Genomic DNA, 288,358 nt, shown 5'->3' on the forward strand with positions numbered 1-288,358 from the left:
AGCAAGGGGGAAGGTTAGCCCTGAGGAAGGCCCCCGGGATGTAGTGTGGAGGACAGTGAGGCTCATCAGGAACCTGAACCCAAGGGGGATGATGGATGTGGAGTTGATGGGGAGACAGGTGGGAAGACCAAAAGGCTGGTTGAGTGGCATTTGGTGACCCAGCAGACGTAGGATAGCACCCAATGGGAGGAGAGGCAGCAGATGCTGTTGGTGGGATGGGAACCCCGGGACACAGCTTTGGACAAGGATGTAAAGTTCACTTGTAGATGTGGGGCATGTGAAATTTGTGGGGAGCCATCTGGAGACTTTGGGGATAGTAGTGGAGACAGGAGGTTCAGACAAACCCCCTGATTCCCCCACCTCTTCCTCAGCAATGATTTACCTATCCTGGGCTACTGAGAGAACTAGTCTGCTCCAACTACAGTCGCAATTTCTGAACAGGCATTCTATGTGGAGCAGGGATTTTACTGTCCTTCCTCTGTGAGATCTCTTGGAGGGTCCCGGACTCTCTGGGGACAGGGAGATGCTCCTATATTTTCCATTTCTCAATGGCAGCTCCAGAAGGGCTCAGAAGGCAGGTAGAGGCTGGTGGAGGGGGCGGGGCGGGGGGAGGGAGGAGAAGGAGCACAAGCAGGTGCACAGGTGTGCAAGACAGGAAAGGAGGGCTTACAACAACACAATAGATGAATGTGGGTTTCTGTTTTACTAAACATTCCAGGTGAAGCATTTCTCATGGGTAAAGTGAAAAGTATGAAACTGTTAATCACTCAATCGTGTCTGACTCTTCTCGACCCCACGAGCTGTAGCCTGCCAACTTCCTCTGTCCACAGGATTATCCAGGCAAGAATACTGGAGTGAGTTGCCATTTCTTCCCCAGGGAATCTTTCCAACCCAGGGATGGAACCCAGGTCACCTGCATTGCAGGGGGATTCCTTACCATCTAAGCCACCAGGGAAGCCCTCTCATGAGTAAGGAAGGAGCCAAAAGAGAGGAGCCTTAAAAATAGAGGCTAGCTCCTTGAGTCCAAATTTTAAAAGCTTAGGAACTGCTGAGAGGGGAAAAGAATGGATCAGATGGCTATAAAAATGAGTTGAAATCAAAGGAAAGAAAAGACAAAATCATTATGCAAGCAATACACGTTTATATTTGTGAATTAGAAAGTGTAATGTGTGGTAAAATAAGAGGGTGTCCCTCTAGGCCTTCCCCGTTTCCTTTAGGTGGCGGGGTCACAAGGCCTGGCTCGCCTCTCCTTGCTCCCGGAAGTACGGCCCAGCGCGGGTGGGGAGAGGTTGGGGGGCAGGCGCGGGGCATGAAGGCTGGACCCTCTGTGGGTGGCCGGAGCCCTGGATCCTGAGCCTGCTCAGTGCGGAACTCTGGCCTTGGCCGTTGCCTCTGGAAAATGGGGCGAGGCGCCTGCGGGGCGTCTGGCCCGGCCCGGGGCTGAGCTGCTGATGGGCACGAGGCAGGGGACGGAAGGAGCCGGCTGGAAGCTGGTAATTAATAAATGAAATGCCCTGGGACTGCCGCGGAGCCGACTCAGATGACATATCTGTCGCGGGCTCGGCAAACCATTAAATGACCATTTTCTGACAGAACGACTTCCCCCGCTGCCGCCGCAGAGCTGCCTTGACTTGCCTGGGACGCGCGTCCTTCTCACCCACTTTTCTCTCGGCCCGTCCCTCCCCCACCCAGCCCGTCCCCCACCCAGCCCTCTGCCCTCCCTGCGGTGCCGTCATCCTGGGTGTTATCTCCCTTCCTGTCTCTCCACCCCTCCGCCTCTCTCCCTCTCTCTCTGTGCGTTCTCTGCGTGCCGGTTTCTGCCCTCCAGGTCTCTAGGCGTCTCTGTCTCTCTCCTCCCCTCCCACCCCGGCGTCTCTTCTCTTTGTGGCCACCTCTCCCTTTCTCGGGTCTCTGCGCGCTCTCTCTCCCAGCCCCTTGTCCTGTCTCTCTCTCTCTGCTTCTCCCCGTCTGTGTAAGGTTTAACTACACCCCCCCCCCCCAACCCCCGTGTCTGGCTCAGCCTCCCCCCTCCCCCGGTTGCCTGACGGCTCCAGTTCATTTCTGCCTGTTTAATTGGGCCCCGGATGAGTTTGGTCGACAGGGCCATTCATCATGTGGCCGCGGCTGGCGGCGGAGCCCGGGGGAGCTGCGCTGACAGCTCCGCCAGGCTGGGATGCGGCCTGCGTCGGGAAGTTCACATATTTGGGCATTAGTGCAGCTATTAGTTTAACAAGCTTCGTTTATCCTTGTCACTACCACTTCAGCTTCCCATGTAATCATTTGAAATGTAGATTACAGCCAGACAAATGGGACAGCGCAAGATGCGCAGGCTGGAGGGAGTGACACGCCGCTGCTCGTTAGGGCCACCTTCCCAGCCCCATTCCCTCCCAGGCCCGGGTTTGATTAGCTTAATATTCACATGATTTCGGTGGGAAGCGCCAGTCACATGTGCTGAGCCCCTGGCACTGGGCAGAGATGCCCAGGGGTGCCCCCAGGTGAGGGTCAGAGCAGGGCCCCTCTGATCTAAAGACCAGCCACCCCTAGGCAAGGATATACGGGAAGGCCAGGGCCTCAGAGCCTGTCTCCCAAAACCCCCTCCTAAGGGGTCTTCTTCTGGGGATGAGGGGCTTTCCAGACTTGGCTTCTTTCTCCGGTTCTGATTTCTGCAGCCTGGATGCTGGACGCTGTCTCCCTGTGTGACCTGAGGGAGGTCTGTCCTTCTCTGGGCCTCGTGTCCCTGTCTGGAAAGGAGGGTTTTGAATTAGATGGTGTTGGCCTACTTTTCTCACCTTGGTTCCTCTGAGGGAGTCCCCCAGCTTCTAGTCATTTCTATCTCTCACCTGGGAGACTAAGGGTCCTTTTCAAAATGTGAACCTGGCTGTCTACACTGTGCTCCAGAGGCCCTCTTGTAGCCTCAGAGGGGCTACATTCTGCCCCTCACAGAATAGGGCAGAGCCCCTAGGTAGGGCTTGGGAAGGGGTGGGGAGAGGAGGGTGTGGGGTTCCACCACTGCCCACCCTCCAGTGCTATGTGCCCCCCCCCCACCCCCGCCACCAACCCTGGTGGATGCAAAGTGTATCCCTGCGTCCCTGGCAGCTGTCAAATGCCCCCGCTCTCGCTCTCGGGGGTTTTGTGCTGTTTTCTCTACCAGGAGAACCACTCTGTGCCCCTGTGCCCCTCTTCCAGCTCCTTTCCTCAGCATCTCTCTTATCTTTCAGATTCTCAGTTTAGAAATTCCTTCCTCTAGCACATCTCCACTCCCCCAGTCCTCTGCCCAGGGCTTCTCCTCCTTTGTGGGTCTCAGAGCCCTGAACCTCCCTTCAATAGCGCTAAATACATGGGGTCAGTCTGTTTATTTTAATCCCCACTGGACTGTAAACTCCATGAGGGCTGGGCCTGCCTAGCACGGAACGTGCACAACTGGCTTTGTAGGAAAAGCAACTGGAACACACTCTATATGAAAAGCCCCTCTCATGTGCTGGTGTTCCTCACACAACTGTGTTCTGCCAGGGCTCCTTCTTCCTGGCTCCCCTCTTCTGCACTCTGCTGATGTGTTCTGGAAGGGTCAGAGTCTAATTCTCATCGGAAGACTCCTCTGAATCCTTCAGCTCCCAGGAGAACATGGTCAGCCCACTTAGAGTTCTACCTGGAAGAGTTTAGTGATGAGACTCTATGCAGAGGTGTGAACATCACAGAGGAGACTGATGTGGATGGCAAGCCTCAGTGGGGATCTTACGACCCTGGACTGAGGGAAGGTGGGGTGGACCAGTGTCATTGCCAGAACCCAGAGAAAGAGCTGGAACCATGGAAGAGGGGCTGTAGAAGGATGTAACTCTAAAGGCAGCCATGCAGACCTGGGGTGAGGTGAGGAAGGAGCGGAGGCCGAATTCTCTGATGAAGTCACTCTTCTCTCCCCCTAGGCTCTGGCTGGTGCCTCCCAGGGGCCAGGGTTCTGTGTGATGTGGGCCACAGTGACCACCTCCTAGGATGCAGGGCAGGGTAGAGGAAAGAGATGGGCTGGTGGGTTAGGGGACAGACAAGGGTATGGAGAATCCCATGTGCTGCCCCCACACTCCCTCAGGTTGGCCCCTCTGGATGGGGGCCAGGACACCCCGGAAGGGCCACAGGAAGGCACATCTCAGGACCAAGTGGACTCCTCCAGAGGACTCCACAGGGCAGGGACACCATCAGCTGCTGCCTTTACCTCGTGTCTTCACTGGCACCTCTCTCTACCCAGCCCAGCTGGCCTTAAGCTTGGTGTCTTTTTCCACCTCTTTTCCCTGCCGAGGTGCTTGTCTCCGTTTTCTTCCTGACACCTTCTGAATAATGACACCAGACCTTGAAGCCAACGAATCGTGAATCAAAGTGGCTTCTCGATATCATAAAAGAGATGTTCTAAACCCCAAACATAAAGATCGTTTTATCTTTATTAATAGTTTAATGCATCTGAAAAAGCTATTTGACATTTTTTACACCTCCAACTCCTTCCTTCATGCATTGCTGGTCAGATTACACCAGGGTTCAGCCACTTAAATCCACTTAATAACTGACTAAATTCTACACTGAATTTACATTGAGCTACAAGCTGATTCTAGGATACAGATGAATTTTCTATCGGGAAAAAAAAAATATCCACACCAACACCCTGACTCCAAAATTGTAAATCTGCTTTAATAATGAAAAAGGAATTAAACTGTTGGGATTGATGTCATGTTTAACAGCATTTCCTGATGAAGACTCTGTAGCACAAAGTGAAATAGACCTTGATTAATAATCTGGAGTATTTTCTTCACCTGTTTAATTGAAGTACCACATTGGCAAACACACATGTGAAATTAATTGAAAACACTGGAATGTGGGCTCAGGGAACAATCCCTCTCTTCAGCTTCTGGCAGACTCAGTGCACATCAGTGTGTGACGCTGTTAGTATAAATGTTTGGTCATTAATGACACTGACTTAGAATAATGTCTTGTTGGCTAATTGTTAGCATTGTAGATACAGACACCTACCATGACCACCACAATCTCAGAAACATATCCAAACACATATGACCACATTTAGCATATAAACCAGACAAGGCAATGGCAACCCACTCCAGTGTTCTTGCCTGGAGAATCCCAGGGACAGGGGAGCCTGGTGGGCTGCCGTCTATGGGGTCGCACAGAGTCGGACACGACTGAAGCGACTTAGCAGCAGCAGCAGCAGCATATAAACATACACACACACTGGAGCCTAGAACTCTACACACCCACACTTTGGGCACATACATGCAAATATTCTCTCAACAAGAGACATATATGCATGGGTTCATAAATGGTACACACACACTCCCAAGCCAGGCTTAGCAGATAAAGGGGAAAAACCTGCCCTCTGCCTCTCCTCAACTTCCCAGAAAGAAAAAAAATATCACTGTCAGAAATGTGATAGGACTGTCGAAGACAAGTAGGAAAAACCTCAAACCAACCATGGAAGTTGTGAAACATAAATCCCAATTCTATTTGTTCTGTGACAGTGTACCCAACACACATTTTTCAAGCCACACATTTTCAGATAGAAAATCAAAACCCTCACCAGGCTCGGAATGGCTGAGGAAGTTGGATGGAAATTCTAGTATCCTGGCAGAAGAACTGCTGGCTGGCCGGGACTGAAGGATGCTCCTGGACCACCATTAGCAGGCATTAACTGGCCTCTCATCCTCTCTGTTTTAGAGTTGCTGTGACCGTGTCCGAACACCCCAGGGCTGTGATTAGACAAACATTCCATAGGTATGTGTGCGTGCATATGAAGTCACTTCAGTCATGTCCGACTCTTTGCAACCGTATGGACTGTAGCCCTCCAGGCTCCTCTGTCCATGGGATTCTCCAGGCAAGAATACTGGAGAAGGTTGCCATGCCCTCTGCCAAGGGATTTTCCTGACCTAGGGATGGAACCCATTTCTCTTATGTCTCCTGCGTTGGCAGGCAGCTTCTTTACCACTAGCACCACCTGGGAAACCCTCCATAGGTATACTCTCCACTAAAAATTTCTTTCTTCTGGGGAGTCTCCAATAGCTCTGATCACCATGCAGCTCCTGGGGCTGTCTTCTACTCCTCTGAATTGATAGCCAGGTCTGTTTCTCCACTGAAGCTCACATGATTGATTTCAGACCTCCAAGTAGTCTTGGAGCTCTTCCAATGCTTGACTTCTTTCTCTCAAAGACCTCTTCCCAATAAGGATCAAATATTGACTAAAGCAGTTAACTCCCAATCCCCAGAGAAGTAGATACTGTTACTATATATTATTCAGAGTAGTGTCCGTTTATGCCCACATCCGGTTTTTCTTTCCCCAAAGCTATTTTGTTAATCTTGATGAAATGTCCCAAGACTTCTTGAAAAGCTCCATGTTTTTGGTGGATTTGCTGTGCAATGTCCCTAAAACCATTTGAAGACTGAAAAAAAAAAAAAAATGACATCCTTGGGTGAACTCTCACCCAAGCATCATTCTTCCTCAGAAAAAAGTTTCCTGGATCAGACAGTCGGGCTTCTCTTTGCAGAAGCCTCGCTCTGCCTGCCCCAGTTTGTCCCTCATGGACCCTGAAGCCACCATGTTTAATAGTTCCCGCTGGAAACCACCTGCTGACAGGCAGTCTGCTGCCATTGGCAGCCTGGCCCTTCTTTGGCTTGGGGGTAATTTCCAATGACAGATGCCTCATTGTGGCCAGAGTTCTGCAATTTCATCCTCCACTTTCTTCCTAGCCGTGGGGAGGGCACTAGTGCTGACTGAGATCCAGCTGGTTGGCTAAGCAGGATCCAGTGAAAGTGTTAGTCGCTCAGTCGTGTCCGCCTCTTTGTGACCCCATGGACTATAGCCCACCAGGCTCCTCTGGACAGGATCCAGTGCCAAGGGGCTTTTGAGGGATGAAGATCATCACAGGGAAGGAGCCTTCCGTATCTTTGATCTCTTATTGACTCTGAGTCCCTCTGGTCAGTGCTTGGTCTCTTGCCCTTGATTCATTGGGAACTGCAGACTCAGCGAGGTTTTTTAGAGGGAAGGCCTGGAGAGCAGGTGGTTCAGCTATATGTCCCCTACCCCGCTGTGCAGTCGGAGACCCTGAACCCCAGGTGAGGACCTTCTGACACGGGCTCGTGTATGTACATGTGTGCTAAGTCACTTCATTTGTGTCTGACTCTGCAACTGTATGGACTGCAGTGGGTTCTTTACCACTAGTGCCATGTGGGAAGCCCTCTGACAAGGAATTAGGCAGGAAGATGACAGTTCTCTCTTGGGAGGAGGGTTCTTAGCTGATCCCTCCTGAATTTCTGAAGTAGGTCTGGGTCCTCTGCCATCTGCACCTAAGTCCACCCTATCTTCCGTCTCCCTGCAATTCAGTTAAACAAACATTTATTCAATAACAATGGGCTGAATAAATAGTAAACGGATGAGTCTCTTCTTTGCACCAAGCAGTGTGGGACAGGCAATGGAGACATGGTGGTGTGGCAGAAACTGCTGCTCATGTTCCAACAGCCACCCTCTTTTTTGCCCATAGTAATAGACTTTGTACCTGGACAAATTTTTTTTTTTTTTAAGTTGCTCAGTCATGTCCGACTCTTTGTGACCCCATGGACTGTAGCCCACCAGGCTCCTCCGTCCATGGGATTCTCCAGGCAAGAACACTGGAGTGGGTTGCCATTTCCAGGGCCACTCAAATAAAGATCACCTTCTCCAGGCTCCTTTGCAGCTAGATGTTGTCACGTGACTCAGTTCTGGCCAATGGGATGTAAGCAGAAGTGTCAGGTGCCTGCCTCTGAAGAGACAACTGGTTCTCGTTTCTTTGTTTCCTCTGTCCTGCTTCCTGGAATGCTGGTGCTGTCATCTTGGACCTTGGGACTGAGGGACGCAGCCCAGGGAGGGCCAGCAATGTCTGAGTCTTGTCCTTGTGGGCCTGCTGCCGCCAAGTTACCAGACTCCATATGTGAGACAGAGTAAATCTTATGTCTTGTATAAGCTACTGTTCCTCTGGATTTTTCAGTCATTCATTGCTAGTCAATTATAGGCAGTAAAATAAGTACTTAACAAAGTTTAAAAAAAGATCATATTCTTTCTAGCTTTGCCAAGAAAACATTGGACTTTTTCAAGGGGAAATTTTATTTTAAAAAACTAGATCCTCCTGTTGAAAACATTTCAAATGAAGAGATATGTGTATGTACACACGTACAACTTGTTTTCCTCCTGCCCCAAGCAAGCATGGACCAAGGAGCATTGATACTGGCTGAAGGAAGGAGAAAGCACTGGACATTTCACTTTAAAATGCAGATCCTGACAGCAGTTCCCAGTCACCCCAGCTGATTTATGCTTTTTCCTGGAATTTTAGTTTTTCTGGGATTTAACTTTTGGCTGCATCAAGGTGTGGCGAGTTGAGACATGTACACATAAGGGCAGATGAGCAGATCTGCTGGCTAAGAAGATACCCACACAGGAAGAGACATCCCCAATTTCTCCTGGAAGAAACCTCCAAACTTCCAGGGGATGCTCTTAAAGCCATTTTCCCTCGACTGTGGAGAGAGGAAGCAGCAGCTCTGTCCATAGGTCTCCTAAACTTGCATTTTCCCCAAGCTCCCCACCACTTCCTCTCTGTTTTCTTATAGTTATGGTGGTGAATGAGAGGTGGGGGTTACTGAACAGTCAGGTCCATTCTCTGAATTGTCACCTCTCAGCACTGTAGAAGGTGGCTGGACTCCACTCTTAGAAGCTCCATGAACTTTTAGTTTTGACTTTGGGCTTTGATTAGGTAACTTTTGGACAACAGGAAAAAGTCCACTAAGCATCAGTGCCTGGGAGACAGTTAGTGCTCAATAAATGCTAGTAGGTATCACGGTTCACAGCTGAATTCAAAGGGTCTTGTATTTAGAAGCAGGGCACAAGATCAGAGTGGACCAGAAGCTCAGTTACTGATGAGAAGCCATGGGACTCCTTCAGTTCTTCGGGCAGGGAATATGCTTGTTCTTCAAGCCTGGGGTCAGCTTGAGTTCAACTGAGGTTAGGGCAAAGGGTAGGAGCAGGGAGCTGGGTAGGACATTCTCAGCCATTCTTTTACTTCAGCCTCAGCTTCTTCATCCTTCATCTCTCTGGAGTTGGTAGAAAAGAATTGGGTGAAGCTGAGGTTAAAATTCTCTGAAATTTATGCATTATATAGATACAGCCTGGCTATCTGTCCCCAGGCCCATTTCCTCTTCTTCAGTGGACAGCAAGACTGCATTTCTCAGCCTCCTTTGCAGCTGGGTGTGGCCACTGGGTTCTGGGAAATTGAATGTGAATGGAAAGGAAAACCTCCCAAGGTATAATCCTCATGATCCTTCCTTCTGTGCAGGCTGGATGCAGATAAATGAGATAACCTTGGAAATCACATGTGGCAGAGCCAAAAGATAAAAGGAGGCTGGATCCCTGAGTCGCCTTGTGGAAGGCTGCCTGCCTATCAGGTATACCCAACCACTGTGTAAGTGAAAAACAGATGGCTATGTTGTTAAAACATTGAAATTTATGGGATGTTTGTTACATCAGCTAGTGTTGCCTCAACCAGTACACAAGTTTATACAGTAATTGAGGAAATGAGTTTGCATCCCACTGTCCATGCTTTAAGAACTTCTAGGAGTTTCAGAAGTTTATCTGCCATGCTCTATAAAGTATGCACAGTGTTTTAATTCCACTTCCCAGGAAGATTTTCTTTCCAAACCCTCTTCAGGGGCCTTCCCTATTAAAAAGACCCATTTATAGAAACTACTACTTAGCATTTTTGGAACTTGTTATCCTATTCAGCAGAGTCTAAGTCAGGAGGGTTTGAACTCAGACAATTACTGCTCTTGATTAACAACAAGAACTGATGAGTTGGCCTTTCCAGTGTGCTAAGCAAACTCAGCCAAGCAGAAAATATCACTGAAGGGGAAACAACGGGAAGTGATTTTCTTGGTTACATTACTAGCCGTCGCGATATTTACACATGTTTGTGGATAATGTGGGAACCTCTGCTGCCCATGCCCTTCCACATGACACTGTTGGGTTTGAAACACCATGAATCCCACTTGACCTGGGCTTTAAATGTCAGGAAGTGGGAGTGGGCAGGCCCAAGTGCAAGACCACCGCTGTGCTCTTTTAGAGTCCCTGCTCCTCTGGGTGTCCCCAAGGCCAGCACCCAGGCCTAGCCATCAACAGGCAGCTGTGGCCTGGTCCTGTTGGACAGCGCAGCGGCAGCCTGGAGGAATGTCCATTTCCTCATACCCTTGCCCAAATTGGGTATTTAAAAAAGATCTTTGTGAAGTTGAACCATGTTTCTAATCTTGAGTTGGACATTTACTAATATTTAGTATTTCTTCATTTATGAATGATCTCTGCATGTCCTTTTTGACTCAGGCGGTAAAGCATCTGTCTATAATGCAGGAGACCTGGGTTCAATCCCTGGGTTGGGAAGATCCCCTGGAGAAGGAGATGGCGGCTCACTCCTGTACTCTTGCCTGGAAAATCCCATGGATAGAGGAGCCTGGTAGGCTACAGTCCATGGGGTCGCAAAGAGTCAGACACGACTGAGCAACTTCACTTTCACTTACACTTTCATGCATGTCCTTTACCTATTTTTCTTTGTGATAGTAGTATTTTTCATGTAATTGCATACAGCATTTCCATATATTAAGGGCGTTGCACCTATTCACATTTTGTAGGTATTCCCCCACAGGTTATTTTTCTTTTATGTGGAAAAAAACTGTACATATAAAGGTGAAAAAAGAGAAACAGTCAAACATTTTAAATTAATTTGTGAATTTTATTTTGGCTGCACTGGGTCTTCATTGCTTGGAGTGGACTTCCTCTCACTGCGGTGCTTGGGCTTCTCCCCGAAGTAGCTTCTCTTGTTGGGGAGCACGGGCTCTAGGGCGCTCAGGCTTCAGTATCTAGGGCGCTTGGGCTTGGTTGCTCTGCAGCATGTGGAATCTTCCTGCGGCAGCGAGAAAATCTGTGTCCAGGCAGATTCTTTATCACTGGACCACCAGGGAAGTCTGAGAAGCAGTCAAGTATTTCTATTTTTCCCTTTGAGACTTTTCTGTCTTTATAAAGTCACACTCCAGATTCTTACCTCTGGAGCTTTGTTCACTCTTCCCACTGCCTGGGATGCCTTTCCTTCCTACCGTCTCTAAAATTTCTTATTGGGATCCTGACTACCCATCACAGCTCAGCTCAAAAAATCATCTCTTCCAGGAAGCCTTTCCTGATCACTCTTCCCCCAAATGAATGGAATCCCCCCTCTGAGCCTAGATAAATGTTCTGTCTGCCCCACCAGAGGTGACATTGGTTACATTGCCTGGAATTAAAATGTGCACATCACCTGCCCCAGATGGCAGGCTCCTTGTTGATTCATTTTCACACTTCACCTCTTGGGCTGTTTGGGCTATTGTAACAACAACAACCACAAAGAGTCACAGACCGGGTGGCTTAAATTACAAACATTTATTTCCCAGTTCTGGAGGTTGAGAAGTTCAAAATCAAGGCCTTGGCAGATTCAGTGTTAAGTGAGTACATATTTCCTATGCCATCATATAGTAGAAGGGAGTCTCCTTTATTAGGGCACTAATCCCATTCATGAGAGCTCCATTCCCATGACTTAAGCACCTCCCAAAAGTCCTACCTCCATACACCATCATATAGGGGAGTAAGTTTCAATATCTGAATTTGGGGGGTTGGGGGAACAAATATTCAGTCTGTTAGGGGAGTAAATTTCAATATATGAGTTTGGGGAGTAGGGGGAACAAATATTCAGTCTGCAGCAACCATCCTCCTGCATCTAATACTAAGCCTGGCTCAGAGAAACTTCTAGCTAGAGTTTGACCTTTGCATGGTAAAATTTTGATTTCTTTATGGCAGAGGCAGTATCTTGACAAAACTCACATCCATCATTCAGAAAAAAATCTCACACAATGCATAACCCCTCATAACATCTTCCAAGTAAACATTATCATGTATAATACCCATTATACAGATGAAAAACTGTGGCTTCTAGAAGTTAAGAGACAGCTCACATCACCAAACTGACCCTTAAGAACTGCAGCTGAGACTCCAGGCTGGGCTCTTAGGTGCCTTTATGCTTCCACCTTTTTCATGGCCCTAGTGTGACCCTATCCCTTGACAGATCACCTCTGTCCCCAGCATCCAGCATGGGGCTTGGCGCCAGTGGAGGTTTGAAGAACAAATGGGTACAAGGCTTGAGCCTCACATGGCAGGTCTCAGGCATCTGTTCTGCCCCTCTTTGTCATGGTTGCTGAGGGCAGAGGAGCTGCTGGACCAGAATGTGTTCAGGGTGGCGTTTCTACCCTCCTTACTGGAAGCTGGTAGGGCTTCCCTATAGCTCAGATGGTAAAGAGTCTGCCTGCAACACAGGAGATCTGGGTTGGGAAGATTCCCTGGAGAAGCAAATGGCTACCTACTCTAATATTCTCACCTGGAGAATTCCATGGACAGAAGAGCCTGGCAGGCTACAGTCTGTGGAATCACAAAAAGCTGGACACGACTGAGCAACTAACACTTTCACTCTACAGGAGGTCTGGCCCAAGCCCGCCATCCTGCATTGTATGGGGGCTCCACATGCCCTGGTTACTGCAGATACTGGTGCCCCATGAGGAGGGCAGGCATGAGGACTCTGTCCCCAGAGAGCGGGACAAGGGCTGCAGCCTCAGGGACAGCAGCATGGCTCTGCCTCACTGGTTCCCTTAGGTTTGGAACCCAACCTTCAGTTCCCAAATACCGCTGCTTCCCTTTGAAGTTTGTGCCTCTAAGTCCTGAGTGTTGGGGAGAAAGGAGCTGGGCCAGTTCTCCATGTAGCATCTCTCTCTCCCTCAGGAATCACCTTTGTCACCATCCATTGCCGAAATGAATGGAGGCTGCTCAGCCAGCTTTATTAAATATGAATGAGTCGCAGCCCATGGCCCCCACGCGGTCACTCACCCACTCCATCTCTGGCAATTACCGTGTCGCACACACTGTGCCAAGGGGCGCAGCGGTCCCTGCCTGCCCTTGCAGACTGACACTGCCCAGCAGGGGCAGGGCTCAGGCTGCAGCTGCCCTGCCCCCTGATGGAAAGCCACCCCAGGCTCCCGTGCAGCCAAAGCACTCAACTCTGAAGGCCTAGAGACACGGCACCTTCCCCATGGAAGGACTGTGGATTCTTAGGCCCTGAGCTCTGGCCAGATATGGCCTGTGGCTTTTGAGCCCAAAGACAAAGCCTCCTGGTACATGCAGCTTCTGAACTCTGTTGCACATTAGCGGGGTGTGGGGCGTGCCCAGACTGCTTAGGTTCTAGGCAACTTAAAAATCCAGCCTGGTTCAAGGTTAAGAGTGTGTGTGCATGCACACACCATTACTGAGCATACATGCATGTTCACTTTCACAAGAACCCCTAGATAATAAGCTTCACATTAGCAGGGTCCTTGTTTGCCAAGTTTTCCAGTGCTAGGGACAGAAGAGATGCTCAACCACTCCGCTGAATGAATGAATGAGGCTGGTGTTACTGATCATTTTGGAGCTAAGGAAATTGAGATTACAGAACTCAGCCAAAGATCCCCATCACAAGTCAAATCCAGGGGTTTAACCATTACTCCCCACTGGCCCAGGGGCTGGCAGTTTGCCTGGAACCTCTCAAGGGTGGGGACTCTGCCTCTCCCGCCCTTGCCCAGGACCCAATCCAAAGCGCCAGCACATCATTCAAGTTGCACAGATTTGTTTTGACCCCGAATTTATCAGGAGAGCCAATAAAACTCCCCACAACTCCGATGAGCTTTGTTAAAGCTATCAAAGACCATTTAGGAAGTTGTAAAAATGAATGAGATCAAATGCTTTTTCTGAACTTAAAAAATTACTTTTATTTTAGGAACCAATAAAATTATGGCAAATATTTACAAATAATTATCTCACATAAAGGTTACATAAAATCAATTCTTCACAAGTAACACTCATGAGAAGACACACAGATATTGAAACTACGCCAATCTTATTGCAAGTTTCTCCAACTAATCTAAAATAAAGGTGTTGCGGTCAACCATTTAACTTAGAATAAAACCACAAATTCCAGGTTCAATGAGAAAAAAATGTAAAAAATTAACCAAAATCCCACCCCTCTTTTTTCCCCAGTCCCACCCCCAGCCCCTGCCCTCCTCCCAACAAAAGAAAAATATGTCTGACATCTTTGGCAAATCGGCACTGCTGTAATTACATTCAAATATTATTACACACAAAAGCAACACACATCACTAAGGAAAAAAAAACACCAATATTTCAAGTCAATTATTTTCTACTAGAAAAAAAGAATACAAAACATACACATTTTTAAGAAGCATTTTTTTTTCAATCTGTTGGAGACATCATCTCCCATTTTCAAAGGCAATTCAATTGTGGTATTTTTTGTTTGTTTTTTGTGGGTTTTTTTTGTTCTTTTTTTGTACTTTTTTTTTTTTTTACAAGTAAGCGTCTATGCAGGCATCACAAACTTTGGCAGTAACAGTAGATATGTATTTTTTTGATGCTGGAAGGTCAGTCCCTAAGACAGTCAACTGTCTCAAAGAATGAAAAGCAAAAATCCATGTGTCTGCCTGGCAATGAGTTCCATTTGCAATGTAATCTGCATTTCTACAAATACTCAATGTCCAAGGCCACTAGAGACTGAAAAACCAGGGCAGCGTCTTCCAGCAAGAGTCAGGGCAAAACCCGAGTCAGATTTCCACCCTCGGCCCAAACTTGGAGGCCCAAAGGCTGGGCCCAAGAAGTGGGGTCTCACTGCCCACAACCCCACACTGTGCTGGCAGCTTGGATCCAGGGCGCGGGCCTGCCTCTTCCTGAGCCCCAGGACAGGCTACTGCCAGGTCTGCTCGCCTCCTCTGACCAAAGGCAAGAAGAGCAGGCAAGAACTGGCATGAGAAGACTCAGTGCTTCCTCTGAGTTTCAAGTACGTCTGAGGTGTCTGGGTGCGAGTGTGTGTGTGCGCGTGTGTACACTCACATGGGCACGTATGAAGGGGAAGGCCAGATTTGGAGGCTCTGAGCTTTGCAGGGTGTTGAAAATAGACTCAGGACTTATTTATTTTCTTTTTTAGCTTTATAGCAATTAATTGGCTATTGATTGGTTGGAATGTTCAACTCTCCATTTCCTCAAATACAATAAAATAGTTTCATTAAAATGTATTCATGCTTGAAAATAAGGGAGCCATTAAATGGTTTCCTTTCTGTTCCACTCCAAGGGAAATGCACTGTTTGTAAATCAACAATCCGTCATCCAAAATCACTTGTTGTTTACGGTGCTTTTGGAGAAGTTGAGGGATGTGGCCACGAGCGTGGTGACTGTGGGGTTAAGAGCAGTCCTGTGGCTGCAGGAGTGGGTGGGCCCAGGTTGGGATGAGTGAGGCTGCAGGTGGGCCTCCTCCAGCTGGTCCTCAGAGTCAGGGAGGAGGGCACCAAACTCCCAAGTAGTCCCTCCCCGCCATGCTCAGAGTTGTCAAAGCTGAGGGGCAGAATTCCTGCCCTTTCCGTCTGGCCCAGAGGCCAAATATACCACCTGAGACCAACCCCCTTTTAGAATTCATCAAGATTCCCTCAATAAATAAACAGCTGCATTTTCTCCTCGTGTGGCTCAGGAGTCTTAAGATGTGGGAAGAACAGACTTACTGAATGGTAGTTCTGTTTACCCTTGGAGGTGAGCTAAACAGAACCCCTGGGAACATGTGGATTGAAACTCTAGAATGGTAGGGATGTCACCCCGAGGTCCCCTTTGATTGGGGGGGGGTGGAGTCCAGGAACTGGACCCTGTGTTGAGAAATTACAGCGGATGAAAGATCAGCTGGTGCCTGCCTGCTCCCGGCAAGAAGTGCCCTGTCAGAGAAGCTGCAGCCCCCTCGTCAGGAGAGCGGGCAGGTACGGGACTCGCTCCCCGTCGGCCCCCTGGGACCTGGCCGCCATTTGGAGGCACAGCCTTGCTGACAGTGGGGAAGGTGGATCAACACCGCAGCTCCACCATGAATATGCAAGAGGGAATCCTGAGTTCCGGGGACAACAAGGGACAAGGGGCCGAAGGGGCTGCAGGGAGGTGGGGCAGAATGCAGGCTAGGAGTCATGGCCTGACTGTCCAACTTTTCAGTAATGTATTTTGTTATCTCTTACGAAATGCGCTTGCCTTGGACCTCTCCGAGGCCCAAAGAACTAAAGGAATACATTCTTTAGGAGCACCAGTGTGCGTGCCTGGAAACCATCAGTGGTGGGCTCCTGGGTTGGTGAGGCCAAGGCTGCAGGGCCGCCTCTTAGCAAGGACGCCAGGGAGCCGGCCTCGCCTGCAGGGCTGTGGATCCACCCACTCTAGCCTGGCCCGGCCAGTCCAGGGGCCTGGATTCTGCTTCACCCTTGTGGCGGTTGTGTCTCAGACATAGCTCATTTCTAGGGATTTGTCAGGAGTGCCTGGTTTGTTTTCAACATTTGCTCTCCATGACTTGGAGCTAAATTCTAACTGAAATGTCACCCAAAAGAGGGTGGCTGGAGCCAGAGGCCGCCACGGCAGGGCATTAGCTCAGGGATGTAACTTCTCATAAAGAGATTTCATCCTTAGTGCCCCTGTGGCCACATCTGGTGTGCTTCCCTGGACCTGTGAAAGACCCTGGCAGCACTGACCTCCCCTCAAAGCCAACAGTCCCCTATCCCGACCACATCCCATGGTCTACCCCGCCCACCTGCAAAGCCCACACAGCCTTCGAAAGCCGGGAGTGTGGGAAGGAGAGGGTAAGTCTTGGGAGTGCCTGTTCCTGACACTGACTTGCTGAACCTCCTCTCTTGCCTCTCTGAACTCCCATCTCCCTCGATGTCCTTCATCTGCAATGAAGGACAGGAGGTGAAGAAGAAGGGAGGCATTGATCAAAGACTGGGGGGTCACAAGCTGGTGATCCATGGGTCAAATTTCACCCAGACTTTTTTTTGGCTGACAGAACATTTTAAAGATCTCACACTTGACTGCCATTGGGTAGGGCAAGCACCCACCACCTAGGATGCCTGTGCCCTGGAGAAGTGACATGGTCACCCCACCTGCCCAGCCCTAGCTGCTCTAGGGCCCTTGAGATGGTGATGGTTGCTTCCCAAGGCTGTGGGCACCCCTGATGGCCCAAATCTGGGACTACCGCATATTGTCACAGCCAGGTTTGAAGTCTGTTCCATAAGGAGGACAAAGAAGAGAGGAGTGTGGGGACATCTCTCCTGACACTGGAGCCCAGGACCCTGTGAGTCAGAGCCGGGCGCACGTGCAGGCCCTGTCAGGCCTTGGGTGAGCTCCCACACCTGCTGAGTCTCAGGCACAGCAGGGAAGGAGTAGGGGTAAAGCCTCAGAAGTGTTGGTGTGGGTCTGGCAAAGACCTTGCATTTTGTCAGTGTTAATGGGAATCAAGTTGGACCAGCAAAGTCACCAACACCCTGGCCCCTCCACCAAACCAGCCTCTGAGTCACTGTTTTTTCTTTCCTCACTGCAGGCCTTGGGGTTTCTAGGAGACTGAAGGGTGTTTCTAAGCCAAACATTCCCATGACAGGAGCACGAACCTGGAGAGAGAATGAAGCCAGGAAATCTGAGCATTCTCTTCACCTCTGTCTTGCCATGTGAGCCTCTCTGTTTTCCCATCTATAAAATGGGCATTGTGATCTTTGCCCCATGGGATGGATGGTCAAGGATTGCAAAGCACCATACAAACATCAGTAATAAAAGGGTGAACCCTAACTAAGGCGCCTTGGGAAAGGGATGTGGATTTGATATGTCATCAGATTTTTCTAGGTTGCAGATAGACTAATGATATGAAAATTTTTTGTAAAATCTACAATGTCCTTTTCAAAAAGGGCTGGAACGCAGGGCTGAAGGCCCACGGAGCAACACCCCAGGCCTCCTGCCACAATGCTGGTGAAAGCCCTGGCCTTGTGTTTTCCATTCAGAATTCTCTGGCATCTACTCAATGGCGTGTGTCCTTTGGAACCTTCTACTCCAGCTCCTAGGCAGCTCTGCAGGCAGCATGGGAGCTCAGTGGGTGAGATCAGGTACGTGTGCGGGAACATGCGTGTGCTTCCATGTGCGCTTGTGCTTCTGCCTGGCAGCCCAGGAACCAAGTAATGTCTAATCAATACAAATTCAATCTGAGGACTCCAGAGGAGAGAGGAAAGGCATGGAGGGAGCTCATCACAGGCCAGGAGGAGGAACAGGATGGGGAGAGGGGTACACTTGGGGCCAGGTGGGCTTTGATGAGGAAGGATAGTGTGTGCTTAGGTAGCCAGTTCAGGGAAAGGTGGCCTCCTCCCAACAGCCTGAGACCATAGGAGCATCAGAATCCAGGGATGTGGGTGCCAGAGGCCAAGAGGCCTGTGCTGCAGACCCCAGACTCCGCCACTTTCTCTGGAAGGGAGGGAAGGCGGGAAAGTCCAGGTGACATACCTGCTCCTACCTTGCCTGGCAGATGGAGGTGCGAGCCGGTTCATCTGGGCTCCTGGAGGTGGGCTCTGGCCCAAGATGCCTCCTTTCTTTGCATAGCAGGTTTCAGGATGGTGGGTGTGCCTGCGGTGAGCCCACTGGGGCCAGCTCTGCCCTGGGGACTGGGCTTCCTTGGCAGTTCTAACCTTGGCGGTTCTTCCTTGGCCCCAGGATACATCATCTGAGGAGGTGGCCCAGAACCATCTCCTGCTGCCCTCACCATCAACTTCTCGCCCCAGGGAAGGGAGGATCACTACAAGCCAAGAGTCAGGGGGCTGAGCCCAAGCCTCATCTTCAGTAGTCGACTAGACTCCACCTTGTCGAGCCTCAGTTTCCTCTTCTATTCTACCACTTTATAGGGGTATTGTGGTGGTGGGGGGATACTTGGTGGTGGTCAGAGGAGGTCTGCTCTGTCTCCCTGCCTGATCCTAGGTCTCCCCGAGCTAGGCCTCAGTTTCTCCTGAGGGGAGCTGACTTACGCCTTCCTCAAAGCTGATTTTCACCCCTCTAGGTGTTCTTTTTTTTTTTTTAATTTGGTCCAAATGTTAGCAGGACTCAGGTGCCCCAGTCTTCTTGCTCAGAAGTGGAGGGCCTGCCCCAGATGCCCCTGTCACAGCCCCAGCAACCGGGGAGAGGAAGTAAGGGAGGGAGAGCTGTCAGGTAGTCCTGCAGGGGACTCCTGCTGTACCAAGGCAGCCGAGGCTCAGAGAGGGGAAGGGTCTTGCCTGAGGACCCATAGCAAGGCGGGCAAAGGTACAGCCAGGACAAGACCTCTTGGGCCTGATGACGTCAAGCATGGGCTCTCTCCACCCCAGCTCCTTGCCAGCTTGGTGACATGCAGACATCAGGCACATTGTCACAGGAGATGGCCAAGTCCACTGTCAGGGCTGTCATTCAGTCCAGATTTGGATGACGCCTCTACCTGGCTGTTCTGAGTTGGCAAGAGATAGTATGCAAGGAATTGAGGCCCAAGGCAAAGAGATGGTGGCCCCTGGTACCTCCATTTCAAAACCACTCCCAGTTCACACACCAGTTCCTCACTGCCTGTCCCATTTTAGGAAGCTTTCCTCTGCTCCCCAGATCTTCCCAGGTCGCTTTTTCTGACCACTTCAGCCCACAGTGAGTTCTCCCAACTCCCACTCCAGGCTCCCAAGGCCCTTGGCCATGGCCTGACCATCACACCCCCTTGTGTCAGCAGGTAGGTACCCACTACGCAAAGCAGGCCTTGGCCCCTACCCGAGCACCTTGGTTCCCAGCTGCATAGTAGGCTCCATGAGACGGAGAGGGGCTGCTCAGGAAGTTCTGGCTGACTGCTGTAGGTGTTTGTGGTCCTTGGTCCAGACAAAGTCCTTTTTGTTAATCACTGTCTACGTGGCAGGGACAGGCTTGCCCTGAATCCACTCTCTGGCGTCTTGGAAGGTGGGAGAAGTGTCCATGGTGGGTGTCCAGTGTGATTTGAGCCTGGGCGCACCTTAGTAAACACATCCCAGTTCAGTTCAGTGGTCCAGGGCCAGGGCGTCTGGAGAGCCTCGTGCTCCGCCTTGGACCATCATCTTCTGGGTCTCGTCCGGCCCTAACGCTCCAAGTCCACAATGTAATTGGTATCTTGGATGCCATCTCATTTTAAAACAGTAGCTGAGGAATCTCCTAGACGGTTCTCTTTTGAGTCCTTTGATACAGAAAAGAGCTGCTTGCACTGCATTGGGCCCAGGGAAATGGGGGCAGGAAGCCAGGGCAGGGTCTTGAGGGGAGGGGAGTGCTTAGAGCAAAACCAACCCAATGAGACTCTTAGTCCAGATATTAAAGAAGTAGCATGAGCAGAGGCTGGGGTCGGGAGGTGGGCATCCTTAGTCTCAAGGGCAGCTCCAAACCCACCTTCGGGGGCACTCAGGACAGAAGGGTGGCTCTGTGCACAGGTCCAAGTCCTCCTGTGACACCTCCGGAATGCTGGATGCAAAACGGGTGGGCAGTCTGCTCAGCTGGATCCTCGGGCCCACAAAAAAAGCAAGAAGGTATTTACATGGGTGCTGTTGAAGCAACGAAAGCAAACTTTTCCTTCCAGGCTTGGGGCAGGCAGATGGGCGGATGGTCAGACAGCTCGGGGTGTGGGGGTGGGGTGGGGGTGCTGGCAGGCTGCGCTGGGGCTGTGGTTGTCTGCAGAACAGTCTGTTGGTTTGCACTCACCACCGGGAGAAGCTCATAAGCTGACTCTTAGAAATGGACAGGTGTCTAGAAGTCCAATAGCTCTATCAGAGACCCCGGAGTCCCTGGCAGGAAATGGGGGAGGGAGTTTCTGGCGAGTAGGGGGTTGCTGGGGGGGGGTGGTCTCATTGGGCCCCTCTGGCTGTGTTTGGAGGGGGCTGGGAGGCTATGGCCTTCAGTGATATGTGTCAGAAATGCTTGGCGCCTGCCTGGCTCTGGGGGTCAGTGGCGGTCGTAGGCAGTGGCAGCTGTGGGCGGAGCGGCTCCTCTGGCGGCAGCAGCGCTGTAATAGTACGGGGAGCCTGAAAGAGACAGGAGAGGCCACAGAGGTTGGAGGGAGACCTCGTGCCCCGAGCTCCGTACCTGGGGTCCCCTTTCCACCAGCGTCCCCTACCTCTGTCCCTTCCTCTTCCTCTCCCAGTCCAGACCACTGTCCCCTCTCACCAACATCTTGGTCCCTCCTCAAGGCACTGCCTGCTTATAGGTTTCAGGGCCTCCTCACCAGCTAGAGCTGGGGTGGGCAGACTGGGGCCGATCCCCCAGGCCTGATACAGTAATTCGTGTTTTCCTGGGACCTGGCCTTGCCCTGTTGTGTCTGTGGTGCTCTCACGCTGCTGCTGCAGAGCTGAGTATTACAACAGAGACCACATGGCCTGCGAAGCCTAACATATTCACTAGCAGGTCCTTTACAGGAAAAGTGTGCCAATTTCTGACCAGGAAAATGAAAAGTCATCACTTCTTAGGCCTGTGGAAGCTTGGTGACCTAGCCCTGCCAACCTCTGAACTTTCTTCCACACCACCACCCTCCTGCTCACACTCAGGCACCCCACTCCTGCAGAATCCAATTCCACAACCCTCTCAAATATACCAGAGTGCTGATGGCAGCTACAGCGGGTGGAGCACTTGCATCCCACCCTGTCACGTCCTTTATACCTCTTGTCTCATTTAAACCCATGGGGCAGGTAGAGTTAGCCCATTTTATCATACTCCCATGCCTCTGTGCCTTTTCCATGCTCTGCCTCCTGCCTGGAACATCTTGGCTGCACTTCACACCCGCTTCCCTGTCTGCTGCATAGTGCTGCCTCCTTCAAGTCCCCGAGTCCCTGTCTCCTCCTCTGGGACACCCCCTTTCCTGAGCCTACGCCCTGTTGCAGGCTGGACCACATCCTCTGATCACTTCCTTCTCTTCTTCTCCCCCCTTCACCTGGATGGAGAGTCCCACAGAGGGGCTGGGTTCTGCTTTGCTCAGTGTTCACTGTCAGCCCCCAGCCTGCAGCCCAGCGTGTGGTACGTGCTCATCTGGGTTGGCCGAGAAAATGAGCAATGGCACCGAGTGAACCAACAATAGTAAAGACCCTGCCCATTCATTCATTCATTTTTCCGACCCCACTGGCTGCAGTGCTGGGCAATAATGAACAAATGCAGGCCAATGCTCAGAATCAAGAGGGGATCAGAGCTCTGAGAACAGAGCTCTGGGAATGCAAGATTGTTCTGGCAGAGTCAGGCTTTTCCTAGAGGAAGCAGGTTGGGTTGAACTTGGAGGATGTGAAAGTTTGGGTATGTGAATACATGGGAGGAGGGAAGGGTATAGCCCTGCTTCCTGTGACCTCAGGCCAGAGCCAGTGTGGGGCCTCCTGTTTTGATGCTGGGTTCTTCCCACTGTCTCTGGGCTGCTCTCTTTGGATGACATGCTTTGGATGAGGCCTCCAGGAGCCCTGCCCTGTGCTCAAACTTCTCCCCAGGTATGAAAGAGTCTGGGGATTCTCAGGGGGACAAGCAGATTCTCAGAGCCATGGAAGTTAGAGACACTGGGCCATCCCCTCCTTTTACGGGTGAGGGTGGTGGTGGTGGAGCTGAGGCTCAACAAACGGAAGTCATGTGCCCGAAGCCACAGAGCTTGGCCTGGAATTCTGGTTGTCAGTCCTGGATTAGGACTCTTTCGGCCATGATGCAGTTCACTGCATATACAGTCATGTTGGAGAGCCGTGTTTATCCAAGTGGCTAGCAGCTGGGGTCCTGCCAGCCACTGTAGACCATGTGTCTGCTGGGGTAGGAACAGTAAGCTTCTTAATTCCTTGGGGGAGGTGGCTCATTCTGAAATCTCACCCAAATCTAAACCAGTCCTGGCAATTCTCCCAGATTCCATGACTGGGCACCAAGGCCTGGAGATTGCCATTCAGGCTCTATCACTCTTGGCTGAGTGACCCTGGACCAGTGGCTTCACTCCTTGAGCCTCAGATTTCTCATTTGTAAAAGGAGGTCACAGGGGGGCTGTATGAGGGCACCCACGAGGTAAAGATGTGAAGGTGCTTTGGAAATTGACACTTTTCTAAGCCCTGTGTATCCTTTAACTCTTTTAATTTCCACAACAGTTCTATCAGGTAGGCAGTAGTATTGCCCCCATTTAGCAGATAAGGAAACTGAGGCACAGAGAGAATAAGAGGTTTGCCCATGGTCACCCTGCTAGTATGGAATCAAGAGGACAGGATTGACCTGTGCTACCAGCCCTAATTAGTGGATATAATTCTCCCTCCTGGCCCCCAGGAAGGCAGTGTGGCTCAGGCAGTAGTGCTAGTGGGGGAGCAGTCAGTGCTGGAAGGCACGGAGTATTCTGGAATATTCCGAAAGATGGGTTTTTCTGCCGCCCCCTGTCACCTCCTTGATTGGACTCTTGCCTCAGATGTCTGTCAGCCTTCTCTGCTCTCTCTTCTGTGCAATGGAGCCAGAAGCATCTGCAATACCAGCCTTGCATCCTCCCTTTAGGGCCCAGGTGAGAGGGGTGTGTGTGTGTGTGCGTATGTGTGTGTGTGTGTGTGTGAGGTAAGGGCCAGTCCCACAGGCCCAGGCATGGCACAGAATCAGGAAAATCACAGGGGCTGCCCACACAAATGAGGGACAGGAAATCCTGGCTCGGTCCCCTGAGTTTCCCTGGAGTCAGCTCTCACCCTGGGCTCTGACTCTCTCCCCTCTCAGAGTCTAATCTCTTGGCCAGGCCGTCCAGCAGCCCCAGTGTGAGGGCCCTCTGGCAAAATCAAAGAACGCCTACATTTACCATGAGAAATGAAAACATCACCTCACAAAGCGCTCTGTCTTCCTGGTGCCCATTAGACCTCCATCTAGAATAAACTTGTCCTTTCTTCTGTCATTTTTCCTCTCTAATTCACATTATCATCAATTTACTTCTTGACACAGTCATTCCGGGCTCCTACTCGTTCTCTAATCCCTTTACAGCGGCCACAGGCGCTCTGGTTCTAATCCTAATTGACCGCAGCGGCCTTTCTTCCTGCCGCCAGCCCGCCACCCCGCCTGCCTGGGGCCCCAACGGGATGCCAGATCCCGGCCTTCCTGGCTGGGCCTGGCGTGCGTAGCCTGCGGGCAGCTCCCAGGAAGGAGCGAGAAGAGAGCCTCAATAGATGGCATCACTTGTCGTCTCTTTGGCGGTGTGTCCCTGAACAAGGCTCCCTTCCACCAGACCGGCTGAGGTGTGGGCAGGGTGTGTGAGAGTCTTTCCTGTTTCCATAGCTCCCGCTGTGGCACAGAAAAGCCTTGGAGCAGATTCCCCCTGATTCCCTGCCTAAGTAGCAGAAATAGTAGCTCTACTTCTCTAGCCCGGTGGGTTTCCTCCAGCTGAAGCCCTGAAGACACTGGGGGCAGGGAAGGCTGGTAGAGGGGAACAGGCCTGGAACTTACTTACAACTTATGGCAGAGCAACATATGGCAGGGTTTCCCAGGTGGCGCTAGTGGTAAAGAACCTGCCAGCCAATGCAGGAGATGTAAGAGGCATGGGTTTGATCCCTGGGTTGGGAAGATCCCCTAGAGGAGGACATGGCAATCTCCTCCAGTATTCTTGCCTGGAGCATTCCATGGACAAAAGAGTCCATGGGGTTGCAAAGAGTCGGATAGCATGCATGCGTGGCAGAACAAACCTGGAGTCTCCCTCGTCTTCAGGAGAGTGCAATCACTGCATTTGGGGCCTCAGGAGAGCATCATGACCTGCTCGCGCTTGAATGATGCTGCTGGTGGCCATTATCTTCACTTTACACCTGAGGCAACTGAGGCCCTGCTTGGTTGATGACCTGACTAAGACTCCCCAGGCTACAGACTTGGGCAGTGCAGGGGCCATTTCTCATGTTTGTAACAGCCCGATATTGTTTAAACGTTTCTTGTGTTTCCAGAATTTTCTGTGGTATGAGCCCCTGCTGGGACTGGGTGCGGAGGCACCCAGCTCTGGGTGGTGGCAACACAAAGCTCTCAAACACCCTGGTTGAAGCAGCAACACAAAGTGGGCTGCTCGTAGGTGCCAACAGCAGGGGTGTTTATGCTAGAGCAGCCCCGGTGGTGTTCCCGGCTGTCAGTACCATACCTATCTCTTTGATCCTCCTAGAGATTCTGGAAGCCCCCAGTATTCCATAATAAACTCACTTTCTGCTTAAAGTAGTGAGAGTGGAGTCTGTTGTTTGCAACTAAAAGCCTGATAGGTTAAGTAACCCAGCTTTCAAAAATAGACCAGCACTGTTCTCATGGCATACAAGGACCGAGTTATTTGGGACTCAGACTTGTTCCTATGGAGAGATAAGCCTCTTTTTCTGGTTGTAGTTCTGTTCAGACTGAATTGGTCAGAAGAGTAAAAGTACCACATCACACACTGATTATTAATACAGGCTCTAGAATCAGGGTGACCTGAGTTTGAGTCCTCATTCTGCTACCTGCATGCTGTGTGACCTCAAGTAAGTTAATTAACCTTTCTGAGCCTCCCTCTCTTCATTGGTAAAGATAATCCTATGCGCTGTCTAGGGGATAGGATATTTGATAGGATAAAATGAGGGTAAGATAAAAACCCACATGAAGGGTTTTGCCCAGTACCTGAACAGTTAGCAAGTGCTCATTTGGATGAGCAGAATTTTGATTCCTTTTCTCTTCTCCACACTGGTTCTGGCACCCCTCAAGGCACTAGGCACATCCTAGCACAGGCTTTCTCATCGCGGCACTCCAGCCTAAGGCTCTCTCACCCCCAGCCTATGAGCTCCTTAGGACAGAGGCCAAACTTTTCCATACCAGACATACCGCCCACATGTATAATTGTGCATGTCAACTGGATTTCACTCTATCTTGAGAAGCAAAGGCCTCGGATGTGGTCTAGCCCCACCCTCCCTTTGGCTCAGAGGTGAAAGCGTCTGCCTGGAATGCAGGAGACCTGGGTTTGATCCCTGGGTCAGGAGATCCCCTGGAGAAGGAAATGGCAACCCACTCCAGTACTCTTGCCTGGAGAATCCCATGGAGGGAGGAGCCTGGTAGGCTACAGTCCATGGGGTCTCGAAGAGTTGGACACAACTGAGCGACTTCACCTGGGCTGCTAGCTGCCCACACAATCAGGTGCAGACTTCTCAGTCTGGCATTCAAGGTCCCTCTCCTCCTACTCTATCCCATGGCTGCGCTTGCCCAAGCAGCTCCTTTCTCACTTCTTTCATTCTGGAACTTGCAGGCAAATGAGCCTATTGGACACCTCAAAAAATTAGAAAAAGGCAGTCATATCCCTGTGCTGGGGCTCAGGGCTCTGTCCATGCATGAGCTTGATTTCAGCCTCGACTTGTCCCCTTGGGCAGTGCACGGCCATACATGGAGATCCTAGGTCAACATGGCCTCACTGGTGTCACGTCCCCATCACAAGGAATTCCTCCTACAGTCTGACCCAGGCCTCCTTTGTGCCACATCCCCTGTGGGTCTCTCAGTAGTGCTGGGACCAGAGCCCTGTACAAGGTCGATTTGCAGGGAGCAGCTCCCTAGCTCAGGCTCCAGACCCACCTCCCCGACCCCATCCTTGCTGAAAGACTCTGGTTCAGGGTCAGCGTTTGCCTCCTGAGACTGACAACTGGGCCAACTCAGAACCCAGACCTCTCAGGGGGGCTTGTTTAAGGAAAAGCATAAGGTAGGCAGAGACCTGGTTCAATACTTAGAAGTAATTTTTACCAAACCCAAAAAAGAAGTCTAAGCCATCAGTCCACAGATTCAGCTCCTGCAGGAAGTCATAAAAGGTAAGAGCCTGGTCTTCTATATAATGAAATCTGCAGGCACAGGTCTGGAGCACTAGCTGGCATTGTTCCTTATTTCACCAGAAGTTTTGCATGATAAACTTTCAAAATGCTTTGGGCAGTCCAAAGCTCAAACGCATGGAAGATCGGCAGCCAAGAATGTACAGCGTCTGCCTCATTGTCTGTCCTCATCACCAAAGCAGGTCAGGGAAGGGGCCAAGGCTGTGACTTCATGGCCTCCTTTGCAGACCCATGCCTAGCAACTTGAGTTTGAAGACATTAGGTTCTTGACTTTTTGATGAAGTCTATGGTTCTCAGTCCTTAAATAATTCAGAGGATCCCGGGAATTAACAGGTTCTAACTTAAGTAAGCCTTGCTAAGCTGTGCAGACAAACCTGGATGGTCTCAGAGGCCCTTCCACATCTGACCTTAGTGGAAATTACTCAGCTGATTGCTGGGGAGGGATCCATGTTGCTGCCTGGAGGCTGATGGGCTAGCTCCAACCCCAGGGTGACTGACATCTGTGAGGGGGACCCTTGCCTCATGCTCCAAAACCATCAGCTCCAACTCAGACTCACTCATGTAAGTTCACTGAAACAAAATAACGGGCTCTCCTTGGCCTTCCAAGATAGCCCTGTGGGGTGGCTCAAATATCTTTGATGATGCACACAGATCATGCTGGCCCCAGCCATTGACCATCTGCAGTCTAAGGCCTGGGCAGAGGCTGGGCACCAACTGAGCTCGGCATAGCACAACTTGGCAGAAGACCTTCAGACACAGAGCAACCAGTTTCCAGTGGTATCCACAGCAGACATCACTAATCAATATCCTTGCCTCAGAGTCCTTATCAAGACAGCCACTTCCAAACAACCCAAATTGGTCCCTGGCTGCCCTTATTTAGAGATTTATCACCAACCTATTCAATGATCCTTAAGAAATATGTTACTCGTAGGCAGGCACTTTTCCTACTTTTCTCTTCCTTTCTCAATGGCCTTTTAAAATCTGTTCCCCTTCTGTGCCATCTCCCGTCACCCACTATAACACAGGGGGAGGGCTGATGGCACAAGCAAGGCTGGGGTGGTATTTGCTGTCCTGAAGCTCCAGCACAAACTCCCATGTTGCCAGTGTCTGGGGGGAGCTACCCACCCCCTCAGTGACCAGGCCTAATGATGTTAAGGGACCCTGGTCCAGTGAGGCCCTGATGGGCAGCCGATGGCCCAGGGGCCCCGCAAGGCCTCCGCCAGTACTCACCGAGCAGCCCCGGGTTGGGGAACCTCCAGGAGTCGTTGTACGAGGGATACTGAGGGTGGCTGTAGGGGCTCCCGGAAAAATCACTCCCTGCATGTGGTGGGTGGGAGAGAAATAGGAACCGAATGTCAAGTCAGGTTCAGAAAATGCCACTGGCACTTGTCTCCCTCACAAACTGTGGGTGCTTTGTGTAACCAATAAAGGCAAGTCCGGTCCGCCCCCTCACCAAGTGGACAGCTGTCACTGGCATTGTCCTTAGAGCTTTATTCATAGGAGTGGATGCCAGGTGACATTAGTGGTGAAGGATCCACCTCCCAGTGCAGGAGAGGCAAGAGACACAGGTTCGATCCCTGGGTCAGGAAGATCCTCTGGAGGAGGGCACGGCAACCCACTCCAGTATTCTTGCCTGGAGAATCCCATGAACAGAGGAGCCTGGTGGGCTACAGTCCATGGGTCGCAAAGAGTCAGACATGACTGAAGTGAATTAGGACCCATGCACACATTTCCCCTTAGAACCTTTTCTTATTCTGGGAGTGAATACCAGTCTCTCACACATGTACCATTGAATTACCACGTGCCAGGTGTTCCCTGGGGTAGCTGGCCCATTTTGCACATGAGAAAACTGAGGCCCAGGGTCTCTCACAATACAGCCTGGAATCACCCAACCCAAGCCCAAAGGCCCAGACTGCTTGTTTCTCAGACCTCAGCCCTGACCGAGGTCACCCCAGGACACAGTGTGGAGGCAGTGCCACTCCCCATGTGTTTTCTGGCTCTGGACTGGAAGGCCAAAGATGACCCAACTCTGGTCTAGCCCTCTGGGCTGTGAATCCGGAGGTGGCTGCTCCCCAGGCCTCTCTCCGGGAAGATGAGACATAAACTCAGACCCTCTGCCAGGAGGAGGTGGATGGCACTTTGCTGACATGAAGGGACTAGCCAAAGGGCTGGAGGAACACAGAAGAGCACGGGGTTGGGGCCTCTGGGCCTGGGGGGAGGAGCAGGAGCTGCAAGCCGCGCCAGGTGGGACAGCACTGGGTGTGGGGGGCAGAATGGAGCTTGAGGACGGTTCACTCCTGCCCAGCGGCTTGTGGAGCCATGATGCTTGCCTTTGGCACTTCCCTCCCTTCCAGCCGCAGGGGGCCTCTTGACCACTGGGCAGTCACAGGAAAGGAGCCCAGAATCCCTGCCTTCAAACCTTGCCCCCTTGGCTCTGTAACAGGACAGGCCCCGCCTGTCGGCTCCCTGCCACTGGGGCTTCTGGGGGCACAGGGGCCCCTGTGCCTGTTAGCAGGTTGTATGGGCAGCTGGCTATTGAGTGGCTTTTTAGGCCACTAGTTACAGAGCATAGGGCCCCTCCCTAGCAGTGGAGACAGGAGTCTCTCAGCCCCATGAGACCACCCTCAGCACCATCCATGCTTCCATGGACTCTTTTTAGATGCCAAAGGGCCGAAAGGCAGGAGCCTCTAGAAGGGCCACCAGCCCCAAGTCAGGACTTGGAGCACTGCTCTTCCCTGGGAGGCCTCAGCCGACATCTTAGGGCCCCTGGGGCTCCACCAGGTGCAGTGGGAACAAAACAGCAGGGCTGAGAGCCAGCCGCTCCCAGCCCTCAGGCCCAGCTGGCCTCCTCCCCGCTTCCACCAGCAACCACAGGCAGAATGTGTGCATGTGCGCGCGCTCACACACACACACACGCACACGTGTGCCCCTCCTTGGGCCTCTCTGGGGGCCACTCCCAGCCTGACAGGCTGAGCTTTCCAATTCTCTGTTTTTTATGCCTCAGTGGTCAGGGTGTCAGGTTCCGGCGAACGAGGGAGAGCATGGTGACAGTGCGGGGCCGCGGCAGCTCAGCCCCCGGCGTATCCATCAGCGCCACGGCACCTCCTCCTCCTCCTGGGGGGTCAGGTAGGGGAGCAGAGAGACCGAGCTGCCTGGAGAAGGGGAACAGCCGCACTTCCCCCGGGGCTCTGGGCACCCTCAGGGCTGCCCCATCAGAGGCGCTTCCTGACAGCACCGCGCCTGGCCCAGGGCATTGGGCTATACCGGCTAAGGCTGTCTCGGCAACTCCATCTAGCAGCACCGGGCCCATCTGAGGCCCAGCTCCAAGGCCACCTCTTCCAGGAAGCCTCCTTGATCTCCAGCCCCTCAAAGTACAAGTCTTGGGCCTGTTCAACTGGAGCTACTTAGTTAGCTGTGTCCGTTATCCATTCTGCACCCTCCCCCCAACTTTGTCCCCAGATTGGCAACAGGCCATAAACAGTTCCAACTCCTCTAGAGGATGTGCCTAAGTCAGTGTTGCTCAGCATCCTGGACCACGTCCCCACCTGCCTGACCTTCTAGAATCTCACTCAGATACCTCTTCCTCTGGGAAGCCCCCCTCGACCCCGTCCTGGGGTGTACTCCATCTCCTGCTGTGCCCAACACCAGATTTGCCCTGTGACATGGGAGTGTCTGTCTTCAGGTCAGTGTGTGACTCCTCTCAGCACCCACATGCCACCCACCCCCCGTGTAACACCCTGTCCACAGCAGACAGTCAGTGCTCCGAGAACCACAAGTAGCTCGCCATCTCCACTGTAACACCATGCTCTTGTCTGCACAGCTCTCTCCCTCACCTCCTTCCAGGCTCTACTCCAAAGTCACTTCTAAACATTGCAATTCCCATGGAAACACCTTCCACTTTCCCTGCTTAACGTTTCTCCATAGAACTGATCACAAGCTAACATATCTTACTAATTGTGCTCATCTTTCTTGTTAATTCTATGTCCTCCACTAGGAGGTAAGCTCCCTGGGGCCAGGGAGTGTATGCTCGCATCCCCATGTCTAGCAGGCCCTGAAAACCATTTGTTAAATGAACGAAAGTGTGGGAACTCCTCCGTCTACCAGAGATGACTCTCATGGCTTCCATTATTAACACCAATAGCCAGGGGTTTCTTGAGCACCTACTGTGTGCCAAGATTCAAGCCAGTTTATTTGATCCATTGCCCAGGTTTCATCCACCATGCTGTCCTGCTCCCTGGTGGAAGAAATGAACTTCCAGGGACCCACCCCGCCTGATGTGTTTAGAGCAGCGGTGTGGTGGTACCCTCAGTGGGCCACTGTCCTGTGAGATGCCCTGTGAGAGTGCACCCTCTGGGTAAAGGGAGCTTGACCATCTCCAGGGCAAGAGGTCGACCTCAGGGCTGGTCCAGCCATATGCTGGGGCCTCTGGATGAAGTGCTCCACAGGCAGCTGGCAAGGCGTGGGCAGTCCTCACCCATGAGATGTGGGGGTGGGGTGGGGGGTGGGGCAGGTCCTCAGTTGCCGAGGAAGATGCCTGTTGGTAGACCTGGCCTAGCTCAGCCAGAAAGATGGCTGGGGAGCAGAAGACCACCCAGACTCAAGCCCACATGACGCCACTGAACCCAGTGGGCCTCAGTCAGTCTGGCACAGAAGCTGAGAGCAAGGGTTCTGGAGCCAGACTGCTGCAGCCCAGATCCTGCATCTGCCTATTCCTAGCTCAACAGGTTGACGGTCAGCAGGATGCTCTCTGTGCCTGTTTTCTCCTCAGTAGTCGGGACAATGAATAGATCCCACTGCCCATGGTCATTGCAGAGACTGATGATACACAGTGTCTGGCATGCAGTGACTGCTCAGCAAATGTCAGCCACGAGGACCACGACCTGACATCAGCTACCAAGGCTTCCTCCACATCTAGAATCTCATTTAACTTTCCTGAGAGTCCTGTGACGTTCCCAAGATGGGTGCATCTGTCTGTATTTTATACGAGCAAATGGAGGCTCAGGAAGGTGGGGGGACTTGTCTAGGGTGGGGGGAAAGTCCAAGTCCAGCTTCCTGACTCCCAGCCCAGGGCCCTCTGCCCATGTGACACCATGACACCGCCTTCCCACCCCGGGGCCTCTGTCTTCCGTTTGTACAAGGGCAGGTGAGACCCAGTGATGTCCAAAGACCCTTCCTGTCTTCTGAGCCTGAATTTCACTTCTCAGGTGTCATGGTGCTCCCAGCAGGGAGGGAGGCCCCCTCCTTGAGGCTCTGTGGGCTCCACCAGATGATGACTTCCTTTGGGACTAGAGGTTTCAATCTCCTGCGGTGTCTCCCTTGCTTAAATTCACCACCATCACAGCACCCGAGGAGCATTCACCTTCTTTCCTTTAAATCTTAGGACTGTAGCTTAGAAAAGCGAGTCTGGTCCAGCCATGAGAAGTTCCAGGAAAACACTAGGGATGCTTTCTGCGGGGAGAGGAGCATATGAGCAGGAGGGGTAGGGGTTTGATGTGTGGAGGGAGACAGGGCATTCCGGGCACAAGCAGAAGTCTGGAGTTGAGGGGTCAGAATGTGCCCCCAGCACAGCCAGGTCTTCACAAGGCCCCAGCAGAGGCAGCCCACGGAGCAGAGCTGAAAAGCAGAAACATCGTGCTTTTCTTCCTTTAGGGCTGGGACTGGAGAGGCCTTCAGACTTGTCAGTACCAGGACCTGGAGGACAGGCTGGAAGAGGTGAGCCCGTGGTCAGGGAGAAGCTGTGGCCGCAACCCACAGGAACAGGAGAGGGGAACGTCCACAGGCACAGAATGACGTTCCTCAACGGCAGGAGTGAGATTGAGAAGGCAGAACGTGAGAGTCCCACTTCTGGCTCATGTTTGGGGTCAGGGAGGAGCGGCCAGATGGCCCAAGACAGAGCTCTCACCATGACACTTCTCTTATGACCAAGGACACCATGGGGCTCTTACCTCCTTTTGCTAACTGATCCATGCTTTGGGCATCTCTCATAAATACCAGCCCATTTAAACTCGGCAACCTTTTCTTTATGCATTAACAGAAAAGTTCCTGTGATGCCCAGTGGGGGTGCTGGCCCCTGCCCAGCAGCTGTCACTCAGCAGGCAGCCAGACCTCCATCTGAGGAATTCACAGCACACAGGCCCTCCTCGGAGATGGCTCCTGGGCCGTCTGCAGGTGCACCCCCAGAAGCCCCCAAGAACTCTCAACAACGAAACATGCGTCATGATCTCCTTCATCTCCAGCACCCCCAGGAGTGAGCAGTCCTGAGGAGAAAGCAAGACTGGACTTTCTGAGACAAGGCCTGGGATCTGCCCTGGGAGCTGGGCCCCCACACTGTGCTAGGAAAGTGGGGACGGGCAGGGGAGGGGGCTGCCCAGAGGCTGGGTGTGGGCTTAGTGTGGCAGGGCTCAGAGGGAGCTTGCCTCCATGCTCTATAGTGGCCTTAGGGAAGCAACAGAACCTCTTTGGGTTCTTCTCATCGTGAATATGGGCCTAATAAAAACCTACATCATAGGACTGGTGAGAGGTAAATGAGGTAATATTGTTGGAAGCACAGAATTACCTTTTCCCCTGCCAAGGAGACTGGGGAAGCCGGGGAGAGAGGGGAGAGGAAAAGCCCTCCTCTAAAGACTGAATCAGTCCCTAAAAGGAATTTTATAGCTTTATTTATTTTTATTGCTGAGTTCTTGGATGTGCAAAAGGAGGCCCAGAGCAGGGTTCAGGAGTGAGGCTGGAGAGGGCTCAAGGTCGGTGCGTGAGAGAACGCCAGGACCTGAACTGGGGGAGGTTCTGTTATCAAGAGGGAGCGGGGAGACAAAAGGAGATGCCGTGGGGGTGGAGAACATTCAAGAAGTGAGCGTCTAGGGGACTTCCCTGGTGGTCCACTGGCTGACTCTGCACTCCAGTGAGGGGGCCCGGGTTTGATCCCTGGACAGGAAACTAGGTCCCACATACCGCAACTAAGATTTCGCATGCCATAATAAAGCGATCATGCTGCAAGGAGGACTGAAGACTCCGAGTGCCACGACTAAGACCCAGCACAGACAAATAAATAAATAAAATACTGAAAAAAAGAAGTAGACGTCTAACTCCCATTTTAAGCCATCCACATCGGGACATAAAGCCTACTACATGCTCAAATGCCTATATGACTGGGCTGGTGTTTTCTCCCCACGTGGAAATCAGAGGAAGCAGCTGAGTGCCACATTTGGGCAGCCGGTGGTGTTGAGGTGAAAGACTTGGAAAGATCCAAGAACAGTATGGATCACAGAGCCCAAGAATTCCGCAACATCAGGAAGCCGGAACCGCAGGTGGGCATGTCTGGGTGAAGTTAGGAAGTGTCCAGAGGGCGTGGTACTCCATCTTAGGATAACCCACCCAAGATGTTAGAGCAGAGAATGCTGGGTGAGGGACTTGGCCTCTCACTGGGTATCCGAGGAACTAGCAATCACTCCCCTCGTTCCCACCCACCCCCCAGCAACCCACTTCTTCCCAGAAGTAATGCAAAGTAAACCTGGCCATCACCCTGTCTCTACACCACAAATTTATCTTACATTAAACCTGCCCAACCTCTGCTGGGACTCATCATTCCAGATCATATGGACCAGACGAACTTGAAAGATAATTTCCTTCAGCCTCCCCTTCCCCAGGGCCACATGGCCAGGCAGGGCCACAGCAGGATCAGGACACTTGCCTATCCCTAGGTCCTCGGGCTTCCACCATCCCAGGGAGAGCTTCACTGGGACAGCCAGCCCTCTCCTCCCCATTCCCCCGCTCTGGTATGCCTGAGAATTTTCAAACACAGAGCAAAGTTGAAAGAATTTTATCGTGAACACTGTGTACCCACTACCTAATTCCATCATCAATATTTTCTTACACTTGCCTATCAACTCTGTCTCCCTCCAGCCTTTCATTCATCTTATCTTTTGTGTATTTCAAAGCAAATTGGAAACATCAATACACTTTCCCCTAAGTACTTCAGCATGCATATAATTAACCGAAATTCATTACTTGTTTAAAAGTTTTTTCTTTTGATATAAAGTATACACATAATGAAATGCACAAGTCTTAAATATACTATCACTGTGTTCTGACAAATACATACACATATGTCACCCAAACCTCTATCGAGATACAGAACCTTAAACTTCACCCCAGAGAAGGAAAGTTCTCTTCCGCCAGAGAAGGGGGTCTTTTGACCGGCTGAGAACCCAGTTACTTGGTGATCTGACTGAGTCATTCCCCCATGAATACGGAGCTCTACGATTAGCATTGACAACCCAAACCCTGATCGCTGAAAGGCCCCTAACCGGCAAATCAAAAGCCCTTGCAAAGCTATTGTACTAAACAGAATCAAGCTGAGGAATGGATGTTCTCCCTTCAAAGACCCAGAAAGAAAGCAGAGGTTTAAGAAATTTAGGATAAATGGCGGATTTTCCCAAAACAGCACTGTCTTCCAAACATAGAAGAGTTGGCTGTTGGAAAAAAAAAAAATGAGGTAACTAGAAAGGATTGATTGAAATTAAAAGTTTAGAGGAGGCCACAAGAAAAGGCACGGAATGCAACTGCCCTGAAGATGCCAGGGCCAGGAAAAACCATCAGAATCAGAAATGTTTTCAGTTTACCCTTCGTTAAAAGCTCAGAGATGGCAAGAAAGTCGAAGTTTCCTAAAATTCTCTGAAGTGACAGGTAAACGGGCTCAGTGTAGCTCTTAATTAACCCAGAACGACACCTGCCAGATGATGGGGATTTGCAGAGCGCGCCAGGGGCCGACCCCATCTGCAGATGGTGGGCTCCCACCTCTGCTCCAGACCTTGGCTGCCTGTAATTAACATACGGAAAGTCTTTCAAAGTGACTTCACTGCCAAGTTCTATTTCTGAAGGATTCAGACTGGGCTTTGAAAGAAAATCTTTGCAGAGGAAGAGGAAGGAAGGATTTGAAAAGGGCCTGTGAGATTTCTCCAGTTGCTCTCTGCGGTTTTGTAGAACTGCGTGATACACTGTGGCTCGGGGTCAGTGGGTACCTGGACATATACAACCCTGTCTATGGCCAGAGTGATCCTGATCATAGCACCCAACATGGCATTGTCAGCCTTGCAAATATACTACATATTATTTATATAATTACATTATATAATATACCACATATTATCATAACACACACACATATATATTATTACATATACATACGAGTATACATACAATATGTATAACACACACATATCCACATATACACGTATGCCCACACACACACAAGATTCTAGGGCTCTGTCAAGTCTCTGAGTGACCTTGATCAAGTTTTTCTTTTCACCCAGACTCAGTTTTCTCATCTGTATAGGTGGCGTGTATGGGAGGGATTTAAATAGCTGACCTCAAAGGGCTTTCATCACTCAGATCCTCCTCTTTCCCACTTTCACTACACCCGTTCCCACCCTAGTCCCCATGAAGGCCGAGGTTTCTCAACCATCCTCTCTCCAGAGCCAGACCTTCCTGGGCTTCCAACAGAGAAAGGAAAACCCAAGCAAGCTTGGTAAAGGTCAGCCCTGTCAACCCAGACAGCCCAGCACACAGAGCATCGATCCGTCCCTGGAAAAAACCTCTTCTCCCACCAGCAAGGCCAGCCACGAAGGCCTTCAGAAAAACCAAGAGAGGAGAAAAACCGAGGCAGAGGGCGAGAGTGAGGGGGAGAATGTAGAATGTCTCGTTTCCGCTTCTCTAGGGAGCTGTGGACATCATAGCTGGACAGTGGTGCTGGCCAGGGCGCAGTGAGACAGAGCTGCAGGCCAGGGCAGAGGCAGGGTCCTGCCCCCGGCCTTGGTCCCCTGTACAGAGGAGGCTGCATGCCTTCAGCCCCTTTCCTGTTATCTACAACCACAGACCCTGAATACTGGAAGCCTTCAGGGAACTCAGGGGAAACAGCACAACAGTCACATTTCAGTGCCTCCAACATGGACCATGGGGCCTGCGCAGACCCCACTAGCTGGCTGCCCATCAGAGGCAAGAAGTGGGCTTCCTGAGCCACGTGGGGCCAGCAGAAACAGCTGCTGCTCTGACCAGTGCTGCTTGGTTTTCATTTGTTTGTTTATTTTCCACGCTGTATTATTTCTTCCCTGGCTGCCCAGTGTTTTGAAGGGGCAAGTGTTGTCATCAGCTATAGAACAAGCGATTTACAACTGTCTTATTCCCAAGGCTGACTTCCTCTCTTTCTGTGATGTGCCTGGCCCCTGTAGGTATTTCCATGTGTGACCCATGGCTATGCTATGACTCATATTGAGCAGGTCTGGTTCCATTTTAATCTGTTCTCTTGCTGTGGTATTATTCCAAAATTCTGTCCCAATGTTCTCATTTAAGCCAACAATGCATATGAAAACAGTGTTTCACTAGGGCGTAAGACAACCCCTGATTTGTGAGTATGTGTAAAGAACAGTGGAGTCCTTAGTTTCCAGTGTGCCCTTACCTGGCAGTGCCCACAGCACATGTGTGAGGACCAAGCTGCAAGGTAATGCTCAGGATTCTCAGATGGGATTCAAGGCCCTGCAGGGTCTGTGCCAGAGAGTTTCCCAGCCATATCTCCCACTGCCCCACCGCTCTTCATCTGAAACGCCACCTTCCTCCTGCTTCTCATGTCCAGTCCCCCATCTTATCAAAAGCTGGCTCAAATACCACCTCTTCCAGGTAGCCTTTCTGGATTGATGATCCTCACTTCCCTGGTGGCTCAGAGGTTAAAGCGTCTGCCTGCAATGCAGGAGACACAGGTTCGATCCCTGGGTTGGGAAGATCCCCTGGAGAAGGAAATGGAAACCCACTCCAGTATTCTTGCCTGGAGAATCCCATGGATGGAGGAGCCTGGTAGGCTACAGCCCACTGGGTTGCAAAGAGTCGGACACAACTGAACGACTTCGACTTCACTTTCACTTTCACTTTCCCCTAAGCCTCCAACCCTGGCTATGGCTGGGTGCATTTCCTGTCTAGACTCAGGATGGTTGTCCAGACTCTGGCTTCTGCTGTTGTTAAGTTTGTGGCTCCTCCTTGAGGACTGACCACGTGTGACTGACAGACCGCAGCCGCCCCTGCTGCCCTCCCCCTGCTCCGGCCCCACCCATAGTACTAATACTTGCTGGATGAGCATTGCGCATGCCCTACAACCGTTCCTTGAGCCAGGTGCTTTCAGTGTCAACAGAAACAGGTCATGAAACACTGGTCTTTGATCTTGGATAGAACCCTGATGCATGACACAGAGACAGACACAGACAGCAAAACACACAGAAAAGAGCTGTGGGCTATGTCTGCTGCAGGGGCCTGGTGCAGGTCCCACAGGTGGAAAGGAACACTGGATGGGTGCCCTCCTGAAGGGCTAGGACCTCCACCAGGCCTCTCTGGGCCTCTGTGTCACATGATGATAGCACTAAGGTTGGATCACCCCCAAAGAGCAAAGAAAAACTTTTTTAAAAGGAAGGAGTCAAACCCATTGATAGTTACAGTTCAGAAAACAGGACCAGATTGCATTCCAAGCACCGCAGGGCTGGAAAATGGAGGTTTCTTTTCCTTAGTACTCATTTGGCCATCAGAAGATGCTGCATCTAGATTCTACCTGGAGACTTTCTTTGAGTGACCAGGATGTGACTAAAAGCCCCCATCCCAAGCCTAAACTGCCAGACTGCAGGTTCTACAGAATTCAGCTGGAGTAGTATTGAACTGTATTCCTGAGAAAATCCAGCTCACATATCTGTGATGGATGTCTAATAAGTTCATGAGAATTCTGTATATCCATTCCACTCAGCATTCAAACTGTCCCTACCCCATTCAGAGCTCTGCGCTGGACCGCCTCTCCACACTCAGTGGATGGTGCCCAGGCCCCAGTCCTCACGGCACTCCCAGCATCTGAGAGGATTCCTCAGACCCAGAACTAGACATGCAGGCATCAGTTAACAGTGAGGAGGACTTAGAAGCAGAGCAGAAGTTATCATTTATCCTGGCTGGGGCATCCAGGAAAGCTTCTTGTAAGAAGCGGCTGTGATCTGGACTTTAAAGGACATGGAAGCTGCATCATTTAACAGGTTACTGAAATCTGTTCCACTAGCCCTGGCTGCTTTCTGAAGAGTCATAGTGTACTGCCCCTGTCCCCACGGAAGGGACCCTGAGGGGCAAGGCAGTCTCCAACTCCTCTCAGATAGAAGGCGGTTCTACAGGATACAATGCGTCCTGGTGTGGAATGGGCCACAGAGACCTGGCTCTTATCTGTTTCAACTCCCCATCAAGGCAACTGCCAAAGAGGCACACTAACTGATAAACCCCGAAACCCCTGAACAACTCCAAACCACATCGCTGCTTTGGTAAATTATTATAAACAGGCAGGCACTGATAATCTGCACAGGTAGTAAGAGCAGCTTTGGCTGCCATTCTGTGTTGGTAACTGAGGCAATGGGGAAGACCTCAGGCTAGGAGCTGGTCAGTACTTGTCAAAGCCCCTCAACTACTTAGGTGAGTGGCCTTGAGAAGTCACTTTACATCTCTGAACCTGAGTTCCTTATTTGCAATGTGGCATTACAACATTACACAGGACTAAATAACAATATCAACACATTTCAAAGTCTTCTGTGAACCAAAAAGTGTTCTACAGACACGAGGGTCTATTCTTTGATGTTTAACTCAGGTCTTGGCACATAACACATGCTTGGTGTGACAGATGAAAAAAATGGATACACCGGGACTTGTTTTGAATGAAAATTATATTTCCAGATGATTTTCTCATATTTCAACAAGTGCTCCAAATTTTGGTTGTAGGGAAAGCCTTGAACTAGGAGTCAGGGCCTCAATTTCATTCTGTCCCTACCACTGTGCAACCTTGGACCTGTCCCTTTCAAGTTCACTTAGCCTCGGTTTCCCCAAATGAACCATGGTGGGTGAGAGGTAGACTAGATTGGTTTCCATTCTCTCTGCACTAGGGAGCATTTTCTCTCCCCTGACTCCTGCTCAGTTGTCCTTCTGCTTGCTTAAACGATGGGTCCAACCCCATGCCCCTTGAGAGTGTTCTGTGAGGTCTTTTTTTCCCGAGAAAATAGACAATTTCCACCAGGCTGCCTATAAAGCTGAAACAAGCCTCAAGCCTCAATCACCAGCTCCCAGACTCAGAAACCAGCCCCAGCCCCTGGCAGCTCAGAGGCCCTCTCACCTCCCCACACATTACCAGAGCCTCCTGGGATGCTTCTCTCAGCCCACGTCAGCCCAAAGCTCTGAGTTACTTTCCTGTGGCCGAGACCTTGGCCTGTCCCTCAGAGCAGCCAGGGGTCGTCCTTGGAAGAACCGCCTGCCCCCAGCTGGGCCTGGCTCAGCGCGGAGGCCCGAGCGTCCTGCTGCTGACTAATGAGAGGAGGTGACGGTGTCACACCTTGCCGGGAAGTCACAGTGCTGGTGCCGACCCGCGCTGCCTGCCATCAAATTTTAATGCTTCTGCTGACATATTTATGGAATGCCTCACCAAGTGTTTGCGAGGAGACCAGACAAGATTTACCTCCACAATTACTACCACGATGCGCCGGCTTTGCTGTGCGCGGGGAACTTGCAGCACGGTCGCCCGGAGCCCTGGTGCGCCCCGAGGAGGATCGCACTCAATTCCACACACCTTTTGCGCCCCCAGAGCGCAAGACCTGGGGCTGGAGCGGAGATGAATCACACGCGGTCCCTGCCAACTGAGAGCTCGCAGTCCACGGGAAGGGGCAACACACACATCGATTACTCGAGTCCTGCGTGGCTGGGGACCAGTGCACAGATACAGGGAGAGAGGCAGACTGGGCTAAAGAGGGGACAGGGTATTTTTTCTATCAGAGTCAGGGTCAAGAACAAAGCCAAAAGCAGGGCTCCATGGGGCCACTCAGCTGCTTCAGCTCTCATAGGTGTTCCCCTGCCCGTAAGGGCCCTGTGGTCTCCATCTCTCTCCACTGCTGGGCTCAGTGCCTCTCCTTTAATAGCTGTGTCCCCATTCAATCCTCGGGGTGCCCTCTCCTAAGGCCTATGGAGTGGATGTAGCCTCCGGGTTCCTCTCCCTTCCTCACTGTGTCAACAAGTCCCTTCCTCTTTACGCTGTAGGGCTCTCCCTGAGTGGAGAGGTGCCAGAGGGCAGAAGTGATGTACATGATCTGGGTCCATGTTCTCAAACCTTGCTGCCTCTTAGATCATCTAGGGAGCTTTAGAGAGAAGGCAATGGCACCCCACTCCAGTATTCTTGCCTGGAAAATCCCATGGATGGAGGAAGGAGCCTGGTAGGCTGCAGTCCATGGGGTTACGAAGAGTCGGACACGACTGAGTGACTTCCCTTTCACTTTTCACTTTCATGCATTGGAGAAGGAAATGGCAACCCACTCCAGTGTTCTTGCCTGGAGAATCCCAGGGATGGGGGAGCCTGGTGGGCTGCCGTCTACGGGGTCGCACAGAGTCAGACACAACTGAAATGACTTAGCAGTAGCAGTAGCAGGGAGCTTTAGGAAAGCCACATGACCAAGACACACCCAAAGTAGTTCAATCAGAGTCTCTGGGTGGGACCAGGTTTCAGGATTGGTCCCAACTCCTGAGGTGAGTCCTCGTACAGTGAGTTTGAGAAGCAGAGGACAGGTACTAGCTCCTCAGCGAGTAGTGGATTTTGTTAGAAATGCAGGATCTTGGGCTCCAGTCTAGTGTTACTGAACCAAATCTGCTCTGGAAGATGATGCCCACATGGTTTGTGTGCAGTCAAGTTTGAGAAGCACTCACTCACATTAAGGAGTTTCCCAGGGTCCTCAGAGGCACACTGTGTCTAGTCCCCAGGCCTCTTGAAACTTGGCCCCTAAGAAAGCCGACCTCTAAGAAGGCTAACTGCCAATAGCTGACCGCTAAGAGGGGCCGGCTGGTGTGGGTGGACTGCAGGCAGGTGGTTGGGCAGCTGCTACCAGTACTTAGCAAGCTTGCTGAAGCACTTGTCCTGTGAAGGGAGCTGAATCAGGACAGCCCTCAGGCGTATTCTCACAACGGTCAAGGCTGGACCAGAGGCAGGAGTCCCAGTGAAGTCCCACCTCTATCACAAACTTAGTCTTCCCCAGTCCAGGCCTGTTTCCTCATGGGTAAGAAAGTCAGCCCTGCAGTTGGCTGTGCGAATGGAGACCTCTTCTTTCCTAAATTTGACTGACACTTTCACCCGTGTCCTCTGTGACCAGCCCACAGACCTAGCTGAGAGGCAGCTTAGTGGGGAGGGACCTACGAGGGGGAAGGAAGATGTCTTTGGGGGCCCAGGAAGGAAGAGTGAAGAAGCTTCCTAAGGGTACAAATGCAGGATGAGCTGCAGGGGGGAACCCCCAGGTGTGCTGGGGAGACCCAGTGTGTATCTATGTTGACGCTGGGCATACAGCAGACAATGTTTCATCTGCCTACTCATTCAACAGGTGTTAGCTGAGTGCTTGCTAAATACCAGGTACTGCTCTAGACACTGAGGATATAGCCATGAACAAAACAAACATTCCTGCCCTCAGGGTACTTATATTCTAGTGACATAGCTGCTGCTGCTGCTGCTAAGTCGCTTCAGTCGTGTCTGACTCTGTGCGACCCCATAGACGGCAGCCCACTTGGCTCCCCCGTCCCTGGGATTCTCCAGGCAAGAATACTGGAGTGGGTTGCCATTTCCTTCTCCAATGCATGAAAGCGAAAAGTGAAAGTGAAGTCACTCAGTCGTGTCCAACTCTTAGTGACCCCATAGACTGGAGCCTACCAGGCTCCTCCGTCCATGGGATTTTCCAGGCAAGAGTACTGGAGTGGGGTGCCATTGCCTTCTCCGTCTAGTGACATAAACAGACACTAAATAGGAAAAAAAATAAAGCATACATTATGCGTTAAGAAGAAAACATAAGGAGATGATATAGGGGCTGGGGATGGCTTCACCAAGAAGGTGACTTTCAAATAAAGAGGTGAAGGACGTGAGAGTCAGACCCGTGAATATCTATGGGAAGGGCAGTCTGTGCAGAAGGAATGGCAAGTGCAAAGGTCCTGAGGCTGGAGTGTGGGTGGCATGTTGGAGGAGCAGAGAGGAGGTCTGTGAGGCTGGAGAGGAAAATCGAGGGAGGGGCAGGTAGAGATGAGTTCAAGGAGGGAAGTAGGAAGGGGAAGATCTTGTGAGAATGTCAGCCTCTACTCTGAGACAGCAAAAGAGGGACACGACCAGACTCAGACTGAAATGGCTCACCCTGGCTGCTCTGGTGAAAATGGACTCAAGGGGGTAAGGGTGGCCCTGGGGAGACCAGTAAGGAGGATACTGCAACATCTGCTGAAAGACGGGCCCACCCACAGAGTGGGCACCTCTGGCCACATGGAGCTTCAAGCTACGAGGTTGGAAGGGCCAGGCATTGTGGTCATGAAAGCAGATGGTCAGCTGGCTGAGGCCAAGGACATTCATAGGGTGAGGCCAATATGGACTGCCTGGACTCTAGTCTTGACTCAGCATGGCCCCGGGCCAGCCCATTCCTCTCACCGAGCCTAAAACAAAATAGCCAGAAGCGCACCCACAGGGTTGTGGTGAGAATTCAATGAGTGTGTGGATGGGCCAACTGTGGGTAAACGGATGGTCCTGTCCCATCCTGCTCCGTCCTGCCCGCACCAGCAATGCCACACACAAGAGGGCGATGTGTCCCAATTCTCCACTAGGGGGAGCCTGGGCAATTCTTCCTCCAGCAGAAATGAAGTTTGCAAGCATCCATCCTGGCTCATCCAGGGAACTGCAGAAGTGCCCAGCATGGCCCTCTGGCGTGGGAATGAAGGCCTGAGCTGCCCTTCTAGCATGGGATTCTGTGGTTGTGGGTGGGGGGAGCTAGTCTTCTCCAAGGTATGTTCTGAGTAGCCCAACAGTAGCTACTGAGAGGTCATTACCTAGAGACCTAAAGCTCCCTCAGGCTCACACCATAGCCCCCAAATAACAAACCAAAGAGTAGGTGGAAAGGAAAAGCCACCCGCGACTGAAGGTGTTTGGTCTGAGGTGAGCGGGATAGATGGCTTTTAGTTCACCCCTGCACATGTTTGTGTGTTTACTTCCTCTCTTGGTCCACACATTATTCAGTGTGGCTTCTCAAACCTTCGCTGAGCATCTGCCCATGGCAGGCTCTGTGCTGGGTGGTGCTGTGATGCCACAGACGCTCAGGCTCATGAGCCTCCTTTGGCTGGCTCAGACAGCCAGCTGGGGTTTTGAATTTCTCAAGGTCTCTCTCATCTCTTCGTTTATCTGAAGTCTAAAGAGTTCCACTAAGATTCCCTTAAAATATACAAAGGGGGCAGGGCAGCCATGTAGGGATGAGTAGGTTGCTCACTGCACAAGAACAGCCAGCTGATTGGGCGTGTGCAGACTGAGATTCAGCCTGCTCTCCACCTGCCAAAGCCTGAACCTTGGAGTGAGGCTGCGTCCACTCATGGGGAGGAAGGAGGAAGGTCCTGAGACACAAGCTGGGGAAAACCTCAAGGTCAGCTCCGTGGTGTCCCCTCTCTCTCCAGCTGTTGCTTCTTCACTCTGCTCTCACAGGTCAGAAGAGGACCATAAGGATGGATATAGCAAATCCCAAATGACTGTCAAACCTGGGCTACTGGGGTTCTCTCCTTTCAGCCCACATTTATCTAGTATTGAGGATGTGCCAAGCACCATAAGAGGCACAGATTGCCTATAAGGGTATCATTATACCTTTCACCGTTGAGACAGAAGTATGGTCTGACTCTCAGGGTCCTGCTTTTTCTCTTGCTAAGAGGATCTGAGCAATCAAGACTGGACTCTATCCTGGCCCTGCCACTTGGGCAAGTTACTCTGTGTAAGCTGAGGTCTCAGCTTCCTCCTCTAGGAAATGCGGTACCATCAACACCAACCTGATGGGGCTGTTGTGAAGGGCCAGCAGGCTGGGAAATGACCTGCTCATAGACATTCTCACTAGATGCTAGTTAACTTCTAGAAAGCGGGGCCTTCTCCTCTCATCCTCACCACAGCCCCTGGAGGAAGACTATAAAAGATGCAAAGGCGGGACAGTGACTGGAGGCAGAACCGACTGAGGCCAAGGGAGCCAGTGCCAGGCCAGGGCATCCGGCCTACGCCCCACACCTTCTCGGCCTCCCCCAGGTCTCCCTCGCAGCTGGAGGAGTCGCACACTCAGATGAGGACAGAGTTGTTCCAGGCACGGGGAGGCTGAGAGGGATGTTCAGTCAGGCTCGGGAGACAAAGAAGGGATAACGAGGCGGGATTTGACTTGCTCCAGTGGGTGTGCAGGTGGAGAGAGTGCCCCAGGGTTCCCGTGGGGCCTGCTCTCAGAAACCACCCACCGTGAGGGTCCCTGGGCCCCAACCTGCCCCGGTCAGGGGGCCCCACTCCACCCTCATGCTGCCCCATCCAGCCAAGGCTGCCACTGGACCTGAGCACCGACCAGCCTCCGCCAGCAGCCCTTCCACCCGCTCCCTCGCTTCCTCCCGCTGGCCGGCGTGGTGGCAGCCCTGCCTGCTCCCCGGGGAGCCTGCCGCCAGGCCTGATGGCGCTGACGGAGGGAGGGAGGCCGCCAAGCTGTCAGTCTGGAGGTGCCCCTCGGAGCCCCTCCTGGCTGGAGCGAGGAGGGTGGGCCGGCGCCGGAGCCGGGCTGTCAGGGCCTTCACAGAGACGAGGCCGGAGAGGCGCTGCCTGACAGCTCGCCCACCGAATTAGGACCATTTGCATGCTAATTTCCAGAGCTCTAACGGGCTGGCAGGCTGGCTGGGGGGTGGAGAGTGCACAGAGAGAGGCGCCGCGGCCTCCCTGCCCGCCTGGAACAATGCTTGACTGATCTAGCTGCGTTAACGAGCAAATTATGGTAATTTTGTTATTACAAATGCATAGAAATTTCCAAAGCGGGCAGCCATTCAGGGCAGCTCCCTGCTCCTCCCCACTCCTAAATACCGAACCCCTGTTTGTACACAAGAGCCTGGCACCCGCTTCAGGGACAGAGGTTCTGGGGGACCAGGCTTCCCTCAGAGCCTCTCGGGGGAGGCCCAGAGCGAGCTGGTCTTGGGCCAGGGATCCCTTCCCATCTCTGGTCCAGCCCAGCAGCCCCAAGACCTCACCCTCCTGTCTCCTGGGGGTCCCTGGGCCTGGCAGTCCCACGAACCCACCGCTTTCAAGCTGGTTTCTTTCCATTCTGAGCAGGTAATATGGGTGATTCTCCTCATGGTTGCTCCGAGGTCTTGAGAAATTCAATGATTTCTCTGTTCACTCTGTGAAGTGGGCTCAGCACCCAGGAGGAGATCAGGGACTGTCTGATGAATGAATGAGTGAAGGAAGGAGGAAGGCAGGAAGGAAAGAGAGGCGAGAACAAGGGAAGGGAGAAGGTTAGGGAGGAAGGGAGAGAAGGAAGGAAGGGAGGGAGGAAGACCAGAACTAATTCTAGAAATGAGGACAGTTAAGAAAGACCCCACCGCATCAGCTCACTGGTGGTATAATTAATCCAAGACCTCACCAGAGTTTATTTGCCAACTGGCAACCCCTCCTGGCATTTACAACTGTCCACTGCTAGAATCACAATTTGTCCTAGTTTTTCTGATGATCTTCTTTTTGATTAAAAGTACGTTTTTGGAAGCACGCTCCGGAATGCATCCAGACAGAAGCCTTTTCCAAGAAAGTGAGCTCCCCACTCTCAGCAGCGCAGTTTGAGTAGCTCCAGCCACAGGGCAGGGCGGGCACGAAGCTGGATGGTGAGACCCTGTTAAAAACCAGTCCACTCGTGGGAGGGGCCAGCTGGTTCCCTCCCAGACCTCTGTCTGTGACCTACTCTCAGTCCTCCGATTTTATACAGGGATTTCAGGTTCGGGCTGATGTTACTGAAAGATCAGGAAGCTGCCTCAAGTCCATTTTGGAAGTCAGTGAGGAATAAATTGTCAATTACAGAGGAGAGTGGCACGGAATCTGCTCCAGGTGGCCAAGGAAGCCTGGGCGGTTGGGCTCTCCGAGAGGGTGTTTGGGAGGCAGAGACCTAAATGTGAGCTGAGACTATAAACTCAGCTAGGGTAGTGGCCAGATTTTTCAATTTGTCTAATTTTCTAATTGGGTCACAACTTCCAGAGGGCAGCCAAATGCAGGAAAAAAAAAAAAAAACCACAATCATTTCTTTTTGTCCAGGCGCCTGACTCTGGGGGAAAGACTGAGGGCAGGAGGAGTGAGGCCTCACCAAGGTCTCAGGCTGAAGCTCTGACCAACTTGGGGACAGCTCGGCCTGCATCCAGGAGATGCTCCTGTAGCTGACCAGGTAGGGCCTGGGGAGGGTCCATGCTCAAGAGGGACAGGACAAGGCTGGGGTGGGTGGATGGGTGGGGGACCTGTGCTTCAAGTTGTTCTAGAAGCCAGGTCAGCCAGGGACCACCCCAGGAAGGCTGGGCCTGCATGAAGTCGGGACAAAATGCTTCTTTTTTTGTCGCTTTGAAGACGTAGAGGGTGTGGGGGGTTATGTCCCCCTAGCCCAGTGGGGACAAAAGGACAGGCTGTGGCTCCAGGAAAAAAAAAAAAAGGCCTTGACTGGCTGTGTGACCTTGAGCAAGTCCTTTCTTTGACCTCATCTTCATACTCCTGGGCTGGTTTCTAAGGTCAGTCTGGCCAGTCCATCCCTGGCGAAGGGAGAAGTAGCTACAGAGTGTATAAAGGCCACCCCAGCCCTCTGCAAGGCACGTGTTAGAGGAGGCCTCCTCACATCACACAGACACAGCCCACCCTAGATCCCTGCTAGCTGCCTGCAGTGCTGCACGTGCTGGCGGGCCCTCGGCTGGGGCTTCTGCTGAACCAGCACCTCTGTTGCTGCCCCCAGGCACCTGCTCTGGACGCCCCCCAAGGGTCCTGGGTGGTGGGTGGTGGGACACGGCTGCTCTCCAGATTCCAATCCCCCTGCAGCCACTTCTGCAAGTGACTCTGGCTCCTTTCCGGGGAGTTCTCTTTCCAGGAATGCCCCCTCCTCCCGCCCTGAAAAGTACTCAGAAAATCTGCAGTCACAAAGTTCTGGGGCCATGAGGCTTTCCTTCAATCCAAGACTTCTCAGTGCAGACCCAGGACCTCCCCTTATCTCAGAGTGGCCCCCTTCTCTTGGGTCCCGCAGAGGGAGCGCTGTGCTTCTAACAGTCAAACTCCAAACTGGCAAAGCCCTTCGCTTGTCATCTGGACCCAACCACTGGCTAGCTGTGTGACCTTAGGCAAATCACCATTCCTCAGCCTCAGTTTTCATCTCTGTGAAATGGGGCTAAAAACCGTGCCTTCCTGATGCTATGGAGGGGACCTGCTGAGATCACACACAAGAACTGCACTTTGTAAACATCTGTCCAGATGGTGGTTCATATTCTTTGCATTGTTGTGAACAAGACCTCGAAATGGTCACAACTGTCACGCATCCTGCTTTGGCAGGACAATGCCCAAGGCACGCATGACCCGGGACTGAGCTTCAGACAAAAGGACGTGATAACACAGTCGTCATCTGAACATTCCCTTCCCCTCCTCCTTTATGTCCCTTGCTCTCCTTCCCACTCCTTCCCTCTCTCTTTCTCTCAGCTCTGGATCTAAGTCTTCCTGATTCAGATCCTTTATTTGTGCCGTTGCACATAGACTCCTTATAAAGAAAATTCATTTGTTCAGGGTCACCGCGTGGTTTTTCATTAAAAACAAATTACCCGCATTCAGGGAGGACATCTGGGCTTCTCAGGTCCCATTAATGACTATATTTCCAGCCTCCCCAGCCCGGTTGGGCTCCCCTTGCCTGTCACCCTGCGTTCCTGGCCCCAGGAGGACAATGAGAGTGACAGTCAAGTGAAAGGGAAAACATGAGGGATGAGGGCGAGAGGCGAGTCCCCCGAGAGGGGAAGGAGGGAAAAGTGAAAAAAATAAATAACTCAAACAGAGGGTAACAAGGGCCATTGTCTCAGCGTCTTCCAGCAAGGAGCCAGAGCAAATATTGGAAGAGCAAGCAGGGGCGTGTAAGTTGAGCTGAAGCTCTGTTTAATTACACAGTCAGGCTCCAAGCCCAGGCTGGACAAGATCGGGAGGGGCATGTGCCCGATTCAAACAAATTCTCCACCCCCTCATATCTGTGGGGCGCCTACTGTGTGCAGGGACTGGATAGTGGGAGGATTCCAGTGGAGCATCCAGGAGCTGGGCGAGCCCAGTCACTCCAGCCGTGGGCGAGGCAGAAGCTGGGCAGTGCCCTGGCAGTGCTCAGGGGAGAGATGTGCCCCTGGAGCAGGTGGGGTGTAGGCATCCTCTTAGAGGGCGCACCCGACTGGGGCCCAGGAGCATGGGCGGCATGTGGGCAGGTGAAGATAGGAGTAGAAGGAAATGTACCAGAGTCTGAAGTGTGGTTGCCTGGTGTCCCCGCTTGGGAAAGCCTTCTTCAGGCCCGTAAAAGACCTCTGGGTCAGGAAGGCCATCCACACCCCTAAGGGAGCGCCAAGGAAACCAAAGCTTTTCCCCGGGCCCACTTTCCACGGGCACTAGGGGCTGGGTGAAGTCAGGACCAGAATTCCAGGCGTCGGGCCCAGCTGCTCCCCGTGACTGGCTGTGCAGCCTGGCTGGCCACGGCACCTCTCTGAGCTCAGCTTGCTTACCTCTGAAATGGGGATAAACATTCCAACCTCAAAGGTGCCTTCAAATTGCCACTGGGGGTGACAGGTGTGGCTCTCTTATAGACTGAAGCACCATGCGGCTGGGGGCGAGGTTTGTTGCTGAAATTAACTTAGCGGCAGAGGCAGTTTGGCTTCACTCAAAAGCATTTTCCTTTGAGAGGGCAGAGCCCCACTGCTCTCCCTGCCCCCCAGAAGCTCTGGGCGTTGCCAAAAGTTCTCTGGGGAGAAGAGTCCTGGATGGAGTGACCCACAGGCTTAGTGGTGGCGGCCCGTCCAGCTGAGGGCCAATAGCTGATGAAGTTTCGGAGACAGGGGCTGTAGATGCCAGTGGATCAAAGGAAGAAATGAAGATGGCCCTGGTCGACTCATTCTGGATTTTGGAAGGATTCTGATATGTACACAAGTAAAGCATGTCTCAGAACCTTGATATTCACTCTTCCTGCCCCCAGCGAAGCACTCATTCCAGGTGTGGAGCCCCTGAGGGCCATCCTCGCCTGTCACATCAGGGCTAGAGGACACAGTGACAGCCGTAAGGGATTAGCACAGCTCGAGGCTCCCTTCTCCTTCAACTCCACCCCTTGGAAGTGATTTACCTGATTACATGTGAAAGCCTAAGGCCATTGCCTTAGCATGTCCCAGCCCCAGACCTGAAGGGAAATTGCTGCCCACGTGGAACAGTGGTGGCTGGCTCAGGAACCCTCCAGTTCAGCAGAGGGGTGATATCAGCAGATTTAGAAGCCCTTGTGTGGCAGGACCAGAAAGCCCCCTATGGAGCATCTAATTCAATCTCCTTGCCCCCTACCTCCTGCTTTGAGAGAGTAGAAAATCCAGAGGCCGCATTCTAAGGTCACACCGTGAGGGTCTGACAGCTAGAATCAAAACCCAGGCCTCCTGGATTCCAGTTGGACCTTCGTGCACCAGCATGCTTTTCATCTCTGAGCCTTTGCTTCTGCAACTCTGTTCTTCCCCAACGTGGCAAAGCACTCACAAACCCACATGGAGTTTCTCCCCAGTCCCAGCATTACTTCTACGCAGGGTTCACATGGGGCTTTAGTCACAGGCACTGCTCAGATCAGGCCACTCCAGACCCCTCATTCTCCATGCCTTGAAGGCACAGGAGCCTCCCCTCCAACTCACATTCAGATCTGCCTGGGACAAGCCTGCCATCTGTCAAGGCTGCTGTTTGCAGCTCTTCACATCCCAGAGATTTCTAGGAATTGAGGCTCTGGCTCTTCTTACACATAGTCCCTTACGCAGCAATGCCCCTCCAACTTCTCAGACTGGCAAACTACCCTTCGAGGTGAAGCTCAGATGACCTTCTCCAGGAAGCCTTCCCTGATTTCTCTCACCTGCCCCAGCGCCCCCAGCAGACCTAGCAGCCTCTCTCCTGCATTTCCTCAGCACATTCCTAGATTTTAGCTCTAAACATAGCTTGCGGGAATGATCAGTGAGCCTGTTGGGCTGCAGCCCATGGGGTTGCAAAGAGCTGGACACAACTTAGCAACTAAACAACAACAACATCTCACAACTTCATCAGGCTGCCAGAAGTAAAGTCGCTTCTTATATTTTGCTTCCCTGGTGGCTCAGTGGTAAAGAATCGCCTGCCAATGCAGGAGATGCAGGTTCTATCCCTGGGTCAGAAAGATCCCTTGGAGAAGGAATTGGTAACCCACTCTAGTATTCTTGCCTGGGAAATGCCATGGACAGAGAAGCCTGGCGGGCTATGGTCCATGGAGTCACAAAAGAGCTGGACACAATTTAGCAACTAAACAACAACTCACCAACTAGACTGTGATCTCCCTGAGGGCAGGGGTTGTGTCTGTAACATCACACCTAGCCCAGAGCCAGCACCCGGTGTTTCCCAGGAAATATCTGAGAATGAATGAAAGGACAAATGAAGGGCTACCTGCCATTTCATCCAGGCTGCGTCTGCTGTTCCCCAGGGTCTATGTTCCTGGTGTGGCAGAGTGACTGGAGGCCACTAGAGGGCAGCAAAGAGTCAGGGACAAACAACAGGTGTGCGTGGAGTTCCAGGACTGCCTTGGAAAGGTAAGGAGGGAGCTTAGAAAGTGCCCAGGCCACAGGACCCACAGAAGCTCTGGTGAAGAGGTCATAAGAGCTAAGAACAAAGGCTATTCATTCCCTAAGCAAACATGCTGATGCTTGGGCCAGGGAGGCGCTTGAGAAGGGAGCACTGATCCAATCTCACAAGATGCTCTAGCCTCTCCACCAAGTCCTCCCTGGCTTCTGCCGGCCCCTCCCAAGCCTGCCCATTCTCATGCTTTCAGTTCTGGTTTGGGGGAAAGGTCTCTACACAAGGCCGACAAAGGTGTCCCTCTGACTCCCATCCACAGATCTCGGCCATGCCTATGTAGCTGTGCAGAGTTCCAAAAGCTGACAAGTTCAAATCCTAACCTTGTTGCCCACTGGCCTCTTCCTTAACCAGCTTCTCTTCCTGTCAACTCCACTTACCCAGCTGGGCTGGCTGGGCCATACTCCACCCGATATGAACCCACTCCAGTCGCTGAGCTGGACCCACTCTCAACCCCCTGCCCCACTCCTCTTCAGACGGCCAAGGATATTCTGCTTACAGCCCACCTTCTGGCCCTCTTTACCAGGACATCTTTCTCATTTGGACCAACCCCAGGTGTCTCTCCATTTTTTCCAGGCATTCAGAGTCTACCCTGCTCCTGCTTAGCAGCACTTTTGCTTGTGACTGGATTCTTTTCTAACTTGGATCTCCCATTGATCCACGGGTTCCAAGGGACGTGGGCTCTGCTGGAGAGCTCTTGACTTGATGCCAGCTGGGCAAGGCCAGCTTTAGGCATGCCTGCTAGGCTTCTCTCCTCATCACCACACCCAGCTCATACCCCAGTATAAGCAACAGCAATTGTAAATAATAATTATAATAATAAATAACACTTACATTGCACTTAATATGTGCCAGGAAAAATTCTAAGAGTTTTTACATATATGACACTCATCCCTAGGTATCTGCCAGGGTTAGGGACCAGGACCCCCGTGGACATCACAATCCACTGATGTTCAAGTTCCTTATATAATATGATATAATATTTGCATACAACCTACATGAACCTCCTGTATACTTTAAATCATCTCTTGATAAATTGATAATCCAATGCAAGTGCTATGTAAACAGTTGCTAACATTCAAGTTTTGCTTTTTGCAATTTTCTGGACTATTTTCTGACTATATTCTATCCATGGTTGGTTGAATCCATGGATGCTGAAGCCATAGATCCAGAGGGCCAACTGTACATCATTTAATCCTCATTCTTATTATCATCATCCCCATTTTATAGATGAGGAGGAAACAAGGATCCAGAGAAGTTATATAACTTGCTCCAAGTCACACAGCTGGTGAGAAGCAGGAGGGTGATGCAAAACCAGGCAGCCTGGCTCCAGGCCCATGCTCTCAACCACCAGCATCCTTGCTTCACCACGTGGCTGCCACTGCAGGCCCTCAGGGCAGCTCAGCCTCCGTGGCTGCACTGTTGCAGTACTGAGCTGAGCTCTCCCAGGCAGCCTAGCCCCAACCACCCCCACCCCCACCCCCATCCCCACTGCCTTTTGTATGGCAGCTACTATTGCCTGGGGAGAAGACAATGGCACCCCACTCCAGTACTCTTGCCTGGAAAATCCCATGGGCGGAGGAGCCTGGTAGGCTGCAGTCCATGGGGTCGCGAAGAGTCGGACACGACTGAGCGACTTCACTTTCACGTTTCACTTTCATGCATTGGAGAAGGAAATGGCAACCCACTCCAGTGTTCTTGCCTGGAGAATCCCAGGGGCGGGGGAGCCTGGTAGGCTGCCGTCTATGGGGTCGCACAGAATTGGACACGACTGAAGCGACTTAGCAGCAGCATTGCCTGAGTGCTACTATGAGCCAGGCACTCTGCCAGGAAGCAGGGACACAGAGATGAACAAGATAGACCGAGACTTGTGTGCTATATAACCCTCGAGTACTCTACAGACCTGGGGAGAACTGGACAAGGAAGGAATAAACTAATTAAATTAAATCCCTCCAAATGTGCTTAAATAATGAATGAAAAGAACAGAATGCCTTGAGAAGGGTGTGATGGGGGTCTTGATTTAGATGGTGTGGTGGGCAGAATAACACTTCCCCCCTGAATAACACTTCCCTCCACAAAGATATCTGCACCCTAATCCCTGGAACTCATGACCACTCGGGTTGTATGGCAAAGGGGAATGAAGGTTGCTAATTAGCTGACCTGAAGATAAGGAGATTATCCTGGATTAAGCAGGTGAGTCCATTAAAACCACAAGGGTCTTTCTAAGAGGAAGAGGGAGCAGGAGAGAGCAAACCTGGAAGATGTTGCTGCTGCTGCTAAGTCGCTTCAGTCGTGTCTGACTCTGTGCGACCCCATAGACGGCAGCCCACCAGGCTCCCCCGCCCCTGGGATTCTCCAGGCAAGAACACTGGAGTGGGTTGCCATTTCCTCCTCCAATGCATGAAAGTGAAAAGTGAAAGTGAAGTCACTCAGTCGTGTCCGACTCTTAGCGACCGCATGGACTGCAGCCTACCAGGCTCCTCCGTCCATGGGATTTTCCAGGCAAGAGTACTGGAGTGGGGTGCCATCGCCTTCTCTGAACCTGGAAGATGGCGGCATGATAAAGACTCAGGCCAGGGATGTGGAGCATTTACAAGCTGAGGAAGGCAGGAGACGATTCTCCCTGGGTGACCTCCAGAAGGCACCCAGCTCCGCTGACACCTAGACTTCAGCCTAGGGAGACCCAGTTTGGATTCCCAACCTCCAGAACCATAAAATGAGAAATTACTGTTGCTTTAAGTCAGTCGCTAATTTGCAGTGACTTGTCATAGCAGCAAGAGGAAACTAACACATGTTTGGTGAAGCCTTAGGTGAAAACGCGGGAGTGAGAGGGAGCCAGGCAGTCTGGGCCAGTGGCAGTGGGAGTACTAGAGCGGGCTGAGTGCGCTAAGCAGAGGAATCGCCCCTGTGAGGGGAAGTAGGTGCCTCCATCCCTCCCACTGGAGTCCAGGACGCGGTGCCTGCCCACACCACCTCATCGGCCTCAGGGGTCCACTCCAACCTCATCATCACCTCCCACTTCTTCAAGAAAGCCATCAGTTGAGCGATTTCAATGAATGGCATCTAGAGGTGATGCACACTCATCTACAGTGAGCAGAGCTTCCAGGACAGAGAGCCCACCAGGCTCCTTCTAGGGCCTTCGTCAAACAGCTGCTTGTCTGCTGCAGCCCAGGGGAGGTAAACACAACATGGTCAGGATTTCCTGGCACTCTGGCCTGAAACCCCCAAAGAGGAGTCCAGTAAGGGGTGTGGGGGCAAGGTGAGTTCATCTCAAAGACAGTTAGTTACCTTGCTTCTTAGATTCACTGAAGCCAAAGGGCAGTGAACGCCCCCATCTTTCCCTCAGCCTAGAATTTTTAAGAGTTTTTCAAATGCCATGTCAATATCCGTTAGGTTGTGCAAATACCTTCAGGCGGGAATCAACTAGTTACACTACTCAAGATACTATGGAATCTTTGGTGCAAAACTTTTGGCATTTGCTGGAACTTGATGAAAATAAAATCTGAAAACTGTTTCCATGCTGAGCTGATGTGATGTGCCGTGTTTGCTTTGTTCAACATAACTAATTAGACAAGGGCTGTGTGGGGTCGGCAGAGCCACAGGAACTGAATCTACAAATGCTCGAGCAGACCAAGTAGCCCTGATCTGCATATGTGAACACATCCTGAAATCAGAGAGGATGGACAACCCCAACAGCAGAACCAAATTCGAAATAAACAGGAGTCTAAGCCACCAAGACCATGGTTCGTATGGAAAAACATACTATTTTTCCAGACCCCAAAATTCAACTGCCCAAGTGTACCCCGGACATAATCCCTTTTCAATGTATTCTAAAAGAAAACTTCACCTACGGAAGTCTCTCTTATAATGGAAGAGATGGCAGTCAAATGTTTCCCAGAACCTGTGCTGTGCTGTGCTAAGTCACTTAGTCGTGTCTGACTCTGCAACCCCACGGACTGTAGCCTGCCAGGCTCCTCTATCCATGGGGATTCTCCAGGCAAGAATACTGGAGTGGGTTGCCATGCCCTCCTCTAGGGGATCGTCCCAACCCAGAGATCAAGCCCAGGTCTCCCACATTACAGGTGGATTCTTTACTATTTGAGCCACCAGGTAAGCCCTTCCCAGAATCTAGGTAGGAAAAACAGCTCAGAAGATTTCAGTTTCCCTTGGGATTCACTTCCAGGTTGGAAGGGAGGACTGTTTCATATAGTGATATTGACTTCAGCCTTCTGGGCTCCAGGACTGTGAGAGAAATTTTCCCACTGTCTTAAGTCACCAAGTTTGTGCTAACTTGTTATAGCAGCCATAAGAAACTCATACGCAGTATTAATTTTCCCTCCCTCCTGCCTTTAGCCAGACACTCACATAAAAGGACCTATTCTGTGTTATGGGCTATGAGGGGTGCGGAAGACGAGTAAGGCAGAGGACCCGCTGTGCTAAAAGGTGGGCTAGATCTGGGCAGTTCCAGCAAAGACCACGAGTGTGGGCCAGCACTGCCTCCATGAAACCATCCAAGAATGCATCTGGAAATCCTGTTGGAGACAGAGTCCCAGAGATGTGATGCTGCTGTGGACAATGGGGAACAGGAGCTAAGGACCTGCTTGTTAAGCGTGGAGTCGCAGCCGTAAAACCAGGTCTGGTGCTGAATGAGTGCTGGGGCTGCGTGAGAAGAGAAAGCAGGAAGAGAAGGAAAACAGAAGGGAGGGAGGGAGGCTGCAGAGAGAGACGTGGGGCTTCCCTGCCCAAAACGCATGTCTTCCTTCCCCCTCTCCATGTGCCCTCCCTCTCTGCAGAGTCCTGGCAGGCTCCGTGGCCGCCCCTGTCCAGTGGCTGCTGGTAGGCTTCGTTAGGCTGCGCTCTTGTGCAGCCCTGTGGCTCCTGCTGCCACCATTAATGGTACCTGCTGGGGGCTCTGCTAAAACCCCCGGCCGTTTGTATCCGAGCCTGGTAATTAGGATTGGAGGAATCCCAGGGGCTGGAGGGCACCTCTGTCTGGATAAACTTGGGCAAGTTCAGCCGCTGCTCTGAACTCGGCCTCTTTGGAGTTGGCAGCAGGGACTGGCAGGGCCACCGTAGTGGCCCTGCTTCGCCCACCCACATGCCCTCAGGACTGGACCTGGGGCTGCCACCTCCCCCTCTGCCATCACTGTGAAGCATGCATCGACAGACTGAGGGTGCACAGGGTGGCAGAGGGCAGGAGTGCTGAACTGGAGGCAGAAGACCTGGATTCAAGACCTCCCACCTCCAAGCTCTGCAGCTGTGGGCAGTTCCCTAACTTTTCTGAGTCTCACTAGCCTCCTTCTGACCCTGGGGACCCTGCCCACCTCACAGGCTGTAACACCAAAGGCTCCTAGGCAAGCACTTTGCACTTGACAAAGTGACCCACAGCCACGAAGTTACTGGACAATCCTAACTTGCTAAAGGCTGGGAGACAGTGGGGGTGGAGACAGGCAGGAGGGTGTGTGTCCCGCCGCCTCCCTCTCTTGCCCTGAACACGGTGGCTCTGCCATGACCCCTCCTGGAGGCAGAAAAGGCAAAGCCTTTGCAGGCATGGATCTGGCAGGCCTCCCCAGCGTTGGCAAGGCCCAGGGCAAGAGTACACACGGAGGCCATTTCCCATATGTCTCATATTTAAAAGTCATAAATCAAGCTAACAAACCGTTAAATGAAATATGCTCTGTCCTCCTACCTTGTTAAATAGTCTCCGTAATAACCTGGAAGGCCAGGAGCGAATTTAGAATTCTGGGTCTTCTCAGAGCCTGTGCCCGGCCCTGACTGCATGGGGAAAGCCCACCTGAGCCCTGATCCGCCCGGCTTCCTTCCCCAGGCCCGGCCTGCTTGTCTTCACCGGCCTTGAATGCAGGTGTGGACACCCAGGCTTCACGTCCACACTTTGTTCACATTGCCCACAAAGAATCAACCCTGGACCCCAGGGTGTGCACGTCGGTGATGTGGGCTGGCAAGAAGCAGGAAGGGTTTAGGGCTGTTTGGGCAGGGGCCCTCCTGCCTGGGCCTCAGGGTGGTTCATGCTGAGTCAGGGCTTCTATTGTGGCTCTGCCTCCTACTTGCTGGGCAGCTTACGACTCCCCAGCTCCTCTTGCATGGCAACCCACTCCAGTATTCTCGCCTGGAGAAAGCCATGGACAGAGGAGCATAGCGGGCTACCATCCAGGCAGTCGCGAAGTGTCTGACACGACTGAAGCAACTTAGCATGCACACGGCCCCTCTCCGACCTTCAGTCAGGTCCCATGCCCCTCTGCATTCAGGCTCCCTGTGTAGCCAGAGAGGGGCGTCTGAGGGACAGTCAAGGACCCCCTGACTCTGACATCCTCCCAGGTGCTGCCGCTGGTTGACAAAGAGGCCAAGAAGGCAGAGCTCAGCCTCATTTTTTCAGGTTCACTCCTCAGAAGCAGAGAGGTCACTGGGACCATGTCGGGAGGGATGCCCCCCATGAACCCCAAATGCCTCCTGCTGCAAAGACGCAGACAGAGCAGACTCACCAGGTACCATCCCCGTCAGCGTCGGCGCCGAGTAGCTGCCCTGTCCGGTGGGGGGCACGTGCGGAGGGTACCCAGGGAGGGTCGTGCTCGCCAAGTCGCGGCCTGAGGAGTCAAAGCAACAAATCACAGGGTGAGCATCCCCACGGCCAGCTGCTCCTGTCCACAGTTCCCCCAACATCTGCACAGTTGTCATGTCTGGATGCTTGATGCCAGTGTGCATGTGTGTGCACACACACACACACACGTACTCGCCCACCCCTCCAGCCAGGCTCCACCAGCAGGAAGCAAGGATGGCTCGGTTGGATCCCTAGGAAACCAGAGCTCTGACCACATCCCTTGCTCTCTGCTCCTCAAGAAGGGCTTGGAACTTCTCCGTTAACACACCGTTGCTTCTGCTGGGCCTTCTGCACATGGCCCAGCAACACCATCTTCCAAGACCAGCTCAGCCATCTCCCAGCCACCCACAGTGGGCAGGGCTCTGCCTGCCTCAGACCCAAGTCTGGTCCTTACTGACTTTTTTCTCTTTGGACCAAGATCTTATCATTCATTCAGTAATGGTGCAGGAAGCACCTCCTGACACCAGACACTGTTCTGGGACATAGAGGTTGAGGCCTCGGCCATTGGGAGCAGACGTCCAGCATGCACGTGTTCCCCTCATCGCAGGCTGCCAGCTCCTAAGGGCAGGGGTGACACCTCATTCAACACCCAGAAAACCTACCTCCACCACAGGGCTCAGCACCTAGTAGGTCTCCGTGAATAAATGCGAATGGTCTGGGTTCCAGGCCAAGTGGAAGAAAACCCCAAAGCAGTAGAACTCTGAAAGGACCCTGAGGTTTGGCGCTCAGGTAAAGAGTGGGCCTATAGCTCTCCAAACATTGATAATCACACGTATGTACTAAGGTGCTCATGTGTAAGAGCAACAATCCAGACCACGGAAGATGGGATTGTTCAGTGGTTACCTGTTGAGCTCTGAGGATGAGACCCCACCCTTGGGGGAGGAATTGGTAGTTGCCCCTAAAAGAAAGGGATGGCCCTGCTGTCAGACTCTGAGATGTGTAGAGACAGCCCAGGCTGGGGCTGTTCTAACAGGTCAGCTTCCCTACCGGAAAGTGCTCCAGGTGGAGCACCCCCCCAGCCCTGGGCCCAGGCTCACACTCCTGGTGACAACACACCACAAAGGCTTATGTAGGAATTGTAAACACCAGGCTCTGTTTCCAGTCTTTTAAATCATTAACTCATTTAACCCTCAACAACACTATGAGGTAAGGTACTGATACATTCCCCACTTTATAGGATAATGAAACAGAAAGTCAAGTAATTTGTCCAAGGTTGCACAGTAAGGATTTGAAGCCAAGCAATCCAGTGGCAAAGACCATGGGTTTAGTCACTCTATTCTACTGCCTTGCCCATGTGCGGGGCTGGGCTTCTGTGCCCCCGTTTCTCAGCTGGGACAGTAGGCTGAGCCCTGCCTTTAGGCCACACTGTCACCAGCCTTACTCCATCATGCAGAAAGAAATTCAACTACACAGTTTTCGTAATATATGTGTTGGAATGAAAGCAAGGACCACAGTGGGGGAGGGAGGCCAGATCTGCCTCCTGGAAGATGGAGGCGTTACCCTGGTAGGAGGCTACCTGCTGTACAGGGGGTCCTGGAGCCAAGCCCCAGGAGATCCATGCCCCACCCATCTGCCTCAGATGGCTAAGAGGGTCCTGAGAAGGGAAGGGATTTGCCCACGACACTCTCCTCATTTCAGGCAAGGCTGGGACTGGAGTCCAGCTCTCCTAATTCCTGGGCTTTGGTTCTTTTTTCATCAGGGGTTGTCCTTTCGGTCACATCCGAACCTCAACAGTTTCTGCTGCTGTTACACACACTTTAAACCCTGATCCCTAAAACAGAAATGCAGTGCCTCGCCAAGGCACTCAACTCAAGAAGCTAGATAAAAAAGCAATAAAATGAACCTAGGGAAAGGAGGAGGAAGGAATCGATAAAGAAAAGCAGAAAATAATGAATTAGGAACCAGAAGAGTAGACACAATAATAAAAACACACAATAATAAATAATAAATACAACCAAGAGTTGTTATTTGAAAAGACCAATGAGACAGACAAACCAAGGATAAGACTCAAAAAAGAAGGCACAAACATCAAGATAAGGAATGAGAAGATACAGCCAGGGATATGGAAAAGATGACATTTAAAAAACATAGAAACATGCATGGATGCTCTATGCTGCCAAACGTGGAAATCTTGTCAACAGGCACAATTTTCTAGGAAAACATGAATTACCAAAATTAATTTAAGAAGAGGTAGAAAATGTTAACAGCCCAATCGTATCAGAAAAGGTTGTTTAAAGTTATTTTTAAAAAATAAGGTACCTTGTCCATGTAGTTTTGGGGGCATTTGTTTTTGTCTTTGGAAAGTTCTTTTAAAATTTCAAGGAACACACACTTCTATTATTAAGCTGATCCAGGATACATAAAGTTAAGAAAATGTTCATTTTGCCAAGGTGGCAAAATCCTGATATAAAAATTTAACAAAGTCACTCAAAAATGAAAACTAATGGCTGGTCTCACAATTTATTAATATGTAGGCAAAAAAAGTCTACTATCTCATTGATGAAGCAATATAGATAAAGAATAGTACACCATGACCAAGTAAGCTTTATTCCAGGGATGCAAGGTTGCTTCAGTATTAAAACTGGTTGGGAATTCACATTAATACGTCAAAAATTCACATTAACATATTTAAATTAACATATTTGATATGATTATATCAAAAGCTATGGAAAAGGCATTGGCTAAAATTAAAGAACACTTATGGCTCAATAATAAAAAGACAAACAACCCAGTGTAAAAATGGGCAAAGGACTTGAAAACACATTTGTCTGAAAAAGATATACAAAAATGGCCAATTCCCTATCAGGGAAATGCAAATCAAAACCACAATGAAATACCACGTCACACCCACTAGGATGTCTCTAATAAAAAAGATAGGTTTTGACAATGTTAGAAAAGATGTGGAAAATTGGAACCCTTATACACTGTGGGTGGGAATATAAAATGCGGCAGCCACTTTAGGAAAGTCTAGAGGTTCCTCAAAAAGTTAAGCATAGCATTACAGCGTTTCCCAAGAGAAATGAAAACGTGTCCACTCAAAATGTGTACATGTATGCTTCAATCAACATTATTCATAGGAGGAGCCGAGCGCGAGCGGCAGGCCGGACGAGGCGGGCGCGGAGCGGAGAACCGAGAGCCGGGGGCACCGCCACCACCGTTGCCCTCGGGCCGCACAAAGGGATTTTAAACAAAAACAAAAACATTATTCATAATAGCCAAAAGAGTAGAAACAATTCAGATATCCATCAACTGATGAATGGATACCGAAAACGGTGTATATTCATACAACATAATACTTAGCAATAAAAAGGAATGAAGTACTGATACACGCTACAACATGGGTGAACTTGAAAGAAGCCCATCACAAATGACTACATACTGTATGATTCTATTAATATAAAATGTACAGAATAGGCAAACCTATAAAGAGAAAAAGTAGATTACTGGTTGCCTTAGGCTGGGAGTGGGGAATAGGGGGAAAGAGAGTAACTGCTAATGGATATGAGGTCTTTCTGCGGGGATGATACAATGTTCTAAAATTGGTCCTGGTGATGGTTGCATGACTTTGTGAGTGTGCTAAAAACCATTGAATTGTATACCTTATATGGGTGAATTTTATGGTATGTGAATTATGTCTCAATAGTACTGTTATGTTTTATTATTGCCATCTATCATCACCATCATCTTGAAAAAGAAAAAGTCATTTGACACCAAAAATGTAGGAAGGACATAATATTAAACTGTTTCTTAAACCAAATAAATTTGTCTTTATGGAAAAAATATACAACAAAAGAAAAGATTAATAAATTGAATTACTTAATAAAATAGACCAAAAACCTCTTGCCTGGTAAAAAACAATATGTGTGTGCCAAGTTGCTTCACTCATGTCCAACTCTTTGTGACCCTATGGGCGTGGCCCGCCAGGCTCCTCTGTCCATGGGATTTCCCAGGCAAGAATACTGGAGTGGGTTGCCACGCCCTCCTCCAGGGGATCTTCCCAACCCAGGGATTGAACCCATGTCTCCTGCCGCTACCTGCACTGCAGGCAGAATCTTTACCGCTGAGCCACCAGGGAAGCCCAGAACAATATAAGCAAAGTCAAATGATAAATGGTGGACTGGAGGAAATTATTTGCAGCACATACCATAGATAAATGGCTACTATCCCTATATATTAAAATCTCATAAGAATCAAAATCTCATAAGAATCAAAGGGAAAAGACCAAAAATCTCATAGAAAAATGGGCAAAACTCAGCAACATAAAACTGTTATTTGTTGGGTGACTGGTCAACGAATAGAATAAAAGCTTCCTTCAAGGAAAAAGCAAGAGCGTTCCAGAAAAACATCTATTTCTGCTTTATTGACTATGCCAAAGACTTTGACTATGTGGATAACAATAAACTGTGGAAAATTCTGAATGAGATGGGAATTCCAGACCACCTGAGCTGCCTCTTGAGAAATCTGTGCGCAGGTCAGGAAGCAACAGTTATAACTGGACATGGAACAACAGACTGGTTCCAAATAGGAAAAGGAGTACGTCAAGGCTGAATATTGTCACCCTGCTTATTTAACTTATATGCAGAGTACATCATGAGAAACGCTGGACTGGAAGAAACACAAGCTGGAATCTAGATTGCCGGAAGAAATATCAATAACCTCAGACATGCAGATGACACCACCCTTATGGCAGAAAGTGAAGAGGAACTCAAAAGCCTCTTGATGAAAGTGAAAGTGGAGAGTGAAAAAGTTGGCTTAAAGCTCAACATTCAGAAAACGAAGATCATGGCATCCGGTCCCATCACTTCATGGGAAATAGATGGGGAAACATTGGAAACAGTGTCAGACTTTATTTTTCTGGGCTCCAAAATCACTACAGATGGTGACTGCAGCCATGAAATTAAAAGACACTTACTCCTTGGAAGGAAAGTTATGACCAACCTAGATAGCATATTCAAAAGCAGAGACATTACTTTTCTGACAAAGGTCCATCTAGTCAAGGCTATGGTTTTTCCTGTGGTCATGTATGGATGTGAGAGTTGGACTGTGAAGAAGGCTGAGAGCCGAAGAATTGATGCTTTTGAACTGTGGTGTTGGAGAAGACTCTTGAGAGTCCCTTGGACTGCAAGGAGATCCAACCAGTCCATTCTGAAGGAGATCAGCCCTGGGATTTCTTTGGAAGGAATGATGCTAAAGCTGAAACTCCAGTACTTTGGCCACCTCATGCGAAGAATTGACTCATTGGAAAAGACTCTGATGCTGGGAGGGATTGGGGGCAAGAGGAGAAGGGGCGACAGAGGATGAGATGGCTGGATGGCATCACTGAACTCCGGGAGTTGGTGATGGACAGGGAGGCCTGGCGTGCTGCGATTCATGGGGTCGCAAAGAGTCGGACACGACTGAGCGACTGATCTGATCTGATCTGATCAAGGTTCCCATGAGCCAGGCTTTGGGCCAGTACTCCACATGGCTTATCTCAGTCAACAACCCCAGAAGGTGGGTGCTGTTATCATCCCCATTCTACAGATGAAGAGATGAAGACTCCAAGCAGCTGATGTATGTGCCCAAGGTCATACAGCTGATGATCATGATCGCTAACATTTTTGCAGCACTTACTGTATTTTAGGCCCTGTTCTAACACTAGGCAGAGTTCTGAACACTGTTCACTGTGTTTTATAGATATTAACTCATTTAATCCTCACTCCATAGGTCCAATAATATTATTCCCATTCTACAGATGTGGCACTAAAACACAAGAGGTTAGGCACCTGCCCGGGGTCTCACAGCTAGTGAGAGAGGCACGGCCACACCCAGGCATTCTGGCACCAGATCCCCCACACTCCCCCAAGACACAGGGCACTTGTTCTTTCCCCATCCCTAAACTGGGGGTCCCCAGATTGCAAGAGCTGCTCCCACCCTCCCTCCCCTGCACTTGCAGGGCACACAGTAGGTGCTTAGAAAATACCTGCCAAGGTGAAAATTAATCAAAAGACATTGGTTCTACCATCTGAAAGGAACTTTGGTTCCCATCTCACCAACGTCTCAGAAAGCCCTTCACCGTGAAAGCCACAAGATAACCAGGCCTCATTTATCTGTTTTTTGCTTGGATGCAACTTTTTCTTTTTCATATATGGCCCATTTCTATGTAGGCTCTCTCTACGTACACTAATGGGGGGAAATGTGAATCCAATTAACTTCAAATTTAGCTCATAATGAACTTATCTCATTTTGCTACCAGCTCCATTCTCATCGTGTGGCAGTAATTAACCACTGGGGGTTGTCACTCCCAGACACATGACATGGAGATCCTCCCAGCCCCTCACTTCAAACCCTTACAGAATTCATTACCCTGACAGTACGCAAAGCCTTCACTTTGAATACCACAGAGCACCAACCAAACTCCCCCTCTATCTGCCCAAATGTGAGTGTGAGCAAGAAAAAGAAGAAAGTGAGCCACTGAGAAGCCATGAGTTATTGTGAATGAGATGGGAGCAAGAGGCTGGTGAGGGCTCCATGGCCAGAAAGGGTCTGGCTGCCTAGACAGCCCTGGGTTGGAGGTTCTCCCCAGAGGCAGGGAGTCTCCACCACAAAGTCCAAGCTATAAGGAACATAGCAGAGATGACCAGAGAAAGCTAAGTCCTTTGCAAACTGGCAATCATATCCACCAGGGACTGTTAATGCTCAGGAAGTCTGAACACCCCAGGCAGAGGCAATGGTGACTTGTGTGTGTGTGACCTTAGGTAAGTTCGACCACCTCTCTGGGCCTTCGTTTTCCTATTAGAACACTCAAGTAGTGGGAACAGATAGCCTCTGGGGATTTTTTTTCTGTTTTAACATTCTACAGCTCAGAGGCCTCATTTTAGCCCATGTTGATGGAAGTGGAGGCTGGTGCCAGCTGCTATCGAGATGCCCACCTCGCCATAGCACTCCTGCCCACAGTATCAGGCGCCCTGGAGCCCCTGGATTAAATCCTGGTGAAAGGAAGGTAAGCACCAGTCTTGTTTTCCTGTCTTCAGGAAAGGATCTTACGGCAGGAGATGAGGGCTGTCAACCTGCACTTTATTGCCAAGGCCACCTCGTCAAACGTTCCCACGGGCGACTAGGCACCTGGCTTGGAGAACAGCTTCTACTCAGTGGTGGCTAGTTTTCAGAAGTTGGAACTCTGGATTCATTTCATTTGGGAATCTCCTGTCTATGTGAATGTTGACTCAACTCCAGTTTGTAAAATATACACTGAGGGCCAAGGAAAATGTATCCAAAGACCACGTTTTGCCCCCATGGCCAATTTTCAACCTTTCTCATTCTCGAAGCTCTCGAGTCCTATCTGAACCATCCCATACCACCACTCCACCAGTTTCATCACCCGCCAGGCCTTTTAAGGACAAGAGCCCAGCCTGGGTGTCCAGGTAACTACCAAAGAGGTAGCCACCAGGCAGGGCAGAACGGGTCAGGGGATGGAGGGAAAGCCCTGCAGGAGGTGACTCCTGAGACCTGCGGCATGACCACAACCAGCTCCCTGGGGCCGTCGGAACCTCCTGCCATCTTTTTTCATGGGTGACAGCCCCAACCTCCCAGCCACGCTGGCTTCCCAGACACCCTTCCTCCCTTGAGCCCAGTCAGTCCCCAAGCCCCTCCTAACTCTCCATTACCTGGTGCCCTGTCCTCCCTGGCCCGAACTGCCCAGGTCAGACTGTTCTTCCCTTTGCTCTGTTTTCTAGCAATCTCATCTCAGTCCCCTGCCCTGTTCCTGGCACACCCTCTGTGGCCGTTTCTTCCAGAGAAATGGAAGAAACGGCATCCAGCCCCTGATCCTCTAGGCTCACACTGAAGGACAACTTGGAATCACACAGAAACTCAGTGAGGGCTGACCCCGGGGGAGGGCTCTGAAGCTAACACTTCCGATTCTGTCTTGGTTCAATAATTTAACCAGAACTGCAGACACTCTCACTTCTATGACATTTTCTCAGAAAGCTCTTCCTCAGAGTCATAGAACCATGAGAAACCCTTCTGCATGTTAAGAAACATTATTAAAACTTTAAAAGAAAAGGTCATAAAGGTGGGAATCATAGCCTTTTCACGTCATGGGGCACTGTTAACTGTCATACCCAGGGATCATACCTCTAAGAGAATGTACCTGTGTTTGATGATTCTTTACTGCTTGATTAGAGCCCAGAAATGGGGACGTTACACGTGAATGTGCAGATTTCTCTCAAGTAGAAAAGACAACGCCAAAGGTTTGGGCTTATTGCCCCATAGGACATTAACCAATTCTGTATCTAATCTAGCAATTTTATTCCAACATTTTTAAAAAATGCCTTTCTACATGGACGATATAAACCCTGTTCTCAAGTGTTCTTGGAACCACTTTTATCTTTTTATAGGTGCACTCATTAATTTACGAGTTGAATAAAATCTTCACATGTGCTCATTCTATATTTGTACATGAGTTATGTTCTTAATTCTTTAAAAATTTACACTTTCTCGCTCGTTACAGGAAAAAGTCAACCAACCCTGAGTGAGATGAATTGAAGGTTTTCAACCAATAACAAAGCCGGTGACAGTAAACAATTGCTACCTTAGGGGAGGGAGAGAGGAGCAAACCGGCAGCCAGGACCTGGAAAGGGGATTAACCCTGCTACACAAACCCTGGTGTGTGCCTACACATGTGCATACACCACCAGGTATCTTTGTTCCAGCCGGCGTTTGAAACGTGTGACAGTTTGAATGGGGGTTGCTCCCTGCTCTGGAGCCTCCCTTTGTTCGGACCTGCCACAGGCAAAGGATGTTGAGCCGGGAGTGCAGACAGGGAGCATTCAACCTAGAGGGGGAAAGGCTGCCGTGAGGCAGCACACAGCATGTGTCCTAAGTCACTTCAGTCGTGTCCCACACAGAGTGGACAGGCTAATTGCAGATGGGCCCATCCAGTCATTAAGGCAGACCTGGCCATCTCCTAACGACAGGTTTATTAGCCATTAGTTTAGGTGATGCTATTTACTGAGAAATAATAACCCTCAATTTCTTTTCCCCAAATTACTGAATCCCCACTTTTGACAATTTCTGACTGACCCTCCTCTCATTGCCGGGGCTAAAGATCTAATCTGGATTTGTGAGCAGGAAGACAACTCGGAGAATTCATTCATAAGGCTCTGTTTACTTCACAGCTTCAACCCTCCCCCTTCTTTCATTCCAACAGACTCTGTCTACTGCCCTGGAATCACTGGGAACTTTCAGACTCCAAGGACTGTGTTTTAATTGCAAGGGAATGTTTGAATTTCATCTGCCTGGCATTTTAGAGCAGACACTGGGGCTCAGTCAATATTTCCATGTACATTTATGACATGATCTTCCTCCACTAGCAACTGTTGATCCAATGTAATAAACTTACAAAGGCAGGGTTCTAATGAGCAAGGCTGCAGAGCGGCTCTGCCATGCTCATGGCTCTGAGCATCCCTGCCAGGACACGCGCTGCTCCAGGGACAGATGGAAGCCATTATTTACAGCAAGAGCACGATGAGGGCCACTGTGGGCAAGCTTAGGTCTTCACTCACTCATTTGTCCACTCATTCATTCATGTATTATCATTCATTCATGTATTGAGTTCTAGCACCAGAGGACCTGGGGGAGACAATAATGATAATAATACCCACAACAATAACAGTGATTGCTTATTCAGCTCTTACCAAGTGCCAGGCACCATTCAAAGTGTTTGTATGCATTATTTCATTTAAGTGTCAAACTTAATGTGTCACACTCCCACTCAGGGAGATACAAACTTTGATAACCCCCAGTTTGAAGATAAGATGGTGGTGTTTGGAGGCAAACCGAGGCCATCTAATGCGAGTCTATGCCTTTACCACCCCTGTCCCTGCACTTGCTTCAGTAGTTGAATTGCAAAATATAAAACACACCTTCTTTTTGACCTGAAATTCTACTTCTAGGACTTTACCTATGAAAATACACAGGAAAGTACACCAAGATTCACATTTAATGGGAAGGGAGGGATGGAGACAATCCAAGGGCTTCCCTTGTAGCTCAGTCACTAAAGAATCTGCCTGCAGTGCAGGAGACCCGGATTCAATCCCTGGGTTGGGAAGATCCCCTGGAGAAGGAAATGGCAACCCACTCCAGTAACCTTGCCTGGAAAATCTCATGGACAGAGGAGCCTGGTAGGCTGCAGTCCATGGGGTCGCAAAGAGTCAGACATGACTGAGTGACTAGCACTTACTTACACTTAGTAAAAAATAGATAAATCTATCTGCTGACGGACACATAAAAATGTTACCGAAAGTATACACAAGACATGGTTAACTTTGCGGTGAGGATTATGGATGGGAGGGCTGAGGTTGGGGAAAGGACAACTATTTTTCATTTTATATTTTTCTGTATGGTTTGAATATTTAACCACATGCATGTATTACTTTTTGTTCAAAATTAACTTTTTGATTTAAAATTAACGTTTTCTTAAGAACCAGACACTGTCTGTGCCCCAAGGGGCCCACTGACAGCCTTGAAGGGGAGGTAATAATGAATCTAAGATGCACGAAATGCATAACTCCCCCCCTACCCCCCCACACCCCCACCCCACCCCTGCTCACACCTCAGCAGCTCCTGGGCCAGAACTGTCACGGTGGGCACTCCCCGCTTTCAAAGACAGCATTATGATGCCAGGAGCACCTTGTCCAAGCACATGTCCACAGCTTATGATCACACCAGCCCTCCCCCAAGCCAGCACTCAGCCTCGCAGTGATGTCCCGCCCACCCGAAATGTGCCATCAGACAAGCTCAGCCCTGACAATCTGGCTGTAAGTTGCCAAAAGGTGGGCCCAAAGGCTGTCCCTAGAGCCCCTGGGGCACCAGGTCTGGCAGGCCAGGTCCTCACTGGCACACAGTTTCAATGAGCTCAGTGGTCTGGCTTCCCAGCTGCCAGCAGATTGAAAACAGCAAAATAAGAAGGGGGAGAGAGACTTCCGGAGCCAGGCAAACTGATGTTAGGAGACGTGACAGGTGACAGGTGAGCAGCAAGGATGGAGACAGGAAAACAATATAATCCGACATAAGAAGCCCAGACTTCAACAGTCTGGGGTGCCTGGTGGAGGGCAAGCCGCCTTCTTACAGACCTCCAGAGGCTTTGGTGCTGCAGCAGGAGAGGTTTAGCGATGCGAGTTCAGAGACGAACCTGGGTGCTGTCACTGGAGAAGGGTGAACTTCTGTCTCTCCAGCATGATTATCTGCATCTCTTATCTGAGAAGCCCATATTACAAACCAGTGCTTTGAAAGTCGGCTTGGGACCTATATAATCATAGGTAGCAGATGGAGAAAAGCCCAATTGTCCATCTCAGTTCAGGATGGGTCCTTGGAGAACACTGGTATGGTGTATGGTAATGGAGAAGACCACCAGGAGACTGGATTGTTGATGGAAACCCGCCACACTTCCACTCCTGGTTATGGTATCCGCCCACCCAAGCTGGCTGGAGAATATTGAAAATGTAATCTTGCCTCCCACTGTGTCAGAACCATGGTGTCCCATGGCTGGACTGAAACTTGGAAGTTTACCAGTCTCCCCCCAACTCAAGGCTGACAGTATTCTCATCACGTTTGCCCACCTCCAGGCTGCTAAGGCAGAAGATACTTCCCCAACATAATGGTTGGGAATGTCTTCCTTCTCAAGAATTGGTTTACACATAAACTATATGATTCCTAAATAGAAAGTGGAATGGGTTAAGAAACACAGAAAGCATAGAGTTCCCTGGAGGCGACCTTCCAGACTAGGGGACATTGCTAATGCTAATGCTAAGTCGCTTCAGTCGTGTCCGACTCTGTGCGACCCCATAGACGGCAGCCCACCAGGCTCCTCTGTCCCTGGGATTCTCCAGGCAAGAACACTGGAGTGGTTGCCATTTCCTTCCCCAATGCATGAAAGTGAAAAGTGGGTTGCCATTTCCTTCTCCAGTGCATGAAAGTGAAAAGTGAAAGTGAAGTCACTCAGTCGTGTCCGACTCTTCGCGACCCCATGGACTGCAGCCCACCAGGCTCCTCTGTCCATGGGATTTTCCAGGCAAGAGTACTGGAGTGGGGTGCCAGGGGACATTACATCTTTGTAAAAGGGTGCAGCATGGCGTGGTAGTTAGGGGGCACCTCTGGGCATACTCGCCGAGTGGGTAAATTCACATACGATGGCTGGAGCTCTGCTGAGCTCTATTTGCCAGGCACTCTTCTACGTGTTTTATGCCCTTGTCTCATTTAATCATCAAAATAATCCTACATTGTAGAAATTAGTATTATTGCTGTTGTTGACATTGAGAGGATGAACCTAGAGGTTAAGTGCACCGGCTCTGGGAGCAGACTACTGGATTCAAATCCCAGCTCTGCTCCTTATTAGTTCTTTTGTAACCTTGGGCAAGATTCCACTTGAGTTTGCTCATCTATAAAATGGGGCTAATGGTAACACCGCCTTCTAAGACTGTTTAAAAGAACTAAAGAGTTAGTATACGTGAGGCCCTTAGAAAGGTGCCCAGCCCATACATGTGTTCCCAGCTATGACTGTTGTTCCCTCCAATATTCAGAGGAGGCCACTGAAGCTGAGAGAGGTTAAGTAACTGGCCCAAGGTTGCACAGGCAGAAAATGGTCCAGGAAGGGGCTGTGGGGGCAGGATTAGAAACCAGGCAACCTGTGCTCTTAACCACCAAGTACCAAATCTAGGATGGGTTTGAAATATAGTCAAGGATGGTGAGAGGCACTTACTGGACCTCTCCAGCTAAAGGGTGAGGTCAGGGCTAAAGGACCGAGTAGGAGGGCCCTGGACTGGATGTCAGAATGCCCTTCCACTTCCTTACAGGGACTTCAGACAGGTCCTCCCCTGTCTGAACATTATCATTTGTGAGCCCAGAGTTTCCCTCCCAGGTCACCCACCTGGAGGAGCTTAGACAATGGTAGAGAAGTGAGGAAGATGTATTTCTGGGTTCTCGGGCTCCTTCCACATCTGGCTGACAGCCCATTTATTTTAAGAAATAGTCAATAGGTGCGTGTTACAGCCAGAAAAGCCTCCAATCAGCTTCTGATCTACTGTGAAGGGATAGAGGCCAGCCACAAACCCTAAAGCAGTGCCTTGGCCCATCGCCTCCTGGCCTAGAAGGTAACAGCCCTGGAGGATGTCATGAGATCCGGGCCCAGAAACAACAGAGCCCATCCAGATGACGCCCCCTCCCTCCAAAACACACAGCGAGGCTGAGATTAGAAATCGCTGCGGATGAAGCCGACACAAGAGGAGGCTGAGCAGGTGCGGTGCTTGCCCGGGAAAACCAAGCCCACCCCACAGAGGCACCTCCCAGGGTGCAAGGCAAATTAATGTGCTGCAGAGAACACGCATTAAATCGCGCTGCTGGGGCCGCGGGCTGCTGACATGCCAGCCCATCCCTGCCCAGCCCTCCCCTCCCACAGAAAGGCCAAGTCAGGTACCAGGGCCTCTGAGAAGCAAAGCGTAGCTCTGACTCTTATTCGTAAGCCTCTGCCGGTTCTGGTATCGCCCATGCCCTGCCCCTCTCCTGGGCCATCAGGATCACAGAAGGGAGACTGCAATACAGGAGGGGCCCTACAGAGCCAGAGCATCACGAGGGGACAAATGCCAAGAGCCAGCGGAGCCTGGGTTCAATTTGACAGTTATTCACCATCTCAGTGCCCATAGCTGGCAAACAGGCTCAGAGAGGCTCAGAGTCCTGCCCAAGGTCCCACAGGTAGCAAACGGCAGACCCGAGATTCAGTTCCTGCAGTCACAGTGAAGGCTTCATGGAGGCAGCAGCAGTGGAACTGAGCCTCAGTAAGTAGGGTTCCTCCAGGGACACCGGGAGCAGGGCTCAGGCTGAGCCAGGGCAGGGTGGGCAGTACCGGTGGGTCCCATCACCATGAATGAGCTTCGAGGGGCAACGTGCTTGAGACTGGTATGAGTATCCTCAGGAACTGGCAGAAGTTGGGGTAAGGTGGGTGGGCAGCTGAGGTGTAAGGAGGGAGAGCCAGGGTCCCAGAGGTGGGATTAAGAGCCAGGCTGAGGAGAGAACACACGAGTTCTGTGAGTAGCCTTCACACAGTCTCAAAGGCCACTCTGGAACTTTGGGGAGCATCAGCATTGGTGAGCACCAGCATCCAAAGGACATGAAAGGTCGACCAGGAGGGGTTCCGGCCATGTTCCCTGGGGCTCCCTGGGGCACTGGGGGCCTCTAGGATGGCCACCCCTCAACCACTGAACCTCGATTCTAACTATTTACATAAATGCTTCCCAGGAAGATCTTATCTGAACAAAATTTTCTTGACACAAACTAAAACTTAACAATTGTTGGAATATCACTATTGGCAGGTAAATGAAAAAGTCCCTTTGAGGGTAAGGCCCAGAGCTCCACGGAGAGTCAGGCCTGGGCCCTACAACCCCTCAGCTCCGTGATCCAAACAGGGGTGGGCACTGGTGAACAAGTCCACCTGGATCTAAACTTGCCATGCAAGTGTGCACTTGCATGTATGTGTGTGTGTGTGTGTGTGTGTGATTTTTGTCACATCTTTGTATTTATTGAGCCTGCCAGACAGGACCAGGTAGGGGAACACACACAAGAATCAGAATTCCGAGAATTTGCCACTGGCTTCTCTCTGCGCTACCAACAAACGATTGCACCTCTGTGAGCCTCACTTTCCAAATCTGGAGAATGGGGATGTTACCCTTTGCCCTGTCCGCCAGGATTCCTAGGCTTTGAGAATGGAGGAAGGAGAGATGGAGGAAACGAGAATGAGAAGGAGGGAAAGTCTAGCTTTCTGGTGAAAAATGGAAACATTCAAGCATGCAACCCGACGTGGCACCAGCTTGAGTTTTAAAATCCCGTGGGTCAGTGCATGCCACCCCTGCCAACCCAGCACTCTTCATGTAGTCTCAGCAGGTTCCCTAATTTCTGCCACTCAGGTTCCTTGTCTACAAAATGGATATAACACCCATTTCACAGAGCTGTTTGAGGTCTCAACCAGGTCATCGGGGAGTCTGGACTCAGGACCAGCATGTGGTCAAAGGCCTCCTCCCTCCCTCCTGCCCAGGCCCCAGGTCCCCAAGCTCCCCCTCCCATCACAAGCTCCTTCTGTTCCAACCATCCCCACCAAAATGAACCTCACTGGGCAGGAGGACTCAGAGAATTAAAACATGCAATCAAACAGCTTCTTGATGGGAAATGCTTTAGAAATTTTCGGCTCCATTTACTTCTCAATCTAATTTTGTCCTCGGATGCACATTATGCGCAAGATGGGATCTCATGTGGTTTGTCTGCGCTCTGCACACCAGCAGGAGGCAGCCCACGTCTCAACTGCTGCACACGTCTTTCCACCATCCTGAGTGGCATAATGAGGGCACCCCTGGGCCAGAAGGCCCATCCTGGGCATCCTGGCACCCACAGCCCAGCCTCTCCCACCAGTGCCCCTGCGTGGTCATTAGGAGAGACATCACCAAGTCACAGCCCCTCCACATCCACAGCCAGCTCAGGCCCCAGTGTGGACTCTAGTCACCACCCACCCCTCAACTGTCTCCCTGCCTGGCTCCACCACCTCCAGCATCCCAGACCCTCTGCAGACAGACCCTGCACCCCCCATTCCCACCACCTCGGGATCAAGTTCAGACTCCTCACTGCCTTCCATTCCTGCTAAAGTAGTGGCGCCCCCAGCCCCCACTCCAACTCTAGCCCCAAATATCTTGCTTCCCCCCAATTTGCCTCCAAACCTCAGCACATGTTGCTGCTATGCCTTGGCAGCTCTGGGAAAACTCCACCAACATCACCTCCTGTGGAAAACCTCCTCAGATCCTTGCCTTGCCCACCCGTTAGTCCTCTCAGAACCCCTGTGCCTGCTCCACGTTATAGCTCTCGTCAGGCTGCCCAGGATGGCTGTCTGCAGAAGACACAAGACTGAACCCTTCCAGGGCAGGAACATTGGCCCATTCATTCATGTCTTCCTAGAAAGGTGGCACAGTGCTTAGTGGGGGCCAAAGAAAAGCTTACTGGTCCGTTCATTCATTCATTTATCCAGAAAACCTTTCTGGGGAATTCCCTGGTAGCACAATGGATAAGAATTCACCTGCTACTGGAAAGGATATGGGTTTGATCCCTGGTCCTGGAAGAAGGCACATGCTGCAGAGCAATGAAGCCCAAGCACCTAGAGCTCGTACTCTGCAACAAGACATGCCACTGCGTAAAGCAATGAAGACTCAAAGTAGCCAAAAATAAATAAATAATAAAATACTTTTTAAAAGAAAACCTTTCCAAGCCTTTCTTCTAGACCCAGCCCTGTGTCAGGTTCTGGGGATCTTGTGCCCTTAAGAAAAGGAGACTTTGAGACCAATGGGTGATAATTTTCCATCATCCTCACTGGAGAAAAGCCACCAGCAAAGCTCAGAGTTACCCAAGTTCTAAGAAAGAGAAGTGCCTCCTGCTACCTCCCAGGACTCCTTAGGGCTGGGACCAGACCACTGGGTCCTCACGTCTTCCCTCCCTGCTACTCTTCAGTCCAGTTACTCAGCAAAAGTCATCAAATCCTGAAGAGACAGCCCAGCCTCACCCCCAGGCTCCAGGTCCCATTGCTGCCTCTCACTAGGGCATTTCTGGACTCCATACACCCATTTCCCCCTTTCTTCAGGGGGTTTCTGGCCTATGTGCAGACGTCCCTGGGTCTGAATTTAATGATGCCTCAAATCCTATGGAAGGGGTTGACTGCAGTCAATAAATGACCCAAAGAACGAGACCCTCCTATCTCCAAAGCCATGGTGCTCTCAGCCCTGCTAGCTTGGGTCTCTTCTCTCAGTTCCTAATTCTTCAAACATCTTTGTCCACCTGACACCATGAACACCCTTCTTTTGTTTTGGCAATTTTCCACCTTAAGAGTTTAGTGTCCTCATGGCAGAAGTTAGAAGCTTGATCTCCCAGCCTCCCTTGCAGCTCAAGAGCAGATGCCATCTTGGCTCCATCAAGCAGACACGCATGTGAGTCGTTAATTCAGAGGCAAGTGACACAAAGAAATAGGTGCCTGTGGGGATAAAGGTCCTGTGGTGATGTCTGGTGTCCAGGGACAGCAGCATGAGCTGAGGGTTTTATGTCCACAGGCCAGGAGGTGGTGTTTCCACAGAACCATTTATGAGGTATTTCAAGTGTGGTTCAGCTGCTCAGACGTGGTTCAGATGTGATTCCCAGCTGTGAAGCCTCCAAGCCTGGTTCTGTGGCCTCCTGAGAATCCTAACATCTTCTCTACTTAAGCAGCCAGAGAGAATTCTGTTGTTCCCACCTCAGAGTTATGGTTGTTCCAGGCTCCGAGATGGAGAGCATTCATGCTGTGCTTTGTCCTCCACCAGTCACCTTTTACTAGACTTCTCTGTGACTTCTTCTCCCCAGCCATCCTTGTTCTCCAGTTTCTTCCTAGAGCTCTGCTTCTCTCAAGACTTTGTGTCTATGCATCTTCACCAGGTGGATCCATCTCCACCATGCCCATTCCAAATTGGTATTCCCAGCCCTGATGCCTCCTCCATCACCTTCTGGATGTTCCCACTTGAGCATTCCTGGGGGACCACAAGGTATCTAAACCAGCTCTTCTTCCTGTCGTCTTCATCTGACTCCATTGCCCCAAACTGCTAATGCTGAGGCTCAGTTCCTTCATCCAGGGAGTTGCCCTCTGCATCTGCCTGCTGTGGCACAACCTTGGCCAAGTTGCTTCACCTTGCTGAGCCTCAGTTTCTTCTTCTGAAAAGTGGGGTTCAAGTCTGTCACAACCCCACCCCCAAAGGATGGAAGGAAAATTGGAAAATAACAGCTGCAAAATCAGTAAGCGAATTGTAAAATGTAGTCCATAAGCAAAAAGATATTAGCATACTTTTAGGATTTGGTTTCATTGAACAATTTCTTGCTCACCTTAGAGTGATGCTCGCCTGCCATTTCCCCTTCCTTTAGAGTGGGGAGGCCTCCCACTTTCTTCCCTGGACCAGATTACCCTTGGGATTTTTAAACTCACCATCCAGCTGTTCCCATCCCCCGACCCTCAAAACACAATTGTGACAGTCAAGCAAAGAAAGGAGAGAGAGGGAAAAAAATCCATAAAGGCTCGGCAAAGCAGCGGCCGGTGGAATTCTCCAGCTCCTGACCACCAGTTAGTGACGTCAGGATTTATAACTGTATTAAATGGTGTGACAGGGAGCCTTGATATATCAGTTCCCCCTTCTTCCCAAATCACAGACAATAAAAGCTTTGGCAGTGAAAGTCATTCATCATCATAAAGACCCGAGACATCCCAGTCATCAATTTCACTCACATCCTTAATACACTGGAGGGAACGCAGGAGTCGAGCACCTCCAAAAGGGGGAGGAAAAAACACGAAGGAAGATTGAACAGGAATAATTACAAAGGTCAAAGAAGGGATTCCTCTGGGGGCGGGGGGCATGGGTAGGGCTGGTCCCTGCCGGAGGCACGCTCAGCCCACAGAGGAGCTGGGCAGCCGCTGGGCAAGCTCCAGGCAGCCCAGAGGCCCAGCCCTTGGATCAGACCCTGGGAGCCCTGCAGTGTGAGACAGCTGACACAGGCTGCAGGACTAGAGGAGGAAGGACAAGGAGCCCAACTTTGGGCTCCATGGCTCCAGGCTGAGATCTATGGGAGCATTTGACTCCATCACCCTCATTATACAAGTGAGGTTTAGAGATAATAAAACCACAGTTATCTTTTGTAATCTATACCTATATTGGCACAGATGGCTATTCATGGTAGCTGGGGTCTTGTTTTAGGCAACACCTTTGGAATAACTACCCAGGACTGACGCTACTGATTGTGAAAGATACTGTAACACTCCGGGGCCAGGTGGGAAAGAGACACTGCTCAGAGGCGCTCAGGGCACCCTCTGCCACCCTGCCCTTCCCCTGGACCCTCCAAACACCTCAAATCCAGCATAAGTTTCCGGAGAAGAAGGACTGATAATACCTGCTGTTGTCTCCCCATCCATTCGACAGCCCTTCCCTGAGCACCTACTATGTGCTGAGGCTGCTGAGGTCTGTCTGGGTACAGGCTGCCTTACAAGGTGCCAGTTGGTGGAGGTGAGTCAGCCCAATGCCTTTCATCCAGATAGCATTCAGGATGGAGACCAGCCATGTCAGTCCCAACCCCAGTGCTTGGCCCTGATCGATGCATCAGCCTTGCGGCCTGTTTTCTAAACTGGGTGCCGAATCTGACCTCCTTTGGTCAGGTGGCCTGCCTGCCCCTGACACAGCAGCTTGGTAAGGAGCAGCGTGGCCCAGTGGTCACTGTGACCTCTGGAATCTGACAGTTTGTGTTTGAAATCTGGCTCCATTACTTAGGATATATGTGACCTTGAGTAAACTCCTGTGCTTCTCTATGGCTCAGTTTTTGCATCAGTAAAATAGGGATAACAAAACTTCTCATGGAGTTGTTTTATAGACAAGTCAAGTTAAGGTATGTAAAGTGCTTAGAATAATGCCCATTGCCTAGTGAGTGGGAAGCAAGTACTAGTGGTCATTCCTGCTAGTGACTCTTGACTGAGTGGATCTTATCCAGGATTGAGATCAGCTCTGGAGGAGGAGCTCTTACCTTAGTCTGCACTCCAGATGCCAACCCCTCAAACAGGGCTACAGACCACCCTATCCTTGAAGTGGGCATGTGACAGAAGGAGCCAATGGGTCTGGAAAGGCAAACAGTTCTCCGGATGGGCAAGTTCAGATGGGCAGCAGGTGCCCCTAAGGATTTGTGCCAAAACCAGCCTTACCAAACATTTATAGAAGACATAAGGGTGGGAGTAGAAGTTCCATAGCCTCTCAGGTAATGAAAATAAAAGCTAATAGAGAGAAATTAAGAGATATTTTTTCTGGGCTGTGAACACTGGCAGATAAAAAGGGCTGCAAACCAGCTGAAGCTAATGCATTTGGAGGGAAATAATAATTGTAATAATATCTTGCATTCAAATGCCCCTTTTGCTCCTCAAAGATGTGTGTGTGTGTGTGTGTGTGTGTGTGAATTATGTCAATAACCTTGATAGTAATATAGATGGATAGGGTTTGGGGTGATTGTGTGAGTGCTCAGTTGCTTCAGTCCTGTCCGACTCTTTGCAACCCCATGGTGTAACACACCAGACTCCTCTGTCCATGGGATTTTCCCAGTTAGAATACTGGAGTGGGTTGCCATGCCCTCCTTCAGGGGATCTTCCCAACCCAGGGTTTGAACCAGAGTCTCCTGTGTCTCCTGCATTGCAGGCAGATTCTTTACTGCTGAGCCACCGGAGAAGCCCTTGGGGTGATTAGTAACAACTAATCATATTAGACAGCTCATTTGTTCATCCATCCATTTATCCATCTATCCACTCATTCATTCAATAAACACTTCCAGAGTACCTATAATGTTCCATGCTCCACGCTAGACAGAAGACAATCCAGACCCTCACAGTGTAAGGATAAAGTTAGGCTGGATACAAAGAATCATAAGTCAAAGCACAATGGGATAACAGGTGTAATGATCCAGGGCCCACAGAGGGGATTATCACTCTGCCTGTGGGGCAACTGGGGAGGGCTTTCTGAAGGAGGTGGTGCTTGAGGATGGCTCCCTGGGGACATTCCCTGAAGTCACATAGACAGAGATTGGTAGGCCTGCTGGTTCCTCAGTCCCTCAACAGGTGTCATGAGAGCCATTCATAGGCAAAGCTCTGCACCAGCTCACACTCAACCCCTGCTGGGACACAGGGCCTGAGCACCCAGCACAGTCCGGTTAAAAGAAGAGGTATAGCTCCTTACAGCTCACATGTGCTTCACTGAAGTCCTGCAAGGGGAGGAGAAGCCAGGACTATAATTCCCATTGGGCAGATGTGAAAACTGAGGCTCAGAGAGAGAAAGCGTGTCCCAAAGTCACCAAGGAGTTATTTATGGAAGAGCTGGTATGAAGATTTGTGATCTTGATTCAAGGCAGCCCATTGTTCTTCCTTTCACAGAAGACTACTGCCACCTCTGGGCAAATGACAGAAGCATCCTAAGCAGAGGAACCAGCGAAGCAAAGGCTTAGAGTCAGGACTGGGAAGTTGAGTAGGAAGGTGATAAAAAGAAGGGTTCTATCAGGCATGGATGAGGCAGATAGATGGCAAAGGACCAGTCAGATAGAGAAATGAGGATAGGAGAGGCGATACATTCTGTTCTGGAAAGCCGAGCCTGGAACAGAGGGAGGAACCAAGGGATGTGGGTTCTGGAAATGTCTCATGTGGGGAGAACTTGAGTCCTCCGTGTCTCCATCTTCTCCATGAGGGAGTTGTGCTAACGATCTCTAATGACTCACCAGCATCAATATTGCAGTCTCTTGACCCCAGGGCTCTGGGGAAGGCATGCTTGTCACAATACTGGGGCAGATGGTGGAGATACAGTGAGGACCAGCCAGTGCTCACAGAGGTGGTGAGGAGAGGTCAGGCAGAAGCATCAAAAGAGGTGCTGACCCCCCTCCCAGGGGATGGTTCTCCCAGGGTACAAGGGGATGTGGAGTCCTCAAGGAGACCTTGATAGTGGGCACTGGGGAGGTGTGGCAGACAGAATCATGGCCCCCCAGTGCCTGTGCTATGTCACCTTACAGAGAAAATGGGACTTTGCAGGTGTGTAATTAAATCAAGGATTTTGAGATGTGGAGATGATCCTGGATTATTCAGATGAGCTCAGTATAATCACCAAGTCCCTATACGGGAAGGCAGGGGGGTCAGAGTCACAGAGAGATGTGACAACAGAAACAGAGGTAAAGAAGACAAGATGATACCCTGCTTGCTTTGAAGACAGAGGAATGGGCCATGAGCCAGACAACATGGGCGGCCTGGAGAAGCTGGAAAGGGCAAGGAAATGGATTCTTCCCTAGAGCCTCTGAGGGAATGAGTCCTGCTGACACCTTGATTTTAAGACTTCTGACCCCTAGAGTGTTAAGATAATAAATTTGTGTTGTTTTAAGCTATGATGTTTGTGGTGATTTGTTACAGCAGCAATTGGAAACTAATGCAGGAGGTCAGTGGAGTATCAGGAGAGGGAGCCATCAGGGCTGCTCCATGCTGGACACATCCCATCTCTGGCAAGCTCCTCATCCCCTGGCTGTGGAGGACCCCTAAACCAAGCTCTCTGAACTGAGCTGCTTTCATGAGCTCCAGATGTTTAAAAACAACACTTATTTAGCAGTTATGTTCCAGGCAGAGTTTTAAGTGCTTCTGAAGTATTAACTCATTTAATCCATGTGACAAGTTCCTATTCCAATTTCATAGATGAGCAAACTGAGGCATGCTCAGTTGCAACTGAGGTCACCAACTCATAAGTGAGAGAAGAGCTGATATCCGAAGATAGGTAGTCTAGCTCCAGAGTCTGTACAAGAGATTCTGAGTTTTATCAGCTTCCACAGACCCCCAGGGCCGCCAGTCTAACTGTGCTATGGGGGAATGTGAGAGAGCTCTGGTTGGATATCTCTGATGACAAGGAGCTTATTACCAAACAGAGGCAGTACAGTACAGGGGTTAGAGAAAGCCGGCTCTGCTACTTGCTACTGCTAAGTCACTTCAGTCGTGTCCGACTCTGTGCGACCCCATAGACAGCAGCCCACCAGGCTCCCCTGTCCCTGGGATTCTCCAGGCAAGAACACTGGAGTGGGTTGCCATTTCCTTCTCTGATGCATGAAAGTGAAAAGTGAAAGTGAAGTCGCACAGTCGTGTCCGACCCTCAGCGATCCCATGGACTGCAGCCTTCCAGGCTCCCCCATCCATGGGATTTTCCAGCCAACAGTACTGGAATGGGATGCCATTGCCTTCTTACTGCAGTGTGAACTCAGGCAATTTCTTTTAACTGTTAGTAGGGACAAAAATAGTACCTAGTTTCATAGATGAAATGAACCAAAGCACATAACAAATGCTCAATAAACATTAGCTATCACTGTGATTATCTCCAGAGGGAGCCTATTCCATTTTCAGAAAGCTCTGTTAAAAAATTCTTTGCACTCAACTAAAGCTTGCCTCCCCGTGGCTTCCCCTGATGAGCTTCGAGCAGCCACACCTTCTCTCGACCCAGCCCTGGGCACGTGGGAGGCAGCAGCCAGGCCCCCAGTCTGCTGTCTTTTTAAGCTGACAGCCCTGGGCCATCTGTGGATACCTAGGTTCCCTGCCCACTTCCCTTCCTGTACCCCGTCTTACTCTGTCTGCAGCCCAGGTATCAAATACCGAGAGGGATCCAGTCCTGAGCCCTGAGGGAGGAATTCTCTAGCCCATACTGCTAGAGAGAGTTCATGATGGTCCATCTAGAACATTAGAAAGGATGGAAGTTCTGGACCTACTGACGTGTTAGGTGTCCATAAAACAGGAAATCAAAATTTTTAAAAACTGACCAACAGTATGAAGAGTAAAAACCCATTTGGAGGAAATGATCTATATATGTATAACCCGATACAGTTTTTTATGCAAAGAAAAAGTTCTGGAAGGACATCTACCAAACCATCAACTCTGCTGACAGCAGAACAATCTAAGAACTTGGTGAGCTGATATAGTAACATGTCGCTACATACATTTATTTATTTTACAATGAGCAAGTACTCCTTCCTGTTTTAAAAGGGATTAGGAAAACTGAGGGTGTTGCAAGAGATTAGACCAAGCTTCAGAGCAGAGAAACCAAGAGTTCATGGTTCCTCCAAAGCAGCTTCCACATGGACTCCTCCACAAAATATTCCCAAACCCCACAAAGGAAGCAATAGTTCCCTCCTCCACATCTTCAGACGTGCTGGTTCCTCCCTGGTATTTCTCTTTCCTGTTTGTTTTGTTTTGCCTTGTACATGTATCCACATTTACCTCCCTCATCAGATTATGAGTATGCCGAGAGCAGAGACACTAGAGCTGCAAGACCAAGCCTCACTAAGGAACCTGAAGGAGCTGGGGTTTGACGGACAGGTGAGTGAGTGAATGAGAGAATGAATGAATGATAAATGGTAACCGCTCCGCTAATTGTCAGGAGCTACAGTTTGGTGTGTTTTCTCCTGCAGATAATGGTCTGGCGGTGGAGATCTCTGACCAGGAGGACAAGCTAATGAAATCGCTATTTTAAGAAGATGGATCACGGCAGGGTCGGCGGAAAGGCTGGAGGCCCAGAGACTTTCTTGAAGGCTATTTGGAAAGGTCGGCTTCCAAGCTGCCTGCAAGTGCAAAAATCTATGAGTGTATTACCAGGACGGCCATCCAGCTTTGTTTATTTTTATCCTACAAAATACAAGGTCAGAAACAACTGGAGTACTTTCCACTGAAATTATTTTTTTAATTGACACTGCTCTTTACACAAATATTAATTCATTTATTCAACAAACAGTTCTTAGGAACATTGCGCTAACCTGAAAGCAAATCATATTTTCCTTTGATGTGCATTTTAATTACAGAGATTCTTGAATTTCATTTGGACTTTATTAATAAAATGATCAGACCTCTCTGGCTTCTCTGAACCTCTGACTATCCTTCCAAACACCGAGATTCCAAAATTCTAGGTTTCTCTAGAATCTATAACAGTGAATCTATTTAACAAACACTGTAATCTCCAGTTGGATTCATCTTGAATCTTTCTGGAGTGTAAATAGCCTTGTTTTCCTGGGGAAATTCCAATTTGGGTGCCGAGTTTTCTCTCTGGATTGTCATTCCCTGAAGCAGGTTCACAACATTTAGTCTGGACAGAGTGTGACATCGCTGCACTGGGCTGAAATGCTGAGCTGTCTCACATTCTGGACAACCTTTCCCCCACTAATGGATGGCTTATACACTGAGCTGTTATTTGGGGAAAGCCACTTCAGGCAGGCAGAAGAGCAGCGTGAGCAAAGGCCTGGAGTTTGCAACAGGCAAGGCTGGCTGGACAGCCTGAGGTCAGCCCTTTCTGGCCTACCAAAGGGGTTTTCTGCTGAGCAGGGATAGGTGTCAGAGGAGACAAGAAAGAGGGGCTGGGGCAGGTCTAAAATTCACTGGAGCCAGCAGGCAAGGAGAGCGAGCGAAGTTGACCAGGTAGAGATTGGGACGAACAGGGAAGCGTGGTTCAGGCAGGGGAAAGCCCCTTCTAAACTCTACCCACCTGTGGCCATGGGAATGTGGATTCTGGTGGACAGGCTTCCAGATTTTCAAAAACAAAAAGGAAGTTAAACATTTTAGCCTTTATGCTAAATATCCTAGTTTAAAGGCACTTTTAAATTTAATTTTTTGACAAAGATAAATTAATATATGCGTGCTAAGTCACTTCAGTCGTGGCTGACTCTTTGTGACCCTATGGACTGTAGCCTGCCAGGTTCCTCTATCCAGGGTTCAAAAAATTAAAAACGTAGATAATATTTCAGCCAAAGGTCCACTTCCTACACCCACCTCACAGACTACGCCCAAACAGGGTTATTGAGTATTCTTCCAGAATTTCTGTATGTTATGTACACAAATACAAATACGAATTCCCATGGCCCCTCCCCTTCTTTGCACAAAAGGTAGCATTCCGTATGCACTATTCGTGCTTTTTTTCATAATGTATCTCCAAGGCCTTCTCAATTGGGACATAAAGTGCTTCCTCCTTCCCTGCAGCCACACAGTACTCCGTACCCATGAGCTCTTCTTTATTGAACAGTCCCCTACTCATGGACACTGGGGCTGTTCTCCTCTGATTTGTAAAATGTGAGCTCTGATGTTTTTTAAGTTTAAAAAACACTATTTGGGCTGGACCACGAGAGCATAGAATGCCGGTCTGCGTCTGAGTTCACATAGAATGTCTGCGTCTGAGTTCACAGAACAAACACCAGCCTGTACTTGGCCAGCACCTTGGCTCTGGCTTGCCGACGGGGAAGGGAATGACTTCAATGGACAACAGCCTCAGAGAAGTCCTGTTGAAGATTCTTTGCCTTTGAGGTAGTAAAATCCCTGTCACTAGAGGTAACCAAGTACTGATACACAATAGATCCCAGGGCTGGGTGATGTGTCAGGGTAACCCAACCTCAAAGTTTCCAGAGTCCCTGAGGCCTGATTATGAGTTGGGCCCAACTGGCAGCAGAGAAAGAACTGAGCTATGGCCCCACCCTCTCAGCACCTAATTCACTCAGTCATTTATTGAAAGGCATTTCCCAGGGCTGTATCTTCTATCCAGATGGCTTTTCCACAAACCTTCGCAAGGCTTCTCCTGGCTGGGGTCTCAGATCAAAAGCCACCTTTTTAGAGGCTCTACTTCATCTCCCATCCCTCTTGTCACTGCCCCCAACCCCAGTTTCCCTCTCTTCCTGTCTTCTTTCTTCTGTGCTATGAACTCAGACCCAGACACCAGCACTTCTTTCACTGCCAGTATGAAATTACCTTGTATATCTTTTTTCTGTGTTTGCTGTGAATTGTCTGGCTCTCACCGGCAGGTAAGCTCAGCGAGAGGAGGGACTATCCACCAAGGCCTCGATGGTACTACCAGCCAAGCCCCGAGAGATAGCCCGATATACAGTAAGTATTAATATTAAGCTGCCCTTCCAAGGCAAACAACTTGGAGGAAAGCTTAATGGCTGAACACCTGGTTACGGAGTATCATGCTGTATTATAGCTTTTATTGTCACTTTTCCAGCACCTTTTGGCAGCCTAGATACATGAGGCATTCTTTGTATTTTTGCTTTTATTTTTTATTACGATTTCACTTTGAGTGAAGAAATATGTAGTTGGGTCTGATTGAACCACATAAAGGCTCATAAAACACAGGTCAAAGGAGGTGTTCCCCACAGAGAGGTCATTCAGAGCAACGTGGCACCTCGCCAGACTTTTTGGTACAAGAGCCCAGGAACGTATTAATAGCTGCCATTCATTAAGTGTTTACGTAGCCAAGAATCAGGCTAAGACTGCATGGACCATGCTCACAGGCTTCCTGCAGGGAGTACTATCTTGGGCCCCATTTTACAGATAGGGACCTTGGACACGGAGGCTAGTAACGTGCCCCAGGTCAGAGAAGCTGGCTTTCAAGAGCAGACAGTCTGGCTTTGCTGTTGACATTTTCAATTAAATGCTAAAAGATATGCCTTCTGGAAATTTAAACTGGGATTTTTTTGGTTTTAGTCCATCGAACCACATATTGGCAGCAGGCTGTGGAAGCCATGGCCTTGGATGAACCCCAGTTCCAGCTCTAACTCACTGGATGTGGCCTTGAGCAGGTCACCTCTGCCCTCTGGACCTGGGTCTCTCCAGCCATGAAGTGAGCAGTTGCCCTGCAGGACCCTCCCACCTGCACATCTGTGGTCAGGATGTTTGTTCTGAAGAAGACTAGAAAAAGCCAATATTGGGTCGCAGACCTCCAGATCCCTTTTCCTGCCCACACACACTCATATGGCCCCTTAGTGGCTCTCAAATCTTTTCCATTCACTCTCCTTATATCCTCACAATGGCCTTTGTGGCAGGTGGGCCAGGAATTGTCATCCCCGTTTCACAGATAGGAAAACTGAGGCTCAAAGAGGACAACCTATTTGCTGAAGGATAGGACAGTTAGGTTTGATCCCTGGGTGGCGAAGACCCCTGGAGGGGGAAATGATAACCACTCCAGTATTCTTGCCTGGGAAATCCCATGGACAGAGGAGCCTGGTGGGCTACAGTCTATGGAACTGCAAAAGAATCGGACACAGTTCAGTGACTAAACAATAACAGGACAGTCAGGTAGTAAAGTCCAGGCTTAAACCCAGGCTGACTCCTGGGTCTAAGTGCTCTTTCCTCAGCCCTCAGCTTCTGTTCACATGAGAAAGGCAGAAGATAGACTTACAATCCTTTCTTTCAAGTACCAAGTTTGGGATACTGGGGGTCTAAACATTGAGCCTGGGGGATACCAGCAAATCAGAGCTGGTGGTTTGGTGATTTGGAGCATCTGTCTGTCTTTGTGGGTGCTCATCCACTGGTCCCTGTATGGTCTCTCCTACTTAGAGGGGATGCGTCAAGGGAAGCCCCAGACCCTAGGGCCTGGGTCATTCACCAGGCAGGTGTTTCTCAAAGTTGTTTAACCAGAAGACACCTCTCTCAGTCTCATCCTGCCATTCCAACCGCAGATGCAAAGCGATGGTCCTCAGGGGAAGGTGCCAGCAAGGACGTAGGCTGGCCCCATTCCTTTGTTCTCTCAGGCAAAGTGAGGAAACACTGCCGGGTCCTTTGCTGGCATCCACCCGCTGTCCTCCCTGGCAGGTACGGACAGTGGCTGTTTCGTCATCAAGCCTGTGACCCAAGGATACACCTGTAGATAACTAGCCCCAATCAGGACCCAAACTGCTGATGATGCAGGAATGGGCAGGTCATGTCACTGCTTTGCAAATGGTGAGCCGTTTCTGAAATGTGGCCCCAGCTGGTGGAGCAGTTTAACTTAATATTTTATATGGCATAAAATGATGGAGAGACATGGACTCCTTCTCTAATGAGATCGTCCCTGGGTGGCCTGGAGTGTGAGGACTTGAGTGGAGGAGAACAGAGTCCACCCACCTCCTAGATCCCAGGCTGGCCGTCCAGCTGAGCACCCACTGCACTCTGGGCCTTGTGAGGAGGGGAGAAGGTGAGGGTGAGGCTGGAAGACTCAGCTCTTCCCCGAGGAGCTCAGAACTGTCAACACATCCACGAGGGTAGGTGGAATTAAATTAACACCACGTGGTGACATGGAGTCCCACCCTAACAGCTTTCAGGGGCATTCCTTCCAGGTGTTCTAACAGCTCTCGGTGGGGCGTCACTTTCCCCTAGAGGATGTTTTGAAAATTTGTGGGGGCTTTTATCCACTTGACAGGCATGATTGATTTGGTGTGGAACAGTCCCACACAATGAAGAATCTGCCTTTCATTCTGCATGATTATCCTGTCCTGCCCAACATACATGGAGGTGAGAAATCTGCTTATAATTATTTAAATCTAGAATGGAACTTCATTTACATATAAATGTGGACTTGCGGTTTCCATGGTCTTAATATACACTGAATTTTCTAGGAATGCAACTACCGTGTAAATCGAGTAAAGCTCCTACTTTCTTTTACTTGGAACTTTGCCAAGAGTTCCTCACCTATTCGTAAATTCCTGCTCACAGTATGTCAGACACAGTAAGTCTGTGTTCAGGTTTGTTGCTGAGTTCACGGTGATTCTGTGCACCAGGCAAGCCCTGGGCTACTCCTTTATGTCTTGCAGTTTAGACATGCAAGAGTATTTACTTATCAAAGTACATAGCAATTAATTAAAAGCAATTTCAGTTGTTTCTCCTTTATCTAATTAGTTCAGTTCAGTCGCTCAGTTGTGTCCAGCTCTTTGCGATCCCATGGACTGCAGCATGCCAGGCTTTCCTCTCCATCACCAACTGCTGGCGCTTGCTCAAACTCATGTCCATTAAGTTGGTGATGCCATCCAATCATCTCATCCTCTATTGTCCCCTCCTCCTCCTGCCTTCAATCTTTCCCGGAATCAGGGTCTTTTCCAATGAGTCAGCTCTTCGCATCTGGTAGCCAAAGTATTGGAGCTTCACCTTCAGCATCTGCCCTTCCAATGAATATTCAGGACTGATTTCCTTTAGGATGGACTGGTTGGATCTCCTTGCAGTCCACAGGACTCTCAAGAGGCTTCTCCAACACCACAGTTCAAAAGCATCAATTCTTTGGCACTCAGACTTCTTATGGTCCAACTCTCATATCCTTTATCTAATAGTTGAGCATTATTTTTATTTTATTTGAAATAAAATAAAGATAGGCTATATTTTTTATGAACTTAATTTCAGGAGAGTAAAGGGGCACCATGAATATTTGCTACTGTCAGGGGACACCGGGTGGGACTGAGCAGAGAACCCCGGTCTCAGCACAGCACCACAGTGCCCACTGAGCAGGAGAAGGGGCCGAGCAGCGCCCCCTCCAATCATCATACATAGGCATCTGCTCTGCATACGTGTGTCCATGCCTTTGTGTGTGTGTCCTTTATATTTTTCCACTAATGGGATCATACTAAACACATTATTCTGCAAAATTGTTTATTTACTTAAACGTATATCTTGAACACATTCATGTCAGCACAGATAGCTCTACTTAATTCTTTTTAATGTTGCAGAGTAGTTTATTGTGTGAAGGAGCCATAATTTATTAAACCACCTCCTAGTGATAAACACTGAGTTTTTTCCATTTGTTTTTCATGATAAATAACTCTGTCACTATTATATAGATTTAGGCATCACTGTGTATCTGTGTGAAAATATCTGTGAAATAAAGTTCTTAAAGTGAATATAAAAGTTCTGGATTAGATGGCAGGTATGTCCACTTAAAATTTTGAAAGTTACTGACAAGTTTCTTTCCAAAAAACACTGCACTGATTTATATGCCTATAACAGTGTATGAAAATATCTATTTCCAAAACCTCTCCAGTTGGGCCTCAAGAAACATTTCAGTCTTTGATAAGCTGATAGGTTTTATTAGAGTCTCATGTTTATTTTAATTTGTAGCTTTAAAATTATGAATACAGTGCATATCTTCTTATATGCCATGGGACATCTGCATTTTTCCTGTGCATTTGCTTTACCCATTTTTTTCTATTGATTTTTTTCTCTTTTGTTTCTAAAAACCTCTTAATATATATTAAGGAAATTAGCTTTTTGTCACCTGTGTTTCACTTAAAAATTTTTTATTCTTTGTCTTTTGAATGTTTTTACATACATATGAAACATTTATATTTTAAGCAGTAATTTATATGATTTTTCTTTGTCTTTTGTATTTGGAACAAATTTTAAAAGGCCTTTCCCACTCTAAGGTTATTAAAATATTTCCCTTGTGTTTTTTTCCTAGCTTCATTATGGCCTCATTCTTTAAATTTAAAGTTTTGATCAACTTGAAATTTATTTTGATATAGAGAGTGAGGTATGGATCCAACAGGCCAATCGTCCCAACACCGTTAACTGAATGATTTATATTTCCTCTACTGATATGAAATGCTGTATCTATAAACACCCAGAGTTAGACATGACTGAGCACATGGTGCAATGACAAATGATCTGAACTCTGTATGCTTTTCCATTTGTCTATTTGCTTCATTTTCAGTTAGTAGTTTTAATTGTTGTAAATTTATCATAAAATTTTAAAATATGCTGTTTCATTCACTTTATTTCAGAATTTTTCTAGCTACCCTTGAGTGTTTGTTTGTCTAATATTAGTGTCATTTTGGCAAGTCTTAAGTTCTGTTGGCATTTTGATTGAAAATGCTTTGAATTAATAGAATAGGGGAACTGACATCTTCATGGTGTTGAGTCTTCCTATCTAAGAACAAGCTGTAGCTCTCCATTTATTTATTTTTTTAAATATTTATTTATTCAGGCTGCACTGGGTCTTAGCTGCAGCATGCAGGACCTTCTACCTTTGTTGTGGTAAGTGGGATCTAGTTCCCTGACCAGGGATTGAACCCAAGCTCCCTGTATTGGGAGCAAAGAGTCTTAGTCACTGAACCACCAGGGAAGTCCCTCCATTTACTCTTTTATACCCTTTCAGATCAGATCAGATCAGTCGCTCAGTCGTGTCCGACTCTTTGTGACCCCATGAATCGCAGCACGCCAGGCCTCCCTGTCCATCACCAACTCCCGGAGTTCACTCAGACTCAAGTCCATTGAGTCAGCGATGCCATCCAGCCATCTCATCCTCTGTCATCCCCTTCTCCTCTTGCCCCCAATCCCTCCCAGCATCAGAGTCTTTTCCAATGAGTCAATTCTTCGCATGAGGTGGCCAAAGTACTGGAGTTTCAGCTTTAGCATCATTCCTTCCAAAGAAATCCCAGGGCTGATCTCCTTCAGAATGGACTGGTTGGATCTCCTTGCAGTCCAAGGGACTCTCAAGAGTCTTCTCCAACACCACAGTTCAAAAGCATCAATTCTTCGGCGCTCAGCCTTCTTCACAGTCCAACTCTCACATCCATACATGACCACAGGAAAAACCATAGCCTTGACTAGACGGACCTTTGTCGGAAAAGTAATGTCTCTGCTTTTGAATATGCTATCTAGGTTGGTCATAACTTTCCTTCCAAGGAGTAAGTGTCTTTTAATTTCATGGCTGCAGTCATCATCTGTAGTGATTTTGGAGCCCAGAAAAATAAAGTCTGACACTGTTTCCAATGTTTCCCCATCTATTTCCCATGAAGTGGTGGGACCGGATGCCATGATCTTCGTTTTCTGAATGTTGAGCTTTAAGCCAACTTTTTCACTCTCCACTTTCACTTTCATCAAGAGGCTTTTGAGTTCCTCTTCACTTTCTGCCATGAGGGTGGTGTCATCTGCATATCTGAGGTTATTGATATTTCTCCCGGCAATCTAGATTCCAGCTTGTGTTTCTTCCAGTCCAGCGTTTCTCATGATGTACTCTGTATATAAGTTAAATAAACAGGGTGACAATATACAGCCTTGACGAACTCCTTTTCCTATTTGGAACCAGTCTGTTGTTCCATGTTCAATTCTAACTGTTGCTTCCTGACCTGCATACAAATTTCTCAAGAGGCAGATCAGGTGGTCTGGTATTCCCATCTCATTCAGAATTTTCCACAGTTTATTGTGATCCACACAGTCAAAGTCTTTGGCATAGTCAATAAAGCAGAAATAGATGTTTTTCTGGAACTCTCTTGCTTTTTCTATGATCCAGCGGATGTTGGCAATTTGATCTCTGGTTCCTCTGCTTTTTCTAAAACCAGCTTGAACATCAGGAAGTTCATGGTTCACATTTTGCTGAAGCCTGGCTTGGAGAATTTTGATCATTACTTTACTAGTGTGTGAGATGAGTGCAATTGTGTGGTAGTTTGAGCATTCTTTGGCATTGCCTTTCTTTGGGATTGGAATGAAAACTGACCTTTTCCAGTCCTGTGGCCACTGCTGAGTTTTCCAAATTTGCTGGCATATTGAGTGCAGCACTTTCACAGCATCATCTTTCAGGATTTGGAATAGCTCAACTGGAATTCCATCACCTCCACTAGCTTTGTTAGTAGTGATGCTTTCTAAGGCCCACTTGACTTCACACTCCAGGATGTCTGGCTCTAGGTCAGTGATCACACCATTGTGATTATCTGGGTCGTGAAGATTTTTTTGTACAGTTCTTCTGTGTATTCTTGCCATCTCTTCTTAATATCTTCTGCTTCTGTTAGGTCCATACCATTTCTTTTAGTGGAGTTTTAATGTTAAGTTTATTCCTCAGCATTCTCTTTTTTTCTTTTTTTTCTTTTAGTGCTGTTGTTAATATTTTCCCCTATTTTATTTTTCTAGCTAGCTATTGTTTACTTACAAGAAAGCTAATGGTTATAAATTATAATGGTATAATATAATATATATTATATATAATATATAATATGTAATGGTATAAATATAATGGTATAATTTATAATATTATACTATTGTATATGTGTTATATTTATAATTAGAATAATTTTAATAGTTCAACATTAGGTGACTTAGGTATGGAGATATTTATATTTGTATTCATTTTCTGCTCTATGATGTGACTTTAAAATAGACAGATCAAAATACAAACAAATCTTTGGTCAAGGGTTTAACCTAAAGATTCAGCTCACATCCAGACTGGCCTTCTGCAGACCCTGAACAGCTAAAGCACCCAGCTAGCTTTTAGCTAGCACTGACTTTCTGCATCAAGGGTTTTCAACTCAAATTCCTTTCCAGATTAGGCTTGTAAGATAATGAGAAAGCAGGTGGGTGGAGGCCCTGTCTTGAGGGGCTGCTGCCACTTATCCTTCACCTTCCACGACCATGTAGGAATACCACCCAGTGTGGCCAGATCTGATTTTTCAAAAGAGCCAGAGATACAGATTAAAAAATTTTTAATGTTGACTCAAATTTATAAAAAGTCCTACGTGGGTCCAACTAACCATATATGTTTTCAGATATGGTTCTAATCTGTGGGTTAGGTTAGCCCTTTGGGCAACTGACCACCAGGTTGCCACATCAATAGATAAGAGTCTCAGAAATACAACCACAGTCTCAACGTTTACTAGATTACTTTCCATCTAAATCGGCTTGTGCAGATGGTAGAATATGTCTTCCTGTGATCTGCCTAAACCCATGAACCCCAAACCCAATAACAAACCCTCCATCTGCAGAGCAGGCCCTGCAGGGATCTCACGTGATCCTCACAAGGGCCCTGAGAGACCAGGACCAAAGTCACAGCAAGGAAGTGAGGGCGCTAGGATTAGCCCCAGGTTATCTGTGTGGTAGAGTGGCCGACCGTACCCGCCGGGTCTTCAATTTTATCTCTGCTGCTCACTAGCTGTGATTTCTGGCAAGCTACTTAATTGCCCCAGGCCTTTTAAGAAATGGATCTGATATAATAGTACCCACCTCCCGGGCCTCCTCCAAGGGTAAAACGAGTTCACCTTACAGAGTGTCTGGAACTCCATAACTACTAGATAAAGTGACTTACTATTATTATTAACTAGTCCAGGCTTCTCTCTACTTTATCACCCCTACCTATCCAATTATTTGTACTCCTTTGAAAAGAATAAGCACCCAGGAGACTGTGATGGCTGGCTCTACCTCTCTCCCTTCCCCTTTATACCTCTCTCCCTGAGACTTGGTTTCTGCATCTGTAAAATGGGGATGCTGTCAGAGATCTTGTCACAGACCCTAATGACCCCAAGGGGGAGGATTCATGGGACACCTGTGGTGTTAGTAAAAGAATGAACCTCAGTTCATTCTGACTGAGGTACTCCATAGATCTTGCTCCGTTACTGACACTCCATCCCTTGCAGGCTCAGTTGCCCTCCAGGCTCTGGCCCCATTTCAGGCAGACAGGGGACCAAGTCACTCTTGCCTCTTAACTGATCTCCACATAGTACCCAGATCTGCACAAAGAGCCCTGGCTACTCTCACCTGAGCCCCACGAGCTCCAGTCTCAGAGCTGGGCCTGCCCTGCCTAGGAGCCTCCATGAAGCTGGTAGACAGCCTGCCTCATCCAGCTCTTTCCCTAAAGTTCTAACCCAGATCCAGCCCTGATGCAACCACAGCCCACTCACATTTCTAAGAACCCCTTGTCTCTGTCACTGCTTCCTGGGTCTCGTGTACCAGCCTACAGGGACATCCCACTATCTTAGGCTCTCATCCAAGTGCCCCCAGCCCCCCACTGTCTGTTCAATACCCAAGACTGCCTCTTGCCTGTTCAGTCAGACATCTTCCCGGAGTTGTTGGCTAAGTCTGTCCATCCGTATTAGCCCAGTGCTGTTGGAGTAGGGCGGAGTGTCTGCCTGTTCCACCCTTCTGGTCCAGCCCCTTACCTAGCGGTAAGCCTGATGTGACCAGCCACCTCACAAGGAGTAATAATCATGCCATATTGGGAGCTTGTGTGCGCTAGATCAGAGTCTAAGCAGCTCATGTGTTTGCAGCATTTAATTCTCACAGCAACACCGTGGGGTGGGTGCTAGCACAATTTTACAGATGAAAAAACCATCTGTTAGGCCAGAATTCTTATTTAACTTCCTCAAGAATACGCAGCTACCACAAGTTCAAATCCAGCAACATGCCTCTAGTGCCCACACGCTTCATCTTCACACTGACAGTTCAAGCAACTGGTCTTTAAGAAAAGTAGTCTAAACCTCCTGTCCTTCTTGACTCCACCTGGAAACCTGAAACTCCTGGCAGCGATCTACCAGGAATCCCACTCACCCTATGGGCTGAGGCCCACCAGGACTGCCTTTCTCCCAGACAGCTAAATCCCAGCCATTCTGAACACTTCAGTCCCAGTCCCAGGGGCCCTGAAATCACCCAGCCCCTTGATGCGAGGCTTCCCTGCTCCATCCAGCCCCAGCCCACTGCCCATTTGCTACCTGCTCTCCTCTGGCTCTACCAGAGCATCTACAGCCATGTCTCAGTCCCCCAACCTGTTCCAGAACCTCATAACCTCATTAAAAGAAAGATGGCCCCTGTCAAGCCCCAAAGCACCAAGAAGCCATTTTCGCCATCACATACTTTCTCTCTCTCCCTGCCACTTGCCCCTTGCCCCACCACACCCCAGGTGCCCTCACCTGTCACAATGGGATAGGACTGTGGCCCAGGTACGCTGCTCCCGATGTCAGCGGGGGTGGGACTGGTCAGGTTGGCCTTCATGTCATCCAGCCCTCCTGCCAGCGAGGCCATGGTGGAATAATCGGCAGTCTGAAAGAGGAAACAAGACAGATGTCTCAGCACGGAGGTTCCAAAGCACTCCAGCCAAATACCACTGCCACGTTTTGGGCTCAGCCAGCTAGCCCATACCAGCACCAAGGCTCCTGGGGGGCTCACAGATCCCCAGTATTGAGAGGACACATTCAGCTCGACAGACCAAGACAGGTGTCCAGAATCAGGACGTCTCCCCAAGTGAGGAGGTGGATAAGATTCAGTGCAGCTTCACGAGAATTCAAACCTTGCTTCTTTATGGCTGCAGGTTCCCTTCCCTCAGCCCCAGCCAGCCAGGGACAACCAACCTCCTCTATGCAAGGAGGAAAGCATCTATAACCAAGGCAGAAACATGAATCTTGTAGCCAAGAGGCTGGAAAGGAAAGTTTCTCATTTCTGTGCTCTTAAACCGCAAGCGTAGAATCACAAAAACGAGGGTTAAAGGGAATTTGGGTCATCAACTAGTTGAAACCCTCATTTCACAGAGGAGGAAACTGAGACCCAAGGAGAGGAGGGCTTTGCCCAGGGTCAACAGGGGATGGTTCACCATGAACTCTCACCCCAAAACCATCATATCAAAGCAAATGTTTTTGAATTCTGGAAGCATGTAAACACCACTATGCTGAAAACTGATTTACCAAGTCCACTCCAATCATGTACACAATCATGCTCTTTTCTTTAAGCCATTGCATGAAACCAGAGCTTGTGATGTGTCATTTCCTTGGCACCACTGTCAGAATGGTCTCTGGAAAGGTTGTGAAGCTGCCGACATGGGTCTTCCCACTCCAGGAAAAACTACAGCAAGAGTGACAGGTCTTTCCCTCCCGTTCCCCACTTCAATCCCAGGCCTATCTTCAGGTAAAGACATTATTCGCAGATACCCAAGCCAGAGTATTTGGCTGTGCCAAGCTCTGGTGCAGGGAGTCTCCTCCATCACCCTGGCATTGCCAATGGATGATGCCTTTCTGTCTGTCCAGGGTTATGTCCTTAGACAAGGAAACAAGAAGTCTTCTGAAAGGAGTTTGCAGGCTTTCTGGGTAGGGTGATGAGGATTGAGTTACTGGGAGGGAAACCAGAGGAGTCACTGGGCAAGTGGCAGGCAGAGGGGATGAAGACTCAGGCATATCCCTGGTGCTTTTCTCTGCAAATGAATTAGAAAGTAGTTCCAGGGCAGCTCAAATGCTGAGCACGGTGGGTGGCAGCTGTGCATCCAGGAGTACTGCAGGCCCAGGCACCCTGAGATGAATTCTTGCCCAGAGCTCCCGGGACTTTGCACCTGTCTCCAGCAGAGGCTGATTCTGCAATGTGCAGAGAAGAGCACAGGCCCAGAGCCAGCCCAGGGGCTTCTACAGGAGAAGGACAAGATGGTGACAGGCGTCCCTGACATCAGGAATCACTATAGAGCTGCAGTAATTAAGACAGTATGGGACTGGCACAGGCATGGATAAATCGACCAATGAAACAGAATCGAGTCCAGAAACTGATTTGTGCATGTATGGAACCTTGATATATGAGAGAGGTGATGTACAAATCAGCAGGGAAGGATGAGACTCTAATAAACAGTGCAGGGGAACCAGTTATCCATTCAGAAACAAGGAGGGAAAAAAGAAATTGGATCTTTACTTTACACCAGACACAAAAATCAATTCTGGGTGGATTAGAGACCTAAATGTGAAAGGCAAAAGCATCTAACATGGTCCAGACTTGGGAACAAGTCTGCCCTTCATAGAAAAGAAAATGTATGCCCCTGGGATGCTCACACAGAGCTCCTGGTCACTGTGAGGACAGTAGTGATTCCTGGCCAACCTGCTGCCTTGCTTCAGTGCCTCTTCCTCCAGGAAGTCCTTTCTGACTACCACACCCCAGGAAGCAGGAGTCCAGAGTGGCACCAGGACAATAAGAACCATAATATTCACAACTGTGTCAAAGCTCACAGTTATCAATCACTTGCTCTATGCCCGGAGCTTTTATCTGTGTTATCCCATTTAATCCTCACACTTACCCCATGTAGTAGGGTCTACATTATTCCTATGGTACAGATGAAGAAACTGAGACTTCTGACGTAGGAGGAAAGTGTTTGCCTAATGTCATACAGCTTCTAGGTGCCAGAGCCAGGATGCAAACCTGGGTCCATCCGACTCCAAAATCTTGACAATTACCCTAGTGATTTTCATACTGTGTCCTAACCCTTCAACAGGTAGGAAATCACTGTGCTAGTACTAACCTTTACAATGGAAAACAGAGTCGACTAGAACAGAAAAGTCTCTCACATAGAAAAAGTAAATCCTGCTTCATCATTCTTTGTTTCTTTGTAAGTGGATACGTGTGTACTAGGTAGAGAGGACAATATATTTCTGGCTGTAGGTCTCACCCAGCAGTCTTCATTCCAGGCAGCGGAAGCTATTGAGAAAAGGTCACTGTCCAGACTTTATCCAGCACAGAATGGGACTTGTTCATGCATTAGCCTCCTAATTTGCTTAAAAAATTAGGATGTAAAGCTCATTGGAGGCCCTCCTTCAGTGTATTGCCACGTGCAAAACCAGGAGGTCAAATTGTCTCTGTGAGGGTCTCTGCGGTTTATGAGACCCTGGGATGGGGACAGCGCCTATCACCTCCCTAGGTTCCTGTGTCCTAGTAGAGGTCTGAGCATAGTGCATGCTTAGTGTTTACTGAGCTTTTTTGTGTATGCAAGATGGCACATGAGGACCAAACATACTCTCTGCCCTTCATCCACAGATCTCAAGGGAAAAGACACGTGGTCCTGAAGCTCCATCCAACAAGGACAAAGGCACAGAGCCATTCATTGACACGGCACAGGAAGTGGTAAAGAAATGTTTCTTGGGCAAGCTGCTATTTATCCTGGACCTGAGCAATCCCTGACCCCCAAGCTGAGTAGAGCTGAAAGAAAGCTCAGAAGTGAGATGGGAGTGATCCAAAAACAAGGCACGTCGATAGTTGCAGGAGGAAGAGGTCCAGATGAAAAAGTAGACAAGCTGGGATTCGACTCTGAAGAGCCTGCACAGTGAACACTGGATGAACAAATGAATGAGTGACCCTTATCCTCAGGAGAGCCAGGCAGTATCTTGGCTAAGAGTAGCACCCCTGTGCCCCTCCCCACCCCACTACCAGGTCTGCCCCTTCCTAGACTCCGGGCTAGGCAGCTGCGTCCACAAGGGAAAGCCTCTAATTCCCAAGGAAGCATAGCCAACCCAGGTTTAAGAAAATGATCGGACAATGGCCAATCCTGCCTCTTAACATATTTAATATCCACATGGAAGAGGCTTTTTGTTATTTGATTGTGTTTTAGTCATTAAATTCAGTATCAAGGTTTGTTTAGTCACTTCAGCAATTGGGTTTGAATCATCTCTTCCAGACACAGAATCTTCAACTTGTGTAAGACATGCAATGGGAGATCCAAAAATCCAGTTTCTCAAGCACCAGTGGTTGCCAGAAGGTGCAATGAATTTCCCTAAAGAGCTGGGGCTGAGAAGACAGCTGGATTCACAAACCAGCTGTCACTGCCCTTTGCCACGCATGCCTCCCACACCTCTTGCTTACAGGGCTTGAGCCCAATCCCTCTCCTTTGGTGGGGTTCTATAGCTCCTGCTCTGCTCCTGCATGAGCCAGGGGATGCCGTCATTTCATTTGCTTTGTAATTATGCCCCAATTTCTCACCATTCTCTGTCCCACTGAGCTGCCTGTGATTTTTTGAGGCAACTGCCTTCTCCCCCATCTCCTGGGGTCCCTGGACCCTCGCTTCACTGGCTACTCCTCAGTCACTCCAGGAACTGTCCTACCTCTGCCTGGAAAGTTCACCTCATTCAGCCACTTAAACTCACAAGACCCAGTTCAAATGTCATCTCCTTGGTGCAGCCATTCCTGGACCCCACATTCCTACAAAGAAATCAAGATTCCCTTGTCTATGTTTCCATAATTGGTGTCATTTTGCACAGACCTCTATTATACTTCCCACCATGTATAATGGCTGTTTGTCTATCTCCCTCCAGGTTGCCTTGAGAGCACAGAGCAGGAAATAGCCTGAGAGCCCCCTAAGCGTTTGTTGAATGAATGAATGAATGCATGATCCAGGAGCATGATATTCACCACAAAATCCAAACATTAACTGTAGAGGGTTTGAACAAGAGCAGGAAATAATATGCTAACCTCCCACCTCTACCCCTCATCAAGTCAGGTGACCAGAAGACAACGTCCTTGTCTACCCTGTGGTGTAGTCCCTGAGGAAGTGATTTCATTGTTCTGGGACAGAATATCAGGCATTCAACACTGATTAGAGGCAATAAAAGAAAACAACCAAACAAAAAATGTAAAAAAAAAAAATCTTCTAGAGACACTCCCATTAGAACATTCAAATTCCATGTCAATGTCTTCTACAATTCATTACCCACCCATCCCCCCCCCAAAAAAAATTACTACAGGGACATTGGAAACCCTACATATCCTTCTTTGCCTTGGTTGCCAGGAAGCTTAGTCAAATTCAGAGCTTAGTCACCACAAATGTATCAATGCTGGCACCTTGTAGAATGATCTTAGCCTTTCCTCTGCATAATTTCTGAACTTTTTCAGCCTTAGCTAACGTCGATATAAGTCATTGTTTATTTTGCAGGATACTTCAAGTCCTTTTTGAAAGTGGAAGCTGGGAGAGGTAGAAAGAATGACAGAAAAAGAAAGATGGGAGGGACGATCAGGCGAGAGAAAGACAAGAAAAGAGGGAACCCATGATTGGTGCCTCTTTTCCTGGTCACAGTGGCATCTATTTCCACATCTCATAGTCATTTGGAAAGCCAAGGGCTGAAGAGTGGGGCTGTATTGGTGCGCCTATGCCCTTGGGTGTACCAGCAGCCCCCACCCCCTCCCTCCACTGGCTGTCAAGCCACCAACATCTGCAGGTAACGGCTGTGTCCCACATTCCTACTTTTACAAGTTTTTGGAGTTCTTTTTGTGGATTTTGTGCTTCTGTTCCCTTCCCATTAGGGCTCCTTGGTTCTGTTCTTGACTATGACCCAGGAAAGAAAATAACCTGAGGTCAGCAAGTCACAGGTCCATATAGTTAAAGTTATGGTTTTTCCAATAGTCATGTGAGAGTTGGACCATAAAGGCTGAGTGCCAAAGAATTGATACTTTTGAACTGTGGTGCCAGGAGACTCTTGAGAGTCCCTTGGACTGCAAGAAGATCAAACAAGTCAATCCTAAAAGAAATCAACCCTGAATATTCATTGGAAGGACTGATGCTGATGCTCCAATACTTTGGCCACCTCATGCAAAGAGCTGACTCACTGGAAAAGATCCTGATGCTGGGAAAGATTGAGGGCAGGAGGAGAAGGGAGTGACAGAGGATGGGATGGTTGGATGGCATCACTGACTCAATGGACGTGAGTTTAAGCAAACTCCAGGAGATAGTGAAGGACAGGGAAGCCTGGCGTGTTAAAGTCCACGGGGGTTGCAAAGAGTCAGACATGCCTTAGAGACTGAATAACAATGGCAAGTCCCAGAGGGTCCACTCCAATGGAGCCAACTGGGGTAAAAGCTTCTCTGCCTACTTACATGAAAAGATGTTCAACGTCGCTCATTATTAGAGAAATGCAAATCAAAACTACAATCAGACATCACCTCACACCAGTTAGAATGGCCATCATCAAAAATCTACAAACAATAAATGCTGGAGAAGGTATAAAGAGAAGGGGAACCTCCTACACTGTTGGTGGGAATGTAAATTGGTATGGCCACTGTGAAGAACAGTATGGAGGTTCCTTAAAAAACTAAAAATAGAGTTACCCTATGACCCAGCAATCTCCCTCCTGGGCATGTATCTGGAGAAAAAGTTTGAAAGGGTACATGCCTCCTAGTGTTCGTTGCAGCACTGTTTACAACAGCCAAGACATAGAAGCAATCTAAGTGTCTATCGACAAACAAATGAATAAAGAGGATGTGGTACGTACATACAATGGAATATTATTCAGCCATTAAAAAGAACAAAATAATGCCATTTGCAGCCACACGAGTGGACCTACCAATTGTCACACTGAGTGTAGTAAGTCAGACAGAGAAAGATAACTACTGTATATCACTTATGTGTGGAATCTGAAAAACTGATACAAATGAATTTATTCACAAAACAGAAACAGACTCACAGATTTAGAGAATGAATTTATGGTCACCAAGGTGGGAAGGGTGGGGTGGAAGGATAGATTGGGAGTTTGAGATTGACATGTACACATTGCTATATTTAAAATGCATAACCAACAAGGACCCACCCTATCCTTGAGCACAGGGAATTCCGCTCAATATAATGTAACAACCTAAATGGGAAAAGAACTTGAAAAAGAATAAATATGTATGACTGAATCACTCTGCTGTACACCTGAAATTAACACAATATTTTTTTTTAATCGGAAAAGTCTCTCTTCGTGTGACTTAATTTATTTTTTTAAACCTTTTCTTTTGATGGACAGGGAAGCCTGGCGTGCTGCAGTCCATGGGGTCACAAAGAGTCGGACATGACTGAGCGACTGAACTGCTGATTTTGCATTGGTATATAGTCAATAACACAACACTGTTAATCAACTATACATTAGTATAAAATAAAAAGTTAAAAAAGGATAGGCAATCATTTGTCAAGCATGGTTTAAATGAGTGGGTTCCACATTTTTAGTATTTGCATCTTGATTGATAAAATATCTATTGAGAAAAAAAACCAAACTTCTCCACCTACTGCCACAGACCCCTAGGAGGCCTCAAGTTCAAGTCCCACCAGGTATGCACCTCTTCTCAGATACCATGCTCCAAATGACAGTCTTGCACTCTCAAATGTCTGAGTCAGAAGGATGTTCAGGGTTATCTTTTCTAACCTGGAAAAACTGATGTGGGAGGGGAATGGACTTCCTTAGCTAATTTTTATCTGCATAAAATAAAGCCATTGATCCCATAGTAGAAAGAACAGTGAACTAGGAGCAATAACACAGGGTTCCTGCCCCAGCCCTGCCTCTGTCTCACCTGTGTGACCTCAGGCAAGCTGGGCCAGTTCTCTGAGCCTTATTTTCCTCATTAATGAGATTTAAGTCTAGCCCTCTGCCCCCTGCCTGCCGAGGAGACTGTGAAGATCCGAAGGATAAGGAAAGGGGCCGCACTTCGGACACTAGGCAGCAGGGAAGGCCATGGACTCGTAGCAGGGACTCGAGGCGGCGCGCCCCAGGGAGGTGTGTGCTTGGTGTCACTTGGGTCCCTAGGAAATTACCTGGAAAAGGACTGCCTGGGGCTGCACCAAGTATTGTCTCATCAGCACGGGGCACCACTGCCATAGCATGGAGGAGAAAAGAAACACAGACACGTGAGAAGGAGGGCAGCGCGAAGCAGGCCAGTGCAGGGGGGCAGGCTGCGGGGCTGCTGCCTCAGCTGGCCACCTGGGCCAGCACAAGGCTTCCCCATCACCTGCTGAGTCCTCCAGGTTCACCGCTGGGCGTGAGGCGGCCCTTGGGAGATGGGCCAGAGCCAGGCCAACCAGTCCCCCACCTGAGGGACCAGACACCTGCTCAACTACGCACCTACCCAGAGAAGGACGGAAGCTGGAGTAGGGGAGGCGAGTCCCCAGGGCCTGGCCTGATGACAGGCAGGAGTGCGGCTGAGAAACCCGCCAGTTCTGCGGACAGGAGGACCGGAGGACAGGGCTCACGTCTGCCACAGGCAAGGTTCGTGCATTGTGGAGCCAGGCCAGGCACCTCAATTCTCGGCTCCTTCTCTCATCTTCAACGTGGGGATACATGACCTACCGCACAGGGTTATGACCAGGCATACAGGAAGTGATAAGAATGTCAACTCCTGAGGGCAGGTCTTTTTGCTCTCGTTTTTTTTAGTCTTCATGGCCAGTATCCCAGTGAGTTTATCAACATTGATATCCCAGTGTGATTTTACCAGATGTTATCATTGGAGGAAACTGGATAAGGGTATATGGGATCCCTCTGCATTATTTCTTTAGCACTGCATGTAAACCTATAATTATTTCAAACTAACAAGTTTAATTTTAAAAAAGAAAAAAATAAACACAAAAAACAATAAACTTCGAGCATTCCATCTCCACTAAACCAAATGGAAGATGAATCAAACTTGCAAAAGACATTTTTGCTGAAAGGAGGGATGATGAATGATGCCTGCAAAAGTGCTCCATAATCTACAAAGTGCTACTGCCAGTATTATCAGAGGGGAAGAACTGCTAAGAATTCTGAATGGCCTCACTCTTCCAGGAAGCCCTCCTGGACTTCCCCTCTTGTGTTCCTAGAACCCTAAAGTGCATGCACATCCCTACAGCTGCACTTAACACTCTGTATTGTATACTTCATTATTTAAGGGCCCTCATTCCCCAACCACAGTGTGAATTTCATGAGAATAGGGCTGTGTCTCCTTTATCTTTGTGACAGCAGTTCCTGGCCCAATGCCCAGCTCTGAACAGATGTGACATAAATGCCTGTGGATCCAAATGAACTGGGACAGGTACCATGGCCTGGCTCTGCCAACAGCATCCAAGGTGCTTCCCAGGGTCACTGAGACAGTAAGTGACAGAAAAATGCTTTGATTCATCAGAAAGTACCCTAGGCATGAATGAGACATGCTCATTATTCATGTGGTTCTCCAGAATTGTGTCCATGACTTGGTCAACATGGTCTGCAGTAGAATCAAGGGGCTTCCAAGAAGAGATTTGCAAGGTTTAACTGACTCATCTCTCCCTATTCCATTTACAGCATGCCAGGCGTCACTCCAGCCCATTCCCAGACACACAGGTGGTGGGCACAGGAGGGAAAGCCCAGGGAGGAGAATGAAATCAGATATTCTGGTTTCTGTCCCAGAGAAATTTCTAGCACTGACTCATCTGGAGGCCCCCTTCTCCCACCATGGCCACTTAGAGAAACTTGTGTGTGTGTGTGTGTGTCTGCCCAGTTGCTCAATCATGTCCAGCTCTTTGTGATCCTATGGACTGGAGCCCACCAGGCTCCTCTGTCCATGGGATTTTTCAGGCAAGAATACTGGAGTGGGTTGCCATTTCCTCCGGCCCAGGGATAGAATCCGCAGCTCCTCCATCTTCGGCATTGTAGGAGGATTCCTTACCTGCTAAGCCATCAGAGAAGCCCTAGAGAATCTTAGTGAACCAAATCTCAGGACCCAAGGGAGCTCAGGGGTTATGGAGGTTGATCTTCAGCTGATGCTCAAAACTCACTGGTGACAGGAAACTCCCTACTTCCTGAGGCAGCCGCTTGGTGGCCACACAGCTCTGGCTACCACAAAGTGCTAAGGCCTCCCCACGCTGGTCTTCAGTGTGCTCTCTATTGGTCTTCAGTGTGCTTTCTGGGACCCCAGTTCCAACGAATGTCCTCTCACAGCATAAGCAGCTTGCTTCTGCTTTTCTTGTCACCCCATCGCCTGGTTAACTCATGCTGTTCTCACAGTCAATGCAGAACTCACCACAAGCTCATGTGAAATGGAAAGTGATTTTGCATAGGATTGTTTTGAAGTATTCATTTTCTCCTATCCCTAACCAGTATGCTATTTGTAAGGGAGCGCTCTGTGCTTGTAAACCCTCCCTGGCTCCTCACTGCCTCCAGGTAATGTTGACCCAAACCATACAGACCCCAATCCAAATCCCAACCTGCTTTTCCAATTTCAACTCAGATCTACCTACTTCTGAAACTACCCACAACTCCAGCCACACCGCACTTGTACTAATTCCTGAGCACCCCAGTCACTCCACTCAGTGCCTCTGTTCACTCTGTTTTCCATCCTCATCCCAGTCCAAATCATTGTTCTCTAAGGCCCAGTTTCAATGCCGTCTCTTCCCTAAGTCTTTTTGGTTGAAATAAATCATTTTCTTCTCTGAATTGCCCCAGGATTTTCACCACCCTGTGTTTGCAATATTTATTACCTCTTGATGAAAGTGAAAGGGGAGAGTGAAAAAGCTGGCTTAAAACTCAACATTCAAAAAAGTAAGATCATGGCATCCGGTCCCATCACTTCCTGGCAAATAGATAGGGAAACAATGGAAACAGTGACACACTTTATTTTCTTAAGCTCCAAAATCACTGCAGGTGGTGACTGCAGCCGTGAAATTAAAAAACATCTATTTCTGCTTTATTGACTATGCCAAAGCCTTTGACTATATGGATCACAATAAACTGTGGAAAATTCTGAAAGAGATGGGAGTTCCAGACCACCTGAGCAGCCTCTTGAGAAACCTGTGTGCAGGTCAGGAAGCAACATTTAGAACTGGACACGGAACAACAGACTGGTTCCAAATCGGGAAAGGAGTATGTCAAGGCTGAATATTGTCACCCTGCTTATTTAACTTATATTCAGAGTACATCATGAGAAACGCTGGGCTGGATGAAGCACAAGCTGGAATCAAGATTGCCGGGAGAAATATCAATAACCTCAGATATGCAGACAACACCACCCTTACGGCAGAAAGTAAAGAAGAACTAAAGAGCCTTTTGATTAAAGTGAAAGAGGAGAGTGAAGAAGTTGCTTTAAAGCTCAACATTCAGAAAACTAAGATAATGGCATCTGGTCCCATCACTTCCTGGCAAATAGATGGGAAACAGTGGCAACAGTGTCAGACTTTATTTTCTTGGGCTCCAGAATCACTGCAGATGGTGACTGCAGCCATGAAATTAAAAGATGCTTACTCCTTCGAAGGAAAGTTATGACCAACCTAGACAGCATATTAAAAAGCAGAGACATTACTTGGCCAACAGAGGTCCATCTAGTCAAGGCTATGGTTTTTCCAGCAGTCATGAATGGATGTGAGAGTTAGACTATAAAGAAAGCTGAGATGAAGAACTGATGCTTTTGAACTGTGGTGTCGGAGAAGAATCTTGGAAGTCTCTTGGACAGCAAGGAGATCAAACCAGTCCATCCTAAAGGAAATCAGTCCTGAATATTCACTGGAAGGACTGATGCTGAAACTGAAGCTCCAATACTTTGGCCACTTGATGCAAAGAACTGACTCATTGGAAAAGACGCTGATGCTGGGAAAGATTGAGGGCAGGAGGAGAAGGGGACGACAGAGGATGATTGGATGGCATCAACAACTCAGTGGACATGAGTTTGAGCAAGCTCCTAGAGTTGGTGATGGACAAGGAAGCCTGACATGCTGCAGTCCATGGAGTTGCAAAGAGTTGGACACAACTGAGCGAGTGAACTTGATCCCAGTCATTTGACATTGTATCTGCTCTCCCTCTGAGATGAGGAGGCACCTCTGGGCAGTCTGATTTGGGCCAGTAGGCTGGGGAGACGTATCCTGAATGAAGCTGAGCAAGGGAGAGAGGGAAGGAACAAAAGATTCTGGGGTCCACCCTGAACTTCAGGAAACCTGTGAGATGAGCAGGGAGAGAAGGCCCTGGGCTTGGAGCATTCTGGCTCTTGTCCTCCCAAATGCAAAAGAAGAAATGACAAGAGCTCCACTTCTGGAGGACAAGAGCCAGAACCCAGAAGCCAAGGCTTCCTGAATGATAAGAAGACGCAGTGGGAGGGAACTGTGTGGAGGAGGGAGAGGAGGACTCCCTCCTTGGGAATTGCCAGGGTCTTCTCAGACTCTGCCATCCAGATCCTGATGTAGCAAAGAGGAGGAAGATTTCCAAAAACAGAGCTCTATCTCAGAGCAGCCAAATTCCACCAACTTCTTCCAGGCAGTTTCATGGTGGAGCCCGGCTGTCCCATCCTGCTACAGGGAAGGGAGAAGGGCAGGGAGGCTCACTACCACCAAAGGAATGCCTCTTGGCTACCAAGGGGCCTGAAAGGGGGCATGCAAAGGGATGTCCTCCATCCTTAAGTACCTGGCACAGGAGTGGGGGACATCCCAGGATGCTCATAGTTCACTTTCTTTTGGATTTATTTCCCAAATGCAGGAAGACAGAAAGGCTATCCCTGTGGCTGTAAAGAAACAAAAGACTTCCCTCTGTGGTGCAAGATTAATAGGGTGGAGGCCGGGAGGGGAGCTTGGATGCCCTTCCCTACCACCACTGCCCTGCCACTGCTGAGCGGTGACATGCATGCGCGTGCGCGCGCACACACACACACACACACAAAGACACACTCCTCAGGTCAAAGGTCATCTCTCTGCCCCTTCTGTTCCCCATGAGGAAGAACCTTCTATCAGGCAACATTTTGAAAAGGCAAAAGGCAGTCTCGGGAGGGCATTCCCTCTGTCACCAAGGTCTGCTACAGCCAAACAGACACCGCCAACAGAAACGCCGGAAAAAGAAGGCTGAGAGAACCAGGCCTCTCACAGCTAATTCAGACTCCACCTCAGACGATTCTAGCATCTCTGACCGAAACCCTCAGACACAGGATAAGTCAGGAGTACTCATATTTGTTGGATGCTTCCTACACATCAGATACTGTTCTAGGTGTTAGCGTGTGTAAGCGTGCGTGCATGCTCGGTTGTGTCTGACTCTTTGTGACCCTATGGGCTGTAGCCCACCAGGCTCCTCTGTCCATGAGACTCTCCAGGCAAGAATACTGAAGTGGGTTGCCATGCCCTCGTCCAGGGGATCTTCCCAATCCAGGGATCGAACCTGGGTCTCCTGCATTGCAGGAGGATTCTTTACCGCTGAGCCACTAGGATGCCCTCTAGGTGTTAAAACCCATTAATTTATTTAACCCTTATAATGACCCTATGGGTAAATATTATTACTCCCAGTTTACAGAGGATGAAATTGAGGCACAAGGGACCAAAATAATGTGCCTGAATCACCCCACAGCAGGGCTACTCCAAGCCTGAGATGCTGAACTCCACTAGACACCACCTTCATCAACCCAATCCTGGTCTGGATGGGAAAGCTGAGAACAGAGAGCGGAGGGAGCTGCACGTGGGGTTAGACTCAGGTCCTGTTGGATCCCACAGTCTGTGTTCTTCCCCACGATGCCACAGGGCCCAGGACAGGGTGACCGACTGCCAATCCAGAAGCATCTTCACAGGCTTCATGAAACTCCACCTGTGACAAGCCCATTCCTCCTCCCCGAGCACCTTTTCCTTTCCTCTCCTCCAATCTTGTCTCTCCACCCATTCTCATCCTGGCTCAAGAATGACCTCCAGTATGAAATGTTTCCAGGTGGGTTCAGCCAGCAATGGTAGGAACTTCATCCTTTTCTCTCCCCACTTCGTTTCAGAGGGCAGCCTAAATGATAAACTCAGAGGACAGCCGTGCGCAGACTGATGTTGGCGTTGGCAAATAATCTTCATATGAGTGGGAAATAGAAAGAAACAAAAACGTAACATTGCACTATGAAGACAAAAATCAGGCATCAGACTGCTTGGTTCAGGTGCTGTGTTCTTGACTGAAGGATACATTCTGGTTTTAGAAAAATGAGAAACAAAAGGAAGGAGACACTAGGCTTAGGCTGAAGCTTTTCTGTGTAAATTAATACTATTATGTAAATAATAGAGACAAAACTAGCACAATAACAATGGTGTTTCTGTTTATTCGCCTCTTTACGAAGATTAACTTAAGAGCCTTTGTTTTTAATTATTAGAAATATGTTTGCATTTTGCAGTCATGTGTTAATTTCATGAATCTTGCATTTCATACCTGGAAAGAAAGCATAATAACCATTCTTTGTGCTAATACCTACAATTTATTTAAGCAAGCAAGCCATTGGCCTTGAGACTGGACATGTAAACAAACATACTTCTGAAGGCTTGGTTTGAGCTTGGTTTTTAACAATTCCTTTCTCTCTCAGATACACACACACACACACACACACGTACATACGTTAAATTTAGCCTCCTGGTTTTATTTTCTTCACCTCTCAACCACAAATCAAACTTCAAATAATATAAAATTGCTGGCTAGAAAGAGGCTTCCCACAAATAAACAAAAGCTTTCAAGCCAAAGGCAGAGATGTTCCCATCTCCCCATCTAACCCTCTCAACCTCCTCTGCCTGCTCCAACAGAACACCCTCTCTCTGCCCAACTGCCCAGGAAAACCCTGAAATCTCTCATTTTCATTTCCAGGAGAGGAAGAGGTTTGATCCCCCCCACATAAAAAGAAAAGTTCAGTAATAACAGGAAGCTGGGAAAACCCAGGCAGACTCTTCCCTGCCATCCATGTCAAGCTCACAAAGAGAAAAAAAAAATTATACCATCCGACATGGTTGGAAGAGTTTAATCCAAAGCACTGCTAATTAATATCCCCAGCTTTCCAGAAGCCAGTGCCACATACAGCTGCGAGGGCAACAAGGCTGTTCTCCCTTCAATTTTATGGGAAGAACATTTTCATTACAAAGCCTCCTCCCAGGCCCTCCTCTCTCGCCAGATTAGCTGAGAAGGAAGTGGGTGATCCATATATCAGAACTCCTTCTCTCTCCATTAATTTTATTATTTATATCGCATTTTTAAAGTTTATTGGTACAACCCTCTGTGCACCTGGCCAGAGCCCTCTGACAGACAGTGGTATCCTCCTGCATCTTTTGCTCAGGGGGACTTTATGAATTGGTCACCAGAAGATGCCAACTTTTTGAAATTTGCCTCAGAGAGGGAGCTGACTCCAGTGGCATTTCCTGCCTACTCCCCCACCCCCCACTCCAACACATGCTCACCATTTTAAAAAACAAATGCTGAAGATTCTAAACCCACTCATTTGTGAAATGTATGAGTACTTGATGGCTTAGAATGAGCTCTGGGTGCTTCCTAGGGGACTCCCTAAAACCCTGGGGGAGGGGTGTCCCACGAGCCCCCACCCAAGTCAAGCGTCCCCAGCTGAGCCAGCAGACTTGAACCGTTTTTTAACCCAATCTGCCAGACCACGGACAGGCCTGGAGAGGCCCCGCGTCTTACCATTTTATTCTGAAACCCCACGTGCTCAAAGCTGTCTCTTTCCAAGCCTCCTAAAGGGACCCCAAATCCAATCTAAATGTCTCGAATTTACCTGTTTGTCTTTTATACATATAAATAGCTGCATTTCCATTCTCTTTTTGTTTCTCATTTTCATTTGGTTCTAATATCTGCATGTAAATGTCGGAAAATAGCATCTGTAATTGGAGATTATGAAGTATGGCCAGCTCCTGACAGGCTGCTAAGGAAGATGGATTATCCTCATTTTTCTGTAAATTTTGTCAATTTTGGAATTCATAAGCTATCAACACTGATCAAAATGGGACTTCACAGCTGTGTCAAAAAAAAAAGAGAGAGAGAAAGAGCAAGAGAGAGAGAACGCGCACGCACTCTGGAAGGCAGGCGGTTATGCGCAGGGGCCATGCAGCAGGCAGCGAGAGGTTGGCACGGCAGACTGAATGCCCCGTCATGGGGCAGTCACCCTCCTCCTGTGCCCTCCCCTCCACGCTGGCAGCTCCCTGCTCACGGGCTTCCCTGGAATTCGGGGTGGGGCTGCCTAGCCCCCTGGCTAAATCAAATAGCTAAATCACGCTACTGGAAGGCCACAAATCCTTCAAGGCACCCACTCAAACCCGAGGCTTAATTTATTGCCGGGCGCAGCCTTCCTTATTTATCCGAGGAGTCTGCGGGCTCCCTCAGCGCGGACCTCCGAGATGTTCTACTCCTTCCAGACCATCACGGCCCACTTGAGGCAATTGTGCTGGTCTCTCTCTCTCAATTTTCCCATTACTGGGAGTAAGTACTGTTGGGACTCTGTAATAGCCCGACTGCAGCCCATATCAATAACAGATGAGGTTTAATCGTCCAACACAAAAATTATTTAGGCGCCGTAAGGACATTCAATGTCATTTGCATAATGGCATTTCTATCGCACGCACCTAACCCGTCTTGCATAAACAAGGCCTTGGGACCATAAATAATAATAAATCATGACGTGTGCACGCCTCTTGCAGTAATAGGAGCCACTCTTTGTGGAAATTATTTCAGCAGGAAATGGGCACTGTAATTTTAAAGACATGTGGTGCGGGGAGGTGCGGTAAATCACGCCTGCGCACGATCCCTGGGAGCAGCCAGGGCCCTGCCCAGAGCCCACAGTGACATCCCAGAGTGACAGGAGGAGGGGGACACAGGATGCACCACTGTCCCAGTAAACTGTAGAGGGCAGGATGCACAGAGCCCAGTGTGGGGAGAATTGGCTTTGGACCTGGAGAAGCCCAGGCCTATCTTTGTTCTAGCAGAATGGAAGCTCCATGAGGGCAGTGATTGGCAATTTTTTCCTGAGCAGGTGCTCAGGAAATACCCAAAAGTCATGCAATGAGTGGAGACAGTCCTTGGCTCAGGTAGGGAGTGGATGAGAAGAGCCTGAAAATAGGTTAAGGTGAGATAAATGGAGACACAGACCCAGAGGAATTAAGAAAGGATGGGGCATAGAAGCATAGGTACCGCTGATCTGTGAGTGACAGAGTGAAAATGTCCAATAAACTCTAAGCTGTATTGCAAGGCAGCTGTGGGCTACTAGAAAGGCACAGATGAGGGATGGTGAACAGAGCAGAGTGTGCGCCTGCAGGTTCTGGAGGCAGACACAACTGGAGGAGAATCCCAGCTCCATGCATCTCAGACTGGCTGCCTCTCCCCTCTAAGCCCCAACTTCCTCATCTGCTAGACAGCATAATACCTGTACAAGCAGCCCTCCTTATCTGTGAGTCCTGCATCCATCGATACAGAAGACCAACTGCAAGGGACTTGAGTGTCCCTGGATCTTGGTATCTGAAGGCAATCTGGATCCAATGTCCTGGGGATAGGATACCAAGGGATGACTGTACTCAGCTCACAGTGTTCTGAGGGTTAAATGAGATAATGTGAGCAAAGTAACCCGTGCTTGATGAAGCTTTGCCATTGTTATTATTGGTACAACTACTACTATTATTCTTCAAGAAACAACAGGAGAGAATTTAGGTACAGCTCTGCTTCTTACCAGCTGTGGGCCTCAGCTACCTCTGATCTGTCCAAGAAGAGCATGATAAAATGACCCCTACCTACCACCCAGAGCTGCTATGACAGCTCTAAAACAAGGCAGCGCTGTGAAGCGCCTTGTTAGTATAACACGCTGTCTGCACAAGAAGGATGAATATTAACATTCCTCACGAGTCCAAGCAAAGAACATGGGGGAGAGGTCTCTACACCTGCCCCTGTCATCTCCAGCCATCCCTGGCAGCACCCTCAAAAGTTTATGGTTTCCAGAAAAGTCCTGACAGGATACACCCTAAGGCACCTAAGGCAACCACAGCGTTGCCTCTGGGAGGTAGAAGAAGGGACTGAGATTGGAACTGTTATTAACAGTTTAAGTCTTATCTGTAATGTCCTAATTTTACTGGAAGACAAGTACTACTTGTGTCATTGGGATTTTTAAAGCTGATGGAGTTCCATACCTCTAATGGCCTGGCTCACCCTATTCCCTCCACTGGAATACAGGAGGATGGAACAGCAACAAGGGGCCAACCAAGTGATTTAACAGTAACCACACTCTTCACCCAAAGGAACTGAGAGAAACAATATGATGTAATTTCTCCATCCAGTCTGCCTTGGCAGACTGGGAGGCCTGGGCTGTGTGCTGTGCTATATGGGGAAAGATGTAAATTTCAGACCCCAACAGTCTCTTGGGGGGTAGGTGGCTCTGGCACCTAAAATGCCAACTTCAGCTTACACACTGACCTCACCCTTGCCAAAATAAGAAAACCACTCAGAGCCAAATAAAGTCTGGAGTTTAGTTATTAGTGTTGTACCAACGTAAGTTTCTTAGTTTTGACAAGTGGATCGTGGTTACATGACGTTAACAATAGGGGAAACTGGGTGAGAAGTATGTGGGAACTTTCTATACTATCTTTGCAACTTTTCTGTAAATTTAAAATTGCTCCAAAAAAAGATATATGTAAAAATAAAAAAAGGAGAAGCAGCCAGACTTCATTCATAATAAGAGAAGAGCCCATTAAAGAGCCATAATGTACCCTTTTTCATCTGTTAGATTAGCAATGATTCAAGGGGTTGATCCTCCACTTGGAGGGAGCTGTTGGGAAAAACAAGTCTCATTTCAGAGAGAAATGTCTTTGAAGAGCAAGGTGTCTATCTTTCAAAATTCACAAGGCACACACACTGATCCAGCCATTCCACTTCTGGGAGTTTATCCTACAGATACAGTCTCATATGGACAATGATGCTCACTGCAACCTCTTAAAAAATTTAAAAAAATTTTTATTCATTTATTTTGGCCACACCCTGAGGCTTGCCAGATCTTAGTTCCCTAACTAGGCATGACCAGGGATCAAACCCATGTCCCCTGCAGTGGAAACATGAAGTCCTAACCACTGGACCTCCAGGGAATTCCCACTGCAGACTTTTTTTGAAAAATGAAAAGGTTGGAAGCCACCAACAGAAGCCTTGTTAAATAACGTATGATACCCCACATAATGGAATACTATGTAGCTGCTGAAAAGAGTGAAGCAGCAGTCTATCCATACAGAACAATCATCGTAAATATTTGTTAATGGAAAAGAACAAAGATGGAACAATGAGAGGGGAGGACTATATATATATATATATACACACACACATCTACATAAATACACAAATATATCTTACCCTCATCAAAGTATTGTATGTAAATCTCTAAAGAACAGAGAAGAAACTGCTAACAGTAGCTGCCTCCCGAGAGGGGAACTAGGTGGCAGCGAGAAAAGGAGCCAGGAGGAGACTTTACTGTATCCATATACGTTTCGTATTGTCTGAAATTTTTACCACTTGCATGTACTATCTACAAACTTCTTTTCGAATAAAATAAAAAGTGTTGGTCAGGTAAGTGGCAATGAGCACATGCTGCCTCATGGCTCTGCCCATGGGCCCCTCAGGCCCCCATCTGTCTTAAAGGGTGACCTGCATACCTCTGCATCACCCAGCCTGCCTGGCACGAGTCTCTGGGCAACAAACTCAGCAACTGGCGGCTGGATGCATGAACTCCTGGGACTCCTGTGTCCGCCTGTGTGTCTAAAACCTTGGCCCCACTCCTCAGCTCAGGGAAGGACTGAGGTCCTCCTGCATCAGACCTGCAGCTGCAGAGAGCATCTGAGCTAGAAGGGATGTGGGGTATCCTCTTTCCTCAGTTTTCAGTGGGAAGTTGAGGCTTGATATGGGAAGTTGAGGCTTGATGTGGGAAGAAACTTACTCAAGGGGACACTGCAGGGAAGTAGGCTGGCCCAAATCAGAGCTCAGGTTTCAGGAAAAGTAGCACTTGCAGTTCGAGCAGGAAAGAAACAAGTTCCATTTTCTGGCTCTCAACTGTTTCACTGACAAGATGGGAATAAGACTGTCTGCCCTTTGTATTCCAAAAGTGTGAAGAGGAATCATACAAGGTCACAGGTAGGAAAGCAGTCAAGAAACTGCTCAGCACCTTCCACGGACAGAAACCTCTGCTGATGTGCTGGGTGGGCCCTGAAGAAGATCCAGCATGGGTACATGTACACACCCCTGCTAGGTTGCCAGGGTTGTGCTTAGATGCTTAGACAGCTTTTATGTTGCAGTTTGCGCCAACTTGGAGAGGTACTGTCATTTTTTACTCTTCCTTTGTGCAGATGCAGAGACTAAGGCACAAGGAGATGAAGTGAATTTCCCATGACCAGACAATTAATAGAACTGTAACTTGGACCATGCAGCTACAAATGTTAGTGTTGGAGGCAGAACTCTTAGCAGAGATGCTGCTAGCAGTAGTGGAAGCTGGTTTTTCCCCCAAAGTGCAATGGGGACACAGGAGTACCAGTTGGCCATGAAAGGCCATGGCCAACGGGCAAGGAGGCTCTCATGGCAGGTCAGCTACCTTCAGCACAGCCAATTCTACCCCAGGAAGGATGCAAAGACTCGGTCCTGGCCACTCAACAGAGATCCTTCTCTCCCAGCAGCCTCCTGTGTATCCAGCCCTCAGTTCCCCCATCCAGAACCTCTTCTGTCCTTGGACTTACTCTCCTCTAACGCTCACCCCAACTCAGCTAGACCCACATATTCTTCTTCAGCTCAGTTGCACCACCACCACCTCAACTGCTTCACACCCTTGTTTTCCCATTCCCTGTGACATGAATGGGCTCACCTTGTCTGGTGGCTCTCTGGTCTGTCTGCAGGATGACTGAATGAATATACCTCTCCAGTGACATTGCCTGAGGTGGGTGTGGTTCCAGGCGGGAAGCGCTGGCAGAGAAGCAGGGGTGTCTCGGGTGCCCAGATCCTCCCCAATGTCTGCTGGCTGGCTCCTAGCATCCCACAGGTGTCAGCTCCAATCCATTTCCCATCCTTTCCTATCTTTCATTTTAAATGTCTAAACTCAGCCTCCAGAACATGAGCCTGGAGTTTTAACATGAGTTTGGAGTTTTACACCCAACATTTCTTTTGAAATTCAGAACTTCTTGGTAAGATAAAGCTGATCTTACTCACTTACTTCAACTCTACTGAAGACAATGCTGAGGATTTATGGATTAGTTTGACATTCACACATATACACAAAAGCCACATCTTTGCAAGCTATGTAATACCCAAAAAGAAGGCCTAGGGATCTCTGTATAAGGATGCAAAGTAAAATAATACTGCAAGAGAATTTTCATAATAAAATCAGAAAAGATACATGAAAGACTTTGGGAAGAATAAACAAACGTTCAGACAAGTGTGCCTATTAGCGATTATTGTATTAACTTTATTCTTTCACTTGTTCTTTCATACCTCATCACTTTTCAGCAAAGGTTTAAGGCAGCTCACAATGGGGCAGAAAAAAAAAAAAAAGAATACAAGGAGGCGGGGAAAGGCAGAAAGGAAAGCAAGAGGCAAGTATAGCACAGAACCAATGATAGTCAACTGGAGCCACCAGAGACCACGTTTGAGTGGGCTCTGCACTGCACAGGGAGCCGTGTGAAACCTCACATAGTCCTATAAAGCAAGTACTCATCATTCTCATTTTGTAGATGAAAAAACTGAGGTTTAGCAAGGCCAAGGAACCTGCCCAAGGCCATGCAGCTGGTAGATGACAGAGCCGGGACTGGACCCAGGCAGTTTGGTTCCAGAGCCCACACTCTCAAATACAACACAATCCACACCCTCAAAGTCAAGACTGGGGCTAGAGACTCAGGAACTTGCTAGAGAAGGGACCACATCTGGCCCTCCCCTAAATACTTTTCCCTCTGAGCCGAATAACAGTGGGAAGCTTTTTGATTTTAACAAGTGGCAGGAGGGAAGCTCCTCTATGCCCGCAGCTCAGTATAGCCCCGCTTGGGAGTTGACATCCTCTTGAGAAAACTGAAGGGCCTGGTAGGAACCTGGGGCTGAAGCTTCAGAGACGGGCAGAAGAGCGGCCTGCCACAGGGACAAGAACTTCCTTAGAAAATTGTTTTGGGTCCACTTCAACACACCGATATAGAGATGATGGAGACCCCAGAGTTCTCCATTTAGCGCTGTCACAAGGGTTATGTCCCAGAAGGTATTCGGGGCAGATATAGCCCCTCCCATCTCTGTCATTAAAACACAAAAGAAACAAAACTCCCTTTGGACAACTAGCTTTGATCAATGCCACTTCTAATACCTTCTGGGATGAAATCTGTTTCAAGAAAACCAAAGTAGCTTGTGAAAAGGGATTGCTATTTACAAATCTGTTCGAATATGGGAAACAGGTCCTAAAAACAGTAACTTTTTTTTAGCATAATTGGCCCACAGCCTTTCTTACTGAAAAATTTAGATCAGCTGGTCCAACTGTTTAGGTCACTCTTGAGTGAAATAGAAGAGCCTGTCTATAATCTCAGCACCACCATGGGCTGCAAGGCCTTGGGAAACTTAATGAGTCATCTTCTTCCTCAGTTTCCTCATCTATAAAATTATAAGAACAGGGACTTCTCTGGCAATCCAGTGGTTAAGACTTCACCTTCCAATGCACGGGGTGCAGCCTCGATCCCTGGTTGGAGAACTAAGATCCCGTATGCCCCATGGCCAAAAGACCAAAACGTTAAAAAAAAAAGAAGAAGCAATATTGTAGTAAATTCAATAAACACTTGAAAAATGGTCCACATAAAAAATTTTTTTAATTAAGATAATAAAAGTCCCCACTTCACAGGCCTGCTAAAGGAATAAAATGAGTCAACTGGATAACAGAAGGGAAAACAAGGTATTGGTGATATTGGGCACAGGCTCACCAGGCTCTTTGGGGTTAAAGTCCATTTAGGATATTAAGAAGTCACATGAGCTGTGAGATGTCCCCAGGAGACACTTGAGAATCTAGTTACCAATAAGCAAGTCCCCAGAGAATCTGAAAGCCCCACAGCCTACTTTCTGCGTGTCAGTTCCTAACCTTTCAAACCACAAAGAATAAATGATGTCAGCTATGCCGAGAGCCAGAACAGGAGGGAAATCGTTACCTATCCCTTCCAAAGAGGATCAGAAGCCCAGAAAAAGATTAGTAGCCAGAGAATCTACAGGGCTGTCCCCAGGGCAGAGAGAGCACAGGCTTTCTCCAGATTTACTCCATAGGCTATAATTTAACACCCAGGTGCTGTTCATAAGGGGATGAGTTGAAAACAATCTGTAAAAATTAATACACCATCTCCTAAAGGAGTATCCCACAGGGGAGCAATGCTCCCTTCCCCATAGCTCCAGGTGCAGCCCCGCCACCAATCCTTATCCCCAACACCCAAAAGTGAGAAGTGCTGAAGTTGAAAAGATGTAAAAAAACCTCACTATAACCAAACCTCCTGCACGTGTCTTCCCAGCCAAATGGAATGTAAACATTTTAAGCCTTGTTGCATATCAAGGAGCATCCCTTCAATTTCCTCATCTTTTAAATGAGGAAAATCAATACCAAGTTGGAAGGGTTTGTTATGAGAGTTAAATGAGATAATACAAAGTATTGAACCACATGCACTGTCCAGATATTGTATTATTATTATACGTGTGTCTGCTCAGTTGTTCAGTCATGTCCAACTTTTTGCAACCCCATGGACTGTAGCCTGCCAGGCTCCTCTGACCATGGGTATTCTCCAGGCAAGAATACTGGAGTGGGTTGCCATTTCCTCCTCCAGGAGATCTTCTTGACCCAGGGATGGAACTTGTGTCTCCTGTGTTGGCAGGTGGATTCTTTACCACTGTGACACCTGGGAAGCTATATTATACTGCATTTGATTATGCTGCAGTGTGTGTGTATGTGTTTTAAGATGGGCTTTTCAAAATCATCAAATCCAGCCTGCATGTTCTGGCCACCTGAAACTTCTCCCCCTTCCCCAGACTATACATGCACAAGGCTCTTCCTCTTCTCCCAGCACTGTCTTACTCATCTTCCTCCCCACCTGCTTCCTGTGCAGCCCCCACGAGCCTTGTCTGCATCATTCAGGCATTCTCTGAGATGTCAATAATAAGGATAAATACATCTATTGAGGGTTCCCATGTTCCAAGAATTGTCCAAGACCTTACACACACGAGCCTCCTGTTCTGTCCTCACGCTAACTCTGTTTGAGGCACACCAGCAACCTCATCTTCCTCTTGTGATGGGAAAACTGAGGCTCAGTGAGGTCGGGCAACTTGCTCAGGATCACACACCCAGTTGGTACAGGTGCCAGGTTCCAGAACCAGGTGAATTGCAGAGCCCTGACTCTGAAGCACCTTACCTGTGGCCAGTACAGGTGACCAGTGCAGTGCTGCCTGAGCCTCCAGACAGGCTTAGCACAACGGGGCATGGCAGGCGCCCCCAAGAGCATGGTCGCAGGCAGCAGCTGTCCCAGTCCTCCTGTCAGGAGGGACATTCGCAAGCTCAGAAGTATCCCAGTCTGGGTTGGAATATCCTGTTCACCCTTCAAATCTGATCTAGGATTCTGGAGAATTCCTGTCCTCTGTGGTACCAAAAGGGAAATATGAATTTGCTTGTTTCTAAGGGAAGGTTCTTCTAACACAACCCTAGAATTATTAATTTGTTATGGAGATTTCTCAGCTCCTCAGGCAGAAGTTCTAAAAGTGATACAAATTGTTATTTTGATTACATTAATAGGATTTTCCCCTCAAAGCCTAAGCTCATTTGCCTGTGTAATCTGTAGCTGGGCAAATGGCAAAAGCAGGGAATGCCTGGGGAGGAGAAAGTTCCCAGCAAGTCCTAAGCCAGACGTTCTGCCTCTGTGTCTGGTCTGTCTGTCACCCCTCCCCCCCGACATTCCCCGCTCTGTGCCTCCTCTCACAGCCCCCTCCTATCTATCCAGCCTGGCTTCTTTCCCACCATGGCCCTGCTTCTCTACTCTGTGGAATCTCAGCTGTGACGAACGCTCCGATAATAACAACAACAGTCATAGAAGTAACATTAATCTAGTGTCTCTTATGAACTGGATGCTCTGCTGAACCCTTTCCTATGTTCATCTTGTTTAATCTGTACAGCCCAAATGACACAAGAACTATTATTATCCCATGATATGAGAAAACTGAGGTTAAAGCAGTGGTAAAGTCAAGTGAGTTTAACCAGTAACTTTGCACACAAAGGAAGAAAAGCTCATGTCTGTCTAAGTGATAGCACCCAGCAAGCTCAGGTCCAGGAATAAAGAAAGAATCACACAGGTCCTGGAGGTAAACCTGCCATCACACATGACCCCATCTCCCCAGGCTCAAAAGTAACATAATGGGCTGTGAGGTCCTTCTTGGGGCCTTCCCACTGTCATCTTCACCTGCCCTTGACCTCATTGAGCATCCTCTCTGACTCTATTGGTCTTGCTCTCCATCCCCCTGCCCAGCTCCATGGATGGCCACAGGAAGGACCTTATCCTGTCATTTAGAACCAGTCTGCCTCCAAGACCTCACCCCCTAAGCTGCTGCTGAGTACAGCCTCTCATCATCTTCCTTTCACATCCTCATGCTGATGAGCCAGCTCTTGTCAGAAACCTGTAGAAATTACAACAGGTGGATGCAGTTATCTGCCCTTTTGGTGGCCAAAAACAATTATCCCATCACCAATTCCCTTACCCCAACCCTGGAATTGTCCAAGCATGCTTAGTCACTTCAGTCATGTCCGACTCTTTGTGACCCTACGAACCATAGCCCACCAGGCTCCTCTGTCCATGGGATTTTCCAGGCAAGAATACCAGAGTGGGTTGCCATGCCCTCCTCCAGGGCAGTTTCCTGATCCAGGGATCGAACCTGCATCTCATACATCTCCTACATCAGCAGGCAGGTTCTTTACCACTAGTGCCCCTGGGAAGTGAAAGTGTTAGTTGCTCAGTCACGTCGGAGTCTTTGCGACCCAATGGACCGTATCCTCTGTCCATGGGATTTCCCAAGCATGAATACTGGAGTGGGTTGCCATGCCTCCTCCAGGGGATCTTGCCAACCCAGAGATCAAACCTGGGGCCGTCTGCATTGCAGGCAGATTCTTTACTGTCTGAGTCACAGGGAAGCCCCTGGAATTGTCCATATCCTTTTAAAGGCAATGACACTCAGTTGGTCTATGTGATAGTCTTCAGTAAATTCATTGTTTCACAGCCAAGACACCAGGAAAGGGTCAATAAATCCATCTTCTTTTTCCAAAAGAGAAGAGAGAAAAGACAACCCCATCTATCACAGGGTGCCAAAGCTCAGAACTGGCAGAGACCCTAGTGGTCATTTCTTTCAAACCCCTCTCCTCCAAAGCTTGAAGACTTCCCTCAGCCTTCTTCCCAAGAGGCCACACTGCCTAGGCCAGACACTCCCAGTGACAGGAAACCCAGAGCCAATCCACATGTGTGCAGTTCTGCCTGTTTGGAAAGTATCTTTTGACTGGGTTGAAAGCTGCCTCTCTCTAATTCCCACTAGGTCCCAGGTCTGCCGACTGGAGCCACAAATGTGTCTGCTTCTCCTCCATGGGAGCCCCTCTGAGATCTGATTCTACTCTTGTGTATCCAGAGCATGCTCAGTCACTTCAGTCGTGTCCAACTCTCTGCGACCCCATGGACCATGGCCCGCCAGGCCACTCCATCCATGGGATTCCCCAGGCAAGAATACTGGAGTGGGTTGCCATTTCCTTCTCCAGTGATAATGTATGAAATGAGTGAAGTGAGTGAAATGAAGTCGCTGAGTCGTGTCCGACTCTTTGCGACCCCATGGACTGCAGCCCACCAGGCTCCCCTGTCCATGAGATTTTCCAGGCAAGAGTACTGGAGTGGGTTGCCATTGCCTTCTCCAGTGTATCCAGTGAGTTTTCCCTTTTCCAGGCAAGTTCCAGTTCTTCCACAAGTGCCTCACAAGACAGGTTTGGTGGTGGTGTAAGTTGGATAAATGGTGGTTCGAGGCACAGGCCCTGAACTCTGATTGGCTGGCTTCAAGATCTGGCTCTAAATGTTTCTACATAAGTAGAACAAGTTGTCCTCTATCCACTCAGTTTCCTCATCTGTAAAATGGGAATAATTTCACACGACTTACTCCATAGAGCATCAAGTAAAGAGCTTCACAAAGAGTTCAGCACAGATTCCTGGCACACACTAAGTGCTTAGCAATGTTAGAGGTGTAATCCCTTCTGCAACCTGTTCACCTCCTCTGGTCATCTTCCAGTTAGTCAACATCGTTCTTAAGGGGAGGCACTTACCTGGAACCCCATGTTACAGATGTGGCCTGACCAACACAGAATAGTTTACATTCACTGGCAGCCACATGACTAGGTTCACAGACAACTAAAACCCTTAGATCTTTCTCACAAGTGCTTTGTTAATCTTCATGACCCCTTGCTTGGTTTTCTGAAATCTTACTTTTATAACTATGAAGTTATTATTTATGAAACCACTGAACCATCCCTACACTGAGGTATGCCCACTCCTGCTATTGCTATAGTCAAAGACTTCACTTTGACTTTTCACTTTCATGCGTTGGAGAAGGAAATGGCAACCCATTCCAGTGTTCTTGCCTGGAGAATCCCGGGGACGGGGAAGCCTGGTGGGCTGCTGTCTATGGGGTCGCACAGAGTCGGACATGACTGAAGTGACTTAGTAGCAGTAGCAGCAGCAGCAGCTATCGCTATAACTGTTACACGCATACATACAGGCCCAGAAACTCTTCTTTCATTAGTTAACACTGGCACTCTGAGACATATTAGGCAACAAATAGGAAGAGGATCTTTCATTTCTATTTGGCATGATTCTGTGTTGCTTGAATCTTTTTGCAACATACATGGGTTACTTCTGTTTTACCAAATTGAATCTGATCTGTGGCACCTTTTCTAACTTCTTGAATTGAATGTTTACATTTAACCCATTACTCTTTTACCGTCTATATTAAATTAATGCATTTAAAGTTATCCATTTCCCTCTAAGTACCCCTTCGGCTTTATTGTGCAAGTTTTTATACGCAGTGCTGTGTTTTTGTTTTTGGTTGTTCAAGTCTAATATTTTGTAATTTCCATTAGGATTTCTTTTCTGACCCAGGGATTTTTTTTTTCCAGAAAATTGCTTTTGATTTTTACCTTTCAAACTACAGAAGACTGGAAACCATAATTTGCTTTGGACTATTAATTTGTAATTTCAGTGCACTGCAATCAAAGCACATGGTCTATGATGTGGATTTGGGGTATTGCTGACATTCGTTTTCACAAGCAGCACACAGTCCATTTCTGTGTGCTCTTTGTGGGTGTTTGAAAAGCATGTATACTCTCAAATTGTTGGTTTCCATTCATCTATTTGATCTAACTTGTTAATTATGTTGTGCAAAACTTACAAATGTCTCTGCTAATTTTTTGTCAATTTGATCTATCCATTAATAAGAGGGGTATGGTAAAGTCTCCAGAAAATATTATAGGATTTTTCCGTTTGTTCATTGATACTTTTTGCTTTATATGTTTTGAGATTCTATTGCTTAGAATATACAGGTTCAGGATTTTTATATTTTCCTGTGAATTTTCTTATCATTGAGTAATGGTCCTCTTTGTCTTTAAGGATACATTGGGCTTTAATTTCATCTGAGAGGGATAGTACTCTATCATATTTTATTTAGTTTTCCTAGCTCCTTACTTGCAGCCTTCCAGTACCATTTTGTTTTAGGTTATTCCTATAAGCAGCATATTTCTGAGTTTTAGTTATTTTTCATATCCTCTGTATTATCTAGCAAATTCAATCTATTTATATTTATTGGGACTGCTCAAATATTTTTATTTATTTCTACCATCTACTATCTAATTTTGTATTTGTAATGGTCCAACCTTCTTTGCTTTTTCCTTCCTCTCCTCTGTTTTCTCTTGGACTCACTGATACTATATATATCTCCTTGCCTCCTCTGGTTTAGAAGTTATACATTCCATTGTTAGGCCTTTAATGATGACCTTTAATTTGTTTACCTGCATCCCTGACATAACCAGATTCACAGTTTAATATATTTGTCCTCCAGCTGAGTAATACAAGGGTCTTAGAATTTTCAACTCAGAGTAGCCTACTCCCAACCTTATATATTATTATTTTCTTTTTTTACTTTGTTTTTAAATCCCCCAAACCAGCCATTATTTTTATTGTTGTTGTTTAGTTACTAAGTTGTGACCGACTCTTTTGCAACCCCAAGGACCATAGCCTGCCAGGCTCTTCTGTCTATGGGATTTTGCAGGTAAGAATATTGGAGTGGGTAGCCATTTCCTTCTCCAGGGGGTTTTCCCGACCCAGGGATTGAACCTGTGTTCTCTGCATTGGCAGGCATTTTCTTTACCACTGAGCCACCAGGGAAGCTGACGCTTACAGTCAATAGTTATTTAAATAATCCTTTGTATATCCATTATTTATCATTACTTCTTAATTGGGACTTAAATCTTATTCCTTCTTTCTGTATTTCAGATCCTTCTCATAGGCAATATATATTAATAGTTGGGTCTTGTGAACTATTTTTAATGTACTCTGACAGTTCCTTTCTTTTAATGGGTTTCTTAGACCATTAATATCGAAAGCAATTATTGATATAATTGGATTAATATCTACCACGTTTGTAATTGTTTTCTAATTATTGAACTTGCTTTTTATTTCTTTTTTTCCCTGATTTTCTTCTTCCTTTTCTGGGTTTAATTAAATATGTCATATGAGTCCATTTTGTCTGCTTAGCACTACTGAACTATATACTTAAATATGGTTAAGAGGGTAATTTTTGTATTATGTGTTTTCATCACAATTTTTAAAACATTTTTAAGTCAAAAAGATAGTTTTGGTCATTGCCCTAGAATTTTCAATATACATTTACAACTAATCTAAATTAACCTTCAAATAACATTGTGCTTCTTAAATTGTAGTAAAGTCCCTTCTAACAGAGCATTCCCAACTCTCAATTCTTTCTGTCCCTCGTGACCTGACTGCCATTCATTTCACTCATCCATATGTTATAATCATACGGATACATTGTGATATTTTTGCTTTAAGCAATTTCCTTTTAGAGCAATTAAAACTAAGAAAAATCAAAGAATTTTTATCTTCATTTATTCCTTCTCTGACACCCCTCTTTTTTTTCTTTTTTTTTGCAGATCTGAGTTTCTGACCTATATTATTTTCTTTCTCTCTAAAGAATTATTTTTTTTTTAACATTTCTGGCAAGACAGGTCTGCTGGTCATGAATTCACTCCATTTTTGTTTGACAGAAAATCTTCATTTTTCCTTTACTTTGGGCGGACAATTTCCCAAGGTATAGAGTTCTAGGTTGGTAGGTTTTCGTTTCAGTACTTAAAATATTTCATTCCACTCTCTTCCTGTTTGCATGGTTTCTGACATGAAATCCACTCTGATTCTTTTCCTTGTTCCTCTTTAAGTAAGGTGGTTTTTGTCCCTCTGGCTTCTTTCAAGGTTTTTCTTCATCTTATGTTTTCTGATGTTTGAATATGATATGTGCAGGTCTAGATATTGTGGTATTTTCACCTACTGCTTGACATTTTCTGAATTTCCCACATCTGTGGTTTGATTATCTGACATTAATATTTGAAAATTCTTGGCCATTACTACTTTTCCTCATTTTTCCTTCATTTTGGGGGTACAATTCTAGGTTGGTGAGTTCAGATGGTAAAAAATTCACCTGCAATGCAGGAGACCCAGCTTCAATCCCTCAGTTGGGAAGATCCCCTAGAGAAGGGAATAGCTACCCACTCCAGTATTCTTGCCTGGAGAATTCCATGGACAGAGGAACCTGGTAGGCTACAGTCCATGGGGTCACAAAAAGAGTCGGACATGACTGAGCAACTAACACTTCAAATACTTCTTCATTTTCTCTTCTTCCTCTGGTATTCCAATTATGCATATGTTATTCCTCTCGAAAATTGTCCCCAAATTCTTGTATCATGTTCTATTCTAGTTTTTGGTTTGTGCCTTTGCTCTTTCATTCTTTTTTATTTTACATTTCAGTTTGAGAAGTTTCTATTGACACATCTTCAAGTTTACTGATGCCTTACTTGACTATGTCCAGTCTATGGATGCACCCACCAAAGGTCTTCTTTATTTTTGTCACTGTATTTTTTAAAATTTTTCTAGCATTTCTTTTCAATTGTTTCTTAGAGTTTCCATCTTTCTGTTTACATTGCCAACATATTCTTTCATACTGTATCATTTTTCCAGTAAATCCTTTAACATATCAATCATAGTTATTTTAAATTCCCTTTCTAGGGACTTTCCTGGTGGCCCAGGAGTTAAGAATCCACCTTGCAATGCAGGGTATGTGGGTTTAACCCCTGGTTGGGGAACTAAGATCTCACATGCCACAAAACAATTAAGCCCACACACTGCAACAACTGAGCCTGTGCACCTCAACAAAAGATCCTGCGTGATGCAATTAAGACCTGACGCAACCAAAGAAATACTTTTTTAAAATCCCTATCTAATGATTCTAAAACCTGGGCCATCTGTCAAATTCTAAACTCTAATGGCTGAGTCTGGTTCTGATGCTTTCTTTATCTCTTCAGTCCGTTTTTTTTTTTTTTTTTTCTTGCCTAACTTTTTGTTGAAAGCTGGACGCAACAGTACTGAGTACAGAAACTGAGGTAAACAGGCCTTTAGCATGAGGTTTTATGTTAATCTGGTAGATCTCAGCTGTAACTCTCTGTATTGTCTTTCCAAATTTTGCAGTAGCTGCTTGCCCTACAACCTTAATTCTCTGATGGGGAGAGAATAGTCGTTGTCATTCAGTTTGCTCAGCTTTATTTCTTGTTGCAAATAGGGAAGTGGTGACTCCCAGGCTCTTTATACATCAGAGCCCAAACCAGAAGTCTCTCATATCCTTGTTACTGAAGTACATTGTTTAGCAGCTCACCAAGAGTGTATTAGCGGTAAACTCTCTTTTTGTCTGAAAATGTGTTCCTTCACTATTAAATGATCATTTATCTGAAGACAGGTCAATTGTTATTATCTCTTAACATTTGAAGATATTTTCTATTGCCATCTGACTTCTGCTGATGCTTTAAAAAGTGTCATCACGCCCATATTTGCAACAAGAAATAAAGCTGAGCAAACTGAATGACAACTATTCTTAACCCATCAGAGAACTGAGGTTGCATCTACTGCTGTTACTCTATGCCACACAGCACAGCGCAGGCGGTCAATGTCACTAACGTGGCACATCTGTAAAAATTTCTTGGATGAATGAATGAATAAATGAATGAAAGAGCAACCCAGCGAGGCACTGGCAGCTCTTTGACAATTCACTTATAATCTTTAAACCCCACACACACAGAATTTGCCTGTCATTTAAAAGAGCAGAACAGACAGGAAGAAAAAAAATGTAAACAAGTCAAAATAAAAACAAGAGATGAATTCCCAATTTGTTTGATCTCTTACAGAATGTTAGAGCTAGAATAGATCTCAGGATGAGTCAGTCTAACCTCCCACCCCAAAGGCAGAAACCATGACCCAGAGAGAAGTGACTGGTCTAAGAGCAGGCCACCATGAAAGCCCAAAGTCTTCCCAGCCTCAGACCTTCTGGCTGTGTGGAACAGTGCTGGCTGTTCCCTCTGCCTGAGACACTATTCCCACCACCCTTCCCTACCTTGAGCTCAAAGGTGCAATTCTCAGACAGACATTCCTGACCTCCCATCTCAATGAGGTCCCACTCTTGCCTCTCAGCACACCCTAATCTGTCTGTTCTCCATGCTCGTCACCCTCTGTAATTATTGGTAATAGTACACTGCTTTTGCTGGCATAATTATTTTGTTAAAATCTGTTTCTCCATTGCTATTGGTAAATTCTGGGGACCATAACTGTCTTTGTGGCTGCTGGGACCCCAGAACTTAGCACAGTACTTGGCACAGAACAGGTGCTGCATAAATATTTGCTGAATGAAATCAGTCGAGCATTCAGGAGCTATCTACACTTGCAGAGGTCAGGGGGTTGACTTCAGAAGACAGTCTACACCCACAAAAAGCAGAGATTGGACAATGTGGCTTCTTGCCAGCTACATCACTTGGGGCATGTTACTTAATTGTTCATCTGCCAAATGAAGACTATACTGTATATACTCTGTCTCATAGTTGATGTGAGCAAGAGTGCTGTGTGAGAGGTTGTTGGGATTTTTTAGCGAGCAATTCCTTTATCTTCAATTATGCCTCACACTCTGCCAGACTCCCTGCAGGTGGTGGCCCCTGTGGGCAGGATACAAGTCTGTTTAATCATCCTCTCCACTGCCTACCTCCTCGGGGTCTGGCCCTGAACCTCTGGGCAGAGGACGCTGGGCGCTGCATGAGGGCGGTGAGGACAGCAGCAGCCCCTGGTGTCTAGATGCCTGGTCCTGGTGTCTCACCAGGAACCCCAGCCCTGTTCTATGCACTGGAGGAGCTGGGCTCATCAATGGTCTCCCAAGACCTTGCAGCCTCCAGTCCTTTGCGGCTCTGAGTCACAGCCCCTGTGACTCAGGCCTCTCTGCCTACCCTAGTGAGGACCCTGAGGGAATTGCCCTCAGTGTCCCTGCCACGCTGCAGCATGAAAGGTCTCCTTCTGTTGCCTTTCCTGTCCCTTCCCCTCTTCCCATCAGACCATCTCACTCTTCTTACGCTAGAATCATTCTCTCAAGTTGGAAGGACCCTGACTTTTAACTGATCAAGTCCTCGGTGGATTCTTAAACTTCTAATACAGAATATATGATTCTCCTTTTATGCCTCCAGTGATGGGATGCTCACTACTTCACAAGGAGGCCCACTCCACTATGAGAAAGCTTGGGCTATTAGAAAGTTCTCTTAAGCCTGTCTCCTTCCCCACTCACACCCCTAAATCTTCCCTTCTTTAGACCAAACAGTCCCAATTTCTCCAGTCATCCCTTCAAGGAAAGGCTTTCTTTTTTTAAAATTAATTTATTTATTTTAATTGGAGGTCAATTACTTTACAATATTGTGGTGGTTTTTGCCATATACTGACATGAATCAGCCACGGGTGTACACGTGTCCCCCTGTCCCAAACCCACCTCCCACCTCCCTCCCCATCCCATCCCTCTGGGTTGTCCCAGTGCATTGGCTTTGAGTGCCCTGTTTCATGCACCAAACTGGGACTGGCCATCTATTTTACATACAGTAATATACATGTTTCAATGCAGTTCTCTCAAATCATCCCACCCTCCCTTCTCCCACAGAGTTCAAAAGTCTGTTCTTTACATCTGTGTCTCTTTTGCTGTCTTGCATATAGGATTGTCACTATCATCTTTCTAAATTTCATATATATGTGTTAATATACTATATTGGTGTTTTTCTTTCTTTCTGACTTACTTCACTCTGTAAAACAGGCTCCAGTTTCATCCACCTCATTAGAACTGACTCAAATGCGTTCTTTTTTATATCTGGGTAATATTCCATTGTGTATATGTACCACAACTTCCTCATCCATCCGTCTGTCTGCCGATGGACATCTAGGTTGCTTCCATGTCCTAGCTATTGTAAACAGTGCTTCAGTGAACACTGGGGTACACGTGTCTCTTTCAATCCTGGTTCGAGGAATGACTTTCAGCCTCGTCTTCTGAATAAATTCTATTCTGTCTGCAGTGGAGGAGCCTGGCCCTGAGCAGAGCCCTGCAGTGCAAAGTGAGAGGAGCACAGCTAGTTCAGAGCAGAGGGGGACAGTCACTGCCCCAACTTCGGCTCAGGCCTCCAGAGACCATGTTGGTTCGCCGGCAGCCCCAGCACTTCCTGATTCCTGCAGAGCTCCAGGGTGAGTAGATTGGACCCCCCGGCTGTGTCTCTAGGACACTGCCTGCCTGGAAGAGTCCATGGGCAGCCTGATTGTGTTTAACTGTGGGGAATCCAGTGGCTACCAGTGTGAACTCTGGACCTGGCTTCCAACTTGGCTCCACACTTACTGTGTCCCTGTGGCTAAGTCACTGAACTGATCTCACCAAGCCTCAGCCATCCTGTCTGCACAATGGGGATAATAGGAGTTTTGTGACTTTGTAATGAGATGGGGCTGGGAGAATTCTCCTCAGACTAGAGCCAGATCCCTGGTAAGCAATGAATACAACAATTATTAACAGTAATGATTAGAACCCGGTACATTCATGAGCTCAAACAAGAGGCAAGACAGCCTGGACTAAGTGGGTCAGTGAAGGGCTCCCAGGGCAGGCAGGACTCCTGCTGGGCCTGAACAGCATAGATTTAGAAACAGACTGAAAGAATGTTCCATCCAGGGAAACTGTGAGCAGGAGTTTAGAGAATAACAGCACCAAGAAAGAATAATAACTGAAGTCCCTGCCTCACTCCAAGCTCAGAGCCATCCCTGGGGTTCCCACACTTGGGCATACATTCACACACACACACACACACCAGCCATCGTCCACGGCCCCCTCGCATATGCGGAGCCCAACCCATGTGGAGCAGTGAGGGGTCAGGCCTGGCTCCAGCAGAGCATTGTGTAGGCAAGCAGAGGGCCATGGGGATGGTGAAGGGCCGGGATGAAGATAAAAAGCTGGGATTTAGATTTTGAGCAGTGGGAAACCACAAGGGCTATTATATAAGGATGAGCTTCAGGAAGAGAAAGCCACCAGTGCAGCAGGACCAGCGCAAGATTCAGGAGCTCCATGGAAGTTTGCTTCCAGGACAGCAGACTAGCCCAAGCCTCAGACTCCGGGCTCTTTGGGACCCACTGTCTCCAAAGCAAAGCCAGGCCTCCTCACTGCCACCTGCCAGCCCTTTGGGGTGTGCATCCTGCTTCTCCAGCTCTGGTGTCTCTGACTTTCTTTCACTCAGCCCATATTCCAACCACTTAGCCTGGCCTGCAGTTCCCTGCTGTACTTCCACCCTCTACGCCTTCATCCGTACTGCTCCTTCTGCCTAGAATGCCCTCTTCAACCTACTCTACCTTCTCCACAGAGCTGCATTCTGCCCATCCCTCAAGGCACAGCATGAAAGACACCTCCTCCAGGAAGCCTTTCCCCATTCTAAGCCTGGCACACCTGTCTCCTGTCCCGCTTCTCTCCCTACCTGCTCTCCTCCCGGAATTCCCTGAAGAAAGAAAACATGTCTGCCACCTCATCATTTCCTCACAGTCCCCAGCTCTTTTCCTGACTTAGGGAGATGACCCAGCTGATGACCCAGCCCACTCCTGCTCAGAAACACAAAACCAACCCCTTCCCAGGAAGAGGATGCCCATAAAAGCAGGCAACACTCAGCCCCAGGCCCACCAGCCTGGAGAAATGCCACTGAGCAGAGGCCAAAGCAGCTGATGGGAGCAAGAGGCATTCCTGGTGGCTTCTCTGTTAGCAAGGGACAGGACTTCTCCCAGTTTAACCCCCTGCGACCTTTGAACTTCCTGGGAGGTCAGCAGCACATCCCCCTTCCCCAGCTGTCTTCCTGTCTCTGGCCCAATGGGAGGGAGGGCCCTGGGCCCGTTCCATTTTGCGCCCGTATTGATCTGTTGGCAGCAATGGGCTGGATAATTAGCCAGGAATTAGGGTTTCTATTACAGCCAGGAGGCTGCTCCAGCTGATTTATCACCTGAATAATTTACTGTGATTGAAAGGAAATTAAAATGAACTCCATTTGACAACTGTGAGCTTTTATGGGCTTTAGTGAAGGCTCAAAAGCCAGATTAATAGCCTAGTGTTGGTTAATAGTCTGCCGAGAGTAAATACGGCAGGCTGTGCTCGGGGGGTGGCCTTCCTGCCGTGGCCGGAGGAGGGACCAGCTCCCGCCAGCAGCGTGGCACCCATGACAGCGTCATGGTAAAACGTGAGTTTTACTGAAACACATTCCACTGTTCAAAACACACACACACACGCACATACCACCCGACCGCGCTTCTTTTTTTTTTTTCTCTTCTCCTCCAAGGTGATTTTTACTCACTCCACATGAAGGAAAAACAGAATTGCTTTTTCAATAACCATTTTGAAAAGGAAGTGTTTCATTGTCCTAGGAGTGTGTATACATTAACCCATTCTACCCAGGGACAAGGTTTTACTAAGTTCCTATATAAAAGGAAGAAGCATGGATGCTTCCACCCAGGACAGATCTTGGCAGGAAGAGCAGCCAGGTGAGGGTGGACTCTGAGCTTGTGGAAGTGACAGGCAGGACCCCATCCTGGCCCTGAAGAAGTATGCTCTTCCCATGGCAGTTGGAGGCAGGGAGATTAAGGAGGATTTGACCACCCAAGCCTCTGGCAAGAGTCTGAGGGTTCTAAGAATGACCAGCGGACTCTGGCTGCAAAAGGCCAGTTCTGAAAACCAGAAAATCAGAAAACTGGCTCCTAGAACTGTTTGGGGACACGGAGGCCCATATATCTGTCTTGTCCAAGGTAGACAAAAGATCTTGAGGTCAGAGTCCAGCTCTGCAGCCTCGACAAATCCCAGAAGCCTGAAAAGGGGGTGAATGGTCTGAAAACAAATGTTCCAGCCTGTAAAATGGGCTCACAAATCTTGCCCAGCCTGTGTAGCAGGCATTTACATGGAGAGTCGGATGAGAGGATGGATGTGAAAGATCTCTGGAAACTGTAGAGGATCATGCATAGACAGGAAGATCACTGCCACTACTGCTGGGCTGTGCTAGGTTGATGTCAAAATCACACTCTCTACTGTCCCAGGTACAGAAACTGAGGTCTGGAGTAAAAGTGACTTGCCCAGCTGGATAGAGGCTGGACTGGAGTCAGACACTCCCAACTCCAAGGCCAGTAAATGTTCATCTTCCCCCGCGAGCTGCCACTAGACCCTGGAGACCAGATCAGCTCACATTTGGAAGAGGGGCCGGTCTTGGTGGCCAGAGCTCTGGGCCCCCTCCTGACCACTGGGGCTCACGAGGCCAGGCTGCCCGCAGGTATGAGAAACCTGTACCCTTGACACGCGTCCCTTCCCAGCCTGTGGCCCCTTGCTCGGCCAACATTTATCCAGAGTGACTGGGAGTGCAGAGCGAGGGTACGTCATTCATAGTCCAGTGCCTCTGTGCATACCTGCAGCCCCGTGGTCTCACCTCCTATCTCTCCTCATTACGGCCCATTACGGGAAGGTGAAGCAGATTAACCAGAAAGCACTGAGTTAGTCATTATCCCGCAGGCAGGCCCTGCCTCAGAGCCCACACAATCAGAGTCAGGCCCGCAGCGTGTCCGTGCCATTCTGAAGGACACTGCGAGGCCAGACTGCTAGGAACAGGGTTTCTCCTTCAAGGCGCATCTCCACACAGCCCTGTTGACCTGTCCCCTGGTGTCACTTCCTCCCTAACATCCTTCCTCCCTGTGCCCCCTGCGGAGGCAACGTCTCTGTTCATCAGGGTCCACAGAACTTTCTCCCTCGCCTTGCAGGTTCTGAATCCACATCACATTGCCCCTGTGAGGCTGGGGGCTGAGCTGACATCTGATTCATCCCGCCCTCCTGCCTCTGGGTGCCCAGCACTGTGCCAGGGTCACAGCTACCATGTAAGATATATGCTGGATAAATGAGCAAATGAGCGTCTGAGCAAGTGAGTAAATGGATACATGGGTGGACTCCTCCAAAGCATGAAGCCCTATAGTCTGCCTGGGCTTCTAGGGCATTCCAAGCTGAATGAACTAGGATTAGATTCTGTGTTTCCATGAGAATCACATGAAACACAGAGGGAAACATGATCCCTGACACCTAATGTCTGAATTAAGTAAGTAAGAGCTTAGTAGAAATGCCAGAGATTTTGTGCAGAGGTCAGACAAACCCTATCTTTTCTGTGGGCCTCTAAGAAATGAGGAGATTGATAGCTTGCTTCTTTTTAGAGCCCTACTGGCTCTAAAATTTCGTAATATTGTCAAAGGTTACAAGATAACTTTTCTCCCAGATTCTGGAGAGAAATGTGGGCTTCCTCCAAGGAAGGTTCCAAGCTGAGTCCCTTTGCTTTCTCCTTATGGAGTCAGATGGAATGCAGCTTCAGCCATCTCTCTGAAGGGCTCTGAGCAGTGGGACAGGCTGCCTGTGATGGAAACAGACACTTCTCCCTAGAGCCCAGGGCCTAGAGTGTGTGAGACTAGCTCTGACCTGCACCTATGACCGTGTGATTCCTGGAGGAGGTGTCACTCAACTGCAGGAGAAAGACGGAAACGCTGAGCACCGTCTATGAGACCAGGCCCGGCTACCCAGCCTCTCCTACCCTCCCCTAGCCCCTCCCTGAAGCTCAGCCACACTTTCTTTCCTTCCTCACTCCTGCCACACTTCTCTGGCCTCAGGGTCTTTATACTCTTATTCCCTCTGCCAGTCAGTTCTCCCAACCAGGTCCCTTCAGGGCTCAGCGGAAGCCACTGTGGCCTACAGGTTGGATCAGCACCTGCTTTCTGCCTTTAGAGAACCTCAGACGTCTCCTCCTCAGTGCCTAGCACATCTGTCATCCGTGACCCTCTGAGTAATCCTTCTTTATTGTGATTCTTCCACACATCTGCAGTCTCCCTGAGGGCAGGTCCAAGCCTGTCTTGTTCACTTATGTACCTAGTGACTGGCTCTGTGCCTTGCATATAATAAACACTCATCAGTGTTTGTTAAGTGAATACATAACTTGTTGGGTGAGTGAGTGCATGAATGAAAGTCGCTCAGTCATGTCTGACTCTTTGCGACCCCATGGGCAGGCTCCTCTGTCCACGGAATTCTCCTGGCAAGAATACTGGAGTGGGTATTCATTCTCTCCTCCAGGGAAACTTCTCCACCCTCGGATTGAACTCAGGTCTTCTGCAACTGCAGGCAGATTCTTTACCATCTGAACCACCAGGGAAGCCCAGACTTGTTGGGTGACCTTAGGCCAAGCCTCTTTGCCTCACTAGGCCCAGTTTCCCCATCTGAAAACAAAGTAGCTAGATGGTCTGTGAGTGCCCTCCTAGTAACCACACAAAGACAGCCAGACTGTCACAGTATGGTGGTCCCTGGAGCCTTGCTCACTCCTCCCCGTCCAAGGTCCCCTCCGGCACCTCCTCTCTCCATGGCAGCCTGTCCTGCAGCCTACACTGTTTGGGGCAACTCTTTGGGAAAACTTCAGCAGCCATCCTCTCATTAGCCTGCAGAGGAAGCTCAGCAGGTTAGTCTTCACCACCAGGACCAGCCAGCAAGTGCTGGGGAAGTCACTACTCTCAGGCCCCTGCATCTCACCCAGCGGATGGGAGCTCTCAGCACGCAGGAGTCAAGTCTGAGCCACCTGTGCCTGTGAGGTCTCCAGCCCAGGGCTTGTCACATACGGGGCACCAGGAAACAGTCGCCTGAATCAAATCTGGTACTCAGGGGAAACCTTATCCAGGTCCTGAGAGCCTCTCCCTGGGCAGAGCCTTTCTGGTCCCTCCGTTCTCTGCAGCCACAGGCAGTGACTGCTTCTCAGCCCAGGTTAGAGCAGGGGGATGCTAGCAAGGGATCATCCTGCTTTCTTCCCTCTCTTGCAAATGACGCAGCTGTGAGTCTGTCCAGTGAAACACTTCTTCATCTCCAGACTCTTGGATTCAATTCTAAAAGCATGACAGGGCAATGTGACAAGAGGGCTGACGGTGGGGGACACGCCAGTGCCATCATCACCGGGTTTATGGCCATACGATGCTTACGTATTTCCACCTGCATCCTGACTCACAGGATAATGACCCAAGACCACCTCAAGTGGCTCAGGAGATCATTACACCACCCTGTGTGAAGAGCCCCAGGTAAGCACAGCACCACTCAGCAATGGCAGAGCAACCAGACACAGAACACCCCCGCTGGGCCCAAGAGACCAGGCATCAGGGCCAGCAATCGCAAGAGCCCCAGATGCGTCCTCCAGACATCCTGGGAGGCCGCCACTTGCCAAGTATGGCTGTGAGTAAAACCTGGCACTCTCACCCACACCCCGCCAGATGCCTTTGAGTGCGTCACCCAGGCCTGCATACGGGTGGCGGATGTCGGAGGCAGCAAGTCGGGGTCATACCTGCTCGGGCTTGATGGGCTCTGCGGTGGTGAAGATGTCCGAGTAGTGCTGCCTCTCAAACACGCGGTCCAGCACCTCCAGCTGCTGTTGCGTGAACAGGTCTCCCCGCATCTGCTTCCGGAGGAAATCTCTGCCTGGCAGTGAGTGGCCGTTCGGCACAGGAGACTCCTGAATACCTTTGATGAGTATGAGAGAGGAGGGGTGAGTGTGGGTCCCACAAGCTGCTGGGCAAGACAGGCCAGACCCTGGATTGGGAAGAGGGTCTGGGAGACACACAAGCCCACCTCCTTCCCTGATGAGAGAGGACACAGGAGCTCAGATGGGGAGGGGTTCTTTGCCAAGGTCACCCAACTGGTTAGGCCAGAGCCAGCTTCCCACAGCCACACGCCAGGCCCTGTGTGAAGCATGCATCATTGCAGTTAATCCTCACAATAAAACCAATGCAGATGGTATTATTTCCCCCATTTTGCAGATGAGAAAATTGAGACCTAAAAAAGTAAACTGATTTGCCTGAGGATTGGAACTCAGGTTGACTCAGAGGCTTAATCACCAGGCACCACTGCCTCTCCTGCACTGAAGGTTCCCTTGGATCAGTTTTGTCCCAGAGCTGGGGCCCTTACCTGGGACATTTGGCATCATATCATGTGACCAGCCAATAAAACACAGTGTTAGGAAGGCCGTAGGGAAACACATGCTCTCACACAGTTCTGATGGGAGTCTACTCGTCACACACCCATGGTGGACAATTTGATAAAATCTATCAAGATCACGTGGGGCTCTCGTGACAGGAATACTGGAGTGCTTTGCCATTCCCTCCTCCAGTGGTCCACATTTTGTCAGAACACTCCACTATGACCCATCCTGACCCATCCTGAGCCTAGCACAGCATGGCTCATAGCTTATGGTTAGATAGCATCACCAACTCAATGGACAGGAATTTGAGCAAACTCCAGGAGACGGTGAAGGACAGGGAAGCCTGGCATGCTGCAGTCCATCAGGTCGCAAACAGTCAGACACAACTCAGTGACCGAACAACAAAATCAAGATCACAAATGCAAGTTCTCTTTGATAGAGCAATTGCACCTCTGGGAATTTATTTTACAGTTAGACTTACACATATAGGAAGAGATACATATACAAAGTCCTAGTAGCAAAAGACGGGAAACAACCCAAGAATTTGTTTTAGGAACTGGTTAAATAAGTCATAGCATGCTCACACAGTAGAATTCTGTGCAGCAGCAAAAAGGAAAGAGGACTTCCTCTGTGAAGTGATACAGAAAGATTTTCAAGATACATCATTAAATGAAAAATAAATAAATAAGATTCAGCACAGAATCTTTTGTGTAAAAAAGGAAGAAAATAAGACTTTACATGCATTGTGTGTGTATGTATGTGTGTGTATATATATATGACTGTGTTTGTGTGTGTGTATATATATATATATTTAACTTTAACTTATATGCAGAATACATCATGTGAAATGCCGAGCTGCATGAAGCACAAACTGGAATCAAGATTGCCGGGAGAAATATCAATAACCTCAAATATGCAGATGTCACCACCCTTATGGCAGGAAGTGAAGTGCTAAAAAGCCTCTTGAGGAAAGTGAAAGAGGAGAGTGAAAAAGCTGGCTTAAAATCCAACATTCAGAAAACTAAGATCATGGTGGTGGAACCATGGTTCCATCACTTCATGGCAAATAGATGGAGAAACAATGGAAACAGTGACAGACTTTATTTTCTTGGGCTCCAAAATCACTGCAGATGGTGACTGCAGCCATGAAATTAAAAGATGCTTGTTCCTTGGAAGAAAAGTTATGACCAACCTAGACAGCATATTTAAAAGCAGAGACATTACTTTCCCAACAAAGGTCTGTCTAGTCAAAGCTATGGTTTTTCCAGTAGTCACATATGGATGTGAGAGTTGGACTATAAAGGAAGCTGAGCGCCGAAGAATTGATGCTTTTGAACTGTGGTGTTGGAGAAGACTCTTGAGAGTCCCTTGGACTGCAAGGAGTTCAAACCAGTCTGTCCTAAAGGAAATCAGTCCTGAATATTCATTGGAAGGACTGATGCTGAAGCTGAAGCTCCAATACTTTGGCCACTTAATGTGAAGAACTGACTCATTGGAAAAGACCCTGATGCTGAGAAAGATAGAAGGCAGGAGAAGAAGGGGACGACAGAGGATGAGATGGTTGGATGGTATCACTGACTTGATGGACATGAGTTTGAGCAAGCTCTGAGAGTTGGTGATAGTCAGGGAGGCCTAACGTGCTGCAGTCAATGGGGTTGCAAAGAGTAGGACACAACTGAGCGACTGGACTGAACTGAACTGATGTGTGTGTGTGTGTGTGTGTGTGTGTGTGTGTGTGTGTTTCTCATACGGAGCCATATGGAAGGCAACATGAGAAATATTTAGAGTGGTACCCATTTATGGAGGTAGAAACTAAACAAATGGAGGCAAAGGGGAAGGAGACTTTTCATAGCATGATTGTTTTGTTTGCTTTGTTACAGAACTTTAAATGTATTGCCTATTCAGAAATGTAAATTACAAAGAAAGTACAGGATTAAATCTCTATGGGTTCTGTATTGTTAGCTCTTCACACTATCACAGTCCCTGGGATCTGTGATGATGCCTACATTTCAAAGAAAATGTTACAAACTATCAATTAAAAATTAAATGGGTTGAAATATATTTTGTGAGCTTTGGGTCTGAACCATTCAAAACAAGAGAAAATAAGGTGGGTGAAAAATTTCAGTGAGGAATGGCCTCCAGGGCCATCATTCCCCAAGGCCCTCTGGAACCAAGTTGCTCATTCAGGGCCACCCAGAAACACTGCTGGTAGCCAAGCCCAGAGGAGAGGCCTCTGCTTACGCCACTGGGAAGCCCTAGGGGGAACCAGCGTGTGTCAGATTTCTCCCTGGCAGGTGCCCTTACAGGAGGCTCCCCAATCCCCCTTCCACCCCTGCCCCACCAGCCTGCTGCTGCCCTAAACTTCATTCATCAGGTCAAAGCCCCACCCATGTGAAGAAGGAAGCCAAACCAAGGAGATTGAAGCAGTGGGATACTATGTCCCTGAGATACTGCCCGAAGTTAGTGTTCCCCCAGATGTCTTATCTGGGGGCAACTACAATACAGGCTCTGACATTTTAACAAAGACACTAGCTTTGGGTGTTGACATGAGTGCTGGCCTTTTACAATTCCCTGTGTAGGCAGAGAGCTCAGAGCGCCCCAGCAACCTCTACTGGAAGGCTCTTCAGAGGTGGCTCAGTACACCCCTGAGAAAATGGATCCCAGATCAATTCTGGCCCAAGAGGATACCTAAGCTGGGCTATAGATGGAAAGACCAGACACACCAACATGAGGGCTCCTTAGCGGGATCTCTGACTCATGTCTTCCAGTCTGGAGCCTGAGGCCCTCCTCCAGAAGCCTGTGACACTGGCCTTCCATGAGACAGGTCCTTACTCCTGCCCACGGGACATCATCCTCAGAGTCCCCTCTTCCATCATGGCCTAACCCTGGGGGATTATCCCACAAGGGCACCAAGACTAGCAGTATGTGGGAGCTCCTGGCTCAGACGTGTCTGCCCAGCAGTGTTTTCCACTGGCTGGCATTCATCAAGTGGCCCTTGTGTGCACAGGTGTACACACACATACATACACGGGGGAAGAAGCCTCAGCTGGCTTCTCCTCAGCTGTTGCTCTGGCGAGTCATCCTGACCCCAGGCACTCTTGCCAAAGCATGACCTTGGCCTGAGTTCCCCAGTGCTCCCACTGAGGAGTCTCTTCCCATCAGAGTAACGACGTCCACCTTTAGGAGACGTCTCCCTGCCCACCAATTCCACATAAACTCACTAGCCCCTGTCCTCCCTGCCAGGCTCCAAACTCCTAATAAAGGCTCCTTCCTGTCTGCCAGCTCCTGGCCACTCCTGCCAAGGCCTCGCCCTGCTGAGCCCACCTCTTCCCTCCCAACTGGGCTGCCCCACCAGACATGCCCCCACCTCGGCCTCTGGAGGAGGTCACTCCCTGGCAGCCAGGCTGCCCTCCTGTCCTCTCCCAAGGGCTTCACAGGCTGGGGCTCTGTGCACAGCTCAGAGCTCTGGAAAGCCAGAGCTTCGCCTCCACTGAGGAAGCTCAGAGAGGGTGGCTCAGCTGAGGGCTCCTGTGGGCAAGGTCACTGTGTGGTCACCAAGGAGGGCCTGGCACAGAGTTAAGGCTCAGGACACATGCCAAATCAAGTGCACACACTCAGGGTCCTCGGAGGCCCAGAGCCCAGGACACACTAATTCTGCAGCACAGGCAGCCTCACCAAGTCTTCCAGAAAGAAGGCTCACCACGTCCTGCTCTGGCCTTCTGAAAGTCGGCCACAGCACCGTGGGCTGAGCCTGGGAGAGTGTGCAGACTGTCCTGTGACCCAGACACAGACTGGGCGGGGAAGAGCCACCTGTCCAGTCATTCACCCCAGCACTGCCTCTGCTTCCTCTCTCCCGGCCACTCCTGCCACGAGGTGGGGCATGTCAGTGGGAGGGAGGCGAAGTCTACCTGCCACTTTGCACAGATGCCAAAAGTCTATGGTTTCCTTAAGAAGGCCTGGGGCCCTCCTAAACATACAATCATTTATTCATTCATTTAACAGATACTGACATAGAGTTTACTCTGCACCAGGTAAGCGCCTCCCAAAGGGAGTCATGCTTGAAGTGGAAGCAGAGGACAAAATGTCAGCAAGAGCAAAGGGGCAAGGGAGGATATAATAGGCAGAGGTGGAGATGAAGGGGACAGAGGAAGTTGGGGTGAAGAGACCCCAGGAGACTCTGGACAGGCAGGCGGGGGTTGGGTCACAGAGGCCACAGAAGCCACAGAGGTAATCAGAGCCTCACTAGAGGAGGAGTGGGGTGGGGAGCCACAGAAAGGAGCTGGGGAAATAATCGCCCTTCACATTTCTCAGTTCCAGAGCCTGAATCGCTAGTTCCTTTAGTTCAGGCTGTGCTTTCTAACCCCTGCTCCCAAAGTTTGGAAAGACTCAGTTCAGTTCAGTCGCTCAGTCGTGTCCAACTCTTTGCAACCCCATGGACTGCAGCACACCAGGCTTCCCTGTCCATCACCAACTTCAGGAGCTCACTCAAACTCATGTCCAACGAGTCGGTGATGCCACCATCTCATCCTCTGTCGATCCCTTCTCCTCTTGCCTTCAATCTTTCCCAGCATCAAGGTCTTTTCCACTCAGAACTGAATGAGTCATTCTTCAAATCAGATGGCCAAAGTATTGGAGCTTCAGCTTCAGCATCAGTCCTTCCAATGAATATTCAGGACTGATTTCCTTTAGGATGGACTGGTTTGATCTTGCAGTCCAAGGCACTCTCAAGAATCTTCTCCAACACCACAGTTCAAAAGCATCAATTCTTCAGCGCTCAGCTTTCTTTATAGTCCAACTCTCACATCCATACATGACTACTGGAAAAACTATAGCTTTGACTAGGTGGACCTTTGTAAGCAAAGTAATGTCTCTGCTTTTTAATACATTGTCTAGGTTGGTCATAGCTTTTCTTCCAAGGAGCAAGTGTCTTTTAATTTCATAGCTGCAGTCACCATCTGCAGTGATTTTGGAGCCCAAGAAAATAAAATCTGTCACTGTTTCCACTGTTTCTCCATCTATTTGCCATGAAATGATGGGACTGGATGCCATGATCTTAGTTTTCTGAATGTTGAGCTATAAGCCAACTTTTTCACTCTCCTCTTTGACTTTCATCAAGAGGCTCTTTAGTTCTTCTTCACTTCCTTCCATAAGGGTGGTGTCATCTGCATATCTGAGGTTATTGATATTTCTCCCAGCAATCTGGATTCCAGCTTGTGCTTCATCCAGCCCAGCATTTTGTATGATGTATTCTGCATATTAGTTAAATAAACAGGGTGACAATATACAGCCATGACCTACTCCTTTCCCAATTTGGAACCAGTCTGTTGTTCCATGTCCAGTTCTAACTGTTGCTTCTTGACCTGCATACAGATTTCTCAGGAGGCAGGTCAGGTGGTCTGGTATTCCCGTCTCTTGAAGAATATTCCACAGTTTGTGGGTGATTCACACAGTCAAAGGCTTTGGTGTAATCAATAAAGCAGATAGATGTTTTTCTGGAACTCTCTTGCTTTTTCGATGATCCAGAGGATGTTGGCAATGTCCCCCTGCCTTTTCTAAATCCAGCTTGAACATCTGGAAGTTCACAGTTGACATACTGTTGAAGCCTGGCTTGGAGAATTTTGAGTGTTACTTTGCTAGCGTGTGAGATGAGTTCAGTTGTGCGGTAGTTTCAACATTCTTTGGCATTGCCTTTCTTTGGGATTGGAATGAAAAGTGACCTTTCCCAGTCCTGTGCCACTGCTGAGTGTTCCAGATTGCTGACATATTGAGTGCAGCACTTTCACAGCATCATCTTTCAGGATTTGAAATAGCTCAACTGGAATTCCATCACCGCCACTAGCTTTGTAGGTAGTGATGCTTCCTAAAGTCCAGTTGACTTCATATTCCAGGATGTCTGGCTCTAGGTGAGTGATCACACCATCGTGGTTATCTAGGTCATGAAGATCATTTTTGTATAGTTCTTCTGTGTATTCTTGCCACCTCTTCTTAATATCTTCTGCTTCTGCTGGGTCCATACCATTTCTGTCCTTTATTGAGCCCATCTTTGCATGAAATGTTCCCTTGGTATCTCTAATTTTCTTGAAGAGATCTCTATAGATTTTCCCATTCTATTGTTTTCCTCATTTCTTTGCACTGACCACTGAGGAAGGCCTCCTTATCTCTCCTTGCTATTCTTTGGATTAGAATCATCTGCATTCAAATGAGTATATTTTTCCTTTTTGCATCTCTTCTTTTCTCAGCTATTTGCAAGGGCTCCTCAGACAACCATTTCACCTTTTTGCATTTCTTTTTCTTGGGGATGGTCTTGATCACTGTCTCCTATACAATGTCACGAACCTCCATCCATCCTCCTTGGAAAGACTAGGAGCTGGCAAGATGAATTTTGCATTTGGACTCATTTGGAGGTGATATGTAGAGTCAGCCTGTCAGCCACAGGTGATCCACTGAGCCCATGCTGAAGGTAGATCACTCCTCATGGCATGTGCCCAGTTGCCAGGATAAACACTAACCATGCGTACTCATGCCACCTCCTCCAGCATGTCTTCCTTCATGCCCTAGTCACTTTTCCAGCTCACCACTTTCTCCCTTGTCTTAGAAGTCAAGCCCCTAGGCTCTTCACTCTGACAGCACTATTAGCTACCTTGGGGAGAAACACCACAGTTAATTTATCTCTGTCTTCTCCAAAAAGAACATTTGCAGAATAAATGAACAAATTAGTAATACTACCTTCACTTAGCAGATATGGTCTGCAAATGTCACATTCCATCTGACCTCATTCACTCATTCATTTGTTCATTCTTGCCTCAGTCAACCTAAGGGAGCAGGCGCTGGGCTAATGCAGGGCAAACAGTGATAAGCAAAAGCTGGCCCAGCCCTGTCCTTGTGGAGTTATGCCCAGTGGAAGAGGCAAACGTTAACTGAAAAATAATCAGACTAGGAAAGGTGAAAGTGTCAACCATGACAAATACTCTGACAAAAAGACTCACGGTTCTCAGAGGCCAGGGACATGGCTGACTTATCTCTGGGTACCACAGACAGTGGGTGAGCATGAGCCAAACAGACTATATGCACAGAGACAGCTACAATAGTGAACACCAGAAAAATCACCCCCTCCACAAGGACTGGTCTGAATCTCCAGGCCTCCAATGGACACTTTCGTAGTGTTTCCCATCCAGAGATGCTATCTGACTTCACCGGAGAATGCGGTCTTGAAGACAGGCTCCAAAAGCACTCAGACCCATTTTATTCTGGGGAGGAAAAGCTGAATTTTCAATGTGAATGGTATGCTTAAATATATGGATAGACATGGACAAAAGTACAAAGGTATACAGGGGGCATGGTATCTTTAAATCTTTTTTTCTACTCCAAATCAAATAATATGTAATAGACCCAGTGCTGGGCTTAGTCAACCATGGCTCGTCGAATTAACATTCTGGAAGCTAGCTTCAGGGGAGCAAGGGGCAGGAAGCTGTGTCTCGGGGAGCAAAGAAATGCTGGCTTTAAATTTCAGGTTAAACCAATGTTATTCACAACCCGGCTTTGAAGCTAAAAGCTTTACACAATCGGGTCTGGTCACGCAAAGAGGGAGGAAGCAAAAGAGCCTCAGATTCCCATCTGTCAAGAGAAAGCTGTCTCTTGTGTGTCTTAAAAGATCATAAACCCATTGCGTTTTCTTTAGAGCACAGCAGATTCAAGGGTTTTGCATTTTTTCTTGGAGGGTCCTGGTTTGTTTCTTTAAAAATCATCATATACTTTATGCCCACAGATGCTCCCTGGGAGAAAAGAAATAAAATAAAAAACAAACAGGAATCTTCCTAATTCCTCTGGCATCATGGGCTTTGGGATACAGCCTCAGCCAGAAGCCCAGGAGCCCAGGAAAGGAGGCTGGAGCTATTGAGTCAGTCTCTGGCCTTTCTCTGAGCCCCATTTCCCTGCAGAGCCCAGCCCAAGTCAGAGCTCTGAAACAGCCTCCTTTATCCTCAGCATGGCAGGGCAGTGGAAGGGCCCAGTGAGAAAAGGGCTGGGAGCGAGCCAGCACACGTGGGTTCTAGCCCTGACTCTGCCCTTACTTGCTGGGTGGGTCTAGACAAGTTCCTCTCCCTCTCTTGGCCTTAGGTGCCCCACCAATAAACTAAGGAGGCTGTTAGTCATTTCTAACCACTTTCTTCTTTAAAATCCATGTAGATTTTGTCTACTGCTGCTAAGTCACTTTAGTCGTGTCCGACTCTGTGCGACCCCATAGACGGCAGCCCACCAGGCTCCCCCATCCCTGGGATTCTCCAGGCAAGAACACCAGAGTGGGTTGCCATTTCCTTCTCCAATGCATGAAAGTGAAAAGTGAAAGGGAAGTCGCTCAGTCGTGTCTGACTCTTCGGGACCCCATGGACTGCAGCCTACCAGGCTCCTCCGTCCATGGGATTTGCCAGGCAAGAGTACTGGAGTGGGGTACTAAATAGTATTAAATGAGCATTCATCTATTTTTACATTTTGGTTGTGTTTTCCATTTTGGTTGTTTGTGCAGTCTTTGTAAGGGAGTAATCTACAACCCAATATTCATTCTACCCCTAAATGATGGCCAAAGGTACCCAAGGGATTTTCTCTTTGCTAATATTTGGTTTAGAGATGGACATGGGGGTTGGGGAGGGCTTCTAGGAGGAAGTCAGAGACAGGAGAAATCTTTGTTTTCCCACTGAGCTACATTTTTTTGAAATTGTGAAAATAACTCCCAGATCCCACCGTTAATGCTTCTGGGCACTACAATGGGCCCTTCCCTCACCCCAGGCTCTTAGGTCCTCTCTCAGTCCGGCTGGCAGTGCTCCGAGGAGGGTGACATCTAGCCAGTCTGCAGCTTCTGGACTCTGGCACCCACCATGCTCACAGCCCTGCCTCCCTCAGTGAAGATGGAGACAGAGCCAGGGCTTCGTGTGTCATGTGCCACAGGAGTCTGGAGCCAGCACAGTCAGGAACACCGAACTGGTATGACCTGGGGCATTTCCAGCTTGAGTCAAGTGAGTCCAGGGAGTTTGGGGTGGTTTTCACCAGATGGGGAGATAGCAATCAGAGCTGTCATAGCTAATTGTTAATTCTTCTTTTTTTTTTTTTGACCACACCACATGGCTTGCAGGATCCTAACTCCCTGACCAGTGATCAAACCAGGCCCCAGCAGTGAAAGCACTGAGTCCTAATCCCTGCACCAACAGGGAATTCCCTGTTGTAGCTAATTCTTAAAGCAATCCATAAAGCAGAAACAAACCAAATTCAGAAATTGTTTCAGATGCAAGAGAAACTTGCTGAGGGGAGTAGTGGCTCCAGAATTTATTTTCAGGAGATGCTAGACAAGACCATGGGTTACAAAGGGGAGGTGAGGGTGGACAGCGTATTTGTTCTGGGGCTACATCAGCAAAAGACCCTGCATACACTGAGAGAACACTATGTATCCCTAGCAAAGATGAAGGGAAGAGAAGACGTCTGAAGATAGAGGTGATGGGGGCGTAGGCTCTTTAATCCCTGGTCTCACACTAGATGGAACACTGCTCCATGCCAGCCTCCTAGACAAGTTATCTTAACATCTTTAAATTTCATTGACCCTCAGAGCATCTGGGGGGGGCGAGGGTGCATATTCTTACCCCATTTTACAGATGAGAAAACTGAGGCTCAGAGAGGTTGAGTAGCTGAGGTCACTAAGCTGGGATTTGTACTTCAGTCGCTTGTCTGCAGATCCAGTGCTCTCTCCACTTCCCTCCTTGGGTCAACTAAGACTAAAACCCTCTGTTTCTTCATCTGTAAACCCATAAGCAGGACACGGTAAACAGAACAGTGGTAAGCAGGACCATCTCTGGCGTTTTATAAGGAATAAATGAAATAATCTCAGTGACACACTAACATGAAGTTAGTGTCCAAACAGCATTAGCTGCTATCTGCATCATTTTCACCAGGAAAACCTTTCCAAGGCTGCCACAGGACAATGCCCAGCCCTCCTAGCCTCCACGATCTGCCCCTCCAGTCAGGATCTTCCCCAACACCATCCAAGCAGGCTACTCCTCATTCCCCAAGAGTCCATGTTCCCCCGTTCACTGTTCCTTCTGCCAACTCACCCTTCACCCCAGCCCACCAAAGGCTCGTCTAAAAGCCACCTCCTCTCGGAAGCACAAAGACTAAACTAATCACACTATCTTCTAACTCTCCTCAGCAAGTTGCACGGGCTACCACTGTTATGCTGGATTTCACCCCTTTACAATCCACTTTGTGAGATCCATCTTCTTGGAATCTCCACTTGACTGCTGAGGAAACTGGCAGAGATAGCAAGTAACTTTCACAAGGTCACAACAAGGTCACATGGCAGGGCACTTGTACACCTTTTAAAGATCTTAAAATGAAGCTGGCCACTGTGATGGATGTGGCACAGCCCACAGGGTAGGTTCAAATCCTCACTCCATCTCTTAAAAGCCTGTGATACTTGAGCAACTTTAATCTCTAATCCTCATTTTCTCATACATAAAATGGGATAATACATAATGGTACATGGAATTGATGAAAGAATTGAATAAGGATATATGTTAAATGCTTAGCATAGCTCCTGGTACATAAAAAGTGCTCAATAAACACAAGCTATTTCTAGGATTACTTCAGCATACCTTGTTTTATTAAGCATTGCTTTATTGTGCTTTGCAGATAATTGCCTTTTTTTTTTTTTTAACAAATTGAAGGTTTGTGGCAACCCTGCAGCAAACCAGTCTATCAGTGCCTTTTTTTCCCAGCAGCATTTGCTCACTTCGTGTCCCGTGTCACATTTTGGTAATTCTCGCAATAGTTCAAACCCTCTACCAGCAAAAAGATTACGAGGCACTGAAGACTTAGATGGTAGTTAGCATTTTTAGCAATAAAGTATTGTTTAATTAAGGTATGTACATCTGTTTTTAGACACAGTGCTACTGCAGACTTAATAGACCACAGTATAGTATAAACATAACTTTTATATGCACAGGAAAACCAAAAAAGTGTGTTGACTCCATTTATTTCAAGTTGATTTACTGCAGTGGTTATGGAACCAAACCCGAAATGTCTCCAAGGTATGCCTGTATTTCTTTCCTTCCCTGCTCAGAGTATAAGCTCTCTGAGGACTGAGCCCATGTCTGACTCACCACAAACAAGGGAGATGCTGATTAATGTTTATTGACTGAATGAGTGACCTGGGAAGACTTGAGGGGATGAAGGCCGAATGGTTCAGGGGAACTCAGTAATGGGATAGTCTCTAGCATCATTGGAGAACTCGGGAGAAAACCTCTGGGAGTGACCTCCATTATATCAGTGATCCCGAAGAAGGAAAGAGTGAACCAACTAAGAGTTTATGTTCTACGTTCTAAGAAAGAGCCGAGGCAGTTCACAAAATTTTAAACAAGAGGATAATAAACTACCAAAACTCAGTTGAGCACTAAGCTTCCTGGCAACACACACCAAAAGGAAAACACAGCAAGTCGTATAGTGTATGTGCTCACAACAACAAAATGCCATTAATTCTTCCACTCAAAATAATTCATGAAAGAAAGTGAAAGTGAGTCGCTCAGTCGTGTCCGACTCTTTGCGACCCCATGGACTGTAGCCTATCAGGCTCCTCCGTCCATGGGATTTTCCAGGCAAGAGTGCTGGAGTGGATTGCCATTTCCTTCCCAGGGGATCTTCCTCACCCAGGAAATGAACCTGGGTCTCCCGCATTGCAGGCAGATGCTTCATAGCGCTTCTATTTTCTGCATGGTGTTTTGAATGCTTAGGGTGACTCTAAGATGACTAATAACCCAGACGTGGGTCCTAGAAGAGGGACTATCAGAGCCAGACCTCAATTAAGGGAAAGGAACAAGGTGCTGGGATAAGGGGATAGGATTCCAGCCCCAGACGACTAGCATCAGTCAGCCATATCTTGAGAGCATCTATACTATGAGCCAGGCCCTGTGCTGGGAATCAGGGCAGCAGGACCGGAAAGGTCTCCCGGCAGCCCAGAACCAACATCGATGTTCCGGGTGATTTTATAAATGCCATCCTAAACCAGGGCCACACGCTGAGAAAAATCAGAGCGGCATGGAGGAAAATTCCATTGGAACGACCATTATTCAGCCATTAGTTTCACTCAATCTTTCTTCTCGGAGAAGGAAAACGCAAAATTGTAAAATTGCTAAATACGTTCAGGTTCGACCACAGTGAATTTGATTGTGGTGTGTGTTAACCAGTAAGTCACAGGCTGTCAGGGAGGGAAAGACTCCAAAGGGCCAATGATTCCACACTCGGTTTGGGGCCAGAAGGCAGGTCTAAGGGGAGCTGAGCCTAGGAAGACATGAGGCCCCTGACTCCCGTTCCAAGCCTCACAATCCATTCGTTCCTAAGCTACCTGCACCAAATTCCTGCAGAGTGTCTGGTCCTGCACTTGGTACCTGAGCTAGAGAGGGACGTTTTAACCCTTGCCTTCAAGTGGGGGATACAGACAAGTGAAAAATTCCAATGTACTAAGGTAAGTCCAGAGCCCTGAAACAGCCAAAGACAGAAGTAAGCCTGAGAAGCAGAGGCAGCCCTGGGAGCTAGACGGAAGTAGTCAGTCCTCATACAGAGCTTACTCTGTGCCAGGAACTATTCTAAACACCTTATCTATTTAATCCACACAACAACCCAGTGATGTCAAGTTTGTTACTGCCCCTCCTACTTTACAGATGAGGAAACTGAGGCACAGGGAGGTTAATCACCTTGCCCAAGGTCACACAGCTGGGAGATGGAGGAGATGGAATCAAAACCCAAGCAGTCTGGCTCCAGAGTCTGCACCTAACTCTACGCTAAACTGCTCCACTTAATGCAGACTGGGGAGCAGGTGTGATCCAGAAAGTACCCCTGGAAAAGACAAAGCCTGAGTCTTAGGGATAAGTGGGAAGGAGTTGGCTAAAGAAAGGGACAGAGAAGAAGTACATTCCAACCAGAAGGCACAGCACATGCAAAGGCCCAGAGGCACAAAAAAGCCTGGTGCATGGGGATGGCTATAACTCAGTAGGTGTAGTGGGCAGAAAGAGGGCAGGGGGGTTCTCCCTGTTTAGCCACTCCATACCATTATCCAGAGCCTAATACATACTCTGAGGTACAAACAGTACAAACACATTATTGAAGCTCTCCTGGTGTTGGGATGAAGCGATGGATTTCTTTGTGCTTAAATGAATCAAGATGACCTCCAAGCACAGACAAGAAGGAAGTAATACCTTGTTCACTGCCCTAGGACAAGTCTGTTCTCTCTAATCCGTACTGTCCAAGTCCATTACCTCATATAGTAGTACCTAATTACTCCACCTTACAGAGAGATAGGCACACTAATTAGGAACGATGTTAACCACCACAGTGAAACTATTCCAAAGCAAATGAAATATTACTAGGAGCACAAGGGTGATTTGTTTCTGTGAATTGTGCTTTCAAATGAGATCAAAGAATGCTAAAGGCTTCGTTTTAATTATACCTGGAAGGACTTCTCATGTATGCATACCTTTTTCAGCATTCATGAACACAGCAGTCTGTCCCCCACATCCCACTGTGCAGAAATAAATAAATAAAAGGGTTTAAAAATCATATTTACTCTGATATCTTTGCATTACCCCCATTTGAGTTTTTAAATTATTGTCTTTATTTTTTTCCAAGGACAATATAACTAAAAAGAAGGTTCATATTGTGGAGTGTATCTATTTGATCATTGCACAAATGTTTTCAGGAGAAATCACTATATTTCTCCAAGATGGGTATGGGTTTTGTCATAGATCAAAGTGATAGGGAGGAAAAAAAGATAAATCATCAGAGATCCAAAAATACTTTTCATTTGGAGGAGATATCAGGCCATTTCGATGGGGCTGATGGAGTCCCTGTTCTGTCTCCATTACCTGAGGCAGGCAGCCCCAGCCAGGAGCCAACTACTGAGATTATATTCCCCATAAGATGGTCCCCAATATATATATATATATGATCTTCAACCTCTATTGATTGACCAATTTCACAAGCAAAGACTGGTGAAATGAAGCTGAAATGAACATCATGCTTTAACTCATTGAACCTATCAGGCCTGAGTTAATCTCACTGTCCACTGTCTCTGATAGAATTCAATTGATCAATCATGTTTCGGTGATAGTACCATTTCACTGGCTTATTGCTTCTTCATTTCAGAGCTTGACCTGTTAGATATACTCAGACTGGCTCGACTACTCTTGGATACACAGAGATCAGCCTCTGTCTGCCAACGTGTGTCATCTCCTGTCCCAGCTGAAAAGAACTCGAGAGGCTTTTGTGTAAATCTGTGGTATGTTTTTCCACCCGAAATGCACACATCAGGGGTGGATTTATGATGGTGTGGAACTGAACAAGCACAAATTATAAGAGGAGCTCTTCATTCTGCACGGAAACACCATCATTGCCTTTTACATAGCTAAACTGATGTGCTCAGGCTCTGTACTCACCGGAGGCATGTTCTTGTATTATCTTGGCAAGTGTGTGCACCCAGAGTAAGGCACATGCGGAAATGGTAACAACAATTAAATTAATAATAACAATTGCCACTCCTCAAGTACACATTCATGCCGACCTTTCACATCCATCCATCAGCTTCTCTGATTCTCACCGTAGCCTCAAGGAGGTGAGCAAGAGATTATCATTCTCATTTACAGACAAGAAAATGGGTTCAGAGAGGGGACATGGCTTGCCCAAAGTCACACAGCAGAGCTATCGGGCCAGTTGAGCCTGTGAGTCCTGATGTCTCAGCACCTGAGTGCCTCTTACCCCACTGAGTCTAACTTCCAGGGAATTTCAGAACTGCTGAGTCATTTGGGGTACACCGCTCTGTCCCTGGCTACCTAGATGAAGGAAACATCCTCAAAATTAGGCTCAGAGCATTTTAGAGTTGCGGATGGATTCTAAGATCTGTTGGGGAATCCTCTTAGCTTAGAAACTGAGACCAAGAGGGCAATAAACTGTTTTCCAAAGTCAACAAGACAGCAGCCCAATCAGGACTCAAACCTGGATCCCGAGCCCTGAACTCTTCATGCTTTCTCTTAACACTTCCCCTGATCCATGCCAAGCCAGTGAGCTCCTGTCAACAGAGAGAATTTCACTCTCCACTGTCAACATAGCCCAATGCGCTGCTTTGGTTCCTTTGTGGCATTTGATTTAATTTTCCCAACTGCAAACCAAGATGTTGTGCTTTGGGAAAGAGGGGACGGGGGCTCCACCCAGCTGTCTGCCTGGGGGAGGTGGCTCTTGAAGCCACAAGGCTAAACCCAGCGTGCGGGTCTCTGGAGGAGGCCAGGGCCATGACAGTTTGCAAATAAGCCTTGCATCTGCTTAGAGCCGGCAGTCTGCAAACACACTAATGGACTTTCCTCTGCCCACGGGGAGCTTTGGAGAAGCAATAAATAAAGCAGGCGCCTCTGGGGGGAGCCATTGCTGAGGCCAGAGATGGCACTGAGATGAGGGGCTTGCTGAGGGTCGCGGGAAGGGCTTCTGGGCCTCCCACTGCAGCATGCTGCACCCCCTCCTCCCACAGTGCATCTTCCAGTAACCCCAATCCCTGCAACCCCAATCCCTCAGTCTGTGTTCCAAATAGTCAGGCCCTTGTCTAATTACATCAGCACACTTACAATTCAGTTCAGACATACAACCCTTGTAGGGTGGAGTGGCTCATGTGGTCTGATGTGGCCACAGAGTAGACACCTCTTTGGAGGGGGATGAGAAGAGGCCCAGAGGCCAGATGGAGGCCCTCACCCAGGAGAGAGCCCATGGTGGAAATGGCAGGAATGGCTACACAGGTTCAAGAGCAGGTTCAGGAGACAATGAAAAGGGAAAGTGGACTGGAGTTAGGGACTCACTGGTGGTGGAGTACAGAATGCACCTCTGAACTGCCCTGTGAGATGCTCTGGATTGCCCTCCACTTCTATCCCATCTCACTGGAGTAAAGTCCACGACTTACAAGTCCCTGTTGCACCAGGATCCCCTGCCCTGCAGCTCACCTTCCTGATGTCCCCTCTTTCCACTCTGCTCCCCCTTCCTCTGCTCTGGCCACACCGGCCTCCTTGCTGTCCCTCAATCACCAAGCTCACCCCTGCCTCACTCAGACCTTGGCATGTGCTGTTTTCTCTCTCTGGAACATTCCTCTCCCAATATCTGTTTGGCTCCCTTCTCCTGCCTCTAAAGTCTTGGCTCAAATGACATCTCATCATTATGACCACCCTCCACAAACCAGCATGTACCCTACCCAGCCCTGCTTCATTCTCTATTTCCTTACTCAGCTTTGTGGTCCTCCAGAGCACTTAACAACATGCTGTTTATTTTCCTTTTTTTTTTTTTTCCACATTGAGAGGCTTGCATGATCTTAGTTCCCTGACCAGGGATTGAACCTGTGCCCTCAGCAGTGAAAATGCACAGTCCTAACCACTGGACCTCCAGGGAATTCCTTGTTTTCCTTATTTCTTTACTCTTTCCCCCCTCATTAGAATGTTACTCATGAGGGCAGAGGTTTTTGTCTATTTCATTCATTGCTGTGTCCCCCACACCTAGAATAGTGTCTAGCACATGGCAGCACACAATAAACACTTGTGGAGTGAATAGATACAAGTGGACATTTCATTGAAAGTGAAAAAAAAAAAACAAAACACAGGTACAAAGGAGACAGCTACTCCTTGGTGACCTCCTGCTAGGAAAGAGTACTCACCCCCTCCCTGTGGGCATCTGATGGTGCCCCTTTCCCTGCCTGGTCTGGGGCTTGGGAGACAGAACTCCCTCAGGGAAAACAAAGGGGGCCACCAGGCCTTGCCCATCACTGAGGCCACAGTGCCTGGCTCTGAGTCAGGAGCCAAAAAATAGATGAACAACTCCCCAGCGGGGAGGCCCAGCCTTGAAAGAGTTTAAATGACAAAGATGGTGGTGTACTGAGTGCCAGCTCTGGCTCTGCCACTTGCCAGCTATATGTGCAATGAGAGTCAATAAATTCTGCCAAGCCTGCAGCGCTGGGTCAGAGAAAGCAAGCCGGGGGGACCCCAAATAAGACAGTGTCATCTGCATAGCAAGCACCCCGTCAGGCAATGAGGACAGGGAGTGAGGATAGGAAAAAAGAAGCCATTTGCCTAATTAAAAAGGACAAGGTGTGTACAGAGAGGAGCACCTGGCTAAGCTGCATCCCTTGGTTCAAGTATTCCTTCCTCTTTTGCTGGTGCTTCGATCCCAAGCATAGCCCTGTCAGGGGAGCCCATTCCCTGGCAGAGGGGGTAGCCTAGAGAGGGGGAATTATGATTCAAGCAGGGGAAAGTACACTACAGGAGCCCCGAAGAGCAGGTAGTGGGGCCCAGAGATGAGAATCTCTCTGGTGTTGGGGTTCAGGGAGAGGGATCAGGAAAGACTTCCTGGAGGAAAGTGACAGTCGCTCAATTGTGTCTGACTGTTTGTGACCCCATGGACTATACAGTCCATGGAATTCTCCAGGCCAGAATACTGGAATGGGTAGCCTATCCCTTCTCCAGTGTATCTTTCCGACCCAGGAATCGGACCAGGGTCTCCTGCATTGCAGGCAGATTCTTTACCAGCTGAGCTATCAGGGAAACCCTCTTGGAGGAAACAGTTGGCATTTGAACCAGGATTTGGACTTGGGGGCATGAGAGAGGAGGCAGAGGGTATCCCAGACAGTGATAAGCTGTGGGTGGGACTCTCACCAACTGGGAGCTTGGCACCCATGAAGGAGCCCGGCACCCATGAAGAAGCCCCAGATACACAGCAGGCCATGCTCTCTGACCCCCCAGCACAAGGTCTTGTACACAAAATGCAGGATATATGCAGATTTTGCTTTTTCAAGTAGTCACAGAACTTCCCAAAGGAAGAGACCCCAGAAAAGAACTCATTTGTTGCGGTGGATCTCAACAAGGGTGATCAAATCAGAGGAGATTCTGAAAATCGGTGAATTGCTGTTATTTGGGGAAGAGTTAAGGCATTTAGTGGGTGGAGCCTGGGGTGCTCCCAAGCCCAGTCCAGTCCAGTGAGGGACTGCCCTACATCCCACACACCTTTGGAATAATACTTACAGGTTGGTGAGAACTCTCTTTATAAATACTTGAGCCATGAACCTAGCTCTATTTTACTTATATATACACAAACTTGGTGTTTCAATTTACACTGAATTTTCCAGGAATACAACCCTCACATAAATTGAGGGAAGATTATGCTTTGGTTTGGTTGGAATTTTATCAAGATGTTCACAATGTCAGAAAATCAGTTTGCTGATGGCAACACCACCAGAGGCATTTGTATTGCCAGAAAACACAGCTGTCCACATTTGTAGCTGCCGTATTCATGGTGATTCTACGCATAAGTGCAAGCAACTGACTACTTTATTATGTCTTCTGAGCATTTACATAATGAAATACATCATTTTACTCTGATTTTATTTTTCTTTCCCCTTTTTGTTACAATTGGAGCATTGTATTGATTTTTAAATTATGTGTCTAGGCAGGTTATATTTTCTCTAAATGTCATCTTAGTATAGCAAAGGAAGCACTACGAAATATTTGTTTTAGAGAGGCTAGATAGAATTGACAGGATTCAAACTCACTGAGTTCAAGGCCCCTTCAGTTCTGTCCACTAAAACTATCTCAAGACTGTCACCCTGTCTTTCTGAAAAGGGAGAGCTATAGGGAGAGAAAGAGCTCTCCAGACCCTTTTTCAGGAACAGGAAGACAGATGCCAAAACTGACTATAAATAAAGGTACTTTAGGCATGAATAGTAAGAGTTTGTTCCTAAAAGACATCACTGGATTCCCCCTTTCCTTTTTAAAAACTAAATTCCAGATAGAATAATCTAGCTAGGACGGTCAAGACGGGACCCAGCTTCCGCAGCAGCTTCTCTCTCCTGCCCGGTCTTTTCTCGGTCATCGGCATCAAGGCAGAGAGCAGAAAGCCAGGGGAGAAAAGACACCTTGACAAATCAGTGCTCCTGCTGCCCTGCAAACATGCAGAATGAGCTTTGGAGCTCGGAAAACAGGAGGTAGAACTAGGTAAGGAGTGAGAGCAGGAGAGGAGTTGCTGGGGGCTGGGGTTATATGCTACCTCTGCCACTAACAGAGTGGGTAAACTCACAGGCTCTAAAATCAGACTGCTTGGGTTTGAACCCCAGCCCTGCAACTTACTAGCTGCATGACCCTAGACTGATTATTTAACCTCTCATCTTTTCCATCTACCAAAGGGCAACAGTAATAGTACCTACACTTTCTTAAAGCTGGTGTTACACTCGGTGTCTGTCACACAGTGAGTGCTTCAGTCTCAATGTCAGCAGCACCAATTACACTGCAAGAGGGGGCTGGGAGCAGAGACCTGGGTCCTGGCTCCATCTCCCCTGTGGACCACTCACACTCAACTGGTCCTCAGAGACCATCAATTCCAGCTCCCCCATTTCACAGAGGAGGACACTGAGGCCCAGAGAGGGGAAGAAATGGACAGAGTTCACACAGCAAACTAGTGTTAGATTTCCAATCTAGACTCCTTCCGCAACATTGTGCTGCTTCTTAAACATGCTAAGCATCAGTCTGTACATTGTGGATGAGGTTGGTTGTCACAGGGTGGCACCAGGGATCACTAAATGCAATGACAGAGGGGAAAGTCCTCAGCAAGCCTTCTGAAGCCTGTGCCACCTCAAGGAATTCAGGCCCCTACTCAGCACACAGTAGGCACCTGACACGTATTTATCATGTGCATTGCACTGTCTTTTCTCACTGCCAGGTAAATTTCCTGAGGTCAAGGGCGTTTCATATCAGAATATCGGACACGTGGGTGGTTCTCAGTAAATATTTGTTGAGTGAACGAATGAGTGATAGTGTGTCTGAAAAGAGAACTGTTCCGGGGGGAGAGGGGTGTCAGGAGGAGGGAGGAAAAGGAATCCTTTGGTTCTCTAACTAGAGGGAAAGCAAGAGATTGAAGAGAAAAAAGAAATACCTCCCCATATCCACTCTTTCACATCCGTACCCTGCCAGTCCCCAAGCTGGGGAGAGAGCCAAACTGAGAGAGCCACTGGAATGAACTGGAAGTGGCCCTGCGCATGAACTCACCAACCAATGGAGGAGGCAGGAGAAAGCTGCTGGGGCTCAGAGGCAGCCATGTGGCTAGCATCCTTCTTTGTGGGGATAGGAGGGCTTCCTGTGGGAGGTGCCATGCCACAAAGAATGGGGACGCAGGCAGGACAGAGATGGAATGAAGGCACTCTCCAGAGCAGAGGGCACAGAGACAGCATCACGGCATGTGGTGTGCTGAAACGCAGTCCCGAATTTGTCAAGCCATGCTCCCTAGCAGCAGCGATGTCTTTGTATCTTTTTCTACTTTTCCAATGGAGCAAAAGACAAAAAATTTATGCCAGGTTATGACTCCACAAGATCAGAAGTCCCCTCACACCCAGAAGCAGAGGGAAGAAGAGACCACCGGGACACCAGGAGGACGGGCCAGTCCAACAAGAGAGGAAGGGATTTATGAACCCTCAGCCCAGCCCAAATCTGCACTGTGGTCCAAGGCGACAGCGGTGGGCATCGTCCACCCCAGCACCGATCCAAGGCGCCCCGGCAGCCCTGCCTCTCCTCCGCCGGCTCGGGGTGCACAGCGTCCCCTGGGCTCCTGGCACTCGGCGGGCCGGTCCCCCGCCACCGGTGTCCCTTGCCTCCGCGCGCATCCTCTGCTCCGCTGCCCGGCTCCCGGCTGCCGCCGCGCCCGCACTCCCCGGGGCCCAAAAAGCTGGCATCCGTTGTTACCATAACAAACTCAATTGTTCTCAGCAGGGCCCCGACAAATAAAGTCATTCATTACGGGCCTCTCCCGGCCGCCGTGGGCTGCGCGGCAATCAGCGGGCCGCCCGCCGCCCCCTCGCGGGCCGAGACACGCGCCAGCGCCGGTACCTGCCGGGGCCCGGCCCGCGGCGCCGCGGCCGCCACGCTGTGCCCGCGGCCCCGCCGAGGCCGCGCCGGCTGGGGGAGCGCCGGCCGCCTATTAGTTTTATCTCCGCACGTCAATTGACTTATACTGATTGGCTTCCTGCCGCCAAATGTCAATTAAATTGCAAATGCTCGGCGGAGGCCAGGCGGGCCTCCTGGCCGAGGGCGCCGCGCGCTCCCTTCTTTTTTGCGCCGAGTTCTGACCGCGGCTGCGTTTCTTTCTCCGGCCGCCCGGCGCAGGCAAACACCATGCACTCCTGCAAGGTGTCCCCTCTCCGTTCTGGGCCGACTTGGCGCCCCGACACCCGGCGGCGGAGGAGCCTCTGGCTTCTCTCCTCCCCCAGGCCCTCGGCCTCTTGTAGAGGCTTGATTTCGCGGAGTGGCACGGAATATTCATCAAAGATCCTGGCACATGACTCCGGTGCGACCTTGAGCAAATCCCGTCCGCTCCGCTCGGGCCTGGCTTTCGTCGCCGGCCAAGGAGGCCTGAAGGAGAAGGCGGCCGGGGGCCCTGAGTCCGGGTGTGCGGAGGTCAGCAGAATCACGAGCATTCACTCGCGCCGAGCCAGGCAAGGCACAGGCCGGTCTTCTCAACAGCCCTCTTAACTAGGTATAATCATCCCTCTTTTACAGGCAAGAGGATTGAGGCTTAGGGAAGAGGTTACAGGCTAGGGAAGAGGTCGACTGGGTTTCAGAACGGGCAGCCAGACTTCAGAAATTTGTGGCTTCGTTATTGTGCGCTGTCCTCACGGGGAAGGCGCCGTGAAGAAATAAGAAAGGGAAAGAGATAGGGCTCTCGCCTAGACCTGGGAACCCGCCACTGCCAAGAACAGTTCTTCTTGCCAGTTGTTCTACATCCATATGAAATTCTTACAATAATTGTATGACCTAAGGGTTAGAGTCCCCATTTTACAGATGGGTAAACTGATCCTTGGAGAAGTTAAGGAATTTGTCCAAGGTCACCTGGGATGAACTACTTAACAACTATACTCATACCTACATGGAGCTTGACGGTTTATAAGCACCTTCTCACACGACACTCCTGAGTTGACACAAGACTTTGAGGAAGGAATTCAGCTCTCTCTTTGACAGGCTGGGCATGGCTTGCCCAGGATCACCAACACTCAAAGCCAAGGCCTTGCAATTCCCAATCCCGTGCTCCTGGCCCTTCCTCCAGGAGACCTGGAGCAAAAGTGACTCAGGCACAAGGCCCCGCTCCTCCACCTCTCCCCACTCTGTGGGAAGCTATAGAGGGGAGTCAGGCTGGAAAATGCTTAGGCTCGTGGGAAGAGCCAGAAAGGGGGGCTCCCAGGAAAAAAGGCATTTTCTGGAAGGACCAAATGTTAGGCCCTCAGAGCGATTTGGTGGGTTTTCCTCCACTGTCTCCCATAACCCCGCTCCCCACCTTCCTCCTTGGCTGTTTCTGTCTGCCTCCTACAAGCTCTGCCTTGGGAGCGAGTATGCAGGTTCTTAACTGATAAAATGTGCCAGCGTTTAAAAGATACAAACCTGACCAATCGTTCTTTTCAGAAAAGAGATGTTAGCAGAACAAAAGTACCATTCAAAAGTGCTGGATGGCATTTGTGTCTCAGACAGAAAGGAAACGAAGAGAGAGAAGATGGAGGAGGAGGGAGGGGGAGCAGCAGGCAGGAGGGAGGAGGCAAGATCTGGAGATGGAAGGGTTATCTGCTGCGGCTCTTTGCATCCAAGTGGAAGATCCAGAGGGCAGGGATCTGACTGAGATCACACAGCAAGTTAGTGGCAAACTGCAGCCAGGAACCCAGGCCTCTCCACCCTGTGACCTGTTCATCCTGCCACTGCAAGCTGCCCTCAGCTACAACTCGAATTGTTCACTTCCGAGACAAAGCAGAGCTAAAATTCTGCCGTTGCAAATTCTGGTGCATATATCTTTTTCTTCTCATCCTGGCCTGATGAGATGATTAGACTTAGCAATATAAATGAAATAATCATCTGAAAAAGAGAGAAAGATGGGAATTCCCTGGCAGTCCAGTGCTTAGGACTCAGTGCTTTCACTGCGGTGGCCTGGGTTCCATTCCTGCTTGGGGAACTAAGATCCCACAAGCTGCAAGGTGTGGCAAAAAAAAAAAAAAAATAGAGATTGAGAGAAAAACAAGAGCTAGGAATTGAGAAAGTTCTCAACACAGTCTTTTTTGAGGAATCTGGATTCAGGGTTAAAACTCTTCTCTGATGATAAAAATAATGGGAACTGCTATTTTTAAAATTTGCCATGTGCCAGAGCTGATCAAAATACTATAGGTAACATTTTTTTATTACCAGGAAATGCAGGAATCATTATCTCCTTTTAACAGATGAGGAAACTGAAGCTCAGAGACGTTCAGGCCCTTGTCAAAGCTTGCACAGCTACTGAGAGGCAAGGCTGGGCTCGAACTTCAGTCTACCCACGGTGCTTCTCTGCTGTGGTGTAAAGTCCACATGTGATCAGCCAACTGCACTGGAAGGTGACCAACTTGAAGATGTCACAAGAACTGTGCACAGCAGTGTCAGGAGAAGCGTGAGAAAAGACTGAGTATCTGAGTGAGGAAGCAGGCTGTGTGCAGAGGTTCCCCTGAGCTCAGCCTGGTAGGGCGATGGGACAGAATAACTGAAACAAAAGGTGGGCTCGAAATCCCCTGTTGGAGAGAGCTAAGGACATTCCCCCTGAGGCCATCCTGAGTGACACTCTGTGAGAGGCAGACCGGGGTGGCAGGTAAGGCTACTCTGGAGCCAGCTACCCAGGGGCCATCCCAGTAGTGCCTTTGGGGAGCTGTGTGACCGTGGGTAAGTTCCTGAATCTCTCTGAAACTCTATAAAATGGGGGTGATAACAGTTTCACCTGGTACAGTGGCAGTGAGTATCAAACGCATCAATAGTTTAAAATACAAATGGCAGGGACTTCCCTGGTGTTCCAGTGGTTAAGACTCTGCTTCAAATGCAGGGGGTGGAGGTTCAGTTCCTGGTGGGGGGACTAAGATCCCACATGCCACGTGGCCAAAAAAGTAAATAAATAAAAGGAATGTATATGGCAAACCCTAAATAAGAACTAGCCATTAGAGTTACAGTTCCCATTTGAGGCTGTGATCTATATATACCTGGGGCATATGCTCAGGTAAGGCAGGCAGAACAAGGGCCCTAAACACCAGCATGGAGAGCTGTGCATATTTGTACGTGTGCGCACACACACCTGTGTGTTTAAATCACAGGGGAGCTCCCTCCCCATTTTGAATGGTTGTCATGAAGTCCTTTCTATGGAACCAGGCAGCACCTGAGGATCGAGGCATTGGAGTCAGGCAGGGGTAAAAGGAAGACGTCTGGTGTGCAGGGCTCTGGGTTCTCCCCAACAGCCTGCAACCCCTGACCAGATGGGCTCCAGGCTTCTATGACATGCAGAGTCCCTATTCGATACATATTTGTTACCAAGAACCAGCCCTGTGCTGGGCACTAGGGCCACAATGGTGACCACTACAGACACTATTCCCGTCCCCACAGGGCTCACAGTCTCACAGGGAAGACAGATGAGTGACAAATGTGGTATTTTTGTCAACAGGCAGGTTCTGTGTGCTGCAGATGGGGCCAGGGGAGCTGACAGTTAGGAGTAAGCCCCGGGGAAGCCTTCACTTTTAGGAAGTGACATGAGCTGGATCCTGAAGTTGTGGGCCCTCAGCTGGGTAAATGGTAGGGTGGGGGAGGGGGCAGTTTCCAGGTGGTGGGAACAGCATTGTCACAAAAGGTGTCCTTTACTGAGCACATATCATGCATACGGGTCCTCCCAGGCACCTGGCGTGCATTAGCTCATTCAGTCCACATAACCACCCAATCATGGCACAATGGGTGCCCTTGTTTTTCAAAGAGGGAAACTGAAGTTCAAGAACCTGCCCAAAGTCACACAAGTAGATACTGGTGGAGTCAGCACCAGGACCCTGGTTGCCTGGCTCTACCACCCATGCATGTGACCCTTAGGCTGCAAGCAGGAAAGAACAGGTGGTATTCAAGGGATGGAAAGAGGTTTGGTATGACTGGGGTGAGCAGGAAAAAAGGAGGGTGGAGAGGAACAGGGCTCATGAGATGGGCGTGGATCTGACCACAGAAGGTCTAGCAGCCTTGTTAAGAAGTTTGGATGATTTCTGAGAACAGTGGGCAGATTTGAAGAGTGAAAACTCTTCAGGCGAGTCACTGATCAGAACTGTATTTCAGAAGTGCCCCTGGGGCTGCTATTCAGGAGGTGGGTTGTTTGGAGAAGTCAGTGACATTGGAGGTGGGGACCCGCTAGGAGGCTACAGCAATAATCCAAAGGAAAGGAGATGGTGCTTTGACCAAGACAGTGGCAGTGAGAACTGAGAGAAATCAGCAGTTTCATGAGATAGTTAGGCCAGAGATGCAGTGACATTGAGAAAACACCTACTGTAAGGACTGGTTTGTGGTCACAGGCAGAGGTGCAAACTTTCTGAGTAGTGAGGATGGAGGCCTGCTTCTGGCTAACTTAAGTTGCCAAGAAAAATAATAAATAGCAACCCCTCCCTCTCCTACAGCACCAAAAAAATGTCAAAGCATTTTCCAATTGGCTAATGGGCTGTGAGGCAGATGTTACTATTATCCCCACAGACAGGAGGTGAGCTGCCCAAGATCACACAGCCAATGGAGAACTATCCTGAATGCAACTCCAGCTCCAATGCTTTCTCTGGCACACCACCGAATGTTAGAGCCCAAAAGATCCCTCAGCTCATCTGTCCAAATCTCATTTTAACACAAGGAAAACAAGACTAGAGAGAAGTGACTTGCCCAAGGTCACACAGCCAGCAAGTAAAAGCTTAGAACCGAGGACTGGACTCCCCAAAAAGGTTTGCATCAAGACATCTCCACCATGGAGGTGAGGAAGGACAAGATTGACCCCCAACAGCAATGTCCCAGGCTCCCCCTTCCCTGATTAAATGCTAGCAGATAAGTGAAACTCAGACAAATGGTCCACATGCCTAGGCACTGCTGCCCTCCACCGAATTACAAGCATACCAAGCTCACAAATGGTCAGTACACACTGCCCTGTCACCCCTCTTGTCCCTAACCCTAGACAGCAACTAAGCTGTCTTGGGTCGATGGTGCCACCTGGTGGCTGGCACTGGGAAGTGTCTGACCCCCTTGTTGCTTTTCATCTTGCTCTTTTCTAGTCTCTGAAGGAGCTGTGCCTTTCTGTTTCCTCTCACAGGTCAGCTCATCTCACTACAAGCATATCTCTTCTGGCATTTTTCAATTCTTCCTAAGTGACTTTGGGAAATTCTCTTTTTCTCCCTCACGTCCATTTTAGTCCATTAGCCCAAGGAAGGCATAATACAAATGATAAACTTGTGCCAATGAAAATTGGAAATTTCAAAGTGAAATTACACACACACACACACACACACACACACACACTGGCATTCTGCAGAAACTCAGAAGCCCCGGTGGAATGAAAAAAAAGTCTCCCTTTTTTTCAATTGTCTTTCATACCTGCTTTTCCTCAAAGGCTAGGAGGCAAGATAAATACCAAATTTATTTCTTTATTTCATGTTATTTTGTTTCATTCCTAATCAACATTATTTGCTGTGGTTTTTCCCACCAAAACTATGTCTAGGGTCTGCCCTGAATGGGGTACAGAGCTCAGCTGGGATGGGGAGATGCAGTTAGCTCCCCAAACATCCACTTCCCGGGCCCTTGGAGAGCACTAGGTAGCTGCTGTTGGCCCTGAAGGAAGCCTGATGGACAGAGATTAGACCTCAAACCCTATAGATAATCCGCTGGAAGTGAAAGCCTCCACAGCTGTGCCTTTCTGTGGAAGTTCAAGGTTGGGAGAGGACCCAGATGCCCTGCACATTCCCATCTGCTAGAGGACAATTTCCAAAGCCCAGCAAATCTTGTCACTCCATTCCCCCAGCTCAGAGGCGTGCCACCATGGTTCCCACTGCATTCAGGAAAAAAGAACAGGAGAAACTGATGGCACCTTTCTTTTAATAAAAATCACTTAACTGTCCTCCCTCTCTGTACAAATGATAAATAAGCTCAGAGTCTGCAGCAGCCTGAAGCAGAGATTCTCAAAGTCTAGGCCAGGGACACTTTCAGTGATCCCCAAGACCCTTTCAAAGGGTTTGTGAGTTCAAAGCTATTTCTATAAAAATACAAAGTTGTTATCGACCTTCTTCACTCTGATACTTTTCCAGAGGCTCTAAGATGTGTGATACCACAACAGATTGGATACAGAAGCAGCTATGAGAATCCAGCTGTCCTCTGTTAAGACAGATACTAAAGAGATTTGCAAAAATCATAAAGCAGTGTCGTTTTAAATGTTTTGGTTTGGGAAATATAATTCTTTCTTATTTCAAACAACATGTTTTTATGTTACTTGTTTATTACTGCCATTTTTAATGAATTAATAAATATTTTAAAACTTTGTCCATTTTAATTAAGCCACATAAATTCAAAAGCTCTTTGGGGTCCTTGAACATCTTTAAGAGTTGAAAGAGGTTCCAAGACTGAAAGTTTGAGAACCACTTGTCTGAAATAAGGCCAAGAGGACTCGAGATGGGACCAGAAGCTCAGAATCTTGGTACCGAAGAGAACCTTGATCCCATGTTTTAGATGAGGAAACTGAGGCCCAAAGAGAGACAGGGATTTCCCCAAAGTCACCAGCAAGTTAGCCACAGAATGAGGACTGGAACGCAGAGCCCCAGGCTCCCTCCTCCAGGGTCCCTCCCCTGTCTCATGAGCCTCTGGTAGTTGGAGCTCTTTGAAATCCGGAACTGCAGATTGTGCGGCCAAGGATTAACCATATTCCAAAGGCAGAGAGCACGAACCATAGATCCTCTGCTTCGTAGGGGACCAGGGCATGTGGGGTGGGGAAGAAAGCCAAACTCACACCACCCTGGACTCCAGACGGCCCCAGCAGGGAGCCTGCCTGCCATGAATGAGACCATCTCCTCTACTGTCCCCTAAACTGCTGACCCACACATCTCCTTCTGGTTGACCCCAGAGCTGACTCACACTGTGCCCCCCTGCCCTTTACATCCCCCAGGGCTCCCTGGGACACCAGTGCACAGCCCCGTGGGAAAAGCTGGTGGGGGGAGGGGGAGCTTGGGTAAAGCAGGTGTGCAAACAGGGTTTGGGGGAGGGTGTTCAGTGGTGTCGGCTCTCACGAGGGCTCTCACTCACTGAATCAAAGTGAAACTCGGGGATCCAGGGGCCAGGAGGAACTGAAACCTGACCCCTACACCCAAGGGACAGACCCCACGCACCAGGGAAAGGCCCAAGGAGCCCCTCTAATTGACCACCTGGCCTCAAATCCCCTGCTTTACCAAGGAAACTTCAGACACTTGTCCGCCTGGGGCTCAGCTGAGGTGCCAATGACTGCAAGGCCGCAAGGACAGGAAAGTGGCCAGCCAGGCTGGAAGATGGGTCCTTAGCATCACTGCCACTAAGCACCTCCCTGTGCCTGGACTACCCTACCTGGCAGATGTGGGCTGATGACCCCAATCTCACTGTTCTGAGCTGCCAAGGGGGTGGAACTTCTTGGCCCTGCCCTACTGCCTCTCCTACCTCACCCACCTCTGGCCTGAGAGGTGGCCAGTTTCCTGACCACATGCACACGCGCATACACACACATGCACAGCCCCACCCAGCTTCGTCAGTGCCCTGCCTCCCACAGACTTTAGCTGCCGTAGGCTGGACTCAACCAGACTTGTTCTGCAGAATCCAAAATAGGACTCCAGAAGGTCAAAGGCATTCAGGTAGAGAAAAATAGAGCACAAATATCATGAGCAAGGTGAATAGGGAGCAGTCTGAGGACCCCAGGCCCAGGAGCCCCTGACCATTGCTGCCGTGTGGAAAAGCCTGCCCAGTGTTGCCAGACCTGATTTTTTTTTTTCCCAAGAAAAGCCAGACACCCTATGGGAAATATCCTTGTTTTTAAATGTCAGTAACTAATTCAAAATCATTTTAAATACAGGACAAGCCAAGTAAAGCATAACTAGCAGGCTGGCAGTTGTGTTCAAAGTGATGCTCTCTGAGCAAACATGTTGGTCCAGGCCCCTGCCCAGACAAAAAGAGCACTCGGGGAAGGGCCCCCTGCATGGCCAGCTTGAGGGTACATGAGGGGGATACCTTGTGAAGGGCAAGGAGGGAACCTGCCCTGCTGAAGCCCCAGGAGAGGCCAAGACAAAGGGGTGGTCATTTCCTTCTCTTTCTGCAGTCTGTCTGGTCTCCAAAGTGGCATGCTGGTCTGGATGAATCCAAGGGCCTCAGCCAGTGGTGAAGCACCAGTGACCCATTGAAAAATCCCCCAGGGACTGGATTGACTCTGGAAACCAGGCCAGGTCAACAGGACAGCCTTAAGGACAGCATATCAGGTGGAGGGCCTTGTCTGGATAATGGCCCAGAGACAGAAGAGCTCAGAGAAGCACCAGAGGGATGAGGAGGAGGAACGGGAGACCAGGGAGGGAAGGTCAGAGCTCGTTGTCAAGAGTTGAGGCCCAGGAGTGATAGGCTAATGGGGTCAGGTCAGGGCTGCTGATGGCTTTCAACGGTGGGGGCAGCTAATGGGCTGAGCTTTCCTCCAACTAATGGAGGAAAGGGGAGATAAACTAAGATTTGGCCCATCAAACGGCAGTAGGGTACCAAGGATGTTCTCAGGAGTCCATTCTGTCCCTCTAGGTTTCCTGAGTTTTTACTGTGTGACCTGGTCAGACCCCTTCTCCTCTTCAAGCCTGTTTTCCCATCTGAATGATGACTAGGGTGACATGTCCCAGGTGCTCTCCAAGGGCCTTCCAGCTCTGACAAGGGCTGGTGACCCCAAACCCGTGGAAGCCCAGCCATCCCAGGCCCAGGTGTTCTGCCTTCTTCCCTCCATCCTGGAGGTCTCCACTGTCTTGTATATCCAAGGCCTCACTTCATGGAAGACTGAGGCTTAACCCTTTTATTCTTCCATCAAGGGGGCTAAAGGTCTGGAAAGAAAAGGAAGCAAAGGAAAATGAGTGGCCCTTTCCTTTGCAGCTGACACCTGGGGGCGCTGTTGTTCAGTCTTGGTGCCCAGAGGGAAAGACAGTTACAAACAGGAAGTCGGTGGGGGCAGGTCAGCCAGTTTCAGCTGCCAAATAGAACTGCGGATGGAACCTGCTTGCCCTCAGCCTGTGACCGGCCTCACACGCCCTCAAAGACCCAGTCTCCCTCAGTGGCCATTTATTGAAATCTTAACTTCCACCAGGCCCTGGAGCTATAAACCCTTTGCTGGAATGATTTCATTTTATCCTCACAATAACACACAAAATGTGTGCCCCCTCTACTTTTACAGATAACAAAATGTAGGCTCAGAGAATTAAGTACTTGCCAAAGATTTCACCACAGGGAGTCCTCAAACTAGCTGGTCCCTGGCCTGTGAGCCTGGGGCCTGGCCTTAACACCTCGTCTTTTTTATTGAGGCAGGGGTGGGGCTCTCCAGAGATCACCAATCTCTGGAATGGTGGTGTCACAAGGGTGCCTACAACTCAGAAATCCCAAGGTTTTCCACACATCTCATTCCCTGCTGGGAATCTGAGCAGAGTCTCTGAACCTTCTGCTCCAGCCTTCAGTCCCAAGCCCAGGAGCAACAGTGTCTGAGCGTCAGTAAAGGAGAAGAAGGCCGGGGCCTGCGCTGAAGTCAGAGGGTCCCCGGGGCCCTTCGTGGTCTGTGAACTTCTGAAACCCCTTCCCTCCCCAGTATGGCTCCCACGGAGGTCTGAGCTGAGGCTGTTGGCCCTGGAGAAGGAGAGAGAAGAGCTGGTGAGAGAGCTCATACAAGAAAAGAAGGTGAGTGAGTGTGAGGGTGAAAGAGAGAAGAGAGTGAATATGAGAAAAAGAAGAGAGTGAGAGCTGAAACGAGACAGAAGGGGACACAGAGGAAGTCCCTTAAACAGGACATAAACAGAGGCAGCGAGGCCCAAACAAAAGACACAGGGAGAGACACAAAGACAGAGATGAGTCAGAAGGGATGGACACAGTCATGACAGGAGCCTCCGCTCCCTGCTACATGCCCCTAGAACTCCCCGTGAGGGTCCTGCTAGACTTGGCATCTTTTCAAAAGGACAGGCCTCTCCCTGTGCCCTCTGTCCCCAGAAGGCAGCCCAGGGCCCAGCAACTCCACCTGCAGTGTACCCCCTACCGCCCCACAAGAAGCTTCCAGCCCCCACGTCCACACCAGTGCTGGACTGGCCAGCTTCCTGAGCTAGTGAAAGGGATTCGCACTCGGCTGACCTCGGTGTGTTCAGGGCCTTTCAAACTGGGGGGATGAGGGGAGGGGGAGGTCGAGGGGACCTGAATGGGGGCCCTGGAGACAGCGGAAGGAGGCCCCACCAGAGATCAAAGGCCCAGGAAGGAACAGAGGGTCTGGGGCTGCCCTTTCACCCATGGCCGCTATTCACAGCTCTGCCCGCTCTGCCAAGTCCAGCCCACCACCACCTCATTGGGGCCTTCCGGGAAGGGAGGCACTGCCCCGGGCTCTGTCCCCCTCACCCAGCAGGATTCCTCAGGTCCAGGCCACAGCTTTCTCCACGGACGCCCTCAGGACAGCCCAATCCAGAGATGAAGCTGCCCCTCCGCCTGGGCAGCACCCTAGCCTGACTCTCAGCCATTCACAAGCCTCCTGAGCCCTCTGTGCATGGGTCCCTGTGCCAGGAGGCCAGGCTGGGGATAGAAACAGGTGGTGCGGCCCCAGCCAGTCAAGCCCACATGATGACGGACGCAGAGTCAGACAGCAGGAGGGAAAACAAGTAGGCAGAACCAATTTGGAATGCCAGGCAGTCAGAGAAGCACTTGCCACCCAGATTGTAACAGGCCTCAAAAGTCACGGAGTCCAAACCAGAATGCTTTCTTTGGCTCTTCTGCCCCAACCCTGTTCATGCCTCCAGTGATGGGGAGCTCGCTACCTATCCAAGCTGAAGCTTTTAACCTTGGCTCTTCTAACCAGACTGGCTCTTGTCTGAAAGCCATTCCTTGCACTGAGCCATGATCTGCCTCCCTGTAGCTTCCTTTAACCAATCCCAGCTCTGCCCTCAGAGGCCCCATGGACCTTCTCTACTGCCTCAGCCGCAGAACCGTTCATCTGAGATTTGGACACAGTGGCCACGTCCCCAAGGCTGGTCTTGGAGGTAAATGCCCCAGGAAGAGTCCTAGAATTTCTAGGCTAAAAGGGCCCTTGGCAATCCCCTGGTCTAATAGTATTCTAACTTATTTGTTTTTGCTAAAGAATTTTTTGCTCAAATTGAGCTTTCCATGGAAGACAAAAATAACCAACAGAAACATTCCTGGTTGAGGAGACTAGAGACTCCCCCCCCAACCACAACCATCTTCACTAACTGTGAACCCTCTACAGGCACATGACCAATCCATTCTACCAAGGACTGTTTACTGAGCACCTACTATGTGCCAAGCAGGGTGTCCGTGGTGGCTCAGTGGTAAAGAATCTGCCTGCCAATGCAGGAGACATGGGTTCAGTCCCTGGGTCGGGAAGATCCCCTGGAGAAGGAAATGGCAACCCACTCCAGTACTCTTGCCTGGGAAATCCCATGGACAGAGGAGCCTGGCAGGCCACAGTCTGTGGGATCGCAGAGTTGGACATGACTTTGCAACTAAACAACGACAATGTGCCAAGCACTTGTATTCAAGCCATGTCATTCAGTACAGAAGCCACTGGGGACATGTGGCTATTGAGCCACTGAAATGTGGCTAAGTGCAACTGAGGAAATACATTTTCATTTTATTTGATTTTAATTCATTTAAGTTTGAAAACAGCCATGCAAAATATTTTTCCCTTCATAAAGTACCACTTCTATGAGAACCCTTCCCAGATCCTTTGGGTCAATGTCAGCCCTCCCCTGCCCTGCCATTCTGCTCTGGTGGCATCCTCCCATCACAGCATCACCCCACACAGTGCCTGTCACAGGGACTTTAGGTTACCACTATTGCCCACCAGCCTGCCAGGTCTAGAGGCCAGGTCCTCTGTAATGGAACTCTCCCATCACCCACCCCTGCCTTGAACCCTGAGCAGGAGCGCAGAGCCAGGAAATGCCCACAGGGTAAAATCCAAGTCCAAGTGGGAGGACACTGTGAACCAGAGTTGAGCAAGCCACTCCTCTGTGTACAGCCTCAGTCACCCATCTGAAAAATGGGATGAGGACCCTCAGCTGTCTTCCTTTGGCCCTTTATTGCCTGTCTCGCCCCATGGTCCTTCACTCAGTCTGCTGAGTGCTCCTGAGGAAAATGGTGTTACGACCCACAGCCTCAATGGGCCAGAACCCAGTTCACTAGCATTTCCCCTGTGTTTCCCCAGTGACTGATTGTTACTTTCTCACCACACTCTTGGCAGCATCCAACCTGCTGACCATGCCCTTTTGCTTGAAACCCTCCTCATACCATCCCCAGGCTTGGTCCAGCCCAGGAAGCTGAAGCCTCAGGGGCTCTCGCCACTCCTCAGCCCACCCAACCCCCTGGCCATACCAGCTCTGTGGCTTTGCCAACATCATGGAACTCCATGGGGCCTTGGTTTCCTCCCCTATAAAAAAGGGGTGGCAATCTCCACCTCTCAATTCCTCCTAAATCCAATGCAAGGATTCAGAGAGCTATAGGAGGAGGATGGAAAGGACAGTGGGGAGCACCTCACTATACTCCTCCCAGGCAGTTTGCTGATATAAGCAAGGGCACTTCCAGCCACCTCTCTGCCCAACCACAACCACCCTCAGTGATGCAGGGCAGGGAGTGGGTGGGGGCTCTACTTGTTGTTTGGTCTCTCAATCTTTATAATCCTGTAAGCTTTCAGGACCATCAACTCATTCTCCCTTAGCCCCAGACCACAGACAGGATCACCTCCCAAGTTTTTCTGGGGATCAGGGCTCAATCATAAATTCCAAAACTGAGGATCTGAAAGATCATCAAACCCTGCATCTGATTCTTGATACTCTTACACAGCAGCCCAGCAAACGGCCACCGAGGCTCTACTAACATACTTCTGGTAATGGGGCACTCACTACTTCCTGAGGCAGCCCCTTTTTGCCTTAGACCACTCTCATATTTGCAGACTTGTACTCTGAGCTGAAATCTCTTCTGCATCTGCCTCACACTGGCCTTTGAGGCTAAACAGCAGAGTCTCATTCCTTTTGCCTTCCATGTCAGCCCTCCAAATATTTGAAAGCAACAATCCAGCCCTGCTCATTCTCCTCTTCTTGGTACCAACACATCCTTAGAGCCCTAAGGTATTCCTCCAAATACTTCTTCATGAGGTTATCCCCATCTGGACACATCACAACTTGTCACTGTCCCTCTTCAAGGTCAATACTTTGGGTCACAGCCTTCAGGAAGGATCTGCCCAGCACAGGGCAGTGTAGACAAACAGTATCCACATCTTGACCATTCTATACTTTCTCAAGCAGCTTGGGAGGCTAGAGCAACCACTCCCCAGAGACCGAAAGCCATTAGCGCACTCAGCAAACACAGTGACACAATCTCCCCAATTCAGGACCTGTGTGTTTGATGGTAACATCAAACTCAATTTTTCTTTTTTCCTCTTCAAAACTCTGCCTCTATCCCTCGGCCTCTGAGGGAGCCTCAAATACCCGCCCCTTCACATGATCAAACACAGCAGGCTCCAGCTTCGGCACAACTGCAGTGAGTCCAGGTGACAATGAAAAGATGACACCATCAGCCCCATAAACCAACAGAGATGGTAGGCCCACTGTCCCCTGCAGGAACATGGCACAGCAAACCACCAAGTAAAAGACTTCTGACATCTGTTGACATCAGGAGCAGGGAGAAAGAGATGAAGCAGTTTCCAAAAGCCATGGATCATCTTCCATAGCTCGACACAGAGGCCGTGGGCCCAGCTCCTGCATGGCCTGGAACACACGGACCAGGCGCTGATCCACCACTGGGCCGACTCAGTTTTCTAGTTACGAGTCTTAAGTACTTAGGCACATGCTCACACAGAACATACACCCCTTACAGGGAGTTGAGAAGGGGAATTGTGCCAAAGAACTGAGTAATTGAATCAAGATTTCTGTCACGCTGCTCTCAGGCCCTAGACCCTGGCCTTTTTTTTTTCTTTCCTTTCCTGATGGAGGTTTTACAGACTCCCAGGGGATCATTCCTCCTCTCAGACCCAGTAATGTCAGCCCAAACTGGCAGCCCATCCAGGGAAAGGAGATCAGGGTTAAGGTGGGCCAGTGTTTGGGACAGAGGCAGCCAGTTCTGGAGGCCTGGGCAGCATACTGAAGGTTGAGAAAAACCAACACAGAAGATGGACATCTATTTAATCCCTGGGAGGCCCCTGCACTCCTTCCTTCCAGGCCCTAAGGGCAGAGATGAGATTATTCACTTCCTCAACCACCCCTCTCCCAGCACCACGCTGAAGGCCTGGGAGAGACCCCACTCGATAAGCCTACTACAGGAGGTGTGCCCCTCTCACTATGCCCAGATCCTTCCTCTCCTGAGGGGTCCCCCCAAAAGGGGCCATTGCTGCTGTGCTCATACCCCCACACCCTGCCTTTGGGCATCACATCTGCCAAGGGACCGGCTTCTTAGAGGTGGCAAAGCACAGGCCATGGAGTTAGGCCAGGACTGCCTTTCCCTCCAAAGGGTGAAGATGAGAGGAGGCCAGGGAGAAGTCCAGTCCCAGCCGGGCCCCTCGTCCTCTCACAGAAGGCTTAGCCCCTTCCCCCAGGGTCAGGTTGGGGCTGGGCCCGGCGCCTCCAGAGCTCTGCAGATAAGGGGAGCGCATAGCAGTCATCTGTGCTCCCGCCCCTGACCAAGGGCCTGGAAACAGATCCCTCAGAGCCGGTGGGTCCATCCCCGACTGTGCGCGGCGTCTCTTACCTTCGTCTCTCTTGCGCTTGTTGGTGTCGGCGCTGGGGGATGTGATGCCCAGGATGCCGCTGATGGAGTAGGAGGAGCCAGCCGAGTCCGTGCTCACCGAGGACACCTGCGTCACGGAGCCCGTGGACACTGCGCAGAGGAAGAGGACGGTCAGGGCCCCGCAGGAGGCTAGGGGGCGGCTCCCGGGAGGAGGAAGGTTGGGCCCCAACAATCCGGCAAAAACAAAGGCACTCCCCCAACACCAGCTTGGTGGACCGAGCGGAGAGGGTGGGGGCGTGCTAAGGATGCCTCCCCCAGAACAGCAGCCACACCTGGAAGATAAGAGCGCCCCCCTCCCAAGAGAACTGACAGCGGTGAAAGGAACTCAAACCCAGCCTATCCAAGGATGCAGGAAGCAGGGGGATGGAGCAGAGAAACTGGGGAGCTGGAGCCCACAGCCAGCCAGTGCTAAAAAAAACAACTTACTACTTAGGCAGGCTCACTGCCTATTTACACATCCACCCATCCACGCAGACATAAATATCTGCACACTCACACACATAGCCAGCAAAGCACCTAATGAAGACTGTCTCTTTTTTTAATAGTTCCTCACTGTCTTATTCTCCTTCCAGTTTACCTGGATTTTAATATTAGTTATATAATATTAAAAGTGAAAGTGAAATTGTTCAGTTGTGTCCAACTCTTTAAGACCCCATGGACTGTAGCCTACCAGTCTGTCCTCTGTCCTCTGTCCATGGGATTTTCCAGGCAAGAGTACTGGAGTGGGTTGCCATTTCCTTCTCCAGGGGATCTTCCCGTCCCAGGGATCAAACCTGGGTCTCCTGCATTGTAGACAGACGCTTTACCCTCTGAGCTACCAAGGAAGTCTATATATATATATATATATATATAAATATACTCTATGTTATATACATTGATGTATAATAATGTTAATCTTTTCTGAGAACTTACTCTGTCCCAGGCATTCTTGCATTATCATATTTGATTCTGAGAACAAACTTATAAGTTAGGTCACTGGAAAGGTAAAGGAACCAAGGCTCAGAGAAGGTAAGTGACTTGCCCAAGGTCACACAGCTAATGAGACAGTGCAGTGACTGGAACCCAAGAACTAAAGTCTTAAGCCCTGTAGTAATCTGCTCCTCACTAATGAATAATGAAAAAACAATAATATGCTTCACATGAATAATGTACTTTTCATTTGATGCTTGCAATAACTGAATGCTATTATTCATTCTCATTTATCAAGTGAGGAAACTGAGCCTCCATACGGCAAAGTGATTGGCTCAAGGTCATCTCACTAATAAGCAGTAGCACCAGGGCTCAGCCTTGGGTCATCTGGTTTAAAGTCTAGATTTCTTCCGCCCCAAAACGTGGGTCGATGATTTACTGTGACTGAGGTATTAATATTTAAGTTCCTAAGAATAAGAATGGGGGAGGGGAGGTTTCAGCAAGTTTCACATTAACTCCTGGCCCCAGAATCTAAGAGGGAGACCCTTCGGTCATCAAGGGCCTCTCAAGCCGTACAGCTGAATTTCCATTTCTGGGCTGTGGGAATTCTTTCTCGGTTCATTAAAACCTGTAGACCGATCTCAGGCACATTTCCTTTGGCTGTAACTAGCTGGAGGCAGGTGGAGCTGCTTTTGACTCTAAAGCGTAAGAAAGGACTGGAGATGGAGGTGATCCGTTGAGAAGCTGTTTGTTGCTTTCCTTGGAGCACATCCAGCTTTTGCCCCTCCAGACCTAAGGGGAACAGAGCTTTCTTCTCATAGTTGAGTTTGATTTTAGATCTTCCTTAGGAGACACAGAAGTAGAAATCGTTAACTTCTCTTTTCCTTCACCAGAAGAAGCGCCTCAAAATAGATTTATGCAAATCTCACAACCTTTTTTGTGTTAAGGTGCAAAGAACAGAGGAAGAAAGAAGATCACAAGTCATTTGATACTTTAAACAACAACAACCGCTTGTAACCAAGGTTCACCATGTTGCTAACAGAGCTGATGACATTGGTTCCAATATTTTGTGATCACACTTAGCTCAAAAGACCCAGGTTCCAATTCTGGCTTCTCTACTTACTGGCCATGTGACCGAGGGCTAGTTATTTCATCTCTCTAAAGCTTCCATTTCCTCACTCTTTGATAAGTTTATAAACTATTAGGGGCGGCACACACATAAGATATGGTTTTTATACAAATTTCTGAGATTATGCATTCCACTGACTGTCAAGTGGAATTATTCCTCTAACCCAATTGAAAGAATATTATCAGTTACCCTTAGTAGTCATTGCTATAGGACCTGAAATAGTTAAAGCTGCAAATGAAATCTCAGACACAGATATTTCCCCAGAAACTTCCCTCAATCCTCTTCACTCCAGCTCAGCACAGCTGGTCCATCCCTCTCTTCTGTTCCCACAGCACCCTGTACTCTCTTTTTGAGCCTGATCTCAGTATTTGCAAACTTCTCTTTGTAATTGTTGTTGTTGTTTAGTCGCTAAGTCATGTCTGACCCTTTGTGATCCCATGGACTGTAGCCCATCAGGCTCCTCTGTCCATGGGATTTCCCAGGCAAGAATACTGGAGCCAGAAGCCTTTTCCTTTGGCGGGGGGGGGGGGGGGGGGGGGCAGCGGTGCAGAGGGAGCTCTTCTCAACTCAGGGATCAAACTCGCGTCTCCTGCATTGGCAGGCGGATTCTACCACAGAGCCACCAGGGAAGTCTGAAAACATCTGTCAAAACCTGGGCTCTTTGTGATAGTCCCCACTAGACCAAGAAGCCCTTGAGAACGGGGGATTTTGTCCTACCCCCTTTATAATGTTAGTCTCCACAACAGGTTGCATAGCAGGGACTTAGCCAATGCTTTTTGGATGGATTACTAAATGAAGAATTATTTTATGTAAAGGAGGAATTCTGTCTTACTTTGATGCAAAGAGGCAACCATAAGCAATCAGAGATCTTCACACTTTCTCCCAGCTAACCAGAGGTGTTTCCCTTATCCCAGGTGGAGAAATAATACACCTTGAGTAGAAACACGTCACTTTCATCTCAGGAACTTTGCAGGGAAGGGAAAGCAAGGGAAACTTCTGAATTCCTGAGTAATAGGAAATATAACTCCCCTCCTTGGTCACTGTCAGACTTCACCCGTGAGTGTCAGAAACCCCAGTGGCAGCCCTTGACAGTTCATGGAGCAATGAGATCGAAGCAAAAGAGAGAGAGAAAGAAAGTTTAGGAAGTTTTGCCACATCTTCACTCAAGACTGCAAGTGCACAAAGAATTGTTGAAGGGCTGGTTGGTAGAAGAAAAAAACACATTCAAAACTACTTACTGACTAATGATGCAGAAAATGTTATGAATAAGTATCCCTTTCTTGATTTATTACTTTAATTATCTGACATTCTATAGACCCCCATTAGTGGATTTTTTTTTTTTTGGCTTAGATTTCAATTTTCTGTCTCATGGTGAAAGCTATTTATCATAATAATCAGTAAAATTCAAAACCTTTTAGCAGTATTTATAAAATTCATTTACCAGGTTCAGCCCTTGGAGAATGACAAAGAAGGCGCATTAGTACGTGTGCCGAAGTGTTTTATGCAGAATTATCTGTCCATAAGAATGATTAAAAGTTCTTTTGAGTACTTGGAGCCCATTAGATTTTTAAATTTTTTTTTAAAAGTTCTTCTTACCTATGCTGTGACTGGAAGCTGGGACCGGCTGGTTGGGTGGCTGCTGTACTTTTGTCCGGATGATCCTGTGAACAATTGAGAAAAACAAAAAAATGCTATTTACCATCACAGTGGAGAAGAGATCTCAAGTAGCAATGCCAGAAACCCATATCAAGTTGGGTCGTGGAAGTGGGGACAGATTATAAATCCAGGTCTGGAACTGGGGGTTTGGAAAAATTATAGGTTAGTTCTAGCTCCCCCCCTACCTCCCTGGGTGTCTTTGGGTAACTGGCACCCTTCTTTGGGCCTCGACTGCCTCTTCTGTAGGAAGAGATTGGTGTGTTAATATTACAAATAGTCACCCTGTTCTTGGAGCAGCTTCAGCTCCATCAGGAACTCACTGAGCAAGTTAGAAAGTTTCTTCCCTTCCCTGGACCTCAACCTTCCATTTGTGGGATAAAGCCGCTGAACCTGGTGACCTCCCTGTCCCCTGGCAGCTCTCACATTTTGGTTTCTCTCCCTTAGAAAGCCACAGGAAGAATAACATCCCTGCCAGGTGGCACAGTGGTTAAGAATCTGTCTGCCGATGCAGGAGACACAGGAGACGCAGGTTCAATCCCTGCGTTGGGAAGATACTCTAGAGGAGGAAATGGCAACCTGCTCCACTATTCTTGCCTGGAAAATTCCATGCACAGAGGAGGCTGGCAGGCTACAGTCCATGGGATCACAAAAGAGTCAGATATGACTGAGCTACTGAGCACACACACACACACATCAGAAATTATCAAGGGGGTGAGGGGAGCAGTGTGAATGTTGCTACAAAACTGGAAAGGGTTAAAGTGCTGCCACTTTGACTCTGGCTTGGCTTGGCTAAGAGGAAGACTGAATTACACAAAACAGTGGAAAGGCTCTACAGAGCTGGAGCCAGGGTTGTCCTGCATGGTCTTCCCAGAGACCTCGCTCTAGTTCTAACATAAACTTGATTATAATCCTGGGCAAGTCCATTCCACTGTGGGGGCCTCAATACAATGAGGGGATTGGAACAGACCACTCTTTGCTTACTTTAATCCATCCTTTTTAGAAAAAAAATCTTATCATAAAGCCCAGTGTATAAAATGATCAATAGCAGCGGCACCTTCCCTTTGCTACCAGGCAGCTCTGATGCCCTTCAGCAGAACCTTGGGCTGTTAGTAAATTTCCAGCTGGGACAATACGTGAGGCCTTCATGAGACCCCTGAACCCAATGCATTGTAAAGCAGCTGAACAAAGTGAAGTGAAAGTGAGTTAGTTGCACAGTCATGTCTGACCCTTGGCAATCCCATGGACTGTAGCCCACCAGGCTCCTCTGTTCAGTGCAGGAGACACAGGAGAAGCAGGTTCGATCCCTGGGTTGGAAAGATACCCTGGAGGAGGAAATGGCAACCTGCTCCACTATTCTTGCCTGGAAAATTTCATGGACAGAGGAAGCTGGCAGGCTACAGTCCATGGGGTTGCAAAGGAGTCAGGGATTGACTTGCCTGGGATTCTCCAGACAAGAATACTAGAGTGGGTTCTCCAGGGGATCTTCCTGAGCCAGGGATCGAACCCTCGTCTCCTGGATTGCAGGCAGATTCTTTACCAACTGAGCCACTAGGGAGCGGCTGACCAGGGCCAGGCCAGAAGTTACTTGGGGTCTGCAAGAAGATTCCTCCCCTGGCATTTAGGAGAAGGGTGGATGGTAATAAAATGTGCAGCTTCTTTAGAAAAGTTCTATCCCAGCCTCCAACTGTGACCTTTTAAAGAACATTTACTAGAGTGCTTCCTAATTATAAAAGTCCTTTGTGCTCATGGTAGACTATTTGGACAAGTATAAGGAAGACATCTAAGACCACATTTTGGTGTATTTCCTTTATGCTCGCCTTCCCATGTGCATTTGGAAATATCCATTTTTTTCTTAATTAAATCAGGATTAAACCATGTGTACAATTCTATGTCCTGCTCTGTTCACTCAGCTTCATATAAGAAACTTTTTCACATTTCAGAACATTCTTTATGGAAGTTTGTTTCAGGCTGCACTGGTCTCCAGCTTGTGCACCAGGAAAGGGAGAAGAAAAATGGCAGATGCCTCTTCTAAAATTCATCAGGCCTTGGCCCCTGCTCTCTGTGATCGCACAGCTCAACGCTGGGCATGCAAGGCACTCAGCATCCTCAGCTGACATCCTGGAATGGATGTTTCTGTTCACACCACAGCCCAGCCACGGGATCTCTGAAGCCCAGGCCACCTGAGCTCTGCAGAGGGCCTTTTGCTGTTTTCTGTTGAGTCAGCAATGTTTTGCCTCAAATATCCTCACAGTGTTTGCTTATTTGTTTTCTCCAATATTCAAACCACTTATTTTGACTAAGCAAACAGGGAATGTGTTAACAAAGACCTAGGAGTGAGGCAGTTTTTTAGACTCTACAGGAATTAAGCTAGCACCTGACCTAATTTGGAGATGTCTGTGTATGTCACCTTCTCTGTGTATACATGTGTCTGTGTCTATATATATATCACTAGATGTGTGAATATATATGGAGATGCAAGATTTAACTATATTTATCTATATTTTGATTTATATATATACAAACATATAGTAAAATATATTGCAACTATTTCCCATTGAAGTCCAGCATAAGGTCCTAATTTTGAAAGCATTGTTTTCCATTAAATTTGTACATAAGCAAAGAAAATTATATTTTCCTTATTTTTCTTTAAAAATAGTTATAAATTGTTGGTAAAACATAATCAGTTGTTATAAATCATTGAGCAGCAGCTGCAGTGGGGTAAGCAGGTCCCAGACCCAGACTTCTAGAGTTTGAACACCAGTTTTACAATCTGCCAGCTGCACGACCTTGGGCAAGTTTCTTAACCTCTCTACCTCAATTTTTTCATCTGCAAAAAAGAGACTAAGAATCATTCTTGCCTCATAGGGTTATTATGAGAATTAATTAAGTACTTAGACCAGTGGTTGCTGCATAGTAAATTCTCGATAAATGTTAGCTGTTGTTATTTTCATTGGTATCTTCATAAAGATTAATGACTAGCTTCAACTTTAAAAGGTTCATATTTTCCACAAATGCCTTAAAAACACATGGGATCCCCTTGGGAGCTGGGGAGGGGAGGTAGCCATCCCCACACCCTATTTTAAGGCTGTGGCAGGGCTGTCTTTTACAGGGGGACCTGAACTGTAGGGAACCCTTCAAAGGTATCTCCAGAGACAGAGATTCTGCCCATCTGCCTGCAGCAGCTGCCAGAAAGAGAACAAAGAGCATCATCTTCCACGGAGAAGAAATGGGAGTTGGAAGAACAACACTGTAATTGAATTAGAGTGATTCTTAAAAAACAAAAAATTAACATCAGGACTCATCACCATAAGAGTCACACTCTGGACTTTTCTAAACCAGAGACAATTGGGGCTAATTGACAGTCAGTACTAAGAGGTATAGCCTTTACTTTACTTTGCCTGACCTTGAATGCCATAGGATCATTCTAGATGGTCCAATGGGGGAGGAAGCTCAACAATCAAAGAATTCCTACAAATAAGGAAACTAAAGCCCAGAGTGTTCAAATGGCCTGCCCAAGGTCACATGGCAAATCAGCTCCCATGCCTGGGCACTTTTCTTTGAGCCACATTCAAAGGAGGTGGGACTTTAGCAGAGGGACTAAATACTTCCTACATAACACATAAAGCCTAGCTGGATTCAAAGTCCATCTAGAATCCAAAGATTCCAAGTCTGAGCAGCTTTAGATATTACAGACATTGGCAAGGGTCCCATTTCAACATCACCCTCACTGCTTGGAAAGGCTAAGTCTTGTCACTATCACCCCCAGCCACCACCCCGCCCCCACCACCACATACAAAATTCCACTGAAAGAAAATCGTGTTGCCTTAAAAGAAGAAATGAAGTTATAGGGCTGAAGAAATACCCATGTTTACTGCACTGATCAAACTGCCATTGGTGCATAGGTGCAGAAAGAATCTTGGGCCATCATCTATACTAAGAATGCAAAAACTAAGGGTCCAAGCTTCAAGACAGCAGCCAAGCTGCAGAGAGCCCACAGGTGACAGGCAGGCCTGCAACTGACATGGAGAAGAAAGAGGAAAGGGATGAACTTGCTGCCCAAGTTAGGCTGAAGAATAGAGTTTATAAAGGGTCATCCCCAGGCCACACCCATCGCTGGACTAGGTGCGTTTGGCCTGCAGAGTACATTTATTTTCATTTGAATTAGTTGTCAATATTGGTAAGTTGGGAGCTTTACATGAATACATGAATTTCTAGCTTCTCCTGAAAAATCAGAACACCCAGAATACTGGCCCCACATTCTCACAGGACAACCACGGCTGGAGCTAAATAGGGCTGCCCCTCTAGGCTGGGAGTGCTGCTCAGTTTAGAGCCATGGGACTGGAACAAACAAAGAAGGAAGACTCCATCCATCCCCTCACCCCCGGCATTGGGCTCAGCTCTAGGAGAGTCTCCTCCAACTGTCTCAGGTTGGGTTCCAAGCGTCCTTCCTGCAGGTTGTGAGCATCCCAGCATGTATTTGTCCTTAAGAAGTCACACAAACATGATGGTTTGTGTCCCAGGAAATCTCCCACAATCCCAGCACAACTGGTTCAGTGTTGCTTCACCCCAGTCAGTCATAGCTTCCCAGGCAGAATCCCCAGAAGGCAGCAGGAGTTCACACACTTCTGGTGGGCGGGGAGAAGGCACTGTGGCCCCCAGAACAGCTACTGATCCAGCCACCCCCTCCCTCCCTAGTTGTTTGAAGTAGTGGAGCAGTGAGAGACATTACCTCCCAGGGAAGCAGGGGCTGGGAGAGGGAGCTACGGACCTCTTACACAACATTTGCAAGACAGTTACTTAGAAGCTGCATCTGTTAGAATGCAGTGGGATCTTTATATGGAAAATAAAACTGTGTACTGGGATGGCTCAGGCTTTGTGAGGGTGTGGGTAGGGGAAAGCAGTCACACAAGACACAAGACTGCCACCCCCCTCCCCACCTGCCGCCCTTAGTTTATTTGCATTGCACGGTCTGTTGCTAAAGACACCAAAGAGCTCTCATTGAAGAATGTGGTGAGGAGCCAGAGAGTGCTCCCAGGAGGAGCCCCAGAAAGAAGCACAGGAAAAGGCTATAGATCACAGAGGAAGCCTACAGACAGGCAGCAAAGCATCCAGGCTGCAAAGCTGGGGAAGGGAGTGGGAAGGCAGTGGGGATGACTGCTTCTCCTTGTCTCTCTCCTCACAGTTCCTCAGTTCTCAGTTCTGCACTGGCAGAGTCCTACCCGGGAGTGGAGGAAAGAAACAGCCCTTTTCTTCCCATCAGGGGACCTGGGCTCCACCCCACATCGAGCTCAAAGTCATAGTTCCTGTGCACTCCTGTGCACTGTGAATAGATCCTGGGCCTTAGTTTCTATACTTGTCACAAGAGAGTTAAGCCTTGAGGTTGTCGGAGATTACAGATGTGGAAGCCCCTTAGAGGCACAGCCAGTGGGGCCACTGGGCCACCATGTGGGCTGGGACACCATGGGGAGCCCTGAGGCTAGCCATGGCCCAGCAACTAGCAGCCTGACGCCCCCCACAGCACCACTCGGGATACAAAGCACCAGCTGAGCTGTGATTTCCCTGGACACTCCTTCAAGTACCCCCTTCACAACCTTCAGCACATCTGTAATCACTGTGCTCGGTTTGCTTTATATGCTTCTTTCAAATAACGTACTTTTTTATTTAAATAAACTTATTTTATAAGGAAATATTAGTTCTTTACCATAACTGGGGAGAGGTAGTTTGTAAAGTTCACTATCACTGGTTTGATGTGCTAGTTTTATTTTTCTCAAGGACATTCAAAAAACAGTTTTCCTTCCAGGATGACAGAAGATAGAAGCTAGGGCCAGCAAATGATTTGTGCTTGTCCTGCAAAGGCATTTTCTCATTGACATTAGTTGCCACTGTTTAAAGGTATAGCGATTTCATACACACACACACACACACACACACACACACACACACACACGCAAACAAGGGCTAGTTTCTGGATTCTCTTCTCTTTTTTTTTGGATTCTCTTTAAGAACGGAAAAAATCGGGCTACCACCGGGCCCACATGCCCAGCGGCTTTCAGTTGGAACCGAGAGACAACTGCCCCTTCAATACAGCTTGTGTTCCTAGTTTGTACAGACCCAACCTTTCTGGCTGCCTTATACCTGAGCCACTGCCCCCATGGCACCACCCGCCTGGCTCCACGTCGGCACTGGAGTTTATGACCTCCACGGGCCACCTGAGTTATCTTTGAAACCACCTGTGTAACCTAGATTGAAAAGTCTCTGGGTCCCCAGAGCCTGACCACCAGTTTTATGGAAACTGCTCTGTTCCTTCACCACTCTGAGCAGCTCACGCCTCACTCCATGTTAAGGTTTTTGAAGGCACAGGTAAGGGGGAAAAGTCACGTTGCCTTGTGTCATGGAAAACTTTCCAAGAGCTGGAAGTAGGGGACTCTAAAAGCATACAGACCCCCTCCAGAAAGAACTGGAGTTATTCCCCCACAAGCCCCCTAAAAACCTACTCCAGTATTCTTGTCTGAAGAATCCCAAGGACAGAGGATCCTGGCAGGCCACAGTCCATCCACAGGGTCCCAAAAAGTCGGACAGTGACTGAAGCGACTTAGCACCATATGGCACGGCAAACCCACCACAATAATTGCTCCCTCTCCAGCAATTTTGTGCCTTTGTCAGGCTGTCCAGACCCCTCAGTGAAAGCTAGAACCCCTTCCTGGACAAGGAGCCCCTCTAGAACAGAAACTAAGAGATAGATCGTATGTCTGATTCCTCTCGCTCTTCGTGGTACCTTGGGGGATGTCAGAGCCAAAGTAAAGTTTGCTGAGAGAAAAAAATCAGGCTAATGGTTTATGAGATAGCAGGACTCTAAATACCAACATGAACATTCACACGATGATTCTGTGCATTTGAGTCATCATGGAATCAACAACTGTCAGGACCAGAGGGGATCTTAGAAATAGTCTGGTTTGACCACCTCATTTTGCTGCAGGGGTCCCCTGTGCCCAGGCAGGCTCTGCACTGACAAGAGCAGGGCATGACCTTGGAGAAATGGGAACTATTCAGGTTTTCAGTCTGCTGGCTTCGTTTTTCTTTGTGGGGTTTAGAGAACCATCATTTCTGTCATCTCACAACTACATCCTTGACTCTACGGGTTTCAATGGAGTTGAGACCACACCTCCTACAATAGAAAACATTCTTTCAGGAATTCAGTTCTGAAAGCTCCGTTGGATGTATTCTGGACCAGACTGGATAAAAGAAAGCCCTCCCAAGAAGATCCTCTGCCTGGTACTTAAGGCATCTCTCTGGTTCTTTCTGTCCAAGGGTGAGATTCAGGGCAACCGAGGAGAAGGCAACCCCCTAACTGCACAACATCTTAGCATCCTGGATGTCACTCTTGGAAATCACAGACCCATATCAGTACCACCAAATCCTGGGCTCTCAGAGAGATAAGAGCCTTGTCAAGGTCACACTCTGAGTTTGTGGCAGGCCTGACAAATCTGAAGGGAGCTGAAATCTCCCAACTGCAAGTCCAGGCTCTGTTCCCCACACTCAGTGTCTCAACCTCTGCCCAAACTGGAGGCAAAGATTTTCCTCCTGGGAAGCTCTGAGGTGGGCCAGTGCTAACCTTGGGGACTGGCTTGCAAGGAAGCAACGTTTGTGAAGACCTAACAGGACATTTCATTGTTGAGTGCTCCACATGCAGAGACAGGTAGTGGAGGGAGTAATGGAAATGACACCGGAGTCAGAAAAATTTGCAGCAGCCGGGTGCTGGCATAGCCTCCTCTCCCTGGGCTTAGGACTTCCGCCTACTTTGGAGAGAAGAGTGATAGAGAGACCCATCCAGCCCTGTGCACATCCCTCTTGACTGATAATGCCTGTGGGGACTTGGTGAAAGGAGAGACCAGATCTTCAGGAAAGGCATGTGCATAGCCACTGGCATTTCCACCCCACCCAGACCCTCAGCTTCCCAAAGGCGCTAGCCACTCACCTGTTGATGGAACTGACGCTGGGCACTGTGTCATTGTCACACACCCGTTCCGCCAGCAGCCGGTCCCTGATCTCCCAGGCAAACATGGTGGGATTTTGGCGTTTATACTCAGCGATTTTTTCCACCACTTTGGGTGTGGCGACCTTTGGTTTGGATCCTCCAATTACCCCAGGCTTGATGCTCCCTGTCTCATAATACCTACGACCCAAGGAGAAAGGAGTTTAGCCATGAGAAACCAGAAAAATGGACATTGGTAACAAAATAATGGACTACTCTGTCCAGGAAATGCCCAGATCTGTGCTATCTCATATGTAGCCACTGGCCGTGAATGTGGCCTTTGAACGTTTGGAAAGTGATCTGTTTGAATTGACATGTCCTCTAAGCATCAAATACATATCAGGTTTTCAAAAACTAGTACAAAAATAAAGTCAAAATCTCAGTAATGTGTTTTCCATTGGTTATATGTTGAAATGATCATCTTTTTAATATATGGATTAAATAAAGTATACAATTAAAAGTAATTGTACCTGTTACTTTTTCCTTTTCTAATGTACGACTAGAAAACTTTAAACCTCCTACATGGCTTACATTACATTTCCATTGGATAGTTCTAGTCAGAATGCTCAGCCTTAATTAATTAATTGTCACATTTATCTACCACTTGATAATTCACAGAAAACTTTCCAATTGGTTTTCCCATTTGATCCCCACAACACCTCTAAAACACATAATTTTTAATTTCTAAAGTACAACATTCAGTTTTGAATGGCTGAATGCGTGAATGATTATACAAACAGGCCTCCATCTACAGACATAAAACAGACCCATAGAGGTTACCTGGCTTGCCCAGGGTCACCCAAGACCCAGGGCCAAACCAGGACTGTGGCCCAGCCTTCTGAGCTAAAATTTCCCCAGAAAGTTGCCTTGTGTCTTTCTTTCGTTGGCTCTCCCATTCCCTAGCAGACTCACCTGCGTAACTTCTTTTTCCATAAGAGAAAAACAATAACCCTGGCATAAAATTTAAAAGAATGTCAGATTCCAGAATTAACTGGCAATATGAGTTACACATAAGTCAAAACGCAAGCAATCAAAAAAAAAACCAACCAACCACAAGTCACTGCAGCTCTTCCAGGGACCTCCTCTGAGGTAAATCGCTGTTTCTAAGGACATTTCCATGCTATCAGCTCTTCCTCGTTAACGCAAATAGGATGTCAGGGTTTTACAGTAAAACCGAAACCAGGGAGAAGAGAGCCATGAAAGATCATTTCAGGGGAAAAAAATTACTTGATTTCTTTTCTGAATCTAAGCCTTCACTGGATGTCTCTCTCAACATTTACAGAGGAATTTTTGACTTCCTCTTGAAAAGGAGATTATCTTGTATTTGGGAAAAAAATTTTTTTAATAAAAAAGACATTTTAGAGATGACTGAAAAAATTTAAACCTAACGAGTTTACAATAAGCAAAGGTGGGTCTATGATGGGTAGGAAAGATAACACAGGACAATGAGTGGTTCCATTGAAAGAGATGCTGAAATTCTCAGCTTGGGTAAGTCTGGTTAGGGCCAAGTTAGTGAATATCCTAGAAACAGAAGAAACCATTTGGGAACAGTGATATGGATGCACAAATTTTATTTTCCATTGAGAAGACTGTCATGCACAAATTTGTGGACCATAAAGCAAAACTCAGTCTATGCTCCCTCTTTCTATAATTGATAAAAGTCTATTAGTCACAAACAGGTTTTTAGAAATATCCAAGAAAAAACTTTTTTTTGCCAGAAGTCTAAAAAGTATCTAAATCACAGCATACAGCAATCTTGGCAGATTCAGCAGATCCTTTCAATTTTACAACAGAAAATTATCTGTTACTACAACACAGCATCTCATTATTCAGGCGCAGTGCCTTAAAGTTTACAGAGTCTTCCTCGAATTATCTTGATTCTCACAGTCCTGAGAGGCCAGCAAGATTTTATGTAATCAAAGGGAAAACCGATGATCAGAAGATTAAATCCTTGCCTAACCCCCTTTTGGAACTTAGAAACAGTCCCAGGCTTTCAAACCTGACTCTGAATCCAGTGCTCTTCTCACTAGAACAAGCTGCTGCTTTAGTTATAAAAATTAATTGACATTAGTACTAATAATAAAGATCCCTTGAAATTACAGACAGCTCTACTGTTTACCAGCCATTTTCGTGTGCATGTCTCTTATTCACTCCATCTATAGTCACAGAGGGTCTGTTAGGACACGCACTGTCTTGGGATGGGCGTTCTGACACATAGAACACCCCGTGCTCAAAATATGTTAGCCCAATGGGACTGCAAAATCCATGCAGAAACTCTGAGAGGGTGGCAGGATGTAGCCCTCACCACCCCCAGTACTCGCCCCACTTGCATGGCTGGGGGTGGCAGTGCCCAGGACTCTCTCTCCATCCCATTTGAGCACTGCCAACCGTACAAGTCTATGATCCTGACACAGGAGGTCTTCCTTTTGTCTGACGCATAGTCCAGGCACTTAGAAGCCAGCCCTGACACTCCAGAAAACCCCAACTGGCAACTGTGTCAAGTGAGGATCTGACTACCCTTTCATCTCAATAACCACCCTTTCACCTCAGCAAAACAGCCACGCAGGACTTATACACGACAAGACGAACAATAGCCACTAACCCACAGTGTGGTTTGGTGCAAGGAGCATTAGTTTGAGAGTCAAGAGGTACAGATGCCAGTCAGTGGCTCTGATACTAATTCACAGTGTGACCCCGATCAACTCACTTAGCCTCTCTGGACCTCAGTTATCCCATTTGTATAATAAGGGGAGGATGTTTGCCTGGCCTGCCTTGCAGTGCCATCATGAAGACAGAAATGCAGAGTGGTTAAGAAAAAGCTTTGCAAAACAGAAAGAGCATGTGTTGTGGATTAAAATCCTCTGAGTGTTTATTACTATGTAACATACCACCCAATTCCAAATGGCATGAACCTCCCAGCCAGGCTTCAGTGAAAGAAGACAACAGCCCAGCTTTCTGGATGGATGTAAATGGGTCTCACATGCCACTGGGCTCTCCCTCTGAGCCCCTCCAGAGCCTTGAGCTCTGTGGACTGAATGCCACACTCCTGGCAGACTGCCACCTTCCTGAGATGCCTCGGACTGCCCCAGGGACCCTGCCTGCCTCGCCACGCAGCCTCTGAAAACCACGGCCACCACACACCACACGCTCTCCACAATCTGTCACCCCATGTGTGCCCATCAAATTCTTCAGTGACCGAAAAATTAAAAAAAAAAAAAAAATCAGTGGATGGAACAAGCCCAGTTCAGAAATTCCCAGTCACCCTGTTTTAGGGCTGAACTTGTTTCTTAAAAGGCAGTTCTAATTAGAGTGACATTTTGTCCACTGTGGTTCTTAGTTATGAAAATAATGAGCTATGAAATTCCAATTTATTGTTGACAACTTAAACGGCCAGGCACCGGAGCGGCGCATAACTTCCGAGTGCCACTCTACCTAGTGACAAATCTATTCCGGGCCGCGGGAGGCTGCTGGCTGGGCCTGGGAGGGTCCCTGTGTCCTTTAGTCCCCCAAGGAAGATGTGGAGGGCTCCTGGGCACCAGAACATGAGGACCCGGCATCTGGATGTTCCCTCTGAGAAGGGCTCAGCATCTCGCTCTGAGAAGATTCCAAATAGCAAGCAAAATGTCGGCTCAGCAAAGACATCTCAGCAAAAACAAAGAAAGGGCCTCCTTTTTCTCTTTCTCCACCTCCATACAATGAGAAGGCTTCCCAGGAAGACATCGAAGATCCCTCGGCCCTCCAAGTCTGATGCTGAAATGCTCTGAGATATCGTTCTCCTTTCTCTTTCTATCTTCTTTATTTCTCTTTCTATTTCTCTCTTTTTGAATCAATCCATTTCTTTTCTGTTTCTTTTCTTTCTCTTTTCTCTATCTCCCTCTCCTCTAGTTGTTTTTTTTTTTTTTTCTTTCCTTTTTCGTTCTCATCCTGTTGCCTAAAATCACTTTCTAACAAGAATACCATGCGCACAGCCTCCATGGCTGGGATGAACTGGTATGGTTGGGAGCATGAGGAATAAACAGGGGGATATGGTCTCTAAAGGTGCTGCCAGACCCCCTGGCCCTGAAACTTCTCTTGGCCTCCAGCAAGTCTTCTCAAGTTTAAAAACTGTTATTCCCTCCATCCGAGAGAATGTCTTAAATTCCAGCAGGTGGGAAAGAGTAAGCAGAAAGTCACAATGGCACTGACATACTTCAAAATATTTATTTTCCACTCAGCCATCTGTTCTCAAACTATAACACAAGCTACAGGCCAAAGCCTGTTTTCTGACCTGCAAGAGAAATCCTGAGAGAGTACTGACAGCTAAACCCAAGAATGTTCCTGACTGCCAGGGCAGACCTATAACAACTTCACTTGCCTGGAAACATACTTGCCGCTTTGGTTTTGGGGTGCAGCGAGATGCAGACGGTCTCAGAATTCTTAAGGCCTCTTCCCAGCCTGAGTGCTGATTGGCTGGAAGCATCTGAGTCACTCATTTTGCCCTCTACAATTTGTCTCCTCATCTCAAAACAAGCTTTCTTGGACCATCTCACCCAAGAAAATAAACAGGTGTGTTAAGAGGCTACAGAGCCCTTTGGGAGAATTGGCATTGTTGGTATTCTTCTTGCAGCAAATTGCAGGGTCAAGTGGCAACTTTCAACTGTCTAATTTGAGAGTTGGTGTTTGTTTGTTTGTTTGTTTCCTCTCTAAATTTCATATATATTTAGGATGCCTGCCACTATGAAGGAAACAAAACATATAGAAGGAAAACACTGCAGCCCAAAATAATAAGCTAGATGATAACCCAGAACTGAAAATGACAGCTGACTTTTAAAAATGGAATGTGCTTTTTGAAAACATTAAAATGAAACATTGAAGTCTGGTTATGTGATTTTATAACTTGTGGATTTTCCACCCAGCCCTGCTCAGGCACCAAATATAGATAGGGGAATTCCCAAGAACCTCTTATTCCTGGGTTCTTAGGAATAATTCACCAGGCTTTCAGAAAACATGTTACCCCTTCTAACTGAGACAATCCATTCTGCAACAAAGGTTTCCTGGGGTTACTTTGAATTGAATGGCCTCAAAAGGGCTCTGCAAAGTCCAAAGTACTGTGCATGTGGAAGAAGTGCCACCATGATTCTCACTATGACACTACCACATTGGACAGCTGCTGGGTCATGTTTTAGGTTATTATTTGAAAAATCAAGGGAAGCCTGAAGCTCCTGCCTTTACCTGCCAAGAATTTTGCTGACACAACCATGGCTGACTCGAAGCTGCCTGGAGATGTCACAGGGCCTGACGCCTTGATGAGCAAGTTCCACTATCCTTTGGCGGACTACATCCGGGAGTGGCCGTCCATTCACAAAAACCCCCCCAAGCTGATTCACTCCTCCATGTCCTGAAACAGATCAGAAATAAAAGGCAAGGGAAAGGGTGGTTAGAACCAGTAGTGAAGGAAAAAAAGTGCCGCTTTGAGGACCCACAGTCCCTCTGATCAGAAATGGCAGCGGGCTGGCTATCTTGAGCCTGGGGTCTGATCACACAGGCTACATGAACACCTCAGACTGCTTTTTGAAATTAACCTTAGCCTTTGTCCTTCTTCAGCCAGTCAACTGGGCTATGATGGTAAGCATCCTCATACTGTGTTTCGTTTAGTTGCTAGCATTTTCTTTGTAATTTTTTTAAACAATGGAATATATGAAGACCTCAATCTGTGCTTGGGACAGAACTTATTATTATACACGATGCAGAGGTCTAAGATAGATCCTAGGGAGAAAATACATTTAAAAATACATAAAATGTAAAGAGTTTTTTTTTAATAAAACTCTTTCCCTTTTAACAGATATCTCTAAAAGTGAAAAGGATTGCTTTAATAAACCTAGATCTCGGGGACAGGGGAATGTTTTTTAAATCAGCAATCTGATTCAAGAGCTAAGGATTAAAAAAAAAATTTTTTTTTAATAGTATCTGCAGATTGCCCAGACAAACCCAAACCACTGCCTTGATAAAAATCCTTTCTTTAAGAAGGTGAGGCTCATACCTCAATCAAGATGGCAAAAAAATAAAGTGAGGCTGACATGCAGACTTGACCACTGTACCCTCTCAGAGCACACAAAAGAAATAGGTCAAAGGATCACATTTCACTCCACTGTATCAGAATTTGTTATAAAGGAGTTTCCCTGGAATTTTTGGAGTGTTTTGCAATTGACAAGCAGCTTTATGTTGGTTCAGGGAAAATAAAGAAGCCGGAGGAGGCTTCTGAGTCCCAGATTGTACAAGGGTTCTGGGATGGACTTTAAGTAAAAAGAGTCTGGGAAAGTATCTCCTCCACCCAATAAGCTCCATTCTTGTAAAAACATCAAGGTTCATCTGGATGGAAACAGAGATCCAAGTAAATGAAGAGCCAAACCAGTAAACACAGAGTGATCCAGTGTAGCAACATCATCGACCTTGTAGCTGTTAATCAGCCACTAACTGACATCATTGAGGACTGTCAAAAGACAGAAGCCAAGTCCAAGAATTTCCAGTGCTGCTGACAGCTCAGAGACCAAGAAGAGGCAATCTCCTAACCTGGGACTTTGCAGGGACTGGGTTGTACCAGGGAAGCCAGGGCATCTCAGAGGTCACACACACACACACACACACACACACACACACATATACTCCAACACATAAAATAGCCACCTCATCTCAGCTATTCCCCACTGAACTACTATCCAGGTTCATGAACAATATCTGAAATAGAGGACAAAACTACCCATAACATAACCTATTTCCTAAAAACTGCCAAAGCAATTCACTGAATTTTCCCATGAGAGTCCAAATTGAACATTTCCCCAAATTTTCAAACTCAGGCTAATTTCATGGGGGGGAAAATTTTTTTATAGATAACAGTACTTAATTCGAGTTCTAAGCTGAATTTTTCTCTGATTTTCAAAATGAGCTTTAATCAGTTTAGATTGTTCTAAAACACTCCAGACATCAGAAAAAGGAAAACCATCCTGAACAGAATTTTACAGTTAGGAACACAACTGCATAGTTCACCTAAAACAGAAAGACTACAGCCACCCTTGAAGGGTCTTAAGAAAGCTTTGTTCTGGGGTTGGGAGCACCTAATAAAAAAGGGTTGTATGGATCTTTCAATAACAGGCTGGATTTAAGAAGCAAGTAAATTAAAAACTGAGAGGACAAAAAGAAAGCTAAAAGCACCTAGCACACTTTTGAGACAATCTATTAGTCCAGGCACCGGGGGCATCTGCAATGGCTTGTTCCCTATACTACTGGCAATTTAAATTTTCTGCCCAAAACATGGTAGCAATCTTTGGAGGATTTAAATTTCGAAAACAGTCCTGCAGGACATTTGTGATCTTTGGAGACCATTTGTATTATGGGGAAAAACCCAAGGATGAGACACTCTAGGTGACAGCAAGTCCCCACACCCTCTAGTTTTAACCACAAAGGTCAGGCTACAAATGCTCTTGTAGATTCTGATCCTTGTATCCACAGCTGACACCAGACCCAGGATAACCTGGAGACCCCCTGCATCCCTCAACTTCCTGGAAAGGCTCCCAAAAACTCTAGGCCCTCTCTGCCTCTGAGAGAACATGTCAAGGGGGGTGGGTTGGTAAATTAAAAGTGTCATCTGAGTAGGCAATGTCTCTCATTTACTCCAAGATTGGAAAGAAGCAAAATCAGAAACCCGAGAGAAGGGAGGCAAGAGGATGGAGAAAGAAACCAGAAAAAGTGGTGTGAGGGCAAGTGTACAAAGATCAGAGACTCGATGAGATGAGACAGGAAGGAGAGTGCCTGGAAGGGAAGCTCAGGTTAGGAGAAGGAGAAAAAGGGATGGATTGGCTGGAATGGGGCAAAGAGGGGGTGGGGGGAAGGTGAATGTAGTGTATACAGGGGGAGGCAAGATGAAAGAAGAGAAAAATGGAGGAAGCCCAACAAGGGGGTATTTGGAAGAAAAAGGGACATCTGTGGAGGGGGGACCTTTGTTTTCTGGGACCCCAGCTCCCACCCTGCACTTCCTCAGAGAAGCCAAGTCCCAGTCTCTACTTCCAACACACTGGAGTACAGTGAGGGTTCATCACATGGGAGGTGCTGGGGGGAGACACAGACTCAGCTACACTTTTCAGGACCAAGTAGAATTTTCAGAGAGACACTGACACAGAGACAGATGCAATAAATCAAGGCAAAGACCAAGAAACTGACACGCAGATACAAGAGGATCACAGCCCCGCCCCCACAGGACACATAGAGCAGGGTTTGGAGGAGGGGAGGGCAGGGGGGAAGGGATGAATACCAGATGCCCTTGGGACTTTTGTGGCTCTGGTCTGGAAGGGGCTGGCCTCCACAGATGCTCCTCAGGCCTTGATAAGAACATGCTACCCACCAGGGTCCCCACTGTCCACACCCACAATGACCATGTCTGGGCATAGGGTCTTGGGGAAAGGGTCTGTGCTGACTCAATGGTAGATTGAACTCCAGGATCCACAGGGTCATTGAAATTCCTCCTATTAATATCAGAGAAGATAATTAAGGGGACACACAAAAATGCAAACAGGAACACAGGAAAGGGCAGGAATGAAATCTTACTGGACTCTCGAACTGATAGGTGCTGGCACACATGGACAGTAGGGCCATGGATACAGACATAGTTAAATTAGACAGACAGTGCCTTGCAATTATGTGTAGCCATCCAGGTGGCCACTGCCTACTCTCTGGAATCTGAGTCCCTCTCTTCCCCTTTCCTGAATCCTCAAAAGACTGCCTCCAGCACTGTCCCTGGGAATTTCCTGTCAGTCCTTTTGTCTCTCTGACCTCAGTATCGTTCTCTGTAAAATGGATGTAGCTGAAAGTTTAGAAGACAGTTGGTTAGGAGACTGGCTATAAAAGTGCTTTGTAACTGGTAACCATAGCTGGGGGTGGGGACAAAAAAACTCAGAAGCCCACACCCTGGCAGTGCCTGCCCCTCCCCCTATACCAGCTATCCACGGAAGCCAGCCAGCTTCAGTGGGCGAGAGGGGAAAGGAGTTGGGGTGGTAAGAAACTGACCAGAGTGAGGAAGAAAGACAAGTAGGTCTGAGCCCCTACTTACCAGGCAACCTCTCAGGATCTACTACGCACCCCTCTACTCAAACTAAAAAAAAAATTGGGGCTCGAAAGTGGAGCCTATGTTATGGAAACAAATAGCTTTGGAAATCAGGATCAAGGGCACTTTCAGAGAAGACAGCTCTGGAAGCTAAGCGGGCTGGGGCCCAGCCCCCACCGTGCTGCAGGGAAAATTGAAAATGGGAGGAGGGAGCACTTCCGAAGGAATGGGCAGATGAGAGCCCGGAGGAGGAGGGATAGAGAGGGGCATTAGTGGTTGGCTAACCCACACCTAGAAGAAGCTACCTTCTTTACCCCCATGCACGGCCTTGAGACCACCAGGTCTTGATGCTATCTGTCCGAGCGCCTGGGCACAACCTCTGGGCAGCCAGGCTCTGTGCAGAAGGGAAGAGTAGATTCCCACAGGCAACGACAGAAGCGCAAGAGCAGCCCTCCCCATTTTGTCCTCAAATCGCTCCTTGACCGAGCTAAAGGCTTGGTCACATCTCAGAGTATTGACAGAAACTCCTTTGCTTTCCTGGCTCAGTCTGCGAGATCAGAGCTTCCCCAGAGCCCGGCTAAGTCTGTACAGGAGACGGCTGCTGGGGGCGCTGGGGTCACTACGGACTGGAAACCGTTTTGGCATAGGCCCCAAGCGGTGAGGAGTTATTTAGGCTGGGATCCTAGCTAGCGGCTTCTCTTCGAAAATCTCCCCACGGCTTTGGTGAATGACCTCGGACTCGGGAAATTGGACACAAAGAGAAACTGATTTGCCCGTAGCCAGTCCCCACAGCCTAGATCAGCATTTCCCTGCCTATCAGGCCATTCGGCCTCCGGGGCAGGAACGGACATCTTCACCGGGAAGCTCGCCTTCTCTCCAGCCGGGTCTCGGCTGCCTTTGTTAAATAGGGGACCTAAGGCTAGGTAAGCAGGATCCGGCGCTGTCTGAAGGCTCCCGGCGCGGAAGCAACTCCCTGACCTGCGGCCCGTGGGGGCCGGAGCTGGGCACCCGGCTGAATGCTGCCGAAGCCTGGCGTCTTGCTCCCAGCTCCACAGCAGCTCTGAAGGAAAATACGATTCGTTCCACTTGGAATTTCCTCGAAATTTCCGAATCTAATCCGGCGTTAACTCACCGTGAGAGGAGCGCTCATCTCACAGGAGGCTGTGCTAGTGGGTGAACTGCAGATCCCGACGGGTCAGGCAGCGGCTGGCCTCGCCTGCGCCCAAAATGACCCTTCCCCGTCTCCTACACACGCGGTGTCTTTCAGAAGACGAGGGCGCCTGAATGGTGACTAATTGGCTTCTTCTTCTATTTTGTTTTGTTTTGTTTTGTTTTTAAGGGGAGAAGCCATCATGAGGCAAGCGTCCTGCACAGAAGGACTTGATAGTGTCTTTAAGGGTCTCTGCATGAACTGGCGGCTTCTAAGCAGAAGCTCAGCTCAGGGTCCGCTACTTCGTTGATTTTTCAAATCCCACTCCTCACCTCCAGAATGCCTTTGGAGCTCTGGACCTGGTGTTCTCGCTTAGCTCGCAACCTCTTCCTCCAGACATACAAGCCCAGAGGCACTGCTGGGGCCCCACTTTCTCTCCAAGCCCCAGTCTTGCTCAGCCCTATGGGTGAAAAAGGCGCCATCGGGTGTAGGGTGCGGGGCGCTGAGACTCAGAGTGACCTCTCCCTACAACTTCATGCCCTCCAACTGGCCCGGCCCAAAGCTCTCTCCAGGTCCGAGTCCCGATTCTCCCGGCACACTGCGATGTTGCTGCCTGAGCCCCGGAAAAGATGCAACTGGCTGCGTACACTACCGGTTGCTGGAGGCGGGATTCCCGGTGCCAGGTGCTCCTGGCCGGGTCGACCACGCGCTTTGCTCCACATCCCCTGCCTGGGAGCCTCGCACTTTACAAACTTGACAGCGCGGCCACAGAAGTCCTGGGTCCTCCCATCCTTAGTACCTGCCCCGCGGTCTGGAACCACCAACCCTATCCCGGCGGGAGAGTGAGAGAAGCGAGCTCGCCGCCTACTTACTATGCATGGATGCAAACGGGTCGTGCTTACAGTGTATTTCCATCGGGGCGCTCCAGACTGCAGGCCGGCCCACGCTGCCGCCTCCCGGCGCCAAGGGGCTGCCCAGCGAGGCTACGGAGCCGCGCCGCCAGGCCGGGAACTGTGCGAGCTGGGTTCAGAAAACACTGCTGGAGCTTCGGAGCCTCTCTCAGAACCGCTCTGCCGGAGATCGCCGAGATCTGCGCCTAGAGGCGGGAAACGGCGCTAGTGCAGTCCGGCCCGGAGCTGTTCACCCAACTCCCGGTGGCTTCCCTCCCGGGCTGGCTCAGGCGGCGGCTCCGCACCCGGCCCGGGGTAGCTACGACTAAAGCACCCGCAGCTTCGGGGGCATAGTTCAGGGGCCCGCCTCCGGGACCGCCTGGAGCCCCCCCGCCCGGCCGCCGGTAGGAGCGGCTCTAAGGAGGCCTGTGGGACACACAGCCCTTGACTTCACTCGGGGCGCAGCGAGGCCCGCGGGCGGCCAGGCTGGTTTCGCGGCTTCGCTGCCTCTGGAGTCTCTTCTCGATCCCTCTGTCTCCACCGGATCCTTTCTCTCTCTGCTGCGTTGAGTCTCTGGGCTCGGACGTGCCGCTTCAGCTTCTCTCCTCTCGGCTCTCCGACGTCTCCGACGAAGTTGCAAAGAACTTCCTCTCTGGCGGCGCTGGGGTCCGGGCGGGTTCTGAGACGCTTACGCCACTGACGCTGGGGCCAAGACTCCGGAGTCCCCGGGAGCCTGCAGCCCTCACACCCTGGGACCCAACGCTTTCAAAGTTCCCGCGGGCCCGGCTGCTCCCTCATCGCCGGGACCACGAATGGGGACAACAGCAACAGTCTCGTCCTCGTCGGAGTATTTGTCTCGCACCCACCAACTCTTCGAGCTTCCGCCGCTTTCTCTCGGGGGTGGGGTGGGGGGGTGGTCTGGTTCGAACGTCTTTCAGTTGCCTCTTCCGGGACGGCCGCCGCGCCTACCCCAGGCGTAGAGCGAGGGACAGAGAAGAGACCGAGAGGTTCCCTAGACCAAAGCCGCCGGGACTGCCGGTGCTGAGACGCAGCCTCTGTCGGCTTTGACTGCCAGCGCTGCTGCCACCACCTCCGCCTTCGGCGCTAGCCCTCCGCCTGCTCGGCGCGCAGAGTGCGCCACCGCGCCGCCCCGGAGCCGCTTTCAGGACCCGCTGCGTGTGGACAGCGCCGCCCGGGGCTCAGCCTCCCTCCGGGCGGGGGCGGGGCGGGGGCTAATCTGCCAATCACGCTTCATCAAACCAATCAGAGCAGTGGCAGCCGGCTCTGACCCGAGACACCACCCCATTGGCTGAGCAACCGGCGGGCTCCGCCTGATTAGCCGATACCTGGGCAATGGGAGAGAATGGAGGGCGGGGCCCAGGCGGCGGCGCCACGTTCATTGACAAACGCGCGGGGCGAAGGCCTAGCGGAGTGCAAATTGGGGGAAGGGGACGGGGATCCACACAGCGCCAGGAGAGTCCCGCAGCAGATCCGGCGGGAGCCTGACCTCCCAGCCGCAGCACTGGGACCCTAAAATGCCCTGAGGGATTGAGGGCAGCCTAGGCGAGGATGGCGGGTGGGGAGCGTGGTTGGGGAAACAGTCTCCAGAAAACACGCGCGCGTGCACAAACACACACACACAACGGATGTTGGAGGAAAACAAGGAGCTCAGTAGAGATCTAACTTTCAATCTAAGCACCATCAGACTTGCAATGGAAACGTAGCTTGTGCACATCTGCTCCGCTCTGACCTCAGTTTCCTCGTCTGTAAAATAAGAGTTGTCCTGCTGCTGCAGCTGCTGCTGCTGCTAAGTCGCTTCAGTCGTGTTCGACTCTGTGCGACCCCATAGACGGCAGCCCGCCAGGCTCCCCCGTCCCTGGGATTCTCCAGGCAAGAACACTGGAGTGGGTTGCCATTTCCCTCTCCTACCTAGTTTTTAATGAAGGCTCTCCTTCCAGTGGAAACATTTCATAATTTTATCAAGCGCCGCTGACGCTGCTGCCTCATCGTCCACCCTCCTCCCCTGCTCTAACTGAAGAACTCTCAATTCTGAGCTAACCATACAGAGAGACATGAGGTTGGGGGAACATCTCACAATCCTTTAAAGTTAGTAACCAGGATGCTCTTTTGCGGGGGGTGGGGGGGTGTCCATCTGGGGCTTTGGACAACGTAGTCCAAGCACTGAGCCCCGAGTCTCTCTTTCCAGCCTCAGACAGGAGTTGCCAGATGCTTTGGGGGCTAATGATGCGCCCAGCTGAAGACTTCTGTCTGCACGGGCAAATCTGCCTCCGCAGCAAGACCTGAATAAACCCTATCCCGTCCAGTGCTAATGAGAGTCTCTGGAGCGGGTGGGTGGGCGAATAGGCGTATTCAGTCTGCAAGGGCCATGCAGAGGCGCGCTAAACGTGTTATTACACTGTAGCTTTCAGTTGTCGAGAAAACCCGACTTTTCCTCTCCTGGGGAAGTGCTTGTCGTTTTTAAGACAAAAATGGGTGGATTTCTAGCAGACCTTTTTTGGTCCAGAAAGGCAAGGTTTTTGACCAGCAAGAATCAGTTTCCCAGGAGTGTGAGGCCCTGGGACCACAGGCAAAGGAACTGGACTTTGAAATGGAAGCATGTGATAGCCATTCTTCACCCAGGAGGCAACAGTTCTGTGTGTGCCTACGTTTGCTGGCACCCAGGACAGGAAGAGTAACTGAAGACTCCCCTTGCCCAGCAGCTCGTGGGAGTTGATCCAAGACCCACTATTTCAAATTCACAAGCAATGATCTTCTAATATTACACATAAATCCACTGAAACAAGGGCTCTGAGATGTCTGCTCTGGATCTGGACTTGTAAGGAAGACAGAGCACCAGTTGACCCTGGGAGGACTCCCAGGACATTCTTTATTTCAGTTACCCTTCTCTCTGCTGTTGCTGCTAAGTCGCTTCAGTCGTGTCTGATTCTGTGCGACCCCATAGACGGCAGCCCACCAGGCTCCCCCGCCCCTGGGATTCTCCAGGCAAGAACACTGGAGTGGGTTGCCATTTCCTTCTCCAATGCAGGAAAGTGAAAAGTGAAAGTGAAGTCACTCAGTCGTGTCTGACTCTTCACAACCCCATGGACTGCAGCCTACCAGGCTCCTCTGTTCATGGGATTTTCTAGGCAAGAGTACTGGAGTGGGGTGCCATCACCCTTCTCTCTACCTCTGTCCAATTTCTCACACTCAGAACCAGATCAGCCCTCAGAACCATCTTCTGTTCCTGTCCCAGATCCAGCTGCTCCTGAAGGGTAGATAAGTTTCCAGTAGTGACACTGTCCCCAACCCCTCCAGGGCACAGCTGCAGAAAACAGACCCAGGAAATCCTCTGGGAGCCCAGGAGGCTGCTGTAGGCACTGGGGTGGGGCAACATTATCTCTTCTTTGTCCGGAACCCAGCCTGTCCTGATCTTCCACCACACCCTCCTCGCCTAGGAGCTGGAAGATCAAAACTACACAGAGAAACCAGGATTGAGTTAGGGTTCCCGAGTTCACTCCACCCGGTGGCGCTTGATGGATCAAAAGTGGACTAAGAATTCGACACGGCAGTTCTGCCCGCCGCACCACCCCCCCCCCCCCCCCCCGCCACCAGAGAGGCGGGAGTATGGGAAAGCCCTGAGGGAAGCAGTCAGAGACACCTCCACTTCCAGCTCTGCTCTATTTCAGGCCTAGAAACTCAGATTCTGAAGTCTTACAGCTCAAAGGGCCGTGAGGCTATGTCTTCCCCATTTTATAGATATGAAACCTGAGGCCAAGACAAGAGGCTACTTGTCCAAGGTCACATAGCATGTCCAGGATAGAGGAAAGGCTGTGAACCAGAAACCTCTTTCTCAGAAGGGTTTCTCCAGAGCCACTCTTGGCATGTGGAGAGTTGTTTTTTGGGGGGGCAGGGGGTGGTGGAGGAGGAGGGAACCCAGATAGGATATGTCAATACAAACCGGTTTTCCTTCTGATACCAGGCAGCTTGGACTGAATCTCCCCCCAAAGCACTGCCAGGGTTGAATAGAACCACATATTAATATATCACTCAAACAGGAATGGGTCAGATTTCCATTTTGCACAGAAGGCTTTTGGGCTTCTGGACGGTGTTGGGCAACCTAACCTGGGCTGCAAAAGCAGCCCACTTTCCACCTTGTGGTGCACAGCGGGGAGGGCGTGTACCTCCAGATAGGAGATTATTCACAGCCGCCTGAGTGGGCCAGCATCCCTGATCTTCTAACACCAAGAGGCACCATCAGATATCCTGGCCCCCTAACCCAGCCTTATAGTCCACCAAATGGTGGCCCAGAAAAGTTACTTGACTATCCTGGGATAACACAGCAATTCCAGCACCGCTCCTAGTCCTGCCTCCAAAAGCTTTCCCAGCTCACAAGTCTGGGTCTAGGAGAGACAAGTTATCAGGGAGCTGGTCTCTAAGCTGCTGTGCTGAATGCGGTAGGGCGTTGCTGTATGCAACGGCCTTGTAGTTTCATTCCCCAGGCACGACTTAGGGCCAGGCCCTATACTAAGCGAAGGAGGCAGGAGATGGGGAAAGGAAAACTTCCAGAAAGAAATTTAATTTGTGTAAATCGAATTGCCTTTGAAAGTTTTGCTATTGAAAGAAAGCCCATTCAGAAAAATGTTTGAGAAACCACCTTCAGAGGAACATCCACCTCAGTCTCCATACACAAACCTGACTGTACCCGGAACACTCTTCCTCCCCACCTCTCTTCTGCTTTCTCCTGGGCCACCCAGTTGTGCCTGTGGGTTGGGGCTGCTATAGCACTCACTGGGCCTAAGATCGACTCCTGCAGCCCAAGTCCAGCCCATCTCCCTGTTCCTATTTTGGGTAAAGCGAGGCCTACAGGGCTCATATTGGTTGCTCAATTCCAGAAAGCCAGAGATGCCTGAGCAATGCTATCCTAACTTGGTGGGTCCCTTCTAATCCTCATTTTAAAAGCATCAAAGAGAGAAAGCAACTGACCCTAAGTTACACAGCAAGTTGGTTCAGAGCCATTTCCTGCATGATTCCTTTCTCCTGGATCAGAGGTCTACTCTGCCTGGCCCAAGTCTGTTTGTAAGAATGGTTGAAGTGGGAGAAAAAGGGGAGAATTAAATCATATTTTTCAAAAACTATGTAAAGTGCCTTTGTCAGGTTTTATCATTACCACCATACCTCAAAGGCCAAGAATTCTGGGACTACCTTTATTTATCCCAAAGGTGCTTCCTGCTCAGCTTCCTCATGTGTCTGAAAAGAATCCCTGAGATGAGATCTTTCAAGGTTCTGAAAGATGAAGATCCATGGGTAGAGGGTATTATCCCACCAGGCTCATTCCAGAGCTAGGGGAATTGATGCCAAGGTCCACGAATGCAGTGTTCAGCCTACCCTGCTCTCCCTGGTCTTGGGATTCTTTAACCCCCGCCTCAGCTAACTTGCCTAATTGTCATTTTTCTCCATGGGCGGGGGGTGGGGGGCGCATGGGGCTCTATTGCCTTTTCAAGCAAGAATAAGAGGTTTAAGGGCGGAAGAATTATCTTCTAGTCCTACTCCTTCCATACTTCCTTCTGTGTGATCTCAAATAAGTCCCTGCCCCTTTCTGGACCTCAGTTTTCCCTTTTTTGGTACCACAAGGAAGAGGCTAGACAAGAATATGCCTAAGTGGCTCCTTGTTCAGGTAGGATCTCACCAGATCTTGGACTTAAGCTAGAAGACCAGATATGCCTTCCCCATCGTTCAGATGGGGAAAGTGAGGTTGAGTGAAGGCATGGAATACAGTTCTGAAGGACGTAAAGGGCCATCAAGCGACCCATAAAAAGCCTTGAAGTTGGGAGGAAGAGACACCCAAGCAAAAATCTCCAAACTAGACCTGGACGCCCCCAACCTGGGCAGTTTCTCAGCTATCTTTTATTCCCCACCCGTGCTGCGGGCCAGAGCAGACAGGTGCAAGTGTAGTGTTACCTGAGATATCATCCTTTCCCAGGCAGGGCCCTCATCCAACCAAAAGGTGAAGAGGGGCGTGGCTCCCCAGATTTTTAAACTGGCCAGGCCTGTGGTCCCCAGCCCCACCCAGGCCTGTCTTGAAGAGGAAGGAAATGCTTTATTGATTAAACGATTATTCAGGCGATTGAACTAATCAAAGAGCCCATCGACCGCCATGAATTACAGTCTTTGTAGACAGCTTGTCTAGAGAGGCAGCCAGGCCAGCCACACAGACCCTCTCGAGCATCCTCTCAGGCTTTTGACCCACTCCCAACACATGCACACCCCCCAGTCCCCAGTGCAGATGCTTCTGGAGTCTCACCTCCTAAGGGAGTAGTGGGGAGAGTTGGGGTGGAGCAAAGGGGGTTTCCAGGTTCCCTTTCCTGTGCCGTCACCCTGGGGAACCTTCTTCATTTCCCTGCCTCTTAGATTTCTGCCCTCACTTCTCTTCAGTCATGATTTTGGAAACACATATTAGCCTAGGGAATTGTTCTGGGTTTCCAGATACAAGTTCACCCCCCACCTCCCGCCTTTTTGACCCGTACTTAGGGAAGGTGGAGGTAGGGACTCGCAGAAGCACAGGGATATGGGGAATGGAGTTCTGTCAGGGCCAGAAGTGTGTTTGGATGGGGGTTTAGCACTTTTGGCCTAATGAGTGAAAGAGGCACCCGTACCTGGCTTTTACCTCAGGGCAGACAGGAGCTTCCTGCAGCCTGCCACTTCCTCTCTGACATAAACACCCACTGCTACCCACTGCCTGGAACTGTGGGAGGCACACCAGGCTCTGTGCTAGAAAGGCCTGCCTGTGCATATACAGGTTCAGAGCTGGGTGCCCCAGTTAGACACACAGGTCATACCTACTTTCACTCTTTTCCTGGCACCCACAAGATAAAACCTGAGCATGTGTGTGTGCATGCGGACATGCACACACACACCCCAGTGTCAGAGGCTCATCTAGGTAAGAGTTAAGGCAGGCTGGGGATCCCTAGAAAAGTCACAACTAGCTTATAGGTAGGCTGCCTCCTCTCATCTGCCAGGGTTGTGCCTGCAACAGAAGACCCTTTTGTATAAATGGTAGGCTCAATAGTACCTAAAGAGTGAAGCAGTGTACCCACACATTGAAGGGCTGCACACCTCTACTCCTGTTCTCGCAACAGAACGGAACCTGAGCCTGACTGATGGCAGGCTTAGTACAACAGACCCCCACAGGTCCCAGATCTATCTTTGTGTCTAGAGGCAGGCACTTTTGTATACATTGGTATATGCCCAGTGAACAGCGGCTGACATCCAAAAATGGAGGCGTTAGTGTAACCATCTTATTCTCACTTCCAGAATCACTTGAATTGTGACAGGTGAACACAGACCCTCAAAGGAGTAGATGTACAGACACTCAGCAAAATTTTACACAAATATAGCCACACATAGACATACATTTTGGATACTCAAAAGAACAGTACCCAGGAACAGCAACTCATAAACAAATACTAACAGATTCATGAATATAAATACACACACACACATGCACATAGATTCTTCAACACACACACTTCCTCTACATACACATATATGTACATATGTACATATATATATATATAAAGGGACACACAAATTGTCATTGTCACTCAGGCACATTCTGAGCCCCTATGTAAACACACAGACCCAAATTTTCAGACCCCCTGATATCCATCCACATGAAACTTCAGAAAGAGAGAAAAACACACGCAAACTCACAAGCACTTGAACTGAATCAGAAGTGTGTGAACAGATTGTTGAAGAGAAACGTGCCGCAGACAGACGCGCAGTCAAAATCCTTGCGAAAATGAGGCGCACCCCCTCCCCCAGGGCCGAAGTGTTTGAGGACCAGCGCCCCGCTGGGTCTCTTGAGTTAGCAAGCCTAGAGCGCGTATCGCGGTCCTACCTGTCCTGCCGGTCCGAGGAGTCGGGTAATTTTTCTCTAAATCCATTTTGATTTTTCAGAACTTGATGTAATGGACAGGGAAAAAAAGTTTCCACTTTTTTGTGCTTTTTTTTTTTTTTTTTTTGGTGTCAGGGGCCGCTCACAGGTCGGAATAATTCAAGCCTTCCGCTCCCCCGCCGAGCTGGGGTAGCTGATCACTGAGCTGAAACTAAACGTTTTAGGTGGAAAAAAAGCGTCCGAAGGCACCGTGAAATGATTAAGGAACTAAAGAGCTTCTCGCCATGTGAGATCATGTCCTGTTCTCGCCAACATCACAAGATGTCCCCAGACACGCCGCGCCCCCAGCGTGCCACCCCGCACTGCAGGCCCCGAACTGGGAAAGGGTGTCCGTGTTCTTCGGCCCTGCCTGCTCAGCGGGCCAGACGGGGCGGGCCGGGTCGGGCCGGAGCAATGCAGGAGGCCGGGAGAGCAGCAGTACCGCCGCCGTGCCGCCCTGGACTTTTATAGGGGGTTGGTGGGGGAGGGAAGGAAGGCTTCAACAGAGCCGGGCGCTAGCCTGCACTCTAACGGCAAGAGGCCGACCATAGGCGAGTCGGGAGCCCTGGCCTCGCGGCCGCAACTTCTACAAATCTCTGAGTCTGGGTGTCGTGGCCCTCTGTTCGGTGCGCGAGGCCGGTGACCCCTTTAGGTGCAAACCCCGCCATGTAAGAGGGTTCAGGCCACGTTTTTGTTTTTTTAAGAAATTAGCCACCCTCCCAAGTAGGTGCAATTTGGAAAGGCTTTAGAGGCAAGCAGTGTTGCCAGGCAGAGAGAGGCGTCCCAGTTTCCTCAGAGTCACCCCTAGGGCGGCGCCCGCACCCCAGAGTTCTCAGCCACTTCATTCCCACCCAATCTGCAGCTGTAATACTATTGCTGAGTCTAGGGCAGAGCCAGAACCCCCAAAACACCCCACTACACACCCTGTCCCATCCTGGACGGGAGCACAGACGGTAAGCTGTGAAATGTTGGAGATAAAATCCGGGCCTCCTCTTGGGAGAACCGGCGCTGAGCAGAACCAACTCAGGAGGTCCTGAGGGTTGTCGGGAGTTCCGGACATCTTACCCCGGCCCATAAGTGGAATCCCCTTGCCCTCCAGCCCCGAGCCGTTGCGGTGTCCCGGAGCCCCAAGACTTGATTTCATAGGGGACATCAGCCCGAGAGACCGGGCAGAGGTTTGGCATGTTCAGCCCGCTCTCTTCTGCCCGGGCTCAAGACTTCCCTCCCCTTTCTAGTCCCAGTCCCGAGTCCAGCTGCTTGGCTTGGCCACTGGAAGCCCGTGGGGCCCCGCTGCGGGGTGGTCACAGGGGCAAGGTTCTCTGCGGGCGGGGGAGAGATCCGCAGGAGGACTCTTGGCCCGCCGGACAATGCAGTTTCCAAAAGTGAGTCGTCCTCAGAGAGAGTGTTGTTTGTTTTTTGGAGGGGGTGGTCACGAGGATGGGCCGCAACCTAGGGGGAAGAGCCCGGAGCTCGAGAAAAGGGGGGCGGGGGGCGCGGGAACCGGACATTACTTATCCACTGAGCCGATTTCGCCACAATCGGAAACGTGGCTGTGGATTCCCCGGCGGCCCCCTCCCCCACCCCCATCCCCCAAGTAGTCTGCGCAGTCCCCCTGCGCCGCCTCTTCCTGCAGCCTACGGGTACGGGTCGCTGCCCCAGAGACTAGATTTTTGGGCACCTCCGAGAGCTGGACTCTCCCTCGGCAACCGGGCCCAGGCCCTGCTTCCCGCCCTCCCGCCTAGCCCGCGCCGGGAGGCTGAGCCGGGGAGGAGCGGCCTTCTGCGCATGGAGATCTAAAGCCCTCCCGGAATTGACATCTCACCCTGGGCTGGGCACGGGAGTTGTTTGGGTTGTTGTTGTTGTTTTTCTATTTATAAGGTTTGTTTTGGTTTTGTTTGTTTTCTTTTCATTATCTGAGAGTCTTTTGTTGCTGGTGTTTTGTGTGTTGGTTTTTCGTGGATTTCATTTTAGCGGGTTTTGCGCTGTGAATCTTGGTCTTTGGGGTGGATTTTGTTTTCTGTCTTGTGTTTTGATTTTTGTGTGCGTATTGTACTTTGTCCTTGTAGGCTGTCATTGTGTGTCGTTTGAAAGGCTGTTCATTCTGCGCGGTGTTTTGATTTTTTTTTTTTTTATTTTGTACTAGTGGGGGTCGTTTGTGTGTTCTGCGTTAGGTGAATTTGGTGTTTGTATGTGTTTCGTTTTCTTCGATTTTGATTTTGTTTTTATGTGCAGTGCGTTTAATGAAGGTTTTGGCTTATGTTTTCGTATGTTGGCTTCAGTTTTTGTGTTTGTGGGATGCTTTGGTGAGTATTGCGTGTGTGTTTAGCTTTGTGGGGGGTTTTGGATTAGGGAGGGGACACTGGTCACTACTTGATTCCTGTCCTCATCCAGGAAGGGCAGAGGATTAAGCCAAGCACCAAGAGCCTTGGATTCGTGGTGCTCGGCAATACCTGACCCCGGCACCACCGCGCTGTACTCTGAGCGCTCCAGACCAACGCGGAACAAATGTGCGTTCCCGAGGGGGCGCCCGCCCTCACTGGTAACCTCGCCGGTCGTGTGGCACCAGTGCCCAGAATAATTCACAGCCCCCCCCCCCACTTGGGGTACCCAGGCCCAATCGCCATCCCCTTGCCCACCCTATCCGTTGTTGATCGACCTCCCCTTGTGCCTGGCCAGCCTGCTTCGGACCTCCGGGACACTCGCGGCGTTGGACCGAAGGCCGCTCCCTGCCGCGGAGAAGGTGGCGAATCTCTTCGGGGGACCCGGAATTGACGCTGCGGCCCTAGATATACTGGACAAGGGGCTACGGATGCTCCGACTCTAGGCGCATATCGGCATCTGGGCCCCCGAAAAATCCCCGATCTCACTTGCCCGTAGCCCTAGAATCCTAGAAACCCCACTCCGCTCAGCTTTCGGTTTGGAGAACTTGCCCCAGTTCACCATCGACACACAAATCCACACTCAAATATACACATACTCAGCTAGAGAGCGAGCGAGCCCGCGCCTCGGTAGCAGCGGCCTGCGTGGCAGAATCAGTGCTGGCACCATCTCAAGGGGAAGCCAAACTGTAGTGACCGGAAATGTCCCAAGGACAGAATAAGGATTTTTGTTTGTTTGTTTTTTGTTTTTATTTCCACGTCGCCGGAACTTCTTCAACCTCGATACACCTGGATTTGTTTAATGCTACACCGGGGAGAAAAGGAGAGGCACATTTAGAGAGGCAGACCGGCGAGGAAGTGCGGGGAGAATCTATAGAGAAAGAAATCTGGAGAGGGAGAGACAAGACTGTGCGGAAAGATAGATTGGAGACCCAGGAAAGGGGTTGGTGCGGAGAGTCCTCCAAGGCCCCCCGCGCGCACTGGCATTCCGTGAGAGGGAGAAAGCAGAAACCGAGAACAGAGAGTGACAGGAAAAGAGTCGCAGAAGAGGTTGGCCTAGGCACACAGCGAACTTCCCTCCAGCTAAAACGCTGCATCCCAGGGACTGGGAGGCCGACGTCGGGAGGCGAGGAGTCTAGGCTCTGCTCTGCGGCCAGAAACACCCAAGACTCCAGGGTTTGTGGAGCCAAGACTGAGGCTCGATTTCCGGCCCTGCGCCACCCCGAGACCCGCAGCCCGGACTCCAGGAAAGGTTGGCCCACCGCGGTCAGCCGATGGGCCTCTCTCTGCGCGAGCCCTGGGAGCAGCCGCGGGGAACGACTCCGGCCTTGTGGCTCTGGGCTGGAGCCTACCCTGAGGGCGGGTGGGAATCGACAACCAGCCTAGAAGCTAGGAAGAGGCCCCGCCCTAAAGCTGGGGGCCCAGTTCTGGGAGCGGCTGAGGCCACTGCGGAACTCGCGGGATTCGGGGTCCGTGCAGCGCGCACGTGGCACCGCACCTTCCGCAGGAGGCGCCGCTGATACCCAGCCCCGCCCCGCTACGTTTGCTGGGTCTGGATGGTGTCAGGATTGAGAGTGGACGCTAAATCCCGACGAGTAGGTTCCGTACGGCCTAAACTTGGGGCTTGCCCAGGGGCGGCGCCCGGGTGAATAGGGGCGCCTCTTCACTAGCAACTAACTCCCCGGCCGCAGAGCGCAAAAAACGCGCAGCGCAGGCCAGCCGCCGATGCTGGTTTTCCAGCGGTGCCCGCGGTGCAAAAGGGCTGAAGAATAGTTTGGGTTGAAGCACCCATTCCTACTGGCATTGGGGTACTCTGCACAAAAAGGGCTTCGAACTCTGGCTGCTGGTTCGCTGGGACACCATGTGCTAGCGGCTTGCCACCCAGAAACACAGGCGTAGTGCTAGAAAACCCGATTGGGGCTGTCTTTAGGGAATCTGAGGCTCATAGTGGGTTATTGCTATTCTTGCTTTACCTTACTGTCGTTCTTTCTTTAATTAGAAGTGTTATTGAGAGAAGCCTCAAACAGCGCAGACTCGGGTTATTTGAATGGGTTCATTTCAACTGAAATCGACTCAGTTCAGTTCCACGACTGGTTTCCAGCGCACAGGTACACATGGCAGACGTCAAGTGAATGCTGTGTACAGGGACGCGATTTGAGGGCAACTCTTGGAGAATTCTGAGATAAAATTCACTATCCTGTGATTACATTCACAATTATATGAATATGGAAAACAGGGAGTCAGTTGCATTTAAATTTTGCCAACAAGTCCCAGCAACCCTCTAGTATTACCTAAGAACCCAAAACGGGGCACTGAAAAGATTTACTGGCACTCTGATTATTTCAGATTGAAAACAGTGTAAATCAGTTTATTTCTTCTTATATATCCTTTTAAATTTAACAATACCATTTGTAAGTAATAAAATCATATTTTGCCAAAGAAAATTTATATGTAGGATGTTTTACTTCTACCAATATTTATACGATGAACTGTTAGCTTTCCCCACCCCCTTTTTCTTCTGCTGTTTCTCCGTGTAATGTAATGTGAGCTTTAAATATTCATGCCCCAACCCGGACTTGCATTTATTTAATATGTTTTAAACTAATAACATTTTAATGTGATATAATTTGATTCCATGAAGTACAGGAACATAAAGGAGCCTACTTCACAAGCGATTTTGAGTGCGTGCACGGGTTAAACGATTCTTAGAGTTTTTGGACACAGATCAGAATGTTAAATGGAGGTGAAGAGCCCCTGTAAGTAGGTGCTTTAATGTTCTTGCTTGCTTCATTCTCCATTTTTCTGTAATAACTTCAGAGCTGTGACAGAGGATCACAGCAAGAGTGGGGTGTTTTCCCTGGAGCCTGTAGGGTGACCTTGCAAATTGCCAAGTGAGTACTTGTGGTAGGTTTTGGACTGATTTTTATATTTCTTTTGAGGGGATGTTGTATGGAGAAGAAAGCGGACGGCAGGATAAAAAGTCTGGATTTAAGAGCATGCCTGAAATAAAACTGTGTGCTCTAGAATTCTTTCAGATTTGCTGCTGATTACCTGTTTTTAACAAATTGACTAGTTATTTGTTGGCAGCTTCCTCCAGGACTCAACCCAGAATAAGATGGGGGAAAGGAGCTAGGCTTAGGTCCAAAGGGGCTTTGAAGTGAGCAGGATAGCCAGTCCATTGTCTAGCAACCTCCAGAGACACTTCCCAAAAGTGCTTATATTCTCTTTTACTTTGTATTTGAGGTGGGAGCCAAACCTTCAACACTGAATGCCAGTTGACTAAAAAATTGTCAGCAATAAGAAAAATTAAAGATGTCCCCTAATTTATTTTCAGGCAGATGAAAGTCATTTGGCATATCAAGTTGGTATGAGGAGCTTATGAACATAGAATAGAATGAGAAAGTTGTTTTCCCCCTTAATCATGAAAATATTTCTAGTGGCAAATCATGATGCTGTATTCTTGGTATTCACAAAAGTGTCTACACATCACACAAGAAAACTAACAATCCACTATTAGTAGTGAAGAATCCAAAATGGAGCATTGAAAAGATTGGGGGTCTAGGACAAACTATTCATATGAAAAGAATCATACTAAATTATTTATACTAAAATGCTGCTAAAATTTCAATGAAAGCAATTTTTAGGACAAGTGTTGGTAATTTTCTGGCGACATCTGTATAAATTCTCCCAGAAAAAAATTAAGTAACATATATCCAGATTTTGTATTATCAGCATATGTTTATATATATAATAGTTATAATATATATATAATATGGGGGGCTTCTTTTGTGCATAGGCAGATAGAGAATTCAAAGATGGGCTTCCTGTTAGGTACAAATTCTGAAAAATAAGGTGTGAGATAGAACCAGCTTGGTGAACTGAAAGGGGGGCAATTTTTATCCTAGTTTGGTATTGCAGTTGGTGTCTCATGTCTCATGCAATTTGCATGTAGACTCCTGTACCCCATGAAGTGACAAAAGAGAATTAGGCAGGGATGGAAACCTGCCGGTGTCGCCAGGCGGTGCCTCAAAGCACTCCTTTGGACACACGTTCCTGGTGGTGGGGAGTTTGCTGCCTCTAAACCAAGCCTGACCTTTTGTCTTTTGACCTCTGATGCATGAAATTAGGTGGCAAAAGAAAATGTGAAGAAAAGGATACAAAAACATGGAAAAACAGCCCTCTTTGACAATAGTCATTGTATTAGATCATAGAGGAGCTGCCCTACTCAGCCCGAAGTGCTTGTTTGTAAGGCTTCGGGTCTTCCTGGCCACTGGTGTTCCTGTTCTCCTTTGTGGGAGATCTGCATTTGTTGGGGGAGGGATTAAGCACTCTTTTTAATTAAGCTTGGAGCTGGGTTTTGTCCCAGGTCCAAAGCCTGTCTAGCAAATGCTTGGTTCCTCTATTTCCCCCTGAGGCCCTCAGTGCAGGCCCAGTGCCCAGGCTGTACCAGCCAGGACAGCTTTTGGAGACCCAGAGGAAAGCTCTGTCCCTCAAGCCCTTTTGGCCACCCAAGAGGGAGCTGTTTCCAGCCAGCACAGTGGTTGCTGGGGGCAGGGGTTGGGGGTGGGTGTTGGGGGTAGCAGCATGCTTCCAGGTCCAGAAGGGCCACACACTCCAAGTGGATAGCCCTCCACTCTCTCTCCTAATGCATATGGGAGAATTTGATGCCTAAGGTCCTGGGGTGCCCTGTCCCCTCAATCTTAGGGGCCAATACAGTGCCCTCTACTGTCAGGAGTGCCAGAAAGGAGGGTTAGAATGCGTACAGAGGTGCCCTCTGGGAGTCTCTAGGCAGTGACGCCAGGAAGCAGTGCCCAATCCTGTCAAGAGCCCCAACATGATGTCACTTGAGCCCCAGATCCTGTCCAGAGAGGAGACAGACCTCTACGTAAACTGTAAGAGTGTGTGGATGGATGTCACCAAAGGGGACTGTGGGAAATCCCATCAGGGTGGTCAAACCAGACTCTGGAAAGGGGGAGGCCAGAGGAGACCCTGCTGGGGACGTGACCTCTGTGAGTGTTGAAGGGTGAGTAGGACTTTGCTAGATACATATATTAAGTTCCCTACATACAGACAGACCTTCAAGTTGCACGAATGTGCCCAGCTGTGCTACTGTACTACTGTACTTTTCAAGATACTGTACTGTAAGATTAAAAATGTTTTCTTTATTATTTGTTTGTTTACTATGCATTATTTGTGTGAAAATTATTATCAACCTGTTCTAGTACAGTCCTTCATAGCTGATTGTATAGCGGATAGTTGGGGACTTAGGCTAACTTTGTTGGCCTTACAAACAAACTGGACTTAGGAAAGCGTTCTCAGAATGGAACTCATTCAAATGTAGGAGACGTACTGTAATGACACAGGAAGCATAATTAATGTCCCCATTTTGCAGGTGAGACTGCTGGAGAGCAACATATTGTGCTGGCCAGTAAGTTTGGGTTTTTCCAAACTCTGTAACAGAAAAACCTGAACAAGCTTTTTTGCCAACCCAATGTATGTCAAATACTATGAGAAGAGCTGGTTTTCCTGGTGGTTCAGTGGTAAAGAATCCACCTGCCAATTCAGGAAATCCAGGTTCGGTTTGGAAAAGGAAATGACAACCCACTCCAGTATTCTTGCCTGGAAATCCAATGGATAGAGGAGCCTGGCAGGCTACAGTCCACACGGTTGTAAAGAGTCGGACACGACTTAGGGATGAAACAACGATGGAAACCACATGAGAAGAGTTGACTAAGGGCTCAGGGGTGATAGGAATGGTAAATGATTCTGAGGGGAGGAATTCACAGTGAAGTGTGGGGAGTGGGGCAAAGACGCTGAGTAAGGTGGGCAAGCCTCTGCCACACCTTCCCTGAGACTGTCAGATTCTCTCCTTCCCATATGGAGTGGACCTATCAAAGGAAGAGATAGGAGAAAGGCTCTAGGACCAAGAAGAGAAACACAGGAAAGCCTAATTTCTATCAGTTTTCCATGTTTTGCCCTGGGAAAATCTACAGCATTCATTAAAAAACAAAAAACAGCCTGGAAAAAGAAAATAAAACAAACAAAATCCCACATCAGCCTGGTATGTTCCTCATGCATCTTAGGAAATGAAGCTCCAGCTGGTGGTTACCCCTCACTGCTCAGGCCACACAGCCCTGATCTCTCTCCTGTCTGTGGCCCTGTGTGTCTGAGATGGAATGCTGTGTCCAGTTCTCACAGTCAGGGCTCTACCTCTGGGACCCCAGCTCTTCTGGCAGTAAGTCACTCAGTTCCCTGATGACAGTAGCTTCTAAACTTCAGTGTGAAAGGAGTCATGTGCAGATCTTTGGGCCCCAACTCCAGAGAGCCTGATTTAGTGGTATGGGACTGAGCTTCAGACTGACTCAGGAAACACAGTCCCCAAGGAGAGCAATCTTAAGATTTGCAGTTGGCACCCACAGGAACATCTGAATTTCCTTCTGATCTCTGCAAGACTCTCTTTCCTGTTGAGCCCTTCTGGTTAAGCACAGGTCACTGCTGCCTGCTTCTGTGGGCTGCTGCATCTGCCTTATACACTCCATGAGTGAACATAGCAAGCTCTCAGTGGGCCCCACACTATGCCTTTGTCACACTATTGTAGCAGTTTGCCCTTTTACTTTCTGTCCTGATAACAGGAACAGTGTCAAATGCTCATTTGTGAGTCAGGAGTGAATGAATGTGGTGAAGGGGAAATCCTCTGTGGACTGGGCCTCTGTGTTCCATAAGTCTAGGTCCTGCTATACCATATCCTAACAGTATGGCTTTACCTCTGTCCCTCAGTTTGTTACCCTATTAATCTCCCCATTGGGAGATTAATTGCCATTCACTCAGTCTACTTCTCAGGTCTGTTGTGAAGAAACTGGGCACTTGTTTCATGAAGTATTATTACAATGGGTTTAGATTCCCCAAGGCTGTTCAAAGAAAATGTTTTTTGGTTGGCTAAATATATTTCTCCTTTGGTAGAGGAGTGGATGGCCCAGTATTTGACAGGAGTGATGAGTGAAGGTTTGTATAGGAAGAAGCCGACAGTACTCATGTGTTGAAAAATTGTGCAGTTCTTTTCGAAGTATCCTTTACTGGCACTTCAAGAGAGAAAGCAAAGAACAAAAAATTCAACTCAAGCACATCTGAGAGCCATAGGTTAACAGCTGTCATGAAATTGCTGCTAAATTTCTGAAAAGACAGTGTTGGATGTAGAATTTCTGGGGGGATAAAAAACACAGCTGGGTGGAACTGAAAAGGGAAGAAAACCTTAGATTCTAGATGGAAAATGAAAAGACATAATCCAGTCAATAATACATTAGTGAGGTGAACTCTACTGTACACACACACACACACACACACATATTCACATACGTATCTTATGCTTTATAGAAAAAATTTCATTCTGTGGGAAAGAAAATTCAGAAAAGATGAGACATAAGTCATGCATTCTATCTGATTCTCCACTAACCCCTAACCCCAGGAGTCCTCCAGTGGGCATTCTTTTCACAGAGAAGCCAAAAAAGGCCAGAACCTGTAAGATGGTACAACTAGGAGTTTATCAATTAATATATTATTAATTAAGTAATAAATTAGTAAATAATTCATTAATTGCACAGGGAATTGGGGTAGTGAGCCACATTACATTGTATGAGTTGTATTTAGTCTGGCTTCTCTCAGTTCAGTTGCTCAGTCGTGTCCGACTCTTTGTGACCCCATGAATTGTAGCACCCCAGGCCTCTCTGTCCATCACCAACTCCCGGAGTTCACTCAACCTCACGTCCATCGAGTCAGTGATGCCATCTAGCCATCTCATCCTCTGTCGTCCCCTTCTCCTCCTGTCCCCAATCCCTCCCAGCATCAGGGTCTTTTCCAATGAGTCAACTCTTCACATGAGGTGGTCAAAGTATTGGAGTTTCAGCTTTAGCATCATTTCTTCCAAAGAACACCCAGGACTGATCTCCTTTAGAATGGACTGGTTGGATCTCCTTGCAGTCCAAGGGACTCTCAAGAGTCTTCTCCAACACCACAGTTCAAAAGCATCAATTCTTTGGCGCTCAGCCTTCTTCACAGTCCAACTCTCACATCCATACATGACCACTGGAAAAACCATAGCCTTGACTAGACGGACCTTTGTTGACAAAGTAATGTCTCTGCTTTTCAATATGCCATCTAGGTTGGTCATAACCCTCCTTCCAAGGAGTAAGCGTCTTTTAATTTCATGGCTGCAGTCACCATCTGCCGTGATTTTGGAGCCCCAAAAAATAAAGTCTGACACTGTTTCCACTGTTTCCCTATCTATTTCCCATGAAGTGATGGGACCAGATGCCATGATCTTCGTTTTCTGAATGTTGAGTTTTAAGCTAACTTTTTCACTCTCCTCTTTCACTTTCATCAAGAGGTGTTTTAGTTCCTCTTCACTTTCTGCCATAAAGGTGGTGTCATCTGCATATCTGAGGTTATTGATATTTCTCCTGGCAATCTTGATTCCAGCTTGTGCTTCTTCCAGCCCAGCATTTCTCATGATGTACTCTGCATAGAAGTTAAATAAGCAGGGTGACAATATACAGCCTTGACATACTCCTTTCTCAATTTGGAACCAGTCTGTTGTTCCATGTCCAGTTCTAACTGTTGCTTCCTGACCTGCATATAGGTTTCTCAAGAGGCAGGTCAGGTGGTCTGATATTCCCATTTCTTTCAGAATTTTCCACAGTTTATTGTGATCCACACAGTCAAAGGCTTTGGCATAGTCAATAAAGCAGAAATAGATGTTTTTCTGGAACTCTCTTGCTTTTTCGATGATCCAGTGGATGTTGGCAATTTGATTTCTGGTTCCTCTGCCTTTTCTAAAACCAGCTTGAACATCTGGAAGTTCACAGTTCACATATTGCTGAAGCTTGGCTTGGAGAATTTTGAGCATTACTTTCCTAGCGTGTGAGATCAGTGCAATTGTGCAGTAATTTGAGCGTTCTTCCTCTCTATAGCACCCCAGTAAATAATCATTGAGCCTGAGCTTGAATAGCTCCAGGGACAGTGAGATTACTAGCCCCTTTTGAAACTGGTATTAATGGAATGGCTGCCAGGAAGTCCTTTCCTTCATTGAACATGCAGTGGCCTCCATGCAGCATCTGTCCACTGGTCCTAGTTCTGCCCTTTTGTCCTCTGGTCCTAGTCGTGGCCCTCAGGAAAGAACAAACAAGGTGGTATAAACTTTTCTTGGAAAATATCTGCTTAGACAGTGCAGGGTGTTAGGGAGAGGGTTTCAATGTCTCTTCTATGTGACTGGACAAGTAATCCCAGCTAGAAGTGGTGGTCTTGGGATGTCATCTGGGGTAAGTATATTCAGGAGTTAAGCAAGAGTGGGATTATGGACCTGAAAGTCTAATCTGCAGAACATTCTGGAATCCCATTCCCATAGCTGTGTTCCCATTGACTACAGATTCCACCCAAGTCTGTCTTTAAAAGGACAGTGTTACAACCACCACTATGAAAGCACTGTTCCTGTGATAGCCCTGGAAGACCATTGAATCCAGCAGCTTGCCCCTGTTTGACAGGTGGAAGCATTAAGGCCCAAAGAAAACAGAACTGACAAAGGTGCCATACTGAGTTAGAGGGAGAGGCAGGACTAATAAGCATAACTGACATTTCTTTAATGCTCACTGTTTACAGGTCACTGTGTTTCACATACATTGTCACTATGAGTTGGGTCCAGTCTGAACTCTGACGCTCAGAGACACAGAAACTTGCCCAGGATCACAGAGTTAGGAGATGGCAGAGCTGGAATTTGAAAGCCAGTTCTGAATTCACAGCCAAATTTCTTTTTTAAAAATTTTAATTAATTAATTTTTTGTTGCGCTGGGTATTTGTTGCTACACACAAGCCTTCTCTAGTTGCAGTGAGCGGGGCTACTCTCTAGTTGCAGTGCTTGGTCTTCTTCTTGCAGTGACTTCTCTTCCTGTGGAGCACAGGTTCTAGGCGCATGGGCTTCAGGTAGTTTCTGCTCGAGGGCTCTAGAGCATGGACTGAGTTGCTCCACAGCATGTGGAATCATCCTGGATGAAGGATTGAACCTGTGTCCTCTGCATTGGCAAGTGGATTCTTACCTACTGTACCACCAGGGAAGTTCCCAAAGCCAGATTTCTTAACTGCTAACACTACACCGCTTCCCTAGAACCCAGTCCTCCTCCCTCCCCCACTCACCCTCACCCAGATTCTACCCCTCTGCCACACTGACTCTTAAAAAGATGTACCTGGACACAGTTTTTGAGGGTTTATAAAGTACTTTGGTGACTTTCTAACACTTTATCTCAGGGGATCCTAACAACACACCTGGGGGAAAGCCTGGGTAAAAATTTACACTACCATTTCACAAGGCAGGATCAGTTGGGGTCCCTTTGATCTGACTGGACCTTCTTCACCACTCTCTATCCATCTGAGTGGAAGCCTGGCAGGTTGAGAAATATATAAGGTAACAATGGGGAACCCAGGCCCCGTTGACAAGACAGAGAGGAACAGACATCTGAAACTGGCTGGGGAAACTTTTAATCCAAAAGAAAAAAAGAGTGCATTTTCTTTCTCTATATGTTTTAAGTAGAATAATGAGATAATCTTGGATTAAAAAAAAATCAACCCTACTGTTTATATTTTAATTTATTCTTAGAAGGGTAGGAAGGTCTAGAGGAAATGCAATATGCGGGTCTTATTTTATAATTTGTGATGGTAAGCCACATTTAATCCCTTTCTTCAGTGAAAGGATTTATGAAGGATACAACAAAATGTAACTATCTGTTGCTTTCATTGTATTTTTTCAAGATTTTTATTTAGTTCACAATGTTACAACAATAAAGGAAATTAAAAGGACAGAAAATTATCCATAATCCTACCATCCTAACAAATGAACTGCTCAGTGTTTCTCTTCTGTCCTGACTTACATGCTAGTTAAATTGACACAGGTAATTTATTAGTGTAGTTACCGCTTTGTATTCAGGTTTCTCACTTAACAGTTTATCATTATAATTCCACATTGTCTTCATAATTATCATTTAAAATAGCATTTTCATAATATTTCATAAAATAATTATTTTAATGGCTGCTTAATACCATTTTAAATGGATATGTCATTCCTTAGTATTGTGTATTTAGGAAGACTCAAATTTTCACTATCACAGATAATCCCAAAGTGCATGTCTTCATATCTCTCACTTTCTCTTTTTTTTTTTTCAATCTCCTAAAATCCCCAGATCTAGATTTGCTAGGTCAGAGGGCCTTTGCATGGTTCTTGATACCTATGGGAAAATCACTTTGCAAAAGGCTTTTATAAATTTATTTTGCCTCCAATAATGGATGAGTGCTATAATTTCATACCATTCCCTTGCCTCAACTAAAGGAAATCTACTAACAAATGAAAGATGATGTGATAAGGAGCAATTTTATTTTACCCCTTAAATAAATGGTTTGACAAACCTGTCACCAGTTCTCTACTCTCTTATCTGTATTGCTGTCATAAATTAAATGTCTTTGCCAAGAATGTGAGGAAAGCAGCAGAGCTACTTCTATACCCACTTTATAGCTGAGGAAACTGAGTCTCAATTCCTGGTTTTGCCCACGGATGCCCAGTGAGCCCCAGAAAATAAAGGATGCTCTTTATTTTCTTGGGCTCCAAAATCACTGCAGATGGTAACTGCAGCCATGAAATTAAAAGATGCTTGCTCCTTGGAAGAAAAGCTATGACCAACCTAGACAGCATATTAAAAAGCAGAGACATTACTTTACTGACAAAGGTCCATCTAGTCAAAGCTATGGTTTTTCCAGTAGTCATGTATGGATGTGAGAGTTGGACTATAAAGAAAGCTGAGCTCTGAAGAATTGATGCTTTTGAACTGTGGTGTTGGAGAAGATTCTTGCGAGTGCCTTGGACTGCAAGGAGATCAAACCAGTCCATCCTAAAGGAAATCAGTCCTGAATATTCATTGGAAGGACTGATACTGAAGCTGAAGCTCCAATACTTTGGCCACTTGATGTGAAGAACTGACTCATTGGAAAAGACCCTGATGCTGAGAAAGATTGAAGGCAGGAGGAGAAGGGGTGACAAAGGATAAGACGGTTGGATGGCATCACCAACTCAATGGACATGAGTTTGAGCAAGCTCCAGGAGTTGGTGATGGACAGAGAAGCCTGGCGTGCTGCTGTCCATGGGGTCAAAAAGAGTTGGACACAACTGAGAGACTGAATTGAACTGCCCAGTGAGTTAGTGGAAGTGCCGAGATTTTTGTGATATCATTATTTGTAGTGAATCAAAGTTTTGTGATTGGTTTCTTATAACTGCATGGCACATCCTGGGGTGTTTATTACTCCCTCGGGTTTTTGGAGAAGCTGGGAAAATATATCCACATCAAGTAAATTTGCAACTTTTTTTTCTCCTTTGGCTGTTTTGCGTGGCTTTCAGGAATCTTGGTAGCAGGAATCTCAGTTTCTGGACCAGACTGAGTCTTAACCACTGCACTTCCAGGGAAATCCCATATTTGTAATTTCTTTTTAAGCAAGCATCATAGACCTTCTTGCTTCCAACTGCTACTCAAAGCATGGGCTCACTTTGGGGGAGATCTTTGGTATATTCTTGCCAGAGAAACTCTGAACTTCAGAGCTTGAAGGAACATCAGAGATAATCTCATCCATTTGTCTTATTTTAGAGATGACAAAGCTGAGTCCCTGAGAGGAGAAAGGACTTGCTCAGGTTTATTCAGAGTTGGCAGCAGAGTCAGTATCCACCTCATTTTCTACCTTCTGGTTTAAAATGTTGCCTCAGCACATTAGTGGGTCCATTGTGTTTTCTGAGCTAGTAATACTGTGACTATTTCAGAGTCAAAACTATTTGGGAAACACTGGATACCTTATGTTTCTTTTGAAGCTCCATGGTGAAATAAGTCTGGTAATATCGAGTTAAAAAACAAGTTTATTAATTAAAAGTCTTTAGTACTCCAAATGACATTTGCTTTTATTTATTTATTTTGGTGGGATTTTTTAGGTGGTTTTTGAGCAAATATTTTTTTTACTAGATCTTATGTATAAATTTAATATTTGTTATATATTTTTCGACTCAGTAGTACATACACATGGCTCAAATTTCAAAGGTACAAAAGGAATCTGAGGAAGAGCCTCTTCTTATCTGTTCCCTCAACCACTCAGGTCCCATCCCAATCTGGCAATCAGTGTTCCCAGAATACATCCAGAGGTAGTTCATCAGTGTACACTTAACAATATAGCTTGGTGTCACATGCTGGTGCATAAAGAACTTTCCCATTGTTTGTTTCTGTAGCATGGTGTTCTGATCAATATTTGAATCTCCAACTGGAATATAGTCTCCACCCTCAAGGGCACACAGATTCCTGGAAAAAATGAGGTATCTTCATTATGATCCCTAAAAGAGGTAGGAATTGCTCACGAGAAACACACAAAGTGTGGTGGGCATGTGGAAGAAAGAAAAGATCCCTCTCAGGTAGGTGTGGTTTGGGGTAGGAGCTGTAACCTGGGAAGGTAACTGAGGCAGGAGAGTCTCAGCTGAGGGATAGCGCCAAGCTGTTACTCATCACACTGACCTTTGTTTTAAAGCAAAGAAGCCCTGGATATCTGTATCTGGCCAATATCAACATTTAGATGCTAGGCACAAAAGCTTCATTTTTATTAGCTATATTGGTTGCCCATATATCAGAACCAGTCTTAAAGTGGAATCAGACATGTATATCAGATATCATTTGGAGTAATGAGTGTATTTTCCTAATCTTTCCAACACCAACCTTACAACTCATCTCCAATAGCATGCATACTAATTAATTTGTTTTCCATATAGTAATAAGATTAACAACCTCGCATTTACACGGGGTACTGAGTCATGTTCAAATAAAACAAGTTCTAATGAGAAAAATTGGATGCGGCAGTAAATCATGTCCCACTTGGCATCCAGGTTTATGTGTGTTTGTCTGTCTTTGTTACACGTATTTGTGTCAGGATTTCACTGTAAACAAGATGATTTCTTTCATGTTGGGTTAGTCTGGGTAAATTTGTTTAATGAACAACAAAGTCATTGTAAACACTGCACAAATCTGAGTGCCTTGCAGCTTGGCTAGGAATCTTTTAAGCTGCTGCAAAAAATAAAAGGTGTCAACCAGGAAAACAATAGTGGAGGGGAAATGCTATTAATATATACGCTTATATGCAGCCTGGACCAGCTATCTCTGGAAAGTTGAAGAGTTCGTGGTGAAATGAGATGTGACCTTGGACAGTCACTCTGCCTCCCCTAATCTGAGCCTCAGTTTCTCCCTCTGTCAATTGGACAGAGTTTTCTAGGCATGTGAATGTCCCATCAGAATCAACTGGGGGGGGGGTCTTTAAAAGAACACAGGTGGCCAAGCTGTTTCACTAAATCCCAGTCCTTTAAAACTCCAGTTTCTAAGGGTCACTGTCCCAGGGTCTGTATTTTAAAAAATAAGTTCCTCAGGGACTTCCCTGGTGGTCCAGTGGTTAAGACTTTGCTTTTCAGTGCAGGGGACACAGGTTCTATTCCTGGTCAGGGAGCTAAGATTCCCGCATACTTTACTGTTAAAAAAAACTAAAACATTAAACAGAAGCAATATTGTAACAAATTTAAATGAGACTTAAGAAAATAAGTTTCTCAGGTGATTTGATGACTAGTCTGGTTTGATCCTCACTGGACTAGACAGATTACCAAGATCTTTTCCAGGTCTTAGGTTGTTTCTTCCTGATTTCATGGCCATAAAACCCCATGATTCTAAAAACCCATCTTGGAAAATACTGTTGCTTTCATCTGAGCCAAGAAAAAGAACCATTTATGGTGCCAGGAACCTGGATTCTAGTTCTTTGACAGATGAAGGCCCAAACGTCACTACACTCTGAATCTGTCTCTTCATTCACAAAACAAGGTCTCTGAACCAGGCAATGTCAGAAGGTCCTTCCTTTCTGATGTTCCAGAGCCCAATTTCTGACCCCATTGGGAATCTCCATCTGCATATAAACTGCCATCTAGTTCACTTTCAAAAACAGAGATTGGCATGAAGGCTGGTTGCGGCCATCTGCAGTAACCTACTCATTCTTTCTGAGGCCAAGAGTACCTCTTCTGGCCCCTCCCTCATGGTAGGTTCTGCTCTATCTGGCACTTTCCTGAATAAGAGCCAAGAGGGCTGACAGCCTGGCACTTCCAAGTCCCTCATTGTTTTCCCCCCATTTGAAACCCAATTCATTTCAGCTTTTCTTTCTCCTTTGTGGAAGGATCTATATCTCCAGGCAGCAACCCACTCCAGTACTCTTGCCTGGAAACTCCCATAGACGGAGGAGCCTGGTAGGCTGCAGTCCATGGGGTCATGAAGAGTCAGACACGACTGAGTGACTTCACTTTCACTTTTCACTTTCATGCATTGGAGAAGGAAATGGCAACCCACTCCAGCGTTCTTGCCTGGAGAATCCCAAGGACAGAGGAGCCTGGTGGGCTGCCGTCTATGGGGTCACACAGAGTTGGACATGACTGAAGTGACTTAGCAGCAGCAGCAGCAGACTCTCCGCCATTCTCAGCCCAGATGCCCCTGTGTATTGATAGTGAGACCCACAAAGCATCTGAGGAATAAATGAACAGGTGAGTGAGTGAAAGTCACCTGAGGCACTGAATGTTAGGCTCCAGCCCTAACATTCAGTGCCTCTTGGTCCTCAGTGGGGTCCGTGCTCAGTGAGGTGGAGGGAGGCTTGTCACATCTACAGACTGCATAGGAGTGAGCTAACAGCTTGGTCCCTTTGCCCAAACAGAGCTCTTTGTCAGTTTTCTAACTTCATATGAATGGGATCATATTGGGTGTATACTCTGTGTGTTTCCTCTTTTACCCAATGTCATACTTTATTTCCTGACTGGAGTAGGGGTTACCAGCATTTGCTTCATTCATTAAACTACACACATGTTCTTTATGTATTTTTCAGTGTGTTAGTCAGTCAGTCATGTCAACTCTGCGACCCCATGGACTGTAGCCCACCGGGCTCCTCTGTCCATGGAACTCTCCAGGCAAGAATACTGGAGTGGGTTGCCATTCCCTTCTCCAGGAGATCTTCCCAACCCAGGGATTGGACCCAGTCTCCCATATTGTGGGTAGATTCTTTACCATCTGAGCCACCAGGGAAGCACATTTTTCAGTATCTGTCACAATTAAAGAAGGAAAACTGAGGGAGTCCAACATGGTTACTGTTCAATTTTGTCCTCAAGAGACAATCTAGAATGTCTTAGAAAAAGACTCTGCTGGGGCTTCCCTGCTGGTCCAGTGGTTAAGCCTTCACCTTCCAATGCAGGAGTTCGGGTTCCATCCCTGGTTAAAGAGCTAAGATCCCATATGCCTTGTGGCCAAAAAACTAAAACATAAAACGTAAGCAATATTGTAACAAATTCAGTAAATACTTTTCTCAAAAAAGAAAAAGACTCTGTTCTTCTTAGGGAAAAGTGACTTGGGAATCTTTTACAAAGTATAAAGATCCTAGGGGAAGTTTTTCCACTTGGGGACATAACCTCAGAGCTTCCCAATTACCTTCCTTTTTTTTCCCCACTACTTAGTGAGCATTCACTCTACAAACAGCAGCACTGCCCTCCCTTCCTACCTCAGACATCAGCCCTTGTGCCTTCACCAGCAAGTCCCATAGCTTGTCTGAGCTCTGGTTTCGTCACATGAAAAATGATGGCATTGCCTGCAGCTGGTGGTGGCAGGGTGAGGTGGGCACACACAAATGTGGTTTCAAGACCCAATCTGCCATACTTATGATCAGGTCTGAATCCACACATGTGGCAAAGTAACAGTGTGGAAAATGGGGGCTACAGGCTTTGTGTTGATAAACCTGAGAAAGAGTGGGGAAATCACTTTCCATGAAGAGCCCCAGTTCAGTAACACTTCAGTGTTACCTGCCTGAGCTGCCTTGTGCATTGCTCTGTGGGGAGGCCGGGTTTAATGAAGTAGGATAAACCACACAGGCACATTAGTTAGCCTCAGCACAGGCAGGATTAACTTTACACTCCATTTGCAAGAGCAAATCTCCTCTCCTAGAGTTTGTTATAAAGGGATTTAGAATCACAGAATGATGGAGCTGGAAGAGAGCTCCTAAGACATCATCATAATCCTCCCCCGTCATTTTACAGAGGGTCAAAAACTGAAGTCCAGAGAGCGGAAGGGACGTGCCCAAGGTCACCTACTGAATTAGCGGCGGAGCTCAGGTTGGAACCTGGGTCTCCTGATCCCCAGGCCTGTGTCCTCAACATTTTCCAATGAATTACTATCTGGTTGTCTTGAAACAAGAGTGGGTAATGCAGTTTTCTTGATGGCTTTACTCCATACTACTTCACGGGTATGTGAACAAGCCAGGTGATGCTGAGGAGGCAGAATCTGTTGCACGGGTTGCATTAGGAACATTCTGAGATCTTGGGTTATTCTAGGAACTGTACCCTAGGCACTAAATGCAGGTAGCCCTCATAATGTCAGCAGCAGCAGCAGCAGCAGCAGCAGCAGCTAACACTTAATATTTAACACTCACCCATGTATTGCTAGGCTCTGTTCTATATTCTATATAGTGTTAGTTGCTCTGTCGTGTCCAACTCTTTGAGACCCCATGGAGTATAGCCCGCCAGCCTCTTCTGTCCATGGAATTCTCCAGGCAAGAATACTGGAGTGTGTTGCTATTCCCTTCTGGATCTTTCTGACCTAGGGTTTGAACCTGCATCTCCTGTGTCTCCTGCATTGCAGGCAGATTCTTTACTGCTAAGCCACCAGGGAAGCTCGTATTCTATATAAGTGCTTCCTATATTTTCATTCATTCAGTCTTCACAACAATCTTGCAAAGCATTTATTATCATGTACATACTAGCATCATCCTCATTTTACAGAGGAGGAAACTGAAGCAGAGAGGTTAAGTAACATGCTCAGGGTCACAGATTGCAAATTGCTGAGCTGGGATTTGAAGCAAGGAATCCAGCTCCAGAGTCTGGGCTCTTGTAGTCTAGCCCCATCTACCTTTGTGCCTATCCCACCTTTTTTCTGGATGCCACCCTCCAGTAAACATATACTCCTCCTCTCTCTTGTCTATTGTCCTCCTCTCTGGCTATGCTATACTGAGAGCTTTTGGTTCCTGAACTTCTGCTTCCTTTTCCTGGAGGATCCTTTTCTTATCTGCACCTGTCAAAGATCTTCAAGGCCCAGTTCAAATGCTCTAGACAGAATTTCATATCTAGAATCTCTCTCTTTTCTATATTTGTGATTCTTACCCTTTTTCAGAGGGTGCTTCATGTTTTCAAGAGAGATGGATGTTCTTCCAGACCCACTCTCTAACCTTGCCTCTGCTGGGTGCCCTTACAGGCCAACCTCTGTAGATGCCATCAACCAGACCTTCTTGTCCTTGTACTTTTTTTTTTGGTTCAGCCAATGAGAGGCATCAGATAGAAAGCAGAGGACAGGAGAAGACAGAAGTGAGAATGTTTATTCCTTTGATGCTCTGAAAAGGATATAGCTGGGGATGTGGGCTTACAATGAAGAAAAGTAAGATGCTGTTTAAGACTTTTCTATGCTTCTCTGGTTCATCAGAGTAATCCTTAGCATGATATTCAAGGCCGTTTGTGGCCTGGTCCCTGCTCAGCTGGCAGTTTCATCTCTCTCCAGGGACCTCTCTGTGACATAACGGAGGGGTCTGAGGTCCTGCGAAGAGGAAGGTGAGGGAAACACAAAGGCTGCCTTTAGAGTCATCAAATGCCCCTTTGACAGGGAGGGTCAGGAGACCTTCTGACTAGTTCCTGGAGTCAGAATCTTCTGCCAACTGCACATCTCAGAGAAGAGCAGCAAGGATGAGTCAGCAGCAGGTCTGAAGAGTGACTGTGAGAAGCAGCGGGAACCAGGAGAGACATCAGATACTGGGAAGGAAGAGGGATCTGGGGCGGGGGAAAATAGGGTGGCCTGGATCCATGCTGGAGGTCAGAAGAGCTGCATAGATGGGAAGGAGCCAAGAATATTGGACTCCCCAGAACTGAGAATCAGGCTGATGATGGGGGAGGCTATGGAGAAGTAGATTTGAGCTTCCTCAAATATTTTTTCTACCAACTAAGTAGAATATTCCTCAAATATTTTTCTACCAACTAAGTCTGTCACTGTGAGGTTTACTTGGGGGCTGTGAGCCCCAAATCAAGGAAAATAAGACACAGAAGCCCAAATCAAGGAAACCTAAGGAAAAAAAGAGACTATTTGAGTTGATGTAAATGGGTAGTTCAGGGTAGAGTTTGAGGGTGTTGTTGGATGTCTCACCACTCCTTGCTGGTTCTGGCTTTGTACTAGCTTAGTTCTCTCACTGTGCAGCTGGGCATTGCAGACATAGCTTCAATTCCTACTACCCAATCTCAGTGAACCTCATTGAAAAGCATATACACAGCCTCAGAGAAGGACTTTGATAGGTCAATGCCCAGAACCAAGCCAACCACTTGGCTGGAAATAGGAGCTGATTGTCAGGCCTGGTCACATGTAAACCATATCAGATAGTATCCAACTAGGAAACAGAAAGTATTCTGAATAGAGGGAATTTATTGGTTATACACAATGGATGGAAAGGCTTCAGGAGCCTTCATGAGAATAGTGAAGCAACCCAGATATTAGCAGGCTATTGCTAATTCTAAATTGAAGGGATGAGAGGTGATGGTGCTGGAGGGGTCACCCAGTGGACCACGGTGGGTCTGTGCAGTGGGAGTTGGATCTAAGCCATGGAAGAAATGCAGCTACAGTACAGGACTCTGAATCCATCTCTCCCTATACAGAGGGGGACACAAATATCTTGGCTTCTCCCTTTCTTCCCCCTCCAATCTCCTGCCAATGCCTCCCATTGATCAGACCCACCAAAACTCAGCTAACATGGGAGTCTGGGACTAAGGACTTCTGGGGTTAGTCCCCTCCTCTCTGCCATACAAAGAAGGGCAGAGGAGAGGCCAGGAGGGATGTGAGGGCAAACCCACATCCTGTTAGAACCACTTGGCATAAAGAAGTAGCTGTTCCCCCAAGCAACTTGGTGCTGTTATCAGAAGGGGAAAAGAATGCTAGACAGCATTTACCAGCTGTCCAAGTATGCAGCAGATTGCTTTGTGAGGTAGTGAGATGTCCATCACTGAAGGTGTTAACAGACACTGGATGCCTGTAGTCAGGGATCTGAAGGGGCATTACTGAGTATAATGGAAGATGATCAGGACTGTCCCTAAATCCCTTCCATTCTTACCTTGTATATTTCCTGTTTTTAGACATGCTATTTTTTCCATAAGCCTAGGTCATTCATTTCTGTGATTAAAAGACTAACAAGCTTGTAAACTGCAAGTAGATTTGATTTGTAACACACTGAGGAACCAAGTGGGCCACTGATTGGAAATATTTCCTGCTTGCATCTGGTCTTTCTTGCTACATCTTTGCTAGCGTGTCAGCAGTATTATTGCCAAAAATGAGACCTAAAAGTTTACTTTTACCTTTTTGGCAGAATCAATAAGCTGGATTATTAAAGTTTTGTCTTCCCTCTTTGAAACTCCCAGAAGAAAAGAAATCACAAGAACAGATCTTGGCATAGAAAGAAAATGAGACAAAGAATGTAATCATAATACTAGTGAATGGTTTTCAGACTGACATCTGTACATTAAGAATATGTAAAAATACCAATTTCATGCTCTGACAACTTATTCTGCATCAGGGGTGGGGTAATGCCTTGGGAATGCCACATGTCAAAGCATTACATAATGTCAGCTATTCATGTGCTCCTTTGATGAGATATCACTGGGAATGGGAATTCCTTAAGGGAGAGATGTCTTAAGAAGAGGGAGGGAGAGGGGAAGCAAAAGTAAAGGAACGAAAAGGAAGGAAAGAAGAGACAAAGGAAGAAAGCTTTCAAGTCAGAATAAAAGAATGACTGTACAAAGAAAAGTTAATATATCATATATATTTAAACATATATACAAACCCAATCAAAACAACAGTGGGAGGAGTTACTCATCTATTTTTATTTTCTACAGTTAGAATATCCACGTTGGATTTCTTTCATATGTAAAAGTTATTTTTCACCTGAATTTTTATAACATCAACAAATACCTTGCCCAAATGCATAATTTCATACAGTGGCTATCATATAAGTAAAAATTCACATTTTCTAAGTTTTTTATCATAAAAATTTCCCCATATTATCATATAGGCTTCACAAAGACCAATTAAATTACTTAAGGATATTCCAAAGTATACTTGTGCTAAAATTTACTTATCTATTCTTGTGTCATTGGACTTTTAGGGTTCCTCCTCATTTTTCCGTAATTACAGATAATGGCAGATGCACATCTTCATACATTCAATGCTTTCAACAAACTTTTCTATGACAGGTACTGTGTTAGGCAATAGGGATTATCTGGAAGGATTCCACTTCTGGGTCAGGAGGGAAATACAAATGAACGCGCAATTACAATTCAGAACTCTAACCGTCTGCTACCTGATGTGTGGTTCACAGACCAGCAGCATCAGCTTCACCGGGGATCTTGTTAGAAATGGAAAATCTTCTGCCCCACCCAGACCTACTAAATCAGAATCTGAATTTTAACAAGATCCCCAAGTGATTTGTGTGCACATTACAAGTTTGAGAAACTGTCAATCCCAATCCTCTCCTGTCTGCCTTGGCAGGTCACCGGATTGATCATTTTCAAGTCTTCCCTGCCTTTCCAGTTTCTTTTCTATTTTTCCAGAGCTACAAACATGCTCAGGTCTCTCTTAAAAACACACTGCTGCTGCTGCTGCTGCTAAGTCGCTTCAGTTGTGTCCGACTCTGTGCGACCCCATAGACGGCAGCCCACCAGGCTCCCCCGTCCCTGGGATTCTCCAGGCAAGAACACTGGAGTGGGTTGCCATTTCCTTCTCCAATGCATGAAAGTACTAAAATCCCTCAAACCTTAATGTTACTTTCGTTCTTCTAAGACCCTCAAAAGACTCTCCATGTATATTCTCCATAACAGAACTTCTCTCACCAGGGATTGAACTCATGCCCCCTGCAGTAGGGGCTCAGAGTCTTAACCACTGGACCACCAGGGAAGTCCCTAACCTCATATTATTGATGACATGCTTTGAGATTTCTTTTATGGAATCTGATGATTCTTAAATAGCTTAGGATCTCAAAAGTCTTGCTAGTCAATGTTCATTATACAGTCACTTAGATATAAGCCTTGAGGCACAAATCCAACTAGGAATAATAATGAATGAGAGTAGATCCTTGAAATACTAGCTCCCTATCCCTAGAATATTAACATAGTGAGACTATTATTACTTACATAGTTTGATTTATGGTATATATTTTTAAAATTTCATGATTTTATAAGGAAAAGCAGTCTCCAGGAAAAATTAAAAGCCATTGATATGAATGTCTAAATTTTCAGGAATGATTTCATAGCCTGGATGAAGATTGTGTGCTCTCTCCGTCACCTTGCAATTTGAAGAACTGAAAAATCATGAATAATAAAAAAGGATGTTAAACTTTTCAACAAATCCAGATGGGTACCAATGTCATTGAGAATTCCTGAGAATCACCTTGATTGCTGCTTCAGACTAGGAGCCTGAATTAATATCGCTTCCCATTTGGGCTTTAAGTTACACAGTTTCTATAATTACATTTTAAAACTGTACTGACGTTGTCTATTATTTTTGGCAAATGAAAAACATCCCAACTTTAAAGGGTAACATTCAGTCATTTCACTTACCAGTCTCTATTTCTGCTTTAACCTTTCAGAATTGGGTGCAGCTGAAAGAATGACGGACTATGAACTGGAAGCCAGCGCTAACATTTTCACTGGGTACTTGCAAACTCTGACTTCATTTTGGGTCCTAGATTTCCCTTCTGTAAAACGATGGACCTGTTGTCCTAGATGTCCCTTTGAGCCACTGTTCTAGAGTTTCTTATTCTACAGTCACTGGATGAAGAGAAATTGTCAATGAAATGACAGGGTAGCCATAAGAACTCAAGTTTCTTTTTTCAGGGCTTGAATAAGGCTTTTTTTTTTTAAGTACTTTTTTTTTTAATGTGGACCATTTTTAAAGTCTTTGTATAATTTGTTACAATATTGCTTCTGTTTTATGTTTTGGTTTTTCGGCTGAGAGGCATGCAGGATCTTAGCTCCCTGACCAGGGATCAAACCTGCATCCCCTGCATTGGAAGTCTTAACCACTGGACCACCAGGCAAGCCCCCCATAAAGAAGGCTTAATCTTCTTTTCTAATCTTAGGGAGCAGGGAACTGGGTCCATTTGGGGATTATGTTGCTCATCATTCCTACCCTCCCTCATCTCCCAATCTCCCCATGTCATGCCACGTTCTAGACAGTGGGAGTCACTGATTGTTTCTCAGTGTGAGAGTCACACTTACCAGTTTTCTTTGCTTATTTTATTCCTTTGCCAGAAGATCCTCCTGCCTTCTCTATCTAGTAAACTCTTTTTCTTTTCAGTTTTACTTTTATATTTTGACATAATTTTAGACTTAAATATAAATTGCAAAATGAGTACAAAGAATTCTCAAATACCTTTTACCCAGAATCCCCAAATGTTAACTTTTTATCACATTTGTGTTATCATTCTCCCTTCTCTCTTCCTTTCCTTTGCCTCCAACACAATTTTTTTCTGAATCACTTGAGAATCAGTTTCAGACATGATGTCCTTTCCTGCAAGTACTTCAGATTATACAGTCTAAAAAGACAAGGACATTCTCTTACACAGGGATTGCCAGATGGCTCACTGGTAAAGAAGCTGCCTACCAATGCAGGAAACATAAGAGACGAGCGTTTCATCTCTGGGTCAGGAAGATCTCCCAGAGGAGGAAATGGCAACCCACACCTGGATTCTTGCCAGGATAATCCCACAGACAGAGGAGCCTGGTGGGCTATTGTCCATGTGGTCACAACGAATCGGATGTGACTGAGCACACACATTCTCTTACATAACTATAATACAAATATAATGGACTGTGGGGTATGGGGCCCAAATCCAGAAAAAAAAAAAAAATCAGAAGAAACAGCTACACAGCAGTGTCATCAAATCTAGCTTTATTTGGATTTTGCCAATTGTCCCAATAATATCCTTTATGGCAAAAGAAAGTCCCAGATCACACATTGAATTTATTATGTATCATGTCTCTTTTATTTTCCTTTAATGCAGGATAGTTCTCTGTCATTGTTTTTATGACACTGACATTTATGAAATGTTTGAAGGGTCAAGTATTTTGTAGAATATCTCTCCATTTGTTTTTGTCTCACAGTTTCCTCATGATTATATTCAGCTTATGCGCTTTGGTAGGAGTACCACAGAAGTGATGTGTTCTTCCCAGTGAATTACATCTCTCTCTCACTTTAAGTGAAAGCCCCTCTTTCTTCCCTTCCACTCCCACTCCCTTCTTCAGAAGTCAGTAATCACTGTTATAGATTGGCATCCATCTAGTATTTTCTCTAGGCATTTATATAAAGACATATCTATATATAGCCACACAGAATCTTTATAAACTATAACAAAAATGAGTTCATAATATACCTGCTGCTGCTGCTGCTAAGTCACTTCAGTCTGTCCGACTCTGTGTCACCCCATAGACAGCAGCCCACCAGGCTCCCATCCCTGGGATTCTCCAGGCAAGAATACTGGAGTGGGTTGCTATTTCCTTCTTCGGTGCATGAAAGTGAAAAGTGAAAGTGAAGTCGCTCAGTCGTGTCCGACTCTTTGCGACCCCATGGACTGTAACCTACCAGGCTCCTCTGTCCATGGAATTTCCCAGGCAAGAGTACTGGAGTGGGTTGCCATTGCCTTCTCCTCATAATATACCTACTGCTCTGCAATTTGTCTATTTCACTTAACTGTATGTCTTGGAGATCTTTCTACGTAAGTATATTCAGATTTATCACGTTCTTTTAAAAGCAGCATAATATAAAAAAAAAAAATAGTATAGCTATATCCTTGTTTATTTCATGCCCTAAGACTCAGTTGGTAAAGAGTCTGCCTGCAACACAAGAGACCCGGGTTCAATCCCTGGGTTGGGAAGATCCCCTGGAGAAGGAAATGACAAATCACTCCAGTATTCTTGCCTTGGAGAATCCCATGGACAGTGGAGCCTGTAGACCATGGGGTCATAAGAGTTGGACACGACCAAACAACTAAACCTTTGATGAGTATTTATGTTGTTTTCCTTTCTTTCTATCACAATCTTTCTACATATATTTAAGAACATAGTTCACAATTTTGATGGATCCTGTCAACTAGCTCCCTTAAAAGGCTTTTCCAATTGGTATTTCTATCCACAGTGTATGAGGTCATTTGCATTTTTCTGATTATTAGTGATGCTGAATACCTCTGATTATAGTTCACAGCCTTTTGGATTTCTTCTGTGAATGGCCTGTTGGTGTTCTTTGCAGTTAGGATGTTGGACTTGTTTTACTAACCACTTACTTGGCCCCCTCCTCTGCAGAAGGAGGCTTCTTTACTTACCCTAGGCAGTCAGCTGCTCCCTCCTTTGCTGTTTCATAACACTGTTCAAACTGCACCCAGGTCTTCATTTGGCAAACATTCCACACTGAATCCACTCATCCACAAGCGATCTCTGGGAACTTGCTATCTCTGGGTACTCTGCCTTGGGTTAAGTGCTGGGAAGACAGGAGCAGTTCATCACAATTTTCACCCTTGAGGAGTTTAGTTTTGAATGGCAGCTTTGGGTATAGAAAAAGACCATAGGTTTTGGATTGACACAAGACTTGAGTTTGAATCCCAGCTGTGCAATTTAGAGGAAGTAACATGACCTCACCAACTCACAGTTTCCACACTAATGAAATGGGCTAATACTCCCTTACAATATATCTGAGAAACAATACACCTAAGTGGCTCACAAGGGCCTGTTACATGGTAGACTTTCCATGAAAGGATAGGAATGGAAAGGCAACTGGTAAAAGGTCAAAATGATTAGTGATTTTTCAGAGGTTCTAGGTACTAGAAGAAAATAAAGGAGGTAGCACCTCTGTCTGCAATGGAAGGGTAAGGACAAGTCACTTACCCAGATCCTGCTCCCCTATATCCCCGATCTTGCCTGCCCTCTGCAGCAGCTGTCTGCCATGTCCTGGTCCCTCACCTATTTCCCCCTATATCCCCCCAACTTGCCTGCCCTCTGCAGCAGCTTTCTGCCATGTCCTGGTCCCTCACCCATTTCCCCCTATATCCCCCCACCTTGCCTGCCCTTTGTAGCAGCTTTCTGCCATGTCCTGGTTACCCCAGTTTAGCTGCTCACTGTTGATGGAGTACTGCCATTGCCCTGGGGAAAGCAGGTGCTTCCTTTCTCAAATAAATGGATTCTTTAGAACATTCTCTGTAAGAGAGGCTCCAGGATATTCATGCATGCTGCCACCTGTGATCTCAAGAGGTGTGGACCAGAGACAGTGTGAGGTAGAAAGAGAAATACTATGTGTGGGGAGAGCCTCAGAGACCTGGATGACACATACAGTTCTGCCTCTGCCAGGTGACTCTCAGCAGATCTCTTCCCTTGTTGGTTTCAGTTTCCCCATCACAATAGGAGACTAATTCTCATGATTTCTAATGAGCCATCTAAATGAGATCTCACCATGTAAAGGCAGGCTGTGTGTATATATACACTACTCTCGTTGGTTAGAAATCTCCACATCCCTGGGCTCCCTGTAGCTCTTTATATCATCTTAGTATCATGGAGCACTACACTGCATTCCAGTTATTTGGAGTCATGACAAGGTTTCCCACTGAACCAACAGCTGGATCCATATCCATATTCCTTTAACACCATTGCTGAGTGTTTTCTGTCAAGCACTATGTTAGCTGGTGAAGATACAAAGACAAAACATCTATTTCTGTTTTCTGGGAGCCCATCCTCCAGTTAGGAGACAATTTTAAGAGAAACACAACTGCCTTGATGGAGCTTTCTCCAAAGTGTAGGGAAGCCCAGGGAAGGCATGTTTGTTCTGTCTGAGTTGGAAAGTTTCCCTGAAGACCCAGTGTTCAGCAGAGTAGGGTGGACTTTATAGGCTGTAGGGGTGCTCTCTGTAAAGGCAAAGGTAGGATAGAACATAGTGTTGTTGCAGCAACTGCCCAGTCTTCAGCTTGGCAGTGAAGAAGTAGGCAGATGTCAGCTCATGAAGTGTTCTTCATGCTATCCAAAGAACTCTAGGTTTTATGACATAACCTGCCAGGAGTAATTGAAGCATTTTTAAGCGTATGAACATACCAAATCTTTGTTGAGTGCAGGAGTAATAGTGGGAGAACTGGGCACAGTAAATAGGAACATTTCTTAACTTTGTGGCCTTGGGCAAGTTACTTAGCCTCTGAATCTGTTTCCTTTTTTAAAACTCTCAACCTCAAATAGTTGTTAAAATTTCAAAGTTTATATGTAGTAAATTTATAGACATAAGACTAACACTTGATAAAAGCTCAGTATATTGTTTTTTAAAAGAGAACATTTTTTTTCCCACACAAATACACATTACCTAACAATCTAGTAATTTCTGTGGCCCATTTCTTGGCCTGTTTCCTCCTCTGCAAAATCTGTGTGTGTGTGTGTATGCACGTGTGCTCAGGCAAGTCCAGCCAGGTCACTCTGTCCATGGAATTTTCCAGGCAAGAATACTAGAGCAGGATGCCATTTCCTATTCCAGGGGATCTTCCCCACCCAGGGATTGAACCCCTGTCTCCTGCATCTCCTGCACTGGCAGGTGGAATCTTTACCACCGCACTACCTGGGCTTCCTGCAAAATGGGTGGGTCCTCCAATTTTATCTTTTCACTGTATCCTGTCTTCCTTCCTAGCACTTACCATAATGTTAACTAACATTTCTAATTATTTTCCAGATCAAACTCTGACTATAATTAACTATTTGTATTCTGCTTCTTTGGTAGACTCTAGCTCTATTAGACCAGAGATTTTTAAAAAATTTTACTATTATATCTGCAATTGCTAACACTGTCTGGCTCTTAACATATGTTCAACATCATATGGGGTTGCAAAGAGTCATGTCCGACTCTTTGCAACCCCATGGACTGCAGCACACCAGACTTCCCTGTCCATCACCAACTCCTGAAGCTTACTCAAACTCATGTCCATTGAGTTGGTGATGCCATCCAACCATCTCATCCTCTGTCGTCCCCTTCTCCTCTCGCCTTCGATCTTTCCCAGCATCAGGGTCTTTTCAAATGAGTCAGTTCTTCGCATCAGGTGGCCAAAGTATTGGAGTTTCATCAGCTTCAGCATCAGTCCTTCCAATGAATATTCAGGACTGATTTCCTTTAGGATTCCTTTATATGTTCAAATAAATGTTGGCAAAACTAATCAATGTTAAAGATTATCTTTCAAGCCTGTTGTCAAGGGCCAACGAATTGATAAAGATGGACAGTGAGTTTATAATGAAAATAATTTGCGAGAAGAGGAACCTGAAGTCAGGGACTCCCAACACAATCTGTAGCTGCCTGAGGCTTCCAAAGGACCAGTACTGACTTCAATCTTTAGCAAGCATGCAGTTCTTAAGGGTTCGCAAAGAATTAAATGTTGTCTTCTATTATAGTATAAAAAAGAGCCGAAAGCGCTCCAGTGTAAACTAAGTTCAACTTCAACTTAGACATGGAAGGGGCTTGCCTAAGATCACCTGGCTCAAGAGAGAAGGATCTAGAAGCCAGGCGCTCTCAAAGAGGCTTTTCCCTGTCTGAGGTTCCCCGGATCCGTCAGCCAAGCCTCCTGCTGTACCTGGCTCGTCCAGCACCTGGCTCTCCGTCCGCTCCCGCGCCACGTGGCACAAGGAGGGTGTCCCCCGAGATCTGGGAGAAGGCGGAACCTGGCCTAAACCTCGCCCTGGAGCATCATGGGAGATGTAGTGTTTATCTCCAGCAAGGAAAGTGCTAACTCTCCCCCATTTGGCTCGGTAAGTAGCATATCACCTGTGCAGGTCATTCAAACATGCTATTCCCTAACACAGATTCAGCCTAGATACTTGTGAAAGAAGCCGTTTCTTTCACGTGCTCAGGCAAGTCCTGAGCAAACAAAGGCAAACAAATAAAAGACTATATGCGGGGAAGGCAAAGGGTTAATAGTTGTTACGCACGTCTACTGGTGGCGAGGAGTGGGCGGGGACAGAAGACGACTTCCAGGAGCTCTGTTTTCACCGGAAGTGCCTTCCCTCCTCGTGGGTCCGCGCGGACGCCGTTTCCTTACCTCATTTGTCTTCGCCCCTCCCCGTCCCTCTACGCGTTTTGGTTCCTGGTTGGTGCTTCCTGGTCGCAGCCGCGGCAGTGAGTATGTGTGACGGACCCCAAGGTGTCCATGGCCGGGGTGCCCCCTGCCCGCCCTCCGCCTCCCCACTAGGCTGTGGAACTAGCGCGTGTCTCTTCGCCGGCCTCCGTGTCCCTGTTCTTCCCTCACTCGTGGCGGGGCTCGTCTCGTGGCCTCTCAGTCGATCTCTGCCCCACGCGACTCCGCGGACCCGCTGTGGTGTCCGCTTCTCTGCCGCTCCGAGGCCTGAGGCTGTGGTTCAGAAATGGCTGAGCGCCCGTGGCCTTGGTGGGGAGTGGCGTTTCTGCCTACTTTACCTCCACAACCCCGAGATTCCTCTTTTAGGAAAGCGGGTCTGTCAGTTAAACGTGAAGAGAGGTCGGCGTTTGAGAACCGAACAGTCTTGGACCAAATCCAACCTCAGCTGTCAGAAGCAACAGCTGCAGCTGTTGGGACAGAAAAATTTCGAGGATTGGGCCCCTTCCCGCATGTGAAACAAGGAGACCTGCGCTGTGCTCGCTGATGCCTTCCTTTTATCCTTCACATCCTGGGAGCCGGCAGTTAACTTAAACTTTAGGAGCTGCAGGTGTTGTGGGAAAACTGGCTGAGTGAGAGGCAGTAGGCCTGAGTTCCGGGGGCGGCTCCACCACCAACTCGGCGCTGGCGAGTCGAAAATTCTTAGAAATCTTTTTAGCGTGTATTTACCTTAATTTCAGATTACAGGATTGAATTAGGAGATCTTTTAGGCTCAATGAATAAATAAGCTTCTCAGAGCCTGTTTCTCTATGTATAAAATGAGAGCGTTCAATTTAATGACTTTCAGGTCTCTTCCAAAACTCTTTGGGTTTTAAATATTTAGGCTGTGTATATTTCAGACAGTATTGTGCTTTGAGGACAGCTCACTATGGCTGCTTTCAAGAGAATCTGAGAGTGGGGAATTAACCAAGGAAGACATGAAAGTGAGGCTTGTAAAATAGCTTCAAAGATTAAGATAACTGTGTAGCAAAAGGAAAAAGGCTGAGGGTGAAGGAAGTGTTGTGATAAAATTAGTTATCCTGTAAAGACTTTATCTCAGGAACAGCTGGACTTGTCTGAATAAATTAAGCATTATTTTCTCCTACCAACATCTTGTATTCTGACTTTTTTTGTGACCATTGTTTCCCACATTTGGATTCTCTATCTCAGTTTGATTTACTTCCTAGTGAAAATCTTATTTGAAGAGTGGACAGAAAATATAACACTAGAGTCAGTAGTGTTTCAAATCTGTCACTGTCAGGATAGCTCACTAAGAGTAAGTCAGAAATTTTAAGTTAAAATTAAACTGTTAATCATGTTCTAATGAAAGCTAGGCTTAAAATCAAGATGTGAATTTCATTTAAATTTCCTTGAGATGGATAACTGTCTCATCAGAAAGAAACACAGGCTAAAAGTTCTTTGAAAAGAAATAAGACTGAAGTGACCAGTTCAGTTCAGTTGCTCAGTCACGTCCGACTCTTTTGAGACCCCATGAATCGCACACGCCAGGCCTCCCTGTCCATCACCAACTCCCGGAGTTCACTCAGACTCACATCCATCAAGTCAGTGGTGCCATCCAGCCATCTCATCCTCTGTCGTCCCCTTCTCCTCCTGCCCCCAATCCCTCCCAGCATCAGAGTCTTTTCCAATGAGTCAACTCTTTGCATGAGGTGGCCAAAGTACTGGAGTTTCAGCTTTAGCATCATTCCTTCCAAAGAAGTGACCAGTTAGTAGACTGTAAGAGTAGAAATGTTGGTTTTAAAGATTGTATAGTAAAATCTGAAAGCTTAAATAAGCTTTAAGTTGTCTAGTTTAAAAAATTTCAGTGAATGAATACTGCTCCTACTTTTGAAAGGCGAGGCTTTGCAGTTTCTCTCTTATGTAAGAGCCATCTTTTTTGGTTGTGGCATTGCTATTTATTGTCTGAATACAAACTTGGGATGTTCTTGGATAGTAAACTGATAATGTATGCTTTTCTTTCCAGTTAAAATGCCTCTTTCATAGTTTTTAAACTCTACTGGGAAATAAAGTGGATATTTGTGAGATAAATTTAGGTGTTAAAACCAATGCATATATAGCTTTGAAGGAATTTTTTTTTTTTAATCTTTATTTGAAGTTGTTAATTTTTTAATGTTAGTGAACATTTGGTTGAGAATCAGGGAAATGTGTTTCTTAACCAGGTAAATAACTTTGGATAGGCCTCTTTATTTCTTTGGACCTAAGTTTCCTTATACATAAATTGAGAAGATTGTATGAGATTCTCTGAAAAGTCTCTTCCAGATTTAAAATTTTGTGACTCTCATAGGGCCTTTGTTATCTAGTTAAATATGCTTGAGAATTGTGTACAATAATAAAAAAGCTGAGAAGTCCTTCTAAATTAAAAGTTAGAGACATGTATATTTTTTCATATTTGTCCTCTGAGTATACATAAAAAAAGAAAATTAATGCATTTGAGTGTAATTAAGGTAGTAACATAAACCAACACAGCCTCAGGCAAACCTTTACTCTGGCAAATATAAGCTACATAAATAGAAGAGCAGGTTATGCTGAGCACAGTTTTCAGTACAGAAGGTACAAAATCCTCTTAAATGCCATAGGGGCTAAATTGTTAAATTCATTTTCTACATTTCAGGGAAAGAGATAAACCCTTAGACCCAAGGAAGTCTGTTTTTATTTTATTTTTGTAGTTTATTTTTGGCATACATTCACAGGTGTGCCTATGGCTCTATTTATTCTTAATCCCTTTCCTTTGGGATGGCTCCAGAGTAGTACAAATTTATAACTCTGTAATTTAGCTCTTTAATTTTTTCTGTGCTGCACTGGAATTATGTTTTATCTTAAGTCCACACTGGATCCTCAGGATGGATCCAGTGAGGATTTTGAAGGAAGCATAATTCCTTTGACTTCTTTTAGAATTAATTTACCTATTAAATAAAAAGGAAAGGATTCATCTTTTATTTGAATTCCTCTGAGGCTAACATTTCAATATAAACTGATAAATGCTATGAGTATTATCATTCAGACAGCCACATTCAACTTGTATGACAACAACAGCATAGCAACCTGAAGGACAGTGCAAGAAGGGAACAGATATATTGTACCTTTTAGAAGGAAAAAAAAAAGGCATAGAGAGATGGGTACCCCCAACTTTACTGAGATGAATTGACAAATAACATTGTGTATGTTTAAAGTGTACAACATAGTGATTTGATGTATGTATATATTGTGAAATGATTACTGCATTAAGGTTAATTAACAAACACATCCATCACCTCACATATTTGCCTTTTTTGTGTGTGATTAGAATGTGTAAGATTTACACTCTGATTAGCCTTCAAATATGTCATATAGTATTGTTGACTCAGAACTTTTGATCATCCTCCCCCCACCCCAGCTTTATTGAGATATAATTGGCACACAACATTGTAAAGGTTTAAAGTGTACAGCAAAAGTTTGTTTGTTTCTGTAAAACAAGAAACTCCAGCATGGGTGTAGTACATTTTTGCCTCTTGTTCATTTGATTCTTGGAATCAGCAGGTTGTATCACCAGAAGTACCCTAACATTTTGGGCAGAGAGCTAAGAAAACAACTAGTCTTTATAAATACTTTGTAGCTAAAAGCAGAGTAGAAAGGATAAATTATCATTATTAATTGTTCTCTAGACTGTCCATGATTTTTTAACAAAAAGGGTTTTTTTTTCCAGCACTTTCTTTTTGATCAGTGTTCCATTAGTACCTAATCAAAACATCTGTGTAGATTTTTGGTTGATAATATGAGAATCTTTGGAATAGTCGGAGACAACTACAAAATTCATCTCATCATAATGTTCATATTTTAGACACATATTAAGGGCTTCCCAGGTGGCTCAGTGGCAAACAATCTGCCTGTCAGTGCAGCAGACGCAGGTTTGATCCCTGGGTTGGGAAGATCCCCTGCAGGAGGGCATGGCAACCCACTCCAATATACTTGCCTGGAAAATCCTGTGGACAGAGGAACCTGGCAGGCTACAGTCCATGGGGCTGCAAAGAGGCAGACACGACTGATGGACTGAGCACTAGCACAAGGCACATATTAGATTTATTAGCGCTTTTAAACAAATTCCTGATGATATTATTCATATATTCATTCATTAGTCAACAGCCATTGATAGAAACCTTGATAAATGCCAGTTACTCCGTGTGGCCTTGGGGATCCGTTGTTGAATAAAGTGCATATAGTGGAGAAGGCAATGGCACCCCACTCCAGTACTCTTGCCTGGAAAATCCCATGGACAGAGGAGCCTGGTAGGCTGCAGTCCATGGGGTCACTAAGAGTCGGACACGACTGAGCAACTTCACTTTCACTTTTTACTTTCATGCATTGGAGAAGGAAATGGCAGCCCACTCCAGTGTTCTTGCCTGGAGAATCCCAGGGACGGGGGAGCCATGGGCTGCCGTCTATGGGGTTGCACAGAGTCGGACACGACTAAAACGACTTAGCAATATAGTTCCTGCCCTCCTGGGGTGTGTGCTCTGTGCTTATGGGAAATTTACATTGTATTAGTAATTAGAAATGTGAATGTTTTGAAATGATGTGGAAACCTTTAAAGGCGAGACAATTTAGCCTGGTGGGTCAAGGAAAGCTTCTATGAAGAAGTATTAATAATATTTAAACTGAAATGAGAGATGAGCAGGTTTTAACATACTTACAGTAGGAAAGTAAAGTGAAATCGTTCAGTTGTGTCCGACTCTTTGCAACCCCATGGACTGTAGCCTACCAGGCTCCTCTGTCCATGGGATTTTCCAGGCAAGACTACTGGAGTGGGTTGCTATTTCCTTCTCCAGGGGGTCTTCCTGACCCAGGGATTGAACCCAGGTCTCCCGCATTGTAGGCAGATGCTTTACCATATGCGCCACCAGGGAAGTCTACCATCTGAGCCACCATCTGAGCCACAGTAGGAAAGTAAAGTGCTCCTAAAGCTGAGTTTTACCTCAATTTTAGGTCTTTGATTAGTTTGTATTTCATACATATCTTTATAGGTAGCACAGAAACAAACTAAGGTTTATCATATTTTTAAAATTTTTAGCTGCACCGTGTGGCTTGTGGGGTCTTAGTTCCCCCACCAGGGATTGAACCTGAGCCTACGGTAGTGAAAGAGCCAAATCCTAACCACTGGATTGCCAGGGAACTCCCTATTAGGTATTTTTATGTATTCTTTTGGCCAAAGATCAGGAAGCCATAGGATTAATTTTTTAATTGAGAATAAAAATATATACCAAGGCAGTAAATAAGATAATTATGTCTTTTGTAGATTTCAGTTATAATTGAAGTAATATTCCTGTGAGAATGTACACCCGAAAAGATGGATACAGAACCAGGGAAAAGTTGATAAATGGATGGAATAGTAGTGAGAATGATCTAAAATATTTTTGTGATTTTTAGTATTTTGGAAAAAAATGATGGATGCCTGAAACAGTGGATCTCAGCCTGTTTTTTCTTTCTAACATACTTGTGAAATATGACATTTCCATTAATATTATATAATTGTAACTCTGTTGTTAGTAGTAATTTTCATTTGGGAGGGATGGGCATCATTAGAGTGGGTCATAACAGAATTTAGAAAGCTTTGAAAAATGGTACTACCCTAAGAGAAGGATCTTTTTTAATATGTCATTGAGAAAACTGATGACCTTCACAAAAGTTAGATCTAAGAGGTGGTATCGTTATGGACTAAACAGGCATGATCCGAGCTGTTAAAATATATTCTTTGTGTGACTTTCTTTTTTACAGCATCAAGGTTTACTGACTTTCCATGATGTTTGGTGGTTATGAGACCATAGAAGCATATGAAGATGAGCTTTATCGTGAAGAGTCATCTAGTGAACTGAGTGTTGATAGTGAGGTGGAATTTCAGCTCTACAGCCAAGTTCATTATGCCCAAGATCTTGATAATGTCATCAGGGAGGAAGAACATGAAGACAGGAACTCTGGGAATTCTGAATCATTCAGTAGTAAACCAAATCAAAAGAATTTAATTGTCCTTTCAGATAGTGAGGTCATACAACTGTCAGATGGGTCAGAGGTCATCACACTCTCTGATGAAGATAGTATTTATAGATGTGAAAGAAAGAATTTTAGAGTCCATGCAAAAGAAAAGACCCAAGGTTCTCCTGCTTCTCTTCATTCTAATGATTTAGCAGATAAGAAGTGCAAGAGGGATATTGAGAAGTCTAAACCTGGAGAGAGATCGGGTACAATCCAGGAGGTCATGATTATAGAAGTCAGTTCAAGTGAAGAGGAAGAGAGCACCATTTCAGAAAGTGATAATGTGGAAAGCTGGATGCTGCTGGGATGTGAAGTTGATGATAAAGATGACGATATCCTTCTCAATCTTGTGGGATGTGAAAAGTCTGTTAATGAAGGTTAGTATCATATTGGCCATTTGAAAAGTAGTATCATCTTTAATGAGGAAGACTGCTTTTCCTAGACAAAAGACCATTAGGGTCTGTTCCATTTAATTCCTCACCTTTTTGTCTTGTTTTTGGCTTGTTTCTCATGAGACTTTCCTACCAATCTAATGGTGGTCTGTCTGAATATCAGAAAGAGTATGTCAGGATATCAAAGACACTCTGCTTCTGCTGTAAGCAAATTCATAACTGTTTCTTCCTGTTTGGCTAGAGCCAGTTCTGGACGTGCAATCTTAGTTCCCCTCTCTCTCTGCTTGGTACCACAGGTGAGTACTCCATCCACCTCTGACATTGGCTCTATGCTCTCATTGGCCAACTCTGTTGGTTCTGCCTTTTGCTAAATGATTTGCTTTCTCAGGAGATAGACATATAGCAAGCATGTGGAATGCCTGGTACATAGAAGATATGGAATTAGTATTAAGATTTTTAGGAACTCTGCAATCAGTAATGTAGAAACTATGAAGAGCTGTAAGTCTACAGTAGACTGTAGAAGAAAATGTAGATTCTGAGAGCCACATCATGGAGAAATGAAATTTTGGCGTTAGTTTTGTTTCCTCTGTCACATGTAGTAAGCTAGTATTGATGCTTATCCTGTTAAAAAGTCCCTTTCATTTTTCTCCCTTTATGTGTAATGCGTAGTCTCTTGCAATATTTTCTTAAATGATCTTTTACATCCTCCCTGTACACTGTTAAATCAGTAGTCTTCAAATGCCCTTTGCTCAGTATTAAAGTCTTAAGTGTATTGCTGCTTCAGAACTTTTAATGGCACCCACTTGTTCTCAGAGGAAAATGATGATATTGAATATAAATGATGCTTTGAAGCCCCAGAGGTTAACAGACTTTTTTTTTTTTTTAAAGGAGCCAGATGGGAAATATTTTAGGTTTCCAATCCATAGGAAACCTACTTCCTAACTACTTAATTTTGACCTTGTTTAAGAGAGCAGCCATGATACCTGAAGAAATGAGATGGCTATTTCAACATAATCTTAAAAAACAGGTGTCTAGCTCAGGCTTTAGGAGGCCAGCTCTGAGAATTTGATAGCAAAAGGAAGAAGAGATAGACTAGTAGGTAGAACATAGAGCAGAATCAGGTAAAGTTTTATCAAAAAAAGAGAGGTTTGATAATGGTTTTTAGGTAGAAGGGGAAATTTCTTGAAGAAGGAGAGATTAAACCTATTTGGTGGATTGGAATAGGGAAGGTAAGTCAGAGAAGGGATCGGATATGTATGTCTGAATTAGTCGTAGAAAGATATTTAATTGCTAAATTATCAAATATTCATAGAAATGGAGAAGAAAGAATAAATTCAGAAGGATTGAGATAAATGAGGGAATATATGAAGATGTATTTGATTTTCTTGGGAAAGTGGAAGTGGGTCAGGGTACTTAGAGGCTTAGAGTGTGGGAAGGATGTTTAGGTGCTATGGGGAGTACTATCAGGCAGTGGACCCCAATATTTTGAAGATGACAACTTCTTTAAACATCAGAACAAATTTGTGGACCCCTTCCCCCACACATGACTATAGTTATATTTTTAATACTTGTTAATTGAGAAAATGCTTATTAGCAAAAAGCTCTTCAGTACACTCATACATGACTTTGTATTTTATTAACCACAACATTGTGTACACATTTGAAAAATAGTATGTAAGGCCCGTTTCCCACATATATGGCCTTATATAATGCATACTTCTGCTACGTGTTGTGATAACTAATTCTACAGCTCCTCAGGTGTCTAAAGCCCATAGATTGGAGGTCACTGCACTAACAATTCAACAGTAAGAGAATAAAAGGATTGCTTAGAAGTAGTGTTCAATCAAAATTAAAACAATATGAGCTTGTAATGAACTCATTTTGAAGGATTTCATAACTTTTCCCAGTAATATCTAGGGAATGATCCAGGGTTAGGCAAAACTTTGCAGAACATCAGAACAAGCATTTAGCCTATCCTTTCTCTAAACTGCTTTCCCCTAAGGTGACACCTAGTTTCATCAAATACTAACGTGTTCATGATGATCTGCCACTTTTCTTGAATTCAAGTTCTCTGTGTCCACCATGCTGAATATTTCCATTTGGATATCTTATTGTTATTTCACATTTACATACTGAAAAGCTTGATAAATTGAAAAGAAAGTTGATCTTTCCACAGAAAGAGGAGCAGGTTAACTGGGTGGTGGTTCATACTGGAGCTAGAGTTTCTCAGGGCAAAATGACAGGGATTGATATGGGTGGTGAGGATGGGGTTAGGAGTAGCTGAACCATAGGGAGATGAGGATTCTAGAGGAAAGGGAATGATGAAATTGTCAGGTTTGGCTTTTAGAAAAGAAGTTGGTAATTAGGTATGTAGAGACATCTCTGGAAAACAATTTTAGTATTTTATGTTATAAGTAGACAATAAGAAGCATGTCTGTCTTTAACTGTATTTTGGAGAGGGACTATTTGTATTGCATTTGTTTATTTTTATTGAGGTGAAATTAACATAAAATTAACCATTTTAAAGGTTCAATTTGGAGGCATTTAGCACATTCACAGTGTTGTAGAACCATTACCTGTATCTAGTTCCAAAACATTTTCATCACATCCAAGGGAAACCCCCAGATATTGTCACCATATCCAAAGGAAACCCTGCACCCATTGAACAGTCACACCTTATAGCCTCCTGCCTCAGACCCTGACAAGCACAAATCTGCTTTCTGTCTATGGATTTACCTGTTCTGGATATTTCATGTAAATAGAATCATCCAGTATGTGACCTTTTGTGTCTGGCATCTTTCACTTAGCATAATGTTTTGGAGGCTTATGCATATTGTAGTATGTATCAATACTTCATTCCTCTTTTAAGGCCAAATAATATTCTATTGTATGTATATACCTACATTTTGTTTATCCATTTATCTGTTGATGGACATTTGTGTTTCTACCTGTTGGCTGTTGTGGATAGTGCCACTGTGAACATTCACGTACAAGTATTTATTTGAATACTTGTTTTGAGTATTTTTTGGGTATAAACTAGGAATAGGATTACTGATGTTTCTATGTTTCAGTTTTTGAGGAACTGCCAGACTTTAACACAGTGGCTGCGCCATTGTGTGTCCTCACCAGTAATATATGAGGGTTCCAATTAACTGCAGTGGTTTTTACCATGACTTGTCATGTTGCACATTTCTGTTTGATTTACTGGCAGACTCTTTGTTATTTCTTAGCTTTTATCTCCTAGTCTTTGTTTCTTATAGTTATTACTTACATTGGTTTATGTTTTTTTAGAATTTTTTTTCAAATAAGATTTTCCTTATTGTTTCATCCATTTACAGTTTTTAAAGAAATTGATTCATCTTAGAGGTATCCATTCTTTTAAAGTTTAATGTATGTGTAGTATATAAATTTATGTCACTTTTTTCTGCAACTTTGGTAAAAATATTTGATTCAAGACCTAAGTAATTTCAAGTAATTCTTGATTTCGGACATTCAGTGTATGTTCCTACCATCCATATTGAAATAATTTACCCCTACTCTTTGTTCCTGGGATTTGTTTTTTTTTTTTGTTCTAATCAAATGGAAACAAATTTTGCAAGTCTGTAAATTAATTTGTTTCACTCTTATAGATTCTTCAAAAAAATTTATATATCCCCTATTTTATTTCCTTGATCTACAAATGCTATAATCCATTTTTTCCAGTTAATAGGCAATATATTCGGTACTGATGCCTTTTTGAGTGTGCTTTCCTTTCTGATCATTATTAGCCCATTCAAAAATAGAGAAAATATTTTTTTATATCATTGAAAGTTTTTGGAAATTCTGGTGTGCTTTTGAAATGATGATGATTGTTAACAACAATAATGTTGTGTACTATTCCCCCTCTTCCCCAAACTCCCCAAACTATGGCATATTTGAAATATCAGTATGATAGAAGAGATTAACGACTCCTTGAGGATAAGTCTTTGCCTCAGAAGCCTTCTTGTAATATTTAGAATAATTTTTTGCCATATATATGACTTTGTTTTCCATTAATTGCTCAAATATTGATGGAGTGGTATTGGTGTTTCAATGAAGAGACAAAATATGATAAGCTTAAGTTATTCACAGAAGTCTCTTCTTAAGCATGGGAGTTAAGTCTTTCCAAATCCTGGGGATAGATGTGGTTGAAAACTTGAAAAACTTTTTAAAAAGCAAGATTGGTGTATTTGTGGTAGTACATGAAGGTCTGATGATCCATATTTTTCATTAACTATTGCTAAATTTATAGTAACCAGTGCAGCACTGCTCTTGTTCTGTGGAAACTTGAGGCTCTTTCCCATTACTTCAGTTTCAGTGAGGTCTGTAAATGTTTGTTTTGCTTTAGTACGCAATTAGAATACATAATAAGGCAAGTAATATACAACCAAGAGACATTTTCTTCCCTTTTTATTCTTCCTCTAAATGTTTAATACTTTACTGATTTGAAGTTGTTGATTAGCTTCCTTGGGTTCCAGGAGGCCTTGAGAATGTAGCACTTAGGTAGTGTGCTCAGGCTAGCCTTCCTCTGTATATGCAGCTTTATGATGAAGGTCTCTGCTTATAATAAATCCATGCCAAAACATAGGCCTTCAGTACGTGTTACATATGGCTGTCAGCTGTTTCTACTGAGGGATATAGGAGTTTATTTCTAAGGTCTAGAAGTAAACTTCATTTCCTTTACTTTTTTAACTCTTTTCTAAGTTTTCTTTATGTAACTGTTACCTGCTCTGTCATTTGTCTTCCTTTTAAAATTCTAACCCTTTTCTTTCATTTATTATTCCCAATAGGAGTAGCCTGTGATTTACACATTCACTAGAAAGACAGGTTTCTTGGTTTAAGAAAAGATGCACCAAAGGAAATAAGCATGTGTTTTAATTTGTGAGGGGAATCTCTCTTTAGGGAAGGATTATTGTATAAGACAGCTGAATGATGGTAAGTGCTATAGGAGTTATACATGAATAATCACCAACTTATTTTCCTTCATAGGAAAGGGACTTTGCTAGCTCTGGGAGTGGTTGTTAAATTATTGTTGATTTTTTTTTTCTATAGAAATTTTAAGGTATACAGAAATAGAATGTTGTAATAGCTTCAGTGTTCCATAAACCAGCTTCAACAATTATCAACTTATGACCAATTTTTTCTCATGTATAATTGCATGCCCCTATGTTACTTTGAAGCAAATCACAGTCATTATATCATATCATTCATTTATGTACGTATCCATCCATACATACATTTTAATTTGTATTTCTGAAACAAAATTATTCTTTTTAAGAAACAATCATTATCACACATAAACAAATTACCAATAATTCTTTTATCATTAAATAACCATTCAGTCTTCAAATTTCCCTGATGGACTCTTAATTTTTTTCCCTATAGTTTATTTTAATCAGATCTATTTATTATAATTGGGTGATAACTTGTGTCCTTTAATCTATAGGTTCATCCTTTGTCTCCTTCTATGTGTTTTTTTTCCCTTCCTTATAATTTAGTTGTTGTACTGACCTGGTTGTTTATCTTCTAGAATTTCCTGAGTCTGAATTTTGTGGTAGTGTTTAACATGCTCCACTGTCCCCCGTATTTCCTGTGAATTAGTAGTTATCTAGAAGTTTAAATTCAGGTGTTTCCCTGTGATTGTGCTATCAACTAGACATATAGATAGGTTTGTTTGTTTCATTTTGCTTTTCATATGTTATTTTTCAGTCTTACCTTTAAATAATTCAATTTGTTGCATAATTATGTAAAATAATTATAAGGTTCTAAATTGAAATCAACAAGACTAGGTAAAAAATATTCAGAGAAGTCTGCTTTCTGTCCATTCTTCATCCTGTTCCCACTCTTCCTCTTAGGGGTAACTGTTAAGAGGAAATTGATGATTTGTCCTTACATTAAAAAAAAATAAGCAAATATTTAAATATCTTCATATCCTCCTTCCCCCTTATATAAATAAATGGTAGCATATGATCTACACTTTGAGCTACCTTGCTTTTATTCTCTTAACAGTATATCCTGGCGATCAGTCAGTCCATAATAATATCTAAAGATATTTTTCATTTCTAGGCTAGGACTGTGGACTGTTTTTATATCTTCTACACTGATCTGAGCTGGACACATTAGGCATATAATGAATACTTTTTGGAAGTGAATGAGTAGTAACTTTAAATAATTGATGAATAATATACTTGTTACAGTTTTTAAATGTATTTTAAATGTATAATAGTCTAAGTCCACTTTCAGAAGCATGCTTTACATTTTACTGTTTCTTTCGCTTTTAATAATTTTGAAAAATTTAGATTTAGTGAAAATTTTAAATAGGTTTGGATTTTAAAAAGAAAATATCCTTTAAAGAATGAAGAGTATAGTGTTTTTAAAAGTTGAATAAACCTATTTAGTTCCTAGTGTATGTTATTGTTATGGTATAGAATTTTACATTAATGTAGAACTCCTTCAGTATGTACAATTTGGCACGTCACTCTTTTAGTTCATCAGCATATGGCACATAATGTGTACCCAGCAAATCATGGGTGAATTTAGTTGTATAGAGTAATGTATACATAGTGTTCTTTATATAGTACTACGTGAGGTTGAAGTGAAATTACGGCTTTAGTAAAAGTCATGACTTTTGAAATTGAAGTAAAATTATGGCTTTTAATGACTTAGTGCAGCAAGTCTTTTAACTTTTTGTGTTAAGTTCCTTTTACCCTTAAAAAATACACACACAAAAGTTGTGGATATAATTTCAGAAGTTGAAGAACTTATCTAGAGGCAGTTGCTGAATTCCTGGCATTTATTAGGCACTCAACTAAGACTTGATAGTATTTAAAATATGAGTCTAGGGGTTTACCTACTTGAATTTCAGTTTTTCAAATATGTCACATTTTATTTGATCTGGGTTTTTATATATGCCTGGATCAGTTTCTACCTTGCCTGGCTGATACCTACTCATCCCTCAAGTCTTAGTTTAAGGTTTACTTCTGAAATGAGGTAATGGACATAGGCTCTCAGTTGGTGGGGGTTACTAGGTCTATTACCGCTCCACAGTTGACTAACTGTGACTTTGGGTAATGGAATTCCTTTATTGGTAAAATAATACATTTTATTTCATTAAGGTTGTAAGCTAAAATGCAACAATGGATAGACTAACTTAATGTAGTAGGAAAATATTTTGACAAAACTCATGTAACAACAAGATAAGTTCACTATTACCATAGCAAGCATGGGCATTTAGCTTCCACTTGGTTTTTTTAAATTAAAAGTTCTCAGATTTTTTTGTGAACCCAAATTGCTTTTGAACAACATGTCTCTAGTATGGCACTTTATTTTAATAAATTTTTTTGATTTGGTGACATTTTATTATCTGTTAGTTAAAACCTAAATCTGAAGTCTTAAAATTAATCCAGTTATTACTTACTGAATGTTTACAGTGTACAGACACTATACTGTTAAGTTGTTGGGATTCAAGAATTGTGTAGTCCCTGCCTTTAGAAACCTTAAACTGCATGACTATGGGAAGTTCACTGTATTTCCAAAGTTAAATACATTTCTACAATACAAGAGATGCCCCAATACATAACCATTTCCAGATGAACGTTGGAGACTTTTTAAAAAAGATAGGCTAAGTACAAGACTGAATTGAAAAGTAACCCTTTGAATTCAGTCTTGAAGAATGGATAGGATTTAATGTTCAGGTTAAATGCAAGGAGGAAGAACAAAGCTAAGAACCCTAAAACTGTATTTGACACCATTCATATTTAATTAATGGTTTAATATGTGGCAGATATGATTAAATATTTTAATAACATGGCCTTTTAGAGGCTACCTCTATTCTGCGTATGCTGTTGGAAGATTTCTTGGTTGTTATTTTGTTCTGGTATTCTTTTTGTTTCTTGCTTGTGTGTCTCCTTTTTCTTTTCCTTTTAAAAATTGGGTATTTTATGCAATTTAATGGCAGATAGAAAAATTTTCTCAGATGGACCAGATGTTATAGGTTAGTCTAAGGACATGACCAGCTGCTTAAAATGTGTGTTTTGTGCAGGGCTGTTCAAAGTAGAGCACGTATTGAAATATAACTTCGGCTTCTCATAGCTTGTGTTCTTTGTTACCATCTTTTAATGTGTAAAAGGAACGCATTCTGTTAGTTGGAAATGAAAATAAACTTCCTTTCAGTACTCCTCAGTTCTTTGGTGGTGTTTCCCCCATTTCTGCGTTCATCAGCTAACCAGTCAGTCATAGTTTCTAGAGAGATCTTATGGTTTAATAGTTCATAAGAGTGGGTTGCTATTTGACATACTTCTTATTGATGTGTAGTTTAATTTCTGCCTTATAATTGAAAAATGGCCACATGTTAGAGTTCTGGTGACTGAGAGCGCCAGAGAACTCCCTCCCTGGTGTTTTCAGCTTGTGAGCCTGCCCTGCGCAGTCCCTAACACTGCTGTGGGACTGCGTTTCTCGTTGTAGCATGTCACCTTACACTTCACTTTTGTGAGGGCATCTTTTTATTTAATTTCCAATTAGCATAATGACTTGAACTATGTTATTCACTGTTCCATGGTGAAGTTGTCCTAAGGAGAGAAGAAATAAAAATGTTCAGTTTCAACTTTACTTGTGAATGGAGTGAAGTTTGAAAGCCTTTTATGGCCATTGTTCAGCAGACTGAAAATCTCGTTTGAAATCCCAGAAATGTTAAGGCAGCTTAACATTAGGTTGGATTTTAGTAACATTTTGGAATGTATATCGCTAATTTCTGTGATTTCATTGTTGATCATCAACTTAGGTATGCATTTTTCCAAAGTCAACCTATGACTTTTACTCTAAATTCACTTGCAGTAGCTTTTCAACAGTGATAAGTACCTAGGGAGATAATGAAATTTTACTTTTTTTTTTTTGACATTTATAATAGAAACTGATTTGATTTTCATGGAAGACATACTGAATTTGTTGAGAACTACTTAAAAAAATAACATGTTTACTTGCCATAAAATATTAATCGTTTACAGGTCTGTGTTTTTTTGTTGTTTGTTTTGGAATGTGGAAGCATAAAATTAGATGGCAAGATTTTCATTCTTAACTAATTGTCATATAAAGTTGAATCCTGATGTCTGGGTAGAGAGTGCTTAAGTATAAAATTCTTATAGCTGTTTGGTCTAAAAATAATCTATTGCTTAATAGAGATCACTTATCTAAGAAGATTAGTTTATAGATAGTATGGTATGAAGGTAAAATTTGATATGAACCACATATGAGTACTGTCAGACATTTTTCAAAAGAAGTATAGAAATGGAGAATGTTTACTTTTTTCCCCCCTCGTAAGAGTGAAGGCTACTCAGATAATTTATCTCTCTTAAGTAGATCTTGTTTATAAGACTTTACTAAATTTGTATTTAATTTCAGGTTAATTTACTAATCTCTTGTTAGCTTCCTTTTGGTTGTTAACACTTAATAAAGTGAAAATGTTGACTTATTGGAAGTTTTTTAACCAAAAGTTTTTAAATCTCTTAGTCATTGTTTGTTATAAATTAAAGGTATTTTCATGGTTAAGTTTTTAGCATTTTGAGTTGCTTGCCAGATTGTTGTTGATTCTGCTGATAAAAAGGAATATTTTAATTGAGCATCAAGCATGTGCAAGGTCACATTTTCTTTTTAAATTATATAGATGTACTTAACATATACAAGAATAGATTTGATTTGTTTTTTAGTTTTTCAATCCTGATCTGATATCATTAGCTCTGGATAGAGATATAAAATCTGGGGATAAAATTATTTTTGTGATAAATGTTCGGATTCAAATATAAGGGCAGTCTAATAATGGATTATTTAAAATTAGATCTTGTCCGCTAAATGTGTGTACCTTTTATTTCCATGACAGTTTTACCTTAGAATTTCAACTTTTGTTGTAGTTTCGAAAATTAGTGCACGGTGGACTTGAGACCATCTACTCTTATCCCCATCTCTTGCAAATATATTTTAAGTGAAGACAGCATAACTCTATAATGAGAAAATAATTTGTGCTCTTTCCTTCTGCTTTTGCCTAAATATTATTGTCAATTTATAATTATCTCAAGATCAAAGAATAGCTGTTTAGAGCTGCTGATTGAGAGCAAATGTTTTATTGGCAGTACCTTGAAGTGCGTAGGTCACTTTTGATTTTGCTTTGTAACTAGCACCTGAATTACCTACTGTAGGGAATTAGAAAGCCCTAATTTCTAGAAAGCTTTTCAATACTCTTTCTGTATAAAGTCTAAAGATGTAGGAAACAGGCTGGTTATGATTGATCCATCAGGTTATAAAGTAATTAAAAAAATTAAGCTTTGAAAAAAGTCAGGTGAGAGGAATTCAGGACATAAATTCACAAATTTAACTGAAGAAAGGTTTTATATAAAGAAAAGGTGTGCAACCATGTTAATCTTGAAACTCCTTATATTGTACTAACCATTTTTTACTGTTAGTCTGATTTTTTAAAAAAAATGAACTTTATCTATGGCTTTATTTAGAAATAGCATTACTTTCCACTTTTAAGCAGGATTTTAATCTTCAATAAAATTTCACTTTTGAAAAATCACCTCACTCCCATGTTATTAGTATTTTGGTCTACACTCAGTACCCTGTATCTACTCTACCTTTTGGTTGACTTTAAAAATTATATAAATTTGTGGGAGAATAAATATAACTTAAGTATTTCTATAAATGTATTCTTATTTGAATCTAGTATGACTGGTTTTTATGTGTAGGAAATACTTCTCCTAAAACATTCATAATATTGAACCTAAATGTTCTAGATTGGTGAGTTACTGGTTAAAAAAAAAATCCATCAATTCTTAAGTTGTGGAATATTTGTATTGGTTCTTAATACCGTGACTGCTTTGGTTGTTGTATAAGTCCCTTTATTCTTCTGTTTGAAGTGCTCTAGTTTAGGAAATTTCCTTTATTATCTGATTTAGCAGATGAAATGTAATGGATGTACCACAGATCATCTTAATTTTCAAGTTTTTGTTAAACTATCTTTGGTGTATAATTCTTTATGGGTAGTCCAAGAGGAGTTGTGTTCAGCTATGATTGTGCCACCACTTAACATCAGCGGCAAAGGGTCTCCTCTCTGACTTTTCTTCCTTTCATTAGATTTTTAAACTGATTTAACATTATTTAAGTATAGAGGGAGATAGAGTTGTAAAACAAATTTCTGATTTGATGATTCTCAGTATTAAGCAGTGGGGATCCTTTTTCTTCCTTTAGCTGTATCCCATACATATGTATATTTTGATTTAGGGGGAAACACTTTATTTTCTTTATGTATAATGTGGATATGGTTATTTATAATTTTTTTAAATTAATAAAACTAATAAAGTTTGTTTGGAAACCTCAAAAGCTGTTTAGTAGTATACCTGCAACCTTAGCAGTCCCTTTTTATCTATACAGATTTCCCTGCCTATTGTCGCCGTTTGCTCTAATTTAAATTTCCCATGGCTTGGGTTGCAGACTTGGTTTTCTGCAAGAGTGCCCATGCTTACATGGTCATATATTCTCGGTGACTTTTCCACTTTTTCTTTTTTGTTGTTTTGTTGATTGCTAAAGGGAAAGAGGATTTTTTTTTTAACTTGTTTCTTCGTTTTGATCTTTCTTCCTTAGCCCATCTATTTGTGCGTTGTTTTGTTTTGCAGATTGGAAAGAATTATTGTGTGGACTTAGATCCATGGGGACTAGAAGTGAAAAACTAATTTTGTTCTTGGTTTTGTTTTCTTAATGGCAGTAGCAATTTAAATTTTGCTCAAAAAAATTGAGAAGCTCAAAAGATATGTTAGCTCTGTGCATGAAATTGATAGAAAATTATTAATCCCGAAATTTTCTTTTCATAGTTGCTCTGCTGTTGAAATAAAAATGTTATGTTATAGTTGAACTAAATAAATCCTAGAAATACTAATTAGCAGTGTACAGTATTGTTATAAATTTTTAATTTAAATATTATTGTATATTCAGAAGTTATTCACAGGGAATCAGTTGTAATTTGATATTCAGTTTTTGTTTTTTTAGCATTTGTTGTCCATGGTGTGTATATATTCAGATAGACATATGAATATACATTTGACTAGGGACATACATTTTTAACTTGACCACATTTAACCAGATTTAAAAGTTTGCTTATTCCTGCGAAACATGCTTATTTTTCAAATATGAAGAATTTTGTTTTATGAAACAACTTTATGCTGCTGAATGTTAAATCCTGGGAGAAGTGCTGTGGCAATTTAAGTATTGGATAGTTCATTACTATTGTAAGGGAAAAGTAGAGCCCTCTAGCCCTAACATCTCCCCCAAATACTTTTTCATTAATATTTGAAGACTTTAAAATATCAAATTAATGTGATCAAAGCTACTTCTATTTTACATTTGTTTTGTGAGGTGCCATCACACAGCATTATTTAACTGAATTTTGTATTTATTATGTTAATATACAATAATAAAAAGATCCTTTTTAGCATTTAAAATTGTAATAATTTCCTAACATGCCATAAAATGATATTATGATGTATAATTAACTAATTGGCTAAGAAAACTTTCTAATGTTGATAAAAAGGATTAATTTTGATATGCATAATTTTAGGTGTATTTGTTTAATTGATTATATACCATGACAGTGAAGTATCTGAAATTCTCTTTCTTGCTGTCTGTTAAGTACTTTGGGAATTGGGGTAAGGGCAGGGTTTCTTTGTGTCTGATAATTGTAGTTTCTTGTGAATTTTAGAGCTCCTAGAGTATGAAACTGATTTACGGAATTTATTATTAGCGGGAAAAAAGAGCATTATTAAAATTTTATTTTATTATTTTATAGTTACTGTATCTTGCATTTTGATTTCTACCAAATGATTCCTCAAGAAGCAATTTCTTTTAAAGAACAGTGAGTTTCAAATTAAGAAGAAAATATATACTGAAAGTCTAATTAGTCTTTACTTACTGTACATATATAACTACTGAGAAACACAAATCACCTCTAAAATGTATTTGTTTCTAGTATTTCCATCAAATCAGGGTATAATCTGTGAGATGAAAAGTGATCCAGTTGTGAAAGTATGCAGTTTTTAAAATAACACAGAATTCTTCTGTTAGCACATTTTACTAGCAAATGTTTATTAGTTCTTAAAGCTCATGCGTAGATTTATTGTGTGTGGCTTTCATAGGAGAGCACTATAAAGCCGAACTTGAAATTTATTAAGGAAAGAACAAACTGGTGAAGTGCTTTCATGCTATTAAAAAACTTCACAGACAATCGTCAGATGACTTTTTTTTTTTTTTTAAAGGTCATGATTGCCTGGTGCCTTTTCCAGTCTTTATTTGAAACTCATTTTGTAGGATTTCTTTTTTGTTCTCCCTCTTTCTTTTTTCTTTTGGCAGTGGGTGGAAGATTCTTTTAAAACTGAATGGCTGAACATGTATAGTAACTACTAAAGTATAATGGAAATACTTTTATTCTTGATATTTTTTTTAGGCCAGAAAATGCTGAGAAGGTAAGCCAATGAGGGTAAAATTACATTGTGCAGTGTGGAAACTGTTCAGTTTTTTGTTTAGAAAAGTGGATTCTGACTTAGGGCTTTAAATAAAGGTGGTCTGTGAAATATTTTGCAGTTCTGTTATAGCTTGGTGAGTTTGAGGTTTTAATGTTTTGGTGTTCTAGCTGATTGTTGGTGTTTTCGGAAAAAATAATATTCTATATATGGGAGAAGATAGGGAGTGAGACCAGAACAAGAACTGGGGTGGCAGGGGGGAAGAAAACCTCCTTCCCAAAATATTGCATCCTGACAGGTTGAGATTTATATGCCATTATAGATTTTCAAAACAGTGCTTAAACTCTTTTTCTAATAGTTCACTTAAACTTTGACATATTTCACAAAATTTGATTGTGATAAGTATTACAGTTTTAACTCTGGTCTTTATCCTAAATTGATTTAAGGCTTACTGAATTAATAAAAAATGCCTTAATGTTCAGTTAAATTATTGTGTTCAATTAAGTAACAGTTCTTTGACTATAGTATTTTATTTTATTAATGTGATAAGCTAAGATTATAAAAGGTCTTTAATAAAAGTCCAGAAGCTGAATTAATGAAATTAACCTTTATATTTTGCCATAGAGACAAAATACGTCTTGGTGTGTAACAATTTTTTTCTTAGTATTATATGGACATCTATTGGCTTTCAGCAAATAGAAACCTGTATAATACTAAGAAAAAAATTATTACACACCAAGACATATTTTGTTTTAATTTTAAATATTGACAGGATCATACTTTTTTTAAATTGCAAAAACTTATGGTAAATGTGTAAAATACGCTAGTGGTTGGTTTATTTAGATATTAAGTGATTAGACATTGTGAAATAGGAATAAAGCCTTGGATCTTATTCAAGAAAAGTAATTTAAAAGTATTAATATTAGCACTAGATAAATCTTTTCAAATATGGTAAATCCATATACATAGTTATTTTTAATCAGTAATTAGAGATGCTAATATCTTTTTTGGAAGTCATAAACTATTTTGAAAAGTATGAAAGGAGAAAAGTAAACTTCTTTCAGACAGATTTGTATCCTTTTGACACTGGATGTTACTCGTGAATTCATGTCACAAAAATGTACGTAACAGGTATCTTTTAATTCAGTAGGCTGCTGAAAACTGTTGTGATAAAGTTAGAAAATTTATAAATTTTTTTTTCTTTTTTAAAATTTAGTGGTTCATCTTGGTACTTTGTCTCAATTTCAGTCTGCTTAATTTAGACATTATGATTGTTTAAAAAATTTATTTCAAGTTAAATGTTATTGCTTGGATACATTTCACTGTTTCTATTAAATTTTATCCATCTATGACACTATCAGCCAACTATTACTATTTCATTGTTCTTTTTGTGGTGGTGTTGTAAGGTACAGACTTCAGATCTGAGTAAGAGCTAGTGTATATTACAGTGTATATGACCATTTCTAATTTGACCTGTTACTGTAAAGAAGGCTAACAAGTGTGTATGACTGGCCCACCCCTTTTGGAGCAGTTGAAAACAGGCCTCAGAAGACTCAAAGGAATTCTTTTAACTCCTAGCAGGGCCACGGGGTCAATGTCAGATTTAGTCATGCTGTTATTTTAGCCCAGTGGTCCAGAGAGATGACTGAAAAGTGAGTCTTTTATTTCTTTTTTTGTGTGGTTATTAACAGGATTAAATGTAAGCCATTGTGTACTTAGTACCAATTAGTTTCTCATCTGAGAGGTTCATTATGATTTTTTGTCAGCCTTCGTCTTGTAATATTTGTTTCATTGTTTGACTAGTTAAGGGGCTGAATGGACTAAAGAAAAGTTTTATAGCAGTGCTTTTAAATTCATTGAGAATTTTAATAGGTAGTCACCTTTTCAGATATGTAGACCTTGATTAAAAAATGGACCACTTTGAAAATTGACATGGAAGATGGTGAAGTTAAATAACTTGTTAAAAATTTTTATTTTCCTGTTGTATTTTTCTTTAGTGTTAAAATTAGGCTCTCTTTATTATATCAAATAATACTTCTATATTTTTAGAAATTTGCTTTGGTTTTTACACATATGTCTAAAAATATGATCAATTTGTTGTGAATATGTAATTATTGTTTGGGAGGCGCACACACCAAAAAAAAAAAAAAGAAAAACATACCTTCAAAATTAAAAAACCCTAAAATTTCTAAATGGGGAACATAAACTGACCTATTAAAAACAGAACATAAGAATTCTGAACATAATAAAGATAATTGTTAGATGTAAACAAGCCTTGATTTAAAAGGAAGCAGCCTTTATGCTATTACAAATAAGTAAAAATGCAAAGTTATATGAGTTCAGAAAAGAGGAGCATACTTAACTTTTTAAATTGCTTATCAATTGGTGGTTTTTAAAAAATCCTTGACTTTAAAAATTCTATTAAGATAAGTTTTTCACTGAATAACATCCCTCATTTAAAATGTATTTCAGTAAAATTTTGGACAAAAATTGTTCTTATAAGTTGGATTGGAGATGCAGATTTCATTTAGAAGCAAGGAATATAACCCAGAATTAAAATAGAAGCATTGTTTTGTTAGTAGGTAATTACCTGGTACAGTAGGTTTTGTACCCCATTGTTTAAGTGTGTAACACACTTTTTCACATGAATTCACCTTTGAATGGAAATGCTTGGAGTCTGGTTCAGGTTTGACATTGAGTTCGTTTTTCACACATTAAAAATGATCAATATTTAAATAAGAGCAATTGCTATTTTAACTTACTCTTTAGATGAGTTGATTGATTTTTCTCACGTTGTTAGATATACTGTATTTAGATATTATCCCCTTGTACTGACTTCTTTGCTTATTGCCAAAGTTTTTTGGTACCTAAATTACTTTATTATGATTTTGATTATTTAAGATTTGATGATCCAGATAATTGTGAAGTATATACATCCTGACATTCAGGGTTTTTTCCTCAAAATGATTTTAGGCATAGTGAATTTACAGCCCTTGCTTTTTAGTATTTGTGTATCCAGTTTTCTTAGATACAAGCACATTTCTATTAAGTCTATATATGGATGTTATTTTTCTTTTCTCTTTAGTTGTAATTTGGGAAGGATTTAGATTCTCCCAATGAAAAACCTTACTTCTGACCATATGACTATATGCCTCTATTACCAAATTACACCTGTTTTATCATTGTCTGGTAGTCTCTCTTTATTCTCCCTACCCCATTTTTAACACTAAAAATGTGTGGTAATTGTATTAAATTGCCAGAAGATTTTTAATTAATAGGAAGTAAATCAGTAGTAACTTCCTCTGGTGATTTGTTGTTTATTATATAGGAAAGTAGTTTCTTTGAAGAGGGAAATGCGATTTGAGAGGCAAAACAAATGCAAAAAAAAAAAAATTGTGCATTTTTGCTATTCAGCATTCCCACAAGATATTTGGAAAATAAGAGAGAAATCTTTAGTTTAATGGGCTTGTAATATGAAAAGGGCAGATTTTAGAATAAAAGTTAATTTCTTCTTTTTATTACTTTGTATTTGACTTCAGAGGAGGCTATTAAGTTGAAAATCTGACTCAATAGCAAGTGCTCTAATAGTCATAAAATTTAGATAATTTTAAATTAGTGAAAATCTTTCTGATCTAATATTTGAAAAACATAGCTAATAACATCAACTAACTTAACAACTCTCTTAACTTAAAGTTGAACTAACCTTAGGTATATGATAGAGTAGGTCAGGAAATTAGCATTCAGATAACTGTAGACAATACAAGGTAGACAGTCTGTCTTAAAGATGATTTGTTAGGACTTCTGTTTCTTTTAGCATCTTTAGTAAAGCCACTACAGAATATTATTTTGTTATAAAAAATGTTTTAGAGATAACGGACTTTGTAATTGAAAAATGTTGTGTCCCATGAAAACTACATTTAATCATACTTTGTATTTCTCTCTACTAGAGGAAGCCTAGCAAATATAGAAAACAAAACGAAAAACTTTTTTGACTTTTGCGTAATGTAGAGATATAGTTGTGTGATCTTATTTATTCCATGAAATTAAAATGCAAAGTTAGAAAGAATAAAAATACAACCTTCCAAGTGTCTAAATGTTGCGTAATGTAGAGATATAGTTGTGTGATCTTATTTATTCCATGAAATTAAAATGCAAAGTTAGAATAAAAATACAGCCTTCCAAGTGTCTAAATCCCAAGATCATAAATGGAAGTTGAGTAAATAGTGAAGACAATAGAGATCTAATTTTTAAGTCACCTAGCTAAATTTTATATACAAAGCATTAATCTTTCAGGCTGTTACATTTTCTACAATGCAAAAGACCTTTTTTTTTTTTTCTGTAAAAGGCATGACAATCATGGTAAAATTAAAAGTAATAGTTTATGCAATGCTTTTCATTAGCAACCAAGGAACCATCCATATTTGACTATTTTGTAACTTAGAATTACTTTTCAATGGATTTTTAATGTAAAACAAACTTTTGTGGTTTTGAAAGAAAAGAGGCATTATTTTGTTTTAACTTATTGTATCTGATGAGTTTTATTTCATTTTGCACAAAAGGTATTATAGATCCTTATCCACAAAAGTAGTCATGTATATACTGTGATATTATTGGTTCAGACAGGCTCATTGACCACTTAAAAACATTTAGGTTTTAAAGTTGCTACTATTTGTCAGCTAATTTTTGACTCATTTTAGCATATGAGAGTTTGATTATAAAGGGATTTCATAAAGGTGCTCTGTGAGAACATTGATGGTAATGATGTTTGTATCTGTATCTTTTACTGATTTTTACCTGGTATGGTAAACTATCAGGAATTGTTTCTTCATATGGGCTTACCTGGTGGCTCAGACAATAAAAAATCTGCCTGCAATGCAGGAGGCCTGGGTTCGATCCCTGGGTTAGGAAAATCCCCTGGAGAAGGGAATGGCTGCCCACTCCAGTATTCTTGCCTGGAGAATCCCATGAACAGAGGCGTCTGGAGGGCTACAGTCCATGGAGTTGCAAAGTCATTGACACGACTGAGCGACTAACACTTGATGACTTGATTGAGGAAATAAGGCTGCACTTGCGTCTGTTGTGACTTGTTTTTTTAATCTTACGAGCATGTTGTAGGAGTTGAAAGTCTGTAAACTTTTGGTTATCTCTGATACTTATTGGTAATAAAGAGGTAAGTAATCTGAGATAGCAAATAATAGCCAAAGAAATAGATTTCATATCCGTTCATTCAGCCAACAAATAGGGCATTTGTGAATGACTGTGTAAGGTGTGCTGATCCATACAGAGATGAATCAGGCACAGACCCTGACCTCAAAGATCCTACAGTTTAAGAGAAGAAACTAAGAGATGAGTTGTTTAAGAGAGCGTTTGGGTTGTAGAAGACGAAAGGTATTGTTTTGGTGAGGGTGGAGGTATGTGGGGGGAGACAGAATATGTCATGATTAGGTGGGCAGCAGATTCTTACTTCTGTTTTGAGTAGGGCACTGTTTCTCAGAATGGGTTCCTTATATTCCTAGAGTTCATTTTGAGGGAATGGGCTTTGATATCTTTAAGAATTGTTGAGATTTGTATTTTTATTTTGATGCTTAAGAAAGGAATTACACAAGTCATAAAGATAATCCTTTTTACTGATAATTCACAATTGAAAGACGTTTTTTATAGAATCAGACTTTAGTCTCTTGAATGAGTGTTTCTCAATTTGGAATTTGTGGGCCAATTTGATGTTCAAGAGAACCTTTCTTTTTTAAAGGAGTTCATATTTCTTAAGTTTGAGAAACAAAGGCTTAGGCTATTATTTTGTACTCCTTGGACCCCATTCAAATTGATAGTAGGAAGTGACTGGCTTAATGTGAGTAGCCAGGGGAGCCATTTTTGTTTTTGTTTTTTTTTTTCTGGAGACAAGGCAATTCAGAAAGGTTGCTGAGAGTTCACTCTAAGTCCCCAAATTCTCTTGAGTTTTTCTGAGTCACCATCATTTAGGATTTGAATCCCAGCTTGTGTGATTTCAAACAATAATGAACTGTAAGTTTATTAAACAGGCTAAAATATTCTGAATATGAACTAGTCCTGTTAAAATAGTGTCTCTTGTAAGGATTTTACTCTAATTCTAAATAGCATCCTATACAATAGTTAAAGTTTTTGTGTAATTGATTACATTTGGAGTCAAATTTTACTTTCTGCTTGTAATTTTGTAATAAATTAGCAGTTTAATTTCATTAAAGTGAATTAAACCTAGATTATTTAGTACAGTATGGTATATGATTTTGTTTCATAAATTGGGGTGAGCTCATAAGAAATAAACAAGTACTATATAATTTGTTGCCACTAGATATATTTGGGTTTCAAATTGGGCAAATAGAACATAGTAAGTTTAAGAGCATCTGTACCAGATATTTCTAACATTGTAGAATTTGGGAGGAAAACACTGAAGAAATTCTTAACTATTTTTCTCCTTCTTCCCCTCTTATATATTTTAGGGGTTAAAAACTACTTCCCCTCCCCACAACAAATAAGCAAAACTGATCAGAGCAAGAATTTTAGATGATAGTTTTCATTCCCTACATTTTTCTGAAATCAGTCTAGGCTTTTATAATAGGATGGGGAATTTCGTAGGAACTACAGTTTTTACCTGGGAAAAAGACTTATTTTAATAAGGGAGAGGAAGCTAGGGTGACATTATTTGTTCACATTATTCATAGAATAATTTTGGTTCATCTGTAGCTTCTTATTTTCCTATAGTGTTTTGCATGTAATATATGCTACTTTGAGGATATTTTATTACTGTTGGAGGTTCTTAATAGTTCATGTGTCAGCTTGCCTTTGTGTGAAAGTATATTTAAATTGCTTTGACAGATACTTTAAATAGCAAATGGGAAACATATAAATTCAGCTCTTTTGTTTTGCCATTCTTATTTTTTTTTTTTAATCCCCAAGCATTTGTAAGCATTTCTCATAATTTCCTGTGCATAGAAATTCTCTGAAACATTAAGAAGCTGCTAAAAGACTCAAGCTCTAAAAGAAATCCCAAAGATACATCACTTCTTGACTGCAAACATTTTTAAGAAGTCACTGATTATAATGAACACAGCCTTTAATGGCAGTTTTTCCTCTCCTTTTCATGAGAATGTGACAGAGTGTCATTAAGGTTTTAGAAATGAATGCTCCTGAGGAAAGGAGGATCACTAGGAGTACAATGATGCCCAGTAGGTGGCCGTGGGATTCTTAGTTGGGCTCTTTTTAGGTTTTTAATCAGGTTGGAGAAGGGGGATGGAGAGGAAGAGAATGGGAATAGACAGAAGCTTGGGGACACCTGTACACCAGAGCCTTTTACTTTCTCATTGATCCCTTTAAATGTTGACTTTGTAGAGTCTAATGTGGAAAGGTAAGCCAAATTCTAAATGTTTTGACGGCCAATAAACAAAATCAGCCCTGTTACAGTTTGAAGCAGATAATTCTTTTTTTTTTTGCATGTAACTTAAACTCTTTGGATATATTAAATCTGAAATTTCATTTAAATTGTAATTCCACTTCTGCTCTGAGGATATTGTTTTAACCCATTGTTCTCTTGTATGGTGACAGTAATTGTCCTGGATGTATTCTGCAGGGCAATCAGATTGTATCATGGAAGAGGGCAAATAATAAATGTGTGCATGGAACAGCTATGTCTCAGGACTGAAGTCGAAAAGCATATTTTTACATCAGACATTGGCATGACATCCAGAAGGCATCACGTCATATGTATGTACAGAGCTTTTAGTGGAGTTTAGGGTGGAAAGAGAAGTTATTTTTAAGTATACAATCATAATTTCACCCTTTGCATTTCTTAACACTTAAAACCGTATATTTAATGCATCCTAACATTTAGCATCTGTGAGTTTGTGTAATGGTTCTTTAACATTACAGTGTGTGTCCTGGGCTTGAGAAGTTATTTTTCTGTTCAGTAAGTCTTAACATAGTGTTTCAAACAGCTTTTTTTCCTTTCTTGTGAATCAGTGTAGCGTTGGAATTTATAAAGACCTGATTATTTATCTGTTTCTTTTCAGCTGGAATCAGAAAGAAATTTCTAGAATACCGCAAGTCTATTTCTCAGTGAGAATAAGCCTTTTTTTTTTTTTTTTTTTTTTAGCTAAAATGATCCTTCTGTACTTCATTTTACCTGGGATTTTTTGGACATTAAAGCTGACATTGGGAAGGTAGCTTTCATTTTACTTTTTGACATAGGTACTTAGGTTTTATGAAAAATTATAAAATGACCTTCATATGTTAAAACGTTAAAAAAAATTCCTTTTCCTTTGACTGTAGGGTAATGTTGGGACTTTTTTGAGCTCTGAATATAAACTTAGCTACTGTAGGTTGTTTCTTGATAAGTTTTCTGGTAGCTCGTTGCTACATGAGCAGTTCTTTATTTTGGCAGTGTATAGCCCGAAATAAAATACAAACCCTCATGAACTCCCTCATCCCCTTCTTTAAGTGAAGAATAGAGACCAGCAGTTCTAATCTCTCCTTGGAAACCTAGATTTAAATTAGAGTAAATGAACGGTGATGGTAGCATACTCTGGGAAAGGTTTGAAGATTTCCTTCCCTTGAGTTTTAAAGATTTCCAGTTATCTACAGAAGGTTTAATACCCTTCATTATTGAATTATGTAGAAAATACATAGGAAAAGAGAGAGACCTGACCTTCCCCTTTTCTCTCTTTTTGTCCTGTTTGCCTTTACTTAAAAAAAATAAACTTGATTTTAGAATGGTTTTAGGTTTATGGAAAAATTGGAAGGATAGTGCAGAAACTTCTCATGTGTTCTACACCCAGTCTCTTCTATCAGTAACGCCTTACACGAGTGTGATACATTTGTCAAAATTAATGAACAAATATTGGTACCTTGTTATTAACAAAAGTCTATACTTAATTCATATTTCTTTAATTTTTGCCTAATTTTTTGTTGTTATTGTTGTTGTTCTGTGATTCTATTTAGAATACCACGTTACATTTAGTTATCACGTCTCCTTGGCTCCTCTTTCCTGTGACAGTTTCTCAAATTTGTGTTTGATGACTTTGTCAACTTTGAGAAATACTTGTTGGGTATTTTGTAGAATGTCCCCAAATGGGGATTTGTCTGATATTTTTCTTTCAGTTAGTCTAGGTTTATGGTTTTTTTTGGAGAAAGATCACAAAGGTGAAGCACTGTTCTCATCACTTCAAGTGTAAATGCTGTCCACATGACTTATGATGATGTTAGCCTTGTTTACCTGGCTGAGGGTGGTGTTTATCTCATTTCTCCACTGTAAAGTTATTCTTTCTCCCTCCCTTTTTTTTCATACTTCACTTTTTGGGAGGGAGTCACTATGCACGGCTCATACTTAAGGAGTAGTGAGTTAATGCTCTACCTCCTTGAGGGTGGAGTACATACATAAACTTTTGGAAATTCTTCTCTGTGGGAGGTTTGTCTGTTCTTCCTCATTCATTATTCATGCATATCAGTATGGACTCATAGATATTTATTTTGTACTTTGATCCAATATTGTTTTGTTGTTTAAATTATTCCAGCTTTGGCCTCTGGGAGCTCTTTCAGTTGGCTCCTGTGTCTCTTTGACATCATCTTATCATCATTATTAGTATTTGTTAAGTGCTTTCTTATTTTCTGGCACTATAAGATGCTACAGGCTCATCTTACATATTTCTTTCCCTAGACCTAGAATCAGCTATTTCTCAAAGAAGTGCTTGTTCCTTTTATTAGAGAATGTATTAGGAATCAGGATTTGAGTACTCAAGTGTTTGTCTTTACATTTAATGTAGTTTTAACATAATGGATTGACTGAAATCAGACATATTTGAATATCTGATCCTTGATAATATTACATAAATTCAGTAACTGATTCAGACTGTAGCCATATCCCCAGTGGTTCATAAGAAAGACTGGGTTTACTTAGAGGTTGATCTGGATATTTGTATTGCCCGTTTAAGACTCAGTGTAAGACTTTGTTTATTTTGTTGTCTTGTCTTGGTTCTTCTTAAAAGTCTTTCAAACTTTTTACATTTGCTTCTAAGGAAACATATTGTCTAAGTTTATTAAGCATTTCATACTTCATAAAACTCATACTAATGTTTGACCATAAGCCCTTTTTAAATTTATCACTTCTCAGTACTTGAGATGTATGTTTTTCCCTCTTTGAGAATGTTTGGACTCAGGGTGGTTTTTAAATTGGGCAAGTTACCCAAACCTTTGGTAAATTCCTCCCTTGAGTATGGCAAGGTGTTTAAGCAGTCATAGTTTAGGCTATATGCATTGCATGCTAAGATTATGTGTGACATATTAACAGATTTTATTTAAGTTAGCTTTTTAGAGAAACTCCATAAAAAGGAAAGTTACTAGTTAAGTCCTTTTAGGGTATGTTGATAATTTGTCATAAGAGTCTTTGGAGATCTTGATTATTCTTGAGAGTGGTAGGAGCAGAATTGGGAGCAACCTTCTTTCCTTTAATACTAGTCTCTTTCGGTTTTTCCCTTTCCTCTCAGGACTTTTTTTGTATTTTGTGATTAAATAGAATTTCTCTTTCTCTTCCCTTCCCCAGCCAATCACAATGGCAGAGCAGTTTGGTAGGCAGTGAATGGGTAGGTGATTAAGAGCATAAACTTTGAAATTGAGACCTAGGTTTGGTTTTTGCCGCTTATTACTATCTATCTCATTTTGAGCAAATTCCTTAAATTTTCAAGTCTCCTTTTTCCTCATCTGTAGTGAAGATAATGGTGTCTACCTTTGGGGTTTGTTGTGAAGATTAAATGCAATAATGCATGTGGAACATTTACCACAGTCCTTGGAACATTGTAAGAGCTAAATAATCTTAATAACTATAGTGACTAGCTCTAATCCACTTTTAGAAATGAACTGTTTGAAATGTTGGGGTGTTACATAGGCAAGAATATAGTATAAATAAAAGATTGTTTAGAATTGTATATCTTTAATTGCATGGTATGTAACAGTTAACGAGATTATTAATCTTAGTTGGATGTTTTTAAAATGGATGATTATAGCATTTTGTATAATAATCTTAGTAAGTTTTGCATTTTATTTAACTTATTCAGATTTATTAAAGTATAGAGAATTTATAATCTAAAAGTTAGTACAGTATATTATTTGACTTTTGGGAAAAAATGAAATTTATTTAATTTTAAGATGTACTCAGAGGGTATTTAATATTCTATGGATGCACATTTGTGAGTGTTCTAACTACACTGAGTATTGGAAGATTATAAAAGATGGCTGTTAAGATGACATTTATATAGTTCACTTAGCAGTAACTAAGTCAACCATATTAATTTTATTAGTATGTAATAGCAATGCTTTTATAGTTTTATTGGCTTTTGTAGTCATGATTTATTATTAAATGTATTCTAGTAAATTCTCCCTTTAAAATATTTTTTGTGTGAATACTATTATAAACTAAGTTCAGTGATTGAATATCTCATGCTTTCAGTTAAGAGCATTCAGTTCTTTGAATGCTCTTTAGTATACTAAGAAGTTGGATATTAAAGAGTGCCTTAATTTTTTAAAGTCCTCATTCTCAGACAGCAGCTCAATAAATTTAACCAGATTTCAGAGTCTTATCTATTGATATTTATCTACTTAAAATATACTGTCCTTGTTCTCTTAAGTTCTTCCAAGTAGCTTATCAACTGGTAATTGTTAACTATGTGAGGACAAAGAAAATTTCATTTTGGGACTGCCTATCATGCAATGTAGATACCCCATCAGTTCACAGATAGTTATTAATTGCTTTCTTTGTTAAGCACTAGAGGTACCTATAAGGTTGAGTAAGACTAGAGTTCTTGATCTGTCAAAAATATCACCATTTGGTCTAGCATCCATCCAGAGTGACCCCAACTTTGCTATAGACTATTGGCAGTTTGAACATGTTAGTTCATGGTATTAGCTATTATTTTGTTTTTGTTTTATTTTGATGGGAGATATGTTAAAATTCTTCTGTAGCTAAACATTGGAATCAGGTAGGCTTCATCCTCATGTCTCTTGATGGATTTCTTTGCTTTAAGCTATGATTTGCTTTTCTTGTTTCTTTTCCAATTCCATTCTTCCCTCCTTAGTAAAGCTTTTTTTCTGAATATTTACTTGAATTAAATTTTCTTTTGATTTAAGCCATTTTTCATGAATTTCCTCCAGATACATTAATATTAGATATCTAATTTCTTTTTTTAATGGTCATTGTGGTTCAGTATATTTTGGCTATAAAAAGGCAATTTTAGTGTTTCTTGAACTTCTCTCCTGACCTATGTGTTGGTTCCAAAGGGAGAGATCACATTTTATCCCTTCCTACATACCCTAAAGCATACAACAGAGTACCTTGTATTTGGCAGATCTTTAGTAAATGTTTGTTGAATAGATTCAGGAGTAAAATTTTTTTGAAGTTCTTTTATTATGGAATAAACAATCCAAATGACCATGAACAGGTTAAAAATACCTTGCATAAATATTTTTTACTTTTGCTTAAGCTATTAAATTCCTTACAAAGTGGGTGGGTCATTGTTAAAAAGATGGCCATAGTTAGGCTATAAGCTGAGTTCTGTCACTCTGGTAAGTGAAAGTTTATGAGCTTTTTATAGTAAATGGATTTCCTGACCTAAGGAGTTTTAATGGGAATGTTTAAATAACTATGCTTTCATTGCCATTTTTTTTTCCCTCTGCATTTGTTAAAATGGTGATACTGTCACTTTGTTCAGCCTCCAAATAAGCTGGTATTTATTTACCTATGTTACTAATGTTCTTTCATTAATACCTTTACTCCTCTCCCTCCCTCCCCTCCTCTTTCCCTCCTATTCTTTCCCCTCTTTCCTCCTTCCTTACACATCAACAGCCTTGTTGTGACAAAGGCATTGTGAAAGTTAATGAATTTCCTGGTCCAGGGAGTTTGTAACCTAGCACAGTGTTTCTCAAAATGTGGACTGTTGGATCCTTGTGGTTCTTGCAAGATTAAAACTATTATTTCTGTCATAATAAGATACTGTTTCCTTTTTCATTGTGGTGATGACTTGCTCTGATAGTACAGAAGTGACAGTGGGTAGGCCTGCTGCTGCCTCAGTGCGAATCAGAGCTATGGCACCAAACTATACTATAATTATATTCTTCATCACCACAAACTCAGTTAAAAAAAAAACAACAAAACAGGTTTTGCTCCATGTCTTTGATGAAGCACAAAAAATTGTTTTCTTACATTTCTACCCTTATTGCTTTCCTCCATTATTCTGTGTTATGAAATGAGTACTATAAAGCCACTTGTGTTGTATCCTGAAATGTGATTGTTGACTGAAGGAGGAGCACTTGTTCAGTTTTGTGAGCTGAACTAGCCTCTTTTTGCATGAAATATTTTTACTTCAAGAACAACTGACAAGCTGCCACTATACAGAATTGGGTATTTTATATACATTTTCTTGAAAATGAAACAAGTAAGCATGCTACATCAAGGAAAGTAAATGGCAACATTTGTTGCCAATTATAAAAATTTGAGCATTCAAGCAAAAATTAGGATTTTGGAAGACATATCTAGCACTGTGAGTTGGACAAAACTTTCCTGTTTTTAAAACTTTTCTGATGAGATCAGTTGTGATGTTAACAAATGTGATTTTTGTGTGTGTGTGTGTAATGAAATGTGTCAGCGTTTGGGTAATCTTCATAACTCAATGAAGCATATTTTCCACATGACCCATAGATGATATTACAAAACTGTTTGTGTGTTAAAAGATCCTTTCAAGGTACAAGATAGACTAAAACATTTTAATGTTAACAGAGTACATAAAAGTTCATTGATACAGTTTTATCTTCTACTGCAACTAAGTTTTGTTAGTGTGTCAAAGAAGGAAGGTCACAGTTATTTGAATAGGCTATCCTTTTTTCAACTACATCTATCAAACTTGCTTTTCTTTGTAATATTTCAGCCAGAGTAACAAACCACAACAGAATGAAGGCAGAGGCAGCTATGAGAATCTAGCTGCATTTTATTAGGCCAGTCATTAAAGAATTTTTTAAAACACAGCCACTCTTCCTACTAAACTATTTTTTTGAAAATGAAGTTACAAGAATGTTATGTATATTAACATGATGAATTTATTATGTTAAATGAATTAATGCTTGTTTTCAAAGTTGCTCAGCTTTAGTTTCTAACATGGTAAATATTGATAAATGACCCATATTTAAAAAAGGCTTTTGGAGTGCTTAGTAATTTTTAAGAGTATGAAAGACTGTTGAGACCAAAAAGTTTGAAATCCAGTCATCTAGTATAAACATATAGGACAAATACTTGAAGGATGTTTGAATATAATGATAATTTGAATATGATAACTGAGAATGATATAAAATTCTCTGTGTTCAGGGAAGAGAGGGAATTTATCTCTTTCTGACAGGAAACCAAGAACACTTCATGAAGGAGGTAAGTATTAAACTATGTCTTGAAAGAGAATGTGTAGTTTTTCTGCAGATAGAGGAAAATGTAAAATGTAGGGAGAATCAAATGAATCCTGTTCTTTAAAAAGATTTTTTTAAATGTATCTATATAGATGACAGATACAGTATTACTTCTTCCTCATCCAGAATTGGTGAATTGATTTGTAGAGATTGACTGACCATTTTTAGAGAGTCAGCTTCTTTGTAATTATTTCCTCTTCATTGCCTGTCATTTCTCCATGCAAATCAGGCTTGGTAAACCTTTGGCTAAATGCAGAGTTAGTGTTTCTGTTACATCTGTAATTGCAAATATATAATGTGAACAATTGTGTTTATTGGCTCTATCCTAAACAGAATCTCACAATGGAGTTTTATTTTAGGAAAATGCCTGTATGTTTGTCTACTGTGTACATTTATGTTCTTCTGTCTCCTTCCCCGCCACCCCCTGCACCCTTCTTTTTCATTCTGGTTATATATTTCTTTCTAGTTTGCTTTTGACCTGGCTGACTTGTGCCTATACTTGATTCTCTGATTCCCCCCACGTTTTCTCATTTTTCTTGTTTTCTGTTCTTTCATTATTGAACTAGAATAGATCAGTATACTTACTCTTTGTATAGTAAATGGGTTTTCTTTTGCTTTTTCTTGACATAAAAACCAGAGTAGTAATGTATTTTACATTTATATTCCCAGAAAAAAAAAATATTCTCATCAGCTGCAGACCTTGAAATGTATATGTGTGTGTGTATACATGCACACTTTTTTCTTTAGAACTAGAAGCTTGAGATTTTTCTCATAACCTACAGTGCTTTTTGAGGGAGTCCATTCAGGTTCCTTAATATTTTCTATATTAAGATCTCTTTTGAGGATTGAGGTACTGAAAATTAAATGTGACACTTGTATTCACTAAGAAAATATGTATACTTTGTTGATTATAGAGTAGAAAGCTCTTTTTGTCTAGTAGTATCAGAATCTGTAGTCATTTATCTGATGAAAATGAAGAATCATGAAAAATGATACATATGAACCTTATACATACTATTTAAACTTAAAAATGTTTTAAGTTAATGAACACTCATTTACCAGTCTTTTGGTAGGTCAGAACCTTTCTTCCTGAGTATCACTGTCGCTCTGCTAATTGAAGTTTTCCTCTTATTTCTTTCATAAACCAATGTTTTGGAACAGCATACATACCCAATCCACCCCCTACCCTGTATTAGTCTTTTTTTGTTGGCTTGCCTGCTCCTAAGTTGACATTAACTTTGAACAACTCATTTAAACCACAACCTTTTCTTTTTAATCATTTCATTTGATTTACATAGCACTTAACTACATTATGTATCACAGTGTGAAGTGCAACTGGCAAAATTAGCTTTGGAATAAATAGAGAATATACTTCAACTGGCTAAAGCAGAAGTGAGGAGGTGAAATTAAGTGAATTACTTATTCATGAGCTAGTATTCTGTAGCATCATTATATTTTACAAAATAAATTGAGAGCATTTTATTGGGTTAAGTAAAGGTTTGTTGAGAGCATTTATTGTAACATTTTGAGTCTAAGCATGTTCCTGGACAGAAACTAAATTAAAATGCTCCAAGGAGTAAAAGAAAAAATCTGTATTCTATTTCTCCCTTTCTATTTCCCAAATGTTTAGTTGTGCTAGATTCCCAAAGAAGTTGTTTGGTTTTAAGCACTTAGGCTCACATCAAACAAGAACATGTAAGCAGGACAAATTTGATGAGTGATGCAAAAGGGAAGAAACAAATACCAAAAAAATTTTGATGAGTGGTGGTGGTCAAGGAGAAGAGGATGTATAAATGTGAGTGTCTAGTGGGAATACAGAACAGAGTAAGTTTGTCTAACAGGTTTGAGAGGTATTTATATGACATTTTCCCCTTGAGACTTGGACATTTTATCATGCATTTTATAGTAATGGACATAATAAATGTATGTATTTTTAGCTAATATGGAAACAAATGTTTCTCTGGAGTGACTTGACTATTGTGCTGTTTATTACAAAGATAGTTAAATTATGAAATTACTCTGGTAGCTTTCTCTCCTTAGGTTCTATCATTTGAAGAATGATTTTGTACAGAATGTATGAAAGATCAAGTAATATGGGGCAGCTTACAGTTTTTTATAACTTGGTTTGCAAGTGGCAACAAAATATATTAGTTTGTCTGCTGAATAAAATTAAGCTTATTTTTCTTTCTGCACCATATTAATTGTATTATAGTATGCCACAGCCACTTTGAATGCAATCCTCCTAGTCTTGGAACAGCAGCCAATTCCAGGAATTAAGAGAATTAGGTTACTTTGCCTAGTGGCACAAAACATACCCAAGGTATTAAATCATTGGCTTGTCTGGGGCACAAACAGAAATAAAGTTTAGAGATAAAAGTTGATTTGCATGCTGTTCACATTTATACAGCTTTAACAGGTATACTTTTCTGTTTCTGTATGATTCATATAATCCTTTTTGAAACAGATTTTCAGTTGTAGTTATGTCTAGAGGTGTAGAACTTTAATAAAATTTTAGGATAAATACTAAATTTAGAATTCATCTACAATAACTTGATGCTGTTGTTGACTATGAAAATAGTTTAGTCTACCTTTAGAATATTTAAAATATTAAAATATGTGGTTACCTAACACGACTGAAGTGACTTAGCAGCAGCAGCAACATGGCTGTTATTTAAAATTTTTGAATCACCTACTAACCTGTTATATCACTTAATATAAGAAACCAGTTTGGTAAAAGGAGAAATGATAGCTTCATTTGAACTTCAGTATTTCCAAAAAATGATGTTGTTTTTGTACTCGAAGCAGTTAGAATCGGGGATGAGGTGATAATATGAGAACCTTTTGATTTTGTTAATTTTGTTAGGGTAGAATTTAGCCAACTTTTATAACTGGTATTGTATCTCTATATATTTTATAAGATTTGAGGGAAATTGTTTTTAACTTTTCACTCTTCAACTCTGAAGATCTTACAGAAATCTTTGCCTTTCTCTACCTGTAACTGTTGCTATTCCATCTTGAAGCTACAAGCATGTGGGACAATGTCTTTTTGGGTCTCTGAATCAAATTTCTGATCTCCACTCTGCTCTAAAATATCTTGAGAATAAGAAAGAATTGCTTTGGAATAACTATTCAGTCCTTAGGGGTCTTTGGCAAGTCTGCAAAGGAGTAAAGATAAAGAATGCAGTGATTAATTAGAAATAGCCTATTTATAATGTGGATTAGGCTTGACACAAATCCTCAGAAAATTTAAACATATTTCTTGCAAATCAGAATTTCAGGGAGTTCCCTTAAACATTAAACATGAAGGCCTTCTGTATTCAGAGTGCCATTGTTACGCTTTGCTTTGACCCTTAATGGCTACCAGACCTTCACTCTTATTGCAGTGTTTGAAATTACTGCTTAAAGAATGTTGCAGCTGGAAGGACCTAAAAGGTAAGAATTTCCCAAATCCTATTTTACGCCAGAATTTAAGAATATGTCCCCAGGTTCTACCCCATACCTATTGAATTAGAAGCTATGTGGGTGAGACCCAGGATTCTATATTTTAACAAGTCCCCGAGTGTTGGGCTGGCACAGATTGATTGGTAAACACTGCTTCAAGGCCAGTACTCTCATTTTCTAGATGAAAAATCTCAGGCTCAGAGGAGATAAGTGACATGTCAATCTATATTCAGTTTGGTCCTCTTCTCTGCATTGCAGCCATAAAATACACAGTCATTTGAGGTCAAATCATGATAGCTACAGAAATCCTTTAGTTGGTAGACCATACTCAAATGCCTCTTAAGAGCTAGTACTTCTTCATGTGACGCTTCAAGATCCTGTCATGGCAGACATTTCTTTTGCTATGGAAAGTGAACATCAAATCTTTGGCAGGAGAACGATCCAAGGATCTCATCCTTCATATTAGTATACTAGAATGAGCAGTTAGATACTTTGAAAAGTTGTGGAGATGTTTCAAGAAAAAAATATCTCTTAATAAAAACCCACGAATGAAGTGTCCTTAAGATGACTTAGCAAAGTGATACTTTTGTTTAGAAAAAACCAAAATTTTGTTAGGGTATAATTGACATACTTCAAACACTTAAAATACACAATATAATACATTTTGTTACATGTGTACGCACAAGAAGCTGACATCATTCAAGATAGCAAACATTTCCAAAACCTTCAGAAGTTTCCTCATGTTCCTTTGTAATTCCTTGTCTCTTGCCTCTCTATGCTTTTCTTCACCCCCAAGGAACTACTGCTTTCTGTAATGGTAGATTAGTTTTGTATTTTCTAAAATTTTATGTGTGTGGAATTACAGAGTAGGAACTCATTTTTTTGGAGTGGAAGGGTTGGCTTGTTTTTATCAGTATAATTATTTTGATATTCATCCATAATGTTGCAGATCTTGATACTTATTTGTTATTGCTTTGTGTCTATTGTATGGATATACCATAGTTTATCCATTCCTCTGTTGATGGACATTTGAGTTGCTTCTGGTTTTGCTTATTACCAAAAAAAAAGCCTGCTAAGAACATTTGTGTGAAAACCTTTATATAGACATATGCTGTTATCTTGAGTTAGTACCTAGGAGTGGAATGGCTGAATCATGTGGGTATACTGATCTTGACTCATAACTTTACTAAAAACTACTTAATAGTTTGAGAAGTTTGGGGCTATTTTCTGTTTGATTTTCTATGTTGTTGAATATGTCATTTGTGAATACAGTTAGACTTTCGTTTCCAGTTTAGATGACTTTTATTTTTCTTGCCTTATTGCCCTGAATTAGGATGTCCAGTACAATGCTGAGTGGAAGTGAGTCAGAGTGAACATCATGGTCTTGTTCCTGATTTTGAGGAGAAGGTGTAGTCTTTAACAACTATAATGTTAATTGTAGGTTTTTTTGTAGATACCTTTTATTGATTTGAGGAAGCTTCCTTCTATAGTTTACGGAGCATTTATATAAGGGATGGATATTGAATTTTATGAAATGCTTTTTATATGTTTTATTGAGATCATATAATTTTTGTTAGTATGAATTACATTAATTGATTTTTTTTGAGTACTAAAGCAGCCTATATTCCTGGATTAAGCCATACTTAGTCCTGATATATTAAATCAATCTGCTAATGTTTAGAATTTTTGCATATATATTAATGAGGGATATTTGTAGTTTTCTTTGGTTTTGGTTTGAGAAATACCTCATAGAACGAGCTAGGAAATATTCTGTTTTCTGAAAGAGTTTGTGTAGGATTTGTATAATTTCTTTCTTAAATATTTGGTAGAATTAACTAGTGAAACCATCTGGGTCTTGAGTTTTTTTGGGGGAAGTTTTTTAAACTACAAATTCTTTAGGAGACCTAGAGCTACTTGTGCTTAGTCACTCAGTTGTGTCGGTAGCCCACAAGGCTCCTCTGTCCGTGGGGATTCTCCAGGCAAGAATACTGGAGTGGGTTGTCGTGTCCTCCTCTAGGGGGTCTTCCCAACCCAGGGATCGAACCCAGCTCTCCTGCATTGCAGGCAGATTCTTTACTGTCTGAACCACCAGGGAAGAGCTACTTACTTAGGTTATTTCTTCAGTAAGTTTTAGTGGTTCATGTTTTTCAAGGATTTAAAAAATTTCATCTGAGTTGTTGAATTTATTGGCCTTGTGTTGATCATAGTATTTCCTGATTATAATATGTTTAGAAGAATGATGCACTCTAGTGATATCTATCAACTTTCTCTGTTTTTTTTTTCCCTTGATTTGTCTAGATTGTGATTAGTCAATATAGTTGATTTTCTCAAGTTACTTTTGATTTCTAGTTTTTTGTTTTTAGCTTTGATCTTTTTTCTCTTTGGATGTTATTTGCTCTTATTTTTGTAGTTTCTTAAGGTGAACACTAAGGTTATTGACGTAAGACCGTTTCTTTCGTGCTGTGCATTTCCTCCTAAATACTATTTTAGCAGCATTCTACAAATTTTGATATGTTGTGTCTTCATTTTCTCTCTGTTCAAAATATGTTCTGATATCTTTTGTGATTTCTTCTTTGATCCACGGGTTATTCTGAAGTCTGTTATTTAGTTTCCTTATATATTTTTGGATTCTTCAGAGAGCTGGTATTAATTTTTTATTTAGCTTGTATACTAAATAACAATATACATACTTTGTACGACTTGAATCCTTTTAAGTTTATAAAACTTATATTACAGCCTGGAATATGATCTCTTTTGGTAAATGATCTAAAAAAGAATGCCATTTAGGTCAAATTTGGGACGATTTCAGCAATTAATCAGGGTTTTTTTCCTGTCTCCCCACTTTGGGTATTTCAGTTATAAGTGTGTTAGCTTACTTGAAATTATCTCATAGCTCACTGCTGCTATTTTCATTATTTTTAAATCTTATTAATTCTTTTTTCTCTGTGTGTTTTATTTTAGATAGTTCTTACTGCTGTGTCTTCAGGTTCACTAATTTTTTTCTTCTGCAGTGTCTAATCTGCCAGTAAATCCACCCAATCTAGTATTTTTAATTTGAGACACTATAGCTTTCATCTGTAGAAGTCTGATTTGTATCCTTTTAAAATACCATCCATATCTATACTTAATTTTTGTACATGAGGAATGCAGTTATTACAGGTGTTTTAATGTTTTGTCTCCTAATTTTAACATCTGGATTAAACCTAGGTTGGTACATTGATTTTTCTCTTCACTATGAATCACATTTTCCTGCTTTTTTGCATGCCTTCCAATCTTTGATTAGATGCCAGACACTATTTGGTGCTGATTACTTTTATATTTCTATAAATATTCTTGACCTTTCTTCTGAGATGCAATTAAATTACTTTGTAATTATTTGATCCTTTTAGGTCTTGCTTTTAAGTCTGTTAGGTGGGAACAGGACAGTATTTAGTCTAGGGCTAATTATGCTCCACTACTGGGGCAAGACCCTTTTGGGTGCTCTATAGAGCATCCAATGAATTATGAGATTTTGCAGTCTCACTGGTGAAAACAGGTACTATTCTCACCCCCCTGTGGGTGCATGGTACTAATCTGTCTGATCTTTTTATATGATTCTTTCCCTAGACTCAGAATAGACACATGCTGAATACTAAATACTTAGTGGGGGTCCTGTGGAGATCTGTGTGATTGTTTCTCTCCCCTTTATTACTATATCTTTTGAACCTAACCTGCCTTGGTCTTCTAGGTTCTTGGCTTTTCTTTTAAACTCTTAGTATTTGTCAGGGTTTTCCTGGGTTCCCACTCCCTGTCCTGTGGCTTGGAAAGTCTCTCAAGGCAATAAGCTACAGTAATGGTAGGGTTTACCTACCTGTCTCTCAGTGATTTTATTGTCCTTTATTGCTTGATATCCAGTGTCTCATTAAACACATTGTTTCATATGTTTTGTCTGCTTTTAAAATTTGTTTTGGTGGCTTCAGGTGAGCTGGCAAATCAGATCCTTACTACTTTGTCTTAGTTGGAGGCAAAGGTTTGGTACTTACTCTTGATTTGTATATGATTTCTTGAGGTTTGACTTTGTGCTATAGAGCACAATAGAGCATTTCATCTGTTTCCCTAATGGTTTATATATTTGGATGCCAGAAAGCTTAGTTCTAAATCTGCTTATTGGGAGAATGGCAATTCACTTTATGTTTGCTATCTCCTTGCATTTTTGGCATATTCTAGCATATTCATTATTCCTAATGCCTGGTAATATGAATTACATAAAGTACTGAATGTGGATTTATGGACTTAATTAACTTTTAAAAGGCCAGGACCCTTCCTGTATCCTGAGACATCATTCTAATTCTATGTAGTTTATGTAGCAGTTCTTTGAACTGTTGAAAGATTTTCTAACAAGTTCCTGTTATTGTTGCTGTGTTAAGCAATAATTTTGGTCTTGATGGTCAATGAACTGGAAAGCCTAACTGTAAGTTCCGCTCTTTATCAGGAAACAAAATACAAAGGTTATATAGTCAGGACCCTGCCTATAGTAGACTTTAAAATATCTTGTTCTACTAGTATTATATCATCTTGCTTATCTTTTTCCTTTTTTTCTTTTGAGATTTGATATCAGCTCAGGGGAACCATTCCATTGATGTCAAGAATGCAGTTATTTGTTGACTAAAATTCTGTTACTCTGGAATAAGTTCTTCCTGAAATGACAAAAATATTTTGTTACGAGAATGGAGCCTATTATTTCACTAGAGACCTACCTGCTAGGCATGAGTTGTCATCCTGAGAAATGCTTGGAAGACTTAAGAGACTCTTACCTGTTTTGCAAGCCAGATGTCTGCCAGTTCCTCTGACCCTAGATTGAGTTCCAGTGGGAATTTCACTTATGGTTGCTTGATCTTGACTCTTAATTCCCCTGGTAATCCAGCATTGTTGGTTTTGTAATTAAAAGTATTCAGAAAGTCTTTAAGATATATTTGCTTTCTTAAAATCATTGCGTAATGGTTTCTGTAATGGGGTTATTGTTTCCAAAGAATATGTTTTTTATTGTGTATATGTACTGCCATTTCTCTAGATACAAGGTAGACTATAAAGAAAATTTCTAAATTCTGGATCTCATTTCTCATTAAATTATTGCTATATTCTTTTTGAAAAAATTTTGAGGCAGTGGAGTATGGAGCAAAAGTCACTGGGGCCCTGATCCCGTCAGTTGGTCTTATTCTGCCTTCTTGGTGCCCTGTTACTTTACCTTTCTTGCCAACTTTAGTGAATTTATTAATGGTAGCAGTTTCTCCTGTGGTGTTCCTGTGTCAGCCTAGTATGTAAATTTGTAACATTGAGCAATTGGTAAATTAAGAAATTTAATGTATCTACTAACCATATGAAAAAGGCCACAAATGAAAAACTCTAGTTCAAATTACATTAAATGTGCCAGTGTCTTTGCCAGTTCTGTTCGGTTAGGATTTCTTTTTGCCCAAAGTGAGGAGTTTAATCTGGCCAATCACTTTTGCAAAGAGCCAGGTATGTGTTTCCCACCAGTTGTCTTATAAATGTGTCTTTGATAGAGGTCTTGTTGCTAAGCCTTTAAAAAAAAAATTAATGCTGAGGTATCTACCACATTTTTTTCTCAAGCAAAAATAAAAATATATTTGAGAGGAGGAAGGGATACTTAATTCTAAAATTAGGAATGTAAGTGTTATCCAGTGTGTCTTACAAGTTTGATTTTTTTTTATGGAGATGTTTATTAAAAATGAATTTTTGAAATTGCAGAATCTCAAGGATGAAAAAAATTTAGAAATTATCTAATGCTACTTAATGATATTAAAAGTAGATTTGATAATACTGCTATGGTTATTTAGGAAACAGTCCTTATTTTTAATGCACTTTTTTGATGGCTCAGCATTAAAGAATCTTCCTACAATGTAGAGACACAGGAGACATGGGTTTGATCCCTGGGCTGGGAAGATCCCCTGGAGCAGGCAAATGGCGACCCACTCCAATATTCTTGCCTGAAAAATCCCATGGACAGAAGAGCCTAGCAGGCTACGATCTGTGGGGTCACAAAAAAGATACAACTGAGCGGCTAAGCACATGTATGCTAAAATAGTTTGAAATGGAGTGGAGGTACATTTTTGGTACTAGTGAGAATTAGGTGGTAGAATGCCAACTCAGACATTTTTATTGCCGCTGAACTGTTAGCATATTTGTAAATAGTGCATTTAAGTGTTGTGAATTTCTATAATAGACAAAATTAGTACAGGTTAATTAAGGTCTTTATTTGGCATCTTCTTGAGAGACCTCTTCTTTGGGGACTCTCTTTTCCTGCTGATGTTGCCTCAACCAGAGGATCTTACGTTCTGTTGACTAGTCACTAATAAGTCCTAAATGTATTAACTTATAATGGTTTAAGAGGTTACCTTTTTCCATGTAATTTTATTTGATTCACAGCAATGAGTTTTTTCAGGTGGAAAAAATTATTTTTGGGTAGATATATTACTAGTATCTCTTAGATCATACTGATAAATTATCATTTACTCTGTGGATGATGCTGACCTGGTCAATTACCAACTTCATTAAATAAAAGATACTTGTATATTCAGTTGTTTAATGATATATGATAGCTGTGTTTTATAAGCCTCATGCCTTTTAAAGTTAAAAATGCCTTTCTATATGTATCAGATTATCAGTTTAAGAACAAAATGAAGATTAGAGGCAATGTATGGGCTTCCCTGGTGGCTCAGTTGGTAAAGAGTCTGCCTGTAATGTGGGAGACCCAGTTTCAATCCCTGGGCCAGGAAAGATCCCCTGGAGAAGGGAATGGGAACCCACTTCAGTATTCTTGCCTGGAGAATTCCATAGACAGGAGGAGTCTGGTGGGCTACAGTCCATGGGGTTGCAAAGACTCAGACCTGACTGAGCGACTAACACCTTCCCTTTCACTTCATATAGTAGACGAGATTGTGTATTTGTTACTTTTACTCATTTGTTTTTTCCTTCTTTTAAAAAAAATTTTTAACTGAAGGATAATTGCTTTATAGAATTGTTTTTTTCCTTCTTATCCCCATTCTTTTAAGTATCATCTGCCAATGACTCCAAAGTCTGAGTTACAGTCATACCCTCCAATCATTCCTTTACGATTTCCCCATTTGAGTGTCTTAGAGTCATCACAAACTCAGCTCAACTCATCTCTGTTTTTAAACTGGTCTTACAGTGTCTTAAATGTGTCAGTGGTATCATCATTCCTTAGTCACCCAGAAAAACCATTATCTGTTGTAATACACATTCATGACAATGTTTTAATAGTATTTCTTTACATTTATTCAGTAAACATTTATTAAACTCCCACTTGGGAAATACATGGGGAAACAGTGGAAACAGTGTCAGACTTTATTTTTGGGGGCTCCAAAATCACTGCAGATGGTGACTGCAGCCACGAAATTAAAAGACACTTACTCCTTGGAAGAAAAGTTACGACCAACCTAGATAGCATATTGAAAAGCAGAGACATTACTTTGCCAACAAAGGTCCGTCTAGTCAAGGCTATGGTTTTTCCTGTGGTCATGTATGGATATGAGAGTTGGACTGTGAAGAAAGCTGAGCACCAAAGAATTGATGCTTTTGAACTGTGGTGTTGGAGAAGACTCTTGAGAGTCCCTTGGACTGCAAGGAGATCCAACCAGTCCATTCTGAAGGAGATCAACTCTGGGTGTTCTTTGGAAGGACTGATGCTAAAGCTGAAACTCCAGTAATTTGGCCACCTCATGCGAAGAGTTGACTCATTGGAAAAGACTGATGCTGGGAGGAATTGGGGGCAGGAGGAGAAGGGGACGACAGAGGATGAGATGGCTGGATGGCATCACCGCCTCGATGAACCTGAGTGTGAGTGAACTCCGGGAGTTGGTGATGGACAGGGAGGCCTGGCGTGCTGCGATTCATGGGGTCGCAAAGAGTCGGACACGACTGAGCGACTGAACTGAACTGATACTCCCACTTATATGCAAGGAACTGGAGCTACACAGATAAAGATTTCATCTGTTCTCTCTAGGAATTTGTAGTCACATTGGGTAGAGCAAGTGAAAAATTGTACAGCAGATTACTAAGCACTCTGGTTAAGCACAGCATGCATAGGATGCTGTGGGGACAAAGAGGGGGGCACCTTCCTAAGGATGCAACTCAGGGAGGAAAGGAGGGGAGGTTGAGTGACATTTTGGAAGCCCACATAACAATAAAACAATACATTTGAGAGAAATGTTGAAAGGCATGACTTTTTTAGGAAATAATTTGGCATTATCTGAGGCTTTAAAGAGTGATTGATTCTTTTGATGCATCATCCTAAGGAAATTATCTGAGAGAAAAATTCTTTATATAGAAATGATTTGTTTTTATAAATATTTTTATTTATAAATAATCAATGGGCAGGTAACCATTGTTTTGTAATCACTGTGAATGGAGCATGACTCTTGAAAGTTGTGAATTGGTGTGTTGTACCACCTGTAACTTATATGGTATACATCAGCTATACTTCAGTTAAAAATAAAGAACACCTGATTCTGTGATTTACTGGCTCTAGTTAGGATACCTTATCCAGTCTGTTTTTCTTGTCATCTCACCATGAGAATATATGTTTCCTTACTCTTTAAAGTTCTTTTCTTTTCTCCTTAAGTATATATGTGTAAACCTTGTGTAAACCTTATCTGACTTGCAACTGCATCTCTGAACTAAGGACTCTTGTTCATTTTTCTGTTCTACAGCTTTGGCTTTCATTTTATGTGATTCCAAACTACGCCTCTGTCTCTGCTAGTTTGGTCTCACTCCTGAGAGTTCATCTCTCCATTTTATAGCCTGTGTCCCCATCTCCCAGAAAACTGTTTTGTTCCTTTCATTATGAATAAGCAGAATTGTCTGTCTTACAGACCATGCGACCTGGCCATCCTTTTCGCCAAGTGTTAATATTTAATATTAAATTAAGAAGTAATTTCTTAGTTGTGTTGTAATCACTGTTTATAGTTGTTTACAATTTCTACTGTTCTAATCACTGTTTTTCAGTCTTTTATTGAAAATGTAAAGTATTAGGTTGAATTATGTGAGATTGATATAATGGCTGTTTAGCCTTAAGGGTTAAATACACTTTTATTAAGTTAGCCTGAGAACTCTGTCACCCCATACATTGTTGCTTCAGTGCAAAAAGGAGCATCAAGTTTTAAATAATAGTCTATCACTGTGTTTTGGGAAACACAGAAAGTTTTTATGCTGGTGGCTTAGTATATCCATCCGTTTGTAGTCTTCACCTTGGAATATGCATCTTTTTCATCAACAGTGCTTCTAAAGTCAGTCACTGCCTTCTGCCTCTGACTGTTTAATATATCGCTGTTTAAACATTACAATGTTCCTGAGTTATAGAGGTCTTTTAAAGCCAAAGCTATTTACAGGAAGAACTGAAAAGACATAAGAAATGTAAACCTCAAACAGCGGTAGCGTAACTGTGAATGCTATACCTGGGAAGACACATCAGTGTGGGCTGCCACAGTTTATGCAGAGCTGAGGCCTTGGACCAGTGGTTCTCCACCCTATTAGGATAATCCGAAGAGTTTAAGAAAAAAACCTGCTGTTGCCCAGGAATTCTGATTAACTAGGACCTGGACAGCAGCACAGAAGAAGCTCTGACATGTTTGAGTCTAATGGTTAGTTCAAATTGAGAACCTCTGTTTTTGACCAACTTTAAAATCACAGTCAAGTAAGAAATATGTACAGACTTGAAAAAAATCACTATAATGATTCAAAGACTAATCTTTGTGCCGTATGAGAAGCACTAAGTCTTAGTTGAGACACACAAATCTTCCATCTTTTGTTGTGGCATGACAGGGTATGGACGTGTCAGTCCAAATCCATTACTCCTAATGGAAAGATAAAACGAAAAGAAGGAAAGAGAGAAAAAAAATAGAAAAGGAAGAAGGGAAAGTGAATGATGGTGGCATGTGGGCCTCTATACAGTCAGCTGTCCGATCCACTGTTGGTTGGAAATGTGGAAGCTGAATGCATGGATACAGAGGGCTGACTGTACTATGTTATTTTATATAAGGAACTTGAGTATCCATGGATTTTGATATCCTTCAAGGATCCTGGAACCAAACTTCTGTGGATAGGAGGGCCAACTGTATTTCAAAGGTTATGAGGATGAAACTAAATTATAAGTAAGATGTAACTTGGTATGTGATATTGGAATAATTCACAGTAAATGTTATAAGTTCAGCTGTTGTAGCAACAGTATTTGAATTTACAAATATAAGCATAGAAGTAAATTTTAGGTTTCAGTGGATAGAAACAACTGAGATAGACATTAGATTTTTTTTTGGGTGTTAGCATTTCAGTTGTATGGGCAACTACAACTGCCTAAACTGGACTGGAGGTGGATGAAACTGGAGCCTATTATACAGAGTGAAGTAAACCAGAAAGAAAATACCAATACAGTATACTAACGCATATATATGGAGTTTCGAAAGATGTAACAATAACCCTATATGCAAGACAGGAAAAGAGACACAGATGTTTAGAAGTCTTTTGGACTCTGTGGGAGAGGGCGAGGGTGGGATGATTTGGGAGAATGGCATTGAAACATGTATATTATCATATGTGAAATGAATCGCCAGTCCAGGTTCGATGCATGAGACAGGGTGTTTGGGGCTGGTGCACTGGGACGACCCAGAGGGATGGTATGGGGAGGGAGGAGGGGGAGGGGTTCAGGATGGGGAACACATGTACACCCGTGGTGGATTCATGTCAATGTATGGCAAAACCACTACAATATTGTAAAGTGATTAGCCTCCAATTAAATAAATTTATATTAGAAAAACTGGACTGGGCTTAAGTAGGGTGAATTGACAGTATTTTAAAATGTTGTGTTTTTGTTGTATATAAATTTAATGATCTTTACTAAGTAATGTCATAGTCATTTTACAAAGCAATGTAGTATTGCTTGTTTTATATACTTCTTGATAAAGTGTTTTATTTCCCCTTCTTGTGTTTGACCACATAATATCACGGGTATGCCTGTTGTTGATTTTTGCCTTTTACTGTAATGTAATGTTTGATTTTTTCCCTTAGCCTGGGATGTATCTTGATTTTCAAAATAACCAGCCATGGCTATTTACATGAAACATATGCATACCCATGTAAATCTTCATTGATTCCCTGAGAGGAGCTGTGCTTTTTCCTTTTTCTTTTTAAAAACATTTATTTATTTATTTATTTTGTTGACAGCCTTAATAATGTTTTCATAAAATTTGATGGATTTATAAGTCTGTTTAACATGCCTTTCCCTTTTTGTCTTAGCGCTTTGCTTCTAAGTTGCAGATGCAGTGGCTGAACAATACGCTGTGTGGTGTGACAGGTAAATTTCCCAATTTACCTGCCGTAATAGTGTGCTATGTAATGCCATTCAATCATCTCTGAATTTTACTTGCCTGATTAGTTGAGTGAAGCAGATTTTCAATTTAAATGTAACTTCATCTGCTTGATTAAAAATGTAACAGAACATTATCTGCTGCAAATAAATTTCAGTGGAAGAGATGATTTTCCCTGTTTAAAAATAACATCTGTTTATATTGGCTGGAAGCAGACGATTAATACTTCTCTAATTTCGAGGTTTACCAGTCCAGCTCACCTGTCTCTTTGCATGGATAGTTGAAATTGATGGCTGTCGAGTATAAACATTTACCTGTTGATGTTTAGTTGATGGATTTCTTTTTTAAGGATAATACAGAATCCCATCATTGGGCATTCATTTATTTGCTGCTCATCAAGATGATTGACAGCTTTGCCAACAACATGGAAAAAGGATCTTCCTTCATGATGCATACGAGAAAAATTTTACCCCTCAGTGATGAGTGCCCTACAGAAAAACAGATTCTTGTGAATTCTTCATAGTTAGTATTTATTTGAATTCTGAGTTTAGAGTCCCTGAGTATAATTTAAGTCAAGTGTGTAGTAAATGAGGGTGGGTAGTACTCTCCTGCTGGCATCTTTCATCTAGTGATTATATGTGTAGGCCAAACAGATAAGGAGGGAGAAAGATAGGAAAAACCGGAATGGTTATTTTTTCTCAATGCTTAGCATAATGTTCGACATGTAAGTAGACCACTCAGTAAATATTTATTGGCTTTGAATTAAGTATTAGGCCCATGGCATATTTGATATTCTACACATGAAACAAACTGGATTTAATTGGTTTAAATATGTAGTTAAAAGTTAAAGCAAAAAGAAATTGTAGAATGCTAGTTTGTCTCTCGCTCATTTTTTAAATGAAACTTCCCTGTGGGCACTTATTAGAAGTAGATTTTCAAATGCACACTTCATAAATATACTCTAAAATTTTACTAAGTAAAATTCATTAAAAAATTTTATTTGGCTCTGTTGGGTCTTAATTTGGGCACATGGGGTCTTAGTTCCCGGACCAGGGATCAAACTGACATCCTCTGCATTGAAAGATGAACTCCTAACCACTGGACCACCAGAGAAGTCCCAAGTAAAATTCATTTTAAAAAATAGATATATAAAAAAATTCTAACACCTAGTAAAATAACAGTACAATTCAATGATTTTTAGTATATTTAGCATAGAGTAAAAACAGTATTTTTAAGAAACTGATATAGTTCCATAATCTCAAAAAATATTTTTTTTTTTAATGCTTTGAATTTATTTTGATAGAGTATTCTGAACCTGGCACTTATTGTAGAGAAATAATTTTGTGTTGTTTTGAAACCATTTTTGTTGTCTCTCGTCATAAAGCAAATAAAAATAGTATTGGCATAAGAGTTACTGAATTGATACATTGGAAACTGGTTTCAGTTGTAATATTAGGGGTTTCTTGGCCACATTATATATAATTTAAACATTCTATAATTTATACTTTCAAGTAGATGTTTGAGAATTATATCAAAATATTTTAAATCAGATAATCAAGATAGTTAATCAGTCTTTGCTTCCAAACAAATGGGGTAAATTTTAACCTTCAGTCAGCTTTTCGACATCTTAGATGATTTGGTTGTTTTATTTGCAAAAAGTAAATATTTGGAGGTTGAATCTTTTTAAACTCGTCAGAATAATTCTGGATATTAGTAGAAGTTTTTGCCATAGTACTTTAGGAAAACAGCTCAAAGCGTAAAAATGTAGATAGTTAAGAAGCATATATATTTGGTGTATTCTTAAATTTGTAATTTTATCTTTGTAACACATTAATCTTACTTAAATATTTAAGTGAAATGTGAGACATGTAGGTTTCTTTAAAAAATAGCTAAAGTCAACATAAGAAACTTAGAACATTTTATGCTGTAGCTTTCTTTGTACTTCCTATCTATTTGCAAAAGGTAGATGAGGTTTTCTGTATTTCACTTGATTGGATGATATTTAATGAAAAAGAATAAACTCAGAAGAGCAGAATCTATCTAAAGAAGAATATACTGTTTCTTGAAATTGTATCAAGGTCTTTAGAGTCTTCAAAGACTTGTGCTAGTACCTCTGTGATTTGTTTTAAACTTTAAAACTTTGTCATGCAGCTGTATTTTAAAATGGGGTGAAATGACAGCATTCATAGCAGCTTTTTTTCATAATAACCAAAACATGGAAATAATGCAAATGTCCATCAGTTGATGAATGGATAAATTGCAGTGTATTCTTAGACTGGAATGTTATTCAGCCATAAAAAGGCATGAAGTACTGAGGAATACTACAGCATGCATAAACCTCTAAAATATGCTGAGTACAAGAAGCTAGACATAGAAGGCTGTCTATGATTTTGTTTATGAAATGTCCAAAATAGGCAAATTAATAGAGAAAGAAATCAGGTTAATAGTTGTCAGGGGTTGGGAGGAGATGGGGGCGGGGAGTGACTTTAATGGATATCGTATTTATGGAAGATGTTCTGGAATTAAGTGAAGGTTGAACACCTTTGTGATTATATTAAAACACAAAATTTTATACTCTGAAAGGGTGATTTTTGCAGTGTGTGACTTATATCTCAGTTTTTAAAAAGGTGTATAGAAATATATAAATTTCTGATGTATAGAGAAATTATTACCAGAAGAGCTTTGTCATTATTCATTTTTCTTTCATAGTTAAGTTTTTAATATGATGCTGAGAAGAATTAGAAGTAGAAGTTTGAGGCGTGGCCTTTTTTTGAGATTTAAAAAATATTGTAATTTATCAATCTTTTATAAAACCTTAAGCATAATTTTAATTTTTATTAATCATGGAAGTATACTTTAACTATAAGCTGTACTTTATATTAGTATTATTTTTACCTATGTGCTTTTACATATCATTTAAAGATCCATAGTTACATTATACAAATTTAAAAGATGAACATAAGACAGGCATGTGGAAAACTAGCTCTCTTGAAATACTGCTATCATTTTTTGAAGTTTTAGTGTATTTGTTTCAATTTGAGAGATTGACAGCCTTTAAGGTATATTGTAGACAGTATGTTAAATTGTAGAAACATCCTGTTGGAAATATTTAGGAAAATAAGAGCAACTTTATATTCAAATCACTGTAGATATTTGTTAAATACAAATATATTTTCATAATACGTTAGGTTGATTTAAAATGTTTCTTAGCAATTTTTGCATTAAGAATCTTATAAACCAGCATTAGCTTTGTAAAATGTTCATGGTGCCAAAATTAGGGATTTTAAAAATTTATTAAATAATAGTACCATTGTGTACCTTTGAAATTGTGAGAACATTCCTTTTGTGACTCAGAGGAGAGAGACTAGATACTTGAATATAAAATATTAGTTCAGTTTTTGAAATCAATCCACTGTAAAATATAGGTTGTCTTAGAGGTCAGTCATACTAAATTGTCTCCTTTATTATTTGAAACATGGTTTGTTTTCAACATGCTGCAGAAGTCCTTTACCTTCAGTTGTATTTTAGAGCTGCTAAGTACATTGCGGGGTTGACTGTAGCTGTTTAGCCCTTGGGTCCCATTGGCTTTTTTTTTTTTTTTAAATTGAAGTATAGTTGATTTATGATGATGTGCCAATCTCTGCTGTACAGCAGGCTGACTCAGTTATATACATATATACATTCCTTCTTTAAAATATTGTTTTCTATTATGGTTTATCCCAGGAGATTGTATATAGTTCCCCTGTACTTTACAGTAGGGCCTTGTTGTTTATCTATTCTAAATATAATAGCTTGCATCTACCAATCCCAAATTCCCAGTATATCCTTCTTCCTACCCCTGTCCCCTTGGTAACCACCAGTCTGATCTCTGTGCCTGTAAATCTGTTTCTGTTTTGTTCACTGGCATTCTTAGCGACTTAATTTAGTAGCTCGCTCTTTTATATTCAGTTGAATCATTAAAAAATGGTATACATTCAAAGTGTTTTGATCTACAAAAATAGCTTTATATGGTTCAACTCAACATCCATTTTTGCTTCAGGTTACTAGGCAAGTATGAGTACAAGCTTTGTTCGTAGCTTTGTTCGTAGTGATGCTTTCTAAAGCCCACTTGACTTCACATTCCAGGATGTCTGGTTCTAGGTGAGTGATCACACCATCGTGATTGTCTTGGTCTTGAAGATCTTTTTTGTACAGTTCTTCTGTGTATTCTTTCCACCTTTTCTTAATATCTTCTGCTTCTGTTAGGTCCATACCATTTCTGTCCTTTATCGAGCCCATCTTCGCATGAAATGTTTCTTTGGTATCTCTAATTTTCTTGAAGAGATCTCTAGTCGTTCCCATTCTGTTGTTTTCCTCTATTTCTTTGCACTGATTGCTGAGGAAGGCTTTCTTATCTCTCCTTGCTGTTCTTTGGAACTCTGCATTCAGATGATTATATCTTTCCTTTTCTCCTTTGCTTTTCGCTTCTCTTCTTTTCTCAGCTATTTGTAAGGCCTTCCCAGACAGCCATTTTGCTTTTTTTGCATTTCTTGTCCATGGGGATGGTCTTGATCCCTGTCTCCTGTACAATGTCACGAACCTCAGTCCATAGTTCATCAGGCACTCTATCTATCAGATCTAGTCCCTTAAATCTATTTCTCACTTCCACTGTATAATCATAAGGAATTTGATTTAGGTCATACCTGAATGGTCTAGTGGTCTTCCCTACTTTCTTCAATTTCAGTCTGAATTTGGCAATAAAGAGTTCATGATCTGAGCCACAGTCAGCTCCTGGTCTTGATTTTGCTGACTGTATAGAGCCTCTCCATCTTTGGCTGCAAAGAATATAATCAATCTGATTTCGGTGTTGACCATCTGGTGATGTCCATGTGTAGAGTCTTCTCTTGTGTTGTTGGAAGAGGGTGTTTTCTATGACCAGTCTGTTGTCTTGGCAGAACTCTATTAGCCTTTGCCCTGCTTCATTCCATATTTCAAGGCCAAATTTGCCTGTTACCCCAGGTGTTCCTTGACTTCCTACTTTTGCATTCCAGTCCCCTATAATGAAAAGGACATCTTTTTTGGGTGTTAGTTCTCATTTGGCCTTGGAATACAGAATGAATCAGGGCAAAGGCTAATAGATTATCAGTAGTTACTAATATCCATTACAGTAGTAGTGGATAGAAAGGGGAGTTCTCATGCTAATTTTGGTGTTCTAGAACTTAAGGAAGCAGCCATCTTATATTTAAGTTATTGCTGATTTTACTATTGCTTGCTGTTGCTGGGCGTGTGTGCTAAGTCACCTCAGTTGTGTCCAACTCTTTGCAACCACATGGAGCCTGCAGCTCCTCTGTCCATTGGATTTTAATAAGTTAATCTTTGACTTAAAAATTGAAGCAATGATTAATTATGCATAAATTTATCTAGGTGAAAATTTCCATCATGAGGGACTTAAGTAATAGAAGGACATAAACTTGTTGAAAATTGAGATAAATCTATACATTGGATGTCTTAAACTGGTTAGTTAAATTGGGTAAATTATTTAGGTTAGGCCTAGCAGCCCACTCCAGTACTCTTGCCTGTAATCCCATGGACAGTGGAACCTGGCGGAATACAGTCCATAGGATCACACAGAGTTGGACACGACTGAAGCAACTTAGCACACACACAGGCAATTTTTTATAAGTACTTTATAAAATTTAAAATAGTATAAAAGAGTATCAGTTTATGGCGGTGGTAATACTGTGTTCCCAGTAACTTCTACTTTGTCAGATCCTGTGGTCCATTTTCATTCCTGTTTTTGGATTAATCATCAGAGGTTGACATTTTTCCCT

At 45.5% G+C, this 288,358-nt stretch overlaps 2 protein-coding genes and 1 long non-coding RNA gene across 9 annotated transcripts in view; 1 reads left to right on the forward strand and 2 right to left on the reverse strand.

Annotated features, from left to right (window-relative positions):
* Positions 1 to 19,467: 19,467 nt before the first annotated feature.
* Positions 19,468 to 195,022, reverse strand: PAX5 (paired box 5). Its single transcript, XM_086415912.1, has 10 exons — positions 193,698 to 195,022; positions 187,814 to 187,979; positions 182,546 to 182,743; positions 174,511 to 174,575; positions 170,838 to 170,966; positions 134,374 to 134,549; positions 94,047 to 94,176; positions 57,931 to 58,032; positions 27,970 to 28,056; positions 19,468 to 20,991 (listed from the first exon to the last, which is right to left on the reverse strand). The coding sequence occupies exons 1-10, from the start codon at positions 193,738 to 193,740 to the stop codon at positions 20,912 to 20,914; spliced, it is 1,176 nt and encodes a 391-aa protein (XP_086272038.1). The 5' UTR covers positions 193,741 to 195,022; the 3' UTR covers positions 19,468 to 20,911.
* A 21,965-nt stretch (positions 195,023 to 216,987) lies between these two features.
* LOC147367176 (uncharacterized) lies at positions 216,988 to 232,898 on the reverse strand. The gene is made up of 3 exons (XR_015169904.1): positions 232,800 to 232,898; positions 229,539 to 229,693; positions 216,988 to 217,390 (listed from the first exon to the last, which is right to left on the reverse strand). It is a non-coding gene; the product is annotated as an uncharacterized LOC147367176 (long non-coding RNA).
* Positions 232,846 to 288,358, forward strand: part of ZCCHC7 (zinc finger CCHC-type containing 7) — a 258,032-nt gene continuing 202,519 nt past the window's right edge. Inside the window, exons 1-3 of one of the 7 annotated variants that reach the window (XM_086415927.1) lie at positions 233,305 to 233,345; positions 239,106 to 239,737; positions 239,994 to 240,048. In XM_086415927.1, coding sequence (XP_086272053.1) covers positions 239,642 to 239,737; positions 239,994 to 240,048 — 151 coding nt within the window. In that variant the 5' untranslated portion in view covers positions 233,305 to 233,345; positions 239,106 to 239,641. Of the gene's footprint in view, positions 232,975 to 233,304; positions 233,346 to 239,105; positions 239,738 to 239,993; positions 240,049 to 282,477; positions 282,536 to 288,358 lie in introns of those variants that run through there. The other 6 variants (XM_086415924.1, XM_086415926.1, XM_086415925.1 and 3 more) reach the window with 6 other exon arrangements.

Source organism: Bos grunniens, chromosome 8, assembly GCF_055505025.1.
Source record: "Bos grunniens cultivar Pamir isolate PY7600 chromosome 8, Bosgru_T2T1.0, whole genome shotgun sequence".
NCBI classification, from domain to species: domain Eukaryota; kingdom Metazoa; phylum Chordata; class Mammalia; order Artiodactyla; family Bovidae; genus Bos; species Bos grunniens.

Bases quoted from the DNA above. Each gene is read 5' to 3' on its own strand.
- PAX5 (XM_086415912.1), bottom strand. From the start codon at position 193,740: ATGGAAATACACTGTAAGCACGACCCGTTTGCATCCATGCATA. The intron at 174,576-182,545 runs GTGAGTGGCTAG...AATTGTTCACAG, and splicing joins AGCGTCAGTTCCATCAACAG to GATCATCCGGACAAAAGTAC. The intron at 94,177-134,373 runs GTATGACCCCGA...TTCCTCTTTCAG, and splicing joins AGCCCATCAAGCCCGAGCAG to ACTGCCGATTATTCCACCAT.